Source organism: Ochotona princeps, chromosome 9 (assembly GCF_030435755.1).
Source record: "Ochotona princeps isolate mOchPri1 chromosome 9, mOchPri1.hap1, whole genome shotgun sequence".
NCBI classification, from domain to species: Eukaryota; Metazoa; Chordata; class Mammalia; order Lagomorpha; family Ochotonidae; genus Ochotona; species Ochotona princeps.
Window position 1 is genome coordinate 48,284,930 of NC_080840.1, and position 243,793 is coordinate 48,528,722.

General features: G+C 39.4%; 1 protein-coding gene across 1 annotated transcript; it reads left to right on the forward strand.

Annotated features, from left to right (window-relative positions):
- Nucleotides 1-101,644: 101,644 nt before the first annotated feature.
- On the forward strand, nucleotides 101,645-243,531 carry CLVS1 (clavesin 1). Its single transcript, XM_004588009.2, has 5 exons — nucleotides 101,645-102,099; nucleotides 165,006-165,180; nucleotides 215,773-215,883; nucleotides 219,116-219,351; nucleotides 243,342-243,531. The coding sequence occupies exons 1-5, from the start codon at nucleotides 101,645-101,647 to the stop codon at nucleotides 243,427-243,429; spliced, it is 1,065 nt and encodes a 354-aa protein (XP_004588066.1). The 3' UTR covers nucleotides 243,430-243,531.
- Nucleotides 243,532-243,793: the final 262 nt, after the last annotated feature.

The window sequence follows — 243,793 nt, forward strand, 5'->3', positions numbered from 1 at the left end:
GAAAGAGCTACAAAATAGTATGGCCTTGGAAATCAGGTCAGTAGTTACGGAAGAGGAAAATATGGGGAAGAAGAGATACTGTCCAAGACAATAGAAATATTCTGTGTTTTGATGAGCATTTGCTAATGCTATGGGCAGTACACTTGTGATCTGACTATTCCACTATGTAATAAACCTCCATTGTAAAAAGAAAGTCAAAAAAGAAATTCAAGCTCAAAGAATTCCAGGTGATTGTTCATGGCAAGAAAGCTTTATCTCCCATGTACTCCCTGGGGAAGATGAAACAGGACATGATGAGAGGGTTCAGATGGTATAAGATACAGGTATTAATGTACAAATCTGCTAGGGTTGAGCAGCTTGTGTGAGCTGAGTCTAAAGGGGCAGCAGTGAAGAGTCTGGTAGAGGGATGGGCGAGCAGTAGAAGGGGAAGCAGAGCAAGAAAAAAGTTTTCATTTGCATTCTGAAATGAACTTTCAAAGCTGAATGTTGATACTAAGTTGTTTTTGTATTGCTACAGCTAAATGCTCCAGAGTAGGTACTTAAAATATTTATTTGGCTGATGATTATGGTGTCCAGAGGGTCCAAGCAGCAAGGGCCTGTGGCTATAATCTCTGTGGTGGAGAAGGGGAAAGGAGACTGGCCAAAGGCAGAAGAGTGTGGGTCGTTTATAACAATCCACATTCACAGGAACTAATCCACTTCTACAAAACAGCATTAAGAGCAGACCCCTCATTTCCTCCCAGTATCTAATTTCCTTCCAGGAAATCCACCTGCTAAAGGTTCTCCCACCCCATCTCTGCCACATTAAGGACAAATAGTTTCCACATTGTAGCAGATAATGAAGACAATTGAGAAATCTTTAGAAACACCATGACACACTACTAGTATAATCAATTTCTTTGTGCTCCTAAGATTGTTTTTTCCAATTGAATTGCTGAACAAAGCCATACACTTAGGAGATTTTAAGTAAGTAGTTGTAGAATGTGTGTTTTTTCTGCTTCACCTGTCTGAAACTCCTCATTCTACATTAGCAAGGGCTGGGACTATTAAGATGAAGGCCAACCTGCAAAAGCAGGCTCCAGGACATAAAGCTGGTAAACGAGACCAAAGTGGATAATGCACACAGAAAACCTTTGCCAACACTCACATGCACTGTGCAGATTTGTGCCTTCCTTGCTGGTGAATCGTTTTCAGAGATAGTCATTAGTTGCTACTAGATGTATTGGGGTTGAATCTGAGAAGGTCATTTTTACCTCTTCGTTTCCTGGAACTACCTAGTTCTTTCTAGTAGGAAGCTCTTTTCCAGGCACCCAAATCATTTATGATAAATTGAAGAGTTTGTTGATGATATATAAAACACTCTCAATTAAGGCATGGGCCTAAGTCAATGAAAGAACTCAAGCCTTAATGTTTTTATTGCAAGAAGGAGCTGGTGGCTGCTATGAGTTGTCTGGGGCTGTGTTACATATGCGACAGAAAGCTAGCTGTGTCCTGATCAAAAACCCAGAGGGTGCAGGAGGAAAAGGACATCAAGCCATTGTCTATGTCCAGGAAAAGAATCCAGAGTGGCTAAGAGCAGCTTGATGTTCTTGTGTATTCTCTGACAATTTGTAGAAAGCTCTCAGAATTACTTACAGTCCTCTCCACCTAGACATAGGTTTCTGCAAACACCAGAAGTGGTTGACGGTTCCAGAGGCATAACTTTTCATCTTGCTGCTCACTGTAGGCTGAGAGCTCATGCGTTTCCACTACTCTGGCCTGAGTTTCTCTGTTGAAAGAGTAAAAAACAGATTGGGCCTTTAGCTGAGACTGCAAGAGTGCTGCTTGGATGATTTCTAGTGTTCAACTGTATTTTAACCTTGATTTTTAGATGGATATTTTGTAAGAATCAATTGGCTTGTCACCAAAATCAGTATCCATACTAAGTGCAAAAGCCATTAATAGTGATTTAGATTAGAATCTGATTTACGAGGAAAGTTTGTAGTTTAGCTTTTGTCTTACCTGTTGTGACTCATTGCTATGTTGTAGGATCTATGCTTAGTAAGGACAACAGGCAGTTCCAGGGGCAAGCATTCTGGTGCAGTGGACCAAACCACCACTTGTGACATTGGCATACAAAGTCTGAGTGCTGATTCAAGTTCTTATTCCTCTGCTTCTGATACAGGTCTTTGCTAATGTGTTTGAGATCACAGCAGATAATGGTCCAAGAACTGGGTCTTTGCCACTTATGTGGCAGGGAAATAAATAACCTTACTAAAAATGGACAAATCACCTGAACAAACATTTCTGTGAATAAAACATTTAAGTAGCATGAATAACCACCCTAAAGAAGTGGAGCTCACCAATCTTACTCATCAGCATAATTGTTTCAAACAAGCTACAACAAAGGTGAAAAACTTAACAAAGTGAGGAAAATTAAACAGGAACAAACTCTGACAACAAAAGAAAGTTCAATAAGGAAAGAAATGCAAAAGTCTCAGTCAATAGTACACAATGACAGAAATGAGAAGTTTAATAGAGACTTTCAATAGCAGATTTTAGAAGAACAAGCTAAAAGATAAGTCATTTGAAATTACTCAATCAAAAGAACAAAAATAAACTGCGAGAAAGACTGAAGAAAGCTAATGGAACTTCTGGGACATCAAGGAAGCCAATATATGTGTATGGAAGTACAAGGAGGAACAGAAACAGAGAAAGAAATAGGAAGATTGTTTGAAGAAATAATGACAGAAATCATTTCAAACTATGCATTTATGGTAAACTCATCATTGACAAATTCAACAAGAACATGATTTGTGAAAATCTCTACCATATAGGTAGTTGGAAAAACTGGATACACATGTGCAGAAGAATTAATTAGAACCTTAGCTCATATCACATTTGTAGAAAAATAAACTAAAAATGGATAAAAGATTAAAACCTATTACCTCAAACTGTAAAACTACTAACAAAAAACAGAGAATAAGTTTCTTTAAAGACTGTTATGGGCATTTCAAGATATAACTTCAAAAACATGGGCCTGTAATCAAAAGTAGGCAAAGTGGTGAGCAATTAACTTGCAGAAGGTGAGAAAAATGTACAAGCCATGTACTTAATAAGGGGCAGGCATTTGGTGCAGAAGTAAAGATGTGCTTGGGATGCCTGTTTCCCTTGCCAAAGTGATTGGGTTTAAGCCAGTCAGCTTCCATTTCCAATTTCCAATCTGAGTGGCAGCAGGTGATGGTTCACATACTTGAATTTTTGCCATCTGGGAGATATGGATTGATTTCTGGGTTCCTGGCTATAGTCTAGCCCAACCTAGTCTATTATAGTCAGGGAGGGAATAAGGGATGGAAGATCTCTGTCTTCCTTTCAAAAAATGAAAAGATTATGTAAAAATATAAAAACTCAGCTGACTTTTTAGGAAATAAATAACCTTAATAAAAACAGACAAATCACCTGAACAATCATTTCTGTGAAGAAAACATGTAAGTAGCAAACATATACAGCTCTATGACAATATTTCAGTTAATTATGATGGTTCCATAAAAAAAATCACCTATAGACAAGCCCACTACTATGTTGGTTGCATACAAGTATAGCAGATGAAATTTTGTACAGTCATGTATCACTTGGTGATATATTTTGAGACATAACCATTTTGGTGATTTTGTTGTTGTGCCAACTTCATAGAATACACTTAAGCACACAGGCTGGGAGAATGAAGATGGTGGAATAGGGTAAGCACACATTTAAATGGATGGAGAAACATTAGTCAGTATGAAGCAGAGAGGACACATTCCAGGAAATAGGAGAAGACAGAACAACAGCAGAAGGGTACCTGGAGAATGACAGACACAGGAAAGCAGCAAAAACAATGGTGTGGCTGTGCAGTGACTGATACTCTTGCAGCATTCAGCAACCCGCGATCAGAACTGCACCAACAGCCAGAACTCCACCTGCAACCAGGTGGGAAGGGCCGTTCACTGGGAGCTCAGGAGGTGAACTCAAAGAACTTTCAATCCTGCTGGTCTGTTTGATTTGACTGGGAGCAGAGATCCCAGCAGATCCCAGTTGGGCAGAGCAGGAACAGGGTAGATTTCATAGCCCACTCCACCCCCTCGAGACAAATTGGGTGCCATTTTATTTAAGGAGGCAAAGGCTAGGGAAATAACTGAGCATACATACATGCCATTGACCTGGGAGTGAACTAATTTCTGAATCAGCAAACTGCAACAAAGTCGCATGCTACAGGTTCCATCAAAGAGGTCTGGGTAGCCCTCAGACCTGATGACTAGCGGATTAAGAACTCTAGTAGTGGCACATCAGATGCCATTTTGTACACTGTGGCAAAAGTTTTAAGACTCCAGGGATAACAGTGAACTGTGCATGTACTGAACTCACAAGAACTTAGTGAGCTCAGTGCATTGCACTGGTCCCACAGGGAAAATAGCACTAAGGTTGACATTATACAGCTCAAAAAAGGTCCATGTGGTCCTCAGACCTAATGGTCAACAGGTTCTGGCAAGATTACCAACAACAACCTAGCTATATAGGACTCCTGGTGTCTCCCTAATCTTGGGACTTGCTCTAACTGGAGGTGGGAGAAAGGTTATACAGACAGCAGTGAAGCCTCCGCATGGTTTCACAGTAGCTGGAGAGTGGTGAGCTAGCAGCTGGGGCTACGGAGACCAGGGTGGAAATCTAACATAAGAACCCAGACCTGGAACTCAATGGAGGGAGTGGTACAAGTGACTGCAAACAAAGAGCTGTGTATCAACTGCAGTAAGTAAATAGACCTGTGGGTGACACAGCTTAGAAACCTGCCCCAAAGAGAAAAATCTGATAATCAGAACTGCAATGACCAAGAGCAAAAGAAAAGACAAAGGCACAATGAATATTATTGAAGACTCCACTGCAAAGGAGCCTAAGCCTTCGCCAACCTCAGAGTTAACTGAGGAATACATCAAAAGAATGGAGGATACACAGAATTCAAAACACTTGTTATAAAGCTTCTTATCAACAGCGAGAAGCACATAAAGCAGGCATTCAAGAAATTTAAGGAATATGTCACACTGGAAATGAATCAAATGAAAGCCAATATATCGGAAATTAGGAATACACTGGAGCAAATTAAAAGTACAGTGGAGAGTCTCCAAAATAGAATGAATGAAGCAGAAGAAAGAATCTCAGAATTAGAAGATATTTCATGTCACCAGCGGGAAACAAACAACATGCTGGAAGCAGACCTGGATCAGGCTTAAAAAAGTATTCGAGAATTGAAAGACACTATTAAAAGGTTAAATATAATAGTTATGGGAGTCCCAGAAGGTTTGGAAAGAGAAACTGGGATTAACGGTGTATTCAATGAAATAATAAGGGAAAATTTCCCTAATTTAGAGAAAGAATTGGGAAACAATATTCAGGAAGGACACACAACTTCCAACAGGGTTGGGCAAAAGTGATCTTCACCAAGACACATGATAATCAACCTCTCTTCAATCGAACATAAGAAAAAGATCCTTAAATGTGCATGTGAAAGAAAAATCAATTGACATATAAAGGAAATGCCAATTAAACTCATAGCTGACCTCTCAGAGGAAACTCTACAGGCAAGAAGAGAATGGAGTGACATATTCCAGATTCTAAAAGCAAAAATTGTTGGCCCAGAATAACATACCCGGGAAAACTTTCTTTTGTCTTTGAAAGTGAAATATAATTCTTTCACAGTAAAGAAAAGTTAAAAGAATTTGTCCCTTCCAAACCTGCCGTACAAAGGATACTTAAAGACATTCTATTGACAGAGAAGAGAAATAGCACCCACCCAAACCAAAGGCAAATGTGAAGAACATCCCAGTAAAATAACAACAGAAGACTAAATCAATGAACAACCCATTGGTACAATGACAGGACCAAATTAGCACCCGTTCACTTTAACCCTGAATGTAAATGGCTTAAACTCATCGGTCAAACCTCACAGATTAGTATACTGGATTAAAAAGCAAAACCCATCCATTTGCTGTCTACAGGAGACACATTTTATCAACAAAGATCAGCATAAACCATATCTCATGGATTTTGATTTTTTTTGTTGTTTTTAGTTTCATCTCTTCAAAACACTTTCTTCTGATTAGATTCTTCACTTACTCATAGATCATCCAGTAGCATCATTTTCTTCAAGAAGATTCTTGATTTTTACATTTCTTCAGTAACACATTAGTCATTCAATAGCATGTTATTTAACTTCATGGTGTTGTTAATTTCTTTTTTCTTCTTGTTGTTGATTTGTTTTGTGTCTTTTCATTTAAGGGGATGCACAGTAACTGAAATGGAGAGGAAGATATCCAGATGTGAGGACTCAAAGCAATATGCATCTCTAATTCCAGACAAAGATGGATTTCCAATGAAACTGTTTTCTTATCTTGACAACAGGATGTTGGACTCTGCCATTGTCCATGTCCACAGTGATGGACATATGACTGTGTATGAAGAACTATGCTTTAGTAATGATTTAGAGGAACTCAGTGGGTGTGGGGAGGGAATTGGGGAGAGGATAAGGGAAATCCCTGGAGCCTATGGAACTGTATCATAAAATGATAATAATAATAATAACAACAAGAAGAAAAAAAAGTAACACTAAAAATATAATATAAACTTGTAATTAGATTCAAATCTAAAAAAAATCGCACAGGCTGTATGGGGTTGCTTCTGCTATAACAGATCATGATGTTTTATAGTAAATTTTCTTTTATAGATGGAAGGAATTCACTATAAAATAGAAGTATAAAATAGTAAATTAAAATGGAATAGAGTAGAATAGAATAGAATAGAATAGAATAGAATAGAATAGAATAGAATAGAATAGACCAGACCAGACCAGAACAGAATATAGGTTGCCAAGGGATAATGGGAGTGACAGGTGAAATGGGGAGATATTCCTTTCCCTTTTTTTCTTTCTCTGTCTCAAATATTAGTGACCCCTCACTGCACGGATGGCTCATTATTTTCTACTCAGTGCTGTCATTCTAAGCCAATAGCAATGATAGCTAGAAGTGACAGTCACAGCCATTGTGTATGACAAATCTTTCTGACAAGGTCTCAATATGATGCCATATTTGTAGCAAAGTAGCCCATAACAACTTGACCTTTTAATCAGATGACTGATCTTCAGGCCCTATCCTTCACATTTCCTGAATAACCCAAGGTGACCTTGGTTTCCTATGGGAGCATTGGCATCCTGGCTGGCAAACAGATAGCCATGCCTAACTCAGAGCTGCTGTGAGAGCCTTGTGGGCAACTTCACATAGCACAATGTTTGGTAACAGCAAGTACTTCCCAAGTAGCTGTGCTTATTAAAGGAATCATAGACACTTTGTAAAATGGTATAGTTTCCAAAATTTTAAGCCATGTTTTTCCTCTTTCGAGAGTGAAGCTGTTTCTATATAGGGATGTAAATACATTCAAGCACACTTCTTAATTTGCCATTGTCCATAGCCCTATGAGCTAACTGTTGAAACAAATAGAAAAACAGAAATGGTAGCTTTCTTGATTAATTTCCCCCTTTGTCAGTATATGTTTAGTAAAAGCTTCTAAAAAATTGTGATGTCTTAGATGTTAACAATTTATATAAAAGAAAAGAATGAAATCCTCATTTAATGATGTCGGGTGAATTTTGCAGGCTCTTCTTAGAGCTCAATCCATGGGTTTTACATCTGATGTTTTTATTTCATTCTATAGGACAATCATTGCTAAGCAGATCAGCAGGAAATTTGAAAAACATTTTTACAGGTCTTATGGTCAGCACAAAAATCAACCTAATGAATTATTATTGAAATAAATAGTGAATTTCAATGTGGAAGAGATCAGCAGGTCAATACTGGAGAGAAAGCAATCAGCATAAAAAGTGTACTGGAGGAGGGCCAATTTAAATAGATATTTAAACAGCAAATGAGAAATAATCGCTGCTGGAGCTATTCATTTCTTTCAGATGTAACTGAAATCTCATCTTGGAAATCTTGGTTTAGAGATGTTTGTGAGGCAGTGGTCAGAATATAAACAGTCTGATTTAGAAACCTGGTCACTTGTCTTCTATTCAGTGAAGAATAGTCTCAGAAACTGTCCATATGTTCACCTGAGCTCCCTGGGTGGATGCATTCACACGCCAATGCAAGGCAGTGTTCGACTGAGGAGTCAGCAGATGCTTACCCTTTCTCTTCTCCTTTTCCTTCTCCCTGTCCGTGTCCTCATCCTCTTTCCATCACTCTTTCTCCTCTCTCCCTATCCCCTCCTCCTTCTGTAGTATTTTTTTTTAAATGCAGAGATACAAAGAGAAAAGCAGACAGAATAATTTTCCAACCAATGTTTCACTCCCTAAATGCCCATGACGTTTACAATCTGGCCAGGAAAAGCCAAGAGACTAGAGCTCGTTGTGGAATATTCATGTGGATGACAAGGATTCAAGTATTTGACTCATTATTGTTGTTTACTAGGGTGCACATTAGTAGAAAGTTAGAATTGGGAGTGAACACTGAGCTTAAATCCAGTGTTTCTTTCATGGAGTGTGGGCATACTAAGTGGTGGCTTAAACATTGTGCCAAATGTCTGCCTCTCTTTCTCTTTCTCTGTCCTCTTCCTTTTCTTCTTTTGAAAGGCTTATTTATTTATTTGAATGTCATAGTTACATATAGACCCCATCAGAGACTCAGATCAAACTCCTGACTCATGGTTTTGGCCTGGCCCTGTTATGACCAGCTATTACAGCAATCTGGGGAGCACATCAGAGGATGGCAGACTTCTGTGTGTGTGTGTGTGTGTGTGTGTGTGTGTGTGTGTGTGTCTTTTCTCCTCTTCTTCATTTCCTCCTTCTCCTCTCTATGTAACTCTGCTTCTCAAATTAAATAAATCTTTGTAAAACAGTTATTTCAAATTCAATGAATTCAACACTGAACTCAGAAACTTTTCCCCAATAAAGTCTTTTTGCTGTGTTTCCTACATTGACCAATGCAATTTGTAAAAAACCACACAAAATATATTATTATTTTTTAAAGATTTATTTATTTTTATTGGAAAAGCAGATATACAGAGAGGAGGAGAGACAGGGAGAAAAGTCATCTGTCTGCTGATTCACTCCCCAAGTGGCTGTAATGGCCAGAGCTGAGCCAATATGATGCCAGGAGCTTCTTCTGTGTTTCCCACGCGGGTGCAGGGTCCCAAGGCTTTGGGCCGTCCTTGACTGCTTTCCCAGGCCACAAGCAGGGAGCTGGATGGGAAGCAGGGTCATAGGGATTAGAATCGGTGCACATGTGGGATCCCAGAGAGTTCAAGGCAGGGACTTTAGCCACTATGCCATCGTGCCAGGTCCAAAAATGTATTACTTTTTTTTTTAATTATTTATTATTTAACTTCAGTAATTACATTGTATTATGTGACACAGTTACATAGATACTTGGGTTCTCCCCACCCCTCCCCAAACCCTCCCACCATGGTGGATTCCTCCACCTTGTTGCATAACCACAGCTCAAGTTCAGTTGAGATTTCCCCATTGCAAGCGTATACCAAACATAGAGTCCAGTATCTTATTGTCCCGTCAAGTTCAACGGCTTCTTTGGTATACCCTCTCTGGTCTGAAGACAGAGCCAGCAGAGTATCATCCCAGTCAATTGAAAGCTCCAAAAATGTATTACTTTTTAACCAGAAAAATCAGGATAGTATAAAAAGCTCATATGTTTAAAAAATTAATAATGGTAATAATCAGGTTTTATTTTGATTAAACTAGCTTGTCAAAATATTAACAGTAGAGCGATGGATTTGGAGATTTCGTTATATGGGATATTCCAGCAGCTGCAGCAAATAATCTTGAAATACAATGAAAATTTACTCATTTCTCAGATAAAGCAAAAGCAACATTCTTAAGTAGTGGACAGATCCCTCTAAAGGATATTCAGGAATGCCAATGCTTCCATCATGGTTCCACCATCTGAACGTGTGCCTTCTGCGGTCCCCATACTCATTGTCTTCAGTTGATTTAAGAATGCAGGGCATGGAGGCTTTTTTTTGTTGTTGTTGTTTGTTTGCTTTTAAATGGGATAATTTCATTGTTCCAGACTGGACTTAATTCATATGGGCACACTCTAGCTGTTTTTCCAGTTGGAGGAAAGAATCCATTTTTCAGCAAGGGGGGAAATTTTGCCTCAGATGTTAGGTGAGTGCATTTAAGTTTTCTCCCTCTTGGATGGCATATGATTGGCAATTTTTCAGTGTATTCTTTAGTTGTTATCTTGTGGACATTTCTATGTCTGCAAACGCATGCAGAGAAAGTAAATGGCCTGAATACAATCCAGAGATATATCTAAGCTTTCCCCTGGAAAATCAATCTAGTAACCCTATGCTAAGGAAAGCAAGGTTATGCTGAAATGATTTATTATGAATGAATCAATCATTCTTTTATTTTTAGGATGTTTCAATCATCATAATAGGATTTATTTGTGAATTCATGGAGATCAATGTAGAATTTTTTGGGTCTTGGTTCTTGAAAGCTAAAAACTGAATATTAGAACAACATTCAAAAGACTTACAGTTCACACTAAATTTTATTCCATGAAAAAATAAATTTCCTTACCCAGCTATGCAAGTGCCACTATTTTTCAAAAATAGGCAAACACTGTTGAAATTAAGAGAAACACAAATTTACTTTAAAAATCTTGACTATAGAGTAGTTTTTCTCACTGTGTACTTTGAAAGTATTTGTTTACTTATTTATTTTTTACATTTGAAAGGCAGAGTAACGATGACAGAGATCCTCCATCTGTTGTTTCACACCTCAAATGCTCACAACAACCAAGGCTAGGCTGAGAAAGAGTGAAGAACAAGGAACTTCGTCTAGGTCTTTCACATGGGTGGCAGAGACCAAAGAACCAGAGAGCTTGAGTCGTTGTCTGTTTCTAGGGTTTGCCTTAGCAGGAAACTGAGTTGGAAGTACAGATGGGACTCTACCCTAAGTGCTTCAATATGGAATATGGGCATCCAATAGGTAGTGTAAACCTTTGCACCACAGTGCCTATCCTAACTATTGCATATTTCATTGATAAATAGGTAGAAGTATTGCCATTATTAAACAAAGTGATAAAATGTTCCATTTAAAAAAGAGATCATGATTTTTTATTTACATGGAAGACAGAGTCCCAGGAACTTACATGGATTTATACAGATATCGGAAACTTTAAAAATGTGTGAAATGATGGTTTGTATGGTATTCTATGGTATAAACTGAGTCATATTCCCCTAAAATCCACATGTTGAAAGCTTAAGCCTCAATGTGACTGCTCTTAGAGATGAAGCATTTAAAATGGACTTAAGGTCAAAGGAGGCCATAAGGTGAGCTCTTAATCGAATGGGATTGGTGACATAGTAAGAAAAGCAAGACATGCCTCAAGGAAAGGCTATGTGAAGACACGATGGAGAGGTGGCTCTCTGCAAGCCAGGAAGAGAGTCTTTATCAGAACCCAGCCAGCCTGGCATCCTGAGCTCCTGAAAGAAAATAAATATGAGTTGTTTAATTCACCCAATTTTTCTATGTTTGCCAGCTAAGCAGACTGGACAGCACACAACAAAGGATGTTGTTCATTGAGAGATGGGAATTAGCAAGGTGAGCTCTGTGATTGTCCCAGGTTTTTGTCTGGAGATTTTTCTAGACCAAGTTTGGGGTAAGGGTTATTCTAGGATATGTCATGAGAGGTGTACTCCCACTTAGAGTACTGGAAGGGAGAGAATTGCACAGAAAATAATTTTGGAAATTGGCAAAGGGTCCTCTCATGTATTCAGCTAATACTGATAGACATGGCATGTGAGGAAACTCTGACTCTTGGCACAGCACGTCTTGAAAGGATAAGAGATAGTAGTGTCTGGTCCTGGCAGGATGCTCAATGTCTAAATCCTCATCTTGAAAGTGCCAAGATCCTATATGCATGTTGGTTCGTGTCTAGCTGCTCCACTCCCTTCCAGTTCCCTACTTATTTTCTGGGAAAGCAGTGAATAATGGCCCACAGCCTTGAGATCCTGTACCTGTGTCGGGGACCTGGAAGAAGTTCCTGGCTTCAGATCAGCTCTGCTTTAGCCATTGTGACCATTTGTGGAATGAATCAGAGGATGGAAGGTCTTTCTGTCTCTCTTTCTCTCAATCAATCTGAACTGCTTTTGCAACAAAAATAATAAATCTTTTCTTAAAAAGAAGAAATGGTAGTATCTGGTGCTTACATACAACCCCAAACATTTTTCATTGTTGCTACAAGGAAGATTTTAAGATTCACGGGGCATTGAGTAGGGTGCACCTTAGGACTTTCCCTCCGTGGTGGGATGAGCCTGAGAAGGAACACTGCTTCAGCTCTGTCTGATGAATATTCAAAACAAGATCTGAACTCATCTGTTAAATAAGTCCATTTTGTTCTAGAACAAATCCAAAGAATATTTGGAAGAAAACAAAAGTCTCTAACACTCAACATAGGAATATTCACAATTACTAGGATCCAATAAAAAATTCCCAGGCATACAAGGAAGCAGAAAGAAGTAACCTGTAATATGGATTCATCAGTTGGAAACTGACCTCAAACTAACACAGATGCTAGAACCACAGACAGCAGTAAAGCAGTTGTTACACCTTTCATTATATCCAGAAAGCTAAGACTCAGAAAATATCTTAAAAAGATATGAATTCAACTTCTAAAGATCAACTTTTAAACATATGACTAGAATGTATGACCTCAAAAATAGACTGATCAGAATTCCGTAACTCAGTGCTTTGCTCCACAACCAGTCTTTTTGTTGGGATTCAAAATAATTTCCTGCCCAGTATAAGTTACTGAGAGTGATGAATTATAGAGAGCAGTTGAGAACAGTTGAAGCTATGAATGATAATTCTTTCAGAGCTTGAGGGCCCATTTAATTTACACGGGTAAAACTCTACCTGACTTCAAGAACTGACAACTGAAAGAACACTTAAGAAATTAGGAAAAGTAACTGCAAAACAATGTGGTGAGAACTGAGATTTTCTTTCCCTCAGTTTCCCTCATCATTGCCCCATCCCACCAGAGGAGAGGTTTGAGGGTCAATAGAACTTCTTTATAAGAGGAATTCTTAACCTAAGGGTGGAGAGGAATTCCATTTTAGTGTCTTATGCTTGAATTTTCCAATATGTTATCTATAAGCCCTTTGAGGCCATAGGTGCCCGATAGTTAACTTCTTACAAGCTACAGGTAGATTTGTGGGTTGATATGCCCAAACTACATTTAGATGTCTGGCCCTTTGGTACTTGTGTGCTATAGTCTGAATACTTGTGTCCCTCTGGCACTCACATGTGGCAGCCTAAACTCCAATGTGATTATATGAAGAGGTGGGGCTGTTTGAGGTGATTAGGTCATGAGAGCAGAGCATGCAAGGATGGGATCTGTTCCCTTGTAAAAGAGACTTCAGAGATCAGTTTTGTCTTACCCCAGCTTAGGTCCAGCTTAGGACCCAGTCAGGCACTGGATTTATTGGTGCTGTGATCTTTAACTTTCAAGCCTCCACAACTGTGAGAAGTAAGTATCTCTGGTTTATAAGCACCTTACTGTGTGCTTCTTGTTACAGCAGCCTGAGAGACAAAGACATAGAATGGAATCAGCTTTCAAAATGGAATTTTAAAGAGTTTATGGAATTAAGATAGAGTTTCATTGGATTAGGATAGGCATTAAATCTGATGATTAGTGTTCTCATAAGAAGAGACATATTTGAAGGCATGGAATAAACCCAAGGACAAAGACCATGTGAAAAAGGAAGCAGAAATTGAAGTTAGGCTGCCACAAAGAAAGGAATATCCAGGGCTACCGGAGACCATTAGAAGCCAGGAACAGGAAGGGAGGATTGTTCCTTAGAACTATGCTGCAAGAATAGTGTGGATCTACTGCTTTGATTTTGGATTTCCAGGCTACAGAACTATGAGAATTTCTAGCTTAGGTCACCTGACTTACAGTTTGTCACATCTGCTTTGGGAAATGAATACAGTAAGGAATACTAATTTTTCAGGCTGCTTAATCAATGTCCATGCCCCAAACTTGCATTAAAAAAGCTATTATCAAGTGTGCTTGTGAAAATTTTTAGTTGAAAAGTTCTCCGTATTAGAAAAAGATCTTTTTATTGTATTTATATCCTCTAAACTTTCATTACCTGATTTTAAAAAACCATTTATTTTTTATTGGAAAGGTAGATCTACAGAGAGAAGGAGAGATAGGAAGATCTTCCATCTGCTATTTCACTCCTCAAGTGGCTGCAATGGCCGGAGCTGAGCAGATCCAAACCTAGGAACCAGTAGTCTCTTCTAGGTCTTCCATGCAGGTGCAGGGTCTCCAGGATCTGGGCTTTTCCACTGCCTTCCCAGGCCATAAGCAGAGAGCTAGATGGGAAGTGGAGCATCTGGGATATGAACTGGCACCCATATGGGACCCTGGCCCCTGAATGGGGAGTATTAGCCAATCATTCTGTTGAGCCTCAAGATTGGATCTTAATGATCAACAGATAACATGGTTATTTTTTTTCTTGAGTTTTCATCAGATTTATGGATTCAACTAATTCTTTGTCAGAATACGTGATTTTCTTTATTGGCACTTGATGTCCTAAGACTTGAACTAAGTAAATGGAATTAATATAAGCAGGTAATTTTTGGAGTTGTTTGTGATGGTGACAGAGAAAGACTGGCAGATCTCATGGGAAAGTTTATAGTCACAGTCCTGGGAGAATTAGCCATATCAGCATCAGACCTTTAGAGAGAGGATTTTTTATGTAGATGCTTATCTTCTCTTGGCATTTGGGATTCTCATTCTGCGCACTATCAGTGAAGAGATTTGAACATCAGAAATAACCTAACTGAATCCAATACTCTTCCCAGCCCAAATGAATGAGTGTCTAGGAGTTACTCACAGTTCCTGGCCTGGGTGAGGATCTCAGGTCTAAATCAGATGGCCCTGAGTACAGTAATGTCAAGATATGATAAAAGGCATAGTAATAGAAAACATATTCTCCTCATTCGGAAAACATAACATCTGCTTTAGGGAAGTGTGCCAGCTTCAGTGGCACCTTGTGAAGAATTAGGTCAAGCCTCCAGGTCGGGAGATAGGATTAGAATGGGTCCTCCCTATCCCCAAGTAGTGGCACAGCTACCCACTGTTTGCTCTTTGGATTCAGCCAAGGAGTAACTGCATTGGCCTCCAGTGCAGTTGGAGGATATTCCAAGTGCAGGCTTGAGGGTCTTCGCTTTGCAGGACATGAGGAGCATTTATTGGCGGGGGGAACCACTTCTGCTCCCTGATAATGAGTTTTGAAAGCAGCAGATGATGACCTAAATACCTGAGTCCCTGACATTCCATGTGGGAGATCCTGATGGAGTTCTTTCTTCCTAGCTTTGCCTGGGCCCAACCAGAGCTGTTGCTGACATTTGGGGAGTAAACCAGTGGCTGGAAGATCTCTCTCTCTCTCTCTCTCTCTCTCTCTCTCTCTCTCCCTGTTTATCTCTCTTCTGTCACTCAAATAGAACAGATTTCAAATAAAATAAATGCATCTTTTTTTAAAAAAAAGAAGTGCTTTAAAGGATGGAGCTATTGAGCAAATGTTTGAAAAACCATTTTGCTGTTTTTCCTTGGTGATAAAATCAACTTACATTCATATCATTTGGAAAATTCACAGAATAACCAAGATAGCATTTGTAGTATTTTTGTGAATATATGTATACAATTGCAAGGATGCTTCACAAAGGTCATGAAAAAATTAGTGGGGAAATTCATTTTTGTGGGAAAAATTAAAATCCTTGCCTAGTGTATATTTTTTTCAAATATGCATTTCCATGAACTTTCTGGAGAGCCCTGCAGTATGTATACCTTTTTATGCATCAATAGGCGTATACAATCTTTTAACTTTTTCCTAGATGTGCATTATCCAAATGTAAAATGAATCAGACTATGTATCAATTTTTAACATGTTTTAATATTACAATACAATTGTATTTAAATGTCATTTGAGAATACAGTCTTATGACTATGTGTTACAACATCTTATGGATGTAGTCTCATATTTTCACATTATCATCTGTTTTTAATTTCAGTTAATTTGTGACTATATCACATTTCTACATTGTTTTGAAAAATTCTTGTAAACAAATAACATACATGGTACTGAATTTTTAAAAATTAATTTCAGAGCCAGATAACAAAGAGAGAGAGACCCTGCTTATTTATTCTGTCTCAGAATGCCTGCAATATCATGGGGAGGACCAAGACCAAAGCTAAGATCCAGGAACTGAAGCCAGATTCACCATATGGGTGGCAGAAACCCAATTATTTAAGCCATTACCACTGTCTCCAAGGGTTTGCGTAGCAGGAAACTGGAGCCAGGTCAGAGCCAGGCACTGAACCTAAGCACTCTGCCATAGATGAAGCGTCTTAACAAGTAGTTCAAATGCCAACGTCTCTGATTTTTTTGGTTTGTTTTCACAATAAGATACTAGAAGCTCCACACATCAGATTAAATGACATGCACATATTTTCGACTTTTTATACTTACTGTGCAATTGTAGGTAGGTTGTGTGGAAACTATCTGGAGATGTAACAGGGTAGAGGTATATATTGGGTGATGCTAGGGATATAGGCTTCTGGAATCTGATGTCCTAGACATGCCAATCAGGCCCAGTCATTCACCTGTGGTGAATCTTAGGCTCCTAGAATACCTTTCCAGGACTCCATGTCTTTATTTTTAAAACAGGAGTAATGATGATGCAAATATCTAGCTTCTCAAATGACTATGGTGATATATGGGCAAACACTGAAGGTTTAGAGGCTATACAAATATCAACTGTTCACAGTATTCTCCTCTTTCCAAATCTTGTTTTCCTCTCTAGTTGGCAGTTGAAATATGACAGCCATAACCTGCCCCTGTGCCAGCCACGGAGATAAGAACAGTCAGCCAGGCTGCTCTTCGAGCTCACAGGAATGGGGGAGGATGTCTCCACGCCTTTCCCTTGAAATCTCATAAGGAGAATTTATGTCTTTCTGACATCTCACATCAACATTGTGTGGCCTATGGGGAAAAGGGTCACCGAGAAACACACAGGCAGGCAAACTCATTACCATGAATGTGCTTGGAATTGAAGAAGAGAATTAAGTAAGGGCAAATGGGATAAAGGAACTGTCTGCAGCTGGCATTTACCTTCTGTGAGATTAAAACGTTCAGCTGAATGAATTGATGTCATATCTCTGCCGATCTACATGGACACATAATGAAAGGAAAATGCAATGCAAATGCACACTGCCCTTGAGAAAAGGTGCAATTCTCATCCCTTCTCTGCGTGTCTGAGCTACTGTAAACAGCAAGGAAGAAAGACAAGTGAAGACAAACGTATGAAGGCACATGAGGATGTGTGAAGTTGAAGGGAGAGGGGAGGGCAGGAGACAGGAGGTGAATTACTTTCTGGAATCACTCAGTCCAGTGGCTTTGCTCACATGCACTGCCCTTGGGGCTTTGCTAGCTAGGGGTGAGATGTGTGCTGGGACACTGGAGATTGGAGAGTTTTCTCTTTGAGAAAAAGCAGAGGAAAAGAAGATGAGGGAGGGGGAGAAAGACTGGGTGGCAGGGCGGTGGGGTGGGTGGAGAAAGGAGACAAAGAAGGAAGGAAGAGAAAACTGTAATGGAGGATAGTCACAACAGGTGCCTTAAAATAACCGTTAGATTCTCTGTCTGGCAATTAGATTTTTAAAACCATACAACTCCACACACAGCTTATTTATCTTTACAATTTCAGAAAGGGTTCAACTGAGGTGTGTGAAACGATTTGGGACAAAGGTCAGTTGGATTGCAAAATATTGTCGTATGTTTTCTGTCATCTTTAATGATTACCCTTATGTTCTGGGATGCTGAATGTATATGTGTTTGATGGTGGAGAGAGGAAATTTAGGACCATTTTTTGTTTACTTAGTTCTTCCATGCTGCACTGTACAGTTGGACATCTAATTATAAATATGTGTATATATTTTTATATATTTGTATCCAGTATCATGAAATAGAAGCCTGAAGTATGAAAATGAGGATAACTACACAGTCATGAGTGATGCCTAATGTTTTCTAAGTCATAAGAATGGTTTTAAACACACACAACTGATTGATGACAAGTTTTATCTATTTGTTTATTGAAAGAGCATTTTGACTCTGAGGTAGAATCTGAACTGGGTTAAAGGAGAAAGAAGTTAATCAGACAGGCAGACACATAAGGAAGCAAGAACGACTATCCATTTAAGCATGGCAGATGATCCCACATTTCTTCAAGCCCAGCGGTGAGAGAGCTGTCCTCAGCAGCTTCGTTTCCTCACTGTGTTTGCTCTTCACGCAGCATCTGCTTCCAGACCACCTCCTTGCCACCCAGTGTTTGCTCTTCTCCAATTACACTGACATTCCCCACAAAAAGTCTCTAAGTCAAATCATTTTATGAAGCAATGAAGGGATAAGTGTAAATACTATTTGCCAGACATCATGACATCTATAGAAAGTAACTTAACTCGGTCTCCACAACACATTGATTAAACAACTAAAGCTTGGACAAGTTTTACAACTTGCCAAAACAGTCAGGATTTTAAATCCTGCTCCCATACTTTCCTTTAGACTATGTAATGTTTTCAATAATGTGTGAATTGGTTGCTTGTACCATTTCTTTGAAAGCAGCTAAAACAAAGAAACATACTATACCTGATAATTCAAAGATCTGTGTAAAGGTAGAATTAGAAGTTATGATTAGGGCATTGCATTTGGCCCAGCAGTTAAGTCACCTCTTGGGCTGCACAGACGTGCACTAAGTGAGGCATCTAACAGAGGAGTCCTCTAAAGTAAACTGAGACCTTCGAGGTCTGGGAAGGGCCTCTCTGGCATTGAAGCTGAGGTTCGAATTGTCTGGGTCTTACATGGAATTGCAGATCTTTAATTTGAATGAAGATGATCCAAATAACTGCTAATTTCTCTGCGCATGAGAGTGAAGCAAAGGGAAAATACTTCTATCCCAGATCAAGTATTATTTCCACAAACAATTTAGTGGCTGCAGCACTCATAAAGATAAACCAAGCATACCATAAAATTAGATTGCATGGGAGACAACTGGCAGAAGCAGTAGCTGGCACAAACAAAACTAAAAAGATGTTAGCTATTTGGGGCCTGCTGGCATAGCCTAGTAGCTAAAGTCTTCGCCTTGAACACACACCAGGATCCCAGATGGGTGCCAGTTCTAATCCCAGCAGCCCAGCTTCCCAGCCAGCTCCCTGCTTGTGGCCTGGGAAAGCAGTCAAGGATGGCCCAAAGCCTGGGGCCCTGTACCCGTATGGGAGACTGAGAGGGCTCCGGGCTCCTGGCTTCAGATCGGAGCAGCTCTGGCCGATGAAGCCGCTCAGGGAGAGAATCAGCAGATGGAAAGTCTTCCTCTGTGTCTCTCCTCCCTCTGTATGTCTAACTTTCCAATAAAAATAAATCTTTAAAAAAAGATGATATTAGCTATTGAAATAATGACCAGAAGATTATAAAATGACTACTGTTATGCTTAAATAAAGAAAATTGGGAATATGTGCAGAATAGGTAACTTAAAAATGGAAGCCAGTGGACAATAAAAGATACACAGAGCTGTTAGAAATGAAACAAAATTGCTACCATGAAAAACTGAATGGACTATGTAACTTAGGCATAGCTAAAGAAAAAATAATAAACTCAAAGATAAAGAAAAAATTTTCTTGGCACAACAAAGAAAAAAGAGGGAGAACAATTACACGTGAATGAAGGTAAACAATATGTCTGGTCAAATAGAGAAGGACAATGTGTATGTCATAGAAACTATTTGCGATTCCTTTTCCCAAAGAAAAGAACACTGCATTTACATGAAAGGCAAAGTGACAGACAAAAAAATGAGAGAAAAAGATCTCCCAGGGCCCATATGGTGGCATAGTAGACTAAACCTCTAACTACAGAACTAGCAATCCAAATGGGCTCTGGTTTGTGTCCCAGCTGCTCCGCTTCTGACTAGACCTTCTTATGGTTTGAGAAAGCAGTGGAGACTGACCCAATCTTTGAACCCCTGAACCCACATGGCAGATTCCCAAGAATGTCTTGGCTCCTGGTTTCAGATTGGCCAAGCTTGTCCATTGAAGGCATTTTTGGGAATAACCCAGAGGCTAGAACATGTCTCTCTCTATGTCTCCATCTATTTTTAGTTCTGCCTTTCAAATAAAAATTAAATAAAACGTAAAAAGGAGAGACCTTCCATGTGCTAATTCCCTCTCCAAATGCCTGCAACAGCCAGGACTGGACCATGCCAGAGCTGGGAGGCTGGAGCCAGGAGATTGGAATTCCACCCAGGGTCTCCCAAGTATTTAAGACATCATTCCCTGTTTTCCAAGGAGTATTAACAAAAACCTAATTTGGAAGCTGGCATCAAACTTGGCAACATGCTGTTTCACAAACTGGCCTCTTTTTTTAGCATGTCTTCATAATTTTTTTTTTGAAGAAAAAGAAAGAGAAATGAAGTAAATCTGTCTGAGAAATTACAAGAGCAGTCAAAACTGGTAAAAAGTTATAAATTACACTTGGAGAAAACCAGGGGATTCTAAACAGGATATGAAGAAAACACCAAGGACCAACTAGAGACAGAAAAATAAAAAAAAATTTTTAGAATCAGTCTCAAAGAGATGACAGTTACTACCAACAGTGAGTGAGACAACAGGGAAATAATTTCCACACCCTGAAGTAGAATAGCTACCAGCTAGAATCTTCTACAAAATAAAATTACTTTCATGAATAAGCGTAAAATAAAGTCATCTTGAAACAAGGAGAATTTTTTAAAAAGATTTATTTATTTTTATTGGAAAGGCAGAATTACAGAGAGGAGGAGAGACAGAGAGGAAGATCTTCCGTCTGATGTTTCACTCCCCTAGTGAGCGCAACGGGCCGGTGCTTCGCCGATCTGAAGCCAGGAGCCAGGAACTTCTTTACGGGTCTCCCACGTGGGTGTAGGCTTCCAAGGCTTTGGGCCTTCCTCGACTGCTCTCCCAGGCCACAAGCAGGGATCTGGATGGGAAGTGGAGCCTCTGGGATTAGAACTGGTGACCCTATGGGATCCTGGCACGTTCAAGGCAAGGGCTTTAACCACTGTGCTATCGCGCTGGGCCCCGAGAAATTTTGATGTCAATAGAAACCCACTCAAAAAAAACTGTATAGGAGGTATTTTAAGCAGAAGAAAAATGGAACCAAGGGCAAGCATTGTGGCACAGAGGCTTAAGCTTCTGTGTGCAAATCAATATCCCATAGGAGTCGCTGTTGTTCTGCTTCTCTTTCAGCAACGTGATCTGCAACCTTGGACAGCAGCAGAATATGAATCAAGTCCTGGCAGCCTGCCACCGGTGTGACAGATCCAGATGGAGCTCCGGACTCCAGACTTTGTCCTGCCCAACCACTGCAGCCATTGGGAAAAAAAAGACCATTGTCTCCCCTCTTTCCATCACTTGTCTTCTAAATAAATAAAGTAAATCTTAAGCTAGACAGACAGACAGACAGACACACACACACACACACACACACGCACACACACACGCACACTAGTGTATGCTTTTCATGGAACGGAAAGCTACTCATCAGTTTCTAGTTTTAGCTCCACCCCCCCATTATTATGCTTGTTCAAAAGAAATACAGTGTGTTTTCCCTCCATTATGTTTTGCTTAGAAATATTATTATACACCATGAATGAGTGCCATATGATCAAAGAGTCATTATCTGACTTTTGGGTTCCTGAAAGTTTAAAAGCTTTAGACAAAAATGTATAAAAATTATTAGGAGCAGCAAGGAATCTGGGAGGTGTGGCTATCTTCTTGAAACTGTACCTATAGAATGCATAAAATGTATTGTCTATCTATTAACCAAAAAAGTGAAGCCATTTGAAAATTATTTAGTCAAGATTTATTGATAAAACTGAATGGTATTTGGTTTTTGAATGGTAAAACAGGAAGTTAATGAGCGACACAGGACTGAGGTAGAAATCACAAACAAGTGGTCAGACTTGTGGTCTTGAATGGCTATGGTAATAAAGTAATAAGCATAGAAAATCAACAATTCTTAGCAAATCATTTTATTTAAAAGTATAAAATAAAAAAATATATATATATACAACCATTTGCTGAGACCATCTTATGTGGTTGTTTTGTCATCCTGGGAAAAGCATATAACTGCTTTGGGTTCCAGTTTCATTTTTCTACTAGATGAGCTATATCCAGTAATTCCAAATCTTCAAAATAGGACTTTTTTCTTAAGGAAATGAATATTCCAAAGTAATGAAGAGTATAGAGTTTAGATTTTATCTACTACATAAATACATGAATTAATTCATTTAGCAGATATTTACTGAACTACCATGTATCAGGACCATATTGAACTCTCAGAATATGAATGATGCTTTTCTCACCGTGGACTCCTGCAACAGTAAGAGGTGGAAATCTGCTCCTTGTGCTTCACCCTGTCCAATGATTCTCTGTCATCCCAAATGTTTTGCACCCTATGCCACCATCTTGCTTGCCTTCCTGAGATGAATTCTTGATGAACAGCAATGTGAGTGGGGCAGGGTGGTGCTCATAGAGAAAATTGGAGTGCAGTGCTTGGAAAACAGAGTAGTGCTCAGAATAAGCTTCTAGAGAAGAGCTGAAATTTTGTAATAGAAACAGTAGTCAAAACTTTTTTCTTTGAGCATTATTTTCTCAGATCAGAATAGGGCAGGTTAGTTAGCTTTTCTTACTTGATTACAAATTTTTCTTTAAATGGAACATTTCTTTTTAATTAAGAAAGATAACAACATGGTTACAGAAGTGTCTAAGATGGATTTATGACAATGTACATAGCTCTTATTTTTCTCTTAGATGGCAGCATGAATGCATAAACATGAAATTATTACATATTTGAAACAACATTTAAACATTTCCTTTTTATAGTTTCATGTAAAGATTCTAGTACAATTTATAATTGCAGATATATTTGTCTAATGATGACTTTAAGTAGTTCTACAGAAATATTCCATTAATATTTACTGAGCGATAGCCACCTGCCAGGTGTATCTACATAAATCTGATGATCATCCTGCCAGTTAGATTTGGGCCTATTTTTCAGATGAGAGTCCTGGGCCCAAGAAAAGTTAAGCAGTTTCTCGAGATTCCCTTGCTGGTGGATCTGGGATTCAAATTCTGCCTTGCTGCTTTCAAAGCTGATACTTTTCCTCCACCCCCACATTCCTTTGGGCTTGTTCAGCTAAACTTTATTGTACACATGATGCTTATGCTTTTGTACTGATTTTAATAAGCAAATTAAAGAAGTACATGGTGGTTTTCTTTTCCTGAAGTCAAAATGGACGGGTTTTCAGGAAGAAAATTGCTGGACTCATTGTTGTCTTCTGCTATGGAAATAACGAAGTAGGCTTTCAGGGGACATAACTGAAAAGTGTGTACACCATGAGCAAACGCAGTGCTGAACACACCGAGGCCTTGGCAGGACATCTCTAAACCTGACTGTTTCTGCACAAAAATGTTGAAAGTGGGAAAAGCCTAATAAAGTTCCCTTAATATTTTGCAGATGACATTAAAAACTTTATTGCCTCATTAAAAAAGAAAAAATCAATTTCACATGACAAAATCAATGTGCAGAGCCTCCTGGTGCTTTGCGTAGCTACTTTTCTATGAAGCAACTTTCACTGTAGGTGAGAATTGAGCCTCATTAAGCTTTCATAAGGTCAAGTTATCTCACGAATAGATCACTGGCAGTGCTTAGCTTGTTTCCCTTACTTTCTCTAAGAATTTCCTGCCACTAAAAATATCCTGGATTCAAACCAAACAAAAACAAAATGGTAATGGTTAATAGATGCCAACTTTGTGAACAACAATTTAAAAGGTTTTTAAAAACCAGTTACTTTTTATGAAAGGCAAAGAAACGGAGATTTTCCATTCACCGATTCTCTTCCCACATGCATATAACAGCAGAGGTGAGGCCAGGCTGAAGCCAGGAGTTGGGAGCGCAGTCCCAGACTTTCAGGTAGATTGCAGGGACCTAAACATTTGACCTATCGCTTGCTGCCTCCTCAGACTTTGATATGAGATGCAAGTGTCTCAAATGGGGTCTCAAGTGCTGCGCCTAATGTCTGCTCCTTGCAAACTACAATTTGAAACTGCATTGATTTCAGAAACTGTTGCATAAACCCATGGACATTATTGGGTCTCTCACACAAAAGAAATTTTGGAGGAGGATTGAATATTTAATTCTGTGAAAATGATTGGAAGATCTTTCAGATTTTAAGATTTTACATATCACAAGGGAATTACAAAGCCTAATGAGGAGAATGATATTAAAAAAATTATAAAAGGGACTAGGGTGTTGTGGTGTAATAGGTTAAGCCCTTGATCATGATATGCACATCCCAAATTGAAGTGCTGGTTTCACTCCCAGCTGCTTTGCTCTTTTTTCCTTTAAATTTATTTACTTATATTGTAAAGTCATATATACAGAGAGGAGGAGATACAGAGACGAAGATTTTCCATCTGTTGATTCACTCCCCAGGTGGCTGCAATGGCTGGAGTCGAGCTGATCCAAAGCTAGGAGCCTGGAACCTCTTCTGGGTCTGCCATACGGGTGCAGGTTCCCAAGGCTTTGGGCCATCCTTGAGTGCTTTTCCAGGCCACAGGCAGGGATCTGGATGGGAAGCAGGCTGCCAGAATTAGACGTGGCGCCATATGGGATCCCGGCATGTGCAAGGCGAGGACTTTAGCCGCTAGGCTATGGTTCCGGGCCCAGTATTTGTTTTGAGATAGCAAAATACTCGATTCTGGTTAGCTTATAAGTTACAGAGATTTATGTCTCAGGGTTCTGGAGGCTGGGAAGACCATGTTCAAGACACCAGCAGGTTTAGTGTCTTTTGAGGACTTGTTTCTTAAGCAGAAGTTTCTTACCACACCATCATGTGGCAGAAAGGATGAAAGCTCTGTTCTACCATGGCAGAAGTGCAGAATAAGGATGAGAACATTCCCTTCAACCTCTTTTATAAGAACACGAATCCAGCCCATGTCACCTGATCACTTCCCAAAGGGACCCTGCTCTTAGTACTATCACCTTGGAGTTTAAGTCCCAAAACACTAACATTTCAAGTCATAGCAGGAATATTACATTAAGTAATTCTCTTTCAGGAAAGACCTGAGCCTACTTCAGAGAGATCTCCTAATTAGACAAGACCACTTATGATAATTTTCCTTCTGAAGACAACCAATTAGAGGATTTAATCATATCCCTTCATTTTCAGTGCAACAAATGACAGAAGTGTTATCCCATCACCTTCCCTACTCTATTGGTTAGCAGCAAGTTTACAGGTCATACATTGCCCTGCCCCCCGATACACACACATGCACATGTACACACAAAAGAAGGGGGTTAGATGAGGACACTGAGGATCATCTCAGAATTCTATCCACCACATTGTCCGTTAAAAGTATCTATCCAAATGCATCCTAGATGCCTGTATGTGAAACATCACAGGTATTGGCAAATGGTGTGCAAGACTGAAACCACCATTTTTCTCTTACAAACTCACCCTTCCTCCTCTTTTCAGAAGTTCACTTAGAAATGTTCCTGTCATCTTGGAATTCCCTATTCTTCTTCAACTCATATTTAAACAACACGAAACTGACTTGATTGCCTTCTTTCGTTTCTGTTTCCTCTGAGTTCATCAGGCAATAACTGTTCTTCCCAGCCAACGATAGTCCTCTATAGGCAGTTCTCCATGCTTGAAGTCTTGCCTGTTTAAGTCTACATCACAGTCAATGTTCTATCATAATTCAGTCTATCTTGTTCCCCAACTTTGTGAAACACTGTAAAAATGTCACAATGTGCATTTCCTATGAGGAAATTTTTTTCAGATCTGTTCGCTTGAAAGACATATATACATATATTTTATATATGTATATATATATCTTCATACACACATATACATTTTTCTGTGATCCATATATCCATATATATATACAAAGAGAGACACACATTCAGACAGATTTTCCAGCCACTGGTTTACTCCCTGACTGACCACAACAACTAGAGCTGGGTGAATACAAGACCAGGAGCTCCTTCTGTGTCTCCAGCAAGCGTGTCAGGGCCACGCACTCAGTCATGCTCCACTGACCTTGCCCAGGCATCTTAGCAACAGGCTGGATTATAAGTGCGGCGGCCTGGACTACACACTGTTTTATTTTAAGAATCCAAAAGGATATAACTTCTTCAGCCATGGTAGAAAACCAAAATACAGTTAATTCATTAAGTTATTTTTCCTATCTGTTATATATGTTTTGATGACTTACAATTGTTTATTCTCACATACAAACACTACAAAATATTTTAGGGACAAAATTGTAAGAATCACCTCAGCTTTGAGTATAAAAGTTAATTTTTAAGCTGTTATAGTTCTTGCCAGGAAAGAGTAAGAATATGATAATGGCCTGATTTATCTCCTATTTTGTCAGAGCCCTGTCTTCAGAATTAATGATCTGAATACCTTGCTCTAAATTTTAAGAAAGACAGGTTTTTTAAGGAATTGTGCTATTCACTTGAAAGTAAATCAGCATGCGTGTCTGGGAAATGCTATCATTTTATGAATTAAATAAATATTCCCTTTAGCAAACATACTCATAATGGATCACAGAGAAAAACTGCTACACTGTCAGTATCCAATAAGATATCTGAAGCCCTTTCTATTGTCTGACTGCTTTTTAGTACCAATGTAAGACCACAGTTTGTTGGCTAAAGATTATAAGAATGAATCGAAATGTCCTGGAGTGTTGTGGGTGGTGGTAAGAAACCCCATTACTTTCTCTTTGATTTTGACTCTCTATAGTGACCAGAATACGGCTGTTCCCAGAGTTGTCAGGGCTTGTTGGTATCAGTCAGAAGTTTTACTAAGGACCTCCAGTGGCTAAAAGCTGGTACTTCAAGAACAGATTGAATTAAGCTGCCTCAGAAGCCATAGGATGGAGCAGTTTTTTTGTTTGTTTGTTTGTTTGTTTTATTAATTACATTGCATTATGTGACACAGTTTCATAGGCTTTGGGATTCCCCCAACCCCTCCCCGTACCCTCCCCCCATGATGTATTCCTCCACCTTGCTGCTTTATTACATTTCAAATTCAGTCAAGAGTCTTTCATTGCAAGCATATACCAAGCACAGAGCCCAGCATTTTATTGTCCAGATAAATTCAATGGCTTCTTGGGGACACTGTCTCTGGTCTGAAGGCTGAGCTGGCAGAATATCATCCCGATCAATTTAAAGCCACAACATAACATCAACAACAATGTACAACATTATGGAGTTAATTGATATGGTATTGAGTAACCAATATGTTAAAAAATGCAAGTTCTTAACCACATCCGGTGACTACTTCATTGATATTTCAATTTTAGTTTATATACTACCAGCTTCTATACACCTTAAAATGGATATAGGGTACTATTCAGCTGTCTCGTGTCTATTTTCATTTTAGTATTTAGCAATTTATAGCGTTGAAGCATAATTTTGCTGAACTTGGCAGATTTTAAGATAGTCTAAACTGGCTTATAACTCTAACAAGGCATATGTCAACAATTGAGGTACAGAACAGTTTTAGGAGGGGTGTGCAGAGAAATCTTCAAGACCTTAGTGCGGAGAACAAGGAAAGCTTAGAAACGATCAGTGTGGACTCACACATACCTTACTAGGTAGGACGCAAAGATTAGCAACTCCTCACTAAGGTATTGGGGCTATTTTTATACTTAGAACAACAAGAGTGAGAGCTAAGAATCATGATGAGAAACTCAGGACAAATCTACTTCTATTGTTCTATGTGGGTGACAATCATGTTTGGCTTCAAACCAGCCACATTATAATTATCACCCCTATGGCCAAAACCAACAAATAGGAAACCGTAAGCTAAGAATCCATCTGTATTTGTTTTACCTGGTGTCACACCTGGCCAGTGGCAGATTTCTCTGTCTTTTGCTAGTAGCTTGTCAGACCTCAGTATGAGTCAAAATCACTGGGCAGTTTTGGAAACATGAATGTCTAATCTAACTACAATACCCCGGGCAGCACTTATAATCTGCTCCACAGTGTACTATTTCTATTTTTCTCCAAGAAAGAAGGGCTGGACTCCTCTACCTGAGATATTAGCTGTTATCAAGAGAGAGCTGAGGCATAGTAAGTCTTATAACACTTAATGTTGTTTAATAAATACTCTATGGGCAATAAATAAAGCAATGAACTCCTCCCATGTGGTAGGCTTCACCCCTGACTCCCAGCTTCCTGCTCCTCCAGGGAAGGATGTGAAACTGGCTCCTCAGCCAATGTGCTCTTGTACTAAAGTGTCCAGCAGTCAAGTTGACTATAGTTGATGGAATATCTTTCAACCATCAAGCACCATAAAGTATTATATATATATATCATTGAAAAAATCCGTAACACTAAATCCTATCTAGAGGCAATGAAGGCCTACATGAACTGATTACAAGGACACAAAACTTGTGCGTGAGCACAATAGTGGTTTAAGGGAACACATAAAAATATTGAAAACACCACTCATTAAGATACTGAATTATGAACAAATGTATGCCTCTCCTTAGTCATAAAATATAGTTTTAGGGACATTTCAATTGGGGGCTGTTATTGTAGAGGATTAAGCAGCCTCCCTCAAAGCCAGCATCCATGAGTGCCAGTTCCAATCCTGGCAGATCCATTTCTGATACAGCTCCCTGATAATGTACCTAGGAAAGCAGCAGATGACAGTCTAAGCACTTGGGCCCTAGTACCCACATGGAAGAAGACCTGGTTCCTGGCTTCACTCTGGCCCAGCCATGCAGCTGAAACAGCCATTTGTGGAGTGAGTAACAGATTGTTGAGCTCTGTTTCTATCTCTCTTTCTGCCTCTGTAATTCTGCCTTTAAAATAAAATAAAATAAAATAAAATAAAATAAATCTTTACAGAAAATTGAATTAGAATCCCTATGCCTGTTGGAACTATATCATGAAACATAATTTTAAAACATAATTAAAAATTGAATTAATGCTTGTTGATGGCTCTGTGCTCTACTGAACATCTGGATTGTTGCAGGTGTTGGGCTGGGATGAATCCACACTCACCTGGAAGCTTATTGTTCCTATACTGCAGGTTTCAGGTAAGCAGAGTCAATGTTAGTTAATTATAAGGAAAATATTCTGTTTTATTCCAAGCAATAATTGTATCACAACACTGGCAGAAGTCCTAGTGCCAGATGTTTCCTGATGCATGGTAGACACCTGATAAATGCATGCTTAGTAATTTCCTAATGTTCTAAATTCCCTGTTCCTAAGTTGTGACCAGATTGGTTTGTTTAGGTAGACACTAAGGCCACATCACTGTTCTTTTTTCAATACCTCAATCCTTGGTCAGTGTGTCCCACCACATATCTAAATTTCATTTTGAATCATTCAGAGCCTGGCTCAGAATCAGTTCTGTGTCTCTTTTCCTAGAAACCTGCCTGACCCATATTAACCAGTAGATATTTGATGAATGAAAGAGAGAACTGATGAGATATTTTTCCTTTAAGGATACTACAGTTCATTGTAGAAACACAAAATGATTATACTGGAACACACATACGTACATGCATTCACACATAAAGCCAACCCAAAGAGAAACAAACAAACAAACAAACAAACAAACTGCCATGAAATCACAGAGAAAGAAAAGGTAACTCTAATTGCAGAGTGAAGAACAAAATATGGCCAAAATTGTAGTCATGGGGAATCTACAAATTTGATCAAGAATAGTGAGAAACATAATAAGGGATCAATTGCAGTGGGCAGAGCAGTGCAGGTGGGTGATTTTTCAAAGGAATGAGTTAAAAGGATAAACAGTCTATAGAAACATCTAAATGAGTGAGGTCTCCCCTTCCTTCACCACCACCTCCTCTTTTTCTTCTTCCTCCTTCAAGAATGATGCAGATTTGAACATGTTTGTGTGGTGATGGAAAATATTCACCAGAAGGTAAGTATTTGAAAGTCTTGCATTTTGCTATGTGCTGGGCATTGGGCTACACTTAACAGACAAAATCTGGTTTTGTTTGTTTAGCATTGTTGAGGAGGGTACAATAGGGATAACCACAGATGTCTGTATTTTGAATGTTGGGACTGTGACTGTGTCAACTCAGTATGGCAAAAGTGCTTTACAGATGTGAATGAATTACTGATCTTGACATGGCGAGAGTACTCTGCAATATATGGGTGGGCTCTATCTAAGTACAAAGGTCTTCATTAGAGGAAAACAAGGGAGTTAAAGCTAGGGAAAGGAGGTCTGAAGTAGAAGGAGGCAGAGCAGAGATTGAAGGTGTTCTGCTCCTGGATTTGAAGATACAGGAAGGGGCCACAAACCAAAGAATGCAGGAAAAGGCAATGAAATCAATTCTGTCCTGAACCCTTGGAAGGAATGTGCATGGATTCCTTAATCTTGGCTTGGTAAAATCTATACCAGGCACTTGACCTCCAGATATTTATAGATGATACACCTAATTCCTTTAAAGAAGCCAAGTTTGTAGTAATTTGTTACAGCAGTGATAAAAATGAATGGAATGACTAGTGGCCGAGGTAAAAATAGAGTGGCCAGCCTTCTATTTCTAGTGCCCTCACTGAGTTTATGCAGACACAGTAGAACAGGTGCAGTACCTGGGGAGAGAGTTCAGGAAAGCTCCACAGGGGAAATTACACTTAACTGAATATTCAGAAGGGGCAGTAGGAGGAAGATCTAAGAAAGGTGGCTGGTAGTGATGTAGGAGCACATTTTGGAGACAGGGAGTAGAAAAAATTAGATTCAAGTTTAAAGTAGGCAGTGCAAGTTCAGAAGGGTTATAAAGTTAGGAGTGGAGAGAGAAAGTCTGACTGCTGAGCCAGTGTCTGCCAGCTGCCAGGCTGGGGTGTTTAGATTATATATGACAGGAAAGAGCCAGCTAAGGAGCCAAGTTGTGGAACAGATGAATCCATACAAGCATTTTTGGAAAGTTGGGTAAGGAGGAAAAGTGGGTTGGGAGCCTGGACACAACAAGCCACTCATGTAGCTTTAGTTATAAGAACTTGACCATGTGGGTTCAAACAGAGAAGGGCAATGGAAATGGAAGGAAAATGGCAGAGTTAAACATTATGAAAGCATCAGCACGGACATACGGAAAAAATCAAAGTACTACAGGATATAAAAGTTAGAGAGCTGACTGGAAGGTATGTTACTGTCAGCAGGAGACTCCTGCAGAAGGTGCAGGTGGGATAGAAAGCAATTCTACAGGTCCAGAAGGGTTGTTGAGGCTGGCACTAGATGGTCCATTTCCCACGAGCTTGATTGTCTCCTGGAATTTCTGAGAGCCAAGTTTGGGATGAGTTGAAACTTGGACACACCTGGTTAGAAGAATAGGTAAAGATTAGATCAACTACAGGAATTTAGTGAGTGGCTCTTTGCATCTCACTCATTTTAGCCCCCATCTTTGTCTCACTATTCCTTGCCCCCGGGTAGCATTTAATGTTTGAGAGTAGGCTGTGCCTTCCCTCATCCCAGGGGCCTGTGTGCCAAAGAAAGGGAGATTCTTCAGTACTCTCAGCTTCTTGGTTTGGTGTTAACACTCTGGGGATGGTCTAGCTCAGTTCAGGTTTAATTGTTACCAAATGTTGTGCATCTGCTTCAATCCATCTGCCAGGCCTCCTCCTCCCTTGTAAGCATTTCTTTTAGTAGAGTCTGAGCTTTGATGATTGATAATCCCTGGAAGACTGGTCTGCCTTCCCAGACCTCCTGGCTGCAAGAAGAGATGTAAAAACCCCCTGCACCGAGCTTTCTGTTTGTAGGAAGAAAAGAGATTACAGCCACATGGAGCCCCTTCACACTGACAGAGCAAACTGCTGTGAAAGTCTTTGAGGTTAGAAGGGGTTCTTTATCCAGAACTGTATGCCATTCTGTGTGTGCAGCAGTAACTCCTCTCCCCACTGGGAGGTAGGAGCTACTTTTAATGGCATAAATAATTTGTATGTAGTCACTGTTCCTGGTGACAAATTTGAAGGAAATGTTTGGCATGGAACAAGCAATTGACTGTATCAGTTGTTAGAGCTGCCACAACAAAATGTCACAGACTTAATGCTTTAAACACAAATTTACTTCCTCATGTCCAAGGTCAAGGTGTCAGTAGGTTTCAGTTCTTCTGATGCTTCTAACTTACCTTGTACACTCAAATATTCTTCCTTCTCTCTCTCTCTTAATTTCTTTTAAAAATGTACCCATCATAATGGATTAGAATTTATTGCAATGCAACTCATTTTTACTTAATCACCTCTTTGAAAATTCCAGTCACCACAATGCAGCCACATACTGAGGTCCATGGGATCAGGATTCCATATGTGAATTTGGAAGAAACAAAATTTAGCCCACTCTACCCTCCTATGACTCAGCTACTTTCCTTAGTTATGGAATAGGAATAGTCCTGGCTCTGCTCCTAATCTCAGCTTCCTGCTAATGCACACCCTGGAAGGCAGCAGGGATGGGTCAGGACTTGAGTCCTTGCAACTTGTATGTGAAACCTGGACTGAGTTTCAGGATCCTGGCTGTGGACTGACCCAATCCCAACTGTTGTGGATATTTGGGTAATGCCCAGAGGATGGAAGATCTTTCTTGTTTTGCCTTTCAAATAAAAGTACGTGAGTGATTGAAAAATTTTAAAGTGGTGATAATATGATGGTATCTTCAAATTTTCATTCAACATGCATGGTATGAAAAAGCTTAAGACATTTTTGCACCAAAGTAAACTTCCACATACTTTTTTGAAGTGCCTTGTAATTGTATCTGGCTTGTGTGATAGACTTGTATATTAAATGAACAGTGTGAAAATCATTTAAAGTAGCTCCTGAGACATAGGCATGCTTAGCCAATACCTGCTACTGAGAAAAACACATCTTGTGACCTGAAGAAGCTGCTTAATGTCTGTGCTCCCTTTCATTCCATAGTCTAAAACACTCAGTTGTCTAGCTAGAAGAATGATAGAGAAATGATAATAGAGGTACTGCTGTTATTTAGATGTTAGTTTGGAGATTCTCCCCAAAACCCACATGCTTAAGATTTGGTCTACAAAGTCTTATGTTAATAGATTAAGAGTGGATATTTGAGCCAAGTAGGGTATTTAGAAGGAGGAAATAATTTGGAGGGATGTCGTTAGGTCATGGAGACAGACCTGGTCCTAGAGGATAGTTTTTGGTAGATTATGGAAGCTTGAATCAGGTCTAAACGCTCTCCCTGTTTCCTGGTTTTATGTGTTATCCTTTCTTATCCTGTGCTGCACACTCCAGCATTGCCATCTTCATCAGATGTCACATGAATGGCGCCATCATATCCTGGATTATGAAGCCAAGAATCTCAAGTCAAACTCATTCTGCTTTCTTCATAAGTAGCTTTTTTCCTGGTATTTGCTAGAGTGACAAAATGTTGGATGCCGTTTGGACACTGCATGGTAATCTTGCTGATTTTACCTTTGACTATAAATAAAAAGGTTGATGTTAACATTACTCTGTTAAATTTTTACATAATTATTTCACTTGAAAGTCAAAATTACAGAGAGAGAGAGAGAGAGAGAGAGATCTTCTATTTGTTGGTCTATTTCCCAAATGGCTGCAATGTGGCTGCAATGGCTAGTTGGGCCAGTCTGAAGCTGGAGGCCAGGAGCTTGTTCTGGATCTCTCATGTGGGTGCCAGGCCCAAGGACTTGGAGCATCATCCACTGCTTTCCCAGGCCACAAACCGGGAGCTGGATGGGAAGTGGAGCCGTTGGGACCTTGGCATGTGCAAGGCAGGGATTTTGCCACTGAGCCATTGTGCCGGGCCCTTTGTACACACCAAAGTTACAATGATGTTCTTTAATAGCTCACTATTTGTTTATTTGTTTATTTATTTATTTATTTATTTACTTATTTATTTATGTAGTTTGGTCCTTGTCCCAATTAGAACAGATTTTTGCATATGATATGTAGCAGGAAATTCAATCATTTCCTGTTTTGTTTTTTTTTTCCACAGTGAAACTCTGAATTCTCAACCTCAATGTTCTCAGTGCTTCTTTGGCAGCATTCTGATTTGGTTTGTGTTGAATTTTCTCTGTATCAAAGTTTCATACACATGTTCTTAGAGTTGTTTTGAGGCTTTTGTGCTGAGCTGTCAATCTATCCCTATATTCCTAAATTATCCCATTTTAAGAAAGTCTTATTATCTGTTGGATAAGTTCGCTTTCCTTAATAGTTTGAGAATGTATTTGTTTATAAGAATTTTAGAAACAGGTTTTTTTTTTTTTGTAGTTGACAATTTCTAACGTTATTGTGCTAGAGAAAGTATTCTAATGATTTTCCTTTACCCAATATTCTCATTCTGAGGTTCTGATTTTATTGGGGAGATGATGTGACTTGGATAACAGATGATTTAACATGTCCTCCAGTGATTTAATGCCTTTGTCCTTCTTTTAAATTGACCTCTCCTGTTTGAATATCTTACTCTGTTACTCGTGTCTTTTGCTACAGTTAGTTGTCCCCTATGTTAATAGCTCCATGCAGCCATGCTGAAATTTGATCTTTGTTCTTGGTATTTGGAGTGCTATATGTTGATTTGTATTTGTTTCTATCTCCTGTGGCCCCTACCCATTCTTCTAAGTTTCTTTGTCCAATTCAGTTTGCAAACAATACTGGGACATTATTTTAGCTCTTCCATCTTTACATCCAGTCTCGCTAATGGAAGATCTATTAAATGTATCAGGAAACCTTTTACTCTTAACTGAATGTCTCTTAAATTCTCATATGTACTTTTATTTCCTATATCTCTCTGTACAGCATTTTAGGTGAATTATTTAATACATCTTTTCATTTTTTTGAAACTTTATTCTGTCAAGGATTGATTAAGTTTGTTAAGTTTGGATAAGTTAATCTCCATGTGTGGCTATATTATTATGCCAGGGAGTAATCCAATTCTATTTCATACTTTTGTGGTTTTGTTAAGTGGATATTATTTTGTCCTAAACCTCTTTCAGGCTCTTTAACATACTAGGCAAAAGTAATTTCAGATTAGCCTATTAATTATTTCATTTTTAAGGAAGTAGTGTTTCCAGAAAGCAAAAAGGAAGAAAAAGTTGGATGACTATTACCTTTGAATTTTTGATCAACAATGAATGGTTTCTTTTAAAGTATAAGTGTGTTACATACTCAAAGCTTGGTGATGTTAAAATAGTTCCTCTGGTCTGCATTGTTCCTGGCATCTCCATGCCTTCTCTGTAACCCAGAGATCTTGAGATTTTATTTATGTTTTAAAAATATTCTTTGGTGCTTTTGAGGCACATGGAGCTGCAGAATGACAGTGCTGCACCACTACCAACATTAGTTTGCAGCATAATAAATTCTTGATTGTGATTTGGTGGTATGTTGCTAAGCATTAATTCTTGTGCTCTGATTTTAAATGATCCACTGTTTCACAACCTTTCCTTTCTTTGTGTGCTGTCTCAGCCTCAGGGCCCCACAGGTGCCTTCATCTGGCCTCCTCTGGTCTTCGTCTTATACCAGCATTTATTTTGATAGATTGACTTAATGTTGGAGACATTATCCACTGAGTCATCAAACCAAATCCATTTTGGTCAGCTTTTTGCTGCCTAATTTTTTGTGTGATTTAAGCTTCATTTATAGATATGTCTGTTCCTAATTTATTGTTTCTATTGTTTATGTACTGTTTCTTTTAAGTGCTGTTAGGGAGGTTTGTGTTTGTGTATATTATTAATATATTTAAGGCAATGAAGAAGGCTTACAGAAAGCTTTTCATCTTTGTGAAAAGACTTCATGGCTGTTATATATATATGTGTGTGTGTGTTTGTGTGTGCGTGTGTGTGTATGATCTTCATCCTATGTTCCTGGCACTGGGCTCCTAAAACTCTTGTCATTTCTTTTTTTGAAGATTGATTTTAGGGCCTGTTGCAATAGCTCAGTGACTAAAGTCTTTGCCTTGCAATCACTGGGATCCCATTTGGGTGCTGGTTCATATCCCAAATACTCCACTTCCCATCCAGCTTCCTGCTTGTGGCATGGGAAAGCAGTAGAGGACAGCCCAAAGCCTTGGGACTCTGCATTGGTGTCGGTGACCCAGAAGACACTCCTGGCTCCTGGCTTTGGACGGGCTCAGCTCCAACCATGTGGCCACTGGGGGAGTAAACCAGTGGATGGAAGACCTTTCTATCTCTCATTCTCTTTCTCTCTCTCTTTCTTTCTTTATTTCTTTCTGTATCTGAGCCAAACACCTGAGCTATCCTGCACTGCTTTGCCAGGGACAGCAGCAGTGACCTGGGTTAGAAGTGGGACAGGTGTAACTGGAACCAGTGCCTACGCGCGATGTTGCTGCTGCATGTGGCACAACTTTATGTCACCACACCAGCCCCTCCTGTAATTTCTGGAATGACAAAGGGTGATATGAACAAGAACTAGTTCCAGGTTCTTGACGTAGCACCTGTAGGACCATTGGTGTCTCCAGAGTGATGCATGTCTTTTCTCTGCGAATGAGGTGACTGATGACCAGGCACCCTTAGATAGCTCCAGGATAGAAAGTAATCACCAGAAACTCATAATTGCTATGTTGGAACATTTAGCCCTACTTTTAAAAAAAGATTTATTTATTTTTATTGGAAAGGCAAATTTACAGAGAGAGGGAGAGACAGAAAGAAACATCTTCCATGCACTGTTCACTCCCCAAGTGGCTGCAAAGGCCTGAGCTGAGCCAATCTGAAGTCAGGAGCCAGAAGCTTCTTCTGGGTCTCCCATGTAGGTGTAGGGTTCCAAGGCTTTGGGCTGTCCTCTACAGCTTTCCCAGGTAGGAGCTGGATGAGAAGTGGGGTAGCCAGGATGTAAATTGGTGCCCAGATGGGATTTTGGAGCATGCAAGGTAAAGATTTTAGCCAGTAGGCTACTGCACCAGGCCCATAGCTCTACTTTTTAACACCTGGAGAGAGAAGTAATGGGCATTGAGCTGATTATCATCAGTCAATTCACTGATTATCATCAATCCATCACTCTTATGTAATGAAACCTCTATAGAAACTTAAAAGAACCAGATTTGGAGAGGTTCTAGGTTGATGCACCTATTCATATTCCGTGAGGTTGTGCATATAACAAGTGGCTGTATTCAGGACCCTTCCCACTGGTCTATGTACTTTTCCATCTTTGTTATACCTTTACCATAAACTTGGGAATGTCTACTCTGAGCTCAGTGAGTCACTCGCGAAAATTCCTGATTTGTAGCTGTATTAGAAGTATGAGCTGCTTGGAGATCCACTGCTTGCAATTGTCCTGTAAAGTAGAACAAGTCTTGTGTGATGAGCCCTTAACTCTTAGCTCTTGGTGTCTGCACCATCTCTACATAGAGTAAAATGAAATGAAATTACAGGACAACAAGTTGGCGTCCCACAAGAAAGCCTGCAGAAAATCCACGCTTTTGTTTTCAAAAATGTTAGCTGTGTAGAAACCATTTTCCTTTAGTGACATTCTGATTCCCTGTCATTCTTTAGTGGTTTATTGGCAAGCAACCAGGATGTATAATGAAGCAATTTAAAATATGGTTGTCCTTTTTGAGTCCAACTATTGAAATACATTTTGTAACTAGTTTGCTTATCTGTGGAAGAAGCCCAAGGAAGGGAAGAGATGTGTGGCTGAAGGGTTAGGCAATACCCAAACTCTAGAGATGCTCTTTGAATTCTAAGCAGGTTTGAAGTAACTCAGGAAGTTAGATTGAATCTCTCTAACAAAATTCTGAAGAACTGCAGTGCTGTTACAGGGATTGTCATCATCATGCTTAGAATGGAGACCTTTTGGGATCAATAGCTGGTATTTCCAATGTGTATTATAGGGAGGAGTATTATGGAGAGATGACACAGTGAAACCTTCTCAGTTGTTGATCAAGTCACTGGAACAAAGCCATCTGTTATCATGAGCTAATTTGTGTACTTCCCAAATTCCTACATCGAATTCCGAACACCCAGATCCAAACAGTATGACTGTGTTTTTGGAGATAGGATTTCTGATGAGGTAATTAAGGTGAGATGATATCATTGATGTGGACTCTAATGTAATACTGTATATGTCCTTTAGTAAGAAGGCATATGAGTAAGAAGGTCATGTGAGGACACTGGGTGGGGAATGCCTATCTGCAAGTCAAGAAGAAGGTCTCAGAAGAAACAAAGCTGTGGCAACATTCTCCTACTGTAAGACAAAAAGTTAACATTCAAGTTCTATATGTGTTCTTGCTAAAAAGCACTAACTCATCACTTACCCTCCTGAAATGTTGTGGTAAAAATTAGGGAGTTCTGATAAGCTTTTTGTATGCTATGAAGATAGCAGGTATTCAAAGAAACTTATGTTTAAAAAAATAGAAACATCTTAAACTTTAGTAATATGTTTTCAGGTCTCTTAAATTTCCTAGCAGCCACTCTAAATTGGCTGTATAAAAATAGCACTATCAACTTTTATTTCTTTGGCAAGGCTATATGGCACATGATCACATGTACATTAAAAAAAACTGAAGAGGCAAATAATTGTACCAAAGTCATACTGTGTACCTGAGCTTAGCAGACTATGAATTAAAGCTCCTTATTATTTTGGGCTAGCTTCATGAGCAAGGTTGCTTTTCAGTGATCAAAATTAAAGTCTACTCAATGCCTTTTTAATTATGAGAATGGAGAAAAATCATCTAGCCTTGAATTTTCATTTATCTATAAACAGATCCTACTAGCTAAAAGTGCCCCCTTTGTGCCCAGTGATGTTGAACTCGTAATTACAGCAGTGAAATTGGAAATGTGTGTGTTCCTCTTCTGCATTCCATCCTTCTCACAGATTTAAATATTTCAGTAATTCTTTGGACATGAGGAAAAGTCTGCTGTCATCCAGCTGTTTAAATTTATACATGCCTTTAGAATGAATGATAGTTTTGGCTTCGTCAGGGTAAGAGGAGGCTGATATAGGAAGGGACCTCAGTCCTGAGGCTGTATCTATGGGTAGGGAACTGCTCATGCTGCTTCTGACATTAGATAACTATCTCAAACTCCTATTTCCCTCAGTCGTTCCATTCACTGCTCACCCCACTTTCTGGGTCTTTCTCAGGGCGTGAACACAGTGATTGGACAGTGGGGCAGTGGGGCATCTAGTTTGCAAGAGGCAGGTATCATAAAACAAAGTTCAGACTGACATTGAGGGCCTAAGGAAACTTCTTAGCCTTTACTTTTCCTTCTTCATGACTGCTTTGGGGTTTAAACTTTCTTTATAGACATATTATATCTGCTATTTACTTTCCAAATGGCTGTAAAGTGCAGTATGGGTCAGGCCAAAGCCAGGAGTCAGGAACTCCATCTGAATCTCCCATATGGGCACTAGGGACTCAAGAACCTGGAGTGTTTTTCTCTGCTTTCCCAGGTGCATTAGCAGCAAGCAGGATTGGAAGCAGTGCACACAGAATTTGAACTACTGTGGAAGAGGATGCTGTGGTCACAGAGGGTGGTTTAACATGCTATGCCACAGACTCCAGTTGGCCCCAATTAAAAGTACAACTGGTTCAGAGGACACCTGGTACCATAACAGAGGATGGAGGACAGAACAAATTTATCTACCCCAGCCAATCATTGGCAGTGAAGATCTAGGCGAAGCCACTAAGGTGGACTATAGCAGCCAGTGGATTCGGGAGAGATCTCATTGTGATTGGAGTGGCGGGTTCGCCAGCACTTCAGGACTGTTGAACTATCAAAATCTCTTGAGAAATTCATGGTGTTGTAAATTCCTATTTTTATTCGTTTGTTGATTTTGTATTGTGGTTTTCCATTTAACAGGGATGTGTGGTGACTGTGCAATGGAGACCATCATGTCCAGATGTGAGGATGCAGTGCAGTGTGCATCTCTACTTCCAGATCAAAGGACTACTAGTGAAACTATTAGCTGTATCTTGACAATAACATGCTGGACTCTCTGCCACTGTCCAGGCCTGCAGTGATGGACATGTGACTGTTTATGTAGAGCTACGCTATTGTAACAACATAGGGGAATTTGGTGGGGGGAGCGGATTTGGGAGGGGACAGGGGAAATTAAAAAAAAAGTACAACTGAAGGCCTTCAGAGACTGGCTGACCAAAAGCATGTTCTGGTAGTCGTAGTCTGTCCTCTAGATATTTCCATTCAACCTTTCAACCTCTCATCTGTCTGAAGGGAAGAGCTTAGCAGGAGTTGGTAGTATCTATCTTACAGTTTCCACAGAAAGACAAAGATGGTGACTTCAAGGCATCTTCTAGGAGTAAAGGTACCCCAATGTGAGTGCACTTGAATTGTGAAGTGAAGTTGATCTTCCAGGATAGATGTGGAGAATGGAGATGGATTTTATTTCTTTCAAAATGCGATTATGAGATGGTAATTTAGATACACTGTCTTACTCAAGGCAGTGAAGGAAATCTTGTGGAGATAACAGCAATTTCAACTCAATGTGTTTTGGCTCCACTCTGATGTTGTCTCTCAAGTTCCACACAGGGTGGAAGTTGTTAAGCAGAATTTAAAACTGCTTTGGAGTGACACCCTGGTTAGAACCCTGGAAATCCAGCAGACAAGGATTTTATGGTATTTGGGCAAGTTGCTCATTGGAATTCTATTACTTCAGTATACAGTCTTTAAAAATGTATCTCACCCTAAATATATTTTCATTTTGAAGAGGAAAAACACAGATTTAATTATTTTTATGCTTCCTCAATATCCTTCATGCAAAAAAGTCTAATAATTTCCTGAAATATAATCCTCAACTTCTTTAAACTTTTTCATGATCTTATCTGAGTCATTTCTATTTTTTTTTCTTTCCAGTTTCTAAGTGTTATGATGACTAGTATCTCATAGTCATGAGTGGAACTGATTTCAATTTGCAGATTAGAGAGATAATCATGCTCCATCAGGCCCCAAAGGAGTGCCAGGTGAAGGGGTTACAAAGTTGATTGGCCTATTTAAAAACTTCCCAGCAGATGAATTGACATTGAAGGGGAAAGGCCACACCCATGAGAATAACTGGACTAAGATACAAGTGCTCAAGTATTGTTTCTTCTAAAATATTAATGCTGGGAACAGAATGTTTTAGAAAAATGTGCATCAAGTCAACATTTAGCTCCTCTTTTAGAATGTTAGAATATATCAGAACGGCAGTGGTTAGGATGCCTCTTGGGATGCCAGCGTTCCATACCAAGGTTCCGGGGTCTGAATTCTAGCTCCCATTTCTTACTCCCTACCTATGTGCACTTTGGGAATCATAAGCCGATAGTTTAAGTATTTCTGTCCCTTTCATCTATGTGTGAGAGATCCATATTGAACCAATGAACACAAGTTATCTCTTCTTTCACTCTCATTCTTTCAACAAAATCAAAATAAATAAACTAAAAGTAAGAAAATTAGAATATATTAGCCTCGTAGTCCTGTTCAACACAGTGCAAGCACCTGTTACATGTTAGGATGTGGCTTGGCATTTGATGGTAGAAAAAAAACGAATGAGCAAATGACTCAGCTGAGGAAGCACGTGGTCTTCAGTAGCACACACAGAATCTCACCAGAATGTCGTTGATGCTCAGAGTAATTATAGGATGCTGGTGGATAAGAAAGGGTAGTGGTACAGGAGGTTAGCTTAGGACTGCAGGATGTTTTCTAACCCTCTGTAAGTGCACCTGAATTTTCATCCATAGATGTTTGGAGGAATTGAAATGCCTAACATATTGGTGTTCTACCAACACAATTTATAGTTTTGATTTGAACTGTAGTGTGATGCTTGAATGAAAAGGGAAAAAAAAAAAACCCTTCAAAACAAAGTCCCTATATTTTCTGTAATGTAGAAGGGGAGGATGTATTCTGTAAATTGTTGTGTATATTTCAGGCTACTTGCATAACATGCAATGAACTGAGCCACTTACCTAAACAGTACTTCAAGAGCAAAATGCTATAGATGAATGGAATTTGAACTTAACTCAGGCCACTGGAAACTCATAAGCTGTCATCAATCCCTAAGTACATTTACTTCTGCTAGTGTTTCCTCCCAGGTGGTAATTATTAAGTGTAGTGTGCAGTAAAAAGTTATGATTACTACTGCCAATGAAAGATGCTGTGGCCATCGAGTCCCATAAAGTCATCTTTGCTTATTTCTTAAAACATTTCATGTAAGATTTTAAAAATGGAAAAATTTGATTTTCTAATTTGATATATATGGGTGATACCGACTGATTTGACTGCAATGAATGGATTATCACGAGGTTCATTTCAGCTACAGAAGTGCTCCAAATGGATCAGAGATGCTTACTGAAGTAAGATCAAAACACTCAGGAAAAAATAGAAGTTGGCCAAATAATAATTTTTTAATAACCTATTAGCTCTTTTCAAGATAACTGAGTCAATTAATGAATAATGGAAGTGACTTTTAAAAGAAATGTCTATCCATAATTAATGTTCAAAGAGATTATTAGAAATTATGATTTCAAAGAGTGACTTCTTTCCTAGCTTGGTAAACATAAGACATTTTATTTTCTTTTGTAATGAAAACGTACTTCTCAAACTATGAACAACCACGAAGTTTTCCAAGTTTAGCCTTGTCCCTCTAACCTGGAAGAGGTTTCTGAAATGCAAATACTGCAGTTTTGCACATAGCTCACTTCATTGTTATCTGAGTATGTGGGAGAGTGCCCAAATCTTGACTTTTGCCTCTTGATGTCTTTTTACAGTAACATGTGTGACAGGATTCAATGCCTTTAGATAAAAATCAGCTTGTCTTTTCTGGTAGTCCTCAAAGCCACCCTGTGCTATCCTAGTGTTTAATGGCAGCACAACAGCGGAGAGCAAGGAGGGTCGGAAGGAGGGGTGGACCTATGTACAATCACTGGCTTCATGTCGCTGAGTGGTAATTTACATCCATCATATGAAGACATCAGCATCAAGGATTCAGAGATGCTGAAGTTGAGGCCATGACTGTTTCCATTTGGAAGGTAATTGGCATGAATGAAAGTTTCTTTCTGACGTTCTAGGGTTTTAGAATTACATAGAAGCACAGGTGACACTATCAAAACACCTTTTTCCTGTTATGCTGCCAGGTTCATTTTAGCTTTTCAGAAGCAGTTCAAGATAACACCAAAGATTGGTTCTAATTGATGATATGGCCTGGTGACAATGGGTACTCTACAAAGAAAGCTATAGAAGTACTGCAAGATATTGTGGGGCCAGTGTTGTGGCATAGTGAGTTAAACAGCTGTATGTGAAGCCAACATAGCATGTGAGCACTGATTGAAGTCTCAGAACCTTGACCCAGTTCCTGGTATTATGCCTGAGAGAGCAGGGGAAGATAGTCTAAGAACTTGGGCCCTATCACTCTCATCGCTCCAGGATCCTGGTTACTGTCTGCCTATGCCCAACCATTGTGGCCACTAGGGGAGGACGCTAGTGGAGGAAAGTGCTCTCATTCTTTGTGTCTCCCCTCTCTCTCTAATGCTTCCTTTCGAATGAACAAAGAAACAGTTAAATAAAAAATGTGGAAAAACTGAATCAAATGCAATTTTTTTGGCTCAACAAATTTTATTTTTTATTTTTAAAGATTTATTTTTAGTTTTTATTGGAAAGTCAGATATACAGAGAAAAGGAGAGACAGAGAGGAAGATCTTCCATCCAATGATTCACTCCTTGAGCAGCCTCAATGGCTGGAGCTGAGCTGATTTGAATCTAGGAGCCCTGAGCCACTTCTGGGTTTCTCATGTGAGTGCAGGGTCCATTGCTTTTCCAGGCCACAAGCAGGGAGCTGGATGGGAAGCAGGAAGCTGGATAGGAGTCAGAGCCATCGGGATTAGAACCGGCGCCCATACAGTATCCTGGCACATTCAAGGAGAGAACTTTAGCTGCTAGGCTACCATGCCAGGCCCTGGTTCAACAAATTTTAAAATCCACTGATTTTTCATAGTATGTATCATCATGAACTTTCTGAAGACCCTCTTTTATGTATAGATTTCTAAATGTTTTCACCAAAATAAATTTATGTTTTGATTTCAGCTTTCTGTACATTTCTTTGAAGCACTCTTGGATTGTTATTACTCACACGATGTTTATGTGTGTCCTTAGCTGTGTATCCCTGACACCACGTGGGAGGCCTTGACGTCATTCCTGGCTCCTGTCTGACCTGGCCCCGCCCTGGCTATGGCAGGCATCTGGGGAGTGAACTAACAGAAAGAAAACCTTTTTCTGTTTGTCTCTTTGCCTTTTAAATGAAACCAGAAAAAACAGATGAAGTCTGTTTACTGATGAGGAACTAGCCCTTCAATGGGATGATAAAAACATACCCTTTCTTACCTGTGAAGTTTCATAATCTCTCCGATCAGTAGCAGTTGCAAAGTCCAATTCTGGGAAGCTGTAGATTCACATTTCCAGAATGCCCGAATCCAAAACCACACTATTACATTTTCATGAAAACTCACTGCTGTTTGCCTCATTAAAAGCATGTTGTTAACATTCTGTTTTCTTTTTAATCCACTGTAAAAACAAATATCTTGAAAACACATGAGCCATGTTTCTTTGTATTAATTTCTGCCAGTGTGGCATTTACTTTCTATACATATAATAGGAATTTTCAAATTTAACTTTTTTTGTGATTATATTCAAAAGAGACTGAGAGAGGCCCTAGCGCCGTACCTAGTGGCCGAAGTCTTCACCTAGCATGCGCCGGGATTCCATGTGGGCTCGTCTCCAGGCGGCTCCACTGCCCGTCCAACTCCTTGCTTGTGGCATAGGAAAGCAGTAGAGAGTGGCCCAAAGCCTTTGGACTCTGCACTCATATGGGATACCTGGAAAGAGGCTCCTGGCTCCTGGCTCCTGGCTCCTGGCTTCAGATTGGCTCAGCTCCAGCAGTTGCGGCCACTTGGGGAGTGAACCAGCAGACAGAAGATCTTTCTCCTTCTCTCTGTAAAATCTGTCTTTCCAACAAAAATAAATAAATCTTAGAGAGAGAGACAGCGAGAGAGAAAGAGAAAGCGAGAGAAGGCTTTTCTTGCTTTGGGGCAAAGTCAGTTGTACAGGAGGGAACATATTGGCTCCTTAGAGACATTTTATATAGGAATTACTGGTATGCGATTTCTTTAAGGTGAAGATGCTGAGTTGCTAAGTAGGGTTACACAAAAGGTTTTCCCGGGTGTAAGTCTTCAAGTGTTACAGTTGTGACATCCTGGGTAAGTAAATTGTGGTCCATCTAACACTAAGATGAGCAATAAAATATTAGATTCTTAGGAGTGCTTTTTATAGGTCTTAGCTTGCATTTCATTTTTTCTAGTAGTTAATTTTTATGATGCTATATTTACTTTATTTTTAACTGGCATTTATAATTTTATATGTTTATGGTAAATAAACCACATTATTTTCAAATATAAAGTGTTACTTCAAATTGTTAGTGGAAAGAGGAAATTAATTTCATTTTGGCACAGCGAATTTGAGATTGTTTACAGGGAAGGTTATCAAAGTGTTCATGAGGAAAATGTATTTTGAGATTATGCACGAATTTCAAAAATTTTCCACCAAAATAAATCTTCTAATTCTATTTTTCCATGGATTCTAAAACTATATCCTTAACTGCATAAGCTGTGGAGTGAATAAATTAAAATGGTTAACATGTGCATTGCCTCACACACTTACCACTCTTTGCATGTTGCGAACATTCAGCATTTACTCTCAACAGTTTTCCAGGATGCTATTAGCTGCAGTCACCACAGTATAGCAATTGATTTCTTGAACTTAACTCCTGTCTCACTTGAATTTTGTGTCCTTTGACAAGTATCTCCCTATTGCCTACCTTTCCTCAGCCCCTGTTAGCCCTCTCATTCTGTGAGTTCAACTTTCAGAGACTCCACATATACATGATTTCATGTAGTGTTTGTTTTTGCTTGGTTTATTTCACCAAACATGACATCCTTCTGGTTCCTGTGCATTACTGCAAAAAACAAAGTTTTCTCCTTTTTAAAAGGCGGAATGGTTTTCATATGCATTTTTTATACACACTCACACATATGCTTCACATATTCTTTTCCATTCACCTGTTGATAGACACATTGACTGTAACTTTGCTATTGGGAATAGTGCTGTAATAAACATTAGGGTGCAGACACATATTCATCACACTAATTTAACACCTTTTTGGTATACACCCAGTTGTGGAATTGGATCATAGAGTAGTTCTGATTTTAAGGAAATCTTCATATTGTTTTCCTTAACAGCTTGTGTTCCCATCAACAGTGTAAGTTTTCCCTTTTCCATGTACTCACAAATTCTGGTTATTTTCCCCTTCTGAAAATATCTCCTCTAGCAGGGATGAGGTGATACCGTATTGTAGTTTTACTTGCATTCTTCTAATTATTGGTGATGCTGAGGTTATTTTTGTCTACTTATTGGCAATATGTGTGTCTTTTGAGAAATGCTTATTCAGGCAAAATTTCTCTGAATTCCAATAAATGGATAAAATCTAGCGGCTAAGACATGTAGTTAATCCAGTCCCACATTCATTTATTCAAAAATATTTATTAAGGGGCTGACATCCCTTTTGGGCACTTGCTCTTGTCTTGGCTGCTCCATTTCTAATTTAATTTTTTAAAAGATTTATTTATTTTTATTGGAAAGGCAGCTATACAGAGAGGAGCAGAGACAGAGAGGAAGATCTTCCGTCTGATGGTTCACTCCCCAAGTGTCTGGAGCTGAGCCAATCCAAAGCCAAGAGCCAGGAGCTCTTCCAGGTCTTCCACACAGGTGCAGGGTCCCAAGGATTTGGGCCATCCTCAACTGCTGTCCCAGGCCACAAGCAGGGAGCTGGATGGGAAGCACAGCCACCGGGAATAGAACTGGCGACCATATGGGATCCCGGTGCGTGCAAGGCGAGGACTTTAACCACTACGCTATCGCCCCGGGCCCGGCTGCTCCACTTTTGATTCGGCTCCCTGCTAATGGCCTAGGGAAGTAAAATAATATGCTCCAAATGTTTAGGCTCCAGCCATCCACATGGGAGACCTGGCAAAAGATCCTAGCTTGGTTTTGCCAGTACTGGATGCCCCAGACATCCGTGGGATGAACCAGTGGATGAAAGATCTCTTGGTCTCTTCCTCTCAGTATCTCTGACATTCAAATTAAATAAACAAATCTCAAAAAAATTTATTGAGCATCTATTCCATTCCAAGTACTTTATAGTAACATGCTAGAGAACCAGCAATGTCTCTCCTCTATTGAGATCTATATTTTAAATGACAACAGTGCCCTTTATTGAACACTAACTTCATGCCAGGTATTCCACATGTTTTTCTGCATGGACAGTTGTTCCTCTACAGTAGGTGGCATACCTTTATCTCCAGCTTTGTGCCCCAGTTCTTACCCGAGGAATAGACAATGCTCCACTCAGCAATTTATTACCTGTCCCAGTTTATATCCCTCCCCTCCATCTTCAATAACCTCGTTTCAGGATCTCACCAGATTCTCGTGTCAGGGGACACTGGCCAGTGGTCTGGTCAGATCAAGGTGTGGGGATGAAGTATGGGCTGAATCCTGTCCTGTCTTGGCTGAGCAGTGGATATGTCCTGGCTTGAGAGAGCAGAGCGTGACATGACTAGCACTTGACATTCTTTGTTCTGTGTTTCGTGCTGGAGCGTATCAGCTTGGCAGAGGATCCCTGCGTGGTGCATAACTAACAGTGGATAATTACTTTAAAGCAAGAGGTGAATTACCCCTGCAGGGTCCATCTGTACAGACAGAGCTTGGATCTGCCTTTTATCTGGACACATTTGAGCTTTCACTTCTGCTGCGACTTGAGCAAGGGGCAAAGGTGCTTCTGCAGCCACCCTAGACCTGATTTGAAGGGAAATCTGGGCAAGTGGGAAGGAACTTGGCAGCACCAGTGTCACATCTCTTGTTTACAGGCTCTATCCCCATAGTGGAGAGGTCAGACTCCTCTCCAGACCATTGTACAAAGCCTGATGCCCTCACTGCACAGGTATAACCTGCACAGGTGGAAAGCATTAAGCATCAGATGGAAACAGTCCCTTGATACATTTCTCATGAATAGTGGCAGTTTACGTTGTGGAGGGATTTTCCTGTGTCAATTTTTTGGCTGGGAGTTGAGGGTATACAGCATAGAGACACATTCTCCTGTCTTCAAGTCAAGGACAACTGCAAGTTTCTCTCGAGCTATCAATAGGCAGGAGAGCCAATCGAGATTGGGACACCCATTAAAAAATTCTGTAAATTTCTATGCTTCTCTCCACTTAATCCCTACCATTTCCCTATGACATCAGAGTTTGGGTTTCACCCACTTTTCAGACAGGAAAGCTGAAGTATGTACACAACTGGTCCAAGGTGACAGAGTCGAGATTCTGCTGAACGTCTTGGTGAAGACTCTCATCACTGTTCTCTGGGACTGACCAAGTGTTCTCCCACCCATCCAGCATTGATTGTCACTGGACAAAGGAACATGGACATTCAGAACTTAGGGCTCTCGGCACAAGTGATGCAGTGAGGCTGGCTGTCATAGGTGTTTAAGCCAATACCAGTGTTGATGGAATTACCTTCTGTCTAGACTCAGCCATCACTTTTGTATAGAACATACAATGTGAGGCATTGCAGTATGATCAGAGTCATCCTAGGACAAGTGAGCTATGATTAACATAACTGAACTAATTGCAGTTCACAGGTGGACCCAGGAGCTACTTAAATAGGCCAATATTCTATCTAGCAGGTTGGACATAGGGTGGCATAAAGAAGTTGTCGAGAGAGTGGAGAGACTACCTTGCTCATGGTCTATTCTACAGTGCTGCTTGGGCAAAACTGCTGAGGGCTTCTTCAAAGGGCACCTGGGCTGCCCAGAGTACCTTTTTTAAAAATGGTATCAGGAAGCAAGAATTTCAAATCACAGACTATTTAACCATTTCTATGCTATTATCGGTAACTATGACTAAAGCTAGATAAAAAAAATAGAACCTGGTGGACACATTCTGTAGAATAGTTTATTTTTAAATGTTATTTCTCTGAGAATCAGAGGAGCAGACACTGTGACACACAGAAACAGAACTCTCACCCAATGATTTACTCTCCAAATATCTGTAATGATTAGGGCTGAATCTGGCACTCTACAACTTAATTGAGGGCTCCCTTGTGGGTGGCAGGGATTCAACTCCTTGAGATGCCACTGCTGTCTTCCAGAGTGTGTACTAGCTGGAGCACAAATCAGAAGTGGCCAGGGATCAGTCACGGAACTCACATATGCCATGTGAGCTTCCAACCGGTGTCTTAACTTCTAGGCCAAGTGTTTCTCCTTGCAGAATAGGTTTGTTATTCAAATCGAGTTCAATGACCTGTTATATTTTCCTAAGGCTTCTGAACTTGCTTTTAAATAGAAAACTATGCATCTTGAGAGTGATTTTTAATGGGATTTATTTCATTTTTATTACAAAGGCAGATTTACAGAGAGAGAGAGAGAGAAAGAGAGAGAGAGAGAGATCATTCATCCACTGGCTCACTCCCCAAATAATCACAAGTGCCTGAGATGAGTTGATTCAAAACCTTCTTCTGGGTCTCCCATGTGGGTACAGGGGTCCAATGACCTGAGCCATCTTCTGTTGTCTTCCCAGGCCAATAGCAGGTATCTGGATCGGCAGTGGAGTAGCTAGAACTCAAATTAGCATCCATATGAGATGCTGGCATTGTAGGAGTGGAATTAGCCTGATATGCCACTGTGCCAGCACCAATAGAGAGTAATGTTAAAAGGAAAACAGACTAGGGTGAGAGTTTTCTGTTTTTCTGTTTATAATTCTCTCTATGCCCATATAGCAAGAAAGAGTCTCCATTTCTGAGGATCCCATATGGATGCCCCGGGATCCCATATGGGCGCCGGTTCTAATCCCAGAAGCTCCACTTCCCATCCAGCTCTCTGCTTGTGGCCTGGGAAAGCAGTCGAGGATGGCCCAATGCATTGGGACCCTGCACCCGCGTGGGAATGCTGGAAGAGGTTCCTGGTTCCCGGCTTCAGATCGGTGAGCACCGGCCTGTTGCGGCTCACTTGGGGAGTGAAACATCGGATGGAAGATCTTCCTCTCTGTCTCTCCTCCTCTCTGTATATCCGGCTTTCCAATAATAATAAAATCTTTAAAAAAAAAAAAAACATGATGTGCGATCTGGCTCCAGGTCAGATGGGATTGGCGCCACTGAGCAGGCAGTTTCAGACTCATGAAATCAGAGGCTGTGGTCCAATCTGCTGCGGTTTGGCTGTCACTTTCAGGATCCTCTGTGATGCTCCTGGACTGCTTTCTGCGTTTAGTGAGAAAAGCAATGCCTGTCAGTAATGAGCTGGCTGTGCCACAGATCCCCAAACACCTGTGCCAGGCTTCTTTCCATTCGTCTTGGCTCTGCTGACCCAATGCTGAAGTGAGGCTGTCCATGTGACGCCAGGGTTCAGGGTAGAGAGAGAACAGTATGCTGGCCAAGCTGGAGACAGGGTGAAGAAGAGCTGTGAATAGTGTGCAACCAGTATTTACACAGAAGCCCAGAAAGGCAGTCGACACGCTGACAGCAGGCAATTAGAGATGAATGCATTCAGTCTGCACGCCACCGGGCCCAGAATGAAATGTACCTGCTGTTGGTCTGTTTCCAGTGGCAGAAGGCCCTGGAAAGGCCTGCTTCCAAGATGCAGCCTGTAGCAGGGCATGCTGACCTCCCTAAGACAGTCTGCTCTTTGCTACAACATCCTTCTGGGATCCAGAAATCAGAGCAAAAACAGAGCTCTGCATGTATTTGGGAGTAAAATTCTACAAATGTAGCAGTGGCACTGTTCCCAGATGGGCAGCCTTTGCTCTTTGTGAAATCCCATCTCACCTCCCCATGCTCAACACCTGCTCTGTTCCTTAATAGCTCCCTAGGGCCAAGATCCAGCTGAGTTTCATTTACAAAAGCAAGAAGGATTAAAGGTTTCTAAACAGAAATGACTGTAAGGATCATTTAGTTCCCTGACCTCATTTTACAAATGAGGAAACAGTGGTCAAGAGAGGAGAAGTTACTTCTCCAGGTCATGGAGTCAGTGTAGGGGAATTAGTGCAAATTGATGAGCCCACACTTAGCATGCCGGAGGTCAGCAGAACCAACACCTGCATCTCCAATATCCTCATTTCCCCAGGGCTGGTGGGTGATGGAATGGAGTGTAATTAATTAATGAGTGAAGTGTGAGTGTGTGTTAGTAATATGGCGTCATGAACAATTTAGCTGGAGGAACCAGAAGCACTTAAATTCTGTCTACAATGAATCGATTATATGTCCCACAGAGAAAAAAATACTCGTGGGACAAGGATCAAGAAGGTAGAGAAAGTATGTTTTAGTTAGCTGGGGCTTTGTTTCCAGAGTTAAGGAAGTCTGATGAACTGAAGGTAAGTCATTGGATGACTCTTAGGGTGGAACTGGCCAAAAAATAGGTCCTGGCTATGGTGATAGAGACAGGTTCAAGGACATTATTGGCCTTGCCTGCATTTGGGGAAATGGAAACAAATGGAGGAAATTTGCAGAGACAAGGGGCTCTTTATTCTGAGAATTTTGAAGTCTTTGAGCTGCAAAGAGCCTCTGAATCATGCCAGTAAGCTTCAATTACTAATTTAAGAGTAAAAGAGCTTGAGTTCTAGAGGTAATATGAAATCTCATTCCAGCTTTGGCAAAACTCTAGGCACTATGCCTCTCCCAGCGGTTTGTGGGATCCTGCAGGGGCTGGCAGAGGGGCAAAGACCATGGGCACCTCTGAGAAGCCACACATTGAGAGACATACAGACAGAGCAAATGGTAGAACTGTATGTCCTTCTCCAAGGTTGCATGGGCCCAGAGTATGTGCTGTGCGCTATCTACTGATCTCAGGTCGCATAAGACACAGTTTTCTGCCCGGTCAGAGGCCCTCATGAACGAGGGAAGAACTCTGCACTAATGAGTATTTACCTGGGTCATCTAAGCAGAAAAAGAACTAGCTGCCTAGATGATTTGGCCTAAGAGAAGCCTGAGGATGTCTAATTTGTAGAGTTTTTCTACTCCATCCACAGCAATCTTTGTATAGCAGAGTGTCCTTTGGAGGACTGGTATAGCTACAAAGAAATGAAGAAACTATAAGATCATTTGAGACTGGGCACATATACTTAAGAAATGAGAAATAAAGCTTACCTTTAATTCTAACAGGAAAGGCCTGCCTCAGCTAACTTGATCATCCTTTCTTTCTTTCTTTCTTTCTTTCTTCCCATTATTCTTTCTCCACTTTTAAAAAATAGTTATTTATCTATTTATTTTTGAGAAATGGATTTACAGGGAGAGAAAGAAATCTTCCATTTACTGGTTAACTCACCAAATGCCAGGAATGGTGAGACTGAAGCCAGGAACCAGACCTACCTTGAGATCTCTCACTCGGGTGGCAAGGGCCTAAGCACTTGTACCACTTTCTGCTGCCTGCTCAGATGCCATAGTGGGAAGCTGGGTTGGACCTGGAGAAGCCAGGACTGGAACTGATGCCCTACTATGGGATACTGGCATTTCAAACTGCGGCTGAATCCACTAAGTCACTGTGGCAGCCCTCCTATCATCTGTTTTTCCCTCCTTCCTATCCCCATTCTTCTCCTCTCCTCTATTTCTTTTTCTCTTTTCCCACTTTTCTTCTCTCCCACCCACTTCCCATTCATCTCCTTTGCCCTCATAAGTACCTTATTAGATAGCTTTGGTACAACTCATAGAACAGAGCACATGACTGGGCTGGGCCTCACGAACAAATGAGTACTGGATATTGACTTCTGTCAGACAGACTACATGCAGCTCTCTGCTTCTCGGTGCAAGTGGCAGGGAGAGGATTCATCATACTCACCAGGTCCTGAGTGTGCTTCCAAGTGTTCTGTCAATTAGCATCACACTGCAATAACTTAAACAAAACCTCTATGCTTAATATCACATTGTGTGTATTTTTTTGTGCTATTAAACTTATTAAGATAGCTTATTTAATCAATTTACTGTTTAAAAGTTTCTAATTTTTTGCTCAATAGGTATCTTCACACATTTGTCTTGGCCCATAATTAGGACTATTTCTTTTTTTTTTTAATTTTACTTCTTTTTATTATTATCATTTTATAATACAGTTCCATAAGCCCTGGGATTTCCCTTTTCCCCTCTCCAGTTCCCTTACCCCTCACTGAGTTCGCCTATATCATTACTATAGCACAGTGCTTCATACACAGTCATATGTCCATGATTGTAGGCATGGACAATGGCAGAGAGTCCAGCATCCTATTGTCAAGATATAGTAAACAATTTCATTGGGAGTTCATCTTTGTCTGGAAGTAGAGATGCATACTGCATTGTATCCTCACTTCTGGATATGATAGTCTCCATTATGGAGTTACTATATATCCCCTTAAATGAAAAGCCACAATACAAAATCAGCAACAGGAAGAAAAACAGAAATTTACAACACCATGAAGTTTAATAGCATGCTATTAGATATGATAGTCTCCATTACACAGTTAACACACATATTTTTTAACTTGTCTTTACTTTGGAAGAATTTTGTTTCATTTTCAAAGACAGGAAAGTTTTGCTATGTACGTTATCCTGGGCCAACAATTTTTTGCTGCTGAATTATTCCCCAAGTGGCCACAACAGCCGGAGCTGAGCTGATCCAAAACCAGAAGCCAGGGGTGTCTTCTGGGTCTCTCATGCGGATGCAGGGTCCCATGGCTTTGGGCCATGCTCTACTGCTTTCCCAGGCCACAAGGGAGTTGGATGGGAAGTGGAGCCACCAGGGTTAGAACTGGTGCCGATATGGGATCTCGGCATGTACAAGAAGAAGGCTTTAGCCACTAGGCTACCACACCAGGCCCAGCAGGTGCTTTTTAATGTAGTAGCTGGTTCAGATGCTTATGTCCATGTTAGAATATCTGGATTCAAGCTGTAGCTCCAGGTTCTGATCCCAGCTGCCTGCTGATGCAAACTCTTGGAGGCAACAGGTGATAGCTCAAGTAACTGAGTCCCTGATACCCATGAGGGACCTAGATCGAGTCTCTGGCTTGATTTCACTCCTGGCCAAACTCTGACCATTGTGGGTGTCTGGGAAGTGTACAGGGAAGAGATCTTTCTCAAAGAAAGACATTTTAAGGATTCATAGACTTTAAAGTTCTTGACTCATTCTGTTTAATTTCTTTTTGTAAAGGTGAAACTAACCCACACCCCCTGCCAGCTACAGAATGTGAGAGTCAGTTGTACTGTGACTTTGGCATTTTCCTTTTTCCTTTTTGACAATTGAAAAATGGTATTTAGTTTTTGTTTCACCTTGTCCTGTTTAAGAACTCTTTAATGTGGGAGATTGCCCTGGATTTCTGTGTGTTACCTGGTGGGCATGATCCACAGTCTGCCTGCAAGCCTACTTAACCTGTGACATGATTGGAGGGTCTAAAGGGATAGACAGGCCTTCTGGCCAATCACAGTGCCATTCTTGATTGGGGGAACTGCTGAGAAACCCCTTTGCCTTTCCCTTTCTTTGTATAACCTTGTGCTTAACATTACAATAAACAGACATGCGCCATCAGATTGTCTCTGGTGGTTCTTGCAGATGGAGACCACCATTTGCCTCACCCCACTGGTGCCTTCAGGCGCCTGCTAGCAGGAAAAACCCCCAAGACTTTAACAGTTGGATATTAATTTCTCTGCTTTATTTTTGAACTCTATTTATCCTGTTTACTTTTGTTTGTGATCATTTTACAAAATTTGAAATCTAAAACTTAGACAACTGACCATGTCAACCCTGCAGGCCTTGTACTGAACTTTGTTAGCAATCGCACGTAGTTTCTGTGTATTTGTTTTGTGGCTTCTTTTGATTGTTATTTTGTGTAGAATGCCATGTCTTAAACAGAAATCACAAATATACATTTTCTTCTGTCTTTCAAGATTCATTTTCCATATTAAAAAAGAAAATGCTAGTAATTTGAGGTGTTTAATTTGTTTCAGTCCTTATGTGCAATGCTTTCGTGCAATGTTTTTATGAACATTCACGTGCACCCTGGACAGGTGGATGCTCTTGTTTTGAAACCAGAGGCTCTGGGACTGCAGTGGTAGGTGATGTGCCCAGGTAGCAAGCTCAGAGCTTCAGAGCCAATGACTTAGTAATCACCTTTGGCCATTCGCAGTGCAGTTCCTCATAAGTAACTAGATGGTCTCACTCTCTTACAGAGCTGGGCTTTTTAGAAAATGTGGACACATCCTTCCACCAAATAGAGAAGATACTTCTTTAATAGCGAAAAAGAAGGTCAACAGACAACAAAAGAGGTAAGATGAAGACGTTTCATGACTCTTCACCACTCTTTCAGTAAAATCTACCCCTAATAAGCTTCGTCAGATCCTCTATTGTGTCTGAGCTCCTTACTTACTTCTTTCTCAACTCTGTTCTGAGTACCTAGAAGTTATTTGTGTTAGCTACTATCAGCACCTAAGATCCACCACGTATTCACCTATTAACTGTAATATTTAATGCATAAGTTTCTTTTGTACTTTTAGAATCCTCAAGTATGTTTTCTGTAAATACCTGTATCTTTATTTATTGATTTTAGTACTATGTTTCCCTTTTGTTGCACTGGCTAAATTCTACTCACAACAGTGAATGAAAGTGGGAAAAGTGAACTGTCTTTCTTTGATCGTGATCTCAGGAATAACTCTCAGAATTCCAAAATTAATGATGATGTTTACTTATGTTTTGTAGAACATTGTCTTAGTCCTTTTGGACTGTTATAATAGACTCTGTTAAGTTGTGTGGCTTAAAAATGTCTGAATTTTGTTTCTGAATTTTGGAACCTGATAATAGTTCGAACTCAAGGGGCAGGTAGATTTAATGTCTTGTAGGGTGCTGATTCCCGGCTCGTGGATAATCATCCTTGCGTACCAACCAGCTTTCAAAAGCCTCATCACCTAACACTGTCACGTAAAGGATTTAGATTTAAACATAAGCATTTTGAAGACTACACAAACATTAAATTGTAGAAATAAGCTATATTGGGTTAAGAAAATCCCCAAATCACATTTTATTTTGAGTTGGAATTATAAATGAACTTGAATTATGACACTTTTATGCAATTGTTAAAATGATTATTTGATATTTTTCTATGTACAAGATGAGCTATATGGATTTTCAAATGTTAAATGACCCTTGCATTTCTGAAATGAGTTAACATGGCTATGATCAATTACTTTTGTTATATGCTATGAAATTCAGTTTCTAATAATCTTAATGGTTATTTTAGGAAGACTGTATGTAGTCATGTGCTGCTTAGTATTCTAGGAAATGAATTATTAGCTGTTTTTGTGTGCACAAACATCAGAATATACTTAGACAAGCTTAGATCACTCTTATATGACTAGGTGATATTATAAACGATCTATGGTTGACCGAAATGTTGCTATGTAGTACACAATTATACTACAGCATGACTTCCCACAGTCTGGGCAACATAAATACTGTACCAGTTCACATTCAAAAAAGTAAAAACAAACACGGAAATGAAGCAGTAAAAACAGTGGTCAATGTGGTGCAGTGGGATAAGACACTGTGATGCGTGCACACCACAACATAGGGCTTCTTCAAGCCCTGGCTGCTCTACTTCCAATCAACTTTCCTGCTAAAACACTTAGAAAATGACCCTATCATTTGGGTCCTTCCTACCTATTTGGAGATTTGATAGAGTCCTGGGTCCTGGCTTTGGCTAAGCCTAGCCCTCACTATTGTGGCCAGTTTGGGAGTGAATCAGTAGATAGGAGATTGCTCTCTCTCTCTCCATCTTTTATTCTTTGTTAATCTTTCAACCAACTAAATAGATACATGCTTTAAAATAGAAACTTTGCCATCATACAGCTTTTTAAATCTCCCTAGCATTATTAACCATTCTGCATACATTATATCTCTGTTATTTATCCTGTACGACAATTATATTTTGTGCTTTAAAACCATACATAGGGTCCAGCGGCGTGGCCTAGCGGCTAAAGTCCTCACCTTGAAAGCACCGGGATCCCATATGGGCGCCGGTTCTAATCCCAGAAGCTCCACTTCCCATCCAGCTCCCTGCTTGTGGCCTGGGAAAGCAGTCGAGGACAGCCCAATGCTTTGGGACCCTGCACCCATGTGGGAGACCTGGAAGAGGTTCCTAGTTCCCGGCTTCGGATTGGTGAGCACTGGCCCGTTGCGGCTCACTTGGGGAGTGAAACATCGGATGGAAGATCTTCCTCTCTGTCTTTCCCCCTCTCTGTATATCCGGCTTTCCGACAATAATAAAATCTTTAAAAAAAAACATACATATATTTGAAAAGTTAGGAGGAAAATTTTTTTTTCTAGCACAAAAATATTTATCATTTCTTATGCTATTTATTCCTAAAATTTGCATAATTTCTCCAGAGAAATTTCTTCAGTATTTCTTGCAGTATAGTATTTTATAAGTACTATTTTAAAAGCTAACCTATTTTATATAGGCCCTAATATTAAATGATTAGCACAGACAATTCTGTTCTTCATAGTAGTATTGATTATGAATTTTATGCATTTTGCTTACTAGATTTGTAAGATGGTTTTAATGAAGAAGACATTTTAGAAAATTTGAAACCAAATAAATCACTAGAGCCTTTCCATGTCATACAGAGTTGGGAAGTGAATTAAAGAATACAAGTTTCAGAGTGAAGAGTTACCTAACTGCTTCTCTGTTATTGGTGTATTAATTGGAAATGAAAATTTGTGAGTCCTATAGGGTCTTATGTTTGTATGTTTTAAAAGATTTATTTATTTATTTGAAAGTCGATGTTACAGAGAGAGGGAGAGAAACACAGAGAGCTCTTTCATTTGCTGGTTCACTTCCCAGGGAGCTCCAATGGTCTGGCCCCTACCAGGCAGAAGCCAGGAACCAGAAATTTCATTTGCATGCAGGGGCCCAGGCACTTCGGCCATCTTTTGTTGCTTTCCCAGGCCATTATTAGAAAGCTGGTTTGCAGGTGGAACAACAGCTGGGACTCAAACTGGAGGCCAATGGGATGTTGGAGCTGCAGACAACGCCTGCCTCTTAGGTGCAAAGGAAAGACTTCCTTGATTTTCAACATTATTTTCTCTTCTTAAATAACACAAAAAGGGGTTTTGACTGACTATAACATATGTATTGTTAAAATGGATAAATTGATTGTAGTTGCACCTTTTGATTGAAGTGAAAGCCAGGGAATGGGAATACTCCAACAAACGCATTAGCAGCACCATTTTTATTTCTGTCTCTGTACTAAGTGACCAGACAGGTTTTATCTTTGTGGCAAACAGATATTGATAAAACATCTTCAGTTGTTCTGTCACCCATTAAGTTGATGATGCGAAGGCCTTTAGTGTCTATAAATTTGATATATGGTCAGCAAAGCCACAAGTTTAAAATCTTGACTTTTAAGGCTTTATAAGTCTAAAACATGTTTTTAACTGCAACCAGAAACACTTAAATAATACATTGCTCAAGCATACTTGAAAAGGCTGGGTAAATGGTTTTAGATGCTTTCAATTCCTCTGTCCTGTAATTAAATTAACTTTGAAAATGCTCCTGTTGGCTTACTAAGTTGGAGTGAATGGATTTTGTATGCACCATTGCAGGGTATAGGCTGTAAAACCAGGAGGATTTGTTCTTATTTTCTGGTGAGTTTACAGAGTAATTTCCAGCAAATAAAAGACAAAAGGGGATGCCGGACTGTCTGACACTGTACCATCAGTGTCGGGCACACTTAAATAAGAGACTGATGGAATTATGATTCCTAATGAAGGACTATACTATTGTAGCAACATGGGGAAAACTCGGGGGGGGGGGTGGGAGTTTGGCGGGAGAATCCCAAATAAATTAAATTAAAAAAACACTTAAAACAAAAAGACAAAAGGGCTGAGGGACTTATGAAGAGGAAAGTGAATGCAAACGAAGGAAGCAGAAACAAAGGAACACAGAAAGCCATGAGAAAAGCATTTGTCTGGGTTCAATGATGTGTTTAGCAGTGGTCACAATTACCTAATCTTGAGTCAAGAAATGGTTATAGCAGTGTGCCACTCATTGGCTCATACTACTCTGAATTATTACACATATTTTAACCATGTGTCTGTCTTTCCTCTATCAGAGGGTGCTGGCCAAGCATTTATTTGTTAAAAGGTTTATTCAGTTTTGGGGGAGAGCTTTTGCTAGAGAGAGAAAAAAAGAAAGAGAGAGAGCCAGGAGCTTCCTCTGAGACTTCCATGTGGGTGTGTGGCAGAGGCTCAAATACTTGGGCTAACATCTGCTGCTTTTCACAGGCTATTAGCAGGGAGCTGGATTTGAAGTGAAACAGTCAGACTTGAATGGGCATTAAAATCTGCTATGCCACAATGCTGACTCCTCATCGTCCTTTTATTAAATGTTATTGTCAATGACAATAATGATGGTGACATTGGCATCAAAAACTTTAGCTGAGAAAGGGACAGAAAACCAAGTAGGCTGACAGAAAGAAAGAAGGGCATAAAAAAGTGAGGAGTAAGATCTGTTAGTAAGTGGGACTCATCCAAACCCATCCCTCTGCTTCCACTGGTCACATTTCAAGATTGTAAAAATTCTTGCCTGTCTTTGGTGGATAGTACAAATCTCATCTTCACTGCAACAGCCTTCATTGACGGTCTTTTAGTTATCTACAAGATCAGTGGAATTTTGATCAACTGAATGCACAAAAATTCCTGGATATTCAAGTAATTGCATTTAAAGCATTCAACCAGAGAGCAGCCCAAAGCAGTTTTCTAGAATATTGGTTATTTTATTTATTTTTAAAAAATATTCGTAAGATTTATTTTATTTTATTGGGAAGTCAGATATAAAGAGAGGAAGAGAGACAGATAGGAAGATCTTCCATTTGATGATTCACTCCCCAAGTGACCGCAACGGTCGGTGCTGCGCCAATCAGAAGCCAGGAGCCAGGAACTTCCCCCAGGTATCCCACGTGGGTGCAGGATCCCAAGACTTTGGGCCTTCCTTGACTGCTTTTCCAGGCCATAAACAGGGTGGGAAGTGGAGCTGCTGGGATTAGAACCGGCACCCATATAGATGGGATCCCGGCGTGTTTAAGCCAAGGACTTTAGCTGCTAGGCTACCGTGCTGGGCCCTATTTTTTTAAGATGATTTTTATCCTATATCTTAGAAAGTTCTCAGGAGGGCCATGCACCTTGCAAAGAAAGTTGAAAACATTTCTTTTTACTGAACTCGTTCATGTCAATAGGACCCTTTTGAATCAGGCTTGAGCCAAGAACTAATAAAAGCAGCTGAGGAGAAGGAGGGGAGCAGGAGACAGACATCTGGTGAAGTGTGAAGTCAGCGGGGCCAGGGCTCACCCTGTGACCCAGGCATGCCACCCGGCTACCCCGACACCAATGCAGACACAGCTGCTATTTATTGCTCTGTTTATTGCCTGAGGCTGCAGAATGGCTTTCACTGAAGCCACAGAGAACATCCTTGATGAGTGGATTTAAAACTACCTCTGAGTTTATGTCATAAGAAAGACAAGGAAGAGAATTTGTGCATTTAGATTAGGACTTCTATTTATGAGTTACACAGTCAACATTCCCATTCCCTTAAAAGCTTATTCTGCACAACATGATGTCTTTGGGAGAAGCAACACGTAACTTTGGTTTCATTTTATACATTCCAAAGGTCTAGCATAACCACAGAGGGGAAGGGTCATGTGTATTCCCCAACACTTGAAAGTTTCCACATCTGAGATGTTGCAAATTAAGGATGTCAAAGAAAAAATGGACAAGAATTTATGGCCAGACTATGACTGCATTCTCTCCAGGGCATGTGCTCGCACTCAATCTTAAGGTCTTTAATTGTACCATCTCTGTTTAAAAATGACAGCATGCCATTAGTAACCAACTTTACAACATAAAAATGAACACCAAAGATAATGCGTGCGTATCTGCCAAGTAAGTTGTCTTACTTGGGTGGGCTTTCTGTTTGTGTGAGGGCTGACACACGGGCATCAGGAGCTCCTTCCTATCACTGTTAACAGGGCTACTACTTTATGGCCATAATAGCACAAGAGTGCACCTGTTTGGTACATAGCCCACACCATAGGAACACTATCTGATTTTAGGATACCAGTGGAAATCCCACAATCACAGCAGAGCAAGTAACCCTTAAATGTTAAGATATTGCTATATAAGAAGTCATTAACAGGATATTATCCTTGTAGGGAAATGATTTCAAGACAGCAGTCACAGGCGGTCCTGTGTGGAGTTTGGTTAACCATGGAGATAACTGCAGCCAATGTGTTTTGCAGAAAATCCAAGATCTGATAACAAAAGAACAAGATGATGTGTGTAGCATATTGTTCACATGCCTCCTGAGTTGAACGATTTCAGTAACACAGCACATGTGGCCTCATCTGCACACTCAAAATCACCTTAGAGCTGACTCTTTGGAGACAGATATTCATCAGGCTCCCAGAGCACCAAGCATCATGAGCACGTCTGTGGGTATTTGAACTTCATAGCAGGTGCTAATCAGGAAGGTGCCCGTGTGGCAGACTGCCCAGCCCACAGCTGCTGGCATGCATGGTCTGGTTCCAGCTCTTCCAGCTAAAGCATCACATCTGCAGAGGGCTGGCGTACCAGCTTGTGTTTCCTCTACCATTCTCATGCTACAGCTGCTTCTCTTTCACTCTACTCTGCCAAGAGCATGTTTTCTCCTCTTTATATTCTGAGGCTAAATGTCACTTCCTCCTTCCACATACTCTGTCCTCTGTTGGCTGTTACCTGTCCCTTTTATTGTCTATTCTTGTTCTTGATTTCCTTCATAGCGCGTATGCACCATATTTTACTTGTTTGGATGCCATTCAGTCTTATCCCTTCCTTTCATAACTGGGGTTATTAATGCTTGCTGAGTTTGCATTGATATTGGTTAATATTGGTTGAGATGGGACTTTGGCAGGAACCCGCGGGTCTTGCTTATGGATGGAATAGATGAAGAAGACTGATGCTTTCTAGTCCAACAGAAACACACAGCCTCTTCGGGCCCAGCTCATGGGTCTGATTGGGTGGAATCTTCTTTGCTTCCTCTATTTACCAGTATCCTAACTTGAAAAGGGCAGGCTCCACAGAGGAATGGTGCATCCCTGCCCAATCCAGGAAGATAACAATGCTATGGAAGTAGTTAGGCTAGAGAGAATTCAGATGCAGACAACCAAAAGTGTGCGTGCTTAATACAAATGAGAATGGTAGGAGAAAATCCCCTAAATTCAAAGTCCGAAGTTCTCCCCCACACCAACTCCTTATAATTTGCTTTCAGTTGCTCTATGTGGGAGTTCTGGATTCCAGAATTGACAACTGTGGCATCAGTTCTGTGATCTAAAACAGCTTCCAACTGATATGTGCTCAGACACTGCTCTCTAGAATTGGTCACAGGATTCCTGCCTTGAGAGATGACCCTAGACTAGCATGTAGCCTGCTTTGACTTACAAATACTATCATTAGTTTTGGGAACTGCGATAAGAAAGAGGTTGTGGGCCCGGTGGTGTGGCCTAGCGGCTAAAGTCCTCGCCTTGAACGCCCCAGGATTCCATATGGGCGCCGGTTCTAATCCCGGCAGCTCCACTTCCAATCCAGCTCCCTGCTTGTGGCCTGGGAAAGCAGTCGAGGACGGCCCAAAGCTTGGGACCCTGCACCCGTGTGGGAGACCTGGAAGAGGTTCCTGGTTCCCGGCTTCGGATTGGCGCGCACCGGCCCGTTGTCCACCCAAGTTTTTTCTTTAAATACAAATTCTCAATTACTTGTAACAATGCAAACATAAAATTATGATTTAAAAATCCAGATCATGTTTGGCTGAATTGTGATGATGGTCTTGTATGTATATGTGGAAATAAGTATATTTCACTCTGTGAGAGCTCATGACCAACCCAGTAATGACTGCACAAGGTAGCTCCCCCACAGCAGGCGTTGGAAATCTGCCAAGTTTTCTTCTTGCTCCTTCTGGGAGCTCCAATCCACAATCCATGTTGTCTTGGGATTTAACATTTTCAAGCTTTAGACATATTGACTAGAAGGGAGAAAGGTAAGGGTTTGCATTTCTAACTTTCCTTTTAACAAAATGAATGGACACTGCAAGCATGAAGCTCCCTGGCTTCCCACATGGGATTAGTACTGCAGAAAAAGCATAGGACAGTATTACGGTAAGGTGGAAGCTTGAGTCCTACCTCTGCTGATGGTTATTGCCTAACAATTCATTGAGTTTCTCTAAGGGTTATATCATGGTGAGTATCTCATTGAATTCATAGGATTGCTAGGCAGCTCAAACAAAAGGGTGGGTGTGAAAGCTTTTACTATCTTTTTTTTTAAGATTTATTATTATTCTTATTATTGGAAAGCTGGATATACAGAGAGGAGGAGAGACAGAGAGGAAGATCTTCCATCCGATGTTTCATTCCCCAAGTGAGCCGCAACGGGCCGGTGCGTGCCGATCCGAAGCCGGGAACTAGGAACCTCTTCCGGGTCTCCCACATGGGTGCAGGGTCCCAAAGCTTTGGGCCGTCCTCGACTGCTTTTCCAGGCCACAAGCAGGGAGCTGGATGGGAAGTGGAGCTTCTGGGATTAGAACCGGCGCCCATATGGGATCCCGGTGCTTTCAAGGCGAGGACTTTAGCCTCTAGGCCATGCCGCCGGGCCCTACTATCTTTTAAATAGCCCAAGACTTTGAGGTTTTGATTGAGGTAGTGGCAATTGTCACAACAATTGAGTATGACACTTTTTATATAAAAATATGTCTTGATAATTGAAATTTAATTACTGCATTTTCAGTTCTTTAATTATTATATTTTTAAAAGTTTCCCTTCAAGCTAGAGCTGAATGAAGGGTAGTATTGTAGTATCAGAAAGAAGATCTTCATGAAATCAAGCGATCCCGAAACAGAAACTCTGGAACTGCAGTGTCATTGTTGAACCATTCAGGCTCTAGTTAATCAGGAAGAAGAAGTTCTGCTCTTTTCCTGTACAATGGGAGAGAAGGGGAGCTACAGATGATGTATTTTTTTTAACTTCAAAAGCTAGGAAAAAGGGCTTCTAAATGTTTTCACATGAAGAAGTGATAAATGTTTGAGGATATAAATAGATTCACTATTTGGATACATGCATCAAAATATCATGTGGATCACAGAGATATGAATAATATTCCTGGGCCAGATAAACATTTAAAAAGTAAAATCAGCATGGCATATTTAGATATTATCTCCTCCTCAAATCCATGTTCCTTCATAGCTTATTTATCTCAGTGGATGGTGCTACCGTTCACCCAGATGTCCAAGATAAAATCCTAAGAGCCATCCACATCAAAATTTGCATTTGAGACTTCTAGGGCTTAAATACCATCTCTGCAATTTGTTAGCTTAGTGACTTTGGATTTTTTCGTCTTTCTGTGCCTCAGTTTTCTCATTTTTCAAATGATAGCAATACCAATACCTCTCTGAAATTCTGCAGAAACTACTGCATAAAGCACTCAGAACAATGTTTAGCTCATTGTCGGCTCCATGAAGGATTTTCTGCCATTATTTTTGTCTCCTCATTCTCCTCCCAAATTATACTAGCAAATATTGTCAGCTGTAATTAAAAAATGCATTCTGAATTTGGTCACTTTTCATGCTCTAATATCATCGTTCCAGTACAGATTGTCCTTCTATCTCCGTTGTCTAATGTGTACCCTGAATTATCTTTTCCTCTGTGGCTGTCTACCCTCTGCAGAGTATCTAGGATTCAGACTTCTCACCAGATCTGCTAGATACATCTCTATGGGCCTTGCCTTCCTTTCCCATCTCCTTGTCTCTCTCCTCCTTATTCAGGTTGAGATCACCCACCATGACCGCTCTTGTGCTTCTGCCGGTCACTAACCTCCATCGTTGTCTCACTCTCTCTCTTTTACTAGTACTTAACAGAATTTGAAATGATTACTGGACAAGCCTATAGGTTCCTGTTCATCTCGCCTTAGGAAATATCATGCAAGGGTCTACCTTTTTTTTTGTTGCTATAGCCTGACCATATTGAATTTCATCTGATCCTTATGGTCCTGGAAAATGGTGACAGTTGGGAAATCCTCATCCTTTGAATTCTGTGAGACAGCATTCTTGAAAGAACTGTCCTTTAATTAGACTCATGGGTGCTCTCCCTTGTTTTTCTATGACAAGGCTAGACAGATTCTTCAATGTGGTGTAGAGTCCCTGTTTTGCCTCATAAGTGATTAAATTGACAGCTTGTCCCCACTGATCAATCTCTAATGATAAATTTGAACAAAATGCTCATTAACCATACTTTGGTTAATATTCTTTTTCCCCCCTCAGGCCATTGAATTGACAGTGAGTCAGCCAGCAATCCAAGGAGAAAATAGACAGGCTCCATGATAAAATATTCTTTGAGCTATTATGCAATCACACTACCTTCTCATTCTGTTTTTCCATCTGGCTTCTGCCAGGCCCTTGTACTCTTTCTTACGGAAGAAGTTAATTTTTTACCATCCTTGCAATTTATGCATATCTAGTAGTCCCAGGGTTCTTCTAAAGCAATAGTTCCTTGTTCTTTTGCGATAATTCTTTCAAATAAAGCCATTCTGTAATAAATTTTTATTTTAAATCATTGTATTTTGATTTTTGGTTTTGATATATTTTAGAAATTGTTTTACTTATTTATTAAACAGAGTGAGGGAGAAAGAGAGGAACAGAAAGAGAAAGAGAGAGAATCTTCTGTCTGTTCACTCCCCGGTTATCTGCAACTACTAGACTTGATCCAAGCTGTTCTCAAAGCTAAGGACAGGGAATTCAATCCAGATCTCTCAAGAAAGTGGTCAGATCCCAGTAACTTGAGCCATCACTGTTTTTTTCCATGGCTTGCAGTAGCAGGAAGTTGGAATCCAGAATGGGAACTGAGAATTGAAATCGCACTCTGCTGTGACACACAAATGTCTTAAGTTGTGACTTTACCACTAACCCAATGCCAGCCCCTGTGCTCGTTTTTCACTTGATTGTTTCTAGTGTCTAAAAGGTGTCTGACACATAATGTCTAATGGGTATTTGTAACTAGTAAAAATAGATTGCTCTGTGGAAACCAAACCAAGATATTGCAGTTCCAGTACAACTCTTATGCCTGATGAATCTTAAAGTTCAGTGAAGCAATGCACCACTGTGGAGCCATCCAGAGAAAGCTTCACCCTGAGCTGACCACAGGAAGCTGGTGCAGAACCCTAAGAGAGATGAGGCTTTCAAGCCCTGGTAGCTGGTAATAGGGATGGAACTTCCATTCACCCACCAAATCCTTTTCATTCTTATTCCCTTTAAGCAAAAATATGCATGCTCTAATCACCTGGAGACATTAGGTCCTTGGTGATCCAACTAATCCTTCACAGCAAATGTCCAGCAATAAAGATGAGAGCAGGATGGGTGTGTCTTAATATTTAGAGAAGATTAAATGTCTGTGTAATCAAAGGGCATTTTTGTTAAAAATTAAGGTCTTTCATTTATAAGCACTCAAAACCTGTGTTATATTCATGGCTATACTTAAAAGAATATAACCTGCAGAAATAAAATCTAAGAGAATAAAATGAGCTGTAAATATAGCCCACCCAACACACACACACACACACACACACACCCTTCTGCTATGTTAAACTTGTCATTATTTAAGGCCACTCATGCCTATTTTCTCCTCTTTGAATGTGGAGTATAAAGCTAATTTTATTTTCTGGGAAAACTTGCCTTTATGCTTGAAGGAGCAATTTGTATTTCTCATGTGATGCAAAAAAAAGATGACTCTCTGTACCTATTTAGGTTTTGCTCTTTTTATGACTAATCTAGGCCTCCTTTTCAATTTTAAATAAATTAAATCATAATCATGACTGTAGTGTGTAGCTAATTTGGTTTTATTGTCTTTTTATATGTATAACAAATGTGAACTTTCAAAGTTAGTATCATTATATTTCAAAAGCGATAAAATAGGCTTTAATTTAGTTTAACTCTATTGTCACTTACAGTTATTTAAGAAAATTCTGCTTACTACTATAAATGAATCTAAAGGACTGAGAATGAAAACAAGGCCTCAATGAAGTTGGATTGCTCAAGGAGTGGTCTTCTGACATTCAAAAGTCAGCATATATATATATATATATATATATATATATATATATATATATATATAAAATATTCATGCTCCAATGATAGTTTGATGAGAGGAAGGTCATTTTAATGGGTTAGAATGGAAAACGTGCAGTGCTTTGGCTCAAGATTCTTTAAAACAACATTCACAATATTTCAAATGTTATCCATGGTATCAATCTACAACAGCATAATTAATTGAGCACATTGTGTCCATCATAATGCTAGGAGTCAGTGGGTGATTAAATGACATTATATGATCTATTTGTTTAGTGCTATGTTAGGGAGTCTATTTAATTGTGTTGTCATCTGCTTATATTGAAGGAAATATTCTTTGATGGTATTTTCCATCATTAGTATTGGATGAGCTCACTTTTTTCAACTGAAATTAACTGTATTTCCTGGAAGTTAAATCTTAATAGTTATTGATAATGCCATTTCTGTAGTGTGGTGAATAGTTTCATTAAGATATTCATCCCTTTATAATTTTATCTTTTTTGCTTTCTTTTCCTCTCATTTGTTTTAAAGATTTTTTAAATTTTTATTTGAAAGGCAGAGTTTTAAGAGAGAGAATGTGAGTTAGAGAAAGTTTTTCATCTGCTGGTCGCAGTGATCAGAGCTGAGCTGATCCGAAGCTGGGAGCTAGGAGATTCTAAAGGTCTCCCAGTGACATGGGGGGAGGATTAGCTTGCCATGCAATTGTACCAGAGGACGTGGTGGGGGGACATTTTAACCAAATTCTGACACCGAGATCATTTCCAGTTGTACCTGGACATCTTTAAACAAGTAGCAATTTTCAAATGTTCTCATCAAACCAGGGAAATTTGCTAATTCTCTCTTTCACCTCACTGCCATTGATTTTCAGGCCCCACCAATTTATCTTCGCTGGGCAGACATGTCTTAGCAAAGGAGCACACCATCACTGATTATTACAATTTTCAATGATTAAAACTGACAAAAATGCATCCTATCTTGTGCAGATGAAGTTGCTTAAGAGTTGGCAATACTGTCTTAAATTGGTTAACACTTGTAGTCACTTAAGTCTTCATCATCATTCATATCACAGACTCTGTTCATTTCTCCCAGTACAAATAGGGTTGTCAGACAGCTTGCAATCTATGTTTGGTATACGCTTGCAATGGGGGAATCTCAACTGAACTTGAGCTGTGGTTATGCAACAAGGTGGAGGAATCCACCATGGTGGGAGGGTATGGGGAGGGCGGGGGAGAACCCAAGTATCTATGTAACTGTGTCACATAATACAATGTAATTAATGAAGTTAAATAATAAATAATTTTTAAAAAAAGCACAAGTGGATGACATTAAAAAAAATAAAGACTGCAATCATTGAGTAATACATAAAGAGTACAACTGAATAAGTAATTTTTGTGATGGTTCTCTGATGGTGCAAAGAATGAAGTTTTAAAAGGTACCCAATTTATAATCAAGAATAGCTTAGATGCTGGGAAATTTTGACTTCAAGGCAAAGAAACCAAGACTATAAAATTGTTAGAACCAGAGTGGAAGAAAAATATCTAATTCAGAGATTGCTGAACAGGCCTCTAGGCTTGGTCTGGCCTATTGCTGGCTCTTATCAGTTTAATTTTGATTTTGGGTGCCTATATATAGCAAGCTGATTTTCAGTCTCCCACACTCCCTAACATTATCACCTTGCTCCTGGTCCCATTCGTACATGTATGTTACTTGTTTGGCAAGGAGATGCATTTAAATATTTGACTCATACTATGTAGAAAAGGAGATGAGAAAACTGTTAGGTGATTTGCTCAAAATGAATGATTAGCAAATTGCCTCATATACAGTGTACCTCATAAATACCAACCTAGAGAGAGCCCTTTTCTTACCTTATGAGGTTATATTTGGGAGACTAAGGTCAGAATGAACTTACAATCTTGCTCACTAATGTAACTTTTTTTTTTACTTTTAGGAAATTAGAGTAACAAATTAGAAGGAGTAAAAAAAAGGAAGCTTAGTCCAAAAGACTGAATAGTTTGAATAAGCTAATGGAAGAAAATAGGTTTAAACTACTGAGTTCAATTGCTCACACAAATATAGTTTATTGCTCACATTGCACAATGAAAGAAACAACCATTAAACACTGGCTAACTCATGCCATGTCTTTCTATGAGTTTGAAGTCACAGTGCATAAACCTCTTGAAAACGCTTTCTTATGAAATGCCATTGACACCAAAGAGCAACCCACTGAATTAAAATAAGGCCCCATGGTATTTCAGAAGTTACTTCCTCAGAGCCATCATGTAACTCATGCAAGAATTCTTCATATTAGTGTGAGTTCATCTCAAGAAAATAATTTGATTTGGTGCAAGTGATGGTATTTCTTAATTGATGTTGCTAATAATGTAGTTAACCAAGAGCCATAACTGTATCACATAACCATAAAAAGGAGCAAAGGAAAGCTAAGTTTGGTAGTTCAGAATTCGTTATAATGTTTGAGTCAGTTGGCCACTCACAAGGAAAATAATGCTTCCTGTAGTTTTCTTAAAGACTTGAATAGACCCTTAACAATGAACAAGAAGGGTGCCCACAGAATGAAGGACAAAGTCTAGACTAACTAGAAAATACTTTTCTACCACTATTGGTCCAAGCAGCTGCCATCAGATTGCAACCACATTAATCTATACTCTATTTTCAGTCATTGCACTTCCCTATCTATTTCTTAGTCATTGTGTGTTCAATGGACCTTGAATTCCCTTCTTTTCTTTGTTTATTCTTTTTCCTCTACTACAGAATAATCTCAACAGTGCAAGTGTAAGAGGTATATGAATCAGGAAGATTGCTCAAGATATCCATTCATTTATGCACCAACATTTATGTTCTTTTGTTTTGTTTTTATCTTAATTAAACTAGACTCTTGGTTTTTAAATCTGCTCTGTCATTCACAGCTTTTTCTCACACCTGCATCCAACACTTACCAGATTGCACTCTAATTATTTGCTCACATATTCAGCTTCTTCATTCAACTCTATGAACCTCAAGGACAAAGGGACTGCATCTTAATCAGTTTTGTATTCATAGCACCTAACCCAATGTGTGTTATAATATTGAAAAAAAGACATGAGTGATTAAATCCACACTAGAAAATAGGTGTCTGTGAATAGTTCTGTTTTCTTCAAAGATTGAAGTATGATCAGCAAATACAAACAGCAGAGACTCACTGGTTGAGCTGGAAAATTCATGGGGGAGAGTGCCAGTAAGAGCAGTACAACTGGCCCATATCAATGGCCCAAGTAGAACAGAAGGCAGTATGGCTGCCTTTGTCTCCTGTGCTAAGCCCAAGGTGATCATTGTAAGGGTGGTTTATGGGTGGATGAGAGGGAAGCCTCTATTTCAGTTACTTATAATTTTTAGTGCCTATAAATGTTAGAAACAAACCTTCTAGTTGCTTTACTTAGATTGCTTCATTTGTTCTCCACAACAAATATAAGTGGGAGAAATCAAAGTCTGGGGAAAACAGGATTAGAGGGAATTACTGAAGCCTTATGAAAATGTATTAATTCAACAAATAGTCATTGATAATAATTCCCAAAGGTTATCAATTGAAAGGAACCCTCTGTTGCAAGGTTAGATTAATAAGAGAAAAGAAAGCAGATATTTATTAGCATACATATACATAAATACATTGGAGATAGCCCAGAGAATCAGTAGTTTTCAACAAAATGCTTTGAATTTCAGCACTTCTCCAGACTGACGAACATGTGAATCTATCTTCAGTGATTAAAATTTGTTTTCTCTGGTAGAAGAGAAAGTTTTCAGGTACTTATTGTCTTTGTAGCTCCATGTTATACTTTCGGACAAATCGAAGGAGGGCAGGGAACTTTCCCATTTGTATTTTGGGAAAGCACATGTTAGTCTCACACAATAGTCTTACTTGGTGAGCAAAATCAGAAGACCTCTTCTCTCACACAACTTTTTACATCCACTAACTAAAGCTATAGAAATAACCCAAAAGTCAATGGAAATCATTAAATATCAATAATATGCAATGTGACATTAATTTATATTTGTCAATCTTAGACTGCCAGTTTCAGATGGACCTGTATCAATCTGCTTCCTTGTTGAATTACTCTCTTCTGTCTTCCTCTCTTCAAGGCAGATATTCCAACTTTCTGATTTTATAACTCAGAGGCATTTAGCACAATTTACCAACTTCTCTTCTAATGTTAGTAACACAAACTAATTTGTGCTGTGTCCTGGATATCATTAAAGACTACAAACACATACATACTTTCTTTCTCTTCAGTGAAATATCAGTCTTGAAATAATAGAAGGCAACTCTCAGCATCTATTAATCCCTGCTCTAGTTGGTCTTCCTCAGTTAAAGTAGTCTTTGCAGAATACCTAGGGGTGATTTTGCCCTGGAGCAAAACCATTGTTGATTTCCTAATGCCAAACTCATAGAAACTTAGGACCAAATTTGTGCTAAGCACAAGAGGACTGACCGCTCAGGTATAGGAGAGAGGCTGCAGCAATTGATAAGCATTGTTTTGATTTTTTGGTGTGGCAGGACTTACAGCACATGTGTAGGGCCAGGTTCTCAGAGACAACATCTGACTGAAAGAAGCATTGGCTCTAGCGAGCCAATAAAAATGCAATGGTAGCTTCTTCCTCTTCTATTTTAAAAGATTTATTTATTTTTATTGGAAATGTAGATTTACAGAGAGAAGGAGATACAGAGAGAAAGATTTTCTTTCTGCTGATTCACTCCCCAAGTGGCAATGGCCAGAGCTGAGCCAATCCAAAGCCAGGAGCTTTTTCCAGGTACAAATTCCCAAGGCTTTGGGCCATCTTTAACTGCTTTTCCAGCAGGGAGCTGAACGAGAAGTGGAGTATCCGGGACACAAACTAGCACCCATATAGAATCCTAGTATACGCAAAGTGAGGATTTAGTCACTGAAATGTCATGCCAGGCCCATAACTGCAGCTTCTTGAGTGTGGATTCTGACTTGGCCTTGAAAATATGGTTGGAGAAAACATGTATTTACCTCAGCCTCAATCTGCGTCCTCCTATCAAGCCTGTTTTGTCTTGATTTCATGGAAGACCCTAATCAGAGCAAACCAGCAGTGTTTATCCATCTGGCAGGAAGCAAAGGCTGTCCTTCGCCCAGAGATGTCTTAATTTCTGCATCTTTCTCCTAGATCTTTATGAAAAAGCTCTGTTCCTGGCAGATTTTAGGGTAATCTAGACTGGCTTGTAACTCTAACAAGACATTTGTCGACAATTAAGGTGCTGAACATTTGTTTGTTTTTTTGGGGGGGTGTGCAGGGAAATCCCCAACACCATGGTGAGGAGTGACTAATCTTTGTGTCCCACCCAGCGAGGCATGAGCCAATCCACGCCAGCTCTTTCCTGTCAGATTCCAGGCTCTACTTTTTGTTGTTTGTCTATTTATTTTAGGTTTTTTTAGTTTGTATGATTGTTTGTTTGCTATGAGGGGTTTTCGGAGCGATCCCGATGGTCATCGCGAGAGAGGGTGGGGGTCCAGAGGTGGAGCCAGGTTCAGACCAGAGAAAGCTCTCCTCCCTGGTCCCGAAGGACGTTTATCGTTCTTCTGTTTCTGCGAACCGCTCAGGGCTTCTGGTTGTCTTTCCGATCAGCAAAATTATACTTCAACACAACAAATGGCTAAATACTAAAATGAAATAGACACGAGACAGCTGAATGGTACCTTATAGCCATTTTAAGGTATATAGCAGTCAGTTCTGTATATAAAACTAAAACTGAAATGTCAATGGGCTAACCATAGGTTGTGGTTAAGAACTTGCTTTCTTTTTCTTTCTTTCTTTTTTTTTTTTTTGTAACACACTGGTTACTCACAACCATGTCAATTCCATAATGTTGCAAATTGCTGTTGATGTTATGTCGGGACTCTTGGTTGAATGGGATGATATTCTGCCAGCTCTAACAACGGACCAGAAATGGTCTCCCCAAGAGACTGTTCAACCCATCTGGACAATAAATAGCTGGACTTCATACTTGGTTAAAAAAAAAAAAAAGAATTGTGGTGTCATTGATGATAATATACATGGTGATCAGCAAAGAGGAATGCAGTACGTGACTATGATAGGAATTGTAAGGAAGCTATCATTTCCTATTTTTGTTGTTCTTTGCTTCTTCAAATAAATAATATTTTCAGTCCACACACACACACAAAAGCTCTGTTCCCTTTTCCTGTTTGCTTTACCTCTCTTTCCCCTTACCCCAAACTATTCCCTTTTTTTTAATGTGTCCCAGAATAATGACTTGTAAGTCACAAATTTAGAAGCCAGTTTCTTGTATTTTCTGAAAAGATCTGCAGCAAAAATTTCACAAAATTTGAATAATTGTATTCAAAGTTTTCAAAATGAGGAACTCAAAGTGGCTAGAATCCATTTGGAGAAAATTTGGAACACTAATTTTCCAAACCATAGCTCTCTCTGATTCCCTATTAAAATATCCACTGAAAGCTTTAGAATGATAGAAACATGTAAAGCTCATATCATTAGAGTGTAAATGTGGAACATTAGCCTTTAATATATATTTATATATATATGAGTTGGCTTTGCTGATTATTTACAAATATATATGTAGAATATATACATCAAACATGTTGATTTTAAAACTTATCAAATACTTTACCCAGTTTCAGGGTCTCAATAAAATTTTGGATTAGATTAACATGAATTTGAGAAATAGTGCTAATAACTTTGACATGAATTAATTTTCAGGACAAGAAATGAAACATTATGTAGCATGTCAGGATTTCTCCTAGAGGTATAAAATCACATAAAAACATAAGAATTTGAATTTTATATATCTTACTTTAAATAAAGTAAAAAGTCAACATATTTAAATATTTTCAGCACATATGACTATTCATATTATTCAAAGCATAGAGTCAGAACAATTTTTAAGTTACATGAAAAATAAATAAACCTAATTCAATGTACTTTTTCTGTAATTGGTCCTTTAAATGAGATAGGTAGACTGTTGAAATTGAGAAGATGCCCAATTTATACCCAATCTAATTTTTGAAATCAGCCTGTTGACATTTATTATTAAGTAGTTTAGCCTGAGTTTTCTATAAAGATGTTATTTTATACTGATATTTAAAAGGAAAATCATTGAAAATGCTATGACTATTTTTTTTAAAGATTTTTTATTATTGGAAAGCCGGATATACAGAGAGGAGGAGAGACAGAGAGGAAGATCTTCCATCCGATGTTTCACTCCCCAAGTGAGCCGCAATGGGCCAGTGCGTGCCGATCCGATGCCGGGAACCAGGAACCTCTTGCGGGTCTCCCACGCTGGTGCAGGGTCCCAAAGCTTTGGGCCGTCCTCGACTGCTTTCCCAGGCCACAAGCAGGGAGCTGGATGGGAAGTGGAGCTGCCGGAATTAGAACCGGTGTCCATATGGAATCCTGGCGGGTTGAAGGTGAGGACTTTAGCCGCTAGGCCACGCCGCCGGGCCCAAAAAATGCTATGACTATTAAATATATGCATACATGCATGTCATTTTTTTTCAGAAATCAGCTATAAATTTCTTTAGGTCTTCACTTAATTAGCAGCAACAAAACTCCCCATTTGAAAATATAGCAGTGAAAAAAGCAATTTTGGAAACTTCTGTCATATATTTTAAAATAAATTTGTCTTTATAGGTGGTTACTTATTAATGTATATGTGTACATCGTTATAGTTTTCCATCAAAATATATTAAATGTCAATTAAGAAATGTACATGCTTTTCAGTTGTGGAGATAATGATAAAAGCTCTTAAGTCTATATGCAAAAAATTGGATTTGCTACATTTATTCTACATGCTTTCCTCTTCTTGAGCAGAATCAACAACATCATTTAAAAAATTTCCAGAAAACTCCAGAGAAATATGGTTCTTCCATCGATCCTGCAATGAGGTTGAAAGGCAACACTAATTGTGGAACTGTATAAGAGAGTGGAGTGGTAGTACAGAGCTGTTCACAACGTGAAGGATAAGTAAAGATGTTTGGGAATGTTAAGAACTTATTTTTGTCTCCCCTAATGTATTGAAACTCAAATCCTCAGTGTGACTGTTTAGAGATAAGACCTTTAAGGAGGTAAGCAACAGTAAATGAGGCCATGGGGTGGGGCATTAATCCAACAAGATTGATGATATATTTATAAAAAGATGAAGAGACACAAAGAATGCATTCACAGAGGACAGCGCATGTGAAAACACAGCAAGCAAGATTTCATCTGTATACCAAGGAGAGAAACCAATCTAACACCACTTTGATCTTGAGTATCTAGGTTCCAGAATTGTTAGAAAAAAATTTTCTGTTACTGAATGTGCCAGGTGTATGCTGTTTTGTTATGGCACCCCTAGTAGATATATGGTGAGAGTCCTTAAATCTACTAGCTAATTTCCTTTCATTGTTCTGACATACTTCTTAATCCACACCACTAGACGCCAACTATCTTGCTACTGCATCCTGACTCTTCAGAACGCACAATAAGCACTTGTGTCTCAGTCTGCCCTCCTGACTCCACACTGCTGGCATCCCAACAAAAATACACTGAATCTTTATCTCAAACCATAGGAACTTTGATAAGTGCTGAACTGCCAAATTAAGTCATAAAACTTGCAAAGATGTTCATGAATATATAGCAAGCAACAACTAAGCAGTGACGTTATAGACTCTTTCTCTGAGTATTGTTATGGTAATGTCTCTTTGCCACCACCTTGGCCATTATAAATTAGGAGGAGAGATAGTTCTGAGCAAAAGGCATCTGGTAACATGTCCCAGCATGTTGTCTATTAAAACATTTTACCCAAAGGACATCCCTCATCTGATGACTAATTCAGTAAGATTGTGGCTCTAAGAAAGTGGTAATGCGCCTAGCATGATAGCCTAGTGGCTAAACTCCTTACCTGGCATTCACTGTGATCCCATATGGGTGCCAATTTGTATCCCAGTGGCCCCATTTCCCATACAGCGTTCTCTTGTGGCCTGGGAAACCAGTTGAGGCTGGAGCAAAGTCTTGAGATCCTGCAGCTGTGTGGGAGATCTGGTAGACATTCTGGCTCCTGGTTCCTGGCTTCAGATTAGCTCAGCTCTGGCCATTGGAGCCACCTGGGGAGTGAATCAGTGGACAGAAGATCTTCCTCTCTGTATCTCCTTCTCTCTGTATATCTGGATTTTCATTAAAATCAATAAATCTTAAAAAAAGAAAGTGGTAATGCAATGAGACTCTCAGTAATTAAAGGACAGAGTAGGGAAAGATACAGAGAGAGGAGGGATGTAGGCATCAGGCATGAGTGTCAGAAGCCATGAATAAGTGGAAGTCATGAGGTAAGACACAGGAGAGAGAAGCAGTTGGAAGAAGAAGAAGTGGTGGGAGCAGCCAAGGTGGAACCTGATTGCAAGATTACAGGAGCTGACCTCGAGACATGATGCCTTTTAGTTCTCTAAGAGGCTTGGTTGCCCATGTTTCCTGGAATTCATATGTTATACTAGAGGAACAACTCAGTGCACTGAACTTGAGAATGCACATACAAGGATTTTTATCCCAAATTCCCTACTAATGAATTAAGCTCCCTATGATTCAGTTTCCCTAGCAAAATGGTTACAAAAAGTTACCTCCATCAATTTGCTATAAGGATTCAATGACATATTGTTTGTAAAGTTCTTTACACACACACACACACACACACACACACACACACACACATATTAATTGGAAATTTAGGTTTACAGAGAGAGGGAGAGAGAGAGAAAAATCTTCCATCTGCTGGTTCACTCCCCAAATGTCTGGAGTTGAGTTGATCTGAAGCCAGGAGCCTCTTCTTGGTCTCCCACATGCAGGGTCCCAAGGCTTTGGGCTATCCTCTACTGCTTTCCCAGGCCACAGGCAAGGAGCTGGAAGGGAAGCGGAATAGTCAAGAAGTGAACTAGTGCTATATGGGATCCCAAAGGATTCAAGGTGAAGACGTTAGCCACTGGGCTACTGTGCTGGGCCCAAGTTTTTACTGTATTTTTTATATGTAACAAATGATTGATAAATTCCAGCCATTGTAACTTTACTATTATTGTGGTAAATTGTGTATCTTTGTAATTTCTATCTTATGAAGTAAATAAACTGTAGAACTGTTTCTTGCAATCTGAGACTACCACTTACTGATTAGGACATAAACAATGCCTCTGAAAAATGCACATTTTGAAGGGGTCCAGTGAACAGTATGGCATGAAATTCCTGGACTTGGAAAAGGTTAGGATCATCCCAAAGTAATCTCATCAAATATAAGGAAGTTCCTACATCAATTTGGATAGCAAGTTCCCTTTGAAACTTGCTGTTTTTAACTTCCTCCTACTAAGACAATTAAGTACTGTCTTAACAGGCTCACTTTCTGAATAGGTAGATTTTGCTCAAAGGAGTAGAGCCAACTGGAAAAATATGGTGTAAGTACTAAGATCCTCTCAACCTACAACAGAGAAGTCATCAAAATTAAACAGAACTACTCTAATGTCTATGAGAGAAACCCAATACCAACTAGCTTGATTGGCTCTTCCTAAAGCTGGAATAATTGAAGGAAGAATTTATCTCAAACTCTGAGATTAGAAAATACAATTTACATTTTGTTTTTATGGGTTTTCAAACTCCCTAGATTCATTCTTTCTCATAAGCAGTAAGATGTGACATAGCTCAGCTTTCACACTGTTTCCTTGACCACACAGGCTTTTATTATCAAAGTTTTTAGCCTTAAAGTTAAAGAAGTAATGTTTTTCATACTTCCTTTTTTTTTTTTAAATTTTAATTTCTCTCATAACACAGCTCCATAGGCTCAGGGATCTCTCCTGCTATTTTCTCCATTCTCCTGCCCGCCCCCACCCCCATCCCCAGCTTTTCTTCCCTAGTCCTTCAGCAACAGTCACATGGCTATCATTCTGCTAATTTAAGTGTATCCTGACCCTGTAGGTACAGACAATGATAGGAAGTCCAGCATCCTATTGTCAAGATATATTTAGCAGTTTCATTGATAGTCCATCTTTTATTTGGAAGTAGAGATGCATACTGCAATGTACCTTCACTTCTCAGTTTGCTAGTTTCCATTATACTATTCCTCTAGATGAATATATGTACAAACATGTTTGCCTATATATTTAGCTTGTATTTTACATGAAGATTGTCTTATACAACAGAGAGAACATACGATATTTGTTCTTTTGGCATTGGCTTATTTCACTGAGTAGAGTAATCTCTAGTTGGAATCATCTCATTGAAAATGGCAGAATTTCATTCTTTTTAATGGCTGAGCAGTATTCCATAGATTAATTGTACCTGTTTCTTTATCTATTCCTCTTTGGATGGGCATCTGGTTTGTTTCCATGTCTTTGCTATTGTAGATTCTTCCTGCTTCCTGGTTTGATACACTGAGAACATAAAATGCAAGTTGAATGGCTTTACTCTGGATGCTTGTCCAGAGTTTCTAAACTCAACTGTCTCCTGCTCCTGAATGTACACAGTGATCCTAGGTGGGTGGGTAACAGCATGTAATAAGGCACCATTTAATCTTTTAGTCCCTCAAGATTTTGATTTCTCAATTCTCTTTGAAATGTGCTCAAGTTTGGTATTTTTGAAATTCTATTGCACATCAAATACTCCCACTTTTCCCATCTCCATGCAGTTAAGGAGGACCGAATGACTTATTCTGGTAAATGGGCTGTGAGTTGAAATCATATATAATGTCACTTGCAGAGGTGAATGAGAATTCTCACATAGCCATTTTCCCTATATCATGGTGGCTATGAAAATGATGGAACTTCAGCGAATATGATTTTGTGGAGTAGAAACTTTGCTCCCTTGTAACCCATTCCCCTTTCAACTAGCATAAATACTCCAGCATAAGAAATACAATCTTATTGTATTAAACCTCTGAGATATCTGGGGCTATTTAATTTTGAAAAATAGCCAAACATCTGAAAGTGAAGGGCTGCATTAAAAAATAAATTGTGTATTGTTGACTCACTGTTTGGCAACACACACTAAGGAAGCAATAGTAAGGAAAGAAGAGATACCGATCCACATCATGCAGTGGTAAAACATTCCATAAAACTGCCACCTGAAGTAGCTTAGGAGTAAGGTCAGGAACAAAGAGAATTTATGTTTCTAGAAAGAAGTGGATGAAGAACAAAGTGTTTGTATTACATCCTATTAATATTTTCTGCATTTTGCAACACAATAAATAAATACACTGATTTTATACATGAAAGTAAAAGAGGGCAGAGACTTTCAAAAATCCCAGATCTTGCCATGTTGGAAAAGTCAACTGACTTTTAGTCTTTAAAAATAAAGGTAAAATTAAGCAAGCATTTGAAGACAAGTCCAACAGAACCAAACTTTTTTTTTTTGCAAGACTCAGATTAAAAGTGTGACTTTCATGACTATTTAAAACCACCTCATAATTTAGATTGTTTCAATGAAAATATCAGGTAAAGATCCTAGCTTTGCTATTACTGCTTCAGAAAGGTCACATAAATTAGGAGAGGAATGGGGTAAACAAATATGATTCATAAGATCTAGATTTCCAAACAACTATGGTATGATTGCTAAATATGGAAATTATTGAGTAGATGAATATGCAAAATGTTCAGAGAGGTATAATTTTAGTGGAACTACTAGGATGGAGTAAAAAAGCCTTTAGAGACCTGGAGCAATGCGTCCCTTGGAAGGGAGTGGGCTACAATTCAGTAGATTCCCCAAGGACACCAGGATACATGTGTTCCAGGATATTCTAGATATTACATTCTGTCTGTAACTACTTGCTTGAAACTGCGTTACGTGAGAAATTGGCTAGGTGTGAAATTAATTTGATCTCAAATATTTAATATCATTCTAAAGGAACTTTACCCAGAACATATTGAAATGTGCTGATCTTGGAATATTTATGTCTGATGATGTAACTCTGAAGATCGTAACTTCTAACCAATAAGAATATGAAGCATGTTGTCACCATTCTTATTTAGGTAACTGAAACACCCAATCTGCTCCAACATGGTACTTAAGGTGAGTCTGTGGCTTCAGTACCCCAAATCTTTCCAAGAAATAATGAAATGTCAGTGATCAGAGGACATCATCTGAAAGTAGCCTGGAAACAGTAAGACTGATGAGGTTAAGGCTTTAGTCTTGAGGTCCTATCTTTTTATCTTGCTTATTCCCTTAGTCTTTTGAGGAACTAAATGCTAGTTTTAGAAATGTTTATGTGGTCAACATAGTTCCTTTCGTGCATTCTGGCCACTCAGAAGAACTGGGTGTTTGCTGTGACCTAAGTAAAACAGAAATTGAAACCAAAATTATGAATTCAAATTCAACCCAAGAGCACATTCTGTAATTTTAACTTGGTATGTCATCAGGAAATATAACGGAAAAGCAGGAACCTCCCAACCTACAGCATCAGAGGTTATAGAAAACAAAGAACTAGAAAGATTCTCCCAGAAGACAGAGTAAGGTCTAATTAAGGAAATTCCCTTGTGCCCAGCTTAGGAGATCTTCACACCAAATCTGTTCAGTGCATTTTCAGAATTCCTAGGCTCAGGGGTAGTCAGGTAGCTTCCTGCATCCTTTTTCTGAATGGGAGTGATTATTCAAGTTTCCCTGCCTCTTGCTCACTACTATGTCTTGAATATGTTGACAGAAGAGGTTGCAGATAGTTTGTAGTTTTAGTTTCTATAGCTTCAGAACAAGAGGATCCACAATGGTAGGCATGAGGCAACTGCATAAAATTTAAATATACAAGACTTGAGGAACAATGTAGTGATACAAGATCGGTTAGAGGGGTTGACTTTATTCTGTGTATGGTGAGAAAAGAGCAAAAGTGTTTTGCACAACCCTAAGTTGAGCTGTTGCAGAACTGACTGTTCACCAAATATGCTGCTGATTGTTCATATTACCAAATCCTCCTGCACATAACCAGGATCATGCAAATTGCTCTGGCCAGGGACTTTGAACAGAGATGATGTGTATCGCTTTCCAGCCTAGGCAGTATAGTAGACACAGATTCTCTATGCATTGTTCATTGCTGCTATGGCAAATCCTCCCTTGGCTCCTGTGTGACTACAGAGAACAAACCCCTAGTCTCCCCCTAATCCTTATTCCTGTGTGAACAATAAAGAAGCCACTGGGAGAAGTCAGTGGCACTGCAGAATTAATTTTTTTCAGTGTTACCTGGCTTATCCTGATTAATACAAACTCTCATATTTAAGAATTGGCACACACATCAAATAATGGACATTTTGGCAGCAAACATTTGTGATAATATTTTGGGATTCACATTAGAAAATTGCAGGGAGAGAAAAATATGTTTCATCTAACAAAAATATCTTTCATTTATGATCTGATGTTACTCCTGACATATCTTCATCAGCTTGACAGTTGTCCAGTAGTGTATTACTTACCATTGTGATTTTTATGGTTCTAGTATTTCCTTCTTCTGCATTAAGATTTCTTCACATATATTATGCCCTTGGTTCATATCTCCCACCTTCAGTGCACCCTTACATAACCATTGTCTTCCCCTGTCACTGGCCAGCCACCTTTTCATAATCTACATCTACATTACAGAAAACTCCACAATAACAGAATCCTTGACAGCAGCTGACAGTGGCATGACAGGCACAAGGTCAGGCAGCAGGAAATGTGCTTGTGAGCAGGCCTCGCTTTTGGCCTTGTCATTCCCTGCTTATGCACAAAGGGGTGCAAGGAGGAGTCCTGGCAAACAAATACGTAGGCAGCTGCAGAGAAAGGAGCTGAAGTGGAGGCTGAGCAGAATGTGCATAATCTTAGCACAATGTCAGGCAGGGTACGAGAAGAACGAATCCTGGTTTGTAGTTATCAGGAAAAAGCTTTGAGCAAAGATATTCTGAGTCCCAGGAAACAAAAAGAAAAACTCAACACAATGAATGCCCGAGTACTCAGTAAAGCACAGTTGTTCTGGCGAAGAAATTTTAAATGGCATGACCAAAGGAGTCTTATCAGAGATACCATGGGGATCATAGTCATGAACTTTTATTGACCTTTTGAGAAAAAGAGAATATTTTACTAGATCTGATTAGTATATGTGCTCTAGGCATAAGTAAAAGTGACTTTTAAACATCTTGTTTATGTATTTTTTATTTGGAAGGCATAGTTACAGAAAGAAAGAGACACAAAGAGAGAGGTATTCTACCCACTGGTTCACTTCTCAAATGACCACAGTGTCTAGAGCTGGGCCAATATGAAGTCATAAGCCAGGAGCCTCTTCTGGGTCCATCATGTGGGTACAGGGGCTCAAGGACATGGCCTATCCTTCATTACTTGTAAGCCTGGAGCTGAACTGGAAGTGGAACAGCTGGCATACTCATCGGAGTCCATATGCGATGCTAGCACAGCAGGAGGAGGCTTAGCCTACATGCCACAGCACAGTCCACAGATGTATTTTAGCTCTGAATTCTTAACAACAAAGTGAATTAACATGTTGGGATTTGTTTTGTGTGTGATACACTTAAATAAAAACGTAATTCTGCTTTCTGGAGCCAGTAGCTTTGTGATTACTTTGCCCATCTCTACTTTCCCGTTACAGGATCAGTCTCATTTAAGCAAAACAATTTTCTTTAAAGATTCCTTAGGAAGTATATTGTATATGCATATATACAGTCACAAATCACAGTGAGGGTTATATGCTTTGAGAAATGTGTCACTGTGTTGCTTCATCATTGTGCAAATATCACAGAGTGTATTTAAACTAAGACAGATAAAACATCACTAGGCTATACAATCATAGAAGGCCACTGTCATATAGAGCAGATTATTGTTATGCAGTACATGACTCTCCATGTACAAGAATTATATATTACATATATTTATAGCCCATATATCATATTAAATTTCTTATACCTCCCTGGTTAGAAGGTAAAGATGAAACTCGGCAGATAAAACTAAAGGCAATATCAATAGTGAGGTGTTGGGATACAGCGTGACATGAGGGCAACCCTTTGAGCTTTAGCTGACTCTGACAGGTGGCTCATATCCTGTGGGACAAACAGAGCCATTAAGGTAATGTGTTACTGTTATCTGCTGTTTGGAATATTGACATGTCTTAAGAAAACATCCTTAGAGTTAGCAATGGACCACCTTTATCTATAAAACCCTTTACACCTGCTTCAAGGTACAGGGTATCTGATTTTTGATAGCCCAAGACTATGCTTGCATCCATAGTTCATAAAAATGACATTCTTTGCAACCTTGGATTTCAGTTTCCTTGTGTGGTATCATTACACTCTCCTCATTTGTAATTTTTCTGTTTCTACTTTCCTGAAACAGTGAAGAATAATTGAAAGGGAGCATTGGTTAAGCAAAGGTATTGAAGTACATTTTAAATTTCAAAAAGAGATTTTTAAATAAATGATAGATTTCTGAAGCAATTAAGTTTTGGTATTTTTATTTCTTTAAGTGGAAATAAAAAAGAAAAAGAAAACTCTGCTTTTTAAAAGGATCAAGATCAGGAATGTATGAAGAGATTAGGTTGTGATTAATTGGAGAAAACTTTTTCTTTTAAAGAATTCATATATCATGCCACCTTACAAGTTATGTCAATGGTTAGCTTTAACTCAAAGATGCTCATTTGAGTTTATGTGTTCAAAGCTCAGCATGAACCTCAGATCATTTCAGTGCACCATGTGTTTACAGAGAGATTTTCATGTAAAATTCATAGTGTTGTCAAGTATCTTAAAACATCTGTATGTATGTGTGTGTTAATTATGTCATTCACATATTTATTCTTCCATCCAATGAGTATTTATTGAACTCCTACAATGTTCCAGGAACACTTCTAAGTGCTTGGGAAGCAGTAATCAACAAACAGATGAATTCTCTGCCACATACTACTTACCTTCTATTGAACAAAGAGACCATAAATAAAAGAAAATATACAACAGCATGTCATTATGTGAAAAATTCTGGTAAATTTAAAGTCTTTGTGAAATATAAGACAGGGGCCATGTTGTAGCAAAGTAAGTTAATTGGCTATCATGATAGTACTTTCACTAGAGTGCCACTTTAAGTCTCAACTTCTCTTAGAATCCAGTTTCTTGCTAATGAGCCTGAAGTGTTAGCACAAGACAATCTCTAAGTATTTGGGCCCCTCACACACATGTTAGCAATCTAGATGGAGTTCTGGGCTTCTGGACCTGGCCTGACCCAGTACCATACTTCATTTGAGAAGTATGCCAGCAGACAGGAACCTCTTTCTCTCTGTCTACCTCTTTTTGTCACTCTATCATTCAAATACTAAAATAAACTTTTCAGAAGACATGTAATAAACTTTTCAGAAGAAATGTAATAAACAACACATCATAATCAAACTCTCTTAGTTAAACACAGGGAAAAGATCTTTTAATATGCACACTAAAAAATCAATTAATATACAGAGGAACCCAAATCAGACTCACTGGTGACCTCTCAGAGGAAACTCTACAGGCTAGAAGACAATGGCATGACATATTCCAGATTCAAAATGGGAAAAATTTTAAAAAAAAGAGGGGGGGGGGGGAGAAATTGTCAGCCCAGAATAAATTATCCAACAAAGCCTTTCTTTGTCTTAGAATGTGAAATAAAATTCTTTTAGAGTAAAGAAAAGCTCAGGGCCTGGTGTGGTATACTAGCAGCTAAAGTCCTCACCTTGCATGTGCCAGGATCCCATATGGGTGCTGGTTCATGTTCCAATGGCCCTGCTTTCCATCCAGCTCCCCTCTCTGGCCTGAGAAAGCAGTCTAGGATGGCCCAGACTCTGTACCTGGGCCTTCAGACTCTGTACCTGCATGGAAGACTCAGCACAGGCTCCAGGCTCCTGGCTTTAGATTGGCTTAGTTCCACCTTTGTGGCCACTTGGGAAGTGAATCATTGGATGGAAGATCCTCTCTGTCTCTCCTTCTATCTGTATATTTGACTTTTCAATTAAAAAGAGAAGAAGAAAGCTCAAAGAATTCACCTCTTCCAGACCTGCCCTACAAATGATACTTAAAATGTTCTCATGACAGAGATTAGGAGTAGCATCCAAATAAAATCAAAGGCAAGTATGGAGAACATCTCAATAAAACAATGAAAGAAGATCAAAGAATGAATAACCCACTGCTAAAATGACAGGACCAAATTACTATTTACTGATATTAAAACCAAATATAGGGCCTGGCACGATAGTGTAGCAGTTCAAGTCCTTGCCTTGAACGCACTGGGATCCCATATGGTTGCCGGTTCTAATCCCAGCACCCCCACTTCCCATGCAGCTCTCTGCTTGTGGCCTGGAAAAGCAGTCAAGGATAGCCCAAGGCCTAGGGACCCTGCACCTGCGTGGGAGACCTGGAAGAAGATCTAGGCTCCCAGCTTCGAGTTGGCTCAGCTCCAGCGTTTGTAGCCACTTGGGGAATAAACCATCAAATGGAAAATCTTCCTCTCTGTCTCTCTACATCTCTGTATATCTGCCTTTCTAATAAAAATACATAAATCTTTAAAACAAAACAAAAGAAAACAAAACAAATATAAATGACTTAACCTCACCAGTCAAGCATCACAGAGTAGTAAACTGGATCAAAAACCAACCAACCAAGCAAACAAACAAACAAAAAACCCCCCATCTATGTGTTTCCTACAGGAGACACATTTCATCAACAAAGATATGCAGAAACCGAAAATAAAAGGATCGAAAAAGATATTTTAGGCTAATGGAAAGGAAAATCGAGTTGGTCTAGCCATTCTTATATCAGATAATACAAGCTGTAACGTGAAAAATATTAAAAGTGATTAAGAAGGACACCACATAATGATCAAAGGATCCATTCAGCAAAAACAGATCATCTTACTAGTTTTTTAGAATGTTTTCTTTTTCGTGTCTAATTTTACTTGGTTTTTCTCTCTTGCTTTTCTTTGCTAATCTGGCTAAAGGTTTGTTCATTTTCTTACAAAATGTCTATTGTTGCAAATTGTAATTTTTTAGTTTCAATGCCATATATTTTTGCTGTGTTTTTAAAATCATGTCTTGCTTCCTGCTCATTTTTTCCTTTTTAATAAGTCCTTGAGATGCATTATTAGATCATTTATTTCAGATATTCCAATTTTTTGTAAGCACCTGATGTTATGGATGTCCCCTCGTGACTGTTTTTGCTGCATCTCATCAGTTTTGATATTTTTGGTTTTAGTTTTATTTCTTCAAAACATTTTTTTTCTTATTAATTTCTTCAGTGACACACAGGTCATATAGTATCATAAGTTTTTCAAGAAGGTTTTTAACTTTTAATTTTCTTTAGTGACATTTAGGTCATTCAGTAGCGTGTTATTTAACTCATTGTAATTTTCTATTTTTTTCCTGTTGTTGACTTTGTTTTATAGCGATTCATTTAAGGGGATGTACAGTAACTGTAATACAGACTATCATATGTGAAGATATAATGCAGTATGCATCTCTTCTTCCTAATCAAAGATGAAATTGTTAAACGTATCTTGACAATAAGATGCTGGACTGTCTGTCATTGTCCACACGTATGATGTGAGGATATGCTTAAATAGCGGCATGATGGACTTGGGACTGTTTATGAAGGACTATACTATTCTAATAATAGAAGGGAAGTCAGTGAGAGGAGGAAGAGGTTTTGGGGAAGGGGGAAGGGAAATCCCAGAGCCTATGGAACTGTATCATGAAGCAAACAAATAGATATTTTTAAAAAGAAAAGAATGTTTTGAAAGATCTCATATTTTCTTTCTTCTTCTTAAAAATAAAATTGAAAACTTTGGACAGTGCTTGCAAGGAACAAAATGAAACTACTTTGGCAAAAACATCCCAGCTATCCCAATAAGCTATCTTAAGATTTTAGCAACTAAAAGTGAACATCATGTTTGGTATCTTGTTTTTCTTCACTTACCATTCTGCAAGCAGTTCTTTCTGTCTTCAGATGGTCTTAAAAATATATTTTTTCTTGACTTTCTTTTTAATTTCTTCAGTGACACATTAGTCATTCAGTAGCATGTTATTTAACTTCATGGTGTTATTAATTTCTTTTTTCTTCCTGTTGTTGATTTGGTATTGTGGCTTTTAATTTAAGGGGATGTACAGTAAGTGTGAAATGGAGACTATCATACCCAGATGTGATGATACAATGTAGTATGTATTTTTACTTCCAGACAAAGATGGACTTACAATGAAACTGTTTACTGTATTTTGACAATAGGATGCTGGACTGTCTGCCATTGTTTATATCCACGGCAATGGACACATGACTGTGTATGAAGAACTATACGTTAGTAATGATATAGAGGAACTAGATAGGGGGATTGGGGGAGGGGATAAGGGAAATCCCAGGAACCTATGGAACTGTATCATAAAATGGTAATAATAAATAATAAATAAATAAAAGATTTAAAATGTATGTTTTTAATGGATTCAAATATTATAGCCTACATAAAAATATAGTGCTTTGATTAGTTCTTGAGGGTTTCTCTGACCATAAATTAAATTTATATTCAGAAATATTTTCTGTCCATGTATTTCAATAAATAACCTGTGTAAGGTGCTAAAAAAATAAATTATTAGTTACAAATAAATAAATAAATAAATAAATATATTTTAGGCCATGATGAGTTTTGTGAAATAGCCATACATAAAGATTGTGATTTTTTTTTTACTATTATCGCAAGAATACTAAATGTGATTTAAAATTCAGCCAAAATCGAACCTCGGTGCTATTTTTAGAATTTATTTTATGGTTAAAAATGTGTTCATTCAGGAGAGAGGGACAGAATGAGAGAGAGAGAAAAGAGAGAGAGAGAGAGAGAGATACCTTCTGTAGCTTCATTCCCCAAAGGTCCTCAATGACCACAGTGGAGAAAGCTTAGAGGCAGGGTCTTCATTCACATCCCCTGTCAATGGTAAGCATAAGATTATTTCATCCATGGTCCGCATGAATAGGAAGCTGGGATGGGGAGCTAGGAGCTAAGAATTAAACCAAAGAACTCTGATATGGGATATGGGATTCATAACTACATAAGCTAATTGATCTTAGGTTACATGGTTGCTACCCTGGGTTAATGTGTTTCTGTTTGGCGGGGAAGCTGACTTTATTTTACAAATATGTTTATTATGTGCTCCTCTTTCTTCTGTGAATTTGTTATTTACTCTCTCCTGTTTTCCAAGTGTGTTAGCATTTTCTTTTGATTTATGACATATTTACGCATGGAAATACATCTGTTTCATTTTTCCCAGGATATCATTTGTAGTTACATATTATGATGTATTGATATTTCTCCTGTACGCAGAAATTTATGGTTTTTGAAAATTTTTTGAGTACTGTGTAATTTTTATAAGATAAGGCTTTAATTTGAGTCTCTTCAAATAACTCATTTTCTTAACACGACTTATTAATAAAGCAATATGTTTTCCCTGATGTTTCTGGCTACTTTCTCATATGCCAAATTTACAGACACACACACACTGCTGTTTGATATGTTTACGCTAATCCGTTCTGCTTTTAAAGATTGTGTAGGGAGTGAAAATTCTAGTACTTTACCTGCAGATAATAACGAAATCACAATGGTCTTGGCACTGTCTTGTTGGTAAGTGGGAGAGCAACGTGCGGAGGCATTTAGGACCCAGGGGAAAGCCAGGCTGGATATAGAAGGACCCAGTCTCCGCGCACGCCTCCTACCAAAATCTCAGCCCCGTGGAGCCAGGTTCTCATTCACAGCGTTCTAGAGAAATCTGAACCGGCACCTGCCAGAATAGGGGATCTCTCCCACCCAGTTCAGCAGCGAGGACACCTGCAGGAACACATTCCCCAAGCAAGGCTGGGCTGCCGAGTGAAGGTATTTGTTGCCTTTTTTCTTCCTTCTGTGTTTGCAGCGCCTCCCCGCCTTTCCCCGCTCCGGCGGAGCCATGGCTGCGGTGTTTCAGCACTTGGGTGCGCGGACAGCTCCCATCTGCAATCTCTCTGCACTCGTGCGCCCCACGCCGCCACCCCCGCGGTCCATCCTCCAGCCCCTGCTGGGTCAGCCTTTCGCTCCTCGCTCCATCTCACCCCATCTCCACCATCACCGTCGTCATCTCCACCATCACCAGCCGGTGCGGTAACTCCAGTCCGCACTTAGACAAAGCCTGAGGTCCGCAGGGTAGAGTGGAAGAGCTCAAGTTTACAGGCATGGGAAGGAAAGTTCAACTAAAAGACACCCCAGAAAACAAAAGGGATGTCTGACTGGGAAAAAGGGAAAGTAAAGGCAGGAAGGCGAGACCCGGGCTCAGGGACAGATGGTGCACTTGCCAGACACCAGCAGTTAGCCAGCTGCCTTTCAGCAGATTACAGAGGCTGTTTAGTTCAGGAAATTAACATTGCCTGAGGCGTAGTATAATTCCAGAAAAAAACAAATGCAAGCTCAACCGGGGTTTCTGGTTTTCCAATGGAGAATCACCAGGAAGCAAGGCGGGGGCTGAGGGGTGGGGGGGGGGGGAAGGGGAGGGTGTCTGGTGACTCATATTCACCCACACTTCCCTTTACCTTCCTAAACGTTGACTGTAGAAACTCTGAGATTAAGTTTTCCGGTGAAATCTTTTGTAAAATGGAGACATGGTAGATTAACTCTGTGATCAGCAAGAAAATTAAAAAGATAGTAATGATGAAAATCCAACAAATGGGGCTCCTGTAAGAAATGCTAAAATCCCAACAAATGGGGCTCTCACTGGAAAATGCTGGTTATCCAGATGTCTCTTTCTGTCTACTTATTTCATGTTCATCTTAAATCTGTTTTTGAAGTGAAAAAGGAAGCTCCCTTTCCCCAATGGCCAAAGAAGTAATGGCCTTCAGAGCAGATGGTCTGGCTTTGTTCCTCTCTAGCCAAACACTGGCTGAGATGCAGGAGGCAAGATTTTTGTGTCCTTTTTCAGTTAATCAGGCAACAACACCATTTTCCTGTAATAGGAAGAATAGAGGCAAAACATTAAAAGGGCAGTTTAGGTAACTGCATTTTACCAGGCTGCCCTCCTACGGTGCTATCATTTTCCATCTCAGTTAGGGGGAAGTTGGAACATCATTCGAATATCTGATTAATTTGAAGTCAAACTTCCAAATCCAAGTCACAATGCCTATTTGGTATTCCCAGATCATCTGTTACTGAAGAGCTGAAAAACGGTGTTTAAGTCTCATAAATACAGGTCTTTTAATGGAGATGAATTTAAACTAATTCTATGCTGAGTGGCAAGTGAGTGGTGGTTTTTTTTTTCTTGCAAGTTGTTATTCATAAAATCAAAATCTGAAGTAAAAATGAGCTGTATTTAAAAGAGAATAGTGCTAGGTCACATGTAACAAGAAAGTTTACATCAGAGCACAGAAAAGCTTTGTTTAAAAATTGCCCTTGCACATCGATTCTGCCTCTTAGAAAGGAGACAGTGGAACAGATTTTGTCTAAACCGGCTTGCTCATCATTACAGGCACAGCCAAATAGATAGTCATGCATAGGTGTTTTCTAGAAGAAGTTTTAGGGAAAATTCATGCTTAATGCTCTTTGTAACTGAGACATAGTAGCATTATGTCAAAAGTTACAGACTGTTACTAATTAAATAAACATAAGTGTAACTCCTTTTGCCACTTAATTGATTCACTTGGGAACATAAACCAAAAAATTCTTGAAAATATTTGGTGATAATGGGTTTTAGAGAAGAAGAACATGTATTCCTCCCTGTATTACCTTTAGATTGGTGATAATCATGGTAAGTAAGTGCTCTTGAGTCTCTGAGCAAGGGGATCTTAAGACTGCTTTATCTGTCTGTACAGAATGATTCAGCCTAGACAGTTTTTAAAAGTGTGCGTATGGCTCTCTCTGGCTTCCTCACATCAGAATCTCAGGCCAGAAATCCAGACCTTCCCATGCTTCTGCATTCTTGTGCTTAATACAATTTCCTGATGCAGAGGACATTTCAAAACAATGAACTCTGGTGAGATTTACAGGCATCTGTCTTAGAAAATATGCCTTTCCCTGATGGAAATATTGGGTTGAGTTATAATTTTTACAGTGTGCCGCTGTGCTGGCTATACCACTTTTTAAATAATTGAGTGCTGATTTACTTTTTTCAGATTTTCAATAATTGAACCTTCTCATTGTTGTGAATTTAGACGCTGGTAGGGAATGTTCTCCAGTACAACTGCATGCTTTGCTTTGGAAGATGAGCTTATAGAACGGTGCATGGTTTCGGAATCATAGTACAAAGCTGAAAGTCCTCAGGAAGTTAAATCCTGAACTCGTAGAACTGGTGGTGTCTCCTCACAACTTCTGGTGTGGCCTAGAGAGCTGTCTGTTACATCTCAGGAGTCTATTCACAACTTTGCAAAGTCATCCTTAATAAAGGCACTCAGGCTGTCTGATGTTCTCTGCTGTTCCTCTTGTGCAGAGTCTTGGACAGGAAATAACACAGTATACAACAGGAATATACAAAATGTAGAGTTTGATTACGTACGCTTGGACCAGAAATACTCCACCCTATGTAGGCCATGGAAATTGTTTCCATTTTTATGTATTATGTCAGGAATTTGTCTTGGTTATTATTTATTTTATCTAAATTTCAAAAGAATCATGCCTTGTTTCTTTTTAGGAGATCCACAGTGTAAATTACTACCCATCTGTAGCCCCTAGTGATAGACTCAAGTGTTCCCTTTGTAGAGAATTGATCCTTAATTTCCAATCCAACTTTTTTTCTTAGCTTAAGTAAAGTTTGTGTTATTTTGCCTTATATTTCATGGATGTGAAAATAAACTGGTGAAAACACATCCCACTCCAAACCCATTTAAAAGCCCTTTCACTTATTTAGACAATGAATCTGTTATTCTTTCCTCCATCTCCTACCTCCTGCATCCCTTCCATATGTTGTCTCTGCTCTTTCTCTTTGTGGACCAGTAAGGTGACAGGGAGTATCAGAGAAAGCATCCTGTGTGGCTGGTGTATTCCCTGTGAATATTTCTTCCTAAATTATGAGCCAGCAACAGTTTCCCCTGTATGCATTTCAGATCATCTGTTTCTGTGTTCTGGATGATTTTAGCCAAATCTCCACTTCCTGATTATTGTACAGACCACTGACTGTCCAGTTTCCACCTCTGTGCCTTAAAATAGTACCACTTCAATTCAGCTACTGGTACTGCCTAGAGATCTTATATAAACTTTTATACTTTTATGTGTGCCAGATAGCTTATTCTGTGCTAACAATTTTATGGTTTTAGAGAAAGTAGAAGGGAAATGGTGGGCCTGGGAATAGCAGTAGGGGAAGGGCTCAAACCACAGGTTCCATAAGTAGAAGAATTCTTGCTGTATGGTCAAAAATAAAAAAAAAGAAACCAAACATGCCAGCTTTCTCTGTTTCCTTCCTTGCTCCCTCCCTCCCTTCCTCCCTTTCCTTCCCTTCCTTTCTTCTTTCTCCTTCTCCCTTCCCTCCCTTCCTTTCCCCTCCCCTCTTTCCTTCCTCCCTCCCTTGCTCCCTCCTCCCTTCCTCCCTCCCTGCCTCCCTTCATTCCTTCATTCCTTCCTTCCCTCCCCCTCCTTTATTCTTTCCCTTTCCCCCTCCCCTCCCTTCCCTCCTTCCTTCCTTTCTTCACTACCTCCTTCCTTCCTTCCTTCTTTCCTACAATTCATTTGTAGAATACACAAATCTGTGCTAAAGTAATTAACAGGTCACCCGATGAGCTATTATGAGTGTCATTTATTCATAGGGATATTTTCTTTTGCTCTTGGACACTTACAGCACTGTTGTCCATGATGGGCTCTCTGACTTCAGGTGTAATGCAAGTGCTGCTACCTTCCCAAAGTTTTCCAGTAACTGCAGATCTTCTAGGCCAGCATTTCTCAAGTGTCAATGTGCGTGTGAGTTGCCTGGAGATCCTATTAACACTAGGTATTAAAAAATGTGGATGGGTACTGACATTCCATCTTTCCAATTCTTGGATCCTGCTGATCCATAGTCCATCCTCTGACATCCAGAATTCTCTCCCTCCCTCAACATTCCTAGCTTTTAGATCTGATTTTTAAGTAATGACACTCTAAAACAAAACAAAGTCCAGCTAACTTTTGGGGGATTAAGAGCTCAAAAATCACATTTATAATTGAGAAGAAAATTACACCAAGAATTCCTTTAAAAAAAAAAATCCTTTGCTTCTCCTTTACCCAAAAGCACCCTGCTGTGTTTCACTTTCACCAGGCAGTTTTCCGAATTCTGAGATCTCTGCTCAATCACATAAAAAAGAAGGGTCCCAACTGTAAGCCCGTGGTAGGCAAACATAGAGTAGGAAATGGATGATAGGTAAACATAGAGTAGGAAATGGGACAGGTAGATTTAATGACCATCCTTGGGATTTATGCCTTTTTATCTTTCTGCAGAGCTTTTTCCTCTAAAAGGAGGTGTGCATTGTAGGAGAAACAATTTTTTCCATCATCAGTTCATGAAAGTATCAAGTGTTAAGTGTTCCTCCTTGATACTACTAAGAAGCATAACCAGCTGTTTTTAAACTTGGGTCTTTGACTGCCAGTGATTTCTTATGATGATGTTTAGAAGATGAAACATTACAGTGTAATATTTGTGTCTTTACAATTTTCCTTACAATTGATCTCTACTTAAAAGACTGAACTTATCACACTGTACCCCTACAAATGAGTATAAATAAAATAAAACAGACACGTTGAAGTGTAAAGTAAATGTTACTTCTCTGAAAAACTTTTCTGTTTAACACCATAAAGAGGAAGAAAAATGTTGCCATTTCTCTGCAAACTGGGTTCCCCTCAGCTCCTAGCATCATTTTTACTAAAACAAATTCAAAAGAGAAAATTCTTACAGTTGTTTCTAGAACTCAAGCCACAAATGTCTGCCAACTAACTTTACTATTATTAAATCCCAGTCTGTTTTAATTCTAATTGATGCCTACTTAGGGTTGAAATTCTCAGTGTATCTACTTTGATTGAACTCCTTACAACTTACTTTTTGTCTAAGCTTTATTTATTTTAATTGAAAGGCAGATTTTATTGATAGAGAAGATGTTTCATTTGCTGATTCACTCCTCAAATGGCCACCAGTGGCCTGCCTCTGATGAGCCTCTTATATTCCTTTGAGTGTAGGGTCCCATAGACCTGAGCCATCCTCAGCTACTTTCCCATTCCATAAACAGAGAGCTAACTGGACTGGGACTTGTGCCCATATGGAATGCTGGCACTATAAGGCAGAGTACTGTGCCATGTGTGTCGTGTCTGCCCTGTTCCCAATTTGCTTAAGAGCAGGAACAAAGGGGATCTTGGCTGCTATTTTTAATGATCAAGGGAAACTACACAATGAGTATTTGTGTGGTATGAGCAAGTCTGCGCTAGGGCTGAACTATAAGGTGAAAAACTATTGACAGTGATCCTGAGGCTAAATTCTGGTCATGTTACCATCTCAGGTGATTATAAGTCTCCTGTTTCTCCTTCAGAATATTCTCCTTGCCCCTGTATCAGTTGTTCATATTTGCAAACTGGTTAACATTAGATGAAACTCAGTAGAATGGAGACCATTTTATTACTCACTGGGTTTCATTTATTTCTGAGGCTTTTTGTTGGTTTAAGCAGCGCTTAATCTGAAAATCCATTGGTTGGAAAGAACATTCTTTTCTGATCTGCCTCAAAGAAATGTGTAATCAACCGATCTCTGAGATTTAAATGTAGGCTTTCACTGACAGTAGGGGAACATATCCTCTCTGAAGAAAGATTTCAAATAAAAAAGAGAAAGACTTTTGCTCACTGTGATTTTCAATTTTGGTCTAGATGTATCAACAGCATCTATTTTTATTTCATCCAGCATAAAGACACTTTCTGACATTCTTTGGTGAAAATACCTACTCAGTTTCAAAATTTCAACTGAGCCTTTAGAGAGGTGAACAGTTATGAGGAGTAACTCAATGTAATATACACTTCGTGTTTGGAAACAAGCTTCACACTTGCTGATGGATGGTGTACTTGGTTGGTACAATTTTACCATAGATTCAGTTTTCATTCTTTTCTTGTAAGGGCAGAGTTCTTAGTTTATATTTGTATTAATTTAAATTTTATGTGCATTTAAAATTGCTCTCTGCATTTTCAGGAACACTCAGAAGCACACAAATTTGAAGTATTATTCACAAGTTATTTACAGTCTTACATGTTCAGTAATATTTAAGTTCTCCTTTGACCCAAATTGGTACAATTTTAGGTCCCATAAAGGATTTTCTTTAGGGCAGATGGGATGTGCAAATGTGCTTGCTATGTGAGCGAATCTGAAGGTGCTGATACTCAGAATGGTGTTCAAGAAGGCACTTACTGTGGAAGGAAGGTCAGAGTCATAGGGAAAATACACATCAGTAGATTTAAGTACAAATCTTTATTCTTTAACTTGTCCTTTATCTAAAACTCATATTCACCCATTCATTGAAGAACAAATTAAATGAAAGTAATTAGAATTATATTAATTTCATCTGATAAGGAATAACCTAGCTTTAATGGTTGGTATGAAAATTCAATCAGGTGGTATCCAAACCCTTGGCACACAAGATACCAGATATTTGTTTCCAACTTTAATGCTGTATAATTATCTGATTGTAAGTCAGTTTTTTAGCTCTTAAATGCCTCGATATCTATAGCATCAAGAATGTTGCAGTTAGTATAAAGATTAGTGTATTACAGTTAGTATAAAGTATATTCATTTCACAACACTTTAACTTATATTATTTAATGTGGTTTTACCTTGACATTTCCCAGAGAATGATCTTTCATCTATTACAGAATCTTTGTCATAAAGAATGAAGATAATTGATATGAAACACTTTGGAATAATACATACATGGCTACATATTTTCAGATAAGATACTGCTATTATTCTATTTTTCTGAATAGTTACTGTGTATTTCTGAAGATAACAAAATAAATGAGAATGACTGATGATAAACTAAACAAAATATATTTCATGTGATTTACTCTACTTTCTAGAGGGGTTTTTATACTTGGACTTCTTGATTCATAAAGATTACAGATACAGTATTTGGACACTGTGCTTTCTTTCCCTCATACAAAACTAATACCAGCTTAATTCCTAAGTTGTTATGAAATCCTTAAACTGGAAGTGGAAAGTATCTCCTGAGATAGTGCATGCGAGTTACTCTCTGTGTGTTTGAAATGGTCTGTAAAAACAGAAACTTTTGGACTTCAGCAGAAATATGGAGTTGGTTTCAGACTATGTCTAAAGTGCTATGTTTGCATACAAAACACATTTCAGTGCCAAAAACATGTTTGGTGCTCTAGTAGGCATAGCAAGGTGTGAATCCTTCAAAAAGAGTTGCTGGGTTTTGGATCTGTCATTTTTACCAAAGAAAAACATGTGAAGGAAGTGATAGTTGGAAAAAGCATGGACAGTCAAGTTTGGAATCATTCCTGTTGAGGGGTGGGGGATAATAATTAAGTTACATGGGAGGATCTACCCTGCTGTTAGTATATTTAGGCTCTCAGAACAGTGTTAAATCTGGAGGCAATTTTTTGGGAAGGAGTGTGGAGTGTTGGGACTGAGAGTGTCTGAGGGTCACATAGGTCTTAAGCAGTAAATAATGAAACTTCACTGCTGTGCATAAGAGGCAGTGTACTGGCTCAGGCTTGTGGCACAGCAGGTTAGGCTGCCACTCAGGATGCCTGCATCCTAAATCAGAGTGCTAGTTTGAGTTCTGGCCACTCCACTTTTGATTCAGTGTTTTTTGCTAATGGGCCTGTAAAAGCAGTGGATAATGGCCCAAGTGCTTGGATACCTGCTACCAGTGTGGAAGACGTGGAAGGAGTTTCTGGCTATTGGCTTTGGCCTGGCCTATCCCTGACTATCTGGAGAGTGAATTTCAGATGAAAGATCTCTCTCTCTCTCTGTCTCCCTTTTCCTGTCAGTATGGCTTTAAGTAAATCAATCAATTAGCCAAACAATCAACTGATACTTTAGAAAAAGAGGCAGAGTAGTATATTAACAAAGAATATGGGTTCAGAGAAATATAAGGGTACTTCACAAAAAGTTCATGGAAAATATGATTGGATGGTAAAAATTATATGGTGCAAACATATTTGAAATGTAGTTATAGTTGCTTTCCTAATGTGCATTTTCCATGGTCATTTTGAAGATCGCTTGTACTCAAGTTGAACTCTAGTTTATGCCTTTTAGTAGCTGTTGGGAAAACCACTTAATTTCTCTGTGTCTTAGTTTCTTTTACATAAAAATGGGAATTACAATACATTCATTTAGTATAGTCCAGTCCTTAGTATAGTGTATATATTCATGTAATATAGTCCTTAGAACTAAGGACTAAATATTGTAGTATCTAAGAAGATAGAATAAAAGTTTCTAGGACACAATAAACATAGTTATAACAAAGAGTTTATGATTATTATTTTTATAGCCACCAGGACAAAAGAAACCACTTTCACTTCCCCACATGATACCAACTCTAATGTATCTTTTTATAATGCAAAAAAATTGAATGAGAACCGAATCTTTCACATAAGCAGGAGATTACAGTCAATAATATACAGCTACATAACATTTCCACTGCCTTAAATATTATCAACTGAAGTTACTATTTAAGTAACTGTCTGTTCAGACTCTAGATATGAAGGATTTGCCTTTAATGGAAAATATCTGTTTCATCTAAGTATGAAACCCAGTGACACCAGCTGGGGTATCCTCCATGGATGCTTCCCTACTGAGCACAGAGTACAGATGTAGATGGGAACAAATTTATTCCTGTTTTACATATTGGAGGCACAGCTGTGTAGAAGCAGGCCATGAAAAATGTAACCTCAATGCTCCCCTTCAGCCCACAGTCATTTATTTCAGAAATGTTGTTGAGTTCCCTGAACTGTAAGGTAAGTAACTTGCTCTAAGCAGCTTTAAATCTTCTGTAGGGCATGAACCATTCTCATGCCTTGCGGCCTGTGCTTTGTGCTCCTGGCTTGGAACTGTGAAAATTACCCAGCATGCTCCAAGGAAGTATGGATCTGTGTTCTTAGACTATATTCTCTGAGACATGGATGGGGCAGGTTTCATAGATGGAGGATAAATTAAAATTCAGCTGCAGTGCCTAACTGAAGGAAAAACAGCCCTGTAACTACTGAGCTAGAGATGGAAAGAATGTACTCATTTAATGGAATGTTTGAATTTTTTCTTGATTCATTTTTCTTGATTCCTTCATTTACTGAATGGCACTCCATACAGCCAGTGTCCTTCAGCACTAAGGAATCTGGTGGCTAACACACTGAAGGTACGCTGTTCATGGAACTGGTTCCCCTGCCACCAGGCACTGAACTGACAATACACAGATGGATGAGACTCACCCCTTTTCCATAAGGTAGAAGGTTTGATAAATGGAGAGGGAGAAAGACAAATGACAATAAATAGAGTCAGGGCTGTGTGGATACTGTGGCCTCTGAAGGTCAAAGAAGGTTTACTGAGGAAAATCACTTTGAACATGAGCCTTAAACAGTAGGTGGGAGTGGACAGAGGATTTTTTAGGCAGAGGGAGCAATTTTCACCCAGGAGCAGAGGTGAGAAAAAATTGCAGGTGTCTTCATGTGGCTGCGATGGCCAGATGGAGACTCTGGAGAGACAGGTAAGGATCGGATGAAAAAGGGTCTTGGAAACTGAGCAACTGGGTTTTGTACTTTATCCTAGTTCACTTGGTAGCCAATACTGAGTGGCAGTTATGGAGTGGCATGGGCACATTACCCTTGAAATGGAGAGAGTGCATTGGGATGCAGAGAATGGGCTGTCAACAAGGGTACCAGCCAGGAAATTATTGCAGAGCCAAATAGATGGATGGTGATGTGATATAAGCAGACTTTGACAATAGAGATGGAAGGAATTGGATAGGTTTAAAAAATTGTTAAGGTACTGACTGCCTGGTAGGGGGTAGTAAGAAGGAAAGTGGAATCACAGTTAACTCACAGGTTTCCGGCAGGGGAAAGTGCATGGGAAAATATGTCATTCACAAAGAGAAGGGGCACATTCATGAAGAGGAATTATGATTAGTTCAGTTTTGAACAAATTTGTTTGGGTTGTGTAGATGGAGATGAGAATGAAACTTGAAGATCAGGCTGTAGCTACGGATTGAATTTATCAACAGAAGGATGGATTGATTGTGGGGCAGCACCCTGTAAAAACATTGGCATTTATGTGGTCATCACAGAGAAGCCTGAACAGGGAAATCTAAAGGAAAAAGCAGGGTGTTGTGAGGTCACAGAAAACAGTGGGGAAATAAGAGGGAAGTGTAAGAAGGATGAAGCAGTTAATTTCAGAATCTGGTAGAGGTCATTCATAGTAGGTTCTGAAATTTGTCTATTGAATTCATTAATAGAGTGACCATCTGTCTGGGTTTGCTCAGAACTGACCCATTTATGCCATTTGTCCCAGCATTATGGCTAGCATCCTTTAGTGCCTAAGTTCAGATAATAGGTCGTATGATTGTCACTGGTTAGTGAGAGCAGTTTCAACAGTGTGTCTAAGATTACAGCAAGGATGAACTCAATGGAGAGACATGGGAAAAGTCAGCTTTTGTAAGGGTATGGTGAAGGTGTTGGAGAAAGAATTTTAACATTAAGGGGGCATTGAACTAGATATATTCAGAGTTTCTTGTAGTCCTGGAAATAATTTATTATATCATTTATTTACTGTTTTTATTATAATGGGCTCTTTAATTAGTGAAATACAAAATTCAGTTTCTTGTTCCATAGCGCAGAACTAAATATTATTGCCTTACAAATGTTTTCATAACATATTTTGTTAAAACTATCTTTTATTTCTTTTTCTTGAAAATGCATAGCAGTTACTCAGTGTTATTGATTAACCCTGTTATCAAAGGGTAATGTCACACAGGAATGTGAGTTGGTTGCTTCCCGAAGGAACTTTCTGCTAGCCCTAAATTAAATAGGAGAATAATTTTGTCTTTTGAATAATTTTCTATGATGTAGCAGATTGGGAGAAAATATTCTGCCTTTCATTGCAGTTTCTGTTAATGAGAAAAACTAGGAGAAAAAAAATCTATGTTTCCAGGTTTATATTTACATTTGTATGTAAAAACTGCCTGATTTTTGGGACCTCCAGGTTAGACTAAACAGATGTTTGAGAGTTTAAACATCTGTATGAAAATAAGAAAGTTGCAAATAGTGTGATCTTCTGTATGCTGTTTCAGTGGGAAAATTGTAAGGGGTGTCCAAGGAGGTCTTCAACAAAATATTGGAAAGTGCATATTATGAAAAACTAAGCATAAATTTCAACCATTTTATAATCAAAATAAATTTGTCTTTCTATTCCATTTTCCCTGAAGTTTCATAAGCCCCCTCATATCTAAACAGTTTAGGTACTTAACTGTTGCTAAGTGTAAGAGTATGTTGGGATGACAGAAAATTTATATGAAACTGAAGGATCTTGGGTTATCTAGTGTCAACCAAGACTTTCAAGGAGCTTGGACTTCCTTACAGAGGGATGACAAAGGCAAAAAGCAAAGTCACTTGTGAAGGTCTGCCCTTTAATCTCCTTTCTCATTGCTGTTAAATTTGAATTTTGAGGTTAAGCTCAGAGCCCTAAGCCTGCCAACCATACCCTTAGAGTTAGAGTTAGGATGTTAGAGTTAGGGTAGGTTGACTAATAACATACCCTTCTTATTGTGAAGATGCAGATGGATAATTTAAAAGGTGGTAGAGGGGATATTTCTGTTTGAGAAATAGGCTAATGGAAAGTTAGAAATTATACTGGGGCCATAATTTTTCTGCCATGTACTAGGCTGTGAATATTCCCATAAAACATGCTATCACAGAGAAGAGTCCATAATGTTTCTGAAGATAATTAAATAAATCAGTGTTCTGACCATATGGAAAAAAGCCCAAACACATTGCATGTTATCTATTCATGCTATAATAATAAAATTACACCAATAAAATTACACATCATTGTAAGGATAATTTGCCATTTATTTTTTGGTACCTAATCTAATCAAACTCACAGTATAATACACTGCTTTTCTATCCCAGCTCTCATTAATTGACCCAAACTTTCTTTGCATCATCTCTATTTTTGCTTTTCTTGTGTGCTTCTCTTTTTCAGTAAGCAATGGCATCGGTTTTGCTTCCGTTTCGGATGGCCACCACCACATAGGGTCTGCATGTTCTGCTGCTTTCCAGGAGCAGCAAGAAGACCGTCTGCCTGCCCATTTCAGTGGCAATGTGGGAGGAGAAAAACTGTTGAATGGACCACCGTTTCAGCAGACCATCAGGTGAATGGGACCAGTCTCTCTTCTTCCAAAATATCAGAAAGTAAGCCCTTGGGAAGGAGATTTGGCCACGATGACCCATTTACAAGCAGGGCTCAGTCCTGAGACTATAGAGAAAGCACGCCTGGAACTGAATGAAAACCCAGATGTTTTACATCAGGATATTCAGCAAGTTAGGGACATGATCATCACCAGACCTGACATTGGATTTTTACGTACAGACGATGCCTTCATCCTGAGATTTCTCCGAGCCAGGAAGTTTCACCAAGCAGATGCCTTTAGACTCCTGGCCCAGTATTTCCAATATCGCCAGCTAAACCTGGACATGTTCAAAAACTTCAAGGCAGATGATCCTGGAATTAAGAGGGCACTTATTGATGGGTTCCCAGGAGTGCTGGAAAATCGTGACCACTATGGCAGGAAAATCCTTCTCCTGTTTGCAGCCAATTGGGATCAGAGTAGGTAAATGTAGATAGTGTCTTTACTTGTTTTTTCCCTTTCTATTGCATGTTTGGGGTTGAATGGCTTTGAAGATAATGGGTTTACATTTTTGTTCTTTATTAACAGCAACAAAATGAATTCAATAGATGCTTTAAAATGGAGTGTTTTTAACATAAACTGCTTTTTTGGATCCCTCCTTGCTATTGCTATCCTGTTTCTCCTGAAAATGTCAGTCTGTCAAGCTGCCCAGGTCAGTGTGTCCCAAACCGAAAGTGCCATCCTCCCCACCCTGTCTGTTCTTTCATCCATTTGGTCATTACAGCCTGAAATCTCAGGATTGTCCTTGATGACTCATTGATTTGGGCCTCATATCAAACTAAATGCCAAGTCATGTCTAAGCCTCTAAGTTAAACCTCTCAGATCTCTGCTCTTCCTCCCACTGCTCCTGCTTTGGTTTAGATTCCCATTATTTATCACTTATGTTACTGAAAGAGCCTGCTGATTGGCATCCCTGCCTCTAGTCCAGTCTCTTCTGAAAGTGTAGCTAGCATGAGCCTTTTAAAATTTGGTTACATGCCTCTCCTGGTTATAGTTCTTTAGTAACCTTCAAGGCTTTTGAATGGAAGTAAAATCCTTTAAGTTTCCCTTGGACATTTCTCTTTGTCCTCAACCACTCTTTGTTTCCTGGTCCATTGGTTGGAAATATAAACCTTGCTTCCAACCCTTGGGACTCAGCTACCAAACCCTTGAAAAAGAGACCTCCTATTCTAATTCCAACCATCCTGGACACCTCCTCTGTATTCTTACCCTAGTCTCAAAACTAACGTTTCTCCAGAGGTTTGTGTTTTCTGCGTATTTATGTCTGGTTTTTGGCACAGTGGTGAGTGAATGTTGTATGTGAATGAATGGATAAATCCATTTCCCAATTTGCTGAAATTTTTGTATATTGGGGAACCATTAGTTTTATCTTTAAAATATATATCAAATGGTATCTTCTGATACCATAAGAGGATTTCCTAGGGTGTCTCTCCAATGCCTCATATCATTACTGTCTTATTACAAATGATAACTAGTGCAAGACACTTTAGCAATGATTGGCTATCTATTGGTTGATAATGTTGAAACAGGGCATGGTCCAGAGCTTGGCTGAGTCTATACTTGGGGTTGGGTTGTCTTTTCACATTTGCACTCTATTTCATAATGATATGTATTAATATGTCATATTTGTTTACATATTACATCATATTACAATTAACAGAAGTAATTCTGAGTTTCTCATATTCTATTCCCTGACAAGAATGATTTTCAGATGCACACATTTGTGCATCTATATCATGCACTCAACAAACATTTGGAGAATAAAACTTTGTGCCACAGTTTGTACTAAGGTACTTAGAGGAAAATAGTGAGAATGCATGTCCCCCCTCAGTGATGATCCCATTGCAGTGGAGCAAGTCCCCGGACAATCAATCGCAATGTGTCAACGGGATGGTTCCATCTGAGACACACAAAGCATTAACCAAGGGTGTCAGCTTTAAATGATGGGGAAATTTAATACTCCTAATATTGGCATGTGAGCCCTGTAGAGTTTAGGATGGGAAAGTCGTGCTGATTCTGAAGAATAATCGAGCTGACTTAATTTGCTCTAAACTGTATTTATTGTTCTAGATTTTCCAGCTGCTCACACAGATGATACAAAGAATATTGCTAAGTAGTAATGTGCACATAAATAAGTGAACCATAGTGAAGTATTTTATTTAGGTCAACATATATCCCAAGATACATTATTAATAAGAAAAATTAAGTATATGATGAAATAAACCAAGTGTTTGTGATTATAGAAACATGGAACAAATTACTTCATTTCTCTGTTTCTCTTGTGTAAGTTGAGAAGTTTAGCTGATGTAATTCCAGAGACCCTTTCAACCATAAAGGTTCATGAATATGAAGCTCATTCAGCTGATCGTACGGATGGAGAGGGGTTTTAAAATTCACGTAAAGGGCTCTTAATTCACTAGGCATTTTAAAATAATCTCATTGTTTCTTCCTACTTCCCTACCTCCATTTGTTACAAATTGTACAATATTATTTGTTCCAAACCATGTCAGCTTTATGAAACAGGTGGCAATGATGAGGGGCTCCTCTTGGCAGGTAAAGTTCATTCATTGCAAGCACACCTCTGTTTTAATGCAAATATTGTGATGTCATTTACTGGCTATATGACATTGAAGAGGGAATCTCTCTGGGACTCTGTTTCCTCATCTCTAAGGTGGGATGATGCTAATGATGTCTGTTTAATAGTGTGATGGAGAGGATTACATTAAATAGTGCACTGAAGAAACATGGCCCCTTGTTTGGCACATGTGAAGCTCTCAGTAGGCACTAGCTTATAGAATTTTTACTAATATTCTAGAATATTAGAAGGAGAGGTAGAGAAAAAGATCTTCTGTGCAGATTCATTCCTAAGTGGCCTCAATGGCGAGAACTGAACTGATCTGAAGTTAAGAGATTCTACCAAGTCTCCCATGTAGGTGCAGGGTACTTTGGGCCATCTTCAACTGCTTTCCCAGGCCTCAAACAGGTTGATGGATGGGAAGTGGGGGCAATTGGGATGTGAGCAAGTGCCCAAATGGGATCCTGGTGCATTACAAGGCAAGGATTTATCCATTAGGCTACCCACTCTTCATTGTTTCTAGGGAGGTTTGCAGCTACTGTTCCTTGTCCTCTCACACCCTGCAGTGGTTTGATAGATATGCTGGAAACAGAAGTTACTTCAAATTGGTCATGGTTCACCTACAGCCTTCTCTCAAGGACTGTGGTGCCCAAAGTCCTGCAGCTCTGCACGTGGGGCTACTCAGTGGGAGGTGAGCTTTCATAAAGTTCTTTGTTCTAATGAAACTCAGGGCAGTAGGTATGAGATAACTCTAAGCTGTAAATCAGCCAGCTGATTGAAGTTCATCTTTGCCAGGACATTAAAGACCTTTGAGTAGCAGGGTGTCTGCGTGTCATTCAGTATGATTGTCCTTAGTCATAACAACTTATGACATAAAGGGGACAGTTTCCCTGTGTCCTCTTGTGGACAAAGAAGAGAACAAGACAGTCAGGAAGACATTGGACTTTGTCCAGGACTATGAAATAATCCTGCTTCTGAAATCCCAAAACTTACTGAGTCAGAACCAGTAAAGGGCTTGGTTGGCCCTTTGTTCTTGGAAAAAAACTTCCAGAAGCTCTTTGGCAGTGATAGATCTTGTCATTGCTATGAGTTTGAGAACAAGCAAACTTGAGCTGAAGTGGAGAACAGTTATAACCACAAAACCAAACACCAAGTGCTTACTAAGTGCCTAAAATACGCCCGCAGAAATGCTTGCTCAGGAGGGTATTATTAAGAGTCATGTTTTTTTTTTTTAAAGATTTATTCATTTTATTACAGCCAGATATATACAGAGGAGAGACAGAGAGGAAGATCTTCCGTCCGATGATTCACTCCCCAAGTGAGCCGCAACGGGCCGATGCGCGCCGATCCGATGCCGGGAACCTGGAACCTCTTCCGGGTCTCCCACGCGGGTGCAGTGTCCCAATGCATTGGGCCGTCCTCAACTGCTTTCCCAGGCCACAAGCAGGGAGCTGGATGGGAAGTGGAGCTGCCGGGATTAGAACCGGCGCCCATATGGGATCCCGGCATGTTCAAGGCGAGGACTTTAGCCGCTAGGCCACGCTGCCGGGCCCAAGAGTCATGTTTTGTAGATGATGAAGTAGAGGTGTAGAGAGGCTGGATCATCTACCCAAAGCCACACATCATATCAGTGGCTAACATTGTCTAGTTCCTCACCTGACCTGAGCTGCACAGCTTCTCGCTGGAGCTCCTGTGCCAAACCTGGGGACTCCTGATTCAGATGTTCAGATGTCACTTGTGCAAGGAGCAAATGTTCACCAGTCTGTTTAGGTCTCTGCTGCCTCAACAAACACCTCAGAGCTGAAAGGCAAATCCTCATATCACCTATTTCAGTGTCATAGGAACCCCATGAACTGAATGTGGAGAATCCTTATCCAATTTTTTTTTCTAGTTGTTTGACTATACTAGCAAGGACAACAGAAACAAAACTGATTTCTTAAATCCTCAGACCAATAAAGGAAACTCCATTGCTTGGGACTTGTTATATAAAGTGGTTCTAACCTGAGCCTAATTTAAAACAATGATCAAAGACGCCAACTTTCCCACCTTTTGTTACTTGCATAAGATGATTGCTCATGGTCTGGCACAATGGTGTTGTGTGTTAAGCCTCTGATTGTGGTGCTGGCATCGCTTATGGATGTTAGTGTGTGTCCCTGCTACTCCAGTTCCAATTCAGCTTTCTGTTCATGGTTTGAGAAAGCGGAGAAGGATGGCCCGAGGCCTTGGACTTCTGCACTGATGTGGGAAACCCGAAAGAGGCTCCTGACTTCAGATCCCTCCTTCTCTGTCTTCAAACTCTGAATTTTAAATTAAAAAAATGAATAGATAAATCTTTTTCAAAAGATACTACTCATATGCTGACTTTCATTGGCCTAAGAGAACCCCAACTCTGCTACTCATAGCTCCATGGGCTTGTCAAAAGATATAACCCCGTGATTCCTGTCTCCTTGTTTGATAATATGTGCTCTGTGGAGCTATGAGGATGAAGAGAGGTACCCACAGGAAAGGGCTGTACATGCAGAGTATTTCCTTTCTTCATTATTAAGGTATTTTTCCCCATTTCAGCCTAATCCAGAATCTAAAATGCTCCAGCTGTGTCTTGTCACTCAGTTTAAAGAGCTCATTGCATAGACCATATATCGCTGTTGTGTATCTGAAACTCTGCTGATAGATGAAGAAATGAAATCAGAGGAGTTAACAATGTGTCCACATTGCTCTCTGGTTGTGTCTATGGTCCAAGTTATCTTCAAATATTTCTTTTAAATCCTTCTCCTGCCACAAAAACTCCTTATCAGACATATCCCACCACTCACATTTTAATTCCACTTAGTCCGGGGCTAAGCTGCATTCTCTCTACTGTCAACATCCTCTTGGGATTGATCTCATGTCCTTAAAAGCTTGCCTGTTAGGAGCCATCTGCCCTATGGATTGAAGAAGAAGGAAGCAGTGAGGTCTCTGCTTAGAGATAATGTAGCGCTAGGTGTCCATGCACAACAAGGTTGCTGTGCCTTTGGAGGGTGTGAGGCATTATCTAGCTCCAATAGTACTATTACAAAGGTGGTGGATTTGCAGCTGAGCAAGCCAGGTAAGGACCAGAGAACAAGCTTTTATTGATGGAATATCTTTCTAGGCCACCTGCTTATAAAACCTTCACTTAGAAACCCAAAAGTTTAAAAGACATAGCACTCATTACTTTGTAGACTAAAGGAAAAAAAAAAACAAAACAAAGCACCTCATCCCCCTCATCCTCCTCTGATGGCTAGAAATTTGCTGGCCTACGAATAACCTCTTCATACTTAAAGAAACCTCTATCCAGTTAAGTCAATCAGTGTTGAGCTTGACATCAAAGAATTTGACTTGAAATTGTGCTACAAGGAACATAACCCATATCTTCCCTTTTAAAGGCTGGTGTCAGTCATGGACATTTGGTGCACTGGGTGAAATACTTCATTGAACACTTTTATCTCATATTGCAGTACTGGGTTCAATTCCTGACTATGATCCTGGTCCCAGCTTTCTGTTCATTTGCACTCTTAGAGGAAGCAGGTAAAGGCTCAAATATTTGGATCCCTGCTATCCCTGTGGGAGATCTGGATAGCGGCTGGACTCAACAAATACTTGGGGAGTGAACCAGTGGATGGGATATCTCTGTCTCTCTGTCTTACAGATAAATGTATTGACTAAAAAATTTAAATGGATGGAAGTTCAGTGTCAGTAACAATGTCAGTAATCATGGCATTGCCCAGCTGCTGTTTTTACTGTGAGATTTCCAAGTGGACACAGTTGACTTTCCTATGTAATTCATAGCCAGTGGCGGGGCCTTCTCCTGCTTATCAGTTATTTCCCCCATTTCTCAATAAACCAAGAAAATAACTTTTGGCCTCTTTATGAGAATATTGAGGAGCAGAGAAGAAAACCTCTAGCTCCTGCCCACACTTCAAGCTTAGCCCCGAGCACTGAGCTATAGTTCAACAACCACTTGCCAGCTCTCTTGTTCTTTAAATGTGGTTCCCAGATAATCCCTCCTGAAAGGTGACATAGAGAACCTTACACAGCTGCTGGGGATGATTAAATGCCTGTGCTCCTTCAAGGCTGTAAATCAATCTCAGAAGCCCTTTACTGTGAGTGTACTATAAAGCAGTGGAAGTTATTGCAACGATACTGCAAAATGTAACATCAGACAAGGAAATAAAGAGAGAGTAAATTTTGTTGTGAAGGTTTTAAAGTGAAGTGTTGTTTTTTCTTGGCATGTTCTCTTCCTGTTCTTCACTGCTTTTCTCTTCCCTGTACCTCTATTTCTTCCCTTTTGCAATACTCCCTACATGTCTCTGGATCTCATTTCAAATATAACATTTCTACAAGTAATCCCTTAGTATCTTTCTGAATTGCAGAGTATTAATACTAATAATGCTGCCAAGTACTAAGCATCTTCCTGCACTTTGTTTTATTCAATCCTCATGAAAGTGTACAAAGGAGATACGTTTGTTTCCAATGTGGAGTATTTACATGTGGACAAAATCACAGGGCTGATGAAGCTCTAATCCTCAGGATCTCTCTCCCCTTTCTCACACTGTCTTAGTTATATTTGAGTCAAGCTGTTGCAGATTGTGCTACCTAATATTAGATTGTCTAAAATTCCTTGTAAACTGCTGACTTAGGACCTTTACAGCTGCTTCATAAAGTTGGTTTAGTGTCTGCTGTGCATTTTGCCATATAAAACCTTCATCATTTGACATTAGTTTCTTTATCCAAGGGTTATCTTCCACTTGAGTGAGATGAGACTCATTTCTCTCTCCATTCTGAATCCTTTTGATGGCCGTTCTCCACCCTTGTGTCTGTAATTCCTCCTGCTCAGGCTTCATTTCTCTGATACAGAGAGCATCTGCCAGAAAGGAACAAACAAAAGATAGCTAACTCAGATGGGAGGCTGGGGCCTTTGAGACTCTTCCTATAGGCATAATCCCACTTGAAGGAGAGGAAGATTGAGCTAGCGAAGGAAAGGGAACATGTAGGAGGCTGGCTGAGACAAAAAGGCCAAGTGTGCAGTGATCCTGGGGAGAGAAAGCTTACTGCATTGGGAAATCTGGTTCTTTCCATTGAGCACAGAACATGGTTTAATAGTTGATCTGTGAAATCTCCTAAAATAGTATGGTAATGCCTCATTTATCTTATATCCTTCTCAGCAAAGAGGATACGCCAGAGAAATCAGGGCAAATATAATGGGAGGTGAGGCCAAGGAAGCCGACTGAGGCCAGGAAAGAATTTGGGTTTGATTATAGTATGCAAACAGTTCTAGTTATCTGTCAAAGCTCGTATCCACGAGTTTTGTATGGTGAGATGGCACTGAGCTTTCTTCAGTTGGCTCTGAATTCCTGGTGTATTCATCTTCTTTATTGCACCTTTCACATACTGCAAAGAAACTTGTGGAGCAATACTACCCTTGGTGTTTGGGGCAACAGAGCAGGTACAATTAGACATTAAGCAGGTACAATAGCTGATTTGTGGGTAAAGGCTTAAAATGTTGGAGAGCCCAATTGTAGGAGGCTCTCCGTAGACTCTTTACAAATAGGATATTGCCCTTGGAAGTGGTTAAAGTTGTGTGCAACCGAATTTGAGAAGGAAAGAGGAGAAAACTACGATGCTTATATTTGTCCACTGCTAAGGGATTTTCAGCAGTGAGGAGTGACAGAGTTTTGTAGAAGACACAGGGACAACGAGGATGCAGAATGGGAGAATAGCAGAAAGGTGCTATCGATGCTTTGTTTTCTGTGTGACTTGAGCTCCATGTACCAGTTTTCTCACATAATACATAATAAGATTGTAGAGGTAAATATCTTCCATCATTACCCCAATTCTTAAAATGCGTATTCTTTATATGTCATTGTGTTCAGTTCAGAAAAGATTTCAGGTTATAGAAATATTCATTGTTCAAGATGCTACTTCCTGTATTGTACTCGGGGATTGGAAGCCTGATTCCTTGTTTTGCTCTTTGTGAATGGCTTCCTATTTCTACTCAACACCTCTCCGACTTGGCAGGTTTGCATAAATTTGGTACATGTATCTGTGAGCATTTAATTTATCATATGATTTTACTGTTTGCATATTGATTAGTGTATCACATATAGAGTGTTTCAGTTTGATAGGCTATCTGTGAAATTTCCCAACATATACTAGAATGCTTTATTTATCTTATATTGTTCTCAGCAAGAGGATATTTCAGAGAAATTAAATTTGCAAATAGTTGAGATCTTCCTTTTGCAGGCTGTTTAAAACTTTATATCTTTCAGCCTCGGTTAAACAAACCAACCTTAGAATGCATGCTGTACTTTCTACTCTTGATATGTATAATTTAATACTTATTTCATGACAAACGTGAATCATACTGGGTATAAATCTTTGTACCTTGGTTGTGAAATAACCACCATGATGAAAATTCTTGGTGTATGCAAGGTTTTGTCCCCATGCCACATGCCATACTGCCATGCTTTATGAATTTTCTAGTATTTTGTCAATCCAAGTGGGTCTGCTTCAAAATTCTGCTTTCTAATTTTCTGTGGATCAGGTAGCCAGAAAACCACGCTTGTTGAGTTATATGCTTTGGGTGAAGACCTAGGGGGAATCCCAAGAAACAAAGTAAATGAGCTGTAGCAAGTGCATGAATTTTATAACATCTCATTTGTGTGCTCAGAAACACAGTTCTGGCTAATGCACCAGCAGGCAGGGTGTGAAGTACCTTGTACTATAGCATCTATTTCGAATTGTAAAAAACCTGAAAATCTGACTGAGGACAGGTTTTTAGGCTACTGATTAAGATACTTATGCCATATATAATGGTACATGGCTTTGAGTACTGATTCAAGGTCTAAATTAATTACAGCTTTGTCCTGAAGCAGATCCTGGAAGATAACTGTGATGAGTCTAGTAGTTAGATCCTTTTCACCCACATAGGATACCTGGATTGCTTTCCTGCCAACCTTCAGCCTGACTCAGCCCTAGCTCAGCCCTGGCTTTTGGGGGGAGTAATGGATGAACTATTGTCTCTGCTTCTCTCTCTTTACTCTGCAAGTAGAAAGGGAACAAAAAACTGAATCATGTTTCTCTCATGCTTTCATTCATGCATTCTGTCTCTCTTATGACATCTGTACCTTTTGTCTAATATACTCCTTTGCCTAATATTATTTGTATCCATTGAAACTGACTAAAATTCACTTATCTTAAGTGGTGAATATCTTCTGTGTTTTCATTTTCAGTCTTTCCTAGCTATTAACTATAAGGCTTTATTTCTCAACAAGAATACTCTGAAAGGGAAAATAGAATAGCTTCTCTATTTATCTTGTACCACTTTTGCTGTCTTCCTAGCAAACTTACTCTAAAGTAAAAGAATCCACACAGCACTCGCACTGGACCCATTTCCTTTGGTCCCTTTTTCTGAACTATCACACCCTTTATTTCAGAACAGGTTTCCCCATCCTAGTCATAGATTCAATGTGTACTGCTCTAAATCCTCCAGTACCCAAATATCCTCACACAGGGACAATGCCTGGAACACTGGGGAAGACCAGGAAGTTTATTGCTGGAGAGAAACAAGAGTGATGCTTTCTTCCCTGGTCTCAATTCTCAATATGAACAATAAATGGTCTATTGTAGATGAATTTTTAAAAAAGATTTATTTTATTTTTATTGGAAGGGCGGATATACAGAGAGGAGGCGAGACAGAGAGGAAGATCTTCTGTCCTCTCATTTACCCCCATAAGCAGCTACAGCAGCTGGTGCTGAGCCAATCCAAAGCTAGGAGCCAGGAGCTTCTTCTGGATCTCCCACATGGGAGCAGGATCCCAAGGCTTTGGGCTGTCCTCAACTGATTTCCCAGGCCACAAGCAGAGAGCTACATGGGAAGTTTGAGTGCCAGGATTAGAATCCGTGCCCATATGCGATCCCGGTGCATTCAAGGCAAGGACTTTAGCAGCTATGCTGTCACTGGGCCCATTGTGCATAATTTTTAGTGTCCTCATTTTTTCTATTTTTATAGAAGTTAAGAACCACCACATTGTATGTTTCTCCAATTAGTTAATCCAATAGTTTAATTGGGGGGGGGGGTTCTGGGAAGGCAAGTATTCTATCAGTGAATTAATTATATTTTATTTGAAAGGAGTAAATAAAGAGATTTATTCCATCTCCTGATTTACTCCCCCAAACCCCTAACAGCCAGAGCTGGATCAGATTGAAGCCAGGAGACTTGAACTCCATCCAGCTCTCCCAGTGGATGGAAGAAGTATAAGCGCTTGCGCTATCATCTCCAGCCTCTTAACATGTATTGGCAGAAACTAGATTGGAAGGCAAATAGACAGAACTCACATCAGCAATCCCTCATGGACTATGGGCATCCCAAGCAGAGGTCTAATCTGCTTCACTACAACACATATCTGGACTACATAGTTTTAAACTAATTCAGGGCATTAGGCTATATCAAGTTTTGCATCCAAAATATTGATACAGTAAAATCTTTATAGACAAATATTTTCCTACATCCTTAATTTCCTCCTTGGTAGGGTAAAAATTACAAGAAGTTGAATTTGTCAGCAATTAATGAAACTTTTTATAGCTCTTTAATTCATGTAATTAAATTGCTTCCCAGAAATGCTGTTCTCATCTTTATTGCCATTGGTAATGTAAGAGAGTACTTGCTTATTTCTGCCTCACAGTACAAGGCACAAGCACACATGCTCTCACTATGCACTGCTTCTGCTGGTTTGATCAATATTTTTTCCATGCTTTTCTTACTTCTTCCTTTCTGGTTTATAAGTTGTCTGTTTCTGGGACTGGCATTGTGGTACAGCTCATTAAGCTGTTGCTTGCCATGCTGGCATTTCCTATGAGAAGTCAAGTTTAAGTTCTGGCTGCTCCACTTCCAGTCTGGTTCCCTGCAAATGCTCCTGGGAAAGCAGTGGAAGCCGGCCCAAGTAGTGGGGCTCTGCCATTCATGAGAGACTTCGATGGAGCCTCCAGCTTCAGTCTGATGCAGCCCTGGCCTTTGCAGTCATTTGGGAAGTGAAACAATGGATGGAAGATTCCCCCTGCCTCTCATCTTGCCTCTCTGTAAGGAACTCCATCTTGGTCTCCTACATGGCAGGGATCTAAGCAAGTGAGCTGTTATTCCCTATATCTCCAGGCATATTAGCAGGGAACTGAATCTGAAGCACCAGATCTGTGACTTGAATCAGTATTCTGGTAAGGAATGTGGATGTCCCAAGATGTAGCTTAATTTATTACACTACAATGCTGCCCATCCCCAGAATATCCTTTAAGCTAAGCTGGTTTGTCTTGATTCAATGTCTGTAGTTTCTAATCTGGTAACTTCTTTCTGATTTTTAAAAAATCCACTTATTTTTCATCATGACTGATTTATACACAATACATTCGGTTCATTCTTCTTTCTCTGAATATTTTAAAATCTGTATTTTCTTTCAGATGGTTCAAGTAACTGTAGCCCAGGCTGTTATATTTCTAGTCTCTCTCATCTGTTGACTGTACAAAGTATTGACCTTTTTCATGGCCTCTGTCACAGGCTTATTTTGGTGGGAATTGTTTTTTTATAGAACTTTTAAATGTGTCCTTTACCTCTTTTATGACCTCATTAGTTCTGGAACCATTTTTATGTTGCTCCTAATGTCATGGCTTCTGTATCAGAGATTGGGCACCAGGGTCAAGTGTGGAGGAATCAATGGCTAATTTTATTTTCTCACTCTTTCCATGCCAGCCAACCTCAGACCTAGGGAAAGTTCCATTCTGTTTCATTCCAAAGACAAGCAGAAAGTCTTCTTTGTTTTTGTAATTAGGATTTATAACTTCCCAGCCCCTCATTTCAGAAAAGAAAACCAGTTCTGGTTCTAGTTCAGGGTCATAAATTCCAGCTCAGCACCATGGGAGCATTAGAACTCTATACCCCAAGAGATAGATTGATTTTAGTCACTTGTTAAGGCTTCAAATCCTTCTACTGATACCTGCTCATTTGTCAACCTGGGAGATTCCCCTTTAAATATGACTTCTATTATAACTGAACGTTTTACAAATATACTTATTCCGTACTTTCTTTCCATTGAGGGAAGGTATTAAACCATTTGACATCACCTATTCAATTACCACAAGCATAATTTGCAATATATACAAATAAGCATATCTTGTAATTTATTCACTTGTTGCCTCTTCAATTTTTTGAATATCAAAAAATAAGAGCATATGGCTGAAATATCAATATTTTTCACTAAAAAAACTTTCATATTTTTATTTTTGTTTACATAGTCATTTGGTTTTCGAAATCAGTATGGATCCTTTCCATGTGTCTTCACATACTTTAAGGGAAGAATGAGCTTCCTTGGGGCTTTACAAAGGGACACTGATTCCCTGGAGCCATCACAACCTATTCCCAGGGGTCTCTTTTTACAACATCACCTTGAGGATTAGGATTTCTGCGTAGACTGATGAGTTGCAAACATGCACACTCTCTTGTGGATAACCAGAAATGTGGAGTATTTTCCCTATATACTCTACTACCTCCATCCCAGCTTTAGTTCATTTATTCTGTGATTTAGAGTTCCTAATATGTTTTTCTACTATTTTAAAAATGAGTGATCATTTCATTCACCTAAAAAAAGCTTTTGTTGATCGGTTTTATAAACACATTAAACAAGCATTTAAGCTCATCTCTGCATCTTACTCATGTGTCTGTTGGCTCAATGCCTGTCCTCCTGCCAAGATTGCCTCATCCTAGACTTCCTTCTTTCTTTTTTTTTTAAAAGCACATTTGTCATTGTCCTGGAATAGGTTTAGCAGGAGCTTCTTCAAGAAGACTGTATTGGCAGGAGTGCTCTGTGTGTATGTGCCGGAGCAGCCGAAGAAGTATTTTTGTGTCTTACACAGGAGAGATGGCCTGGCTGGGTTAAGGTCTCAGGTTTTATCCTCAGTTGCTTAGTAGTGGCCTGTGGCTTGCCCTTCAAAACTATGATGGCAGGTGAATCTGAGGACAACCTGATTTTGATGTGGATTTTTTTTCCTAGGTGACCTGATTTTTTTTTCTTCCAGGTGCTTATCTGATTCCAACTCTTTCTCTTTTTTTCTAGATACAGAAAGTTTTCTCCTACTTGTGCTTAAGACTGGTTATTATCCTGACATCTTATTTTGTTGGAACATAAAGTACACTGCAAATTTCCTAAGAAAAGTATTTATTTGTGTAAGGAAATATTTTTTTCTGCATTGCTATAGTTAATTATTCTTTTGTTTCTTATTTAGAAATAGTTTCTTATTTAGGAATAGTGTTAAATGATTCATTTATTTACTGGAACGGTGTGTGTGTGTGTGTGTGTGTGTGTGTGTGAGAGAGAGAGAGAGAGAGAGAGAAAGAAAGAGAGAGAGAGAGATACATTCACTTGTTCACTCCCCCAGTGGCCACAATGATTGGGGCTGGACTAGGCTGAAACCAGGAGATAAAGATGCCACCCAGATCTCCCAGATTGTCCTTGTGGGTGGTAGGGGTCCAAGCACTCACAATGTTTCCACTGTCTTCTCAGATCCATTGACAGAAAACTGAATCACAGGTAGAGTAGTCAAGACTCAAATGAATGTTCTAATATGGGAGACCAATGTCACAGCAAGCAGCTCAACTCTGCTCTAAAATTCTGGTCCCAGGAATAGTGTTACTTTTTTAAAAAAAGAAAATAATTAATAAATTATTTGAGAGGAATAAAGAGAGCGAGAGAGAGAGCACACATTTCTATCCCCTGATTTATTACCTTATTGATTCCAGTGACAGACTGGGGCAGGTTGAAGTCTGAAGCCAGAGATATAATCTAGGTCTGCCATATTAGAACCAAGTAGAACCATATTAGAATCCAAGTATTTGAGCCACCATTATTGCTTCTTAGGATCTCCATAAGCAGGAAGCAGGTATGGAACCTAGACCCTCTGATATTGTATATGAACATTTTAGCTGCTAGGTTAAGCTTTTCTTCCCCTATACCCCAAAAATAGCGTTATACAGATCAATGCAGTTCTTCTCACTGGAATGATTTTCTTAGTATCAGGTTCTATTTTTTTTTAAGATTTATTTATTTTTATTGGAGACTCAGATTTGCACAGAGAAGGGCAGAAAAGGATCTTTGATCAGTTGGTTCACTCCTCAAGTGGCTGCGATGGCCAGGGCTGAGGAAATCTGAAGCCAGGAGCCAAGAGCTTCTTCCAGGTTTCCCATGCAGGTGTAGGGTCCCGATGCTTTGGGAAATCCTCCACTTCCACTCTGCAATTCCTAAGCCAGAAGTAGGGAGCTAGATGGAGAAAGAACAGCCAGAACACAAATCGGTGTCCATATAGGATCCCAGTGCATGAAAGGTGAGGATTTAGCCACTAGCCCATCACACCGGGCAAAGTATCAGCTTTTAAAGATTACAGAAAATGTTATTTGATTTTCAAATATTTCCTCATTTTTCCTACAATAAATATCCTTAAAAATTCTTCTTGCTATTATTCTTCTTGCATTATTTTCAATGATGCAGTTTTGTAAGTATAGGAATTCTACTTTAAAATGGGATATAAATAAGTCTCTTCCATTCTGCCCTGCTCAAATCATTGCTGCAAGTCTTATGTCATATTCTGAGGCTTACCTTGATGATACAGTTAAGCACTGTTATTCTTTGCTGTCCTTGAAACTCCAGATTCCCCTGATTTGCTGTTTATTTTCCATAAAAAATTATTTAGATGCTTACTTAATTTTTTATGATTGTCCTTCTTTCGCTTTCAGCTTAACTCCACTGCAGTATAACCTAGAAAGAGAATACATGTCTTTGTTTTATTCCTTTTTATGTCCCAAGCACCCAACTTAGCCCCTGGAACATACAAGGTGTTGATTAAATATGTACTGGAAAAAATAAATACGTATTGTATGAATGGTTAAATTTTTTAGTGTACCTAATTATTCATTGATTTATTTTGCTTGCTAATATTTACAGGCATTTTCTCTAATATTTATGTCTTTGCGGATTGATATGGACTCTTAAAAAACTCTCTGAAGTCCTAATGATAGATATAAGATCAAGAAACTCTAAATTGGTAGCACCATTTCTTGGAATAAGGGAGAAGGACTGCCATGTGGAAAGAATGTGTCTTCTGTATAATTTCCTTGCTGTGTCCATGTGGTGGCTAGGAGCAGGTGGCTTCAGAAGGGAACCCTAGGGATTCTTAGTCCCATTGCCAGATTACAGGAAGATTTTTACCCACCCTGTCTTATCAGGTAATGAAGATAAGGTAGATTTATTATTCATTGAAGTGCAAAGGTAGATTAACTTTTGATTTCTTCTGGAAACAGAGGAATAAGCTATTCATAGCTCAGAATTGGTCCTCTAATTTTCCTCAGTTCACCCTTGCTCCTTCCAGAGGCATTGGGTATTCTGTTTTATTCTTTTTTTAAAAAAAAATTTCTTTTAAAGCTGGGTCACAGAAAGGAGGGAGAAGAGAATGTGTATAAACAATGCCTTTCTCTCTCTCTCTCTCTCTCTCTCTCTGTCTCTCTCTCTCTCTCTCACAAACACACACATGCACACAAACACACAGAGTGGTTCACCACCTTAATGGCAATATTGGTCAGGACTAAGCCAGGCTGTGGCCAGGAACCAGGAGACTATTCCAGGTCTCCAACACAGGTGTAGGGATTCAAGCACCTGGGCCATCCTCTGGCATTTTCTTAGGCACATTAGCAGGGAGCTTGGGCAGCCAGATCTCAAGCCAGCATCCACATGGGATGCCAGTATTACAGTGACAGCTTAACCCACTATGTCACAATTCAGACCCAGAATTAGACATTCCTCTTATTCAAATCAATCAACAAGGGAAATGAGTGATTCTGCTCCCAAACTAACAAAAAGCAAAACTCCCAACTAACAAAAAACAAAACTCAAGATTGCTACTGATGCCCACTCTAAAACACTCTTTAAGATTTAGTTTCAAAATAGTTTCCACAGTGACTATAAGCCAATCTTTCCACAGAAAATTGAGTCTCTCTTCTATTTTAGCTCAACTTAAAGCATCTGATAGGCACTTAAAAACCTTCCAGAGACCTTGATGAAGGTTGGAGAGCCATAATCTAAATTTGATCTTTTGTAGAAGGCATTTTGCATATTGACTATCTGTTTCCAGAAAAATAGACTGAGAATATGAACACATTTATTTCTTAACCCCAAAGATCCTGGGCCTTTCACCACTCCTTAAATTATGCTTGAAAACTGACAGCTTCCTTCTTCAGTACATCTCTTCCTTGACATAATTTATCATACACAGCAAAAGTGCCAGTTGACGCTTCCAACCTTCTGCCAGATCCATAAGCTCATTAGGTACATTTTCTGTGTTGCACATTAATGTTCTATCACTCTAAAATGTGTCTCCTTCCTTCAGCTTTTAATATCAATTTCCTTATTGCTTTTTCAGCTTCTACAAGTAGACTTTTCACTGCCTTTCAACTTTCTTTTGTATTGCATTTTATTTTATAACTTTCAAATGAAGTCTGGAACTGAAAGCAAGGTCACATGTTTCAGATTTTTATTATGGTAGAACTCCTCTTCAAGATGCCAATTTGGGTCTGTTGCATAATTTTGCACTGTAAGCTACATCAAAACGTAGTGTCTTCCAATAATAATGGTTTATTACTTTTTCATGATTTCGTGGCTTGATGAAGTGTTCTTTGCTGGGTTTTCTAGGTTTATGCATGAATATAGGATCAGCTGTTGAGTTGGGTTTGATTGTAGTAGTTGCGAAGATAGATCTCTACTTCCACATAGTCTTTATCTTGGGCTTCTATAACAGATGGTGGCCACTGGGTTCCAAGAGAGAAAGAGTCAGAACTGCATGATTTTTTGAGGCCTGTTTTCTGAACTCACATGTTATTTCTTCCAAACTTGATTTGCAAGTAACATAGCCAGTGTGCTTTGAAAGGTTGCAAAACAGAGACTCCACCCCTTAGGGGGGTGGCATGTTGCATTTCAAAACAGGTGTCACCTCAGATGGAAAGAATCTGTAAGACTCTGCAGCTTTATACCATATGCCAAAGAAGCCAAATCAAATTAAATGTTGTATTCCCAAGACACAAAACAGATCATGTAAGATAAATGTGGTAATAGATATTTTTTTTCAAGTGAAAGAGAAAGAAGAATTGAGGTCAATAATTGTAAATCTGATGTTATATTTTAAATGGACTGAGTATTCAGACACTTTTTAAGTTTTTTTATTGTTCATGTTACAGTTTCATAGATACAGAATTTCCCCTTTCACCTCCTCATATCCCTCTCCACACTGTTTTCCCCTGTATTATTATAATAGTATAGTCCTTCAGCAACAGTCATAAGTCCATCATTTTGTTATTTAAGTGTGTCATGATATTATAGATATGGACAATGGTAGAAAGTCTGGAATCCTATTGTCAAGATATATCTAACAGCTTCATTGGGAGTTCATCTTTTATTCGGAAGTAGAGATGCGTACTACAAGATATCTTCACTTCTTGGTATGATAATGTCTACAGTGCATTTCCTCTAGGTGAATATATGTACATACATATTTGCCTATGTATTTATTAATCTTGTGTTTTGCATGAAGGTTGTCTTTTGTCAGAGACAACATACGATGTTTGTTCTTTGGAGATTGGCTTATTTCACTGAGTATAATATTCTCTGCTTTTTAATTTAATTTAATTTTTAATATAGTTTACATAGCTGAGATGGATGCGCACCCATGTGGATCTCTTTTAGGGTGCAGAGGATTCAGACATGGAGGAAGGTGGGTGAGACAAATGTTCCACTTTTTTTCTCCTCTGTCTGCTCTGGGGGGAAGGGAAGGAGACCATTCCTTGCTGTCAAACTACATCAGCCCCACAGGGGTATGAGATGGTCCTTTGATGATGTCTTAGGCAAACTGTTGTGGGAGAGTGTTCTGCAAGTGCTAATTAGATGGTTTTGATAGTTCTGAGACATTGTTGGCATTATTGAACCAGGGTTGAGAAAATCTTTCCAAGGTCTAATGGCTGACCTAGTCCACCTTAATGCATCCACAGACCCAGGAACATGCTGCAAAGTTTGGCAAGGAGGGTTGTCCAAGCTGTTCTGCTTTCCATCCTCTGATGAGGAACTCCATGTCCTCTGCTGGTCTAGATGAGCTGGCTGTCATGTCCCCTGGGTGCATCAGGTCATGCTGTCCACTGGTCAGGCATCAGCAACTGAGGAGGCTCAGTCTTGCTACAAGCACTCCAAGGTTGGACCACACATCCTGTGATTTTTTTCCCTTGGCCAGGATCTGAGTCCAGAGTTCTTGTTGGGGTATCCCCCAAGAAACCTTGCCTAGGGTGACCTCATACATGATCCTTGTGTGTACCAGCCAGTGTGGGTTTCAGGTTTGGTGTGCTACTTGCAGCACCCAACTTGTACTGGTAGATGTGGCTACCTGGTCAGTTTTTCCACCAGCCCCATATCATGGGAAATGATGGGTACTGTTGCCTAGCCCTGCTTAGCCTGCCACGGGTTTGATCTTCACATACACCAGCAGATGGTGCAACCTGATAACCCCTAGCTCTGGTCCTGACATGTGCCAGCTTGTGCTGCGGTTTAGTTCAGCCTGTCCTACATCTCATCTGGTTCTCATGCACACCTATAGTTGCTGCAGCTTAGCTGAGCCTGTCCTGTCCCATGTATGCTGATGAGTGCTGCTGCCTTAATCAGCTCCGAGGCCTGGCTTTTATACTCACCAGCGGAGCTGCAACTCAGCAGAAGACTGCTCGCCATTCTCCTACAAGGTCTGCTCCCAGCCCCAGATCTTGCACCTGGCAGGCAGTGCTGTAGTATAGCCTGGCTTGACTTGCACCCAGTCCCTGCATTTGCCAGTAGTTGATATGTCCAAGCCTAGCTGGCTCATACCTGTTGTGGCTTTCTCTCACAGCAGTGGGTGTGGCAGTCCATCTTAACCTAGCCTACCCCTTGACCAGGTTTTCTTGTGAGCTGGGAAGGTACTGTGGCCTGGTCTGTCCCACCTCATTCTGGCTTTCTAAAGTGCCCACCCCCAGACCAAACCCACACACATACCTACAGGTGCCTTAGCCTTTCCCAGCCCAGTTCCCCCATATCCATGGCTCTCACACTCCACAGGGGGAGCTGCAGCCTAGCAGGAAAGTCCATGGAGTTCCCCTACTTACCAGGCCTGTTTCCAGCCTGGATCTTGTGCATACTGGAGGGTGCTTCAATTTAGTGTGGGTTATGCCAGCAGGTGCTGCAGCCTAGCCCAGATGGGCATGACCCATGCCATTTCATATGTGCCAGTGGCTTTCAAACATGCCAGAGGCTGCTTTGGCCTTGCCAGCTGGGCCTGCCCCTAGACCTGGTTCTTGTGCTCCCAAGCAGAAGCTCCAGCCTAGTAGGGGAGTTTCCCAAGTACCCCTACCAAGCCCACTCCCAGTCCCAGATTCCATGCATGCCAGCTGGTGCTGTAGTTGTGCTTGGCATGGTCTGCCCTCAGTTACAGCCTTTGCATGTGTCAGCAGGTACTGAAGCCTGGCCCAGCCCAGGCTCCTGTGAGTATCAGGTGAGTTCTGAGATCCAGCCTAGCTCAGCCCATCACCACCACCTCCAGCTATACTGTAAATTGGCAGGTGTTGTAATCCCACAGAGGTTACAACAAGTCCCCTATAGAATTTGCCTCCAGGAAGGTTCTCTTGTGTTTTGATGGGTGCTGCAGCCCAGCCTGATGTGGCCCACCCAATACGTCAAAACTTATATACAGGAGCTGTGGTCTACCTGAGTCAGGAATGCCCCGCAACCCCAGCTTTGGCGTGTATCAGCAGGTGATGCTATATAATCTAGTCCAAGTCTTCTATGTGGGCAGGTGCATTGGCCTGATCCAGACATGTCCTCTGGTTCTCCCTCTAAACCACCTTTCTCAGCTCCTTTGCCTACCAATGAGATCGGTGGTCCAGTGCATAGAAGTCCTCAGAAGTCATTCTCCGGTCAAGCACGCCCTCAGCCACTCCCTCTCTAACACCTCCACAGATGCCCCTTCCTTGGCATTCTATGGCACATTGCCTGGGGTTGGGGCCAGGTAGTGTGTCCTGGCTTTGAGTTACTTCCCTTTCCTGTATATGTTTAAAAGAGAGAGAGAGAGAGAGAGAGAGAGAGAGAGAGAGAGAGAGAGAATAGGCAGGATGAAGAGTGCAGAGTAAAGTATTTCAAGCAGAAGAAATAACCTTTGTGGAGATTTAAAGGTGAGGGAGACCAAGAGTCCTAAAGAAATAAATGCTCATTAGGATGTTTCTTAGATCCCTCTAGAGAGTTTAGAGGCAAGATTTTAATCCAAAAATACAAATAGAAGAGTGGAGAAATGAAACATCTGGGAGTGGCGTCTCAAACATATTGCTGCCTGCAAAATGCACTGACAAACTGGTATAGTTAACTCAAATTTGACATTAACCAGGCCCAGAATGCCCTCTAGATGTTGGCTGTTTTCCTCTTGGCAGTGTAACACTTGCCTGGGTAGAATACAACTTAAGCAGCTTCTCTAAAAGCATGATTTAGTTCAGCTAAAGGGATTTTTGACTTAATTATTCTTATGAATACAATTCAAGCTGCAGCTCCGAGTAAGCTAAAGTAAACCTCTTTATGCTGAAGGCAAGAAAAATTCACACATCTGAACATATCTGGTAGCATATATTTGTGAAAAGTCAAACTACTTAGAAATTTAGATATCTTGAAAGAATTTAGAGTGAGTTCTTAAAGAAATATGGTCATGTTTTCTACTTCAGTAACAAAAAAGTGGAAAAAGCAATTTAAAATAGGTTGGGATTAACTATAACAAATTAAAATACATTCAGGGGCCAGTGTGATGGCTCAATAGGCTAATCTTCTACTTGAAAACACTAGCATCCCATGAAGGCACCAGTTTGTATTCTGTTTGCTCCACTTCCCATCTAACTCCCTACTTATTGGACTGGAAAGCAGCAAAGTATAGCTCATGTCCTTGGGACTCTGTGCCCAAATGGGAAACCCTGAAAAAGCTCCTGGCTCTGGCCATTGTGGCCATCTGTGGAGTGAACCAGTGGATGGAAGCTTTATCTCTCTGTGTGTTACTCTCTCCTTCTTTCTGTAAATGTGCCTTTCAAATAAAAACAAATAGGGCCTGGTTCAACGTACACGCAGCAATCCCATATGAATGCCAGTTCACATTCTGGTTGCTCCACTTCCCATCCAGTTTCACGCTTCTGGCACGGAAACTGGTGGAGAATGATTCAAAGCCTTGAGAGACCCAGAAAACGCTCCTGGTTCTTGGTTTTGGATAGGGTCAGCTCTGGCCATTGTGGCCACTTGGAGAGTGAATCAGTGGACAGAAGATCTTTCTCTCTGATGCTCCTCTCCGTAAATCTGATCTGCCTTTCCAATAGCAATTAATAAATTTTTTTAAAGAAAATAAAAATAAATCTTAAAAAAATTTGTTGTTGGGCCCAGTGCCATAGCCTCACAGCTAAAATTCTTGCCTTGTACACACTGGGATTCCATCTAGGCACCGGTTCTAATCCCAGCAGCCCTGCTTCCCATCCAGATACCTGCTTGTGGCCTGGGAAAGCAGTCGAAGATGGCCCAAAGCTTTGGGACCCTGAATCCACATGGGAGACCTGGAAGAGGCTCGAGGCTCCTGGCTTTGGATAGGTGCAGTTCTGGTCGATGCTGCCATTTGGGGAGTGAATCAGTGGGTGGAAAATCTTCATCTCTGTCTCTCCTTCTCTCTGCGTATCTGCTTTTTCAAGAAAAAAAAATGTTAAAAAAAATTCATTGTTGAGCAGAGCATGTCAATAGTGCTGTAGTTAGTGTTCTGATAGTCAAAGTAAAGCTCTGTTGTTTAAAATCCAGAGCTTTACATTTCTGCTTATTAATGGATAAGACAGAAACAGAACATTTCTAATTACTTTTAAGACTATTGTTTGCAGATATCATCCCTTTTAAATGGGTACTTAAAGATATGGACCATACAGTATCCACTTTTTCGTAATCAGCTCAGAATATCGCATTCAGTTGGTCCCAAATATCATTGCATTCAATCACATTGAATTTCTAGTTTCAATTCTAAGCATGACTTAAGAATTTCATCTCTTCCATATGATTTTATTTATATGTGCTCATTTATATGTGCTTATTTCGAGGTGCTTCCATGAAGGCATTTTTTTCTCTTCCTCATTTAAAGAAAAGCTACAACATAGGACCACACACTGTTAACTCAAACATTCTCATTCAGTGCTAGCATTAGCTTCAGGCTTCTCCCCAACCAGCAGCACTTGGAACATTGTACTGGCAGCATGAGTTCCCCCTATTTGATTAGCAGATAGTTTAGTCACTGCCCTTGCCTCCCTCAGTCCATATGGATTCTACTGCATCCATTACGTGACACTAAGCAGGGAAGAAAACAAAGTCCCCACTCTCAGAATGCTTGCAGTTGAATTGAGGGTAGAAGATTTACATTAATAATCATCATCTTGATAACTATAGTGGTTGCTGTGTCTTACACACCTATTCTCTACCAAATACATTGTATAAATTATCTTCCATTCTTGCAAGAACCTTGTGAAGTAGGCAATTATCATATCTAATTTGTAGGTAAGGAGATATGTTTAAGGAGTTTTCTGTGACTTTTCCCAAGATCATAATTGCAGTAAGCAAGTGAAGCAGGAATTCCAACTCCAGTTTAATGCTAAATGCCATATTCTGATCCAAGGAATTACTGGATAGGGACAAGTGGCTGAACATTCTGAAAGACCGAAAAAAAATACAGGACTCTATTTATAGGTGAAGTAGAGGGAGAAGTTACTGTTATCCTAACAGAGGATGTTCTGTGGCTGAAGTAAAGTTGAGCTTGAATTGGAACATCAGATTCAGTGTAGAAACACAGAGAGACAGGATTCACACAGGCTGGCCAAAATGGGGCAGCATTCAGCCCTACAGCATAACTTGCCTTCCAGCCTCATCCACTGTGCCCTTGCCAGTCCGGGACGTTCTTCACCATTGGCTTTTCTTCCTTCAAGGCAAGAAACAAATCCTCTACCTCCACAATGCCTGCTCTGGATTGTGAACTCTCCAGGTCCTCAGAAGCAACCAATCTGTGTGTGCATTTCTAACCTGCCTTGGATGGATTTCTGCATGTCTCTCATTTCTGTGTTCATGTTTTCCCACTTACATTGGCTGTCTCTCAGCAGGAGTAAAATCTCCTGGAAGCAAGATTTTTCTTTTGTTATGAACTCCCTTCTGTCTCTTCCTGCACTCTGTTTACACTGGACATTTGATAAATGTTACCCATGGGCTAACACAGAGGGATGGTGTGAGGAATAGATTAAAGCAATAAAATTAATGAGTGCCCGTCCATGAAAGCTTTGATGAATGGTACACTGTGTCCAAAGTGGAATTTTCATTATGGTGTCTGTGAGTTGGGCCTATGTATGCTTGTAGCTTTTATTTGTCTATTTGTCTTTATTTTCATTTTAAAATATGTGATTCTCTTTTTTGACGTTTTATATTTCCTTTCTGTTCTGTTCATTTTCCTTATTTCCTTCTAATCATCTTGTTCATAATTCAATTTGTGTTTACCAAGAAGGTAATGCAAGCCATTTACAGACAAATAATAATTGATGCCAGCCTTTTGACTGTAGCCTATGTTACCCCATCTGATCTGTAATTCTCTTGCTCAGAAGCAATTTCAGCCATTTCATTTATTTATTTATTTTAGTTTAAGCCATTTTAACCTTATCTACTGGCATCTGCTTGTGTATTGTAATTTGATGTTATGCTTGCATTGCTGTTTATCGACTATTTTGATTTTGGTTGTTTAGGAATCCCATTATGAAAACTTAACCCCACCTTGTACACTAATTTTGCTTCTCCCAGCCTTTCCAAATACTTCAGTCAAAATTTGAATCCAAATCAATATTTAGTATTGATAGTATTATGACTGTATAAATATGATTTATAGCTAAGCTATGCTGCAATGGGTATTATTTTAATGTATTTTTTAAAAAGGCTATGATGACATTTTCCTCCTCATACAACTTTCATTATTCTTTCATTAGTTCTTTAGTAATTGCTTCTGTATGAATTTACTTAGGGCTTCACACACTGATCTAAATGTACCATTGATCCGGAAACACAGATTCCTGTGTTCGAGCTTTACCCACCCAGGTTCATGCAGGAAGGAGGCTGAGAGAACTGGGAGAGGGAAACAATTACACACAAAGCCTGTGCACTTTTTTTTAAAAAAAGATGTATTCGTTTTGCTGGAAATACAGATTCACAGAGACAGAGACAGAGAGAGAGAAAGATATTTTCTCTGCTGGTTCACTCCCCAAGTGGCCACAATGGCCACAGCTGAACTGATCCAAAGCCAGAGTGCATGGTCCCAAGGTGTTAGGCCTTCCTCTATTGCTTCTCCAAGCCATAAGTAGTTAGCTGGATGGGAAATGGAGCAGCCAGCACACAAACCAGCATACAAATGGGATCCTGACATGTGGAGAGCAAGAATTTAGGCACTGAGCCATCACCCTTAACCCATGGTTTATTTTCTTAAACTCCTGATATGTGAAAGTTTGATTTCCTGGAATTGTCTTATAAATGTCTGAGATGCTATCTTTTACTTTTTTTGGGGGGGGGTCCCTTGATTTAAATTTCTGGAGATTTTCCCATCATCATGGTGTGTCTTCCTCTGCATTTTTCCTGTATGGTTTTATTCTGTGTCCCCTCCATGTGAAGAATGTATTTTACTCTCAAAGATATTATAAGTCTACTTCTTATATTTTCTTATTTCTTCTAGGTCAATAGTTTGTCTTCTTGCAGCCCTATTTTTCTCTTTCCTTGTTGGAAAATTTCTTTATGTCCTGATTCTTGGCCCAGAAATCCTGTTTCAGAGTAAGAGTGCCAAAAACCTGCTTGGCAGGTCTGCATGCAGGAGATGATGTGCCAGCCTAGAGACATAATGCCTTGACATGTGGCAATCCTCTTCTCCATGGGAGGGCCTCTAGAGAACGGTGTCCAGATATTTTTTCTTGGGGAGGTCCACACCCCCACAGAAAAGTTTTCCCAGTCCTCTGTAATGGGGAGAGGGTGACTGTTTGCTTTCTAGAGGCTGAGTGGTGATAGGTGGCTTTTTGTTTCTAAAGTTCAGGAAAAATAAACAGCGGTAGAAAGAGCTGAGTATGGGAAGCGGGATGCGATGGTCGCCTGAGCAGCAGTGGAATGCACTTTATCCCAAGATCAGACCATTCTCATCTGAGACTTTCAGCTGATTTGGGTAAAGGATGATCCAAAATCCAGGGGCCAGAGGGAAAAGAGGCTTGCAGTCAGATTTGCCTAGCTGCTTTGTCCTGATGGAATTTGGATTGTCACCATACCTGCCCTTGTCCTTGACAAACTGAGGTCCCTTTCTGTGGGTCTTATCTAAATCTCAGGGGAAAGGACATTTAACACAATAGGGTGAAGATGTCTTCCAGTGGGTTGTTGTCTAGGATCATACAATGCAGGTAATTTAACACTGTTGATATGAGTAAGCAAGATGCCAAACCTGAAAAGCTAAGAGGCTGATGTAAGCAAAGACTGAATAAAGTGTTTCAGTATAGTGTAGTGAGTCTGTGATAGGTAAATATGCAGGTTGTCATGGGAACGCAGAGGCAAGACACTCCACGTGGGGGAGGGAGTGGAGGCTGGTCTTAATGGAAGACCAGGGCCTACTCAGGCAGAGAGCAGGCCATCAGCAATGAATCAGAAAACAGCAGCAAAGATCGCAGTGGAGAATGTGCTCTGTAAAGGTTGTGCAGTCAGCTCTTGTGCAAGGCGATGAAGAAGCTCAGGCTTTTCTGGGTGATGAGAGATTTTCCTGCTCTTTCAGGCTGTCAGATCAATTTTCTTCAGAGTCAGAGACTATTTGTAAACATCTGGTAAAAATCTAGGTAACGCATGAGAATTTATCTAAAGTTTATTTTCTGATTTGAGGCTTTTGTTATCTTGTAGCATCAAACTTCACCATCTAAAGAATGTCAAACTCCTGCTGTACTCTGTTTGATAAACAGACTACTGAAGAGGCATATTTCTTCACTTACACTTCAGAGTGTGTCAGCGATGGAGGGTAGGATACACAAGCTTGGTGTTCCCTTGCTTGATGTTTATACGTCCAAGTGACTCGCTGGAGGGAAAACTCCCTGTGTATCATATTCAATCAGGAGAAACACCAATTGTAGTAGATGAGCAACACTTTGTGGGGGGAGGGCATTCTGAAGTGGGGGATGCAGGTCAGGGCACTGATCAGCTGGCCATCTATGAGAAGGAGTTAGTGAGGAAGGCAAGAGGATGGGCCCCTGCTTCCATGCACTGCTTAGCTGACAGTCACATCCTGTGCTCCCAACTTGGGTCAGGGACTCAAAGAGCCCAGCACTGTTGTCAGTACATCATTCAAGATCACATCCTTTTATATTAAGATTTATCTATTTATTACTTATTATATTATATATTACTTATATATTAAGATTTCCCTATTTATTTTGAGAATTGGAGTAAGAATGGGAGTAAGGGAGGGAGGGAGAGAGATCTTCCTTCTGCTAGTTCATGCCAACATAGTTGTATCTGCCAAGCCTTTGCCAAGCAGAAGCCAGGGTCAGAAGCTTCTTACAGGCTTCTATAATGGTGTAAGCGTCCAGACTCTTAGACAATCCTCCATTTCTTTTTCCCTGCCACTAGCAAGCAGCTGGACTGGGAAAGGAGCAGTTGGGACCGGAACCAGAGGGCCATATGGGATTCTGGTGTTAAAGGTGGTAGCATTTCCCAATATATACAAGGCAAGCCCTGAGGATCAAGTCTAACTAGTTACCACACCTGAGTTCCTTCGCTTATCCAATAGGAGACATAGCTTTCCTCCAGTGAGCAGTAGGGTTTTGTTAGAAATCCAAAGGAGATTGGTTCAACATCCTTATCAGATGTCAAGATGCATGGGTACTCAATTTCTTTATATAAAATGATGTAGCATTTGCATAGAATCTATGCATATCTACATGTATTCTTTAAATTATTTCTACATTACTTAAATGCAGAATATAATGTAAATGCCATGTGAGCAGTTGTTTTGTTACATTATATAGAGAAGAAAAATAAGTCTACATGTGTTCAGTACAGTGTGACTTCTTAAAATGTGATTGATTGAGTACAGGAATGGGTAGCTGAGAGTACAGAGAACTGACTGTGTATGTAGATTTTATTATCAGCACTAATAGCTAGAGGTAAACACACATCTCCTTTCAAATATAGAGGATAGGGCTAAAGTCCTCGCCTTGCATGCTCCAGGATCCCATATGGGCACTGGTTCTTGTGCCGGCAGCCCTGCTTCTCATCCAGCTCCCTGTTTGTGGCCTGGGAAAGCAGTCGAGGATGGCTCAAAGCCTTGGGACCCTGCACACGAGTGGAAGACCCTGAAGAACTCCTTGCTCCTGGCTTCGGATCAGCTCAGTTCCGGCCAATGTGGCCATTTGGGGAGTGAATCAGTGGATGGAAGATCCTCCTCTCTGTCTCTCCTCTCTGTATCTGAATTTACAATAAAAATAAATAAATCTTTTAAAAATATATTTACATACATGAGAATAATGCACAGTACATCGTAAAGGAGAGCCAGCCTTTGGTGGGGGTGGTTTTTAGTGTTTTCCTGACTGAAGGGCCCTGAATACCACAGAATCATCTGCCTAGAGCTCTGGCCCATGCCATGATGTAAATGGAGCATCACGTGTCCTGGAAACAGACACCACTGCAGTCTCTGGGAGGAAACATTGTTAGGAAAAAAGAAGGTGAGCCAAGCAGGATGAATTGACTTAGAAGCATGAATAGTTAATGATTTACACAAACATCACAATTCAACAAGGAAGGCAAGAAAGAAGCAGAGAAAGAAAAAAAAAAGGAGAGGGAGGAAGGGCACTGAAAGCCTTAAAACTCAATAATATGAACCAAGACTAGAAATCAATAAGCCAGAGATAAGTAAAGCCCATAACATGGTCATTCATCAATGCTGACTAATGCAGTAAAGAGAAATGCAGGCAGCTTAGGAAATGGAGTAAGATAAATGAGATCTGCCAGTAATAAATAAAAAAAGAAATTAAAATGAGCATAAAATGTTTGTATACAAATATACAGAAGGAATGAGAAATGGGAGAGAACACATTGGTAAATCCATCTGAATTCAGCATTGGCCTTTGTCCGAAACTCAGTGTTCCCTGGTAAAAATTATGTGTTAGTCTCAGAGTTCATTTTTCAGACTCTGAAGTCAGTAATTCAAATAATGCCTGTCAATTCTTGACTGCCAGGAACTGAGAAAAGTGATTGATTATTTATACCACCCAGATTTTTGTGCTGATTATAGAAGCAGGGAGACCAGCAGACCATACTCTCTGCTGCTCCAACCCTTGTTAGTCCAAGGTGGGAACTCCACTTTCAAGGGGCAGGGTTGTTCTTACTTCTGTACTCATGCAATTGCAACCAAATCTGCTTGAATTTAACATACTGTGTTAGTTTCTTATATTGTAGCAAAAAGTCTTTGATTTTAATTAATAAATAGTAGGAATTAATTACTCATGGCTTTTGCAAGCTGGAAAGCCCAAGATCAATGTAGCCATAAGATTCAAGTTCAGTGAGAACTACCTGATCTCTGCTTCAAGATGGTAAATTCTCATGGCTGCTCATTCTCTGCTGTTCTGTCTGTGCAGAACAGCACAGCGGGGGAAGAACGATAACAGACTAAAAGACTCCCTCAAGACTTATTATATGGTGCTGGTCCCATTCATGACGACCCAATATGCAAGTTGCAGGGACAGAAATACTTAAAATATACCACAAGTCTGTGAATCATGGGATAAACTTCCCATAGAGTGGGTTCCAAGTATCTGGATTTTGCTCCAGGAGCCACTAGGTTCTCAGCACTTCCCTATTAAATTGGGTACCTGACTCCTAGTTGGGGTTCTTTTCCTGCCTTACCCAGGCGTTTCCTTTTCCCTGGGAGCTACATAGCCTTTGCATGACTTCCTTTGCACAAATGGCCCCCTCCATAAATTCCACCCCTCTGAAAACACAACTAAGACATTGGTAACATTTTACAGATTGTTGTGTCCCAGCTTTCGTATGTGATCAGATCAGTTGCAAAATCATGGTTTGTGATTGGACTGTTCTATATGTTAGCAACTATATCCCTTGATACAGTTGAAAAGAATCTCTCTGAATCAAAATGTTTAGCTTGTATCTCATTACCCCGCAGGTGTTCAGAGGGTAAACCTCTAGCAAGCTGATGGACTGTGCAAAGGAGGAAAAAGAAACAAAAATACTGCTTCTCCTCACTTTCTGGCTGACCTGCCTCCTTCCAGGCTTTCTCTCTCTGATTCCCTCACACAACTGACAAAATTACATATATTTGTAGTGTATGATACTATAGTTTGAAATATGACTTCATTGTGGAACAGTTAAAGCAAGTGAATTAACATATGTATTACCTCACATGGTTGTCATCTTTTTGTGTCGAAAACAAATTCATTCCCTTAGCAATTTTCAGGAATGCAACACAATGTCAATTGCTCTAGACCCAATGATGAGTACTAGGTCTCTTGGACTTACTTCTCCTAACTAAAATGTTATGTCCTTTGACCAGTTTCTGACCATTACCCATTCCCTAGTCCCTGTTTTCCACATATGAGTTACAATATATATTTATCTTTTTGTGCCTATCCTAAGGGCATTCCTATTAATGTCCCTCAAACTCATCAAAATAGTCCCAATAACAGGATTTCCTTTATTTTAACATGAATAATATGTTACTGTGTGTGGACACATTCTCTGTAGTAGACACTTAGGTTGGTTTCATATCTTTGCTATTATGAATGGCACAGTATTCGTGAAAGTACAGATATCTCTTCAACAGACTGATTTTATTTCTTTTGGATTTATAACCACTAGAAAGATAACTGGTCATATGGTAGCTCTGTTTTTAATTTTTTGAGGGACCACCATACTATTTTTCATAATGACTGTATTAGTGCTGGATACATTTCTAATTTGGATGCATTTCAATATTGTACTCATAGTTTTGAAAGCAAATGGAAATTTTGCTTTTGTACTTTTTTATTCACTGTTTTTTAAACTCTGGGGTGGAATGTTTTCAAGTTGGCAGCATGGAGAATGTGAAGACAATTTGTGTTTTCTGGTTTTTTTGTTTTGTTTTGCAAACTGGGTGCCCATGCTGGCAGCCCAGTATAAACAACACAGGCAGGATTCATGCAAGGAAGATAATAGCCTTCTCTTACAAGCATTGCTGATAAAAACTGTATAACTGTAAAATGTACTGGAAAAAATAAATTATACCTAGCAGAGAAACAATAAAAACTGTCTCCTTTTTGGCTTGGTGATCATTTTAGTGTTTGTCATTGCTAGGCATTATAACAAAATGAATCCTCTTCCACAGGTTGATAAGCCGTCATTCTCTTTGGAAGGAGCAGGGCCTGAAAATTGCACTGGGATTGAAATTGGATGGCAACAAGAAGCCATTAAAGAAAACAGTCCTGTGATAAAGCCACGAAAGAATGGAGCCATCCTCTGGACTGCCAGAATGCACCTTGTACTTAGTGGTCCATTTTCCACAGAGCCTAAGTGTGCACAGCTGGCCGTCCATTCTCTTCTGGGGGCACTTGTGAATATGCATGCTCAGATTAGAGGCATGCCTTCCAAACCAGGAACTCATGTCCACGTCCATCTCCTAAAACATCCATCACAGAGGCCCCAATCAATTAGGCACCCACCATCTGATGTTGTCATCCTGATGACCCTCCCTTCCTGTGGCTGCACATTTCCATGAACAGCTATCCAAGATAATTTGTTCTGGGCACTCCCTGAGACAGACATTCCCTATGGAGCTGATAATATTGTTTCAGGCAAAAATAATGCATGCAGGAGACTGCCATAATTTCCACCCTTGAAAGTTGGACAGGAAGCCATAATTTTATCCACAGATTGCAAGAGAGGTGAACCTGATTCAAATTGAGGGCTTTTTAGGGGAATTCTGCAAAGCTTCTGGTGTGAATGTCCCTGAGAGAAAGCAGCTGCTATTCCTTTGAATGGATGCTGAACTCACTGCCATCTCCTTGGGGAAGAGGGGGTGAGGCGAGGGGCAAAGAGATAGAGGGGAATTTAGTGCTGAGCATGCTGAGTGAGAGGTTAGAGAAGTCATTTAATTGTGTTAGTTTGCTCTCTGGTGTTCAATTGAAAGGGTTTCTAGGCTTAAGACAGCCACCTCTGAGCACCATTGATTCTTTTTTTATTATTATTATTATTTTGCATTATGTGACAGTTTCATAGGCTCTGGGAATCCCCCCACCCCTTCCCCTCCCTTCCCCCTCCCCTCCCCCCGGTGGAGTCCTCCACCTTGATGCAGTATTACAGTTCAAATTCAATCAAGATTCTTTCCTTGCAAACATATACCAAGCATAGAGTCCAGCTACTTATTGTCCAGATGGGTTGGACAGTTTCTTGGGGAGACCATTTCTGGTCTGAAGTTAGAGCTGGTAGAATATCATCACAATCAATTAAGAGTCCCAATATAACATCAACAGCCATTTACAATATTATGGAATTGACATGGTTTTGAGTAACCAGTATGCTAAAAAAAAAAAAAAAAAAAAAAGCAAGTCCTAACCACAACCTATGATTAGCTCATTGACATTTCAATTTTAGTTTATATACAGGACCGGCTGCTATATGCCTTAAAATGGCTATAAGGTACCATTCAGCAACAGAAAGTAGAGCTTGAAATCTGACAGGAAAGAGCTGGCGTGGATTGGCTCATGCCTCGCTGGGTGGGACACAAAAATTAGTTACTCCTCACCATGGTGTTGAGGATTTTCCTGCACAACCCCCCCCGCAAAAAAATGTTCTGCACCTTAAATGTCGACAAATATCTTGTTAGAGTTACAAGCCAGTCTAGATTATCCTAAAATCTGCCAAGATCAGCAAAATTATACTTCAACACAACAAATGGCTAAATACTAAAATGAAATAGGCACCATTGATTCTTGAGAGTGCATAAGGAAAACAGCGATTTGCCCAAGAGCCTTCTGCTAGTGATAAACATGCAAGACTGGGTCTTGCTTATGCTCCCTTTCTCCACAACCTGGCAAGCAGAGGAAAGTTCACCACACCATCCTGCTCTGCCCAATCTTGGGTCCATTCTGCCTCTTCCAGAGAGAGGACTGTCTCCCCCACCAGAGGGTTTTTTGGTCCTTTTCCTTGCATCAAGGGACTGATGAGACATGAGCAATAAAAGAACAGAGCATGGCAGAACTCTGCTAAGGGGGGGGGTGTTCATAGAAGGAGATGATGGTTGGCTCCTTTGTGGTTAGGGAGTGATGCTGAGTTTTGACACATATTGCCTATATTCACTGTATACCTACCTTCCTGAGGAAAGGTTTCTGTATGATATATTTGTCATCTCATGGACCATTACACTCTTCAACCATTGTAGTGCTTGATTTTCTTCTTGTCTCCCCAAATGGTAAAAACTGTGCTTCTTTCCTTGGTGTCCTCTCTATCTAGGATTGCTTAGTTAATGGAATCCAGTTATACGTCAATGAAAAAAGTGAATGACATTGACTGTACCTTTTGTAAGTTCAATTGTAGCAAATAATGATGTGTACTTTAGAAAAACTCTTTAAAATATCACATGGAACACTCCAAGACATGATTCTGGCAACCTAGAGAAATACGCTCACCAAAAACATTCTGAGGCTTTAGGAGGTCCTTGATACATGTTGAACAGTTTCCTTAAAGCCATGTTATAACAATTTTATAAGTAAGCTTTGTAAAGATGAAATAATGATCAAAATAGAATCTTTTGATTGCCAAAATGATTAATGGATTGAAGGAGATCACTGTTGTGAGAATGAAAAACAGAGAAATATTGATACATTTTTAAAAATTGGGTGGTGGGCATTTAGTTAGTAGTAAAACTGTGGGTTAAGATGCCTTGCGTCTTCTGTTGGAGTACCTGGGCTCAAGTTTTGTCTGTGTCCCTGGTTCCAGCTTCATGCTAATGCAGGCTCTGGGAGACACCAGGTGGTTGGTTCCCTACCATCTAGGTAGGAGACCTGGTTTGAGTTCTGCATTTGGGAAATGAATCACTACATAAAATTCCTTTCTTCCTTTCTTTCTCTCTCTCTTTCTTTCTTTCTCTCTCTCTCTCCCTCCTTCCCTCCTTCCCTCCCTCCCTCCCTCCGTCCTTCCTTCCTTCCTTCCTTGCTTCCTTCCTTCCTTCCTTCCTTCCTTCCTTCCTTTCTCTTCCCAGCTAACTCTCTGTGGCTCTCAAATGAATACATTTAGAAAAGTTTTACAAAGCTGAATTTTGTTAAATGGTCACCTGACATTTGATCATAGATTGTCTACATTATAACTGGCTGCCTACACAGAAAGCTAATGATCCATCCCAGTTCAACCAAATATGACTTCAAAGTGTCTTAGGATATATTTTATTTAGCTTTAGCTGATGCTGTCAGATTCTAATCTGAGAACTTCCCTTAGAATAATCAGCTATCACACATTCTGATTTTCTGGTGATTCTTGTGTACCGCAAAACATTGATTTTTCAAAAACTAAACTTATGAACTGTCTTCCAAAGCTTGTGGAAAAGTGTACACCATGTCATAATGTGCACAGGCTTCAATTTTTTGTGTCAAATTCATTTTTTAAAGACTTGCTTTATTTTAATTGGAAAGTCAGACATACAGAGAGGAGGAGAGACAGAAAGGAAGATCTTTTGTCGATTCAGTCCCCAACTGGCTGCATTGGCTAGAGCTGAGCCAATCTGAAGCCAGGAGCAGAGAGACTCTTCTGGGTCTTTCACGCAGGTGAAGGGTCCCAAGGCTTTGGGCCGTCCTCCACTGCCTTTCCAGGCCACAAGCAGGGAGCTGGATGGGAAGCAGGGCTTCCAGGACATGAACTGGCACCCATATGGGATCCCAGTGTGTGCAAGGCAAGGACTTTAGCCATTAGGCTGCTGTGCTGGGCCCCCAAATTCATTTTTAATTTCCATTTTACAGGAACTCTCTGAGGTATGTTTTTGCATGCAGATGTTTATGTCTGAGCAATGAGATGTAAATTTTGCCTAGGCAATGGGTAATAGCTAATGATAAGGTGAATGCACCAATAGAGTAAGTGTGAAGTAAGAGCATTACATGCTGGCAGGTCAGTTAGTAAACACCAGGTGGAGATCTAGCTCCAGTGGCCTGGCCCAGCTACATGCAGGTGTCATGCAGAGGTGCAAGCGATTTTCAAATGGCATCTCCAGAGCCAAAAGCAATGTACTTGTGCTACATTCTTTGTACTGAGATTTTAAAAACGAAGATGAGTAATGAGGAGAAGCAGCCAACAACCAAGGGAACTATAAGCCCAAAACACAGAAAAGTGAATATGAAGTCAATTGTCTGGGAAAACCATAAACAATTAAGGGAGATGCTGGGTTTTCAGATCAAATGCAAAATGAATGGTGAATAACGAGTCTTTCATCTCATTCCTAATTTCACTGATTTTCCAGAGTAGTATCTTCTGGGAACACCTCCTAGAGCTAAAATTTTTCATTTTGACAATGTGTTTGAGGAAATATCAACACTCTAGTTTCGTCCTAGAAAGACAGTGTTGGATAAAGCAAAATGAAATATTTCTGTGATTATCATGCTCATTTGTTTTTAATACTTGATGCTAGGATCAGTGAATGTAAAGATAAATATGATCTATTTTATATCTTGAAGTGGTTCATTGAATATGAGGTAAGAAATATATGTATATAGAGATACACATTCATGCTATAAATGTTTTATATTAGATAATATAGTAATATGTCAAAGGGCCAAAATGTGCAATAATAATTGATAACATTAATTGTAAATTTACTATGCTATGCTCTATTCTCCGTTCTTTAAATGTATCAATTCTTTTGTAACACCAAATATCCTTATGAGTTTGGCATTGTGATTTCATCTACACAGGTGAGAAACTTGAGGTTGAGATTTTAAAAACAAATTTGGTCTTGCCATATTTGACCAGTTCAGAGCCAACATTCAGACTCCACTGTGTAGCTCTGGAACACCCACATTGCAGTCTCAAGAACTACCAAGAGAATAGCACAAAATTAATGCTTTCTTTACTCAAAAGGATGAGTGGGTAGCTGGCTCAGCACATTTATGTCATGATTACATCTCTAGGGAATGGAAAATGTGGGTTCTGCTGGATAATCTCTCCCCTTCTATAGGCCTTGGCAATCCACTCCCTTCTCCAGTTGGGAGCCTTTTGATGCATATGTAATATGTGCAGCTGTCCTATCTCCTTGTGCTAGCATCAAACACAGAGCCTGGTATATAATAGGCATCCCTTAAGACAAATGAACTAATGACTATCCAACTAGGATTTGAGGTCCTTTCATTTTTGGTAAGGGAAGCAACTTTACATTTGGCCTTGGTTTCATTATTTATCTTGCATTTTTAGTTATGAGGCTTACTTCTTTGGTAAATATTAGCATGAGAGGTCTCCAAGAAGTTCATGAAAAACATATATTATGAAACAACTTAAAACAACTATGCAGAGTCTAATTTTTTGGCACCAGAATATGCTTATCTTTTAATTTCACCTTTCCATGAACTTTTAAGCTACTTCTATTTATTGTTTTAAATTAATTAATTAATTTGAAAGGTAGAGTAACAGGTGAGGTGGTAGAGTGTAGAGAGCAAGAAGGAGAGAAAAATCTTTCAGTATTTCTTCACTTCCAAAAAAACTACAGCAGCCAGTGCTGGGCCATGCTGAAGCCAGGATCCAGGAAATATATCTGGCTCTCCCACATGTGTAGCAGGAAACAAAGTATTTAGGCCATAACATGTTTGCCATTATCAGGGAGCTGATTTAAAGGAAAGCTGCCCAGTCATGTTCAACGGCCTCTTAGGGACGCCCTCTCAGGTTTGAAGGCAGAGCCAGCAGAGCGTCACCCTGCTCAATTAGAAGCTCCAACATATCATCAGCAACAATCCAGGTACGATGAGACTGGTGCAGAGTCCACTGATTGACATAGTCCATCTTAGAGTTTCGCCTTGTCCAGTATTTCGCTGTCAACATATAGCTGAGGTGGTTGATTGATCTACTCCATCATCTGTCTTTTCTTGGTTAATGTTTTGATTCCTCCATTTTGTTCAGGGGAATCCCCAAAGAAACTTTGAGGTGTTCCCAGTCCAGGCTCCTACATGTACTAGTAAGCACAGTGCCCACCACAGGGATGCTGGACTCTATGTATGGTGTGAGCTGTGGTTATGCATCAAGGTGAAGGAATCCACCATGGGGGAAGGGTTTGGGGTGAAGAGGGGAGAATCCCAGTACCTATGGAATTGTGTCATGTAATACAATGTAATTAATAAAAAAAAATGCAAAAGAACATATCAAAAAAAGATACACATGCTTACAGGTTTTTAAGTATTGTCATGTTACATATATGCGCACATGTGTACCTACATTTGTGTATGTTAATTAAGGGAAATGTAGGGTTGTGGACAGATTGAAATGAGTTTAGTCCATGTAGAAAGAGGGTGGCTAATTTAATGGGGTGATGTTTAAGGGTAATTTGTTTCTTATTTTATTATGATTTGGAATTATTGGTGTAACTAAATGTTGTTATATTTGTTCACCTACTGTTTTCAATATTGAAGACTTCAAAAACAGATAAAGTTTGGTTTTGATCAATCAAAAAAAAAAAAGGAAAGAAAGCTGCAGGGACTCTGATATTGAATGTGGGTGACCCAACGTACATCTTAACATGCTCTATCGTAAGGCTCACTCCCTATATTATGTTAGATAGTGATATTTCCCAAATGCATACATTCAGAGACTAAGCTGAACCAAAGATACTGTTCCAATGGAAGTGGAAAGGATCATGCAAATCAAATGCAATAGAAAATTGTGTTGATTAAACTAGTTTTACCAAAGCACAAATGTGTTTGGTTTTGACTCACATGTGCTTTTTCCAAAGCTTTTGTAATAGTAATTTTATAAATTTTCCTTATGCTCCAATCAATGTGTCGCTGAATAAATGAAAAAGAAACAATGAATGTACCTATTCTGCTTAAGTCACGGTGCCAGGAGATGGGTAGATAGATGATAGTCTGTCTTCACAGGGTATCCAAACTTATGGGAAAATTGGACCACAGGCAGAACATTCCCCTTATGGTCTGTATTACAAATGTTCAGAAATAACAAGGTGTTAAGGAATGGAAAGCAAACGCTCCTTACCTGCTCTGGGCAGACATACAAGGGAAGGTCTGGAAGACAGCTTACATTCTAGAGCGGGAGGATAGTCTGTTAAATGTCTGCAGGTGGCAAAATTTTCAGAGAATTTAGGAAGGTTCATGATGCTAAAAACAGGCATTTTGATAAACTCTTGTCCCTTTCTCCATTCCACATAACTAACACAAAAATCGCAAGAGGGCTTTGACGGAACCCAGAATCTATCCAGGTTATCTATCTATCCAGATAATTCAGAGGAGGTACAACAGTAGTGGTGGGAGGCCATGAAGGTTTGAAACAAAGGACCAACTGTATCATCAGTTTTGTGTTGTAGGCAGTTTCCTCCACCTGTAGGTCTCAGAATGGATTGCAGGATCGTTGGAATGAAAACAGAAGGGACCAATCCTGAGTTACCCATTGCAGAGATGAATGTCATTGTCCCCGGGGAGGTGGTGGTGGAAATGAAATCAGATGTTTAGCATGACAACTATTACAGCATGATACCACTTACATGTGCAATCCGAAAAAGTTGAATCATGGAAGTAGACAGTAGAATCACGGTTACCAGGAGCTTGAGGGATAAAGGAATTAGGTAGATGCTGGTCAAAGGATGCAATTTTAGTTACACAGGAGGAATAAGTTCAAGATATATGGTAGATGCATATTACATATTTTATACATATTTTATACATGATTGTTGTTTTATTTTGCTATTCTATAATGAATATATATTACAAAATATGTTGTGTATCATTTTTAGGTATGATTTTCTAACTTTCTATGTTTAAAAATTATCAAATATGAATTGTATACTTTTTATTTTTGAGGACCCACATACTGTTTTACTCACTGGTAGGATTACATTCTTACCAATAGCACACAAACTTTCCCCTTTGTCATCATCAGTACTTATCTTTAAAGAATTCATTTACTTGCAATGCTGTGAAAAAGAAGGAAAGAGAGTGAGAGAGAGAACATTGTCATCTGCTGGTCCATTCTCAAATACCTGCAGTGACTAGGCCTGGGGTGAAGCTGAACCTGAGAGAAGAGAATGCAGTCTAGGTCTCACGTGTAAGTGGCAAGGACCCAACTCTGCATTAGCAGGAAGCTGGACTCAGGAGATAGGGCCAGTTATTGAAATCAGGAACCCTGACATTGTCTAAACATCTTTACTGGAGTCTTAACCACCAGTTAAAGGTGAGCACTCATTTTTATATTTCTTATAACCATTTGAGAAGTTATGAAGTGATATTTCAGTCTAGTTTTATTTAACATTTCTTTGTTTATTAGTGTTGTTGAACACATATTTACCTCTTGATAAACATCATTTGAGTCCTTTGCCCATTTTTAAATCAAGTTTTTATTTTTGTTCATTGAATTGAGTTTCTTGTACATTTTGGCTTTTTTTTTAAAAAAAAATAAAGCAAACATTTATTAAACTGTAATAAAAACATTCCATCAAATTACAAAACCTGAGCAAGAAAAACAAACGGCACATGCTTAACTGTAGTTGACATTCAAATAAAATTTGCATTCCCAAAATATTATACAGTAATTAGAAAATACCAGCCAAAGTAATATTAGGATACTTTTACGTGCAATCTCAACAAATTTGAACAGAAGCAAATTTTAACAAAGGTAAATTTTACAGTGAGTTTCTTATACATTTCTTATACATTTTGAATGTCATCTTTTATTAGATAGATGGATGGTTTGAAATATTTACTCCCATTCTGTAGACTGTCTCTTCATTCTGATTATTGTTTCCTTTGCTAAAAAGAAACTTTTCAGCTTTCTGTGATCTTATTTGTATGTTTTGTTTGTGTTACTTGTACTTTGGGGATCAAATAAAAATTACCCCATGGGCCTGGTACAATAACCTACGGCTAAATCCTCACCTTAGAACCTCTGTGATCCCATGTGGGTGTCGTTTTGTGTCCCGGCTGCCCCACTTCCCATCCTGTCCCCTACTTGTAGCCTAGGATGGCAGTGGAGGATGGTCCAATGCCTTGGGAACCTGCACCCATATGGGAAATCTGGAGCTGGCTCCTGGCTTCGGCTTAACTGCAGCTCTTGTGGCCACTTGGGGAGTGAACCAGCAGATGGAGGATCTTTGTCTCTCCTTCTTGCTGTAGATTTGACTTTCCAATAAAAAAAATAAATATTTAAAAAAATTATCCCACAGGCCCATGTTTGGGAGTTTTCCTTATATGATTTTGTCTATTCAAAAATAATTTCTAAAATTAAAAAGCATATTCAAGGCTACAAAATCAACAGTATTTCATCTTTTGGATAAGAGTGAGAGAAGACAGAAGGTACAGAGGGTACAGGATGCCCCTTAGACTTCTGCATGGGACCCTATATCTGAAGCATGGATGTACCTTACATTGGGAACCCAGATGGCTCAGTGTATGTGCCAATTTTCCCTAGGTTTTTTTTTTTAAGTTTTAATTAATTAATTTGGAAAGCAGGATGACAGAGGTAAAGAAAGAAGGAGAGAGAGATCAGTCGTATGTTGCTGCACTCCCTAGACAGCAGCAGCAGTAGCTGGGGCTAGTCCAGGACAGACCCAGAAGCCAGGAACTCCATCCAAGTCTCCCACAGATCGCAAGGGCCCAGGTGCCTGGGTCACTCCCAAAGATGATATATAGGTAGGTCGAAAGTGGATAGATAGATATAGATACATAGATGATAGATTTATCTGGAAGACATAAGGAGAGAAAGCGAGAAGGGGAGAGATAGAGAATGATTTTGCACTTGCTTTGTGTTTTCAGTTTTGATCTCCTATCTGAATGGTTATTTTTAATTTTCACTCAGTAATAAACAATTTGAACTAATTTGCAATTCTAGTGTACTTGATTCTAAATACAACTTCAGGTTTGAAAATAGGAAAATAATGAAGAGAAAATAAGAATCTGAATCCAGCATAAACCTAATGTTAATTAAGGTTTTCACACAGGAGGGATCATAGTGGGGAGGATTGACTGCTGGCTCCCCAGCACGCCCCAAACATAGCACAGGTGAACACAGTCAGTGTGAAACCCTTAGACCCCATTCGAGTAATACCTAAATTGCAACACTGACATACATGCTCCTTGCCATGCAAACCATATTTTTCAGGAAGGCTTAATTTTACCTTCTGCATTTAACTTAAATACATTCAATTGAAGCTCCTTTCTTCTTTCCTTCTGAGAGCTTTTGCTTGCTGAAGAGAGTCAAGTATCCTTATGGGCATTGCTTAGTCCCCTCACTGGAGGTCTAGGTACCATCTCTTCTAACCTAATGCATGTTCTTCCCTTCTCTTGTCTGTTTCCCAGGTGAGCTGTTTCTCTTGCAAGGCTGTGTATATGGTATTATCTGAGGTTGGGTTTAAACATACTTTTCTCCTTATCGTAAAGTACTATGGTAATGTATTGCAAGAGGGGCCCATTTCAACAAGCCATTAAAAAGTTTGGGGGCTTTTGAATGGCAGTTTTTATTACTCTGAAGATAAGCTGATGCTATTATAATCTGCCATCTTGTTAAGTGCACACATACATTCAAATGACTGTCAGAATCTAAGCAGCTTAGAAAATACACATTCACTTTCCCCTCTCTTAGATCATTAAAGTTTTGCTCATGTGTGCAGAAATCCAAGGAAGAGCACAAATGAGCAATGCAATTACCACACAGAGCGGAGGACAGAGCTGGTGGAAGCTGCTTGTCACTGCATAACTTCCTATCATCTACAGCGGAGGGGCCAGGGTGAAGGTTCTTTTTTTAAAAAAAGTTATTAATTACATTGCATTATGTGACACAGTTTCATAGGCTCTGGGAATCCCCCAACCCCTCTCTGTACCCTTCCCCATGATGGATTCCTCCACCTTGTTGCAGTATTACAGATCAAAATCAGTTTAGATTCTTTCATTGCAAGCATATACCAAGCAAAGAGTCCAACATCTAATTGTCCAGATATTTTCAATGGTTTCTTGGGGAGATCATCTCTGGTCTGAAGGTAGAGCTGGCAGAATATCATCCTGATCAATTAAAAGCCCCAACATAACATCAACAACAATTTACAACATTATGGAATTAATTGTCATGGTATTGAATAACCAATATGTTAAAAAATGCAAGTTCTTAACCACATCCTGTGACTACTTCATTGACATTTTGATTTTAGTTTATATACAACCAGCTTCTATACACCTTAAAATGGCTATAGGGTACTATTCAGCTGTCTTGTGTCTATCCTCTTTTTAGTATGTAGCACTCTATAGCATTGAAGCATAATTCTGCTGAACTTGGCAGATTTTAGGATAGTCTAAGCTAGTTTGTAACTCTAGCAAGGCATATGCCAACAGTTGAGGTGTAGAACTGTTTCAGGAGGGGTATGCAGAGAAATCTTCCATTCCCCAGTGAGGAGTATCTAATCTCTGTGTCCTACCTAGTGAGGTATATGTGAATCCACGCTGACCATTTCCTGTTTGGTTCTAAACTTTCCTTGTTGTTCTCTATCTATTCTAATTTTGTTTGCTTGTTTGTTTTTTTGGGGGGGGGCTCTGCAGTGACCCTGATGGTCACTGCAAGAGAGGAGGGGGATCCAAAGTTGGAACTAAGTAAGGACCACAGAAAGCTCCTTTCCCTAATCCTGAAGGAAGTTTACTGTTCTTCTGTCTCTATGGTCCGCTCAGGGCTCCTGGCTGTTGTTCTGATGACCTTGGATCCTGCAAGGAAGGATTTGGGCTTCTTCCATCCCATGTGGTAGATCCAAACGGGGGTGGATGACCTCAGAGTTCTCGGCCTCCAAAGGCACTCCAATTCCCAGTGGTCTCCTTGGCTGTTGGGATTTAGTCCTTGGTGCCGTACTGATAGTTCTTGGTGGGGTGGGAGGGCAGAGAAGTCTTCCATCTCCTTAGAATATGTCAGGATGACGTGAAGTATAACTTATCAGGAAAATAACAGGTAACTCATAGACAACAGACTCGAATCAGCATTAGATAATAGTAAAACTACAAAGACATATGGGGAGGGATCAAGAGCGATCCTGACAACCCCTTAACAGGTCATATGCACAGAGCGGTGGGGGGGGGGGGGAACCCCAGAGTGGAGCAGGCGGACAGGAGGAGGCTTGTATCCCAATCCTGGAGATTCCCGGATGCTCACCAGGGTGAAGGTTCTTAAACCTCTCTCTGACCATGGAACTGAACAGGGAGGAGGCCCTACCTGTCAGCTAGGTATGACGGGCATGATGGTTACTGGGGAAAACCTGGGTTATATGAGGCATTGGAGGAGTCACATATTCTTTCTGTCATTTGTCATGGGAAGACATGGCTGGAACCATGGTTAGTTAGAAACCTGCTTTCCTTGTAAATTATTTTAGAAGTTTATTCTCCATCTGGTCTCTTCTTTCCACTTGCTCCAGGCTGAAGTCCTCTCGGGAATTCCTTGTAGCCTGTTCTGGAAATTCTGAACAGGGCTTGGTCTGTGAAGGCATCACCCAATACTGAACAATCTACCTTGCTCACAATGGGGTTGAAGGTGAGCCACCTGGATTCAGAGGGAGGTTCCAAGCCTGCAGGGCACTCTCAGACTGCCCTACCTCTGGTCAGCACGTTATCCACACCGATGTTTACTGAATGGCTTCCCTAGGCCAGGCACTGCCCTGAACTTCCAGGATGAAACTGCTGTCGTGCAGTTTCTGTTGGAGGCTGACTGTACTCAGGGCTCAGATGGATATAACTGGCAGAGCTGTGCCCAGGTCCTAAAGACAAGCAAGCTGTGGATTCTTTTCTCAGAACCTTTGAGACACATAGGAAAACTCCAGCATACAGAAAAAGGCAGATATACACAAAGGTTCCCAGGACAATATTTCAGATTATAATCTGTGCCCTGGAAGCGAACAAATGAAAAGACTTCTTAATGACCTCATTTGCCTTCCTGACACAATGATGTAGATGAGCAACCTTTTGCTCTTTTCTGCTAAACACAGCTAACATTCCTAGAAACAAAAGCAAAGACAGCCAGAAGAGAGGTGTGAAGAGCAAGGTATACTGGTTTGGTGACCCAAGATTGGAAGACAGTATAGTGGCAGGGAATCTTAAATCTTTCCCTTGAAAAAGAAACTTCAAATGAAACAAAAAAATAAATGAAAACACAACATATCTTCATACTTGGATGAAGGTAACAGGGAAACTTCTGGCATCAGATACTGATTAGAAATGAACAAGGATAGAATCTAAATTTCTAATGCAGGAGTTTAGCAAGAAGTGGAAAATAGTAGCTCCAAGTCACACAGAAGAAGGAACTAATGAACAACAGAAATCTATGTGATTAAAAGTGAGAAAACAAAGAGAAAATCAATTTTAACAATTACAGTCTCTGGCAAAACTGAAAAAAGAAAAAAATAAAAGCAAAATTCATCAATATAAAGAATGAAATATGTCATTTAACTAGAGATTTTACAGCCATGAAAAAGTAAATAAGGAGTACTATCAGCCACTTCATCCGTATTAAGTCAACTTAGGAAAAACTTGATAGTTCCTTGAAAAATCACATAATAGCAAAACTCAAAGCAAAATAGATCATCTTAATGGCCCTATAATTAATTTCTAATTTTAAAAACATTGATTGATTGACCTTTTAATTGATTTATTTGGAAGGCAGACCTACAGAAAGGAGAAAGATCTTCCATTTGCTCGTTCACTCTCCAGGTGACCACAACAGCTGGAGCTGAACTTCTCCAAAGCCAGGAGATAGAAACTTCTTCTGTGTCTTCCGCATGGGTGCAGGGTCACAATGGTTTGGGCCTTCCTCTACTGCTTTTCCAGAAAACAGACAGGAAGCTGGATTGGAAGTAGAGCAGCCAGGGTTTGAATCGGTTGCATCCATATGGGATCTTGGAGTTTGCAATGTGAGAATTTAGCCACTGAGCCATCACATCAGGCCCTATAATTTTAAAGTTCTCAGAAAAGAAAAGAAAATACCAGGTCCACATGATTCCAGTGGGACATTTCAGAAAACACTTAAAGAATGATGAACACCAACTTTAAATGTTAGTCTCAAAAAAAAAAAAAAAAAAAGGAAGACAGACCCATTCCCCAACTCATTTGATGAAGCTACTTCAACATTACTAGCCAGCAGAGAAAAATCAAATCAAGATGTAACATCCTTACTCACCTAGTGGAACTGCTAAAAAGAAAACATATTGTGATTCAGAGAAACAGGATCAACATCACTAGTGGGAATATAAAGCAATACCATATTTCTGGAAAGTAGCTTGGCAGTTAAAAAACAAGCTATACATAACCAATGACCACATTACTCAGTGATTACATCCTCAGACATTTATCTCAGAGCAATCAGAAATTATATACACAGAAAAGGTTACAAATGTTCATACCAGCTTTATTTGTGAATGTAAAGACTAAACTCTTTTCAGAGGCCTTTTGCCAAGTAAATGATTAAACGAACTGGAACATCCACACAATTCAATCCTATTCAGCAATAAAAGGAAGAGAGCTTTTTTACGTATGAAATAATTTGGATGACTCTTTGGGTAATTATGTTATATAGAAAAAGCCATTTTAGACAGATTATATAACATGGTGTTCTATTTAAGTAACGTTTTGAGATACAGAATTTTAGAAATGAAGGACAGATGGCTGACTGGCAGGTTTTGGAAATGGGAAGAAGATAGAAAAGGGCAACAGATAGGACTCTTGTCCTATTTGGTCATTTTGTCTAGGATGGTGGACACCCAACTTATGTTGGATAAAGCTGTGTGAACTAAACATGCATATATAAACAGAAACATAGATGACTTCAGTCTGACATTATCTCAGTTAAAAAATTCTGTTCTTTCCTGCTTCTCCTAACTATGGAGTTGGTTCCATTTCCATCCATATTCATAGTAATTATTCCACTGGCTATGGAAGGCTGGTATGGTTTTCCAGGTCAATTTTTATTCTGTTATTTGGACATTGATACTTGTAGTTGTGTCTGTTTGGCTTCAGGTTTTCTCATTTATAATGATGAAGGTTTTGAAAATGCTCTAAAATTTTGTAGTTTCTTAAAGTCATTGAGAAAACTGAATTGCAATTTCCAAGTAACCGCAAACATTGCAAATAATCCATGAAACTGGCACATTTATCTTCCACTTCCAAACAGCAATTTAATAACTCCCCAATTCTTCTTGGTTCAGTAAAGAGAGTAAATGCTCTTCAAATATGTGTAAGATGCTGTTTGACTCATCACATCCCTCCACCTCCTCCAAGCCAGTCATGTCCAGTAAGTTAGATCAATTTATAATTATACTGTATATTGTGTGCAATCACAGTCTGCACAGCCTCTTAGGCCATCCATTGCCAGTATTTAGTTGCATCTTACTTTCTTGTGTGTTTTTCCCCAGGTCAGCCCAATGCCTAGTAGATTTGCTCCTAATACTCTCAGCTGTCTAACAAGCAAATATTATCCAGGCATAAGTTCAATATTTGTTAAGAATTTCATTCATGGCATCTTCTCTCCCTTCCAAAAGTACAGTGGTGAAAATTATGACAAAGACTTGGACCAACACACATGTTCCCTCTAAACACAAAACTCAGCTCTAGGAACACATTATTTTCCACCCATATCCACTATTGAAGCCTGGATATTACCTAGAGTGTATTAGTGAGTACTAGATAAAGGAAAATAGGATATAAAATGCAATGTGAAATTCAAAACTATGAGACAAGTGAATTAAATACACTAAGCACATGAACTTTAACTACCCTAATGAATGAAACAGCTTATAAAGTCCTTTTGTTTAGTTGGTCTTAGTTAAATATGCATTTTCCTGTTTTATTTAATTGTATAACCATATTTTCATACAACACTGAAAATCTGTATTATTATGTAAAAGGCTAATCCTTTCTTCTTCATGGTCTAACAGGAGCATCTTTTGTTTCCCAAAATTATATTGTAGACACAAAAGGAATGATTCCTGAACTTTGCTTGAAGTAATGTTTTTATTTTTTGATTCTGACTTATTATGACTGTTAGTTACAAATCCTCATCAATTAAAGGCCTAGGATGCCAATCACACTAGCATCAGGAAACTGAAAAGTGCTTGTAAACTTCATCATATCAAATGCCGGTGATCAAAGTTGTAGACCTTGTAAAGGTGATGTCAACTTAAGAATTGAGAGAGGGAGAAACTGCTTATTGTTATGGAGCAAAACAGAAGCGGGTCTCCACTTAATGATTCTAGAGATTTAGAATCAATGTCAATGCAAAAACTCTAAATATCTCTCTGTTGTACAAATGGTCACTTGGGTCATAAAGTACCTATATAGCTTGTAAAAAAAATGAACAGGTAGCATAGTTATTCAGGTAGCTTATGACAAAGTCTGCTTTACTTGTTCTCAGTTCAATATTTTGTCTAGACTCATGGTAACAAATTGGTGAATCTATGGCTACAATCTATTTCATTCACTGACAAGCCTTGTCTGGTCCTCATAGGCATTTGATTTGTCAACTGCTATGCCTGAATCTGTGGCTGCATCTCAGCCCTCTAGCCTGAAGTGTCTCAGCTGTGAGTTGAGTTGTGCCCTGAACACTGAGAATGGCACACATCCAGCCCTAAATGTAGCTTGCAGCACTTTAGGGCCATTGTGGGTAGATCTGTGCATTTAGATTTGGGGGAAAGACCAGAGATGATTTATTTAGATCTTCTGCTAGAAGGGCAGTTGTCCTACTGCTTCCATGGGCTCTTCTAATCTCCTGAGGGAGCAGGGCTTGCTGCAGTGAATGGAAAAAAAGTGCCAAAATCAAGTGATTTTCCAGATTTCTTTTCTCCATTTCTACTCAGAAATTCTCTGACTATGGAAAGCATACATCAGCCAGAAATTAAAAACAAAATTCAGAAACATGGTTGGAAAAACATTTTTGTGACCATGCATTTAAAGCAGACATGCCAGTCAGTCATAAATTGTGAAAGGTTCTAAATCCTTTGAAGTTTTCTTGGAAGAGAGAAGTACAGATTGAGCCTCTGGAGAAGCAGGGATTGGCAAGGGACCAGAAAAGAAAGAGAAAATCTGGGTGGGTACACAGTTTTTGAAGATGCCGAAAGTCTTGCCTGGGAGGACCCTGTTTACTTGCCCATGATTGAGGTGAAGAGGGCTGGCTCTCCGATTAGGCATTTCTCCAGTTATTTGCAAACTATAGCAAACAAGTTTTTCTCCCCATCTATTTGGGATTTGCTGAGATATGTTTTTAGGGAGTCTTGGACAAAGATTCCCATACCCTACTCTAGATTCCTTGCGTGCAGACTATGGATGGTTTAGTCATCTAAGTTCTAATCAGTGCCTATAACTTTGCTATATTGATTTCCACCAATGAATCACCAAGCTGTATTTTCTGCTTGTGTGTGGGCTGGTATCTGCTTTACAGACTGTAAGAATAAATGAGGGTGGTGCATGTGGAATATGTGGCATGTGTACCAGGCACAGATGAAGTGACCATTAAATGTCATCTTCACTTTTTTAAATTATTTTTTTAGAACAGCCAAAGAGAAATTCAGCTAGACTGATAGTTTCTTTTAGCATATAAATCAGTAAGTTTTGTGTCCTTCTGAAATAGTTCTTTCCAAGCATATGGGTTGCTTTCTTATAGTATTGGGTGAAGACAAACTGAAGCTCTTCCATTAATTCTTGAAAAATTTGTGACTCCTTCAAATAATACATAACAAGTGCTGTGGTTGATGTTTTGTATGAGACTTCTTTGGGCTTTTAAGTATGAAAAATGTGTCAGTGAAGGATGCACAATTAGAGGAAATTACTGCATCGATTCAGGATAAATAATAACAGAAAGGTCTGCTCCACTTGATAGTATCCTGGCCCTCAGTTTCATCCACATAATCTCAAGGTTCCAGATTGTGCCCTTTGCAATTAAATCCCTCAAAGGATATTCTCCAAGCTTCATGGAGGTTTCCATTTTGCTAGTCTGTAAGTTGACACAGCTGGCAGCCTTGATTACACCAAAAACTCATTAGCCCAAATGGATGTAATAAGTCTTCCCCAAAGCCTGTCTCAAGAAGTACATAGGATCACACTCTAGGGTGAGAAAGAAGGAATAACGCAACCCTCATGAAATCACCCTGATAGGGATTCCTTTATCTCATCCACCAGCCTCTCTTCCAGTTTTCAGGTTGATTTTCCTATTTGAGGACATTCATCTAGACAATTCATGTCGGGGATGCATCCACTGATATTTATTCATTAATACCATAAAAGAAAAATTACTCCCTTGGCACTTATTAAAATGGCAAGAAAAACTATTCAAGAGGATTGCAAATAAGGGTCCAGACCATCATAGGAGAGAGAGATTGAACTCAACCATGAACACATGGTGACAAGTTTGGATTTACAGCCATAATTCAGAGTGGGGAGTGAATGGAGTATTGCTGAGAGGAATGGATGTGGTATTAAGGAGGCACTGAGGGAGAAGAGCCAGAGGGGAAGAGGTTCTCAATGAACAGGCTTAGTGAAGTTCTTTGTTGAAACTGTGATCTGCAGGCCAGACACACCAAAGGGACTTACTTGATAAAATCAGAGTTCTTGTCAATACTCTGCAAATTTTTGTGGTAAGAGAAAGTGTCTGACAAAACGTGAAAGATGAGAAAGAGTCAGTTCAGTGAAGAGAATGGAAAGAATATTCTAGAGGTGGAAAAGACACAAGAAATTTTGTTGATCCTATTCTTTGCTCAAACTCCCTTTGAAGCCAGTGCTTCCTCCTTTAAATGTCCTTTGGGTCCGAGAGCTAGGACAGGAGATAGGACATAGGAGTCAGGGACCTTGTTTTCAAAGGACAAGTAAGTACTCCCATTGCCCAGGTATTTCGATTTACTGTCTACTGTACAGTAGGTGTTGATCAGACTCTCTAAATTTTGTGAAAAACCAGTTATAACTCCTAAACCCCAACATGCAGTTATCACATGTTCCCTAAATGTGAAGTTCTCCATCCTCTCTGCAGCTGAAAATCACCTGTAATTACAAAGGCACCTACAGCCTCTGAACTGTCCCATTCTTACTTAAATTGGGTATCTGCTGTGGAGGAACCAGCCTTCCTATTCTTCCCAAGTGTTCACAGTACTTTAGCTTATTGCCATCAGAGGTTATTTACAACATATTTATGTTGCCTCTGGATCATGAGAATTTTGCACGTGGGTGAGTGAAATCAGTGAGTCCTGCATATGACTGAGGGAGACTGGGAGTTTCATTCCTTTGGGAATGTTCTGGATTTAAGGAGCTAGGAAAGATGTCCTTGAAACATGGTTACCAGAGAAAGCTGGACAACCATTCACCAGGTTGCAACAGACAAGGATTAAAGCAAGAGGGAAATTTGAAACAGAACCTTCTGGTGGTTGAGCCATTAGAATTATTCTTCTTTGGAAAGTAAATTGCTGCTCTTTGCTTCTTTACCTCAGTGTTTTCCAACGGACAACAACTGCTTTAAACATTAGGATAAAATCCTAAAATTATCCTGTAGCAACTCCTAAAGTGTTGTTTGTCTTTGTGTGAGTATTTAAAATATAGAAATACAGAAATTATATATCTACATACGATCATTTTCCAAATTCTAGTATTCAGAGTGCAGGCAATTTGGGCCCTACTTTGAAGACAAGTGAATATCGCTGTTTTACAGTACTTCCTGTGGTGCAGCTACTGCTAAGCAGTTGCAATAAATAATAACCTCTGGTTCTAATTGCTTACAGAATTGCCAAGTGATAATCTGTGATGTAATTAAGTAAAAGAAACTAATGTTGTCTTTTAAGTACTTCCATAAAACAATTCCCAAGAGAAACATTAATGCTTCTATGGCTAAAGTTACCTGATAGGTTAAAATTAACCTAGGAAAATTCAGCCATTCCTTTGCTGTTCTTGCTGCTGAATGAAGTACACGAAACTTATGGCCATCCTTTCAGGTAATTATTCAGGTATCAAATGTTATCTTTGTATGCTTCTTAAGTCTTAAAATTATGTAGCACAAAAGTAGGTCTCTACAGAAAGAGGGTCGTTCAGAACTCCCAGTCAACCACCTTTACTTAAAGGGAGCAGGAAGAGGGCACCACCACTCCTGAGTCGCTGTGTGCTGCCTGACTAGGGTAAGGCTAGGGTGCAATGGGTGTGCTCGTGGACCCTCTTCTGTGACCGAATACATCTGACATTGCCAATTAGCGTTGATAGAGCATTCTAGTCTGTAGAGCTCTTCTAATGTCCTAATGCTCCAAAGGAGATGTGCCTGCTTCAGTGATGGGAAAGTGCAGGTAACTCTTATAGGTTTTTTCCCCCTTTTTCTTATGAAAACATGTTTAATTTGGCTTTAGAAAGCTGATCAAGCCACTTGTCGTTGTTGTTATTTGTGAGCCATCAGTAACCAGTAAGGTGGTTGAAAAAGATGAATATTTTTCCCATCAGGTTTTCCTTCTTAGTCCTGAACTCAGGAGTATTTTAGTCAATAGTCAGCGTCTCCTTGAGCCTGAGAACTATTGAGGTCCCAGCAGCCTTTCACCTTATCCCTCTGAGAATCCAAAAACACTGAGTTGTCATGAGAAAGACAAGATAGTTGGAAGAGTACTAGGCAAGTGGAGGAATGCAGACCTACAAATCAGCTAGAAAGCTCCATTTGTCAAGGTAGATGATAGAGTTGCTCTGACTACACGACCTATGAAAATATAACTTCTCTTTCCATTAAATACTGACTTCCTATGCCCTTTTGCTTTAGTATTTCAGGAATTTGATTGTTTGCTGCTGTTTCATTGGCTTATGGTTAAAAAGATGAGGATTTTTTTTTTAAGATTTTATTATTATTTTTGGAAAGCCGGATATACAGAGAGGAGGAGAGACAGAGAGAAAGATCTTCCATCCGATGTTGCACAAGTGAGCCGCAACGGGCCGATGCGCGCCGAACCGATGCCGGGAACCAGGAACCTCTTCCGGGTCTCCCACCCGGGTGCAGGGTCCCAAAGCTTTGGGCCGTCCTCAACTGCTTTCCCAGGCCACAAGCAGGGAGCTGGATGGGAAGTGGAGCTACTGGGATTAGAACCGGCGCCCATATGGGATCCCGGGGCTTTCAAGGCGAGGACTTTAGCCGTTAGGCCACGCCGCTGGGCCCGATGAGGATTTTTTTTAAAGGAAGAAACAATAAACTTTGAAAATGCGAGATTGTAGATATGTAAGTTCAAGAGTTTTATTAAATCTTCTCATGTTTTAATTACTCATAATTTTCAGGATTCACAATTTCAATAATAAGAAACTAAACTCAGAGACAAAATTTCTCTTGGTTGTAAAAATCTTGTTATTTTGCCAAACTCTATTGGTGTTTTTATTAAGTATGTAAGTATAGAGTTTTTACTGGAGGTAAGAATTTTCTGAATTAATTAAAATTATGAGATGTTGCATATGTCCAACTCAAATAACAGATGCACCTTCCATGATATGTAACAGCTTTGAGAGTTGTTTTTCTAATGCACATTTAATTCAAGTTGCCCTGCACATTATTGTCAAAGTTGATCCTTTCTGAGGTAATTTTTATTCCGTAAGTGATTGCAGAATATCACTAGAAGGGTAGAGTTCAGGAGTGTGAAGTCATTCAAAGCAATGTAGTACCATGGAATGGATATTTCCATAAAATGCCTTCTCATCGTATTTCCAAATTTCTTATCTTTAAAGTGTTTTTCTGGTTGAAAGAGTCAGACAGGCTCTGGAGAAAGACTATTCCATTTCAAGACATGGCAATTGTATTATCAGGAACCCAATATTACTAGTAGCAAGACCTGGAAGTCCCAAGTGAATTCCATTGGTGCCTACCGCCATTTGAGACCCCAGTTAGGCTGGTAGGATCCTTGCACCATGCCTACTCTCAATAAATCCTTATAGAATGAATAATGAATACATGTTAGAATCTGTTATATTGAGTATGTGATTTTTGGATGTCAGTTTGCAGAGTGTGTGTGTTGACTGTCATCAGTTACAAGGTCACTTTAACTCACTGGAGTGGAAACCAAAAGCATCTGAAGCCTGGTGCCCTGTTTTCAGTTTATATACGTAGAAAAGTTCTGCTATGTGATTCTTGGCCAGTGTGGAGATACTAAAATCAGTGCTTATTTGGATGAATTAAGCACTCATTTGCATTCTTGAGACTCTTCCTTGTTTATACTTTTCTGAACTTTCTCACCCTAGGGGATTATCAGAATAGACAGGCATGAAATTAATTTTTCAAATTCATTTAGGAATGGATAGAATACCCATAGCTCACTTCTGTTGCAGTTTTATTTTATTTTCCTTTATTTTCTTCTATATATTTTAATTCTATATATTTTAATTCCCTATTGACACTGGTGCCTCCAGAGAGAGTATAAAATAAAGTTGTCCCCGAGCATTCCAGCTGTGTAAAGTGCTATTTAGAGACCAATTCTTCCCAGCAAAAACTAAAAATCTCAAGGCTCACCAGCATTTCTGTCTGTGAACAGCTCTCTTGTGTATTACTGTCTCAGATTATCCTTTTATTATGCTTTTATTACTTTAGTCATGATCACACTGATCTCATGTGAATGCAAGGATGACCCTTTCTTATACATAATCAAATGTGAAAGCCTCACTAACATTTTCTCTTGATTCCATAGTTCTTAGCAGCAATTTTTTTTCTCTATGAATATGAGTTATGATAGAAAAGTGCTTAATGACATATATTGGATATCAATAATGAGCAAAAACAATATCTAAGAATATGGAATTTTTATCCACTATTAATTTGAGAGTGAGTTTTGTCTGTAGTCAGTGTTCCAGGGTTCCCAGATGGTTGTTTAGTTTGCCTATCTTCCTTTCTTCACCAAGAACCACTGATTGAGCATCTCCTACTACTATGTGTAATCACTGATTGTTTCCAGGGATTCTAAGGTAAATGCATAGCATTTTCAGCTCTAATGGATCCCATGATCTAAGCTAAAGGGAAAAATATTCCTATAGTATCAACAGGTCTGAAATATTCCCTCCTGTAAATGTGACATCTGGGAATGATGGTATTTCATCATAATTGAGTGTAGGACTGCAGACTTCACCCAGCCATACAACTCTAGATAACCCCAAGGTCAAGCAATGTTAACAATAATTTTGTGGCCCCACTGTGCAATGCTTCACCTACTGTGCAAGACCTACACACTGCCACAGCCCCTCTAACTCACTTCTCACCTAACAGTTCCCTTGTCCTTAATAGTATCACTGTACTTCCCCTCTTCACGCCCATATTTAATTAATAGCTAAATCTGGGCATATTCCCTTGTGGTTCTCACAGATATCTCATTTCCATTCAGCTCTCAGCTACTGTAAGGCTGTCACCTTTTCCTAATTAGGCTTCTTTATTCAGGCCCTTCAGTTCACACCATCCCTGCTGCCAGATCAAATCTTACTGAAGCCCAGTTTCTGTTACTCCCCTATTCTGCCTAAACAGTAGATCTCCCAGCAAAACAGAACAAAGATGAACATATTACATTTCTGACCTTATTTTTAAAAATCATTTCTGCTTACCTTGTTGGCAAGGTGGATTTGCTCATGTTCTCAATAAATGGTGTATATTCGCTTAGTTCTCATCATTGCTTATGTAGTTCCAGTGTGGTAACATAGCAGGCTAATCAAGACACTTCTAGTGCCAGCATCCCATATGGGATTACAGCTCAGGTCCCAAAGCTCCGGGACCCACACAGGAAATTCAAATGAAGTTCTTAACTTCAGTTTGGCCCAGCCCTGGTGGTTGCAATCATATGAAAGATGAACCACTAATAGAAACACTCTCTCTCCAATGATGACTTTCAAATAAATTAACATGTATCTTAAAAAGTGCAGTGTGGGGGCTGACACAATGCTATAGCAGGCTAATCCCTTGCCTGTGTGCCAGCACCCCAAATGGTAGCAGGTTCGAATCCCTTCTAACCCAACTCCCTGTTAATGATCTGGAGAAGGAGCAGAGGATAGCCCAAAGCCCTGGGCTTCTGTGTCCATGTGGGAGACCTGGAAGAAACTCTAACTTCACACTGGCCCAACTAGGCCATTGCAGCCATTTGGAGATGGAACTACCAAATGGAAGCTCTCTCTCTCTCTGTCTCAGAATGTCAGAATTGTGTGCTGTAACTCTGACATTCAAGTAAGACAAACAAATCTATTAAAAAGAGTGAAATGTGCAAATGTGCAAAGGACTTTTGCGGATTGGAAAACACAGTCCAAATAAAGGCTGAATTATAAAGATTCCCCTTTAGGTCTCATGACTTTCATGGTGGTGACAATAACAGGATAATGGGAAGTGTACAATATTCAATAAGGTTGTGGTTAAGAGAACCTATTTTCTCTTTTTTTAGAGCTAAAGCTCTTTAGAAAATGATCTGAAATGGAAATTCAGACTTTGAGCTTTCTAAATGGGTTCTAGTAATATTATTGGTCATATGTCACTGTGCTCCTAGGAAAGTCAGTCTTCATTTCTCAATGAGATAATCAAGGGAGAAAATGTTTATATAATGAAAACATTTGCTTTACAAAGGATGCTAACAAAGATGCTTTGCTTTGCTATTTTAAGATTAATGTTAGTGGGCTTGGTGTGATGGCCTAGTGGCTAAAGTCCTCGCCTTGAACACGCCGGGATCCCATACAGGTGCTGGTTCTAATCCTGGTGGTCCTGCTTCCCATCCAGCTCCCTGCTTGTGACCTGAGAAAGTAGCCGAGGACAGCCCAAAGCCTTGGGATCCTGCACCTGTGTGGGAGACCCAGAGGAGGTTTCAGGCTCCTGGCTTCAGATTGGCTCAGCTCTGGCCATTGTGGTTACTTGTGGAGTGAATCATTGGACGGAAGATCTTCCTCTCTTGTCTCTCCTCCTCTCTGTATATCCAACTTTGTGATTAAAAAAATACTTTTTAAAAAAGATTTACATTAGCAATAAATTAACCTTTCATTTACTACCCTAGATCTTAGCTAAAATTTGTCAAATGAGACCAACTTGTCTCAGCATGGATAATCTTCTAGAAAAATGAAGCCTGGGCTTAACTCTGCACCTTTGACTTATTAGGGTTCGTATTTTCAAGAGGAGAAAGGAAGAAAGAGAGAACAAAAAAAAAAAGCAAAGAGGAAGATACCAACATATAGGAGATAAAGCAGAGAAAAAAAAGATTATAAAAAGAATTTTATCTTAATTTCATCCTATCCTAGTCAGTACAGCAAAATTTGGATTTACATTAACATAAGAATTTAATTCCCTGTAATACTAGAATAATGAGTTGCCTACTGGCATTCACAGTGATAAAGAGATACTACCTGACATTCAAAGCCTCCATATCAGACAGAATAATGTCCTGAGTACTATTCAGACATCTGATAACACAGAAAGCCACGTTTGTGTGGAGGTTTAGATAGAAGTAAGCTCAGAATTTTAACTAATTTCAGATTTTGATTTCAGTTTAGGTCACAGAAGCTCAACTAAATTGTGTATATTTTATAAAAATGATAGAAGTTTTCGAAGCATCTATGTGTCTGTATCAAAGACAATAATATATGGAAACAATTTGGGCAGTCAACTTCTGCCCTAATTGACCCATAACTCAACTAATTCGTACTGAGTGTATAGCACAAAGGGAATAAAATTCTATCATTTGCAACACCTAGAAACTGTTATGCTCAGTGAAATAAGTCAATCCCAAAAGGACAAATATCATACATTCAGTCTGATATGAGGCAACCTTCATGCAAAATACAAGATCCATACATATATAAGTAAATGTGCATATACATGTATTTATCTAGAGAAGTTGTATAACAGAGGCAAGTATAATGTGAAGATATATTGCAATATCCATTCTGTACTTTCAAATCAAAGATGGACTCCCAGTGAAACTGTTAAATATATCTTGACAATAGAATGCTGGACTTCCTACCATAGGCTACCCCTACAATGTCATGATGCACTTAAAAAAGAATGATGGAGTTGTGACTCTTGTTGAAGGACTATACAATTGTTCCAATATAGAGGAAAATCATTGAGGGGAGGGAGGGTACAGAGAAGGGTGGAACAGGAAATTCCTGATACTAAGAAACTCTCTCTCTTTCTCTTTTCTCTCTCTCTCTCTCTCTCTCTCTCTCTCTTTCTTTCTTTTTCTTCCTTCCTTCCTCCCTCCCTTCTTGCTCTCCCTCCCTTCTTGCTTTCTTTCTTTCTTTCTTTCTTTCTTTCTTTCTTTCTTTCTTCCTTTCTTTCTTTCTTTTCAGATAGACAGAGAAAAGGAGAGACAGAAAAAAAGATCTTCCATCTGGTGATTCACTCCCCCAAGTGGCCATAACAGCTCAAGCTGAGCCAATCTGAAGCCAGGACCCAGGAGCTTCTTCCAGGTCTCCCACATGGATACAGGGTCCTCCACTGCTTTCCCAGGCCACAAGCAGGGAGCTGGATGGGAAGTGGAGCATCCGTGATATGAACCAGTGTCCATATGGAATCCTAGGGGGAGAAGGCAAGGACATTAGCCACTAGGCTACTGTGGTGGACTCTGAGGAACTCTTTCATGAAAAAGAAAGGGGGAGGGTGGGGTAGTTTTGGACAAGGCCTGATCTTGAAATTGTGTAGAGGAAACAGTGATGGTGAAGATAGTGTTCTCTCACTCAAGGGGATTAAGGAAGTAACAGAATGTTTGTCTTTTGACCAACCCAAGCAGGCCTTTCCATCTCTGCAAATAAACACCAGAATGCAAATTATTCATGATTCACAGTGACACTGGAATTAAGCTTTCAAGTTGTAGTCTGTTGGGATTCTTCTTAATGTTTCTGTGGAGAATAAGCGTATATATCATGCTGTGTACATAAACCATACACACAAATGCACGTACATGTACATGTTGTCTCACACACACACACACATAATTTACCATTTAAAGTTAATTGCCCTAGATGCATCTTCCCTCCCATTTATTTCTTCGATGTATATAAAGAAATCATCTGAGTATACAAAACCAGTGTTTTATCACTTTGGGTGCTAATGCCTTTAGTTGCTCCCAAGAATTGAAAAAAATGAAGTTAACACCAAATGTACCCATCTGCTCATTTCAGTGATTAATGAAAGATCTGTTTAATGCCTTCTTTTTAAAATTTTTGAAGTACTTGAATGAGAGTAAAGATGCATTTATTGAAAGTGTCATTGAAGCTCTTCTTTGTGAAAAGCACAAAAAAGAATATGTATTTACTTCTCTGCTAGCAGATGGAAACTAGTAGGAGGCATTAAAAACTACACATGTGTGAGGCAATGGAGCATAGTCATTAAAATAATAGTATTTGGTGTTAGGTAGATCATAAGTCAAATCCAGAATAGTTTTTAAGGATTTATATGTTAAAAGATTTTATTTATTTTTATTGGAAACGCAGCTATATAGAGAGGAGGAAAGACAGAGAGGAAGATTTTCCATCCAATGGTTCACTCCCTAAGCAGCTGCCACGGCTGCAGCTGAGCCAGTCTGAAGCCAGGAGTCCAGAGCCTCTTCTGGATCTCCCACATGGATGCAGGGTCATACAGCTTTGGGCCATCCTCATCTGCTTTCCGAGTCCACAAGCAGGGAGCTGGATGGGAAGCAGAGCCGCCAGAATTAGAACCAGCATCCATATGGGATCCCAGTGCGAATAAGGTAAGGACTATTAGTCACTAGGCTATCGTGCTGGACCCACGATTTATTTTTATCTTCTTTTATTTGAGTTACACAGAAAGAGGATGAGAGAGAGGGAGAGAGAGAGAGAGAGAGAGAGAGAGAGAGAATGAACTTTCATCTCTGATTTGCTCTCCAAATGGCTATAACAGCCAAAGCTGGGCTAGTCCAAAACTGGACGCCAATAGCTTCTTTTGCGTCTCCCAGAAGGGTGCAAGGGCCCAAGGACTTGGGTCATCATCCACTGTTTTCCCAAGCACATTAGAAGGAAACTGGACTGGAAGTGGAACAGCCAGAACATGAATCAATATCCACATAGGGTACTGTTGTCACAAACAGTGGTTTAACTGGTTTTGCCACATTTCTGTCCCCAATAGAACCTTTTTCATAATTCTTAAAATCATTGTCCAACTGGAAGAATGGGGAGTATAAAAGTTTGTGCAAAAACAAAAGATGCTTCCAGACTGCATGATTGCATTCTTGATGAGCAGCAGAGGAAAGATAAAGTTTGTTCCTCTTCCTTAGGTATAGGGTGTTTTTTTTTTTCCTAAGATTTTATTTATTTTTCCTGTAAAGTCAGATTTACAGAGTGGCCACAGCAACCAGAGCTGAGCTGATCCAAAGCCAGGTGTCAGGAACCTCTCCTGCCATGTGGATGCAGGGTTCCAAGACTTTCGAGTATCCTCAACTGTTTTCCTAGGCCACAAGCAGGTAGCTGGATGGGAAGTGGAGCAGCCAGGATATGAGCCGGTGTCCATATGTTATTGCGTGCATTCAAAGAGAGGATTTAACCATCAGGCTATGGTGCTCGGCCTGGCACAGGTGCTTTTGCCACTGTCTCAAAGAGAGTTCCTTTTCAAGGACCAAAATACAACAGAGGAGATACAGAAAGAGCATGTTTTCTTCTTTAGTTTGGTGTTAGTGTCAGTATCTTTAGAAAGAGCAAAATACGCTCTGTAACTATGAGAACCACATAATAATTATTTAATAGTTAACTGTGAAAGAACTTTCAAGTGGAAGGAAGAGGTAAGGGAACTTGGGCAGGTGCAGTGTTTCTGTACTTGTGACTTAAAGCATAGATATTTGGGAACAAATTATGCTCAAAACTACTTGCAGTTTATTGTAGATCTTTAAAATTCTTAAGAAAAAAAATCATAAACACTTAGTTGTATTAAATATGAGCTCAAGAGATTTCAACATAGAATTGGCCAAAGATCTTCAGCGACTAATATCAACAGACTTCTTGCAGCAATAGCAAAATTATATGGTAATACACACTGTGATTTAAGGGTAGACTAAGAGGCAATACACTGCCGTCAACACATACCACCACCATTCCTTCAATAGCATCACTTATAATCTCAGCAGATCATTATAGGCTGGCCTACGCACGTAAGAGCCACTTTTTCTCATAGGAGTTCAGCCTTGGGTTTGAAGTCCTAGAATTGCCAGTAAAAATTCATAAACACAATCATGTAACCTATGTAACTTAAATATCTTTTCATTTGCCTTTGTTTGTACTATGCTATTGAGTTCGATTTTAAAGTCCTGGTTAGCCAAATTGAATGCTCAACTTACAAAAATAACTTCAGAATCTAAAAATGAGTTACTGTTCATAATTTCTTTCTTATTACTTATTTTTAAAAGATTTTATTGTCACTTGAAAGGTAGAGTTACAAAGAGAGAAGGATGGGCAAAGCAAGAGAGAGAGCCTTCATTTGGTGGCCAAACCCCTAGTTGGCTACAGCAGCCAGAACTGGTCGAGCAATACTTTTCATTTTTCTCAACTGTGAAGTTTCTCCTTTTTCCCCTTCCCATTCTCTTGTCTTTACAAATAGGTCGTCATGCTAAGCCCATGCTTAGGGAGTGAGGAGATGTTTTCCTTGTCCTTCAGCATGAGGAAGCTACTTATTAATTCTAATAAGTATTTTAAATTTTAAAAAGATGAGAAGATCGCAAAAGTCTAGAGTTTTGTAAATGAAGACGAAGGAAAAGATGCAAAAATCCATATGAGGGAGCCAAGAACTAAGAAATGAATGAGGAGGGGGTCACACACCTCTAGAGAGATAAAGGCTCGTTAGCAGGCACACATCCATCTAGCTTGTTCCTGCCTTCTCAATTCTGGAAACACAAAGCACTTGACCATTTGGAAACTATCACAAAGCCCATAAACCCTTTACTTTTCTCTTGAGATCACCACATGAATGTTACACCTCCTTCATTTCCAATGCCAAGCCTGCATTTTTGGTCTCCAAAATGCATAAAATGGTTTTCAGATTCTCAGGAAGAATAAAGTAGCTTTTCTTATTCACTTATACAAATGTATGTGAAGTGAAGAGGTATTATTTCATAAGTGCCTTGTTGAAGATCTTCCTAATTAGTGACTTCAATCTTTACCATCAGCTGAAAGTTCTTTCTTGAAACTCTCCCAAAGACCTGCTTATCAAATGCAACCGTCCTTTGGTATTCTTGTTGTTCTGTTGTATTTGACTGCTTCAGTTAATTTCCTTCTAGTGTTAGATAACAATTGCTGTATGCAAACTGTCCCCAACTAGTGACCTTTAAAAAGGAAGTATTGACATCCACGGTCTCTTATTAGCTAGGCTTGGCAATAACATTCTTCATGAAGAATTAGGGCCATTAGTGCATTAATGTACTCTTGCTTTTTGAATCCCTTTATTTATACACAACCATCTCTGCCTCTAATTCCAGAACTGTTTTTTTTTTTGTAGTGGTATCTATTTATCTATCTATATGTGTGTATCTATATATACCTAGATCTGCATCCTATCTTAGTTACACTATATATATCTAGATCTTCCCTTATCTTGATCCTTGCACCTTTTATTGTTTCTTTAATTCCTTTACTTTCCACCTAAGATTCAGCATTTCAGCCTTAATTATTTTTTTCCGCAAAATTCTCTTCATAAGCAAACTTACCCAGGCTCCAATCCCTGATGCCCTAATGGTAATTTCCAATTTATCATTAGATAGTTCTGTATTTTCATTTGGAATTGCCTAGCAAACTCATAGCATTTGGTAACAAGTTCATCTGAAATCAATGTTTCATCCCTATGTGAAGCATTTGGATTTTCAGATGACTATTTTGATATGAATACAAAGTCAAAACCAGTGAAAACTATATATTATGTATTCATTGTATATATATATTAATATGAATATAAAGTCCCTAAAATGGAAACACAACACATCTGAAAGAAAACAATATGGATAATATTAACGGTTAAAGCTAGTAAGATTTTTTTATCTTAGGATTAGATAGCTGATTATGACTGCTGAGTTTAGAAAGCTGAAAGTGTGTTTTATGGGAAGGTATGAGGCTCTAATATATACGATTATTCACAATCAATGCATTTGGGGGAAGAAAATTTAACTTGATATATGGAAATAATTTCTAATAAGAACTGTAGCAAAAATAATTCACTGTGTTTATTTTTCACATTTGTCATGGCTTTATCCTAGAAGTCTTGATCTCCCTTATCCAATTTACCTTATTAAAATCCTACTCTCCTTACCACCCAGCTACCCCAGCTATCATCCTGCTGTAAATCCTTTCCTTGATACTCAAATTTAAAGCCCTCTCATCTCATGTTGCTAATCCCCACCCCACTTCAATTAAATCAAAGGTTACTTGAAAATATAAAGAGGACATGTTAATTTGTAAGTTCAAACACAAAACACAACACTTAGTTTGTAACAGGCTTTTGGTAAATCCTCACTGTAGAATCACAGATTTCCTTATTTTAGTTCTGGAGTTATGAGTCTTGTTTACAATTTGAGCTGTCTTGATTTTACCAGAGGGCATGATAGATTTTTTAATCAGTTGTCTTTCAAGCTTTTTCTCTTCACCAAATAAAAACGCCAAATTTAGATATTCTGTAAGGTCTTAGATGGATACCTGATTACTTGCTAGGTTGAATATGGCAGTGAATATGCTGTACTCCACATCTGACAATTATTTAAAATAAAGTATCAGCTAGTGATTGGGATTATATCCTGAGCGGGAAGACACACCACACGGGAGAACTGTCACTTTACTTTGTATTCAAGTCTGCCAGTTGTCATAGTTACTGATGTACTCTGATTTCCCTCTCGAGTCAAGCCAAGTAGACCTTCAATGAAAATAAACTATTCTTCTGGCTTTATTTTTTTTCTGTTCATAATTTGAAGCTAAAAATATCATCAACTGCATGAATATTTCTCTGCTTTTATCAATGCTGTAAGTATACAAGAGGAATAAAAGAGGTTTAATGAAAATAAGTTTTCTCTGATTGAGATTTGAGCTCATTTGTTCAGCAATGATTCACTGATTAGCTACCTAAACGGTAGCCAGCCCATGCCCTCAAGTGTATCAGAATTTTGTAAGGAAGGGAGAGGAGTCAGGGTGTTTTTCGAGGAAGTGCAAGGGAGCAGTTTGTAGAGTGCCAGGGGAACGCAGAAGAGGGACGCCTTGTTAAGTCTAGAAGAGGACAGGGTCAGATTGATGGAAAGCATCCATCCTCTGGGTCTATGAATCATTGCACCTGGGAAATTTAGTAAATGTGTTTTCAGTTGTTCTGGATACAGGACAGCAAGGTGTCCCTGCAGGTTGGACTCAGGGAGCAGTGGCATGAAGAGGCCAGCAGTGCTGCCGGCCATGGGCTGTCACCCACTGACACTCACCACACCTCTCCTTCTGCTCTGGCCCTAGGAACTCCTTCACAGACATCCTCCGCGCCATCCTGCTGTCCCTGGAAGTCCTTATTGAAGATCCTGAGCTTCAGATAAATGGCTTCATTTTAATTATAGACTGGAGTAATTTTTCCTTCAAACAAGCCTCCAAGCTGACACCTTCGATTCTGAAACTAGCCATTGAAGGTTTGCAGGTATGTTCAGCCAATGTACACTACAGGACCGTGTGCACCAGCATTCTTTATTCTTGTTGTTGCTGCAACTGGAGGAAGAGTTGATTTTTAAAATGGAAAAGGAAATTATATAAAATATAAAATTTGTGAGTACTCAGTATTTTTACCTCGGACAGAATTTAGGATGTTTGTTTTTTAAAATTATCTTTCATTTTCATTAATAACTCTAAGTTACTGTTACCATGTACACAAATTGTCTACAGTAACAATAATGAAAAAAGCTTGAAGAGCTAAGCTTTAACTTAGCTCATCTGAGAATTCACAAAAATTAAAACTAGGAAGCATCTGCTTTATGAGTATGTCCTATATAAAGGACGTACGGGGGCTTTCTAGCATTTCCAGAAGCACTGTAGTGCCCCAGAAACATAGCTGATGGATCCTCATGTCCCAGAATGTAATGTTAGTGTGCTGCAGTATTTGTGCTAAACGTCAGCACTTTGGGGCAGATGAGTTGCGTGGAGTTTACAGTGGTCAGATTCTGAGATCCCCCTGTATTCTGTAAGGGTCAATGATTCTATGAAAGGCAACCAGTTCCAAAACAATGCTGCTTAGCTTCCTGGCGGGTCATAATTGCAGTACACAGTTAAGAGTATAATTTGGGAGAGACTCAGAATTAGCAAATTTATGTCCCTTCTTAATTTTGAAGGAAGATTAACTCAGTAGAGAGATGACTTCCCAATACATGGCAGTTATGCCTGTGACAAAATACAGATGTTAGACTGTTTTCAGATCAGGCAGTCACTGCCTATATTCCTCAAAGTGCAAAACTTAAGCCTGTTTCAGTAACACTCCATAATCCAGTGTGATATGTAATCAGTGTGCCTTTTTCTTAAAGCTCTGGGTTATTCATATCTGGCCCCCAGAAAATAACAGCACTACTGATAAACATATAAGGGTAATTTTATTTTCATGACAAAATCGAGCTTAAAATACGGTGTTTGTTTTGGTGACAAAAAATTTGGAATCTAGGCATATGAGACATCTTTCCACAAATTCATGAAAAAATGTGTATTATAAAGCTATGCATGGATTTAAAGCTTCCTTTATAGAAAAGTTAGCATCTTTAATTCAATTTTTTTCAATAATTATTTGAGTACCCTTGTATGTTTATAGACTAGATCAAATTTTATTGGACTCTCATTTCCTGGAAGCAGAAGAGGCAGTTCCAAGGAGAAGCAGCAGGCACACTCTGCTCCAGGAATGTAAGGTTGTAAGAGTGGCTGCATCATCCCGTACCTGGGCTCATGTTTTGCATGGCCACCCTATAGCAAACAGGCTGGTTTGACCTAAAATCAAAATCCTAGACTTGTGTTTTCTCATTATCAATCACCTTCTCTCAGCTCTAACTCCTTTTTTCTGACTTCCCCTCCCATAAGCGTTTGAACATCTGATCTTTCTCTCCTAAAATCTTTTATAAGAAAGAGATTTAAAGCAAGATTCATGGCTTATTTTGCAGTGTAATTATGCTAACTGTATTTTCATGCATATTTGTACAAACTTCATGTAATCTTATCTTTTAAAAGGAATCTTTACAGGTGTAAGTAATTCTGATTCAAGTTCTATGTCTGCATAAAGTGTTTTGTTTTTCCTTTTGTTTTATTTTGTTTTTAGTAAATCAGGAGGAAAATGTCCTTTATTTCACCCTCTGTTCCATTTTTTTTTTCTGTCTGAAAACGTGTGAGTTATATAACATATCCTTTGCTGGATTCACCAGGCTGATGTGTGTCTGTGTCATGCGCGTGAATGTATTTTAGATGGTAAAGCTATACACAAGTGTGAATTATTCCTGTGAGAAATATTAGATGGCCTTTTGAGGGGGGCAAGATGGGCCCCCATATGGGGCCTTTTCTTGTCAGGTATCAAGGTCCAGGATAAATTCACAAAGTCCTATTATTCCCGTTTAGGAAAAACTTCTAAACTGGGTGAAGGGAGATGAATGAGGTCCAAGTTAGAGAGAAGAACAAGTACAATAATTAACTCACTGAGTGGGACCCTGATTTTACTCTCTCGCTTTCAAGACAAGATGATGCCTCTTGGCTTGAGGAGAGCTTAGGATTATTCTGGATACATTCATGACTGGATTGGGGGTACAGCTTTTTCAAGGGATTCTGTCTGATCAGGTCTTGGAGCGCCAGTAAAGGTACAGTTCCTCCTGTCAGGGGAAGACCTACTGATGTCAGGGAAGCCAGCAACCTCTCCCTCTAGGAGACAGATGAGTCCCCTGTGCACTCTTGGCTCTACTGGAGAGGCTCTCAAGGTTGCTGCAGACAATTCTGCTTTTGCTGTTCAGGAATCCCCTGGCCACTTGCACTCTATGAAGAAATTCATAACACATGTTGCTTCACTGATAACACTCACTACAACCTTTCTGCATTGCAAGAGTATCTCCAGGTGTCTAACCCCCCCCCCTTTTTTTAAAAGACCCTTCTTTTTTTTTCTAAGAAAGCTATAACTGATATAGGCAAAAGCTATGTGTGTTACTCTGCTTCAGTGCAGTGAATTGAAACAATTAACTTTATAAAGAGAAAAGATATATTAGCTCACAGTTTTTGAAAATTCAAAATCCAAGATGGAGTGACTCCATTGGTTTGGCCTCTGGTGAGGGCAACAAATATACCAGTGGTGGGAGAACCTATTGGAATAAGTGATTACATTTTCAACCAGATCCAAGGGGCAGACAGGATAGGGTGCCATAATCTCACCAGAAGGCATTATGTGTGTGCCCCCTAGTAGGTCCTACCTCTTAAACATTTATGGCATCTCTGGGTTCTCACACCCTGGGAATCAAGTTTTTAAATATGAATCTCGGGAGAACACTCAATATCCAAACTGTAGCATTATGGAACGAGATTTGCCTAAGATTTAGTTATCTCCAGTGTAGGTATCAGGCACCCTGAAGTTGGGTTGATCCTTCTGTGCTATCCCCAAATGAAATAAAGGTACTGGGACTTTGTATTCTCTGTTTCTTTGGTCACTGCATGCTGGTTTCCCAGGAAAACGGCTGTCAACTCTGGACAAGTATCTTTCTTTTTTTTTTTTTTTAATCTATTTTATTGTATTGTTGTTGACAATCTTTACATAGTTAATTACAGTTAAAGGAAAAAGAAGAAAAAAAAGAAAAAAAAGATTCAGGGGGATAGGGAAGTGGGTAATGCGATTATGTCAATATTGTTTCCATCATGTATCTGAGGTAAAGGGGGATATTGAGGGAGAAGTCCCACCCGGTTTCCCGAGATATGTGAGATATGTTTCCTGAGATATGTGCTCAAGTGGTGTTAATAGTTCTCCAGTTATGAATCACTGCCAGTTTCGCTCGATGAGGTCGTCCACTGATTGATATGGTCCATCATAAAGTCTCCGTTTGCCCCATATTTCGCTGCCAGCATATAGCTGAGATGAATGATTGTCCTGTTCTGTCTTCTGTCTTTTCTTGGTTAGAGTTCTGAGTCCAGCAGTTTGATTGGGGAGATCTCCAAAGATACTTTGAGGTATTCCCAGACTAGTTTCTTGCATGTTCTAGCAAGCACAGGGCCCGGCACAGTCCATCACCCCGATCAGCTGGTGGTTGCAATTGCTGGGTTGGTTCTGTTTTCGGTCCCGAGTTGCATTGGAACCAATGGGTGTTGCAGTCCAATCTGGTTCGGCCCTTACATCAACCAGTGGGAGCTGCAGCCTAGTCAGGGCGACCCACAATAACCCCCACCAGGCCCGCCCCCTACCCTGGTTTGCCAGTATGTGTAGAGGACAAGTATCTTTCTTCAATCTGATGTTCCAGAGGCAACTGTTACCTAAGAACTTTCTCCTGGTAGCCTCCAAGCACGTGGGCAATGCAACTATAACACACAAAACATGTGTGAAATATACTTTAATGTAAAAACAAAATATAAAATTTTCTTTTTTAAAGATTACGCATTTTCATTGGAAATTCAGAAACACAGAAAGAAAGAGGGAGAGAAAAAGATATTCCATCTGCTGGTTCATTCCCCAAGTGGCCTCAGTGGCAAGAGCTGAGCTGATCTGAAGCCAGGAGCTTCCACCGGGTCTCCCATGCAGGTGCAGCGTCCAAGGCTTTGGGCCATCCTCCACTACTTTCACACACTGCAAGCAGCAAGCTGAATGGGAAGTAGAACATCTTGGACATGAACTAAAGCCGTATGGAATCCCGGCCTGGCTACCATGCCGGGTTCAATATATAATTTTCTTTCTAACACAGTCCCAGTTAACTCCCAAAGTGAAGATAATGCCAGATTATATAGTTATGATAGACAACTGGGTGATAGGCTTGTGTTTGGGTCTACCAGCTGACCATGTGTTTCCAAAGGTAATTATACCACCTTTGCCAGCAATCACTCAAAAAATGGAGCAGAGCTTTGGCTCTGAACTTCATAGGATGAATTAATAATTTTTTAATTAATGCTTTTTAATAATAATTATCTAAATGATTACTATTTAAAAGATCAGATTTTTACATCAGGATTTATCCTTAATCAATGAAATGTTAATAGTATATGTACCATGTTTCTCTTTTCAAAATAACACTTGAAAAAAATCTCTTTTAAAACATTGTTTTAAATATCTTTTAAAATATTAAGTTGTTCCAGTCACATAAATACTTCATTAATGTTAGTTAAAAGGACTTCAGCTAAAATACTGATTTTGAGAATTTTTGAAAATCATTTCTTCCTATTCTGCCACCTAATCTTTGAATATGTTCAATAATGCCTAATAGTCATCATATCTGTTGATTACTTTTTAAATTTTAAACAAACTTAAAGTAATATTTATACCACCATTTAATTCAGTACAGCTTTATTTTCCAATACTGCTGAGGAATTCCAGCAAAATGAGCAACTCATTGAAGTCCCACTCTTGAGCTTTGCAATGTTTCCAAAATCAATTTTTGGAATTATTTTGTGTAAATCACTGCAGACCAACCAATACAGTCAGCACAAAGTGTTTATCAATGTTCAGCCAACCCAGATATTTAAAGAACTCACTTGGCTAGAGTGTTTCACTTAGAAAGAACTATACTCTGTCTTTTGGGCTGTTTACAAAATGCTTAATTCCTTTAAGAATGCAGACATTTGTTGTGGGTTTAGGTATTGATTATGCTTTTTCACACAGTTGAAGAGATTGAGAAAGTCTTCTATGTTTTACTCATCTTCATGTTCATTCTCTGACTAAACTGGCTGCTTTATCAGCTCATTAACTCTTCACTCGAGGTTCATTGCATTGCCTTTTTTTTCTTTCTTATTAAGGATGCTTTCATAATATTTCTATCACCTCTGATTCAGATTCTTCCAACAGTTTTGAACTAATTTTGTAAAAATATGGCAAGTTACTTTTCCACTCTATTTTAGAACAATTGATGATTTACCAACTGTTATTTCAGATGAACATTTGGGCAATGTTCAGGGACTTGGCCAATTGCAAACCATTAATCTACTTCATTTCTCTCTCTCTCTCTTTCTCACTCTCTCTCTCTCTCTCTCTCTCTCTCTCTCTCTCTCTTTCTCTCTCACTGAGAGGCAGAGAGATAGTTATCTGCCGTTTTATTCTTCGAATACCTAAAGTCTACAATGGCCAGGATTGAGCCAGGCTGAAATTGGGATCTGGGAACACAGTGTGGGTCTCCCACATGGATGACAGGAGTCTAATTTCTTGAGCCATCACCACTATCTTTCAGGTTCTACAACAGCAGAAAACTGGAGTCAGAAGCCAGAACCAGGTATTGAATCTAGACACTCTAATACAGGATGCAGCTGTCTTAACTGCAAAGTAAAATACCAACCCAGTGTATCTCTCTTGTATCTTTCCAGACCTTGTTCCATTCTATCTGGCTTCCCATTCATGTTCTACTTTCATTTTCAGTTTTCTAAAATATATGCTTATGTTCACTTGCTTTATGAGAATCCAGAGTCCATATTCATTGATAGCATTCAAACAGGCAGAGGTCAGGCATATCACTGGGCAATGTAATAATTCCTAACTATGTATACATTTGTCATGTTGTGATCAGAAATTTAGAAAAGCAGGTTGGGCAAATAAATTTAAAGTTAGTAGAGGTTTATATTAACCTTACAGTCCATATCTCAGACATACAGACATATTGACTGATGGCATGTTGACTTGACATACAATATGGGTCATGCGCTCTTTTAAGTAGGTTGAAAGCAAAGGGCAAAGACAGTTTGACTTACAGAATCTTAGATTCTAGGCTTACTTCTTTATGTGATATCCAGTTCACCAGAAGCTGGTTAGAAACCCAAACTCCAGGGGTTCCTAGAAGCTGCATCCTGACAATGCTCAAGGTGATTTGTCCACACATTAAAGTTTGCAAAGCCTCGTTCTCACACATGGTGTCACAAGATAACACTAGGACTGCACTGAAAGAAAATTACATTTTGAAATATCTTTTTGAAAAATGCTCTCATGTATAAATATCTCACTTTATTCTGAAATGAATTAAGGTCTCAAGGGAAATGAATTATGGCTATGCTGCTGCAGGGGACACAGCAAACAAATACAAAAAAATAAAATTGAATGAATACAGAAGACAGTGGCATTTGTATTTTGTCAAGGAAGATCTTTGCATTAAGTATGTCTTACTCCCCTGGAGCACTTCTACAAGTCACATCACCAGGTTCTAACTCCCAGTTTCTGTTTCTATAGATCTAGAACAGAATTTGAGAGTTTATTCTTCTCAAATATTTTCTGTTTTTACTCTTGCTGCTATTGCAAACAACATTTTGGCATGCGTGAGAGCTGAGCCCACTACCTGGGTTTTAGTTCTTCATTCTCCAGAACTCTGTTTATTGGTGAGATGTGATGTTATACCAGGGTCCACCAAATCAGCTTGTGGTGGAAATTACATAATGAATACCTATAAAGTACTGGACACAGCCAGTGTTCATGGGATGTTAGAATGTTATTGAAGACAGAAGAGACCAGCCCTTGCCTAAAGGCTACTATAACTCTAATACACTTGCCTAAGTGAAATCACTCTCCTATTCCACAAGTTTGGACTTCTGAAAATTAGCCCCTAAACTCCTCACTATCCCTAAATAAAGCAGGCCTGTATCTCTGCTCAGCTTAGATAGTGACTCAGGTCTGTAAATGTGTCAACTGCACATGCAATGGAAATGGAATTTCTTTCTGTTCACGTGGTGTCATCATTTAATTATTAGACAGCAGTGGGAGGATGAATCCACTCCTCCTACCTTGGCAATGGGGCTGGATAACTGATGAGGCTGAAACTCACCTCTTTTATCCTCTTTGACTCTTTTGAGCAGCTCCATTTGCAGCATTCTGTATTGATCCTTACACTTTCTATGCGTTAAGGAATACTTGATGGGAATAGATCAGAAGAAAAGGACATTAGTATTTCGTTAAGAGGGTTCTTAATTCATGTTTCCTAAACACTTTGGGTGTACTTGAAGAGTGCTTTGCCTCAAGGCAAAGTGTTTTAACTTCTTAGGAAACAGAGCTGTTATTTTGAATTTGTAATAGTGTGAGGTACTAGTATGGAAATATTAGGGGAATGAAATATCTCCTCGAATGACATACCTTATTAAGCATCAATTAAACTCATGACAGTGAAGGCTAGTTATACTTTGGTGATTGTGATGGCTGACTATACGACTCATTTAAAATACTTCCTATTAAGCAGGTCTGTCTGTGTTGTACTTTTGATGGATGGCATATTTTAGGATGGATTGTAGATTTTTCTGCTATAGCCATCTAGCCAATGACCTAATTTGTCTTCAAGGAACCATCACTAAGCTTTGTTTTCCAGCCAAGCACAAAGCAAAACAGGACAGGTCCTTGCCCCCAGAAGATCACAATTCAAAGCTGAGGCAGCTCCATAAATGATAATGGAAATACCCTTTAGAAAAGAAGTGCTTAGTAAAATCTCTGAGGAAGAATCCAATCCAGTCATGAGAGGAGTCAACAATGACTGCAGGACAAGCTTGACACAAAGAGTAAGGCCACACCTCTTATGGTTCCTAGGAGATGGGCAAAGATGCACAGCGAAGATACAGCACAATAAGGACAGAGCAAAATTAATTTCATATTCCTAGAGTGTACAAGCACTAGGCAAGGAACTTGTAAGACTGTGCACCATGTTAAAGAGAGTGTTCTCTCCCTGCAGCCACGAGCAGCCACTGAGCACAATAAAGCAAGATGGCGGCACAGGTCTCTATTTCCCATGAGATTCACGTGGTGACTGTGAGTAGAAAGGATTCAGAGACAGGGAACTCAGACAAACGAACTCAACGAGTCAAATAGGAAAAGATAAAAATCTAAAATAGGAGTAATAGAAAACATTTGATAAAGAGGTGAGACAGAAGTATTTGGGGACATGGTAAATAATGGAGAAAATGTCAAGGATAAAGCCAGGCACAAAGTGGAAGCCAAGAGTGAACGGTGATGCCAACCAATGAGATGTTGCAGACAGAAATAGGCAGATGTGAGAGACACTCATCAGGAAGCTGGAACTGGAAACAGAGTCAGGCCCTCAGGTGTCTCAAGCGTCCTTGTGACGGTCATGCTATGCACCAGCCTCATCTATTTAATTATTTACATTAAGTCTGAGCCACCAGAAGAACCCAAGTTAGAAACATAGATGTTGTGGTATTTGAAATCATGGAGAGGAAAGATCATTCAGGAGAAAATTAAGGAGTAAAAAGCAGAGACTGACATGTCATTGTTTCAGCTTCAGCTCAGGTCCAGCTTAGCCTTGGAGAAAAGGTAGTTCTAAATAGTTATGCAAATATTCTTATGTCCCTTACCTTGGCTTCTTTTTATTTAGCTACAGCCTGCTTTGAGTTATTTTCTTGTGGGTTGAAACCAAAGAACTTTAAATGTTTTTGCAAAAAGCAGTGTTTTCACATCGATGGTTTAGATAGACAAAATGAGTTGTGCAGAGGAAAGTTATCCAAGTTTTCTTTACAACAGAGAAATCTTCAAAATGCAAAATACCAGTGGAACATGAACAAAACAGGAAATTTGCAACAGTGAACATTACATGATATCTGCAGGACACAGGGTGCTCATTACCAATGATTGCTACCAAAAATTTAAAATATGATGATGATATCAGTAAATAAAAATAAAGAAGTACAAATTACACACCAGTTCTTTGGTAAGCATTTTATTTATTTATTTTTTAAGATTTATTTATTTTTATTACAAAGTCAGATACACAGAGGAGGAGAGACAGAGAGGAAGGTTTGCGTCCGATGATTCACTCCCCAAATGAGCGCAATGGGGCCGGTGCTGCGCCGATCCAAAGCGGGGAACCAGGAACCTCTTCCAGGTCTCCCACGTGGTTGCAGGGTCCCAAAGCCTTGGGCCGTCCTCGACTGCTTTCCCAGGCCACAAGCAGGGATCTGGATGGGAAGTGGAGCTGCTGGGAATAGAACCGGTGCCCATATGGGATCCCAGGGTGTTCAAGGTGAGGACTTTAGCTGCTAGGCCACACCACCGGGCCCGGTAAGCAAACATTTTAAAGCTGTGAGTGTTCTCTTTAAACCTCACAGTACTCTGTGAGTAGCTTTCCAAGTTTTCTAATCATTCCACTGCAAAATCATTTATGACTCAATAGTACTTCAATGTTTAGTTATTTGTTAATATATTAGCAAATGCCTACCTAATGTTTATTCTGTTTTCACTTATTTCAGTATTGTATACAACAGTGATATGAGTAACTTCTTAGCTAAAGTTTTGGCCACATGAATTACATTCTCAGGATAAACTTCCAGTGGTTCAATATCTCATAAAGAGCTCTCAGAAGAATGTTTATATTCATCAACAATGTATGAGAGTCTGCTTTCTGAATGAACACTAATACTGGTACCACACTGAAAATAAGGCTTGTTTGTAAAACTTTGTTTCAGTTTGCTTCGTTACTTCAACTACTTGTGAGGTTGAGGTGGAACAATTTGCCATGCGTGATTTTTTTTCCTGCATATTGCTTGCTAAGCTATTTCAGCCATATTAATTGGAATTTTAAAAGCTTATCTAAATCTAGGAGTGGGTGTGGCCTAGAAGGGAAATAGTGGACACCTCCCTCAGGACTACCACTCTCACTGGAGAGCACGAACACCAGGACAGGGGCAGGGGTGGCTGGACAGAAGGGCACCTGCCAGTAGGTGTGTGGGCTGGATAGTAGGTTGGTTGGGTTGAGCTGGGCTTCAATGCCCATTGACATGTGCAAGAGCTAAATGGAATGTGAGACAGACTGGACAAGCCTGTGGTGCATACTGGCAAGCATGGGAACCAGGGTGGGGGCAGAACTGGTGGGGGTTATGGGGAGTCGCCCCAACTAGGCTGCAGCTCCAAACGGTTTGCGTGAGGACCGAGTATGAAGTGGGCAGGATCGAGCTGGACTACAACACCCATTGGTACACTAGGAAGACAGGGCTGGAAACAGAACGAACCCAGCAATCGCAACGACCAGCATGTGCATAAGCTGATTGGTGTGACAGACGGTGTTGGACTCTGTACTAGCAAATTCGCGCAAGAATCGGGCCTGGGATCATTTCAGCTGAAGTTTCTTTGGAGATCCCTCCAACTGAACTGCTGATCTGGGAACCCCAACCATGAAGAGACTGTCAGCCAGTGGACTCTGAATAGGTTTCATTGTGATTGGAACTGAGAAATTGGCAGCAATCCAGAACTGATGAACTATCAAAGCTGCTTGAGCAGGACCCTCGGAGCGCGCCTCCGGTTGGGGATCTGGGATGGGTGGGAAGTTGGGTGGGGCTTTTCCCTTTGTTTCTCCCCTGACCACAGATACAGGGGAAAATGATAATATTAGTGTGGAAACAATGGTACTACCCACTTTCACCCTGTAGCCCTTGACCCTTTGTACCCTAATCAACTAAGTAAGATTATTTAAAAAATAATTTTTTAAAAAAGCTTATCTACTTTCTAGTTTATGAGTTTTGTTACTTTCAGTAATGAACTTTTTTTTCTCATATCACAAATATTTTGTCACAACTTGAATTTGCAGTGAATAGTGCTATTTTTGTTGTTCTTATTTAAAGAAGTCTTAAAAGTTTGCATGATCAGTTCTGTTCAACTATCTTTGCTAAGACTTAAAAAAAACTCTATTCCAAATATTATAATAAATCCATTAATATTTTCTTCTAAAGTCAGATTTTTTAAATTTAAATTTATCTGAGACCTATACATGAAAATATTAAGTGAAGAACATGAGTTATTTCACTAGGTGTTTATGGAATGCAGATTACTGGTAGTGTATCCTGAAATGCACTTTGGAAAGCAAGTAAATCAACCCAACAGAACTCTTAAGAGGAAGTGTGATGCCAAAGCTGGAGTTCATTGAATTTCCCTAAGAAATGTGAATCAGTCTTGGTAAAGCCTGATGTATTGTCAAAAGGTGGCTTTTCCTGCTTCAATAATAGATTAGATTTTAGTAATTTAAAAATGTTTAATGAAGAGTATTAAGAATGTGAAGAAAACAGAAAGATTAAACTAATGCCAGCTCAACTAAAAATTAGTTGAGACGAGTAATGCCTAAGACCCTTATTCGTAGCCTCATTAAGGATTTGGAAGAAATTCCCAATGATTTTTTTCCACTAGCTAAATGAGGTTTTAATTAAGATGTGCTTGTAAAGACAAGAGACTAGAGCAGTGTGAAAGTAGATTCTAACTAACACTTCGAAGAGGAAAGTCAAATCTGAAGAATTCATGCAAGAGAAGAACTGGCTGGGAGGCTATGAACAAAATGACATCTTGAAAGATTCAATTTGATTATTTTTATTTTTATTTTTAAATTAACATTAAATTAAACTTTTATTAAATTAAATTTGTTTATCTGTTTTTGGATTTTTCATTGTTAAGTTGTTGAAATACAATTAATTTTGTTTGCTAATACTATATAACACGACTGCTGAATTCATTTCTACTTCTAAAGGCTTTTGAAAATCAGTCTTTAATACTCTGTATATTAGAGTATGCCAATTGAAAAGAAAAGCAGTATTACCTTTTTCTCAAACTGAATGCCTGCCTGATATTTATTTATTTTTCTGTTTTGAATGCCCTGATTAAAAACTCCTAGTACTATATTGAGTAGAACGACACCATTGAGAACAGATATCCCTGTGTTGCTTCTGATCTGAAATAAAAAGTATTTAATCCTTTTTGGTGGAGTGAGAGATTAGATATTTTTTAATAGTTGTCCTATGTATGGTTAATGAAATTTTCTTCTAATTTAATGTTGTTTCATTGATAGTATCCTCTTATTTTAGAAATTCTTCAGAAAATCTTTATTTCTATTTTAAAAATATTTCTAATTGGATAAAGTTCTCAAGTCTGTAGTCTGTGATAGGAGCCGTGTTGGATCGATTTAATTTTCTGGCTTTATGTCTTAATTTCTCTCTGCACCAGCTTTCCTGGCTATATCTCCAAAATGTTCAGTTCCAGCTGTAATAAAGTGCACTCAGTTCCCGAGATTCCATTGTAGTGTCTCTTAAACACCTTCTACTTTATCCATATTTCTCTCCTGATGTAAGTTCAAGACAGAGTTCAAGAATGTGTCAATGACCTACATTCAGTTTGGCTTTCTTGCATATTTTTATAACATGGTGCACATAGTTAGAACTCACATGCTCCCCAGGTTTCTTCATTTACAAATAGGATACATATGTAAGAGTAAAGGGACATCTCTGACGTCTTTCATTAATAGGGACTAGAATTCACTCAGTAAGTGTGCAGTCGTGTTTGTATGCATGCTGAAATTTGTGCTGCTTTTTTGTATTGGATTACATACAAGTTAATAAAAGACATACACTTCTAAAATTTCTAGCAGCTATAAAAAGGTGAGAAACCCTAAAGGCAAATGGATTTTTCATTCTAGGGCTTACAGAATATAAGTTGGGAAATAAAAATGATTGGCAAATGAAAAGATATGTCAAGCAAAATGCATAAATTGATGGAAGCTAGGGTTTCCATAGAACTTGTCTCGATAGCTAGAAATGACAGCCTTTCTCTATAACATATCTTCCTATGGATTCTTATTTCCTATACCTCCCTGACTCCTCATCTCTACAGCCTCCAACACCAATTATTATACATTTTATCCAACTCAAAATACATTGTAGAACATATTTAAGTTAGCAACCATACAAAATACAAAATTCATACACAAAATAAGAGTTACAAACCGTATTCACAATCCAACAATTTGCCAAGTGGATTAACACTCAACAACATTCAATGAGATATTTAAAACAGTTAATAAAATATTAAGGCAAACAGTGGGTAGAGAAACTCATTAATTAACAGTTAATGAACGTATGTAAGCAGCATGTCGGGTACCATGCAGATGGTAAGTATATGATATTGAACAATTTAGAATCCTTGTGCTCAAGGAATGTGTATTCTGCCAAGGAACTACTGCAAATTGACATATAAATTATTATTCATTCAGCAAATATTCATTAAAAACTATCAGAAATACTATCCAAGAGTGCCCAGAATACAGCAATGAATAAATATCTCTAATTCTCTCCTGAGAAAAGGCACACATTACAGCAGAATGAGATATGAAATAAATCATAAAGGTTTAGGATGATAAGTACCTTGGAAAAAAGAGATTAAAGTGATTGAGACTCATGTAGCAAGAATGAGAGTGGTTTGCAATTCATAATGTGTTTATTGTGGTTGGTGTTCATGAGATGATGATACTAGAGATGAGATTTGAGGGAAGTAAAGTTGTTGGCAATGAGCCTATTGAGTGGCAAATGCTCTGGGCAGATGGGCTAGTAAAACAATGCCCAGAGAATACAGTAGTCCTGGTTCTGAAGTCAAGAGACTGGGAGTAATGGTGAGGAATGGGTTAGAGAAGCTGAAGTGCCCCATTGGTGTATAAACTTTGGAGATCATTAGAGGGTATTTAACACAAGAGTGGCATAATCAAATTTGTTCTTTAAACAAATTATATATCCGACTTATTTTAATGGAATCCAGTTGCATCCATTTTGTTGCAAAAGACAGGATTTTATTCATTTTTAGGGCTGAGTAGCAATCCATAATGCATATATACTATATTTTCTTTAATTGTCTGTTGATGGATACTGGGGTTAATTTTGTATCTTAGCTATTGTGAGTTGAGCCACAATAAAGATTGTTATACAAATAACTCTTATTTGCTGATTTCATTTTCATTTCAGTAGATGGCCAGCAGAAGGGTTGGCTGGGTCATATGGCAAATTTATTTTCAGATCTCAGAGGAATCTATTTGTTGTCTTTTATAATAGTAGTACTAGTTTACATTCCCACCAACACTGCATAGGGTTTGTTTTTCCCACATCCTAATATTTATTGCTTATTTTAAAATTTCCAGATGATGGCCATTCTATCTGGGGTAAGGTGAAACCTCATTGTGATTTTTGTGTGCATTTCCCTGATGGCTAGTGAACCTGAACATTTTTTTCATGTGTCTGTTCACTTTTTACGGCTCATCATTTGAAATTTCCCTGTTCATGTTTTTTTTTTACCCATTTGTTAATTAGATTCTTTCTTTAGTTGTTGTTGAGGTTTTTTAGTTCTTTAGAGCCCCTGAGATGACCTCCAACCTTATGGGAAAGGAGACTCAATGTCAAGGTGAATCTCTAGTCCAGACAAAAACACTGGGATAAACAACCATGGCTCCTGCCATGATTGGCAGAATCCAGATTGCACTGAGTGAGGACTGGCTACTCAGACTGAACTGGTTTCTGCTCAACACAGGTTAAAATCAACAGCACACTGCCTGGTATTTTGAATGTTACCAAGAACATTCAAACCAGCAAGGGGCTATGCCAACTTAAATTTACTCCTTGAACTAACATTTATTCAACTTCTACCAATAAATCATTGCGGTAGATTGGAAAAATGAAAATACAGAGTCTTTATGCTCAAAGAACTTACAATCCAGGAATCTAACAGAAAAGTAAACAGATTCTTAGTAGTGAATACATGCACCAATGGATTTGAAAATATTTCTGTGTTAATTGCTATACTAGTCTTGATTACAGTTCTGAGTCCTTAGATTCACGCAGTCATTCATCCATTTGGTGATGTAAAAACAAACACTTCGACCTGTTTTTCTTGAAGCAATAGTCACTCCCTCGATTTCTGCAGAAAACAGATGCTAAAAATTTAAGTCTAAGCATCCATAGTTTGCCTTTAATCATCCTCTTACATATAGTGATGTTCCATGTAAAAATAATCTGGTTCTACTCCTAACTCAGTTCCTCAAGGACATTTCCTCAAGATGTCTTATTTCAGTGTATGGAGAAGTGCTGCTACTGTGCTTGCTGTTTCCCCACACAGGACATGTGTAGTTTGAAATCAAGTTTAACAAATCCACCAACATTTTTTTGTGTGTGTTTCAACAAGGATGCTCTCAAAAGGCATGGACATACTCTTTTTTGCTAGTGCATGGCAGAATGGAAGACCATGGGTGCTTGTATATTTGCTGGCACCATCTTGATTCATGCTGCACAAGTAAAAATACATTTAAAAGTCAAATAGAATCTTAACATTATTATAAAAATTATATTGACCTTGTATTTACCTTAAAAGCACCTCTAGACTTTCTAAGAGACAGTGGACCACAAATCCAGAATTTATGCTGCAGACAAGTCTTTTGTGTATTATTAAATCCTTGGATGATATATATAAATATTTTAAGATTCTTAACAATATTAACAGACTACCATGCAGACCAAGTCCACAAAAGTAATTTACATTTCCCTCTATAATGTGCAGGAGTCTATTTTATCAAGTATATACTCTAGAGAATGAAAATTCTTGACTGTCTTACTTAAAAGATAAGGAGTTCAAATTGTAATGAATGTTTCTGTTGTGTCTAAGTAGTAGGGAGGAATTTCTTTTCAATTTCCATTACTTCTCTCAACTGATATCAGAACCATTCAATACACGGTTCATAGAAAATCAAACCAGCTTCCAAAAACAATTTCTGACACAATAAATCCATGAACGTAGAGAATAAAAGAAGTAACAATAACGATAAATGGATGAACCTCCTCTGAATGGATTTGCACCTCCTCTGTGCTCCCAGAAAATCTTTTCCTGATTGACTATGTAGAGATTAGCAATCAGTTGTCTTTAAACTCATTTAATCTAAAATGTGATTTTAGGCCTAGGTTTATTGTACTAAAATTGCAAAGCAAAAATATTTACTCTATAATCATAGGTGTAAAAGAGAACACATAATAGTTCTTGATTAATTCACATGATTCCAGGAAGTTTTACATAAAACACTTTCTATATACAATTGTCTTAATTTAAAATTTTCTGTGAGGCATGATTTCATAGTTTTAAGGATTTTGCAGTATATTGAACCTCATCGTAATTAGTTTCAAATATAATAGAATTAGATTTATCATGGACCAGGAACCCAGACATTTAGCTGCCTAAGGGTTTGTCTCACAATATAGATTCCACAAAGAGGAGTTCCTCAAAGGCTGAGTGGTTAGGAAAAGCATCTGATTGTTGCCCAGCTTTTGAGATCCAGTATTGTGTCCAAAACATGTATAGACAGATCCGGTAGATACTTATGCCCCTTGTCAAACTGTGTTCATCTAGCATTTTCCCTATTCTAGAAAAGAATGTGCTCAAGAAAAAAAAAAGTTCTTTCTTCAAAGTGAGGTAGATGTCCTTAAAAAGTACAAATATCAATATTTTCAATGTATGTAACTGTGCCTATGGGACTACCAATTGTATAAATGTAACCTTGTTTTTAAAAAGTAACCTTGTGACTGGGATTTCCCAAAACAACAAATCAATAAATGCTAGTAGTTTAAACAACTAAAAAGCATCATTTTCGTATTTACAGAAGGGAAATTCAAAAGTGGAATAAAATCTCTGTCAAATATTCCATTGCTGTTGATGAAGAATATTGTTTAATAATTTTTTCCTTTTTAATTTGAGAATCATACAGAGTTCCTATCCACTGGTTCCCTCCACAAATGTCTGCTGTATCAGGAGCTGGACTGCATGCCAGCAGAAGCTGAAACAGCATCCAGAAACTCAAATCAGAGTTCCAGCACAGGTACTAGAAACTCAAATGCCTGAGCCACCACTGCTGTCTCTCAGGGTCTGTATTAATGGGTCAGGAGCTGGATCCAAAGCCAGGCATCAAATCCAGACACTCCAATCCTGATGTCTCTACTCCAAGGCCAAATGCCCAAGTTCATGAGATTTAAGACAGTTAGTAGAGGTAACGCTGATCTCATTTAGTACCAGTCCCATTGATCATCAAAGAAATTACATTTCTAATAAACAAATCTTCTGACAGTTAAACTAGTCTTTTAAATAATGCATATTGGAGCTCTTGAACAAATACTAAAATCGTGAGAGCTAGTTTTTACTCAGAATTCCAGGGATCTCAATAAATATTTTATGTGGAGCTGAAAAGAGTGATGATTGAGCAAATCAGGGTCAAGCCAGAGCCTGTTGTTCACCAGCCTGAATATTTTAAAGTGTGATGTTGGTGTCTAATGGAGAGTTTACTTGAAGTTATCCATTCACTGAATGAATATTTGTTATATATTTTTCAATTGCAAGGATTTTGTGTTTAAAATACCACCAGTCATGGACCTTACACTTGCATTTATTTATTCACAACAGATACTTGTTGTATCTTAATGTGGGTCAGATGTGGTTGTAGGCACTGAGAATAAATGAAGAGAGCAGTATGGACAGGGTCCCTGTGTTTTGAAGCTGTGGTTTATTGAAGAGCAAGACACGAGGGACATTACAAAGTAAGCAAAAAGCAAATGAACACAACCATTTTTGGTAGTGACTAGTGCTGTCAAAAACTTTTACAAAAGATGTGAACATGTGGTATAGTTCCACATTAGAGTGTGTTCAAGTTCCACTCCTGATTACAGCTTGCTGCCAACATGCACTCTGGCTACGCAAGTGGATCCTGCCCTCCTGCCACCCATGTGGGTGATGCAAAAGGAATTCCTGGCTGCCAGACCTAATCCTGACCCACTCCCAACTACTGTAGGCATTTAGTAGTAAACCAGCAGATGGAAGATTCTGTCTCTCTTTCTTTCTTTCTGCCTTTGGTGTAAATAATACATTTTCAGAATTCATCTCAAAATGTAAAATTTGAGCATAATCCTAAGTGATACAGAGAAAAATATATCAAAGATTCGGTGTAGCAAAATTCAGGTAAAGAAACAGCAAGTGCAAAAATGTTTAGAAAAAGAGAGCCAAAAAAAGATCCAACTGGAAAAAGCTTCTTCCTTCCCCAAGTTTCTCGCCTTGCCTCACCTCCCCTCCCCTGGTTTTGCTCCACTTAATGTTAGAAACAGACCCACTTTTATTTTCCAAACCTGGAAACCATTTCGTCAGGCTAGGAAATTAGGTTTTATGTACTTCCCACGTGTTATAAACTTGGTTTCATTTTTGTTATCTACACAATTTTACATTTTATGTGGAAGTATTTGTAAATGAAACCATTTTATAAATCACCATTTATATTCCATTTATACACAATTTATAACAGAAAAATAATCTCTGGCCCATGAAAGTCTATAGAGAAAGTCCAGGATTAAAATACCTGCAACTCTGATGTTACTCATTTCCATGGGGCACATTGCCTTTTCTGCCCAGTCACTCTTTGCTTGAAATGCGGCAGCTGTTGATCTACTTGGCTGTTGTTAGGTTGCCAGCAGTGATCTATGGAGTAAAACACTCAGTGCATTAAGGAGAGCAGGCATCTTGGAGACAGATATCCGTAGTTAATGGGGAAGTGGTGGTCTCCATGTTGTTGACAGAACACCCCAAATCCTCAGGCCACTCATCAGTGTGGCTGTTTATCTTCTTCCCTGCATCCAAAGAAGAAATATGTCAGGCTTAAAAGCCCTAATGGGAGCAGAAAAAAAAGAGAGAGAGATGGAGTAATTTGTAAAAACCAGTTTCAAATTTTGTTTTGATTTCCTTAAAGAGGAATATTTAGTTTTACCATTAAAATCAAGCCTGTTTCAATGTGACTGACATATATAATATATGTATACATTTTTAATAGGCAGCCCATTCATATAGTAGACAAATGAAAACAATATAGTGTTCAGTACAATGCTTCTACTTCATTTTCATTCTTCCTAGTGTAACTAGGGTTTCTAAGGTGACTTTTTATTAGTTTCTTTAATCTTTGTATATGTTTGTGTTGCAGAAAAGGTATATATCCTTATGTTTTTCCTTCTTATGCAAAGATTCCACACTCTGTGTGTGTTTGTGTATGTATGAATAGTCCTGTGTACTTTGTTTCATCATATAAAGGATTTTAGTATATCATTTCCTATAAATGAAAATCCTTTAATATCAGCACATAGAAAAATTTCTGCATATTTCCTTTGATGCTTGGAAAGTACAACCTTGTATAGATACACCACAGTTTGTGGAACACAAATGATATCTCATTTCAGCCTTTTGCTATTATAATCTGTGTTCAGACAATTAAATAGTAAATGTTAATATATATCGTCATTGTGCGCATGGACAAAGATATCTGCAAGGTAAGATTCCAGAAGTGAGAGTTTTTGCATAAATTCCAAAACACCCATTTGCAATTTGGGTAGTTCTATAGTGTGTGTGCTACATATCTGCCCCCACTCATAGAGCATGAGAACAGCTACTTCTCCAACAGAATGTATGCTCACACTTTTGGATTTTTGACAACCTGGCAGGTGAGAAATGTCACAGTGAAATTTTTTTTTAGTTTCTGCAATTATTATGGTGATTGACCATCTTTTCATCCAAGTATGTTTGTAATTTCCTTTTTGTTGATTTTTTTGTTCATGTTCTTTTCCCTTGTCTTTGTTAGGTTGCTGTTCTTCCTACTGAAGTATATGAGAAACATCAGCTTTGTGATATCAATTGCAAATATGTCTCATAGTTTTTCTCATTTGTTTTCTGACATAACTTGCAGGATTTTATTATTTTTTCCTTTGTTTTGTTGTTGCTAGAGAAGAGGTTTTTTTAATTGTAGTATTTATTTATATTATATGGTTTCTGGATTTCCCCTAAAATTTTGGGGCTTCATTTTATTTTACTTTGAGATTCTCCATTCATTGCTGTGTACCCTGGTATACAATGTGAGACTGCAGTTATGTTTTTCTAGAAGGCTGTCTTGTCGTTGCAACATAATTTCTGGAAATGTTGATTTCCTGCCTTCTGATTGCACTTGCCATCTTAATCATACACTCTGTACTTTTCATATACTTGGGTCTATTCATGCAGAGATACCACACTGTTTTAATTACTGAGGCTTAAACCTAACTTTATCATCCAGTAGATCTAGTTTCTCTACACTACAGAAATTCAACTGCTGTGAATAGAAAGAGAGGTAATCACCCCAAGCTTATTGTGTGATTTCTGGAGTCAGAAACCATTCAGCTCTTCCCTCTCCTCTGTTCCCTTAACACCCACCCCTGCTTTCCAACCCATCAGGTTTCATCCTTAACACTCATACGTGCAGGCATCGAGAGCTTGTTTCTCTTCCTTCCATGTGCTTTCTCCTTACTTGTCAGATGGTCAGACATAATGCTTTTCAAAGCTTCCAGATGTTGGGCAAATGCTACCTGCATTCCAGTCCATTGAATCCAAACTCTAAAAGTTGTTCTGGGGAATAATGATTAATTTTTAATAGATTCCTTACAGAAACATATCCTTCCAAGAATACGCATAGGAGAAAGAGGAATAATAGAGGGGAAAAAAGACAAAGAAAACCAGATTCTAGGGTTTATTGTTTGGCTGTCAGCAAAAACATGAGTGCCTCCTGTTGGCACAGAAGCTTGGGCCCACACATCACTCCCAGAGCCAGAAAAGGACAGTTAAGCCCCTGATAGCTTGAAGAAGTGAGCTACGGAATGGAAGCTCTGTTTCTTCTTCTCTTTTGGAGAGAGAGAAAGAAAGAAGAGCATTGGAGGAAGAGACACAGAGGGATAAGGGAAAGACAGAGGAAGAGAAAAGGAGGAGGAAGAACTCAAACATCCAAGAAGAGGATTTCAAAAATGCCCAAGAGGCAGCAGTCCAGAACTATTAATATTGCAGTTAATTTTTTAAATATATGTATATATTTATAATTATTGAAAGGCAAAGTGACACAGAGAGATCTTCCATCACTTTTCAAATGAGGCAATAGCAGAAATTGAGTGAAGTACCAGCCAGGACCCCAAGCCAGGTCTCTAGCAGGGACCCATGTACTTGAGCCATCATCTACTGACTCCCACGGTGTGCATTAGCAGGAAATGGGAATTGGAGGTGGACGCAGGAACCAGATGTAAGCCCTTGAACATGAAACACTGGAACCCCCTATGGCATCTTGACCACTGTACCAGATACCTCACCCCAGTTAATTCATTTCACTCATTTCTGTGCACACTTAGTCACACACCCTCCCTCCAGACTACTCAGTCATTTTCACAGTTACACTTGCATGCCCACTCATGCCAGTCACATATTCTCCTTCTTAGTCACCTTCACTCACTTTCCATGCACTCATCCTCACCCACTCACAATTGGAACACTGGGCGGAGGACTGAAAGCAACAACTGGCATGGGCAGGTTGGAGCTGTCTTCAAGGGAAAAGAAATCCAGGTTCTCATGGAAGTCAATCAACATTTACAGAGCAGATGTATCAGGCATTAAGCGGAGAATGGTAATGAAGACAAGGCTGTGGTACCCAAAGGCCACTGGCTTCTCACCCTTCCCTGATAATCTTAGCCAAGTATTTACTCAACATCCCCGTGGTCTCGCCTCACACTAGGTTCTTGGGGATAAACAATGGTAAAGACCAACTCCAATTCTGGAAGAAAGCCAGGGTTTGATAGAGGGTATGAGTGTGCAAACTAATAATTCAAATACAAGTTTTCAACATTTGTAATTAACTGTTATTTTAAAGAAAGATTAGTTTATTTAAAGTCATTTAAAAAGAGAGGGAGAGGCAGAGATCATGCATGTGCTGGAACATTCTCTAGATGGCTACAATGACCAGAATTGACATAGGCCAAACTAGAAGCCAAAAGCTACTTCAGGGTATCCCATTAGGGTGTTAAGGACCCTAGTATTTGGGCCATCTTCTGCTGCTTTTCCCAAACCATGAGTCAGAATCTTGATAAGAAGTGGAGCAGCCAGTACTGGACCCAGTCTTCATAGGGGATACTGATATCGCAGGTGGTGGCTTTACTTGCTCCTCCACAACACAGGCCATTTAGTACATTTTGAAAGAACATACACAATAACAGAGATACATTAACAATAATGGAAGCACAACGAATTATAAAAACAAAACAAAAAACCAAACAACAAAGTGCAGTGAAGATCTGAGCAAAGCAAATGACCACATGTCGTGGGTGCAGAGTGGAAGAGAGAGCCTGAGTCAGTACTCAGAAAATGGGTTGATGTCAGCAGCTCTGTAAAAGCATCTGTCCTAGTGTTGAGAGCTAACACTGGCATGGATGAGGCTGGGGAGCATTCCAGGCTGCTAACAAATATACCTTAATTGTGCAAACCCAAGGTGCTCTTGGGTAGGCTGCCACTCCACCTTACACCAACTCGACCTGTGGCTGCTCCTACACCTGTTGCATGGAGTACATGTGACTACAGGGTAAGCCAACTCCGTTGTTCAAGGAAGAACAAGACACCACTTCAGCTGAGACAGTGAGACAGTGAGAAATAAGGTTAAGTAACATGCATGCATTGTTTTTTAGGAGGGTTAGAATGTCAGATCTCCAGCCCTTCTGGACTTTACATTAGTATTACCATGGAAGTCTTTAAGTTGCAAATTTTTATGCTTCAGTAATAGCACCCTTGATTTCCTTGCCTAATAACAGATACTGTCACTTTCTCTTTAGTTTTTACCTGTCTGAGTTATGTTCAAAGGCTGTTGTGCACTTTCAGGATTAATATTTCGACTTAACCTATTTGTGAGCAATGCTAATGCTGTAGCCACTTGTAAATTTGTCATAGCAATGAATTTTTACCTTGCCAGACTGGGGAAGAAATGTGTCACTTAGCCACTGAGCAGGCCTGGGCAATCCAGCATCCACATCCCAACCTTACCTTAGTTCTGCTTGAAACTTGTGTTTGAAGACTTATTTTATAGGGCAGCATATGTACTACAGTTAAAATCGCTAAATAAAAGCTGTATATGCCACTAGCACTATAATACAGTTGCTGTTAGTTCATGGTTGAGGTGTCTCCTTTATTATAAGTCTATATTTGCATAGAATGATTGATGATTCCAAGAATGCAACTGCTATTGAACTTACAGGAAACTGAATTTCAAGTTGTAGACAGTTAATTACTAAAATAGCCCATCTAGTCAATCAAAGAACAGTATGACTGAGCTTGGTACTAGATGAATAATAAAAATAACAATAGCCAACAACACAAAATAGAATTAAAATGAGGGAGATAAAAAATAAATGAGACTGAGTGGCCCCAGATGGCTCACAGCTTTGTTAGATAGATAAACTAATGCAAAGAAAAATAAGAAGTGTAGTAATAAAAGTGTTCCCCAGAGGCCATGAAAGTCTGAGAGAGAGATGCGTAACTTGAGAGTTTATGTGATTAGATCCAAGAAAAGCCCTATGTCTGAAGTCAGAACTGCAGAGGATTTTGAACAAGACATTGCAGCCACATTTGGAACTTTTTATATATTCCTTTCTTTTCTCTACTAATGTTGGGGTTGGGCTTTTTTTTTAAGATTCATTTTTTATTTATTTGAAAGGCAGAGTGACAGGGAGAGAAAGAGGGAGATATCTTACATCTGCTGATTCATTACCCAGTGGCCACAATGACCCGAGTTAGGCCATGCCAAAGCCAAGCGCCAAGAGCTCCAACCTAAAATACCATGTGGGTGGTAGGGACCCAAGGAGTTGGGTCAGTGAATGCCAATTTTTTGCATGCATTATCAAGGATGATAATGAAGGGCACCTCCAGAACTCCCACTGGTGCTCTAGTACGGAATGTCAGCAAAAGCTGGAGCTGGAGCTGTTATACCCCAATATCAGTCCTGGACTGCAACTTTTTTTCAGCAATATGAAATCAGGATAGAATCATGCTTCTTTGTTAAACCATGATGCTATTGCAACCTGCTACATCTCTGAACTATTTCCCAGGAGCTGAGAAATGTCCTTCTCCATGGCTCGGGTTGTGGGTGACAACTGGGGCATTTAGACTGGTGACAGGAACCAGTTCTTACCGTTCTTAACTTTATTCTTCCCTGCCTGCAATCAATGGAAGAACTGTGGAAGAAAAGAAGTCCACAGAAAAAGAGAAGAGAAATACCATCAGGGTGCTAGAGATAGCATGATGAAAAGCACCTCTCCGATCCTGTCAGGGTGGTAGCTGCCCCAGGCCTGCTAGGGCAGAGGGGGTGACACACGTGCCATTCATCCTCACAGCACTCACATCTGCCCTGGGTCTCCCAGCCAGGGACAATCCTCCTACATGGCAGGCAATTCATTAATATATTTTATAGATTCATAAGCTTTAACTTGATCTCTGTACCCTGCTGTAAACCACAGAGGGAGGGAGACATTAGGCACCATTTGGAGGCTGGGAAATGGGAAGAGTTAATGGAAGTTTCTCAGTCCAGGAAAACAGGAGATTGAAGTGTTGCTCTGGGTGAAGGCCCAAGGCTTTTCGCTTAATTATTCTCACTGGCTCTTGCCTCATCTGTATTCTGAGATCTTTTCCTCCTAAACCACTTCTCCCTGCATTTTCCTGTTCTCATAGGCTTTGCGCTTCACAACAGATCCATTTTTGTAGTATTCATTTTTTTTCTTATTAACACTTTCCTAGGGGTAGGGGCAAAGGGGTGGCCTCCTGTGTGGCATTTTGCCTGAGCCGTCATCCTCACGGTCCCATGCTGCCCTGGAGCTCATAGCAGTGTGGGTTGTCCTGCTCACAGCCTCATGATCTCTTTATTTTGTAGCACTAAACTTTCAGTTGGAACATTATCTAGTACAATACGATGAACTTTATAATAAGCCAACACAGACACCAGGAGATTTTCCATTGTCTTTCAGATAATGATGGTTAGCTCATCTCAAAGTGTAGAACATTATCCGAACACATTTAAATCATGAGCTATTCCATAGTTTCTCTTCTCCTTTTCATTAAAAATGTCTACACAACCATTGATGCACTACAAAGCAGCAGAAGTGTCACTAGACTTGTAGAATCCCAGGGCCATCAGAGAACCATCAGCCCTCACACACACTCCCCGGCAGCAATTATACAAAGACACTTCAAGAAGTTCATGGAAACGTGGACTGGTGTTTGTTTTGCTGCAAAAGCATTTGAAATCCACGCATCTTTGAGATCTTCAAAAAGTTCACAGAAGATGTAGATTATGAAAAACCATGCACACATTTCAATATTTTTTTCCACCAGGATAAACTTATCTTAATTCTATTTTCCACAAACTTTTTGAAATGTGTCTGTGTGCTTTCAGATTCTTTGACAGGTGCCAGTATAGCGGTGCCGTGCTGTTTACTCACAAGAAGCTGTTTCCAGTGGGCAGCCACCTACCTTTTTTCTTGAGGAGATAATCACATACATATTGTTTTTAAGAAGGAAATTCCCAGTGGTCCCAAATTATGCAAAGGATGGACAAGGAAGAAAAATTATTTCCTATCTGCATTTATTTAACTATGCATTTAATTTGTGGATGACTATACACTGACAACAAAGTTTAGAGACCACGAGCTAGACCCTGACCTGGGCAAACCAAAACTGACAAATTCCCTGCAGCACTCAGGCAAAGTGTGTGGATTGATTTACTGCTGCACTAGAAGAGGAAGCCCAGCAGCCCACAGATGTGGAGAGCTGTCCCTGCCCAGCAGGACAAAATGTGAACTGTGGAAATGAATAAAAATTAACAATTGTCCTGCTTTCCTTCATTCCTAAAAATGCAGTTATTGTTTGGAATCTACTCCCAGATATTATGTGCCAGAATTATACATTTTATTTTCAGCATTAATATTTGCCCATTATCCTTTATCTGCAACATACCTATAATGAATTTTTTGAATGTGTTGCCCTTGAACAAGATGATAGGTAGCTAGATAGATAATGATAGGTAGATAGATGATACATAGATATTCCAGTACATATGGTAAATACTAGAAACAGAAAGTGGGAGGAAATTGAGTCTTGCATAATTCATCCCGAGATGAGCTGTCACTTGTTCTCAGGGCCTTCATTCCTCCCCATTTTTGCTATCTTGCAAAGTATTAAATATTTATGTGAAATATTCTACTGATTCCCATATCCCTGCATATTGGGCATTACCTGCACCAAAAGGATGGGCCTCAGACAAGAGAGGAGTGGACACAGCTTGTGCCTCGGAATGCAGGTTTGGAAGGGGGGCAACTGAGACAGTCACGGGAAGGTTTCTAATGCAGTCATTCTCAACTGCTTTCCCAGACCACAAGCAGGAAGCTGGATGGGAAGCAGGGCCGCCAGGATTAGAACCGACGCCAACATGGGAACCCAGTGCATGCAAGGCAAAGACTTTAGCAATTAGGCTAACGCGTGGGTCCCAGCATCATTCTTAATACTCAGTCATACTTCTTAACATTAGGTTTAAATATAGATGTTTCATAACATCACATGGAATCCCCTGATATACACAATTTTACATGTCTGCTAATAAGTTTTAATAAGAACCTCTTACTTTCCAGTTTCCCCCAGTGTGTGCCCATACACAGGTATTTTGAGAAATTATAAATACATATGAATTATATAGGCTGTCTTTTTCTGCCAAATGTTGTTTCTTTGAATGTGATATCAAGTAGAAACTGAATCTTGGCTTAATTTTGTCAATATGTTTTGAGGTTTCTGGTTTTCCAGAAGCCCTATTTTAAGTGTTAGAATTCTCATTGCACACCTGTCTCATTCCAGGTGCTCTCAATTTCTTTGATAACCAGGGATATCACCATTGTAATCTCTTATTTTCCAAGAACCTACTATGACAGAGGATACGGCATCAGAGGATGTCAGTTAATTTTCAGCACCAAATCTGACAGACAAAATTCAAAGAGGAATGAAGACGATTTCCCAAGATGGAGTAAACATTTTGTCTTATAATTATGGCATTATTTAAGATGCCCACATTTAGTATCAGAGTGCCAAAGTGTGAGGCTTGGCTCCACTTCCAACTTCTGCCTCCTGCTAATGTGTTTCTGGGAGGCAGCAGTTAGCAAATACAGCAGTCTGGTCCATGTCACACACATGGGAGACCTGGATTGAGTGTCTGGCTCCTGGCTCTGTTGTTCATCCAGCCCTGGCTATTGTAGGCGTTTTGGAGTTGAACCTGTAAATATGAGTTCTGTATGTCTCTTTCTCTCTGCCTCTCAAATTAATTCATTTTTAAATAAGAAAACTATCCTAAAGTATTTATTTTCCAACCAAATACTTATAATTCACATTTGCTCATATCTACAACTAAGAGTCATCTTTTACCTTAATGCTGGTGCCAGAACTTGGTAGCATGACTTACAGTGATTTGAGGACAAGTAAGTGCCTTTGGAGGGTGTCTGGATTTCAAATGAGAAAACTTGAAAAAGTTGTAAAGACCTTGGTGTGCTCAGTCTAGCAGCCTACCTCATATATCCAAGGCCTCTTTCAGACAAAATATCTTCTCCCCCAGTTCTGAAGAGGTCTGTTATTTAAGTTTCCTTTTTATTTGTTTATTTGTTTTTGGTATATGGTATGCTTTGAGGTCCTGGTTCTATGGAAAGGAAAGAAGTGTCATTGGACAGAAATCTCATTTTTCTTCCAACCTCTAGAACTGAGATGGAGTCTGGTTTTGCCTGTTCCTGCCTCTGTCATTTGAGAAAAAAAATCTTACTTTTCCAAAGGCCTTATTGGTTTTCCTCGACCATAAAAAGAGGGAGAACAGTTAGTTTCAACCCCATGGAATAGCATGTTTTTCCATGTATTTTTTAACCGCAAAATTGTCATGATGGTTTTTGAACTGCTAGAGTAATTCATGTTTATTTTATCTCATGAAGCAGGGTCTGACACCTGTTACTAAGAAGACTGAATAAAGGCAAGGGTTTTCCCCCTTCTGTCTTTGCCTGCTGTTCTCCTTAATAGCAAATGCACACAGGTTATACACAGCCTTCCACACCCTTTCCCCTTGTCCATACTAACAAAGATAAGTAAAGGTAAAGGAATTTATTTTGTACCAAAATGTACCAAACATATATGCACTATTCTGCAACTAAATCTCCTCTCCACTGCCCTCTCCCCATACAATGTGCTCTTGTTTTGAGGAACATATAAAACAAGACTCATGAAAGAACTTAGAAAACTATAGTCATTGCTCTTCAAAGACTAGCAAATGGTTTGGAAGAGGTCAAGCATCTTCTTATCCCTAACACTAATAAGAGATAAGCCAAGCGAAGGATAAAGTGAATGAGTTGGTGAAACATAAATGAAGTTGGGATTCTTGTTGAATTGTAGAAGTGTTGTCCCACATATCTGGCTAGGATGGAGTGTGTCAGTGGAAGCAACAATAGGTGGACTCAGAGGCTGGAAAATGATAACATTAGGGCCATTTTTGTCCACATTTGTGTCTTCAGAACCAAGTACCGTGTCTGGCACAGTGGGAGGAGTGGGGAGATATGATACATGAATTAATAAGTTCATACATTTATGTTTTAATTTTGAACTTTCAAATTAAAAAAATGTTTTTGTTTGAAATGCAGAAAGAGAAAAATAGAGATCTCAGATTTGGTGCGATGGCTCAGCGGCTAAATCTTCATCTTGCATACTTGGGATCTAATATGAGTGCCGGTTCATGTCCCAGCTGCTCCAATTCCCATTCAGCTCCCTGCTTGTGGACTTGGAAAGCAGTAGGAGATTGTCAAAGCCTTGGGACCCTACATGTGCATGGGAGACTGGGAAGAAGCTCCTGGTTCTTGGCTTTGGATTGGCTCAGCTCAGGCCATTGCAGCCACTTGCAGAGTGAACCAGGAGATGGAAAATCCTGCTCTCTGATTCTCTCCTCTGTAAATCTGCCTTTCCAACAAATAAATAAATAAACAAAATATAAGTTATAAAACGTTTAGAAAAACAGAGCTCTCATATATCTGTTGGTTCTCTCCACAAATACTTACAGCAGTTGATGCTGGAGATCAATCAAGGTCTCCCACACAGGTGGCAGCTGCTATTACCCAGAGTATTGTTTTGTAGGTAGCTGGCCTCTGAAGTGGAGCCCCTACTTAAATAGCGAAATTAAAATATGGGTTGCAGGAGTCCCATATAACACCTTAACTGCTACAACAAATACCTGGCCCTAATAAACTAAAAACAAACAACTCAATATACAAACAAAACCATAATCAAAGACTATTTATCTGAGAAGCATTGTAATAAAAATGAGGAAGAAAATGATGAAGGGATTTTTCTCTAAGAAACTTGAAGATGAATTTGAATAAGCAATGAAGAAAAATTGCTGACATGTTGGAAGGTGAACAGCAAGGGACCTGAACTTGTTTCACCAGCCAAGGGGACCTCAAAGCTGAATTGGAAATCAGGCTTATCTTTACCCTTTTCCATTAACACAATTTAACATAATTCTTCAGAATTTTCCTCAGGGAAAACTGCCTTTGAGAGCAGCTGCCTCACAGAACTGAATGCCTTATACACTACATCATTCTTGAGGTTTCCAGAGGAGCTAACTTTCTGCTCTCAGATACTTCTCTGCCTTCTGTGCAGGGACGTTAAGTGTATGTCAGCAAATCACTTGTTAACATTTGTGGTCTGAAGGGTCCAAGACTGCCTTCTAAACTAGAGTTTCAAATATAACTACCTAACCTCTAGACGTTTGCTGCTTGCTTATTAGTGATGCTAAGTGAGCATATTAATGATGGTTTGAAAAAATAAAGTGTGAATAACCTGCTTGTTATTCATATAATCCTGCAGCTTTCAACTGTCATCTAATGTCTTCCAATAGCTTTCGTTTTAGAGGGGTCATGCAAAGTTCACAGTTGGGACACATGGCACAACATAGTGTTTATGGTACTGCTTGGGACTTTTGTATCCCGTATTGGAGTACCTGGATGGATCTCAGCCTCCACTTCCGATCCAGTTTCTTGCCAATGCGACAGTAGATGACATATCATGTGCTTGGGCCCTTATCAGCCATTTCAGAGAGCCACACGGAGTTCTGGTTCCTGGCTTTAGCCTGGCCCAACCCTGGCTGTGGCAGTCATTTGGGAGCGGATTTCATTTTACTTTTGTCTTCCTCTTTTCACATCATTCTGCCTTTCAAATAAATAAAGCATTAAAAATTAAGTATCATTTTTAAAATATTCAAGAATAATACCTATTATAAACCTGTACGTAGTTGTCCAACTTCTTTGCACAAAAATAAATGCATTTCATAATTCCATTTTCTGTAAACTTTTTGAATTCCATCACATTTCACAGAACTCCTAAAAAGAGAAACTCAAAATCAGTCTTTCTGGATTAAAATTCTGTTTCAAATGCACATGGTTTTAAGTCTTCAGGTTAATTGCTTTACCTTTTTTGAACCTCAAATATTCAGTCACTTAATGGAACTACTAACACTGCCTTTCATATGAGGTATTGCAAGATTTAACTGATAAACTTGCAAAAGCCTGTAGCAGAAGTAGCATGGTGAGCGTAGCATGGTGATCCTGGCATGATGGCTCGATGGCTAAATCCTGCCCTTGCATGCACTGGATCCCACATGAGTGCTGGTTCATGTCTCTGCTGGTCTATGTCCCATCCAGCTCCCTGCTTGTGGCCTAGGAAGGCAGGCATTGATGGCTCAAAGCCTTGGGATCTGTACCCACATGGGAGACCCAGAAGAAGCTCCTGGCTTCAGGCTTTGTATCAGCTCAACTCCAGATGTTGCAGCCACTTGTATGATCTTTGTAAAATCTGCCTTTCCAATAAAAATAAATAAATTTTTAAAAATGAAAACATGTATCATATGATAAATACCTAATTAAGGTCTGAATATCATACTATTGAAAACCATTATTAATAATAATTTTATTCATCATGAATTTTTCATATTTAATAGTCAGAAGCCTTTGTAACTCATGTAATATAAGAGAAATAGAAATGTGTAGCTAGTGTCAAACATAGGGTTGATTTTGCTTATTTTTTGAAGTGGTTGGCATTTTTGTTTGCATGTAAATTCCATTCTCAGACAGACTGTTCGAATTAGTAACAGTACCTAAAGGGATGCCCACTGAAGCTGCCCCAGCTGGACGTCACGTCATGAACTCTAGAGCTTTCCATACTCAGCAAATGTCATCATACCGAGCAACATCACCACAGGAACCACTCCATTTACCATGCAGCAAAGGCTGAGTGTCATATGGTGAGGACGTATAAATGGCAATGTTACAGGGAATCTACACAGAAAGCAGTACTGCACCCAAGCTGAGTGTCTACCCTGATTCTCTCAGTTTGTGTTGGATGTTCCATTTGGATTTTCCAGGAATGCATCCATCCTCCACACCCAGGATAGTTAGCTCAGACTGATTCTGAGGAAAATAATTCTGACCGCTGTTGAACAGAATTAGAGTGTTTTCAAATTAAACTTACTGTTTAAACCCTAGCACAATGGAAAAGCCTAACTTTGTACAATGTATGTTTACTGGACGGTGGCCATTTTTGGGCTGTCAGCCGGCTAGCCCAACAAAGGTGCATGTAGAGTCCACCAGACTTGGAGCCAACTCTCAGCTCGTTATAGGGCCAACTCCAGACCTCCTCTGTCAATTTCTGTTTCCTTGTCTGAAAACAAAGAATAGGGCATACTATCTTCGGCTCATCCCTTAGAAACCAGTGGTTGTAGTAGATGTGAAAACACAAAAGATGCTACCTGGTTCCTGCGTGGTAGAGTTAGGCCTTAATTCTGCAGTGAAATGGAAGGATCCAGTTAGAGTGGACTCCTTCCTGAGGCATGCATCTTTCTGCTATAATGCCTGCTGTGAACACACAGTTTGAAGTCCCCAACCCACCTCTGAAATTGTCAGACTGTGGTCAAAAACCGTGTTGACATAGTGAGAGGATTTTCTTGCTTGGGAAATCGTGTGAACTGGATGTTTCTACTTCAGTTCTGAGAATGTGATTCTTTTTGCCAGCTTAACTTTTTTTTTCTTTTGAAGAGTATTCTTCTCTCAGCTTTGAAAACTCCTAGAAATGGCAAACTATGTTCAATGTTCTCATAAGAAGGAAAGAATGAAGAGCTTTACAGATCTCCTAGTAATCTGAATTTGCCTTAGTGAAAATATAGATGCTCCTTGATTTACGAAAGGATTATGCACCGAGAAATCCATTGTACACTGAAAATGCGATTAAGTGGCAATTGCAGCGTATGTGCCTAACCGTCGCAGTTTAGCACTGTAGAGTGTGGATTGTCCCCTTTGTGACTGCAGAGCTGACTGGGAGTTGCACTTGCTTCTGCCTGGCTTTCCCAGGGAGTATCAGACCCACAGCACTAACCAAGAAAAGGTCAAATTCAAATACAGTTTTCTAGTGAGAGTGTAACTGTTTTGTACCATGACCTGAAAAGTCATTGAGTGCAAAGCTGTCAGAGACTGTATGCATATGTGTGAAACTGCAGATTACCCATCTACTAATGTAACATTATTTTATTTCAGTCACTCAACAGCTATTTAGCCCAATCCCAAATCCCTTCTTTGTGCTACACATTGAGTTGCTGCTGGGTTTGCAGAAGCCAAAATGCAATGTGACTTCTTAATCATGCAGGATAGGATTTAGAGAAGAAAACAAGGAACAAATGTGCAATTAAAGATTATATTCAGTGCTATGAATAAGAGGAAATGAATCCATGCAATTTGCCTTAGTAAAAAAAATTCTCCAGAGCTGTTTTTTTTTTTTTTTAATCTATTTGTCTCAGTTGCTTTGGCTAATTGCTTTGACTGTTTTCTTCTTAAGGCCTAGTTTATAAACACTGCTTAGTTTTCCAGATGAAAACAAACTGTAGAGGTTCCAATGAGGTAGCTGTTCTGAAATTTGGGTACGATTACCTGGAATTTGGAGGAAAACAAGAAAAGGGAGGAAGACAAAACAATAGGACTACCACATAGCAAACCTCTGCAACTTAACAGTATAAAACCCATAGTTGCCTGGCTGTGCACCAGAGAATGAACCAAAAGAGTAAAAGTAGAGGAATCCCACTGTCAGCAGGCTGCCCTAGGCTGCTGTCATCTGTCCACTGACGTGACAAGAGGTGGAAGTGGACCCATCTTCCAATATGCTGTTGTTCCGGTCACAGCTGGGTGTACCATCTTCCGAATGGGCATTAAATTGGCTGTTACTGGTATCCAGTGTCCACTTCTTGTTTTCAATGGGAAACTGAAAGTGTAAAAGTGCAGATCAAAGGGAATGACCACATTATGCCATCCCCTTTTCCTGCCAGAGACGGCCATCTCATCACTGTCCCACTCTCCTGGATCCCTCTCCCACGTTGTGGCATCAAGAATAGGCACTTAGTTCTGTGATAGTTAATAAAATACTGATACTTATACACTCATCTCAGAATCTTATTGTGTTAACTTCAGTAGAATTCAGTAATACTGAAAAAATATCAAGTCAGATCGTATAAAAATTATCTCACAGAGTATTTTAATGATGCTCATTAGCTTACTCAAAGCATTCTATGACTTTTACATCTTTTCTAGGGCAGGACCAGTGTAGAAATGGCCTATGGGGATTCCTGTCTCTGAAGAACTGCTTTCCTTCTTTTACCTAATTATAAAATATCTTCCAAAGTGGAAGCTGGACAGTGTGATATAATTGTGCTTAAAGAAATTTTTCACTCAGAAAATAAGTCATAATTGGAGTTGTGTATTAAGTTAAATAAAGATATGTTTAAAAAATAAGCATATAATTCTAATCATGTAAAGAAACTTTGGAAACTTGTTCTGTGCTTCTCAATGTATAAAATGAGTGGAAGTGTATTACCCACATAGATTTTAACAGTGGACTGAACTAAGATGAAAATATAACTTGAAAAGCTGACATTGTAACAACAGGTAGAATTGTCACCTGCAATGCAGATACTGTTTTGTGTCTTGGCTGCTCCACAACCCATCCTGCTTCATGCTAGTGGCCTGGGAAAAGCAGAAAATGGGCCAGTTGTTTATATCCTTGCTACCTGTGCTGGGGATCTGGAAAAAGCTCCTGGCTCCAGGTTTCAAGCCTGACCAAAGCCCAGACATTTGTAACTGTCTGGGAAGTAAACTAGCTAAGGCGAGATTTCTCTCTCTTCTATTGCGCCTTTCAAATAAATACATCTTTTAAAAATGTAACTTTACCAATATCAAGTGATTAAAATGAATCAGTTTCAAATGTGAGAAAAATAAGATGTGGAAACATTTCACAGCATTTATAGAATTAGTATGTGAGACCAGCTTGTCTATCTTTACCTGGCATCCTTCACATATACCTATATACTGGACAATGTACAATTGTATCTGTTGAATTCTTTGTCATAATGGGATCATTAGCAAATTCATTTGCAAGTCATCAGTGTCAATCATTCATCTGTTCTCCAACATTGTTCACCATTATTATCATCATTAGCCCTTCTCAGTGAAGACTTGGACTTCACACTGATCTTTCAGTGACACTTACAGAAGGTTCTGCACTGTGGGGCAAACTGTTCCACATACTCAGAGTTGAGGGCAAAGTGGAGAATTGTTCTTGACAAGTAGGTACTCTCTGGCACAGACACTAAAATAAAAATGAATTCCTAATTTGTTCATTTTACAACCCCAGAAGCCAAAACCTTAGACAAATGCACTACAGACATCAAGTAGTTTTGAATTAGCTTGGATTAACTCCCATAAATCATTATAATCAGCAGATAGTTTATTTTCAGGCAACTTGAATAACTAAGAAGTCTATGTAAACCTGCTTTAATAGCTTAAAATCTACATCTTTTTTCTAAATCCACAGCTCTGTGAGTATTGCAGTAAAGGCATACGTAAGATTGCTTTAGTTACATGTCTCCTTGTGTCTTTACCTGTCAAAGTTTGATATCCCTCTCAAGGGAGGCTTTATAGACACTTGTTGGGTTTTTAATATCCCCAGGCAGAGTGGGTCATGGATAAGTAGTAGTTAAGAATTTGATGTAGCGATTTTAAAAAGTTAACTATTCATATAAAGGAAATTAATAGGAAATTTCATAATAACATAATCCTGAAGATAATATCCATACCTTTTATACAATGCAAATGTAATTATCTCTTTGTCTTTCCTAAGAGCTCCTTATCCACATGGATATTAAGAATGGAGTTTGAAAAGGACTATTTATATCTGGCAAAGTGCTCCAGAAGTTTTTGATCCTCCCTCATACATTTAGTTCAGCTCCCCAAAGCATCTAATTGTACCTGTACATAGCAGGAGCAATTACATTGGCCTGATGAGAGCCAGCCCTGGTTTCCTAGCTTTATCATCCACCTGCTGTCAGTGGGGAATCATTTTTAAGAAAGAAGTCTTGGTTATAAAACGATATTAAAATTTCAGCATGACTAAAGTGTTACATTGGCTTTTACATAAATATTACAACTCTAATTCTCCCATTTTCACACAGTTTTTGCCACAGTTACAAAATATAAGCACAAGCTGGTTGTATCTCTCTTTGCCTTTCGGGGTTGTTCATTGATTTTATAAGGTCAGTTTTTCTTTAACTACATCAGCTGCCTTTTGTTGTCCATCGTAAAGGAAGGGAGGGGTAAAGCTCTCAGAGGGCTACAGGAGATATTTTTTTAACTAATTTCTCTAAGTCATTGGCATTTCAGCATGTAATACATAATTTAAAATACTAAAGAGATTCTTACTTTTTTTTTACTAAGTCTTAAAAATTTAGTGGATATTTTTATTCACAGCACATCCCAATTTGGATAAAATACATTAAGTTATTCACTTACCATGGGTTTCTATTGGCTACTTTTATAAACAATGCAGGCTTACAGGAATAAGCTGAAATAGCTATAGTCTGTGGAAACTTACAGTGCATGTCAGATGGACCAATAATTGATGGTAACACTATTAATGTTAGAGGAAAGCTCCTATAGCCAGCAAAACACAAAAAACAAACAAGCGAAAAACAAAAATGAAAAACCTTCAGTGTTTCTGTTTCTAAAAAGTGTCCAAATTTCTGGTGAAAATCAGCCGATAGATACTCTTATAGTTGTGTGACTCTCCCAAATTTGTCTTCTGCCAGAGCCCCCTAGGAATCAGATCTGTGTAGACTAGTACATAAAATATTCAATTGGTTGCAGAGAATTTCAAACCTTGCCAGTACTCAATGATTTGACTAGTGATGCAATAGCTTTTCAGGATTCTAGAAAAATATACTACTACTCAGGTATTTCAACAAATGTTTGTTGAGTCAAAGATCTGATAACTCAATACACAGATCTACAGAATCAGTCTTCCCAGTGCTATTTTAGGAGTGCTTGCTCATCTGCGTGCTGACCTGCGGACAGTGCTTTTAAAGCTCAAAAGAATTATTTTTTCTCTATTGTCATATCATTATTTTCGTTAGATAATTATGTGAATCCTTTTATGTTCAAGAGTAAAGCTGATTTATTTTACTATGCCCATTGATTCTCAAATTATAATGTAAATCTTCAAGAATGAATCTCACCTGTGATTCTTAAAATAATAGACTTATTGCAATAGCATCCACACATCACAAAAGCCAAACCTGTAAGTACGTAGTTCACTGCATCTTAGATGTTTTACAGAAAGGTGCAATGCCCAACTGTCTGATTTCAGAATATTTTCATCAACCCGACAACAAGGTGTGTCCATTAGCAATCACTTCCCAGGACCCCTTTCTGTCTGCTCTACATTTCAATCAATAAGTCATCTTAAAATCTGAGTTTACAGTTTTTCTGATTAGAATAGACAGTGAACTTTTTTTTTGGTGTGGTAGCTTATTGATTCCATGCAACTCACTTACTTATCAGCTCTACAGATGTTGAAATACTGAATACTAGAGGAAGGTAGACAATGCCACATGTCAGATGTGATTCTATTCAAAGTTAACTCAGAATATACAGGCTGCATCCAATTTCTGTGCTTGACTTCTGTAAGATCAGATAAACAGTTTTGTGTGAGGTAAGAGATTAAGTTACTAGAATACATATGCTATCTCTGATGCTGAAAAGTGGAGTATGCATTTTATTGAGACATATGTTAAGGATGTGGCCCACTGCTTTCATCAGAATTAGAATCTTGCTTCAATCAATAGAAATCCTAGGGTGTATAAGCACAGAAGTTTGACCCCACTTCCTTTTTACATTCTATTTTGTTCTATTTCATTTTAAAGGGAGCCAATCAAGTTATAGTTGACAGCTACCAATTCCTCATTCTAACACACAAAAGCCTTCTGCTGGTGGGTACATTTCAGGTTTACATTTCAGTATTTACTTCCATTTCATGGATTCTTTGATATACGAAAGGCAATTACATGCAGATAATTCATGGTATCTTCTAGCCATGATTTTGTGCTTTACTATATATGGACTCACATCATTTGTTAATTGCATTGGGTGTTTGTCTTCTCTTCTCTACAGAAATGACATATCCTTAAGAATACAGAGTTCATACCACCTGCTGCTGTCTCTGCCCCTGCCCCACCGCTTATCATGTTGCTTGTTATCATGCCATTAATACATGATCATTCATGGAGCTGGTTTACTTCAAATAGGCAGCTTTAAACTGAACCACCTTTCTTTTCTATTTGAGGATTTATTTTATTTGAAAGGCAGAGTTTTGGAGATAGAAAGACACACACACACACACACACACAACATACTCCACAAGGACATGGGTGGGTCAAGCCAAAGCCAGGAGCCAGGAGCTTCTTCTGGTTCTTCCTTTGTGGGTGTAGGGGCCCAAGCACTTAAGACATTTTGTCAGATTTCCTGGACATATTAGCAGAGAAATGCATCAAAAGAGGACAGTGAAGACTTAAACTAGTGCCTACTTAGGATGTTGGTTTGTAGGCAGTGGTTTTACTCACTATGCCACAATACCAAGTCTTGAACCACCTTTTCTACTGATTTCTAATCTGTGATAGTATTCAATAAAAAACTGGGTCCTTGCCAACTGCTATTGACATATCTCTGAATTGTTCTACAGCCCCAGCACCCTGTCTACTGGGTTTGCCACATGTTTGAGCACCTACGTTTTTCCAGGTTCAATGCTAGATGTTTTAAAGGAGCACCCTTCTCTGTGTTCACCACATATTTCATTTTCATCCTTCCACACAGAGTAAGGATATTTAGTTTTCTGTCTCACGCAGAACATGAGCTCCTCAAGGGCAGAGTGGAATCTTGCATAGAGCTTGGTAGACAACAGCTTCTCAAGCAGTGTTTGATGTATGAATAAATTCATTAAAAAGTAGTTGTTACCAGCTTTTTGCCTAGGAGAAAAGAGCACATACATATATTTAAGAGAGAGAAAACACTTATTACTCTCCAGAAGGCAGCAAAAGCCAGGGCTGGCTCAGGTTGAAGCCAGAAGCTTCATCCGAGTCTCCTAAAGGGATCAATGGCCCTAATACTTGGGCCATCTTCTGCTTCTTTTCCCAGGTCATTAGTATGGAGCTGGATAGGAATTGGGGTTGCCGGGACATAAGCTGATGCCCATTTAAGATGTGTATGTTGAAGTCAGCGACTTCACATGCTATGCTACAATGCCTGCTGCAATCAAAATATTTCTGAAAAAATGCAATCTCATTAATAATCTCATTGCAAAGTGGGTTGAATCTTCATTTGTATCTCTTCCAATTTTTTTAAAAATACTGGTTTTCTTTTTTTTTCATTTCACAAAGGTTTTATATTTTTTTCTTTTTGAGTGACAGAGATCTTCCTTCTGCTGGTTCACTCCTCAAATGCCCATACCATCCATGGCTAGGCAAGGCCAAAGTCAGGAACCAGAAAGTCAATGCAGGTCTCCTGGGTGGGAGGCAAGCACCCCACTACCTGAGCAGCAACCCTCTGCTTCCACATCAGCAGGAAGCTGGACTTGGTAACAGCAAGGACTCAAGCCCAGGCACTCCCACTTGGGATTCAGGCATGCCAAGCAATGGCTTTACCACTAGACCAACTGTCCATCTGTATACATTTTTAAATTAAGACAAAATGTTTGTACATATTTATGGGTTACAGTGTGATGTTTCAAAAGCATTTATTTATGGTAATTAGCTTTTCCACCTTGTTATGTTTTTATGCTTGGATTTTTCAAACTCCTCTCTTTTAGTTATTCATAAAATCTATAATAAATTATCATTAACTACAGACATTCATTATGCTGCAAAACATTAGAACTGCTAAGTGCTATCTGACTACATCTAGATACTGTTGTCCAGCTTCTCTTCATCCTTCCTCTCCCAACCCTCCCCAGCCTCTCAGCATCACTGGCCCTTGTTCTTTGTTTTTCTGAACCTCTGTGAGGGAGAACTTTAAAATGGATGTATCCCAAAGAAGTACACAGAAAAAAAATAGGTACATCCCGCATTTCACAGTAACGCATCCTGAAATTCCTCCCTTTGCCTGCCATCCTTGAACGTCCCACTCTCCCTTACTCACTCCTCTCCCCTCACCTACCTGCCACCTTTCAGTATGCTCTCCTTTTACCTTTCATTTGTTAAGCCAAGTTCGAGCTGCAAACAAAGGCCTGGGACCAATCCAATGATCAAGAGAGAGAAAGCGGGTGGGCGGGGCCGGCTTTCCCATCCAGCTCCCCACTGGTGGCCTGGGAAAGCAGTGGAGGAAGGCGGAAAGCCGTTGCAGCCGCTTGGGGAGTGAAGCATTGGATGGAAGATCTTCCTCTCTGTCACTCTGTATATCTGACTTTCCAATAAAAACAAATAAAATCTTAAAAAAGAAAAAGTGGCTGGGTGGGAGGGGGCAGAGAGGAAGTGTATGGAAGATGATGAATACAAGAGTACTTGAAGAAAAATGTTGTCTTTATTTAAAGTGTAATAACACTGGGAAATGGGGAAGGGAGCTCTTTCTTGACTAGAAGACTTCATTTTGGGGACTGCACTAGATGTGTACCCATTGCGGGGAGTGCCCAGAACCTGTTGTTAACCTTTAGAGTCTACATACTGAATTAGCAAATTAGATATGTGGCCCCTTATGTATTAACTTTTTGTCCTTTTTTTATTAGTTCACAAAAAATGCATTTTATATAAAAACTGTGCATTGATTTCAAAACGTTTTTGCTCCCCAAATAAACTTATCTTTTATTCCCCTTTTCTGTGAACATTTTGAAGTCCCCTTAGATAGCACATGTGCAGATACCTGATCCCATACACCCTGGTGTACCTCACTTGAGAGGCTCTAATGTGAGGAAAGGCTCAAGGGAGGGCAAGTTCTAGTCCCAAGGTGACATGAATTTAGCCACTGAGCCATTGTGCCTGGTTCCAGAGTGGTGTCTTTATTTTTAAAAAGATAAAGCTCCATGACAAAGGGAAACTCTTTCATGATGGGTGTACTAGCTCTGTTCTCCACAAATGCCTGTACTGACTCACATTGGGCAGGGGCTGAAGCTGAAACCTGGCAACCTTATCCAGGCCTCCCACATGGAAGGCAAGAACCCAACCATTTGCACTATTATTGTTGCCTCCTAAAATCTTTATCAGCAGGAACATAGAATCAGTAACCAGAGCTCAATCAGGAATCAAACCCAGGCAGTCCAGTTCGGACCTGCTAGTCCAGGCGCCAAATACCCATCCTATCCAGAAGTTCTTGAACGCATATGTGTGTATATTTGCGCATGTATATTTGTGATCAATATATCTAAAAGTTAATTCTAAAAGCCTCCAATGTGAAATAGAATAGCTTAATGGCATGATTTTCAGCAAGTACTGTTTTTGCTACTATGAAATATAGAAAACTATAAAACAAAATATGTGAATTTGTGTTACTAATGCAAAACAAAAAAGCCACATTTCCCAAGGCATATTATAATAGTGGTAATACATTTTATGTATTTGAAAGAAGTGTTTTATTAGTAATAATCTCTCCCTGGCCCTTGAATTCCCAAATATTCTCATAGTTGAGTTAATAACACAAATAGTTGAATTTAGAATTTAATGGTTTTATGCACAAAATGTTATCTTTTATCAGAATCATTTCTATAATATTGATCTCACTTTTTAAAAAATGTATTAGTTTAAATTGTTCTGTACTTGGGAAAATGTATTTGAAGATTTATCATGGTTGAGATTAACTAAAGAGTCACTCATGCTTTTGAATTTGGACTGTTAAAGCAGCACTCGGCCTAGAGTAACATACCAACTGTGCCAAGACACCTCTGCATCACAGACGTCAGTAAGTTTCATGGAACTGTTGGGGTACTTGTGCTGTGATTTAGAAAGAATTTTCGTCCGATAGTGGAATGTGTGATGACAAAGCAAGACAGGCTCCATTTGGCATGACAGGAAGAAGATTAGAAAGAAGAGGGTATAAGATCGTTTTCCCAAGAGGAAATGGAAATGAAATTACCCTGATCATTTTTTGGATAAGCATATTCAAGGTACATTGCCTGCACAGCAATGAAACTAATAGGCAATGAAACAATCCCTTCTGCATGTGGGAAGCAAGTCTTGATCTCATGGCTGACCTTGTTCAGGATCTGATGAACCTAGTCCTACACTCATCAGGGTCGCTGGGGCCTAGTGACCTACCTGACATCTCTATAGACTCTGATGCTGCCAGCATGCTGCTCTCAGTTCATTATCATATCATTGCTTACTGTGTACCCATGAAACGAGAGACTCCATACAACATTGCTGGGGCAGGCATTTGGACCAGGAGGTACCTCGCATCAGAGTGCTTAGGTCTGAGTCTCAGCTCTGGTCCCAGCTTCAGCTACCTGCTAACCCACACTCTGGCAGGCAACAGATGACGGTCAGGTAATTCCCTACCATTCATAGGGAAGATAAGCCTTGAGTTTCCAGCTCCCGACTTCAGTTGGTCAATACAGTCGATTTGAAAAAGGAAAAGTAAACTAAATTGAATATGGTTTTTGCTTTAAAGTTGGTGCCATTGAAGCCTGAAAGTCAAGGTAGTTGTTTTCCAAGACTTGAGATTAAAGAATTGGAAAAGAAAAACAGACTGACTTGCAGGAGGCTAGCAAGAAATCTGGGGCCTCTTTTTCAGTGCCTACAGTTCACAGGCAATCAAGGTGAGATGAGAAAATTAGAGATTTTCAAGTGACTAAAATGGAAATCACACCCTTGCTCCCTAGAACTCTATGACATTCATAACAGACTTGCTTAAAATAGTTTTTAACAATATTTAAACTGTCACACTGCCAACTCAAGTTTGATAGATCAGGTACCTGAAATACAACGTTCCCTTACTTAAAGGGAGAGGTCAGCGACTCCACAATTTCAACTTGTGGAATTTTTAGAGTACTAAATTTGGTTAATAATCTCCCCAAAACAAGTACTATAGTTCACAACACTTATTAAATAGGTTTCTTGACTATGAGACTTATTCAAAGAGTTTAGTGAAACAAAGAAATGGAATTTTTTGCTTCCGCTACCTAGGCCAAGTGTGTATTGCTTTTAACTGGAACTATTGTTTTGGTATATTTGAGCTTTTTAAGTTAATATTCTGCGGTGTTTTTTGGAGAAGGTTAGACCAGTGTCTCTCTTTCCTAAAACATGGTGCGAATGTTCTCCTGGTGTGTTCTTGCTCTTCATTTTCTGTTCAAACCCCGCCTCCCCACCCCACCAACTAAGAACTGGCTTTCCAAGTAGCTGTTTGGTGCCTGGTCAACTTTTCAAAGTTCTATCGTTCTACCCTGTCGACTTTTCAATAAAGCACCCTTTCACAGTCTATAAGTACCTTTTACTTTTGTTTGTTATTTCTTTCTCTCATCAGATGGTACGTTCCTTAAATGTAGGCACTTTAGTTTATTTTGATCTTCCACATATCCAGAGAGCTGAACAAGCCACATGGCTAGAATAGGCACACAATAAATACATGCTTATTAAACGGGTGATAAGTTACACAAGAAAAATACAGTCACTCTCCAAATCCAGATGTGAAATCCCTAAGTCTCAGTGTCTCAGAAAATAACTGTGTTTAGAGACAGGCTATTTAAAGGGATAGTTAAAATGAGATCGTGTGGGTGAACCCTAATCCAGTATTACTAAAAATCCCCCTTTCCTTTCACCTTGAGATTAACGCGTTTGTTCCTACCCACCTTGCCGTCTCTCTAACTCTTCCCTTATGTTTGCTCTTAAAACATTGCTGAGACTATGGACTCAGTGTTAGAATCTCATCTCTTCTCCATCTCACCTTACTTGCTGAGTAAAGCTTACAGCTTTAAATATCATACACAATCCATAAGGGAAAAGCTGTGCTGCACTGAGTTCTACTAAGGCAGTAAGATTTATTTCTCACTCCCACAAAACCCTCATCCTGCTGTTCCTAGTTACGCCTCTTTCCAGAACACGAATCTATCTTGCAACAACAGAATCATAGGTTGAGGTTCCTTCCATTTTGGGACTGTAGCATCTTTCAGGGACTCAACGTCCTTTGCTTTCAAAGTATGTGAAAGATTCAGAGCTGTTGAATGTCTAGGTTTGGAAGAGTGGTGATTAAACTTTCCAGAATCCAACCAATGACTTCTCCTAAAACTCCTAAAGGCAACAGGGCTGGGACAGGGAGTCAGTCATACTTGTAGGAACAGAACAAAGTATTGATGAACCTCATCAATTTTGTTGCCAAGGGGAAGAAGTACCACAAACCAATCTCATGACTCTTCCTAACTCTTATTTTAGAAATGGGCCATTATGAGTTTTTGATAGATAAGAGTGAATATTTAGTAATCAGAGCATGGAAAATATTGGCTCTCGTGTAAGAGAGTTTCCTGCTGACTCAAGTCTCCTGAGGAATGGGGCAATGTTAAAATAAACAGTGTCTGCTGTGAAGGCACAGTGTTCTCAATCATGCAGAACCCATAAAAAAATCTCTAGGTTATTCTTTAATACCTAGAGTGTTCATTAAAATAATTTCTCAGTCTGTTCTAATCCCAGCTTTAGCTCTCTCATAGCCTTCTTGCCAGTGATTTCAAACACTTTCAACTGAAACAAAAATAGGAAGTTGGTGAAATGTTTACTATCCTGTCTGAAATGATCAGTATATATTTAATTAAAGAGTCCACAGAAGATGGTCAACAGTCTATCTCCAGCTGCTCACAACGTGAAGAGTTAAATGAGCTCACAGTGGAGCAATATAGCTGCAGAAATAGGAGCTGGGACTGTTCAGGCTGGCAGAATCTACGTTCAAATTCCACATAGCCTCTTAGTAGACCAGTGAACTTGCACATGTTTTCAACCACTCTGTAAAGCTATGTTTCCTCATTTTTAAAAGATTATTTTACTTCAAAGTCAGAATTACTAAGGGAAAGAAAGAAGAAGGGAAGGGTGGAGAAAGAGAGGAAGAGACAAAGAGTAAGATCTTCCATTTCTTGTGTCACTCCCCAGATGACTGATAAGGCCAAAGCTGGACTGCTCAAAGTTTTTCTGGGTCTACCACATGGGTGCAGGAACGTAACGACTTGAGTCATCCTCTGCTGCTTTCCCTAGCCATCAGTTGGGAGCTGGATCAGAAGTAAAGCATCCAGAACATGAACTGGTGCCCAATAGGATTCCAGAATCACAGGGGAAGGATTAGTGTACTATGCCATCACACTGACCCTGTGTATTTTCTCAGTTTTAAAAATGAGATAATGCATATAGTTGTGGTACTTGCAATATTGTCATGGATATTATATAGATAACACATATAATAGTGTTAGTGTAGTTCCTCCTGCATACTGAGGGTTCAATAGCTCTTAGTTTTTAAATTATCTTTACCTGTTTCAGTCTTTTTCCCTTAAATTATATATACCATCTTCAAAGTTTTGTTTCTTCCTTACAAGCTTAGCTACAGAACAAATCCATTGGCGTGGTTAGTAGTTTCTCACTTGCCAGCCAGGATTGCTTTGAATGTCCTCTTTGTTCTCTCTGCCACGCTGCCTTCACCGGAGTTTCTTGAGATAATTGTAGCAATTATATACTCTCTGGCATAAACTTTCTCTATGAAGCAGTGATTCAAGTGATATGGGCCTCTCTGGGAATTGATTTTTTTTGAAGAGCAATTTATTTTTATTGGAAAATAAGATTTACAGAGAGAAAGAGGAACAAAGGTATTCCATCTCCTGGTTTACTCCCCAGCAGCCTCGATGGCTGGAGTTAAGCCAAACCATAGCAAGAAACCAGGAGCTTCTGCTAGGTCTCCAACATGGGACTCAGGCTGCCAAAGCTTTTGTCCAAACTCTACTCTTTCCAAGACCCCAAGCAGGGAGCTGGATGGAAAGTGGAGCAGCCAGAACAGGAACCAGAACCCATATGGGGTTCTGGTGCTCAAAGGGAGAGGATTAGCCAATTGAGTCATTGCACTGGACCTATGAATTTACTTTTCAATAATGACAATGATCTCTATACTAACCAAAGATCTGAGGTTAAATGTGATTGAAGACACAGTATGGTATCCTAATCTTAATATATTTACCACATAATGCCCAAAATAAACCCTTGTTAAGGTCACTATGGTTGGAAATCCTGGAAGTGATTTTTATGGTAAAATTACATTTTCAGTGTCTGAACATTCCATTGACTCCAAATGATCACGTTGGGGCAGGGTGAAGGGAGAATTTGTATTCCACAGCTTCACTTCATTCAGTCCTCAGGTCATCTTGCTTGCTCAGCAACAGGATGATCAAAGTCATAAAGAAAGGCTAAAAGTCTTCTATCTGGAGCTCTGTTCATTAGTATCTGAAAAACAGCCTTTGGGATTATTCTGATTTCTTACCAGGCATAAAGCAGATAGCAGTGTCATCAAGATATTTGAATTCATAATCACATTTTTGGTTTCTTTGGCGGAAACTCAACAGATATGCACTGTAAGATATTTCCTTTCTCTCTCTTTTTTTTTTTTTTTACATAAGGAACTTATATATTCCAACGTTTCAGAGTTGCCTTTTAGTTTGGGTTCTGTTTTTTTCTTCCTAAAATGATGACAATAAAATTTATTACTAAAAAGGATCCTGTGGTTGGAGGTCTGGGTATGGATCTAGGAACTCAAGCCCCAGTCTGGGCCAGTCTGGGCCAGGGCTGAGAGAAACAAGTTCCCCAACCAGCGGCAGGGGGAACCTACATTACTAGTGTCACTGTTTCCCCAGCCGCGGATTCTTTCTTTTCTCCCACCGTTTTTGTGCAAACCTAAGTTTTTATTTCTCTGAGGTCCATGTTCAGGGATTTAATGGCAGAATCATATGGTAATTAAATGCTAACTTTTAAGAGAACTGCCAAATTATTGATGATGTGGACCATCATGTGTGTTTATTGGATGTCATTAAGCCTCAGTAAAATAACCCTTTGTATCTTTTATTGATACAATTGTGTTTCTTGACTTCATTCTCTTGCCTCTGAGAACTCATCATAGATCCTAGATAGTAGTCTTTTTATTAGATATGGAATTTACAGATTTTTCTCTCAGTGTAGTTTTTCTTCTCATATGTTTCACATTTATTTTTATAAAACAAAGGTTTTTAATTTTGACAGTTTCTAAGTTATTATTTTAAAATGTTATTGATCATACATGTGGAGTAAAATCTAAGTACCCTGCTTCAACCTGGATTTTAAAGATTGTCTACTACTTCTCTCTAAAAGTTTCAGAATATTATGTTTTAAATTAATGTTGTTTTGAGTTAATTCTATATGAGATGTGAGGTTTAAATCAAGTTCATTTTCTTGTTTCTGGATGTCCTACACTGTTTCTTGAAAAGCTATCTTTGCATGAGACTGCCATGTGATACAACCAGATTAAGCAGCTGATTGCAACTCCAGCATCCCATATTTGATTGCCAGTTTCATTTGTAGCTACCCTGATGTAATTTGTGGATCCTGACTTGACTTTGTTCCCATTTTCCCTCCTCAGTTTTTAATGTCTTAAATATTTCCCACACATATTTAATGTGTGTGTGTGTGTGTGTGCAGGATCAGAGGACAAACAGAAAAAAAGGGCAGAGTTCTCATCTGTTGGTTTACCCCCTATTCCTACAATGCTGAGACTGGGTTGAACCAAGGCTGGGAACTGGGAACTCAGTCCAGGTCTGCCATAAGGCAGGAATCCATCAGCTTGAGCCATTACACCTGCAACCCAAAGTCTGCATTGATAGCAGCTTGCGTCAGGTTTCAGACATGGAAATCAAATCCAGGCATTGCGAGATGGGAGGCAGGCACCTGAATTGCTAGGTCAAATTCTCTTCACTTCACAATTTCATACGAATAATGAAAGCAGAGGATGATTGTTACTCTAGCACTGCAAGGCTTATCCTGAAAGAAAATAGTGTTTCTTTGGCAGGGAAATAATGAGTGCAAAGGCAATGTAGATTTTCTCGAATATGTGCTACAAGAAGGCACTGCTGGCTCCCCAGGTGCTGAGTCAGCCCAGTAGTCTTTAGAGGCTCACAGGTGCTTAGGTTTTTTACTTTCTAGAATGTTTATTATTTTTTAAATAAGAAAACAACTGTAATTAATTAAAAGAAGAGAATGGAAACATTTTATAATTTTTATATTTTTGTAACTGGAAATGATGTTTTGCTTTTATTGATACAAATATAAATATATATAATTAATACCATTTTCTTCAAATTAGCATGCTTGAGTACTTATTCTTTAATTTCCAAAAACTGTGAACAACATAGTAATACACTGTGATTGAATCAATGCTCACACATTGAGATAGAACTGCTCCAGTCCTTAAGGAATGCATCTCCGTGGGGGAAAGGAGACTAGGAGACTGACACTTTCTGCCTGCCATTTATTAATGAGACTAAGCAAAGGTGACCAACACAAGGGCTGGGAGTGCTAATTTTGCTTTTTCTTATCACACACACACGCGCACACACACACACACACACACAAAGATACGTATCACAGACATACAGACATGCCTATCATTATTTTAAAAAGTGACCAGGCTCATGCAGGTATATCCCCAAACAATTGTACTTTACTTTCATGAGATAGGAAGCCCTTTTCTGTGAACTTTGTGGGAAGGACCTGAAGAAAGTGGTTCTGTTGGTGGAAGATCTCCAGCTGGATTTATTCCAGCTTTTTGTCTTCTTGTGTAGATAGTAGAGATGAGCATAAAAGCAGGATTTAGGGGATGGCATGGCAGCATAGCAAGCTAATTCTCAACCTGCAGCACCAGCACTCAATATGAAAGCCATTCTTGCTTGGTTGTCCACTTTGATCTAGCTTCCTGCTTAAGGCCTGGGAAAACAGTGCAGAGTGGACCCATATGGATCACCTGGTAGAAGCTTCTGGCTCCTCGTTTCAGATCAGCTCAGCTCCAGCCATTGTGCTCTTTAGGGAGCACACCAGTAGGTAGAAGACCACTGTCTCTCTTTCTCTCTGTGGAATCTGCCTCTCAAATGAAAACAAATGAATCTTTAAAATTAAAAAAAAAAAAAACAGGATGAACTGAAAGTCAAAGCAAGAGTACACACTCAGATGCCAGTGTGGGCAGCCTCATTGGGAGTATACTCCATCCCAGTTCAGCTGCCCCCTTTTATTACAGAATTAATGGTGCCCTATGCAAATAGGATGAACTTTGAGTGGCCATCAGTGCACATAATAATCTCTGGGAAGGTTTCATGACATCTCCATGGGGAAGTCAGTATGCACTTGTTCATCATCATGACTTCTTGCATAATGCAGGAAGCTTGACTGCCTTTGTAAAACTGGGTGTGTAGAACTGGCATGGAAGGGGATGGCATTTTTAACAGTGCAGGGCTAAAGCAGAGACTGCTCAGATCCTCTTAGCTCTTTGTTCCTCACTGATTCCCAATCCAGAACACATTGTTTCTGCTTCTCCTCTGTCCAAAGACACGCATGTCTATCAGCACATACTCACTGGTTGACTTGAATGAAATTAAGAGTAGCTCATGTCATCAACCTGGTACACGCATCATCCAGGATGAAACTGGAAAGAACTTATAAGGTCTGAGCTTTATGAATTTTTTTCAGTCTCTCATTGGAAAGTAAGTCTCAGCATGGAAGATGCTATAGACTGGTCTACAGATGCTATAGACTAAAATGGTTGCAAAATAGAAGTTAATAATCCTGTTCACTTGTTCCTTAGAAAAGATCCAGGTAAGGTGCTTCATACAGCCACAGGAAGCCACTCCCTGCTTGAAGTGTTAGTTCAGGCAGCCAGCCTTCTCTGCTTTTGTCTTACCTGGCTACCATTTTATAAACGTGTTTGTTGCAATGAAGTGGATTTGTGGTAAAGTTGTCCATTTAAGTAGCATTTGTGTGGTCCTTCTCTTTTGATTCCATTATCCAAGATGAACTCAATCTGGTGAAGCCATTTGCCAGGAACTCAAAATCTGATCTTAGGAACAAACAAACTTTGCAGAAAAGGTCCTGTGTCCTACTAATCTAATTAGCATGAGTGCAGCTTTCACGCTTCTAAAACAAATTTGTGTCCTGATTCCAAAATTGGAGCTATTTAAAAATGTTCTTATTTCCTGATGTTTGCACAAGGTGTTGGTTTGCAGAAAAGAATACTCTTCTTTCCTCTATTAGGACAGTCAGCTAGGCCAACAGTCAACATTTCTCTTTTCCCTGAGCTCTCTCCTTTGCCCAGAATAGAAATCTGTGAAAATGTGGAAGAGAAACTTGCTAGATTCTGGTAGATTCCTAGGAACTGCATCTCTTCAAATCCTTTGAAATCCTTTCACAACTTCTTCTTAGACAGCCAGCATTCACTCACCCAGAAAGTCCTGTGATTATTACAATGATGCAGATGAGAAAGGATGGGAGGAGTGCAGAGAATATGGCTATGAAGAGACACATCACCTGCTTTCAGCAGGTGCAAACAGAAGCCAAATAGTTCACATGCCCCCAACCCCACCACCATGTCCCAGGCTGAATATTCTATGTGCTATTTTACCATAGAGATTCACAAAATCCCATACAAACCAGTAGGCATCGTCACACCACACCTATAATTAATTTTAAAGTTGTGGAGTAAAAGTGGATAATGGAGGGGCTCGGCAGCGTGGCCTAGTGGCTAAGGTCCTCGCCTTGATCCCATATGGCCGCTGGTTCTTGTCCCAGCAGCTCCACTTCCTCTCTATCTCTCCTCCTCTCAGTATATCTGGCTTTGTAATAAAAATAAAATAAATCTTTAAAAAAAAAAAAAAAAAAAAAAGTGGATAATGGAGACAGGAGGCAAAAGGAGCCGAGGACTGTACATGACTGAAAAGGGAGCTTGCTGCAACCAAGGAGAAGAAACTGATCACTCTTGATTGTTGTAGTCCTGCTGGTGACATCCGGCCAGGACTGCTTGCTAACTGGTGTCTTTCTTTCTGCCACAGGACAGTTTCCCTGCTCGCTTTGGAGGAGTCCATTTTGTCAACCAGCCATGGTACATTCACGCGCTGTACACACTCATCAAGCCTTTCCTTAAAGACAAGACCAGGAAGCGGGTAATGAAAACACATATGTCATGCAAATTCCAGATGGACCATAAAGACCTCTCTTATCTCCCTTTTTTTCATTTCCTTGCCTACCTTATCTCTCACCATGGGTTTTCTGCAACCCTTGAGCATTTGAGCCTCAGCTGGCATTTGCAAGTATCCTAGATTTATTCAGTAGTTGGTAAAACTGGATTATACCTAGAGTCCCAGTGACAAACTGAGAGAAACTTTGAAGGCATGTAAATAGCAGATGCTCCTTGCACTGTAAATGCTTATGGGAACTACGGTGTCAAACACTTCCTGCTCAAGAGCTGCTCAAGTGGCTACAACAGGGTCTTGGCCAGCTGAAGCCAGCAGCACAGGACTCCATCCTTGTTCTCACACACAGGTGACAGGGACCCAAGTATATGGGTTGTCTGCTGTTGTTTTTTTCAGATGAATTAGCAGGGAGCTACATCAGAAGCAGTGCAGTTCAGATTCAAGCCAACATTCTAATATGGGTTTCTGGCATTTCAAGCTAAGGCTTAGCCTGCTGTGTCAAAATGTTGTACCATTGCCATAAGAATGTTTATAGTATTTCCCCCATGACTCTTAGGGTGTAACTTCTGTATCATTGCCTGTCAGACTGGGAAAACATTCTTTGCTGGAAATAGCAATGTTTACATGAAGAGTCATTTAAAATCTTAGTACTATTAGGTGGCATGTGAGAAACCAGGAGCTAGGTTTTTATGGTCTTCTGATTAGCTGAGTAACTAAAAATTCCTTAACTTCTCTGAATCTGTTTCCTCCCTGGTGAAAAAGGAAAGTAAAATCTAATTCACAGAGTTGTTGGGGTAACCTGAAGAGATGACCAAGGACAGCATGTAGCACAATGCCATTTATGAAACAGAGACTCTATGGCTTTCACTTCTGTTTGTCATGTAATTCTTTGAAAACATTTAGTTATTTATTTCTTGACTTATTTGAAAAGCAAAGTGACCAGAGATAGGGAGGGAGCAGGAGTGATTCCATGAGTTCAGCTGTTTTCAGATTCTACATATCAGTGGGTTCATTCAGTATTTGTCTTTTTGTGCCTGGCTTATTTATTTCACTCAGTGTAAGGTCCTTCAGGTTCATTCATGTTATTACAAATGGCAAGATCTCCTTTCCTAAGGCTGGATTATATTCTATTTCATCTTTATTCATCCACCAAAAACATGTAGCTGTTTCTATATTGTGGCTGTGGGAAAATAGGGCTGCAGTCTACTGATGTCAGCCACCTGTTGGGTCAGGAGCAGCATTCGTCAAAGTGCATATAAGAGCATCATTCTAACAAAAATTTACATACCCTACACCTGAAGGACTCAACCAAGTCAGACCTCTGTGTATTCAAGGGGAGTAATGATGAAAGGGATATCCCCCATCAACACAAGCACACCTTGCAGGATTCTGAATTCCTAGACCTTGCATGCATCTAGGTGCTTATTCCAGTACAGGATGGAAAGGGTCGTGTCTTTCTCTCATCGGCTTCAGTAGACAGAGATGTTCTGAGACATTTTACAGTCCATCCGGGGCTCAGGAGATGCTAACGACCAAGGAGTGTCTCAGACACTTTGCAGTGTGGTTTCAGGCTTTGTCCTGGCTCTGCTCAGGACAGAGCCAGTGGAAATTCCACCACAATAGATCTTGCTACTATGCCAAAGAAGTGAGTCTATGAGCCTTGGCATCTGGGAGGAATCAGACGCAAGGAAGGATGGTTTGGCTTCTTACTTCTGTGCTCTTTGATCCTATAGGACTCCAAGTGGTTTCAATGGCACTCCTAGGTTTTTAAGAATGTAGGCTGGATGGGTACAGATGTTTGTTCTAAGCATCCAGAACAACACTTATCTTTAGAATGCTTTAAACACTGTGATGTCTTGTGAAGAGCTTTGTAAAAGTCAGAGGAAATGAATTTATTCAAGAGACATCATTCTTATTAAATCTTTGTCATATGTAACTCTAATATCAGAAATTGCACATTATTTTTTGAAGAGCTGAAGAGCTCCAACCATCTATAGATGATATCATCACATCATAATTTTAAAATAATATAGAATATAGGGCAAAGTAGTATGTGTTTGTTTAGTCTTGAGTTGCTATATTTAAGTGGTTTTTTAAAATCACATTTAAATTTCATTATGGTGTGTGTGTCAGAATGAGACAGAGAAGAAAGAGATGGATGTGTGTAACTAATGATCATATACTTGTGTTCAACTTATGCATTATGCAATTAATTTATGTATGGTGCATGTGTTGCGTATAATTATGTGGCTACTTCAGCATAACAAAGTGTGAGAACTGGATTCATATAGGCACATTTAAATCAACTTTCATGGTCAATTTTTAACTTTCAGTTAGTGATAACTTCCTGCTTGTGCTTTATCCGTTTTGGGAACTATCTAAAATCATTGAAATTTAGGTGTGTTTTCCTACCTAATTTGACCAGTTTGCAATACTATCTATTACATGCTCAGAAAATAAAAGCTTTTTGAGTACTGGCCCCTAATCCAGGCACAATGGAGGGTTGATGCAAACATCTCACAATACATTCTCTGGTCAGCTTTCAATTCTAATGAACATAGATTGATTGAGCTGCTATCTCATGTCTACACCACTTTGGGAGCTAAGGAACCTATTAAAAGAATAAGAAAATACCACCTCCTTCCCCAGATGTCTCTCCCTAGGGAAGCAATTCATGATTGAATACATCAGGGCAAGAAGAGTGGTCAACAGGTGAGAGTTCATTGGAAAGGGGGCAAGGGTTATCAGAACTGGCAGGTGTCACTGGGCTGGGTTAGGAATCAGCTCTAGTTTGGTATAGACTGGGAAGGCTAAGAAGGATTGTAGTGTGAGAACACAGAAGATGAGAGTGATAGTAGAAACAGCAAGTCTGGGCGTGTGCATTAGGCTCAGTCTGGGTTCTGGATGGTCTGTATCACTGCTTTTGTCAGTTAGGATATGTTGCTATTTGTAAAGCTGGGCCATGGCCAAATAATACCCAATGTATTCAGAAAATTCATTTTTAATGACTATTCACTCAGTCTTTCTGAGCAATAAATTAACAGCTTATGAAAACTAAGCTACGGACATCGACTGAATGCCTCTTTATGCCTCATAATCACCAGTAGTGCATCCAATGTGTCATTGCTAGATTGTGGGTTATATTAAATACATGATCATATGTTTTGGATATTCTATTAGTAACATTGCTTTCTCTTTATAGATTTTTCTTCATGGAAATAATTTAAACAGCCTTCACCAACTAATACACCCTGAATTTTTGCCCTCTGAATTTGGAGGAACCCTTCCTCCTTATGACATGGGCACCTGGGCTCGGACATTGCTTGGTCCTGACTACAGTGATGAGAATGACTATACTCACACGTCATATAATGCAATGCACGTGAAACATACGTACTCCAATCTGGAGAGGGAGTGTTCACCCAAGCCAATGAAAAGGTAAGGCCAAGGTTATCAGCACCTGCCAGCTGGAGATAAATAGATTAGGACCTACTGGGGGTTAGGTAATGGAATAAAGCAAATTGCAACATTCTCAGCTGATTTCATGTGAATTGAAAGCAAATAGGGGTTGGCTGACCCAGAAATATAGTTGTTCCTGTGGCATTAAAAGAACAGTTTAAGATCAGGGCCTTGCCCATGCTCTGATTATCCATGATGTCTGTTAATACACAAGGGAGGGTGGATTTTTTTAGCATCACTAGATGCAAAGCAGCCTGCTGGAAAATGTATCTGTCAATCATTCATTCAGAACTGTTTATTAAGCTGTAGCATAGATTAGAAAGTGGGGGAACCAGCATAAATAAAACACCAAAAGAACAGAAAGATTTTGGCAAAGCATTCTCAAAAACAGGTGGCACTGAAACTGAGCTCTGAGGGAAAAAGATCAACAACTAGAGCTTTAAAAGCAGGACCAGGGGTAGGCATTTGGCATAGCAGTTGATGCTTCATAGGATGCCCACATCCCATACTGGAGAAACTGACTCTGCTCCTGCTATTCCATCCTTAGGAGATAACAGGTTGTGGATCAAGTGCTTGAGTCCATTCCACCAACCAGGGGAGACATGGATTAGTTTCTGTGCTCTTGAGCTGTGGCTGGAACTGGAGGGGGCTAGACACTCACTCACTGCCCTTTTAGGGGTTGACCTTCACTGGGAAGTGTTGATCATGGTGGTTAAAAGGTTGGCTTTGGCCTCTAGGGCGAAGAGACTGATGTATAAGACAGAGTGGAGGATCACAGCTCAGACCTACTCTCAGTTCAGTAAACAGATACTGGCATCTCACGCTGTGAATCTCATACCTACTTTACCTCTTCGAATCCTCTTGTAACCATGAGGAAAGCGCTTTGGTTAGTCTCATCTCTGAGGAAACTGAAATTCAGAGAAGTTAAATGCCACCTAATATTAGAAGGTTTTCACACTGGGCAGGCTGGCCATGGCCTCGGTGTTCTTCATGTCCACAGAGGCAACATCATCTGTGTGCTTTTTCTCTGACTTTGTACTGAGATCCCTCTCTTCTCAATGCCTCCATGTACAAGGACAGTGACATCTTAGGCAGCATACCTATTTCTAGAGACCTCATATAAGTCTAAACTCCCAAAATCAAGTGATATATAGTAGAAATTTGCCTCACTTGCCCCAGTGGACCTCCCAATGCATACCATCTTATTATTTTAAGTATCGGATATGTCCTAATTCCAAGGTCCAAGTCTGAGCTGATGTTAAAGGTTAGGTGAAATGGAGAGCTCTGTTATCACAGAATTTCTTTCCCTCCAATGATCCAGCCCTGTATCAACACACAACAGACACCAAGCTGATACCTGCTCGTGTTTGCTGAATATATGAATGTATTAATATAGAATGAAATCTATTACTTCCAAACTCATCTTTGGTGCAGTTGTCCAATTGCTTCAACCAGTTGGTTAGCATCCCTGAGGAAAAAGCCAATTTCCCTTGCCCCTGCTATCTACAACTCCCATGGATCCACTTTTAGGATCGTACATCAATAAGAGGCAAGAGAAGACACACCCACAGATAGCTACAGAATAATGTGGGATGAGAATATTACTATCAAGGAGAGGTGAGGACTTGTGCTGGTGTTCTGGGGAAACATGAACCTCCCAGGAGCACCTACAGAGGAAGGTATGGTTTGTGAAGGAGTAACACCTTCCCTTAGATAAGGGAGTCAAAACCCTACATTACACAGCCAGAAATAGAGATGCCTGCATCTCTGTTTTTCCACTAAAGGCCATCAAACTGTCCTGCCCTGTTGCCCATGGTGATCGCATCCTGCCACCCTGGTCTGGTGATTTGTGACAGCAACAGGATGGACAGTACTGCCAGTGATGAGGAATAGTCCTGGGCTTGTGGTTTGTCTGCTACCAGTCACTTCACTGATGAATGGTTCATAACATCTTTTTGACCTTTTCAAACCTATAGAGACCTGGAAAAATTGAGAACCAAATTGGAAGAGACCTAAAAGTTCATTTCTCTAGGGTCCTACCTGGTAGAGTGGTCAGTTCTGCACAGGCTGTCAATCAGCCTTGCCTTGCACCATCCCGAGCCTGATAGGTGGTGTATGGGGGCTGCAAGTTGGTCATCATCAGAAACGGACTTGCTACTCTGAGCTGAGCAGCAGTGATCTGTCCCCTGGATCTTCACTATCATTTTCAGTGGGTGTGTTATTGTCCTCTATGGTGCTATTGCTGCCATACATAGTTCCCAACTGCTGCGGGTCCCATTTGGAGTCGAATGGGCTTTTGTGGACTGCTCGGAAAACTTCATTGGTTTTTAGGATGTGGATTCTGAGCATATTAGCCCCTAAGTTACAGGTAGCTGCTGTAGCAAACCTTTACTGTGCAGAGTAAATGCCATGATGTCTGAGATTCAGTGAACAGATACTTCTAAGGAGTTACTGGCCTTCCAGTAGTTGTGACTCCACCCTTCATCTGAAAAGCTTTTTGCAAAATTATGGGTCTAGATAAAAATGTTTCTTTCTAGCACTATTTCAGTATTGTTCTGTCCTTTAATGCAGTGACAGCATCATGTGTTTTGTAGTGTGGTGGAATTCTCTGCTCCACTTCTAAAGAATACAGCGGGGGCTTTTTAGATATTTTACTATTTTTTTTCATTTTATATTAGAATTCCATTTCCTTGTGCCCATGTCATCAGTTGACCTTACTGTTCTTAAAAGCCCCCTATTCCCTTCTATCACATTTCAGTACTTGAATATGCTTTGGGCTTAGAGAATAAATGCCCACATTTATTAAAATTATGTGACAAAGAGCATTAAATTAGCTTTGTATAAGTTATACTTATTTTATTGCAAATAAGAGAAAAACTTCTAAAGAACTGCTTTAAACACATAAAAACTGCGTTATTTAAATTAATGAACCATCTCAACTTAAAGTGGCTGCATGAATCTTATTCCAGAGGTTCAGTGGGGACCATGAGAACCCAATCCCTCTACTCTAAGTGTCCAGCACAATTGGTGAATACTTAAGGCAACCCCTGATTCAAATGTGGAGGTCAGGCTTGAGCAAAATGAGCTTTGCCATTAGCAAGGAGAGAGGAATTGTTTGGGCAGGGAACAGCATCTATGTAACAGGCCTACTTAGGAGTACAGGCCTGAAACTTCTGCCTTGTAAAGTAAGTGCACAGACTTTTAATCAAGGTGTAGATTCTATGATATTTGTCTTAATTATTAGGCAATGCTTCTTGATTTTTTTGTTCTGAACTTTATTGCTGATAAAGTAATTAAAATGGCCATGGATATCATTGAAAAGGTACACACCCACCCCCCCCCCCCCCCACACACACACCCCACACACACAGCAAGAGAGAGAGAAAGAAAGACTACCTTAAAGTGAGTGGTGAATGCTTAGCCAGCACTGCAGAGGTTTTCATAATCTAAGTTGACTTTTTGCTGTTATCACAGGGTACCTGAGGTTTGATAAGTTAGAAAAAACAACAATTTATTTCTTAGAAAACAGGTTTATTTCTGACAGTCTTGGAGTCTGGAAAGCCCAAGAGCGTGGGTCCAACTTTGAGTGAGGGCCTTCTTGCTGTGTCATAACCTAGGGGAAAGGCCTGCCGGGAGAAAAGGCATGCTCCTGAGACACTGGGAGAGGGCGGCTGCATCAGGGAGTCCAGAAAGTGAAGCTCGCTCTCACAACACAGCCGCTCCCAGCATCATTCGTTCTGAAAGTAGACTGCATCCTGCTCTTAAAGATCCCGCGCCTTACTATAGTTACAATGGCAATCACACTGAACATGAGTTTTAGAGAAGACTTTGCATGTATATTTGTATATGTACATGTATGTGCTGAGTCTTCAAAATATTAATAGAAAGTGTATATTATGAAAAATCTACATATGGATTTCAAATGTGTTTTACAACAAATATATCATTTAGCTCAATTTTTGGCTTTTTAAAATACCTATTGCTTTACAGTAAAGATTGCAAGAAGAGGGCATGGTGAGAAAGGGATAGAGAGCAAGCTGACACAGGCGTTGGGACTGGGTCAGGTTGAAGCCAGGAGCAAAGAGCTCCATCCAGAGCTTCTAAATAGGGACAGGAACCCAAGTACTTGTTTCGTCATCTGCTGCCTCCCAGTCACATTAGCAGGAAGCTTGATCCAAAGAAGTAGTTGTGAGACTCCAGCATGTAGTCATTCATAACAGCAGCTTAACTTGCTGTGCCATGGTGTCCACTCTGTCCATTTTTTCATAATTTTTGATGGGTCTTTGTACGTTATTTAATACTACAGGATACAAGCCCCTTTAAGTGGTTTTGTTCGCAGCAAGCAACTTGATGCCCTGGAGTTGGAGCTCTCTAAAGCAGATAAAACACTGGTTGGAACACCCGTGTTCCATGTTGAAGTATTGATTTCCACACTCAGTTCCAGTTTTTGAATCTAGTTTCCTGCCAGTGCAGACCCTGGGCAAGAACAGACAATGGCTCAAGTTGCTGGACTCTGCCACGTATGAGGAAGAGCTGGGTTGAGTTTCCAGCTCCTGTTTTTGGTCCACCCAGGTTCAACCCAACACTGACATATCAGGGATAGGTCAGGGATGGAAATTCTTCTTGTTTGTCTTTGGTTCTTGAATAAATAAATGAATAAACAAGTTAAATTTAGCTTGTTTACCAAGAGGTAGGGAGTCACATCAGTGTTTATTAGATGCATTCAACACTCAGGAAAAGAAAGCTACGATTGGCTCCCTGAAAGCAGGTTCAAGATCACAAACTGATCTCAGATATATTTTTGTTTGTTTTATTAGTTTGTTCATCTTAGTTGTGCTTGATGGAAGTTACTTGCAATGGAGTTAATTATACAAGAAAAATTAAAAAAAAAACATGTTTCCTGCTATTTCTGGGCAATATTAAAGGGTAATACTCTGATGGACCAGATTTTGTGCTGCCTCTGAACCTATCACTGTGGTCAGAGAGGAGGTGGCTTTCTGGGATTGGGGCAAGTATCACCCTAGTGAAAATGCAGAGGTGCAACTCTGGATTGAATGGGGTTATTATAGAATGACATTTGGCTAGCTTTCTAAAGAAAGGGTCAGACTGGGTCAAACTTGCCTATCCCCACCACACAGGAATGGTAGGGTTTCTGCCAACATTGAATGAAACAAGTTTCAGACCATTGGCTTCATGGCTTTCTATATATTCCTCTTGGTTTTCCAATTGCGGAGAGCCAGCTTCTGCTTGCAAGAAAACTATCTTCCACAAAAATCTTATATAAAAGCACATTCTTATTCTCCTTAGTATCAGTGGCTATGTACTTTTAATTCTGGAGGAGGTCCATAGAGGTTATTTAGAGGTCTTCAGAATTTCGACTTCCCAGGATGTTCTCTATTATTCTATGGGGTGTATAGTATGTGTGTGTTTGTATGAAGTTATTCTAAAAATGCATTAGCTGTTCCAAACCATAGTGTCTTGCATGTGATAGAGATTTGCTATCTTTAGCTTAAAGAAACAAAAGCATGTGGTGCAGAGATGTAGTAGTAAGGTTTAAAAAATATTTTCTTCACTTGAATTATCACAGCCAAGGTCTTGAGGAATCCTGTAGAGAAAATCTGCCTCTTCAAGCCTATTTTAGCCTATGATTCTTTCAGGATAGCACAGCTGCACAGTATGATTTTCTCCAAAATAAGAAAGGTTAGAAAACCCTTCTCCAAGAATTGAAGTGGAAGGTCAAGAAGCTGACAAAAGTTCATGGAAATCCAACTGGGCTAAACCCTGACTCACAATTTTCACTTATTTTGGTTTTCCTGTAGTCCCCTCCCTGGCGTGCTCAGAAATGCTTGTATTTCAATCTCTACCCAATCTGGTAGCCTTGCTATGCTAGGAAAGTGGTTGAGCATGGGGGTGGAGGAGTGGGGGAAAGAGACTGCTAGTTGGCATTATTCATTCAGCTCTTGAACTTACCAAGGAAACATTTGGGTGTCAGCACTGAAAGAGAAACTCCAAGTAAGTGACAGGGAAACACTGAGTCCTTCCAAAGCCCTAAAATTACTGTGAAAACTACATTTCTGAACAGCCATTGAGCTGATTAGGGCATGAGAACCAATTACCAGAAGGGGTCTCCCCTGCCTGTGACAGAGCTGCCTAGCTACCCAGGTCCAAAAGAGTCAGTTTGAGGCAAAGCCAAGCCAGAGTGACTTTGAAAAGTCACACGGACATTGGTGTTCCAATATTATGTGTAAAATCAGGTGTTCCAGAACCATGTGTCTGCACAGTATCCTGGTTAAAGGTGACAGTATTGTACTACTCATTAGGAAAATCACACTGCAGTACTTTGATTATTAGTTCTTTGCTGACTTTCTCATATGGTATGTCAGTGACTCCATTGCTTTGGATGTTCACTCACATTTAAAGACTTTTATTAGCATTTTTTTAGCCACATGATAACACAGTAATACAAGGTTGAGACTGAATCCCTGTGATTTCCAGGAACCCTAAGGTTTTGGTGAAGCCTGATCATAGACCACATCAGATTATTAAGGATCCAAAATTATTCACAGAGAAAGGAACCTAAAAGACCCTTCCTTCTTGGGCCCACATTTGCACGAGTACAGTACAATGTATCTTTCTTATGACTACTAAACACCCTGCCAGGCTCTCATTTGCAAAAGTAAGACAATGCCATCAGGACAAGGTAACCCACCTGATCTTGGCAGATCTTGTAGAGAGTAAAATGCCTGAATGGAGCTCCGAGTTCTGAGCATGAAGAAAATTGCAGAACATGCTATTCCTTCCTGCCCCCAGCCAGGTGGTAAAGGTGAAGTTCAGCATTTTCAGCTGTCGATAGAATTGGCTGTGACCTTGATGATCTTTCAGCCTGCAGTCCTCTTTCTTTAGGATAAATTTGTGCATTTGCTGAGTAATAGCTCATTTCCAGAAGAAGCAATACTTCGTCATGAAGTACTATCCAAATGAAAAGCATTTGAGAACTGGCGGTGGGGAACAGGAAGGTTTTTATTTTCTAGGCAACCAAGGCAAGGGAAGAAGTGTTCCCTGTGTTTGTATTCCATATCATTATCAAACTGATCATTCTTGAACCAGTGATACATGGTTTCCTACTGTACGTTAAGGAATCTGATATTTTTCACAATCAGGACAGTACATTTTAGTTGTTAAAAATCAGTGACTTAATCTATTTGAAAGGCTGAGAGAAAGTGAGAGAGAAAAAGAAATTCCATCTATTGGTTTGCTTCCCAAATGCCCTCAACAGCCGGGACTAGGCCAGGCTGAATCCAGGAGACCAAAACTTACTCAGAGTCTGCCTTGTGAGTGGCAAGAACTCATATACTTCAGTCTTCACCCAACAGCTTCCCTAGGTGCACATAATCAGGAAGTTGGATCAGAAGTGGAGCTGAGGGACCAGTATTATGGTTACATGGGCTAAGCTGCCACTGGGAATGCTGGCATCCTATTGGAGTGTTGTTTGGGGACCTGGGCGCTCTGTTTGCAATCCAATCTCATGCTGATATGCCTAGAAAGGCAATGGAAGATGGTCTAACTGCTTAGGTTCGATTATCCATGCAGAAGTCCCTGATGGAGTTCCTGGTTCTTCCCTTCAGCCTGGTTCAGCCATGGCTGTTGAGTCCACTTGAGAAGTGAACCAGAGTAGGGAAGAGCTCTATCTCCCCTTCTTTCTCTCCTTGTAGCTACTGTTCTGCCTTTACAGTAAATAAAAGTAAAAAAAAGTGGAGCTGCTGAGACTCACACCTGAAGATTGTGAGTTGGATGTGGGCATCCCAAGCCACAATCTAATTACTGTACCAATGCTGTTCCTACACATCTCAGTTTTGGGTTATAACTGCTACTCAGGCAACTAATACTTGACATATCAGAAGCAGAGCCCTCTCAAGAAAGCCATTAATGCACTGTGTTTTATGTTACTGATTCAATACTGAAACGTTGCATACATGCTTATAGGATTTTGTTGACATTTTTTAGAGAGTAAAGAAAGATATCTTCATTTCCTGGGCATTATTTGCGTCTAGCTGAGATAGATTTCCTGTTTTTGTGCAGCTTTCTTTACTGTGTTTTGTAAAAGCAGAGGGGGGGCATATCCTTTTAAGCACATCGTACATAACCATGTGTCAGTGGAGTGAAAGAAAATCTATATGCAGGATATAGTCAATAAGAAAATGAATGAGGCTACTTAGAGCATTGTATGTAGAGGCATATTTTCTCTTCTTTAAAAAAATGACATGAAAGTTATTAGATAAATAGTTCTAAGCTAGTGGAAAAGTGTAGAGGGGTGTTTAGTAATTCTGAAAAACAGTATGAAACCATATAGTATTTGAGTTCCTTTTTATGTTTCTGGAAGCCTCTTTGTAGAAACCATTTGGGTTTTCAGATGTTCAAACTGTGACATCAGAGTTTTTATGTCAAGCTTGTAAATGAGGATTGTTGATCTTTGAGTATTTTATTGGTATCTTCTCAGCCCTACCTAGAACATGCCTCTGGGCTCCTGTTATCACGATGATGGGCATAAATTGGCCTCCTTACTTTGCTGCATGGCTGCTCAAATGGACCCATGAGCTGCCAAGGACTACACCTAGTCCCACCTATTTGCTTCAGCTTTGTGATGTTGAGGCTATGGTTGCGCTTTTCCTTTCTATTTGTCTTTATTTCAAAGTCACTTAACGTCAATAGACTCAGCCTCTTCAACTATAAGGTAGATGTAGGGGTCATATGATCTTGGGGAGTTACTGTAGATTCAAATGGCAGCTGGTTAAGTCCGCAAACCACAAAGTGCTTTAGAAAAATGTAACAAATGCTTTCATTCTTTCCTTTCCAGAATTGTTTAGAGGATTCCCTATTTGTATAGTTTTTTTTTTCACTCTGCTCCACAAGAATGAATCTGCTAAAAATTAAATTCCCAAATTCCTAATAAGTAAATAGGCAATTATTCCTAGAACTTAAAAAGAACTGTCCAGAAATTATACTTATATTGGACATTATCTTTGTAGCAGTGGAAGTTTATAGAAAGGCTTTAGGTGGTGAGAGTGGGATGAACATAGGAGTTTGTTAGAAATCTCACCCTGTCTGTTGAGAGGAGAATGAGTTGGAGGGGAGATAGGAAGTAAAGGGAACCTTTTGGGACTCCTGCAATCATGAAAGTGACAAGTCATGGTAGCTTGGGTTAGGATGATAAATGTGATGGTATAGAGAGCAGGATGGATTAAAAAATATTTGCTGAGTAAGCTCAACAAGACCTGATGATCAAGGAAGTGAGGGATTAAGGAAAGCAGTTACAGGAACAGCTAAAAATTTCTGGCATGCGTAACTTAATGAATAGCGGTTGTATTTACCTAGGTATGGAATTTTTAGAAGACCGAGGAGGAGACTATGAGCTCAGGTTTAAACATAGTGTGAAAGTTTGTGTAGTATCTAGTCAAAATCATCACATAGGCTTTTGAATATGCATGGTTCTAAAATTCAGTTGCTAAGCCTAGTATATATAGAGAGAATATATATACATATATGTATGTACATATATGAATATATGTATATAATATATATTCATACTATATGCATATAGATTCAAAAGAACAAAGAAAGGATGAGAATTTCCAGGGAAAGTTGGTTCAGTGAGAAAATGGGTGCCTGGGTTTGACCTGCAAGAATTCATGTCCAACTTCATATGTCACAAGACACCAGCGAACATTGAAAACTCATATGCAGTAAACTGGATGTAGTCTGCAGAAACCGAAGGAATAGAATGTGTGCTTCAAAACTGATCAAGTGGCCAATTCTATTGGCTGTCTGAAATCCCAATTAAGATGAAAATTCAAAGGTTCCCATAGGTGGATGAACTAAAACAGTAACGTAGTCCTCTGGGTTCTCACATGCCACTTCAAATACAAATGTCCCCTTCCCCATCACAGCCAAACTTCACAAAGCTTCTGATCCTGCTTCCCTGTCATGTTCACCCATGAGTCCACAACAACTCTTACCAAAGACAGCACCAATGGCCTTCAAGTCATTTTCTTTCTTTTCTCTTACATTCCTATTTTTTCTTTTCCCTTCATTATTGAGAATTGAGAGGCTGCAATACTTCAAGTTACAAGCAAGGATCCAGGAAGGAGGGAGAATTAGAAGATGTGATATAAGGAATAATTGGTAAAACCAAACAGGTGAAATGGGCTAGGCCCAAGGACCTGGCCGAAAAGGTTCTTGCTTCCCGAGAGAAGATAGGTCCCCTCACAGCAACAGGTGGCCTGAAGCTGGTGAGCTGCCATGGGCTTGGTGACTTCCAGTTCCCAAACCAAATAGGGCAAGTCCGAAGGCTAAGATTGCAGCAGTATGCAGTAATCTTTTTGGGAAAAGTGGTGGCAGAGATGTATGGACTGAAAAAAATTTTTTAATTTTTTATTTGTCATGATACAGTTCCTTTGGCTCAGAGATTTCTCCTTCTATCCTTCCCTCCTTAATTCTCCCACTGTTTTTCCTTATATTGTAACAATAGTTCAGTTCCTCAACAATAGTCATAAGTCTATCATTCTGCTATTTAAATGTATCCCGCCACTGTAGATATAGAGGATGGCATAAAATCCAGTGAAACTGTTAAATGTATCTTGATACTAGAAGGTTGGGCTGGATTGAAACTTGTCGAGAATCAGAGAGGCCTGGGAATTCCCTAGGGGTGACATAGAAGGCAAGACTCAGTTTTAAGGACCTTGAAGGGTGGTAATAATGTATTTACACTGATTGTCATTTATCTGGGTAGTGTGACTTGGCAATTCTTAGCTACACCATGGCTGATTTAGAGAATTAACACTATTGTGGTCATCCACTGGCTAAAGAAGCTCAGAAACCATCAGAAAGACTGCAAATTGTGACTATGCAAGCACATTTTGTAGAAAAGAAAGTGAAGTAGACAGTGGGCCCTTGCATAGGGAGACCTAGGTGAGGATGGTGTAAGGAGTTAGTAACAAGCATGAGTGATTGGGAAATGCATAGCAGTCTCTCAGCCTGAGCCTCAGTCTGCAAGCTGACATGCAGGAAAGTGGATAAATGATGGAACAATGCCTGCAAGGAGGCCAGTGGGAATGGGAGCAAGAGCACAGGCACATGGCCCAGCTTTGGGATGAGTCAATGGGACAGATGGGATATTTATGTTAAATTTTGTTTCTCATGCTTATCTCACAGACACACCAAAAATAAATGCCCAATCCATAATTCCTTGAATGATGAATTAATGAGACTAATAGAAGACATGCTTTTTAAAAAAAGATTCATTATAGGGCCCGGTGCGATAGCGTAGTGGTTAAAGTCCTCGCCTTGCATGCGCCAGGATCCCATATGGGCACTGGTTCTAATCCTGGCAGCCCTGCTTCCCATCAAGCTCACTGCTTGTGGCCTGGGAAAGCAGTTGAGGATGGCCCAAAGCCTTGGAACCTTGCACCCAGTGGGAGACCCGGAAAGAAGTTCCTGGCTCCTGGCTTCAGATTAGCTGAGCTCTGGCCATTGCAGTCACTTGGTGAGTGAATCATCAAATGGATGATCTTCCTATTTTTTCTCTCCTCCTCTCTGTATATCCACCTTTCCAATTAAAAAAAATAAATAAATCTTTTTTAAAAAGATTCATTTTAATTTTTTTAATTGGAAAGCCGGATATACAGAGAGAAGGAGAGATGGACAGAAAGAGCTTTCATTTGCTGGTTCACTCTCCCAGTGGCCGCAATGGCCGGAGCTGAGCTGATCCTAAGGTAGGAGCCAGGAGCTTCTTCCAGGTCTTCCACATAGGTGCAGGGTCCCAAGGCTTTGGGCCATCCTCTACTGCTTTCCCAGATCACAAGCAGGGAACTTGATGGGAAGTGGAGTAATCGAGACACAAACCGGCATCCATATGGTATCCTGGCACATGAAGGCAAGGTTTTAACTACTAGGCTATCATTTCAGGAGACAATGTTAATAGAAATAGTATCATAAGAAATCACCAAGTGAGGAACTTATACAAATACCTCTTTGACATTTGGCTAAAATCGCATCTCAGTGCTATTGACCTGGATGCAATTTTGTAAAATCTAGTTTCTATATTATCTTGAAATAAATTTTAATGTCAACTAAAGTGCCTTTAATTCAAACAAAGTAAAATAAGAATCCAAACTAAATCACAGTTACTCCTCATCAAACATCTTTGGGGAGCTGACACTTGGCTTAGTGGGTAAGATGCCCAAATCATACATCAGGATGCCTAGTTTCAATTCTTAGCTCCCACTTCTAACTCCAGTTTTCAACCAGTGTACATCCAGAAGGAGAAAGCAGGGCAGTAGTGATGGTTCCAGCAATTGGGTTTCTGCCACACCCACAGGAGACTTAGATTCAGATCCTGGCTCCTGCATCTAGCCTGAACATTGTGGGCATTTGCAGAGTAGACCAGGCAGATGTGAGCACTTTCTCTCTCTGCCGCTCAAATAAAAACATTTAAGAAATATAACTACAGTTGCATAGTTGATTGTGCCACTGAAATGGAGAAACTGATAAAGTTAATGTGGATCAGTGGCTGGAAGGGGACCCCAGGTTCCTTGTTGCTCCATGTGGCTGACAGGGTAAGGAGAGATGGCTGCTCACAATACTGACACACAGCTTTACTGAAGACTCACCTTGTGCAGGCGCATTTCCACTGAGGTCACACTAACCCCCTGTCTCAGTCCTGCCCTTCGTATCATCTGAGTCATTTGCTTTCTGGCACCAACATGTTCCTAAACTTTCTATTTGTGTACAGGATCATTGTCTGTGTCCATCCCCATCAGCTCTGGTTGTGGTCTTGTGCCTGGCACAAATAAGGAGTTGATAAATATTTATTGATTGAATATGGCAGAATTTTGGCTTTTCCTACTTGTGTGCTGGCTATTACTTTGGAATTACTATAGAATGAATGGATAGACCACTGCTCAGAGTTAGAGACAGAGCACCAATTTCTATGTGTGCCATATGTGTGACATATGTGTCCCGAGATGGCAAAAGTTATTTTTCCTTCTTAATTAAGTTTTTACTCTATCTCACAGCTTTTAAGGGAATACATGCGGCAACATGAATGTATATTAAATGAGAAAGCAGCATGGCCTCAGTTGTTTCAACTTTGAATTTATGAAATGCTTACCATCCTCCGAATATTTCTCTGATACAAAAATGGAATTTCCTAATCGGAGAGCTGTTCCCTGATGGGCTCTTAGTGACAGTCTAATTCTAATGAACTTGACTCCATTTGAAGCAGGTGGTGTAAACACCTGCAGTCATTTCTGTGTTGCTATTTTAAGTTATAATTGGTGGCAGAAAAACCTTTCCAGAAAATTTCACGTGTTAGAAATATGATTGTAACACTCCTGACCATTGTAGAAGCTCTGAACTGACAGAGACATACTTGGAGTGATTCGTTCCATTCCCCTAGAGCTCAATTAGCCTGCATACACTAACTATTGAATGATTGGAAGGCTAGTTGCCTGGTTCAGATGCATAGTGTAGCTTTTATCAATCTTACTCTGCTGCCTGGAGTTTCTATGAAGAACTTGGGTACAACACACACACTAATTCTAATCCTGAATGTTTTCACCCTTCAGGTGTACTTGGGTGATTCTCTTTAAAAGCATGATTTGTCATTGCTCCATAATACCAAGAATGAATACTTAGCATAAATAATCTGCTTTGAATAAATTTTCTTGGTTTCTTGTGTTGTCTGTGGTTTTCTCTAAGTTGGTAAACACGAGATATCTAGGTTACCAGGTAAGGTAGAGAATCCATTGTTTATGTTCAGAAAGCTCACGTTCATTGTCCAGCAATGAGAGACTTAGGCATTGTAGCTGATAATCTTACCCTTGGACTACTGACTGATGGTCAATAGCCAAAGTTTATTAACAGCAAAGACTTCTAAAGAGTGAGGGTCATGTAGGCATAAGGAAGGAGGGTCTGAAACAGGATCTGACACGCTTGCATGCAAGGGTGATCACCCAGTAGACAATGTGTTTTTCTTGCAGGCTACTGATTATTAAACAACATGCACTGGAAGAAGCATTTCTCTTGTTCTGTTTTCAAAGCTTGAGGATTAACAAGTTCCTGTGCCCATGCTTTTGCATCCCGTCTGTTTCAGGACTTTTTCGCTGAGTTTCTGGAGCATTCTTGCAGGAATACAGCTGATTATGGTTTCACACAGGCTAGATGCCTACTCATTTGTGTTCCCACACTTAGGGAAATAGTGGAAAAATAATCAGTGCTACCACTCTAAACAATTTGTCCTTCAAAAGAGCTCAACTCCTTTAATTCTTATTTTCTCTCTCATGGCACTTTGGAAAACAGCAATATTTTGATACTAGGTCTACAGCTAATTGTGAGATCAAACAAAAATCTGTGAATTTCTTAAAGGCTCAGTTTTATACCACGGAAAATAGAATGAAGACTGCTTATCTCAGAAGATTATTGTGAGCATTAAGCAAAGCTACTTCAGCATACTTAGTACAGAACTTGTCATGTGGCAAATGCTCAGTAAGTGGCTATGGTTGTTGACATTGATGATGATAATAATGATAAACAATTATCAGGAATGGAAATTCTCCTATAAATGATAATTATAAAAATATCTTTTAAAAGTATTCACTAGGCATGGCGCAGTAGCCTAGCGGCTAAAGTCCTCGCCTTGCATGTGCCAGGATCCAATATGGGTGCCAGTTCATTTCCTGGCTGTTCCACTTTCCCTCCAGTTCCCTGCCTCCATCCTGGGAAGGCAGTAGAGGACGGCCCAAAGCTTTGGGACCCTGCAATCATATAGAGGCCCAGAAGCAGCTCCTGGCTCCTGGCTTCAGACTGGCTCAGCTCTGGTTGTTGCGGCCACTTGGAGAATGAACCAGTGGACAGATGATCTTTCTCTCTGTACCTCCTCTGCATCTTCTTCTGAGTATATCTGCCTTTCCAATAAAATAAACATATCGATAAATCTTTTTTTAAAGGTATGCACTGAAGTCTTCTTTTCTAAAAGTTTCAAACTGATTTCAGGTATAACAAACAAGAGTCACAGAGTGCTGGTTAGAATTACCGCACATCTCTAGAGTTGCCCTGGTGACTGTGGATCGGACTGAAGGGAGATGATGGTGTTACACTGCAATAGGAAATTGTGACTAGGGCATAGATTATTTACAGCAAAAAAATACTCCAAATATACACTTAAATAACACAGGAAAGAAAGTTATTTGTAGCATCTAGTAGTTTGGAACTAAACCTTTAGAAACCCAAGAAAGTAAGAAATATTTTCAGAATGTTTTTTTCTTTTTTACTTGTAAAACCTAGATGTAGTTGGTTCTTAAGAAAGCTTTTCTATTTCTGGGAAAATTCTATCATTTTTTTTCTGTTTGTTTTCATGAAAGGAGATAAGAACAGCTATTGAGGTTGTGAAGTACTTTGAATATTTAAGCAAATCAATTTAAAATCTGTAATGTAGAATTTTGAAAAAATAAAGCCTAATTATTTTTAAGAACAAGTGATGATTACAAACCAGTCTGGTAATGTTCATGAAAACACAGGGCTAGGGCCCGGTGGCGTGGCCTAGCAGCTAAAGTCCTCGCCTTGAAAGCCTTGGGATTCCATATGGGCGCCGGTTCTAATCCCGGCAGCTCCACTTCCCATCCAGCTCCCTGCTTGTGGCCTGGGAAAGCAGTCGAGGACGGCCCAAAGCTTTGGGACCCTGCACCCACGTGGGAGACCCGGAAGAGGTTCCTGGCTCCTGGCATCGGATTGGCGCGTACCGGCCCGTTGCGGCTCACTTGGGGAGTGAAACATCGGATGGAACATCTTCCTCTCTGTCTCTCCTCCTCTCTGTATATCCGGTTTTCTAATAATAATAATAAAATCTTTAAAAAAAATAGAAAACCCAGGGCTAAACATGTCATCCTGTCTAAGATTAACATTCTGCATGGATCAGACAAGTTGAGTGATGCTCTCAGAAGGCACATGGCGAGTTAATGACACCCAGAGCAAGAACAGGGACTAGCACTTAGCCTTGCACACCCCCATTAGTTTATTTTTGTGAGTCTCAGAAGGTATTTGTGATGAATAAAAAAAATCCGTAGCTGTAACATAAATGTTTTACTACAACGTTCAAAAGAGCCTATTTTCTTCTCAGTTTATTTTTCCTTGGGAAGTTGTTTTTGATTCAAGAAATGTATAATTTATTGAGTGTTGTTAAACTTGAAGGGGAAGTTACATTACACCACTTTACATGCTAAAAATAACAATTTGCTTTGGGTGCTACGATATCACAGAGGAGGGAAGCATAGATAGTGGCAGAGAAAGCTACCTGTTCTTCACCTGCGCTGAAAATATAGGCAATTGACTTCACCAAAAAAGTGAGAGAAAGAACATTTGGTTGGAAAGGATAGTATGAGCAAGCACACTGAGGGATGGAGATGCAGAAAAACTGCTCATTTGTTCAGTTTTATTTAGAATATTTTTTCAGTAAGAGATAAAAAATAAAGGTTCATTTCACCTGCACTAAAGGATATCAAATGAAGTGTAACTCAATGACGTTTCTTTCCGGTTGGAATTCAACATCAGCACTGACACCCAGCATCTGGCCGTCACATCCTGTGGTGCTCAGTGTGTCCATGTGAGAACCAAATGGAAAGGGTTTAGGTTGGTGACGACCTGTGATGAGACACAGTGACATTCTGGAGTCTCTTTAACATGTGCTAAGTTTCTAAATGAAGATTGGATTGCTCTGGGCTTAACGCCTTGCATACTTAGGTAATAAGGTTCCAGACCAACTTCACAGAATCTACTTGTGAGCCACAGAAGTAATTTTTAAGTTGCCTTGCAGCCACATTACACAGAGTGAAACAGGTAAAAATAATTTTAATACATCTTATGAGAGTCTTCGTTAAATTTATGGAAATATGCATTATGAAAAACTTATGCAGGCATTTCAAAATTTTGACACCAAGATAATCATGTTTAAATCTATTTTCCTACAAACCTTTTTAGAGAGTCCTCATATTGAACCCAATGTATCCCCCATATTATGATTTCAGTTCACAATTTAAAGAAATGTCTATGAGACATTTTACATTCTTTTTTTTTGTATGCTATGGTTTTTCTTTAAAGTTTTATTTTTTTAAGGTTTTATTTGTAAAGACTTATTTTTTAATTTTTATTGGAAAGTGACATATACAGAGAGGAGGATAGACACAGAGGAAGACCTTCTGTCCATTGATTTACTACCCAAGTTGTTGCAATGGGCAAAGCTTTGCTGATCTGAAGCCAGGAGCCTGGAGCCTCTTCTGGGTCTCCCACATGGGTGTAGGGTCTCAAGGCTTTGAGCCGTCCTCGACTGCTTTCCCAGGCCACAAGCAGTGAGCTGGATGGGAAGCGGGGCTGCTGGGCTTAGAACGGCACCCATATGGGATTCTCCTATGTGCAAGGCAAGGACTTTAGTCACAAGGCCACGCTGCTGGGCCCTTACAGAAAGTTTTTAAAATGGAGTGTGTCTATGACCTTGGCAACCTATCTCAGGTCAGTGTAGTCTAGTTTTGAATCCTCAATGGGCATGTATAATTGAGGCTCCATGTAGAACCACTTTAATGGAAGTATCTGTCTTTATTTAAAGTGGTCTGTATTCTCCAGGGTCTTTCTTCCGAGTCATGAATAGTCAGTGCCCAGACCCATCACATTTCAACAGATACTCATTATACATTGAAATATAAGTTATAGCATATATAGGCAGGAGATCTGAGTTGACTATTTGGCTTATTCTAAAAATAATTTACACTGAAATTAGAATTTTTTGTTAGTTTCTTTATATTTACAGCTCAGTAAGTTATGGAAAATTTATTGTCAGAATAGAAAGATATTTTTTTTTTATTTGTTCACTTTGATATAGAAAATATTTTCTGCTTTATGTGGGAAATTCTTAGGGTTGCTTTTTTTATTTTTTGAAAGAATTATTTATCTGATTCAGTCAATATTAAGTTGTTCCCAGTGAACACAATTTTCCTGCCTGCTCAGATGATTCTGAAATTTTTTTTTTTTATTACAAAGTCAGATATACAGAGAGGAGAGACAGAGAGGAAGATCTTCCGTCTGATGATTCACTCCCCAAGTGAGCCGCAACAGCCAGTGCTGTGCCGATCCGAAGCTGGGAGCCAGGAACCTCTTCCAGGTCTCCCACATGGGTGCAGGGTCCCAAATCTTTGGGCCATCCTCAACTGCTATCCCAGGCCACAGGCAGTGAGCTGGATGGGAAGTGGAGCTGCCGGGATTAGAACCGGCGCCCATATGGAATCCTGGCGCGTTCAAGGCGAGGACTTTAGCTGCTAGGCCACGCCGCCGGGCCCATGATGATTCTGAATTGTAAAGGTTTTACAGCTGTACAGAAAAAATATGTCTTGAAAATATTCACTAAGTTGTTTTATCAGTAAGACTATTGAAGGTACTACAATAGAAAGAAAACTCATTTTGTTTTCAGCAGTTGAAAAAAATAAAATATTTTTGAAAGTTCTTGGAAAAATGGAATCTAAAGCTATGTTTATTTGGGCACAAAATTTTTGAAATCCATGCATGATTTCTTCATAGTATGTGCTTTCCAAATTTTGAAGATACCCTCATATGTATGAATTTCAAAACTTTTTTCAACAAAATAAACCTACCTTTTAATTTCATTTTCATGTGCCTTTGCCTTTCATTACATTGCATTGAAAGCTACATAAGTGATTGTTCAGCAGATGGAAATTTCTGTTTTACTTCTAAAAATACATAACGTGTATAAAGTAAGGGTATAAGATTACCTTTTATGTAGACTAGTTTCATCACTCACATTTTCAAAAACATTAATCATCAATTTTGAAATGTCTTTCATTTACTATCAGACCACATCATATATCAGTACACACAATATTCTTAAGTTTTATAATAAGCTTGAATTTAAGTCATTCCTTGTAGTTAACTAATTTACATAGCTAGCACTGGAATACATATTTTATGTGCATCAATTCAAACCCTCTAACTTGTTTACTGTTGTGTCCTCATTTTATACATGAGAAGACAGAATTCCCCAAAGATCACAAAAAAGGAAGTGAAGTCCTCATTCAAGCACAATTTTGGGAATCACCTGGAGAATTTCCCTGATACCTGAAGTTACTGAGAGTGGGGAAGGGGAAGCCTTCTTAGCATTCCTTAAAGATACTTGAATAAAAAAACACATTCTGCTAACAAGCTGCTTTTTTTTTCACTTTTCAAATCACCTTTATTGTGGTTGCAAAGACACAAGGAAGTTCTTTAAGTTTTATCTGTTCCCATTTGAAGTCTCAGCTTGTCATTTTAAACTGCCTTCCCTATGAAACTGCTATATAAGAACATTATAAAATACAAACCAGAAGCTAAGCTAATTCTCTTTATAGTATTCAGATTAGTTAAAATAACATTGATTATAAGGATGAGGGAGCTAATTTGCAAACACCTAATTCCTTTTCTAATGAAGGATGGCACAAGGTGACAAACAACATTAACACTAAGTTTCAAGCATTAGTTGTCCAACACTAATTAACTGTGGGAAAGTTATTTCCCAAAAGTAATTTGACCCACAGATTCATAGCTAATTATTATGTTATAGTCCTCGCAGGAAGGCAAACAATTGCCTACAAGGGCATGTGACAGTGTTCAGAGTTTAGTGGACTACAAGACTGGATTCCTTAGAAGTGAGGCATAGTAAGTATTGGTATTAGTTTCATTCTCTTCCTCCATATGACATTAAACATTCACAGTACCAATACTTCCCTCTGCAAATATCACACTTAAGCATATCCTATATAAAAACAGTCTATCCTCAGTATCTTTGCTAGGCAATCTACAGCTAATGCTTACTATATACATATCAGGAGTATGACATACAATAGGACATTTTTCACTGATTTCATTCAGAGTAATCATGGGCCAACAAACTTCTATACAGACTCACAATTTTGTGCTATTTCACAAGGCCATGTCTGTTGTTGATTTCAATAAATAATTCCAGGGCTACTTACTACTTTTTGATTAAGTGATGAGATCAACAGAGTCTGGTTCAAATGAGCATTTGACAACTGAAATGCTCCTGAGGTTCCTGATGGCCCTGGTTCTATGTTGCTTGCTGAATGCTTGTGCTTAAAGAGAAGAATTCCTGTGGTCTCAATGGCATTTACATAGTTACAGTGCGTGATAGCACTTCAAGGGACACACAGAAGCACACAGAGATCATCATCTTCTGAGTTAATGTAGCTAAAAACAGTTTAGGAGACAAACTTCTCATGCCAGTTGTAGTTGTAGGCGAATGTTTTTCCATTTTCACCTTGTTTTTCCTGGAACTTAATTGCCCATTGGCGTCAGTGAAAGTTAAATGAAAGTCATTCATGACACAAAGTGGAGTGAATTCCAAGTCTGGTGGAATAAAAGGGCTGAGAGAGAAAGCGGAACAAGGCATGAGAGAGAGTTGTTGAGGAGGGATAGCAGGAAAGCAGAATGTGGCTATCAACCTAGCATGAAGCCTGCTACACCACTGAGATAATGATGGATGAAATAATGGAAGTCACTCCCTGCTTGCCCTCGGGGCTAAGCTGGCTTTCAGGGTTGGAAAGCAGATCCAGGAGATATGCTTCTTTTAGCTCAAGTGTTAAGCTTCTTATGAGAAGGCGAACCCTCTGACTGGAGAGATTGCTACCAAGACGGATCTGGATAACAAAATCCCCCACCCAAACAAGTAGTTTCTCCCTGATGAATGTATGAAAACCACAACTCTGGAGCACACTAGAACTATCAGGAACATTTTTTAACAGAGAGCAGTTGCTGAGTTTTCCTACAAAGTATTTTGACTCAACCAAATGGGCAAAGGGCAAGATTTCAGAAAGCTTTTCTTTTAGCTTAGCTTTTTACTATAATATTTTTGTTATGAAAAGCAACACATTTGCTTTCTATTTTTTGTAAATGAGTTTTGAATACTTCACAATATAGTATGTTGCAGGTAAATCGAATTATTTCAGGTTGAAAGGAAAGGCATCATAGTCAACTTCTTAAAAACGAAATGTAGACTGGTGGTGGGGAGGGAAAGCATCATGCTTGGTTTCTCATGCTAAAAATTCTCCTATTGCTATTTGCCATTCAACCAAGAAAAACAATTTGCTGGGATAGCAGCCAGAATTCTGGGCATCATCTAGTAAAAGAAATTGTGTTAATTTCCATTTGACGTCATGCAGAAGGTATAAGGAACACAGGTTCTTGAACAAGGATGGTGAATGATCTCACTGTGTGAAAGAGTAATCCTTCATTGGTCTACTTTCACGGTGAACACAGTCCATCCTCCAAGCTGCCTCTCCTTTGGTTGGGTAAAAGGGCACTGGCCACAACGATTCCATATCTGTGGCCCTTGGTCAGCTAAGTGAAGCAGTAACTGACAAAAGAATGAAAGTGGCTGCACACTTTCTCATGGACTGTGGCATAGAGTTGAAGATACTCACAAACGTTTCCTACCTGAGTCATTGTGAACGAGTGATTGTTGGAAAGCCCATTATATGAGAATTATTGATTTTCCCCCTTAATGTCTATCAAAATAGGGAAAAGAAAAGTTTTGGAGTGAAGTCCAAAAACTTATCGAAATCAAAGAAAATATTTTTGTATGAGTAAAAAAAAAAAAAAAAAAAACACTTCAGGACCCAAACAGATATATCAGAAATATGTGGCAAATTAAAAAGACAAAATTTTGTATTTATGCACATTCAAAAAGGAAGTGAAATGAATTAACACCAAGATTTGCACATATAGCCAAATTTTACATTACCTATGTGGCTAGCAAACACTGAATGAAGCTAATAAACTTTTAGAGGATCTTAACAGAAGCGTACAAAAATAAATAAACAAAAAACAATGAAGTCAAGCAATTATTTTACCCTGATCTTAAGTCACTCTGGCTTTTCCAAGGGCAACCTAACTTGCTAATAAGAAACCAAGGCTCATGTGGTTTGTTGCAAAATGAAGTTGACTATATGAAAGCTGAGAAATGTAGATGGCGGTCCCTAAAAACACCTGGCCACCAGTACTTATACCTTCCATTTTCTCTGGGACCAATTGAGTAAACAGACAGCTGTCCAGGTGCTGCATGGAGGTGCTCTGTCTGGGTGGGCAAATTTGCTCCTAATATTGGTTGTTTTAATGCTTGCTGAACTTTTAGTTTTTTTTTTTTGTTGTTGTTCTTTATATAAACCCACACCCATATTGCACATTACACAAGAAAAGACAGAATTGACAGAAAAGAGATTCCTAAAAAATATGTCAGGGGGCTGGACTTCTATTGCCCCATCCCAGCACTGACTGAGTCCATTTCATGTTCAAAGGATTAGCTTGGTCTCTAAAGTTGGATGTTTGGCTGGGTGGAAATATAAAGCATAGCTAATTGCCATGAAGCAATTGCACTGATTGTAATCTCCATGCTTTTTTATAGTTTATAAATATTCTGAAAGGAGCTAAGAAAATTAGTGTTGGGCTTGGCAGCATGGCCTAGTGGCTAAGGTCCTCGCCTTGATCCCATATGGCCGCTGGTTCTAATCCCGGCAGCTCCACTTCCTCTCTATCTCTCCTCCTCTCAGTATCTCTGACTTTGTAATAAAAAAAAATAAAATAAATCTTTAAAAAAAAAATTAGTGTTATGGTGTGGAAGGAACGCTAAACATTTCAGCTAAATAAGGCTGGGACTTTTGCTATGCTCAGGATTGGAGTACTGACAATAAAGCTGCCTGATATCCACTCCACTCTGCATTTGTGTTGCTTTTCCTGTGTTACTTGATATTTCTGGTCCCTCAAGTTGTTTTATCATCTACAAAATGCAGACATTAAGAGTGACATCTTAAGTCATCTTATGAGAATGACATAAGTTAATACATATAACTGACCTCCAAGAATACTAATGCACACATGATTACTACAGTTAATATATGCGATCGTGTTTGATAATCTGCCTAAAATGCTTTAAAAGAGAAAAAAATTGTTATACCATCAGTGATTGATTATTAGAACAAAAACATGCATTCTAAAATCTGCAAGGAAAAGTGTAGAGGGTAGAGCCAGGGAAAGAGCGATTGCCAGTTTCTAGCACTGCTCCTGCTAGTCACATGGACAGAATCTGATTCTCTCAATGATGACATGTGACAACACACGTAGTAAATGTCATCAAGCAGGGAAGCTACCTGTGGTAACAGCTGGTCTTCAGTACACCGAGCCAAGGCTGAAGAAACCACTGATACAAGCATGACTCAAAACCCACATGTGCACATGGATATAAATAATGCATTCATTAGACAGTGCACAGTTTATCAAAACTATCTAGTGCAAGCGTATCCTAAAGCTTCATATGTATGAAGACACTCTTATCAGGATAGTCCAAGGGCTCAGAGAAGTCAGTTTAAGTTCAATCATATAGACTTTTGGGATGAACAGGGTTTGGGCTGCAAGTCTAATGAATCAACCATTTACTCAAATATGTAAATTCTGCTTATTTGAACAACCAATTTAATCATGTTGTTAATATTTTGAATATTTTTAAGTATATGAACATTCACTGTATATTTAGTACACATGTAGCTTTTACAATTCTTTTGCTGTAGACTGGAAAATGATTGCAAGCTTAATCTGTTGTAATTATTAAAATATAAAAGCACACATCAGAAACTAAAGATTGCTTCTATTATTATTGTAATAATTATGACAAAAGTGATCCACATATTTTAACTATGATTCTGCGAAACACTTTCTATCATTAGTTCTAATCCTTACCACAGCTGTAAGAGAGGATTCTAGAGTTTTTTGAGCTAATGGTCTGATGACGGGGCACAATGATATAAATAAGTGTCTTGATTAAAAAGATGAATAGTTTCTAATTGTGTCTTTTTCTCCTGCCCCCTCTCTAGATCGCAGTCTGTGGTCGAAGCTGGGACCCTGAAACATGAAGAGAAGGGAGAGAATGAGAACACGCAGCCACTCCTGGCTCTGGACTGAGCCATGAGCCACCCTGATGCTCCTGCATACGGGCCTTCAGTGGTATCAACCACCGAGGAAGCATATGTGTGATCGACACACAGACATGTGCCATCCACTTGACTGGAGGCCCTCCACTCCTTACCCCAGCAATGACTGTCACCAGCTGTTAGTCTGAGCAGCTAAAGTTGGATAAAGTTTCTTTTTTCACTGAGGGGATGGAGCATGAAGCAATGCAGTTATGTAAAAAAGATAACTCTCCCCAAATACATATGGTATTAAAAGAACTGAAACAAGGAAAACTCCACTTGCTTGATGTGCACACATCAGAACAAGGATTTTTATGAGGGATTGTGCAGGGACTCTCCAGTTTTTGCATTATAAG

Excerpts from the sequence above, each read along its gene's own strand:
- CLVS1 (XM_004588009.2), top strand. The coding sequence starts at position 101,645 with ATGGGACCAGTCTCTCTTCTTCCAAAATATCAGAAAGTAAGCCCTTGG. Across the intron at positions 215,884-219,115 it reads AAGACAAGACCAGGAAGCGG|ATTTTTCTTCATGGAAATAA; the intron begins GTAATGAAAACA and ends TTCTCTTTATAG. Across the intron at positions 219,352-243,341 it reads TCACCCAAGCCAATGAAAAG|ATCGCAGTCTGTGGTCGAAG; the intron begins GTAAGGCCAAGG and ends CCCCCTCTCTAG.